This window comes from Crotalus tigris, unplaced genomic scaffold (genome assembly GCF_016545835.1).
Source record: "Crotalus tigris isolate CLP2741 ecotype Arizona unplaced genomic scaffold, ASM1654583v1 scf7180000017764.6130737, whole genome shotgun sequence".
Classification (NCBI taxonomy): domain Eukaryota; kingdom Metazoa; phylum Chordata; class Lepidosauria; order Squamata; family Viperidae; genus Crotalus; species Crotalus tigris.
In genome coordinates, this window is record NW_024096618.1 from 404,904 (window position 1) to 693,261 (window position 288,358).

At 36.6% G+C, this 288,358-nt stretch overlaps 2 protein-coding genes, 2 long non-coding RNA genes and 1 pseudogene across 17 annotated transcripts; 3 read left to right on the forward strand and 2 right to left on the reverse strand.

The window, feature by feature from the left end:
- Positions 1–56,748: 56,748 nt before the first annotated feature.
- On the reverse strand, positions 56,749–125,788 carry LOC120306921. 2 transcript variants are annotated; one of them, XR_005556420.1, is made up of 4 exons: positions 125,663–125,788; positions 64,168–64,664; positions 63,063–63,120; positions 56,749–58,930 (listed from the first exon to the last, which is right to left on the reverse strand). It is a non-coding gene; the product is annotated as an uncharacterized LOC120306921 (long non-coding RNA). The 2 variants fall into 2 exon arrangements; XR_005556419.1 differs by lacking the exon at positions 125,663–125,788 and adding an exon at positions 66,334–66,434.
- A 215-nt stretch (positions 125,789–126,003) lies between these two features.
- MCPH1 (microcephalin 1) lies at positions 126,004–238,216 on the forward strand. 13 transcript variants are annotated; one of them, XM_039340975.1, is made up of 15 exons: positions 126,004–126,139; positions 127,464–127,555; positions 129,044–129,162; positions 133,243–133,327; positions 133,786–133,900; positions 135,452–135,592; positions 137,871–137,945; positions 141,294–142,262; positions 147,828–147,937; positions 149,129–149,203; positions 149,359–149,396; positions 150,797–150,959; positions 151,510–151,559; positions 154,318–154,395; positions 237,156–238,216. In XM_039340975.1, exons 1-15 carry the CDS (start codon positions 126,106–126,108, stop codon positions 237,187–237,189), a joined length of 2,178 nt encoding a protein of 725 aa, XP_039196909.1. In that variant the 5' UTR covers positions 126,004–126,105; the 3' UTR covers positions 237,190–238,216. The 13 variants fall into 13 exon arrangements, with proteins under 13 accessions (XP_039196909.1, XP_039196899.1, XP_039196906.1 ...); XM_039340965.1 differs by lacking the exon at positions 151,510–151,559 and adding an exon at positions 234,653–234,890; XM_039340972.1 differs by lacking the exon at positions 237,156–238,216 and adding an exon at positions 234,653–234,868.
- Positions 154,515–200,217, reverse strand: ANGPT2 (angiopoietin 2). The gene is made up of 9 exons (XM_039340979.1): positions 199,120–200,217; positions 177,859–178,014; positions 173,844–173,965; positions 166,983–167,215; positions 165,123–165,253; positions 162,527–162,628; positions 161,161–161,327; positions 159,710–159,840; positions 154,515–155,535 (listed from the first exon to the last, which is right to left on the reverse strand). Exons 1-9 carry the CDS (start codon positions 199,408–199,410, stop codon positions 155,375–155,377), a joined length of 1,494 nt encoding a protein of 497 aa, XP_039196913.1. The 5' UTR covers positions 199,411–200,217; the 3' UTR covers positions 154,515–155,374.
- Positions 238,217–256,384: 18,168 nt separating the features above from the next.
- Positions 256,385–258,275, forward strand: LOC120307086 (annotated as a pseudogene).
- A 12,384-nt stretch (positions 258,276–270,659) lies between these two features.
- LOC120306924 lies at positions 270,660–280,754 on the forward strand. The gene is made up of 4 exons (XR_005556421.1): positions 270,660–271,307; positions 272,017–272,186; positions 273,942–274,145; positions 279,238–280,754. It is a non-coding gene; the product is annotated as an uncharacterized LOC120306924 (long non-coding RNA).
- The last annotated feature ends 7,604 nt before the right edge of the window (positions 280,755–288,358 follow it).

Below are 288,358 nucleotides of genomic sequence, written 5' to 3' on the forward strand. Positions count from 1 at the left end.
TGCATTTGTAAACATGCAGCAGTCTCTTGTATATTTTACAGGAGCATAACATTCTTGACCTCGATTTAGTGAAAATCACAGTTTTATCAAACCTAAAGCATTTTAGGCCAGAAAATAATGTTTTAAGGAAAACATAACTAATATCTTAAGTTTTTAACTCTTGAAAATTTCTCAAAAACATTACTATCGTTCAGGAAAAAAAAGAGAGAATGTTTTTTTTTTATGAAGGTCTGCATTTTTTATTTTTATTATTGTTTTGCTGGAGCTTAATGATAATATTGAACTGGTGAGGCAGTTTTTGATTCTTTTTTAAATCTTTTTTTTTTTAGTTTGGTGTTAGGTAAAATGGTTATGTTAAATCTATTGTAAGTTTAAAGCCGCTATATTTTTGCTTAGGGTTTTTTAATGCACAAATTACATTACCTTAAATTAGCTATTGTCATTTGTATGCTCTTGGAAGCACAATGAATTTTTTATCACAAGCTAATATTAGACCAACTTTTATCCCAAATGTTTTTTGGAAGCTAAATTGAAATATTGCAGGATAGTGACCGGTGAACATTTATTTATGCCAAGAAAACAAAATCTTTAAAAATATGATAGTGATAGAGCATTAAATGCACATGGCTAGATGTATAATCCAGCTTTCTGCAACACTGTGATACTGAAAATTGGAAAAGTAACAATCCAAAAAGTCTGCCCTGATCATAAATTTCAATTAAAATGGAAATATATGCATCATTTTATCAACAATAATGCAAGGTTTGCAACTACAGAAATAGCATCTTATTTTACTTTAAAAATTCTTTATGATTTCTAGGCTTTGCTTTTTACCTGTTTTTAATCTCAGCATATTAAATGTTTCTAGTGAAGATATGATAGAGGCAAAATAATAAGATTCCATGACAATTTTAAAGCAGTTGTCAATCAATCATTTATTTCCATATACCAACTAAATTACAGGCATTATGCAGGTGGGGGAAAGACGCAAACAAATAAAAACAAGATTTAATGGGAACTCTTGAAAAAGTTAGATATTTCTTAGTAAAACTTTTAATAAATATGACCATATTTTGGTCCTCACTATAGAAATAAGCTGAATGAAGGCACCAAACAAAATTTTAATATTATTTCTAAGCAAGGAAACACCAAAAGCACAAAACCTTAGGAAAACATGAAAATCCATATGGCTACATACAGGGATGTCTACAAGATATGATCCAAAAATTCAAGATGGCAGCCACAAGAGTGCAATCAAAATTCTGCTGATGTTTTGACTATACCCTTAAAAAATAGGCAAAACTTTAGTTGTTCCATTGTGGCTATAATGCTGACTTGGCCATATTCAATAGACACCGCTGGATATTTATAAGTGGTGGACTAAAGGAGAGGTAACAAGGGGAAAAAACTATTTAAGAGCCATGAATTTATAGTGTCATAAAAGCTCAAAAACAGAATGACCTGTGGCAACTGACTTTGGTAATAGCAGGCTGAGATATTACTGCCAGGACTGATCATAAATGACCAAGTACTTCATGAAGATTATCATTCCAACCTTATTCTGAACTCACAAGCAACTCCTTCGTTAATACAAGATGCCAGAGAAAGTAGAGTTAATTTTGTAGGATGGAGCATGGCTCAAATTATTAATAATTTAGATTTGATCATCTTAAATGGTACCTGGGAGACTAATATTCCTGAAGTTTGCATTTTCTCGAGTGCCCTTGGATATTATTGATCACATTATACTCTTCTGCAGAATGATAAATATGATTCTTAATTGGGAGTGGAGATATCCTAGTAACTGATTACAGAAACTGTACTGAAAAGTGTGCCTATTAACTGTTTCGCATCCAATTGGATGGAGATAGTAAGAAGTATGCCACAAAGCTCAATCCTGGGCCATAACCATTTCCATTAATTACTTGGATGAAGGTATCAAAGAAATGATTATCAAATTTGTGGATGATTCAAAAACTGTTGGGTAGATAATGTTCTGGAAGACAAAAATAAAATTCAAAATTATCTTGATAAATGAGGTAACATCCTTCACAGAGTCAAAATGGGCAATTTGGTAGATGTGGCATCATGGTACAAGTTTGCTTTGACATCTCCTATGGATGTCATTGGTTAGTAAGTGAGTAGAAAGAAACAGAATGAAATTTAATAATGACAAATGCAATGTAGTCAGCTTATGAAAAAAAAATCAAATCTACAGATTTAAGATGGGAAATCCCTGACTTAGCAATTATATCTATGAAAAGAAATAGTCTTGGTACTGTAATTCATCACTTGGCAAATATGAATCAACATTGTGATCTGGCTGCTAAAATTACATTTGCAATTTTAAGCCTATCAATAAAGATATTTATTTGTTGGATTTCCATGCCACCCTTCTCACTAGTACAATGGCTCTGGCAATTTACAGTTTAAGTTATGCTGTATAAATATATATTTGTATTTATAAAACCATATATTTAAAAAAACATAATATATATTCTATATAATTAATATATATAATTGTATTCAATTGATATATATTTTATAAATATAAATATACTTTAAAAAAATACTTCCACTATGTTCTGCATTACAATAATTCTGGGCAATGTAATTATTAAAAGTGCAAAGAAAAGAATACACACAAAAGATGGCACAAAATATAAAAAGACTTCTGAAAGCCTAGTCAAGACCTGATCTTTCAGTACAGAAGCCTGAGCAGTTCAATTAGAGGAAGGTATATTCCAGAAGAACATTGAGGAAAGCTTTTTAATATTAGGAGATATGTGTAGGGCTCCTTCCCTATATGCACTCAAGCAAAGGTTGAACAGCCATTTATTCGAGATGTTTAAAATTGGATGCAGCGAAGATAATTTCAATTACCCCTTCCAACCAGACTCCTTCCAGTTCAGTGGAAATCAGAATCTGGAAAACAAAAGGGCTACTTAGACACTACTAGCAAATAATTTGCTTTATTCTTTTAACTACTTATTAAACATTACAATTAAAAGAATGCAAAATAAAAAAATAATAAAGTAATGCAAAAAAACAGGTACAGAAAGGAAAAAGAGAAAAATAGAAAGAAAAAGAAAAAAGAAAAATAATATAATGAAGAAAAAGAAAAGAAATATACTGTATAAATAACTTCCCCTTAGTACAACTAGTATAAACAATTTCAGTAATTTAACATCTTTTCTTAAAATACAACAAATGATCTGTTCTTCCCATATCTCATCTCTGATTTATAAAAAAAAATTAAAGTCTTGTTCTGATGTTAGTAAAGGTTTATTAGGGGTTTCCAGAGATATCAGCATATCTACTTTAACCTTGATCAAATAAACCAATTTTTATTCCTTCCTTTTACTTTTAACAATCTTGAGCTTTCAATACTATCCCAGAACTTGATTTCTTTTCATTTTTTCTTTGCACCTTTTTACAAAATGCTTCAAACCTTTAACAAGTCTCTTTTGTAAATCCACTATAGAAAAGTTATCCAGGTCACGTTTTTTTGGTTTGTTATTTGTATATTCTTTTTAATTATTAAGACATCAGCTAGTTTCATTTGTATGTCCACTGTAGCAGCTTTTTCCATATGATTCTTGTATTCTTTAATTTTTAAGTCCACTTTCAAATCAGTCTTAGCTTTGTCCAATAGAATTTGCTCTGCTTTCATACCATCTTTTAGGTATGATGTATCTACAATGGCAAACACTTTTACATTTAATTTCTGGATTGATTGTTCACAAATATCCTTCAAAACATGCATTTTTAAAATGTTTTGCTCCATGCTAATCAATAAGCCAAAATTAAATGTTCTTCTCCTTTATTTTCCAAATTCCATCCTATCATTTTGTAAAAAGCATTCAAAACAAAGCTTTTTCCCATGTGAAGTCATATAATTAATTTCAAAATCTTATTTCAAAACCCTTAGTTCATTTGTAATTTTCCAAAATCAACATTTTAATCACCCTTTTGTTCTTTATTAAAAAGAAAAAAAAGAAAAAAAATAAGTCCTTAAACTTATATTTAAAACTCTTTTCACTAAGAGTTTAAGGAAACTCACCCAGTACCCTAAATCTTGTTGTGAAGATTTCTAATAGCTAAAATGCACTTTAAGAAGCAATTTCTGAAAGTGATTAGGAAATTGGGCTCAGCAAACCTTATGGCTTTACAGGCTACATTACAACTGTGAGCTGACTTGAAATCCCTTGACTCCCAGTTGCTCGATTCACAAGTCAAACACCAAAACCTCTGTTCCTGCAGTCTACTCATGAGAAGAAGCTATCTGGAGTACATATGGGAGATCTCATAATCTCTCCTTTTTCCAGAGAGATTTCAGAAGCTAAAAAACACCATCTGGCTGCTGATCTTCATTGTAATGCCATTGCTGCTCCTTCAGGGATGTTTCGTTCCAATGAATCCTCATTGGAAGTTGTCAACAACTTTCCTTTAAAAAATTAATATAATGGGAAGACATAACTTACTGGCCATGTTGAGGATATGAAACTGAATTACATAGGCTAGTTTAAAACTCTACAAATCCTCCTCTTAACTTGTTTTAAAATTAAGGAAAAAGGTTCATTTATTATCCAGAACTATACAAGTTCAAACTTGTATTTATTCTGTTTTACATTTCCCTTTATTTTGAAGTATAAAGGTATATAAGATTGTGATATAATATAAAACAATAAAACAGCAAGGTCAACCATATTAATAAAAAGCAAGTACATAAGATAAATTGCTTCCCTAACTAACTTAATGCCTGGATTTTAAATGCCACTAAAAAAATAACTAAAATATTCAGGCCAAATAACAATGGCCATGTTCCATTATCTGAAGTAACAGAACAAATTCTCTCTTGTTGTCATATAATATACTAATAAATATTTGGGAAAAGAGTTTCTCTTGAGGCTTCTAAAGCCCAACTAAGGTAAGAAAATAGAGGAGTTGCTTGAAGACATATCTAGGCCCAGTTCAACTCTGACCTTTAAAGTCTAATTGACTTGAGGCCAAGTATCTAAATGGCTTTTCCTATGTGTTTCTATCCACCCCTTTCAAATATGTAATGCAGGTAGCCACCAAAGAAGGGGACTTGTCAGATATTACTCACTGTTTATGGAATAGGGCTGTGCAGAACTTTTGATTCAAAGGGAAAAATATGCTTCAGAGTCTTATTCTTTAGTATGTGTAGTGAATGCAAATTTTCCATGTGCATGGTATCTTGGGATAAGAGCTTTTATATGTAATTATGCCTTTCCTGGGCTGATTGTTTTGTACTGTGTTTTTATTATTCCCATTGCAATCCCCACCAGAAATCTTATCATATTGGGTGGAACAGAACAGAATAAATGTATTCTGAGGCCATTAAAGGTAAGCATCTAGCATTGTGAATTAGATTTGGAAGCAGAAAGTGTACACGCTGCACAAATGATGCCTAAAACTGAACGCACAAATTATCTCAGTTAAAATGTATTTGTGGGGATGTGATAGCATATAATCATTTGGTCAGTTTTAACTGTGATGATGATTTCATCTCAATGACTGCAGTAAGCCTATAATACAACCAGAGCCTGTGATTTGGATCCACAGCATCACTCCTCGTGGCCTTAATCATCTTATGAAGTTTTATAATTTTAGCAAGGTGCCTCAGTACACTCATAAGAAAGACATGAGAGCTGCACAGTACTCTGTCCTCTGCTTCCAGCCTTTTGTAATTAATATCATACTACCCTAACAGTCTGCAAATATGGCACTGACTTCACAATGATTATCTAGAACAGGGGTGTCAAATTGCCAGCCCACGGGCTGGATGCATTATGCTGAAACCACGCCCACCCCAGATCTGGCAATGGGGGAAAAGTTGCAATATGTCGTGACACTTCACATGATATGGCAAGTTTGACACCCCTGATCTAGAACAACATGACACTCAAGGTGAGGTCTGCCCCTCCCCTTGGCCTTCCCTAAGAGCCTCAAAACCTGGCTCTGCTGATTGATCGGAAGTCCCAATGGGGATGTGCTATGTTGGAGGTGGTTAGTGAACTAAAAAGAAGATCCCACATCCAGTCCGCAATATTATTTGATCTCTATTCATTTTAATATATTCAATGTTTCTATCTTTGTTTTTTATAATGTTTGTAAGCTATCCAGAGTTATCTGACAGTGAAATGGGTGACATATAAATTTAATAAATGAATGAATCTATTGGGAGTTCTTTCTTTGAATTATTCACCAGTTGAACATATCTAGTCTTATTTTACAATATCCATTGGCAATGGATTCTACCAATTAACTGCATGAAGAATTATTTCTTCTCAAGTATCTTGATTATCCTACTGATTGTCTTCCCTGCATCCATTTCCTCCTTATTAAACATCTTTATATAAATCATTCTGTGTACCATTTTCTTGTTCTCTGGTGGTGAAGTTGATTCATTAGCAAAAGTTCAAACTCATAGGCATAATATTTCTATATGCCATCTTGGGACTGGACTTTAAATTATGGAAGAGAATAGTAAAATATTACTGCTGTTTAATGCAGAAGAACCTAATAGTTTGAGCTAGAGTTGCTAGGACTGGCCTACTAATACTCAAAGAATAAGAAACTTTTAATATCAGCATACATTAGGATTCTCCAGTAGCCAGCAAACCAGTTATGCTGTGATTGCGACAATATTTAAAATTTGGATCAGAAAATGCATTCTATGAATAAATTTGTCAAGCAGAACTTTGATAAAAAAAATAGACATCCAGTAAAGTTATTAATGCTTTTCAACTTTGGTGTTGGAATCGACTCCTGAATGTAGCATTGACAGCCAAGAAAAGGAATGAACAAATAGGAAACAAATCAATTCAATTCAGTGAACAAATGACTCAAATTATCTCACTTCAGACACATTATGCAAAGACCTAGCTCTCTGGAGAAAGCTCTAATGCTGCTTAAAGGGGAAAGGAAAGAGAAGAAAGATGACAACCAGCAGCAAGGTGGATGGACTCAGTGATGGGTGCATCATTAGAAGATCTGAAGGATCAGGTTAGGAAGAGATCATCATGAAAACAATCTATCTACAGTCTGTGGTCACTAAGAGTCAACAACACCCTGACTTTATTAGTTATGCAAACAATTGATTAATTCAAATGCAATCAATCAATTAATCAGTGTTCTTAAGTATAGTGTTTGATCCAGAAATAATATGAAGTAATGTGTAAAGAAACCATAATTATACAGAAAGTAATATATAAGTAATTGTTTGAAATTGTGCAAAGAATAAAATAGAAGTGCAGAAGTGTGCAGTTATGGGAATTGTTTAAACCTATAATACAGACAGGTAAGGACCTAGGAAGGATGTTCTTATTATGGAATTTTGCATAAGGACCCAGGATGTAGAAAAGTGGAGCCCAAGCAAAAATATCTATACTGTGTAAAGACAAAGGAAACTAAACATTCATTTTCAGAAATTAAAAAGAAAAAAAGAGAGAGATGAACTCTTGGAGTTGATCTATAGCATCATCTGTGGATCACTGTGGGTAATTACACCAGGTGGAAACATACTTTTATAGGTAATTATTCTAGATATACTTTTGCTACTTGCTCAATGAAAAGAGATAAGTACTGAAGATAAGTACTGAACAGGCATAGTTTCAGTGAGAAAGTGAACAAATTCAATGCACAGAAAATGTGGAGGCATATATGGCAACTAACATGAAAAATTGCCAGAAATAGCAAGGAACTGTAGATCAAACAGAACAGAATGATGCAGGAGATAGGAAAAAAACCACTCTCCTACAGAAATGATAGTGCACAAAGTGATAAAGGCCCAATCAAATAATTTCACCTATTTGCAGAATGAGATCCAAGCCATTGTCACAAATGCAATGCTGTACAAGCTAGACCATGGAAAGAAGACCAGACTAGGGCACCTTAAGAATGTTTGGTTCTAAAATTTACAGAGAATATTTTGCAAACTTGAGGAGAGACTGTTGCCTGAAGTGACAGTCTTGCAAGAAATACAGAATCGTAGTTCTTTCCACAAAACTATTAATAAACACAGAGAATTGGCCATCCTTAAGAGGAGAAGCAGATACTAAGTTTTTTCCCATGGCCCAATAAAGGATAAGTCCATAGAACCTGAAATGAAGTCTTCATCACTTCCCTGGAGCATAGAATAGGCTTACCTAAGCATAAACTTGCCAAGAGGTTATGTACATAAACTGTTCCTGGACTTTGGGATACATGAGCCAAACCTGTTTTTATAATCAGTATTCCCAGATGGAAAAGACCTCATCCAGGAGAAAGCCCACAAAAGTTAAGAATCACAGTATGTAAGATGTCACCAGAAGAGAGGTAGAAGATGCACCCACTCAGGAACACATTCAAATTGTTTCCTCTAATATTTTCCACAATAATGAAATTGATCTCTTTGCAAAATGGTGGAATTGGTACATGAGCCAGTGAAAATGGGTATTGGAAGAGTGGCTTCAATTGCACTGACTCTTTAGTATCTCAAGCCACAAGGGGCAATTTGCTGTAGAGTTAGGAATTTCCTCTATTTTCTCTCTTTAATTCTCACTCTTCCTATTCTTTGGTTGAAAGTTGTTAATCTCAAGGTAATTCCTTTCAAGCTTTGTCTTCTCAATATACTTGCTCTCTGACTCTCTGACAGATAGATTTAGGCTTTACCTACCTCCACTCAATTTATTTATTGTTATTATTTATTTGCATTCTGCATTTATTATTTTTACAAATAATTCAAGATGGTGAAAATACCTCATACTCTTTCCTTCTATTTATCCCACAATAACAACCCGGTGAGATGTGTGTAGCTGAGAAACAGTGATTGGCCCAGCTTTCATGGTTAAGACAGGACTAAAACTCACAGTTTCCTGATTTCTAGCCTGGAGCCTTAACCACTGAACCAAATGGTTCTTTCCTGTAATAAATCTTATTCTTTAATTTCAGTTAAAATTACAAACAGTGGCTTCATTACTCCTTTCTGAAGTTAGATCCCCACTCTTTAGCAATGTACTCAAATTGATATCTATGACATTTTCATCAAGAATGAGGAAAATCAGAATTCAGCATTCTCTTTAGGACAAAATGCTAAAGAGAAGAAAAGAAAAATCACATTACATAATGAATAACTTTTACAGCCTGCTCTTTTTTTAGTAATCAAAAGTCTATTCACATCAGTGTCTTAACCCATAATTACTTAAATATGCCATGTAACATTTCTTCCCAGTCCTGTTGTTCGTCCATTGATTTTCGATGAGGACCTTGACATCTTGTGGGTTATGGGCCATCAACGATATGTCCGTAGGTGGCTGCTAAGACCGATGTTAGCACAGAATGTTCTGCCACATACTGAACAAAGAAATGTAGACACTGTTACTTCAGCATTTACAGCTCTGGCTTTGCGGAGTGCTCGCTTCTCTTGTGCCAAGATTGTCCTTCTGTGTTCATATGTCTGGCAACCCTGGTACACCAAGGTGCGCCATGTTGGTCGATCATGTGCCAGAAGTTCCCAAGAGATGGTGTTAATATCCAGGGACTTAAGAGAGATTTTCAGTGTGTCTTTGTATTGCTTCTTTTGTCCCTCGTGCAATCGTTTTCCTTGAGACAGCTCACCATAGAAGAGCTGTTTAGGGATGCGATGATCTGGCATCCTTACAACATGACTTGCCCAGCGCATCTGGGCTTTCATCAACAGAGTGTAAACTGATGATAGGCCTGCTCTGGAGAGGACATCTGTGTCTGGTATCTTATCCTGCCACCGAATCCTCAGAATTCTACGAAGGCAAGTCATGTAGAAGTAGTTCAGTTCCCAGTCCTACCTGTACTAACAAATGGCATCTAAATTTGTAAAATATCTAACTCCAATTTTTTTAGGATGGAATTGACTTGATGAATGAGATTGAAGACATCAAATTTTACTGCAGATGTACTTGCTGAAAATGGGGAGAAGAGTGGTATTATTTATTGTTATTCTGTATTTTCCTCATTAGATTCTATACAAGACAGGCTTCTCTGTTAATGTAGCCATCTAGTATTTTTCTTCAGTTTCCATTTCCTGACAAGAAAATAACAAATGATACATTTTAAGACACAGAACAATCACAACACAAAGAAAACAAATCATGTACAAGTTGTTAGGTTTTAAAGTGATATCTGATGAAAATTCTAACTCAAACACACACAAAAGCAGACCTTTCCAAAACCTACTGATTGGGTGTTTAGCTGTCTTTCTGCAAAATATTAGATACAGCAAGATCAAGAGATTATTCATCACAGATGGTATTGGTTTTAAAGGGATGGCTATAGGGGAACAGCAGGCAGAACTGGAAGGTGGAATAAAATGTGTCATTAGTTTAGAATCCTTATGTTGCTACAAAAGATCCAAGTCCAGTCCTCCATGTATTCCATTCCATTATCTGGCACCAATTTAATGCTGACCATTAGTTGATTCTTGTGTATAGACTTCAATAAATCATTTAGGCTGCAACCTACACAAATGGTCCTGAATCTTTGCATCTGGCAATGGGTATACCTATATTCTCTGTTTTCAAAACACTCTCCAGGCCCCACAATTCTCCAGGCCCCCAATTATAGTTTGCTACTGATTCTCCTGCAGTTCACTAATGGCTATTTCATTGTACCATGAAGCAGAATTGGAGAAATGATTGTTTGTCAGATACTTCATAGTCTGGAAAATGAGCACAAATAACTATGTGACTATCCAGTTAGCATTCTGCTTATCATTTAAATGTGTATATGTATGTGTGTGTATGTATATATTTCTGAAGTTTGTATAACTTTATTTAAATAATAAGAGAGCTGTAAAAGAACAATAGCAAATTCACTTGACCAAGTGATGGCCTCAATCAGAATAACATTCTAATAATACCTATACTTGTATAATAAATGGACATTCCTGCTCTCCATTAGCTGCTCTTTTCATTAGGAGAAATAGTCCAGAAATGTAGATCAATGTCTTCCTCTAATGTCAACCATGATGCTAAATTTGTTTAATCTCTAACTTTTTGGCCGGAATTTGGCTGAAAGGTTGGAGAAAGAGAGATGGGAGAAGGTTAAATGATGGAAGTTTTGATTTCCTTCCTATAGAACTCTCAAGTAACTGAGGCAGACAAGGAAATGAGGTAAGGACTAAGTGAAAGCAAGCCAGAGAACTTTTGGTTTTCTATACCAATTAAGTGAATTTATTTATGGGTTCAGAGTATTCATCAAGTCTACATATGCATGTAAGTGATGAACCTATTAGATGTAATACTATTGTTCAGTACCAATTGGCTACGACAAAGTTTTTCTCACATATTTGTTGGAAAACTAATTCCTACATGCTTTTTTTTTCTTTTTGCTCCAGGCTGTGCTCAAAACAGTCACTGTTTATTGCTATAGCCAGTTCTCCAAGGTAGAACATTTCACAGCAGCATTTTCAAACATAAATTCTATAAGATCAGGGCCCCTATCAACGAAGATACGATAGATAGATAGATAGATAGATAGATAGATAGATAGATAGATAGATAGATAGATAGATAGATAGAGACAGACAGACAGACAGACAGAAAGACAGACAGATAGACAGACAGATAGACAGACAATAGATCTATTTATTATAAATATTTCTCGTTATGCTGGTCATTAAAGAACTTGTGACATAACTGGAAAACATCTTAAATGAAATATGTTTCCAAGGCTAATGTTTTCTAGTAATTATCTTCCATGTGAATTGTTTAAAAAAAAGCATAAATTATGGCTGAAAATAAGAGCAGTTAATATGCTCTGTGTTTGATGCCTCTGTGGCTGCACTGGCTGAGTCTTTTTAAATACAGACCAAAAAGCATTTAGACAAGAAGTCAACATTGATGTTTCCAGGGGTGCAGATTTTATGATGTTTACCAATTCTTGGAAAACAACCGAGATGTATTTTGCATGAATTAAGAAATAATTAGACTTAATATAAATACCAGTAAATGTATGCTACGATTAAAGCTAAAATAATTTTAAAGTTCCTTTAACACACATGGGCAGACATATCTAGGTGCCATGCAGAATGTATCTGCATATTTAAACAATCCTGTGTCTACTAGCAATTGACTTCATTATCTTTAGCTTTAACACACAACAAACATTTAAAGTTCTAGGTAAATTCCAAGAAACCAGCGTTTCAAAAACAAGAATACTTCCATTTAAATTTTGAAGTGATATTTGGTCATTCCGCAAGAGTAAAGCGCTTTTCAAATCATATAAGTAAAATTCAAATTGGCCTTATTAAAAAGTATTTTTATTTCTTGGTATTTCATAACTAACTTTAGCCCTGCTTGTGCGCTGTTTGAACTAATCCCAAAATAAATATATTTTGTATATAGAAACTCGTTGTATATGTCCTGTTCTTCAGATTCCCACTCCATCTCTTAGTATGGAATGACTCTGCAACTGGCTAAAAAGCTAAGATAACACTCTAATCATTTCTTAATCATCTAGCTTTCTCTAACCTCTAGCTCAGGGCTTTTCAACCGGTAGTATGCGTATCACTTGTGGTACATTAACAAGTTGCAGATGGTACACAGCCCTGCCTAGCCAAGTGTAGTGGGGGAGGGAAAGAGCCAAAGAGCCAGCGCAGGCAAGGACTTACTGTGAGAGAGTCCTCTGGAGCTGCAGAGTGGCTGGGGCGAGGCAAAGGCCCCAGGCTCATTTCTGGCTCACCCTCCCCCATGACAAAGGAGGAGGAGGGGTGGAGACAGGAGAGGCTATAAAAGGAGGCAGTTTGGGCAGAGAGAGAAAAAGAGAAGCAGCCTTGGGAGGAGGTGGAGTCAGCTCTAGCTGCACCAAAGGAGGAGGGTGGGAGGGAGAGGAGAGAAGATGAAGCAGGCCAAGCAGGCTGGCCATGAGCCGATCTACAACTGCTGCGGCAGCCACCTGTGCTGGCAGCAACAAACAGGCAAGAAATGCAGCAGGGGAGGGGTTGCCCTTCACGAGGAATGAAGAAAGATAGCATCAGCTGGAGGTGAGACAGGAAGGGAGGGAGATGGAGAGTGGAAGGATTCTTATGTGCTTTGTGACTTTGAAGTTCTGGGATTAGTCCAATGAGGGCTTTGTGTTCTTAAGAAGTGTTTGGCAATTTCTATTTGGCTGATGGCTGATGTCTCCTGTTAGCTTTTATTGCTCTGCTATTGTTAGCTGTAAGTTTTGCTATAAGGGATTTTGAAGTATTTTTTTCCTGAATGGATTTTGCCTGTAACATTCCTTTACTTATGAATGGAGCCATTTGGGGAGGCTGCCTTAGCCGGCAGCCAATACTTACTATATATTTTTTTCTTCCTTAAGTGCCAGCTCCGCTCCTTAACTTTCCTTTCTAGCCAGTAGCTAATTCTTAAAGGGGAATGTGCTCTTTTAAGTTAGTTCACTCAGCAGCTTGTCTTTTCTGTCTCTGGAGGTTTTTCCTTGTTTGATGAATATATGGAAGAGGGAAAATATGGGGGGGGTCAAAATCTTCCTTCAGAAGGAGGTGGGCATGAGAAAGAGATAGAGAGGGAGGGAGGGAAGTCCTGCCTTAGCACTTGGCCACCAGCAGCCCTGCCATTGACTTTGCTTGTCAAAAGGTTGCAAAAGGGGATCACATGACCCTGGAACACTGTGACCATCATAAATATGAATCAGTTGCCAAGCATCCAAATATAAATCACATAACCCTGAGCATAATGGTCATAAGTGTGAAAAATGGTCATAAGTCATTTCAGTGCAACTGCAACTTTGAACAGGTTTTTTGGGTTTTTTTGGTCATCATGTTTTTGACACCTTGCTAGGTGGTACTTGAATATTGCCATATCCTAAAAGTGATACAGTTGGTGAAAAGGTTAAAAAGCCCTGCTCTAGCTTTCTTAAGCATACTCTCAGCCAGCATATTAATAACAAAGTATGTAGATCAAAAAGGATAGTGCAACTGTATATATGAACTTATTACTACAAAATCCAAGATTTTGTTGCTAGTCTTCCTCTTCTCTTTCCGTCCACTTTTCCCAAAACTATAGACTTTTTAAGAGAGTTAGGTTTTCACATTATAGGTCCAAAACAAGAAAATTTGTGAATGGATGTTTTTGTCTGGAGTGAAACTTTGGCTTGATTTATTCTATGATCCATTTATTTGTTTTCTTAGCTATCCATGAAATTCTCAAAAGTCTTTTCCCATAGCAAAATTCAAAAGCATTAATACTATGTGAAAATGTGGAATGAGATATCTCAAAGATGATGATGAATTAATACTGTTGGATTAAATAAAATGGACTTCACTTGTCTTTGCTTTTAATTTATTCACCTTTTCCTCAGTCTCAAATTCCTTCTCAAACTCTTTTCTGATTCCTTTGGAGCAAATCAAATTATGTATGTGATATTTTATAAAAGGGCCAAAGATTAAGTGTGCAATTATTCACCCAAATATTCCAAGCTATGTTATACTAAATAGTATGACTCCATAAGGTCACATTCTGTTAATAAATGGCATAGACGCTGTTCATAGAAGACATCAGATTTCCTTTGGAAAATAGAATTTCTCCAAGAATAATAAAACAAGCTTCAGAATAAAAGTGTACATACATATACTGTAACATGGCTTTGCCAGCTATTGTTATTTCTGGCAAAAATTTGAATTGCTGTTCACCTTTACTCAGGAAACCTGAATAAGTTGTCACCCAAACTTGAAGAAATAATCTATACCTGTCCAGGAATTGCTGTAAAAAAGAAATATATATCAGCTGCCAGCCCATTTAAACTTATTGTACTTGGCAATTACAATTTTGAGATCTGACATTTGGCAAGCCCATATCAAGTACTTTATAAAGGCTGATTCAGACTTTTTAGTCCAAGAAATGTCATTTCCATAAACAATAGATTGAGGCTTATCATACTGGAAACTTCATTTCTTCTTTTTTTGCAATTTTTTTTAACCTAAGGCACACTATCACTGGTCCTTTAATTGCCTGTGGTTCATGGATCACTAGTTCCATGACATCTGTGATTGCTGAGGCTCCACTGTGCCTTTGAATTATAACAATTATTGTGATTAAGATTCATGAGCGGTGAGCTCCCATGTTATATCTCATCTAATAACTCAATTGCTCCAGAGTGACAAAAACAATGCATGGTAATTTGCAAACTGGTAATCAAAATGCACAAATAGCCGCATTCTTTTCATGACAGTGATTGGTAATGGGGCTAGCCAGTATTAAGCTAACTGATGTTCACAAAGCACCTCTCATTCTCCTTTTTCTCGCAGTGCTCTGCCAATTGTAAACGTTAATAATGGGAAGAAATTTGATGCAATGTTGACATTTTGGCATCATGTTCCAGAGCATTACAAGCGCTCTGGAAAATGACACTGAGCATAATGCCAATTTTTCCTAATTCTGCTATCATGACAGGGTGGAGCATTATGAAAAGCTTAGATAAAGCCGCTGAAAGATGTCCATCATACCACTTGTGTTTCCTTTTCGCTGACTGGTATTTGAAACTGCCCATTCATTAAGATTTCAGTCACATGACTAGCAAAGTGTCTTTTTAGTATTCCTATTTGCCCTATTCCTCCCTTAATTATGTTAATTTTAAGAAACCCCCATTGAGCTTTTTAAATATTTAAAGAGGAGTGAAAAAAGAAATAAGCATGCCTTAGTACATGGGTGTCAAGCTCTATCGCGTCACATGGTATAGTGTGACCTTTTTTGCCTTTGCAGAGCCAGGGTGGGCATGGCTTGCATATGACACATCCAGCCCATGGGCCACCAGTTTGACACCCTTACCTTAGTAGGTAGTTTTGTATTATTAAACACTCTCATTAGCTGACCTGGAATGTTTAAAGTCAGTGAGAAATACCTCAGATAATATCATAGACTGGAAAAGAAATTTTCTGTCACTATCTGGGGGAAAATAAAGGTGGCTTGTCCTCTGGCCACTTGAAGGAAAGAAGCTGGGTCTACACCCAGGTCGTGGATTTATAAAAGAGAAGGCAGATGATTCAGTACAAGATCACAAGAACACAGACAAAAAGTGGGGAAATGCTAGAAGCCCTCTCCACAGTGGCATGTATATAGACTATAAAAAGAGCCAGGAAGGGCAGAGAAAGTTCTGGGAATGGATTTATTGCAGGACACATTGCTAGAGAAGACATCATCTGATAAACGCAGAATGGAATGGAACCTATCAAGTCCAGAGATTCTGGTCCTGAGATGTGGAGAAGACTAGGAAGAAAATTTGGGAGAGATGTTTGAAAATGTGGAAAGACTATGAGAACAGGTTGTGTTGTGTCTATTGAGAGTCAGATTCTGGGCAGTGGGGCTTCCGGAATTAAAAACATTGTTTAGTAACAAGGCAGCTAGGAAAAAACTAGGACAGCTAGGACAAGTTACTGAGATGAGGAAGGAAAGAAGAAGCAAAAATAAAGGAGAAGTGGAAAGTGAGGGAAGGAGTCGAGAGGAAGAAAAATTAAGAATATTTCTTATATGTTTACCTGTATACTGCTCCATGCATACTAGATTTTGTAAATTATATTGTCACTGATATATATTAGCTCAGACTATTTAGCATAAATATCTTAGGGTTCAGAATAGAATTACCCATTTTTTAAAGTGTCGGCTGTATGTGTGTCTGTATCGGCCCCTATCCTGATCCACCTGCTGGCATCCTCATCAGACAGGCCACTGCTAAGTTCACAATACCAGCTTCTTTTCAATAAATCAAGAGTGGTTTGCTTTTTAAACAGAAATATACTTAAAAAGAAAAAGCATTAAATGCAAGCATTTGACTATTCTTATTCAGACAGCGGATTAAAAATGAGAAAATTTTGCTATTCAAAAACATCTTGAAAACTTTAATATATCATTGGGGGGGGAATACCTATTCCAAATAGGAGGAGTCTAGCCTAAGCAAGGATTAGTGAAACAGATTTATAACTTTAATGAATAGTAAGTATATTTAAGGAAATACTTCAATGGAGTTTATCATGAGCCATTCAGGCGCCTGGATGACCTCTTGACTCCCAGTACAATCTCTTTTACGCTCATCTTCCTATATAGGATTGTAAATGCTGTGGCAATGTTTGGCTTTATCACTCTCATAACATACAGGGGTTTTCATATAAATATAACTTTTACTAAAAGTTTTACAAAAAACATAAAAATTAACACAAATTAATAAACAGCAAAAGAAGCAAAGAAAATAAAGAAGAAAGAAAAGATTAAAAAGGCAAACAGAGAGAACAAAAAGAAAGCTTTTGATTTCTTCTGAAGCAAATATAAATACGTTTATTGTATTAACTCTTACTTTATGATTACAAAAAAAAAATAATTCACTTTGTTCTGCTATCCAAAACCACAAATCATGAGCACATTTTTTTTATGTTTCAAGCAAAAAGTCTACAAGGAGTTTCCACTCAACCATGAATATAATATTGTTTTTTCTCTAATCAAAGAAGTTACTTTAACCATTTCTGCAAGTTCTATGATCGTCACCAACTATTCCTCCATTGTAAGTAATGCTGAGCCTTTCCACTTTGGAGCATATGCATGAGTCTTGCTGCAATTATTATATATAAAAACAAACCTCCATTATTTTTTTCTAGTTGCTTGTCCATTAGTCTCAAAAGTCAGCCTCTGGTTTCAATTGGACTTTAATCTTTAAAATAGTCTGCATTAATGTATGTATGGCACGTGTATCCAATTTTTTAGCTATGGCCATAACAGCGTCCCCACAGAACACGATTAAAATTCAGGCACTTGGCAACTGATATATATTTACGATGGTTGCAGAGTCGGGGGGGGGATGTCACATGATCACCATTTGCAACTTTCCCAGCTGGCTTTCAACAAGCAGAGCCAATGAGGAAAGCTGGATTTGTTAACAACCCCGGCAAAAAAGTTTGTACAATCAGGCATGGCTCATTTGATGACCACATCACTTAACAGTGGTCCTAATTGTGGTAGAATTGGAATAGAATAGAGCTGGAAGGGACCTTGGAGGTCTTCTAGTCCAGCCCCCTGCTCAAGCAGGAGAACCTATACCATCTCAGATAGGTGAATGTCTAGTCTCTTCTTAAAAATCTCCAGTGATGGAGTGCCCACAATTTATGGGAGCAAGCTGTTCCACTGGTTGATTGTCCTCACTGTCAGAAAGTTTCTCCTTAATTCTAGGTTGCTTCTCTTTGATCAGTTTCCAACCCTTGTTTCTCGCCCTGCCCTCTGGTGCTCTGGTGAACAACCTAGCCCCCTCTGCTTTGTGATAGCCCCTCAGATACTGGAACATTGCTATTGTGTCTACCAGTATGTTCATTTACTTCTTCTTCTGTCTCATATTTCAACAATAGTTGAAATAGCATGGTCATCATTAGTACACAATTCTGTTTAAATTCACTTTTTATCCACTTTAAACCTTTCTAACAATTGTACATAAGAAAACCATTGCCATGCATATCTTTCTGTTATCAGTTCTTCCCTTGGTTTCATTTTACAATCCCCTTCAGAAAATTCTAGTACATTACAATGAGTTAACCATTTATATTTACTTGTCATTTTTTGCCTATAAAATACCTTGGCTGAAAGTCACAAAGGAGTTTCTGGGCAAAATCTAAATGTATATTTACTCCATACTCTAAGTATATCCCCTCTAACACAGAGATCCCCAACCTTTTGGGCACCAGGGACCAGTTCCATGGAGAGAGGTTTTTTCACAGACCAGAGGGGGCGTGGTTTTGCCTGCTGCCTGCATGCTGCGGATAGGGCTTTGCTTGTTTCCACGGACTGGTTCCTGGCATGCTGCGGACAGGTGCCGGTCCACAGACTGGGGGTTAGGGACCCCTGCTCTAACATGATTTCTAAAATCTACACTCACCTTAGCTTTATCATAGAATAGATATCCATGGGGCTACACCTAGGAGTTTTCCAATGGGATTAGTCCCAAGCAGGGATTCATTGCTTAGTTGGGGTTAGGAATAGTTTCCATTGGGATATGGCCTGGTGGCTTTAGATAACTTTCATCCTTCTCTCTTTCTATCTTGAGTCCAAGTTGTAGAAGATGTTTCACAACTTCTTCTCTTCTTGTTTCTTAACAATCTCTTGGCTGTCTTTCTTCTTTTCAAGGTACACAGGGAGGTCTTCCTCAGAGATTAGGATATATGTCTATCTGTGGTTTCTGAATCTGAAAAAGAAAAGTGAAGATCAGCTTTATCCTGCATGAAGCCTTGATTAACTAACTAACATTCATCCATTTTTTCATTCCAGGTTCTAACACCCTGCTTCAAGCCATGGAGCTCTTTTGAAGCCTGCACACCAGATCCTCATTTCTTTTAGGGTGCATTGGCTATAGATAGATGTAGTCTTGTTCACAATTCCTTATTTCAAGTATCTGTTTATGTTGCTTTCCATATATTTACCCCCAGCTTGTGGGTTCTTAAGGCTTTCTCACAAATGTATTGTCCATTAAAGCCATATATTCTTTGAATTTCTTCAGTACTTGATTCTTTTCACTGAGTGAAGAGCAAAAGATAAATCTGGAGAAATGTCAAGCACAAAGAACCAGAATGTCACTGAGAGTGGATCAGAGCAGTATCTTTATTGCCACTTGCCTATTTGCAAGAATCTCACCAGAGTAACTTCACTCACTTAATAACAGCTTGATAAGCACTCCAAAGTTTAGGAGGGGGTTTAATTTCTGTCGCTTCCTCATCTTCAGCTATTCTAGGCTAGTCAGTATCTTAATTCCTCCCCTCACTTCAATTGCAGATTCTGCCATCTACCAAACTCTATAAGTCAGGGATCTTCAAACCTGGTCCTTTTATGACTTGTGGACTTCAACTCCCAAAATTTCTCAGCTAGGCACACTGGCTGAGGAATTCCGGGAGTTGAAGTCCACAAGTTATAAAAGGGCCAAATTTGAAGATCCCTGCTATAGATAGTTTTTGCCTGTTTGTTACAATGGCTTGCCTTGGCCCACAGGTGCTGCTGTGTATTAACTCAGTCAGTTCTTCATCTTCTTTTCTTTGCTAACATTTAGTTCTAATACATTTTGCCTTTAAACATCCCAGGTGCTTAGACTGATTTACTCACAGCTATAATTTTAGTCCTTTGCTCAAATCCTCCAACTTACAAGAAGTGTCTGAATCTCTATGCCACATTCTTCTGTGCCATAAATTTGAAGAATTGTTATATGTGCAATTATTCAATACTCTGGCTCTACCATCTACACAGTTCATTTCCAATAGTTAATTTTCTTGAAGGGTAACATTTATAAGCAATTATCAATTTTCAGGCACATAACAATATTTACCTTTACATTTTCTTGTATGATATACTTTACTGCCAAGCCTATGCAGGTGTGCAAAACAAAAGTAAAACTACAGATCTCAGAAGGGTATCTTTAATTGTAGGAATAAATGCAAATCTTGGAAATTGTAAGAGGAATTTTCCACCTACATTTGCAAGGAATTAATTTGTTTTAAAGAGACAGAGTCTCTTTGAATTATTTAAATTGCTTATTTCTAGATTTCTTGTTGTCTGGCTAAATTGTTGTTTGTGAGATAAGGAGTTCACTGCTTCATTTTTCTCTCTTTGATTGCTTATGTCTACTTTCCATTCTTCACGTTCATTGAAAATAAAGGTGGGACATTCAATCCCCACTCAAGGAGCATATTTTATTTACCTAATGGATGAAGAAATTTTACAAGACCTCTCCCTGCTGACAGATGTTTGTGTCCATCTAAATTCAACACATCTCTTATTCTGTGTGAAGAATTTGTATGTGTGTGTTTCTCTCTCTCTCTCTCTCTCTCTCTCTCTCTCTCTCTCTCTCTCTCTCTCTCTCTCTCTCTCTCTCTCTCTCTCTCTCTCTCTCTCTCTCTCTTAGCTACTGTCTATCCACTGCAGGATGAAGGCTTCTTCTGCATGTTTCCAATCAATCTTGAGCTTTTTTTGCCAATTGGGCCCCAATACTTGCTGATGTTGTCAAGCCATCTTGTTTTAGGTCTCTTTCGTGGACACTTTTTATCATATACACACACACGCACAGACACATATATACATGCATGCCATCTTGTGGAAGAGAAGGTCTTTCATAAGTTTGCCTGATCTTTCTCCTTTTTTTATTTCCTTGCACTCTATTTTCTGCCTATTACTGTCCTGCAAAGACACATATTCTTTGGAAAGGAGACCAGCAAGCTTCTCTTTTCTCCTTTGACCTGAGACATTACAAATGAAGCATTGCTTTTGTTTTCTAAGCTTATTCTAGAATGAAATGTTATATTTATCACATAAATGTGATCCTTTGGGAGTTCAGAAGCATTTTCCTACTGAAAGAGCAGAAACTGTCAGCTTCTCCATAGGCATTCTTTCTAAAGCAGGGGTAGGCAACCTTGGCTCTTTTATGACTTGTGGACTTCAACTCCCAGAATTCCTGAGCCAGCATGGCTCAGCTTGGAAACCTCTCCCTTTCCCCTCAGCTTGGCTGGCTCAAGAATTCTGGGAGTTAAAGTCTATGAGTCATAAAAGAGCCAAGGTTGCCTACCCCTGTTCTAGAGTCTCAACATCTTTTTTACATCATGGTGACCAAAACTGGATTGAGTATTCCAAGTGTGGCCTTACCAAGGCATTGTAAAGTGGTGTTAACACTTACGTGATCTTGATTCTATCCCTCTGTTAATGCTGCCTAGCACTGTGTTGGCTTTTTTGGCAGCTGCAGCACATTGCTGGCTCATATTTAAGTGATTGTCCACTAGGACTTCGAGATCCCTCTCACAGTTACTGCTATTGAGCCAGGTACCACCTATACCACCTGAAGTTAATGACCTCACAGAAAAAGAGCAGGCAATGTGAAAGACAAAGAGGGGACACAGAGTAGATAACTAACCCTAACCCCTCCTAACCCCTAAAGCATAAGTGGTAGTGAATTCACACTACCAATCTATATATTTAAGTCTGTAGATTTCTCCTTCCACAATCAGAAAGAACTGGATTCACTGACATAGAAATTGGGATGTTTTACCTTGAGGGTTTGGCCCTCAAGGTAACTCTCAGTTCGAAATCATCTAGCTGCACAAGAATTCTTCTGCAACTCATAGACTAAAATATAGTTTCACAAAAAATTATGGATTAATTATAGCAGAACACATGCAGAAAGTCCCATCTCTACTTAAAAGGCAGATGGAAAAAAATGCCTTACACCATAAAGAACACTGAAGTAAATGGACAATTCATTGATCTAGTACAAGACAGATTCCTACATTTTCATGCATCTCTCTTGATAAGGGAACATGTTCCATATGTCAGAGAGCCATTGTTAATTAATCTTTTTTTATAGAATCCCTTTTTATTTGTCCTAGCATTAAAATGTATTTTTATGGAGTCTGGACTATAAAGCTTGCCTTTTAATACCAGATGAGTAGTTTTCCCTGAATGGCAAGATTTGTTTCAGAGACAGCTAATGATCTTTGCCAAGCCTAGCTGGAGATTAAAATATACTTTGTTTGAAACACCATCACAACATGTGGTCACATCTTTTTATTTCAGAAAGCACCTGAAATTTCTTCCCAAGTAAAATAATCAGTCACAACTTGTCAATAATAGATTTGGAGAACCCTTTAGCTTCTCATGTAAAACAGAGAAGATAAAGGTAGATGCAACAGTTTGTTGAACTATAAATCTAAAATGAGGGAAATAATATATTTTCAGTAATATAGTCCTCTGGGTGAAAGTAGATGATTTAACCTGAATTGCATACTTCTTGAACCAAACATTAGTGTATATGTATTTTTTCCCACAAAATAGAAACTTCTTAGAGAGTAGAGGGAATCTGAAAACGTAAATTCATCAATGTTAAGACATCAGCAGTTAGTTTCAGACATTAATGAACTTTGGGAATAGCTCCATTAATTATGGGAATAAAAAAAATCTGAGAGAGACAGCTGGATCTGTAAATTATCAGAGTTTAACTTTCTAAATCTGTGTGACATTTACGAGCTGAGTGACTAAAAGCAAAATCAACAGAGCAATTAGAAACTGAATACCTGAGAAGGTGGGAGCCCAGATTGAGTTTCATTACTACCCAAGGAATAAACAGTCAACTCAATGGGAGAGTTTTTAGCAAATCCTAGCATTTATGAAAGGTCCATCGTTGATTGGCCTGGGTTCACTAATTCTGACACCAAAATGCAAACTTCTTGGTGTTTGCATTTTTCAGGAAGCATAGAGATAGACTGTGTTTAGGAATACAAGGGATTTATTTATTTATTTGCTTATTTATTTATTTATTTTAAATAATTGTTTTTAAAAAATGTTTTATGAGGTATCTGCCATAAGTACTGACATAAGTAACTTAGTATGGAACACTAGTGAACTTTACAGAATTTTATGAATACAGAATCATATTAATTTGAAAGCAATAGGCCAAATATTGTATTAGGTATATTCCAGCTATGACTTCTACAAAACAGCTGTTCTCAATCTGGCTCATTTTTTTTTAACAAGGGTAATGCTCCAAGAAATTACTGTTATAAATGCTGTTTCACCTGCTGATGGAGATACCTAGACAATATTTAATGTGAGGCACGAGTATTTTGAATTATGCTATTGAACATGGCTGATCTCTAAAAACTCAGTAGTATTTGGTGGGGAACTACCAAAAAATCCTAAGACTATAGTATACACTGGAAAAATTGTCAAGGTAATTATAATTTAGTAGCTGACCAGCAGAAGTGATATATAGAGAATGAGTCAGTAGAGTATTTTGGGGATAGTATCCCTTTAAGAGACTATCTGAGGGGAATGGCAGTTGGAACTTTTCACTCACTTGAACCATTTGAATATAACTGACTATCTTATATTCTGCTTGCTCCCTGAATGTTGTTGTTTCATATTTTATATTAAACCACGGTTCTTTTAACAAACCACTCTCAGATGTTTATGCTCCTGTGTTACCACAAGAAGAAAATAAGAAAAAGGCTGTGATAATTTATATTTTAACCAACAAAATTGAAAATATTCTGAAGACAATCACAAACCTTTCTTTTATTGTCATAAAAAATTTACATAGATGTGTCCATGAAGCCATCAAAATCTGACCTTAAATTGAAGAACACACTTTTTAAAATATAAGAATTGTGATGGTGTACATATATAAAAAATATGGTAAAGGGAAGACATGATTTGGCTAGTTTATTTGTTTGTTTTTGTTATTAAGATTGCTGCATCTTTTATTTCTTTGGCTGCTTTGAATCTGGCTGATACAATTGTAACCTTTTAAACCTTAGTTATTGTTGCTTTTTGCTCCTGTTGTCTCAATGAGAGGCAATGAAGGATTTGAGATTGAAACATTGTAACAAATGTGATTTACAGTGTATAAATATATTTTTGTATATTTAAATGACACTTTAATTTTGGTGTCTTTGTTAGCTTGCTAATATGGATATAAACTAGAATGTATGATATGTAGGTGTTTCTCTGTATTTTCATTGGACATGTTTGTTTACTACTTTTTATGTAATTTTGGACATGAATTGGAAAAGTGACAAACACATAAACTTGCAGATTATGATGATTTCATAGGCATAAAATTGAAATCTGAGACATTAGTGACTTCAGTTGAGAAACTCAGAGGGAGTTGCTCTAAATAACAGAGCTTATTATACTACATCCAAAATCTTCCTTGAAAAACCCTTAAAATCTTTTGCTATGTAAGAATTTATAGTGATATATTGTTCACACAGAGGAAGAAGGAATATTGAAAGCATCTACATAGTGTGAAATTTAGATCAACAGTTGCCCTAATTCCAAACAGTTTCACTGAAATGTAGGTACATTGGGGAGAGATGAGCATTCTTGAATGTGGCTAATTAGAAAAGAACCCATACAATTCATTGATACCCTATTCAAATGATAATTGGTTCAATAATGAGCATTCCAACCTTTATAATCAATATTTATTTAAGTTAAAACAGAACCAACATATTTCAGAACATCTCACCCAGTAGACCACTAATGATAATTGCAATTGCAATAAGAAAATTATTTTTTACATTGATACTATTTTCCTTCAAAGGGGTTGGGAAAGCTGTGCACAGTTTTTTTTATCTCCATCTTATCCTCACAATATTTATTTATAATGTTTTTAATAACACTCTTCATCAGAAATTTTAATGGAGGCTTGCAATAATTTAGAGTGAAATAAATCAAGCAGTAGCAAAGCTATTCAATTTAAAAGCAGCTAGACAAAAGTGTTAGTGAGCCTTTTTTTCCCCATGAAAACTAGCTGTTTTGTCCTTTGTAGAATGCTGTAAGCTAATGCTGGCAAATGATACACAGCAAGTATAAGTGGATATGAAATTTGCATCAAAAATTAGAATATTCAGAAACCAGAGGGGGTGAGCATGGGGAACATCTTTCATTTTGCCACTGACCTTGAACAAAAGAAACTCACAACCAGATTTCTATAATTCTAGTTATACATCAACTGGTATTGTATAACAGATCCTGTGGTTTCAATATGTGATTCTTAAAACTATATTTTTTCTAACTAGCTCTCCAATGCGGGCATGTTTGTGCTAACATCCATTAATAGTTTTGTGAATAGCCACAAATAATAAAGCAATTATTCTATCTTTCCTGAATTTCATTATGTACAATTCCCCTTCCTTTGAATTGGGATTATATTTGTTCACATCTGAGAACATTAATACATTTTATGTGAAGAGATTGTGGTCCCTTAAAGATTATGCCATCATACGACTACAATATTTAAGATAAAAACCAGTTATTTATTTTTAAATTTTATATATAAACTTAAAATCAAATTAATTTGAGAGTATAGAATTTCAACAAACATTACAATTTACTGCATGCTTTGCTTTCATGTAAAATTACATATTACCTTTGTGTTCTGAGCCTTTCATTCTCTCTTCAGTATCTTCTTTCTGTTGCTAATTGCAAACAGCAATTCAGATCATTCTATTTAGTCTTCCTTTTCAACTTTTTTCTTTCTATAACAACAAATTCATAGATTAAACAAAACAAAAATTACCTACCTAGAATTTATTAGATGTGTTAATTCTCGAGATTGGTATTTATTGGGATTCAAAGCACTTACAATGGTATATTTTGGAAAGAATTCTTCTAACTACTAATCAAATATATGAGGTTCTAAAAAAAACAACCCCTAGAATTGTTTTGCTGCCATCACATACTTGTCAGAAGTCAACAGGACCAAAGATGAATGTGGATCTATTCAGGGTTATCGCCTATCTCAATTCACCCAACAGAATGAAAAAGGAAGGAAATTTGTTGTTATTTTGATTTTGCATGTCAAATCCCCACTGGTAATTACATCAGACTAATATCAGATGTTCGGGGGAAAAGGTTTTTCTCTACTTTTCTTTCCATTCCAATATGACTTTTTTGCCTCCCAAATGTATTGGATAACTTACAAAATTCCCAGCTAGGGTAAATTCTGTGTCTATATGGATAGCCTTGGACATGAGAAGGCTGAGATGGTGAACATTTGTCTAAATTATTTTATTAATTTACCAGGATTAAAGGGGGGGAAACCCTGTGATCTGAAATCTGAAACATTCCAACTGGCAACTTTCCATATTTCTGGTTTTACAATGTGCTTTGTATTTCTGCAGATAACTACTGTTGAAATTCTTAAGTGGCAAAATCCTTCTCCAATCTATGGTATTTATAAGAAAAAAAGGGGTGGGGAGGTAAAATAAGAGAGAATTAAAATTATTGGCTTTACTGGATTTTATTTCCCTGCATTTAGTTAGCAAAGTAAATAAGAAACAGAAAGCATAAGCAACAGAAAGCCACTGACCAGCCATTTCTTCCCCAACTTATCTTGTAATTATTAAAGGCTTTGAGACTTGGAAAATTCCATTATTCTCTGCTTACAATATAATATTTGCTCAAAGCTCTGGGAATAGTAGAGCGCAGAAAGGTAAGAACTATCTTAATTTTTTTTTTTTTTTTAAGAAACGAAGAAATTCAACTTGGGAATACTCTCCCTGCTAGTACTCATTGCAAATAATTACTCTGCAGAAGGAGCAAAGCCAGAGAAAAGTTAGCACATTAGTATTATTACTTTTTGGGATTAAGTAATAAATATTTAAGGCCATAAAGTTAGCTGGCACAAAATGATAAATGAGCACAAACATAAAAATCCCCTCCTTTGCCTACAACAAGGGCCTTCTTAACTAAACAAACAGCAAAATTATAGTTTTCTAGCTACCCCATTGTGGCCTTTTATTTTTTCTTGACAGATTTAATTCACTGACAAATTCAAAGTCTGAGATTTTAGTAAGTTTTATGAATGTTTAGGCTATTTGGGAATACAAAATAGCCAGCCACATTTGTTTATACTACATTGATGGGTGTCAATATATACTTGATATAGGACTTCAACTTAAAACAATGCATTATCTGCAATCTGTAATGCTTGCTATCGATCCAATAGCTTGCTATCCTTATGAAATACTCTTGCACAGTAGTACCAACTTATCTTAGATCACCAGGCCCATAAATCCTAGATATCATGACCAAGAAAGAGAAATATGGTCTAGAATATATGGAGAACACCAGAGTGACTATCTTTACTCTTTCTTTTAAAACCTTCCACCTTCAACAATGGCTTAATCTGGAATGCTCAAACAGAATTTTTAGTACCTATAGAAATAGTTATATGTAAGGCAGAGGCTTCTCTGTTTCTATACCCTAACAAAATGGTCAAGCTTCTTGAAAACTCACCCATGAACTTTTGAGTTTTAGAAGCAACTGGAATGGGCAATAACAGACATTGACTCAAATGGCAAGCATATGAAAATAATAGAGTAACAGGGTTGGAAGGGACTTCGGTAGTCTTCTTGTTCAACACCCCGCTCAAGCAGAAGACCCTATATCATTTCAGACAAATGGTTGTCCATTCTCTTCTTAAAAATCTCCAAGATGGAGCACCCACAACTTCTGAAGGCAACCGTTCCACTGATTCATTGTTCTCACTGTCAGCAAATTTCTCCTTAATTCTAGGTTGGATCTCTCCTTGATAAGTTTCCATCTGTTACTTCTTGTCTCGCCCTCAAGTGCTTTAAAAAATAGGTTGACCCTTTTTTTGTGATGACCCCTCAAATACTGGCACACTGCTATCATGTCACCTCAGTCCTTTTTTCATCAGACTAGACATACCCAATTCCTGCAACCATTCTTCATATGTTTTAGCCTCCAGTCTCCTAACCATCTTTGTTGCTCCTCTATGCACTCTTTCCAGGGTCTCTATCTTTTTTTATGTTGTGGCAACCAAAACTGGATGCAATATTCCAAGTATGGTCTTACCAAGGCATTATATAATGGCACTAACACACCAGTGATCTTGATTCTATCTCTTTGCTTTCAGGGTATGTAAAGGAAGTTTAGATTCCAGGTCACATGTGGATATTTCTGTTTATTGATGTCAATGCCACACCTCTTTATTTCTTTCATTTGAAAATACTATTTGCATCATAATGGCATAACTATTAATAAGCTCAAAGTAAAGACTGTATATCAGCCTATTGTTCTTCAGTTATGACTAAACTACAACTCTCTTTTTGTGTATTTATTGGTTTGCCTCCCCATTTTCCCTGTCCTCAAGTACTACAAATCCAGGCATCCTTTAAAGAGCTATTTGAAGTGGAAATATAGTACTTAAGAAATGTTAGTGGTCAAATAAGAGAATAGGATCAAGAATGAGTAAGTACTAAATGAATGCAGACTGAACACAAAAGCAAGTCACTAGTATGAAAGAAATACATGGAGGTGTTTGGGTCATAAAGGGAGGATGAATGGAAGCCAAATTACAAAACAAATCCATGAAGGAAAATGGAATGGGTCAAGAGGAAAGGGAAGAATTGAGAAAGATATGACTGAATGGAGTTAATGAGATCCTTAAAAGGAGAGATGAGAAGTAGAGCATAAAGGAAAAAAGCAGTGGAAGAAGCAATGGAAGGAAGGATGATTTGCAAGAAGAGAACAACAACAAAGTATAATGCATGTCATTGGTATAAAGTAGTTTTTTTTTCTTTTTTCTTATTTTGTATCTTTAATTTTATTATGCATGTGTGAATAGATATCCCCAGGTGAACCACTCCTTAGGCTTAGTTCTGGATTTACAAGACTGAATTCTCACTGCTAAAATAAAAAAAAGGTTAAATTCAAAACACTTGGCCCCACACATTTTTGAAAGGCGTAAATATTTGGGCCTCATCTCCATGCAATTATCCTTTTCTTAAAAAAAAAAAAACCAGCTGTACCATTTTTTTTTACTTTTGAAGCATATGGGGAAGCAATGATATAAAATATGCAAATAGCAACACGCGTTCAGTGAAAGTCCTCACTGAAAAACCAAACAAACCCCAATTAATACTATTACCAAAGAGAAAGAATCAGTTATCTATGTGGAACTATATGCAGGACTGCAACACAGATCATCGTGCCATTTTTTTTCCTATTGCTGTGGTGATGAGGCTGTCTTGTTGACTCTTATTATCCCAAAAATAAATAAATTAATTAATAAAAACCAACAACAATAGGATACTTTCATAAAAATAGAAGTTCCATTGTAAAATGTTACAAAGAAAAAGAATATTCAAGCAGTATAAAACAATCATATAGATTTACTTATGCCTCTGAGAAAAAAAATGAGTTAACCCTATATTGATAAATGTACTCTGTTTCCTCAAAAATAAGACCTACCCCAAAAATAAGCCCCAGCTTGATTTTGGGGGATGGGCCTAATATAAGCCCTACCCCCAAAATAAGCCCTACTTAAGGCACTGCCCACTCACCTGCCTCTTCCCTAACCCACTTCGTAGCTCTGCCCACACAGCCACCGAAGGTCAGGGAGGGTGCTTAAGCGAGTGGCGTCCTGTCTGCAATGCCCATGCCAGCTGCCCCTTCCCCATCAGTGCTGGAATGCCACTACATTTCAGTAAATGCTGACCTTCCCTCCAGCCAGCCTGGGCAACTGCTGGAGAGAGAGACAGGCCTATTTCAGCGCCTGGTGCCCTTGGGAGGTTTGCCTTGCCACCTGCTTTCTAGCTCCATTGTGTTTATCCACTGTCCCAGCTTGCCCCACCACCACCCAGATGCCCTCACTTCCTCCAAGCATTTCTTTGCTAACTTGCTTTTCAGCTGCATCACGTATCTCCATCGCATTTCTCTGTCGCGTTTCTCCATTGCCTTTCTCTGCTGCTGCATGCAGGGAAACAAAAGAAGTTTGTGGAACTAAAAAAAAAAAAACTTCAATCAGACCTTCCAACTTCGCAAGATCTTTTTTAATCTGGACTACCTCACAAGGCTGATACATTTCTGCACCCAAGCAGCAAAATGCACTGTTTCTCTCAAAGGGAGAATCCATACTATTTGAATGGCATACATTTATTTTATTTTTATTTATTAACTTTTTATGCCACCATCTCTCTTACAAAGTGACTCTGGGTGGCATACGTAACAATACTACATATATAATACACTGTGTGCTGTGTTATAAGTTTAATGGTCACCCACAGAAGAATCTTGAGAAGTTGATTATGAAGATGATGATTCCCATTTCGAAGATAAGGCATGGCAATTTGATTTAAAGCCATAGAAAGATGGGATTTGTAAAATGAGATGCATTACTTTTTCTTTCTTCTCTTCTAAAGCTTTTTTTTTTAATTATACAAAATACACCTATTGATACCAGGACCATATATTCCTGCCTTTAAAAGACAGGTAGATAAATGGTCATGAAATTTAATTGCACATTGTACACCCTCCACTTTCCAAACTGTTTATCTAAATTGCATGTTCAAAATGGTTACAGCAGTTGCTGGTTCCTTTTACATCAAGAGGTTGGGGGGGGAATAAATAGGAGTTGGCAACCATTTTTTTTCTATGAAAAGCATTGCAGAATGAAACATAAAACATATTTACATTTACCAAGTCAACCTTTAAGCAAGAAATGTTGAAATTTTCTCTTATAAAAATAGATTTGAGTTCAGTGTTAAGGTATAGGAGATACAGAAAAGGCAAATAGGTTTGGTAGCTCAAGTCAATGATGCAATGAGTAAGCTGTTAGAAATCATGCTGTGCCAAATTTGTGTAAGGCACTATTTTTATTTTAGAAAAAAAAAGACAATTTCAAGAACTGCACAAATGTCAAAAATCCTCCTACACATTTCTCTTATCCATATTTTTTCATTTTTTGTCAGGCATTGATTCATTGGTGTGCTAAGACATGTCCAGACAATCAGGTAAAAATGTCTACTCTTGCTGTACTAGAATTGTAACCTTCCCTGACTTCAGTTCCTACATATAGTTGAGGCTACTGCTGTAGCCGAGAGGAAAAATTGGACCCTATTTTGTAGTGGAAGAAAACTTTGAAGAAGGTATAATACAGTATTAGATGGAACAGGATATGAATCTTAGGCAGGCAATGTTTTGAGGGAGAAGTGATTCAGAAATAAAATTAATTTTGTGGGCATGCAGGAGGTAAGATATAGACTACTGATTCACAGAAAGAAGAGTTTTGCTAGCTGAATTCTTTTACCTCAAACTTACATTTTCATTTATATGGGCTATTCTTATTTCTATTTTCTTTCCAATATGAAATATAACCATCCACTGGAAGTAAATACAAATTGCAGGGGGGGAGAAAGCCCCATCAAAGACTGGTGAGCTGCCTGATAAAGATAACACTGCAAAGTTCTGTCTCTAGATGTGCCCAGCTCAAGAAAACATCCATCTCCAAAGAAGCATCTCAAAACAATGCATCTGTCTGCATAACACCAAGATTGCATTGAAATAAGACTTTCACTTTCTGTAGCTACTCCCAAAGAGACTTCTGCTTTATTATTATCCTTTTCCCAAGTGAAAAGCACTTGCAAACACTTCTTTGGGATGGGCACTTCCATATAGATGTCTTCACTTCATTTCTGTTCCTCACAAATCAGTTTTATGCCAATCTGCTATCAATATCAATGCTGTCAGCCTCAAAGGATCGAGAACAGAGAATATCACGAGCCAATCAGCTTTCTTTCAACTGACAGTTAAAACACTATCTTACCTCTCTGAGGAAAAACTTTAAAAAGTATCTTTATAGAAGAAAAAGGAAATCAGTTTCAAGCAAACCTTTCTTCCTTCCAATCCATTCCTATTTCCATTTTTATGAGATATGATATTTATTTGTGATGTTGTTTGCAGAAAACCAAAAAGAATAATTATGAGAATAAGTCCTGTGAAAGCCATAGTTCTTCTATGTCTCTTCAAAAGTTTCTACTCACAGTGATGATGGAAGGACAACATTGAGATTTTTGCAACCAAGCACTTTTCACAATAATTCTAATCAGGGGATGGGTTGCAATGGATACAGAGAAAGGACTTGTTTGTCCTCAGGAGCAAGAGCAAAATTAACTGAAAATGGTTGCCAAATAATGCAGAAAAAAAATGATTCCAGAAAAATATCGAGTAACACACCCACAATCAACTGGTGTCATGAGAATGAACCAGTTGTTCATTAAACACCTTAAAAAGTCATACCAATCACCACCATGTAGCAGAACATTATTTTAGGTTGTCTATCTACCATGCAGTCCACAGAGCAGACCAAAGTCTTTCAAACAAGAAATTACCAATTATATTAAAAACAGTTTTCTGCTTAAATGTTCTTTTGCGTTTTTTCAGCTATTCATTGTAACTTTGATGGAAAAGCACTTTTTTTCTCCTGTTTTGGCAAAGAAGAAGATGAAATAAGTAAATTTCTTGCATTTATTTCAGTAACAAGGGAAATCCAAAAAACTATGATTCAGTGCTTTATCTTCCTTTATCCATGTAGTTGTTAAACCTGAAGGAAAGATATCCTGAAGGAACTTGCCTCATGTTTGTTCAGTCTAGGTGTTGGGCAACCAAGGAGGCTACATAGAGACGGAGAGAGAAATATAAAACAACAATACTGTCAGTTATCTCACAACAAATGAGTAAGCTCAAATCTCACGCAAGAAAAAAATTAAAGCTCCCTGGGATTATTTTTTAAATCAAGACTTTTTTACAGAGGAGAAATCCTTTCAGGCAATTGGAAGAGAGGTTTCAACTATATTTAAGAAAACAGTTTTTTAAGAAATGAGGTGAGTCACTTTTAAATGGCTAAAAAACTCTACTCAATAAAATTTAACAGGAACAAAGCAAAGAAACCATGCAGAACACATTAATACTACTCCATTTGGCAGTGAGCAGTTCAAATGTCCCAAAGTGGTCATCATCAGCAACATAATCTAGCCATTCTACGAAGTTCAGAGAGATCCAAGACTACAAAGACTAACCAGCCAACCAATCAGAGAAGCAAAAACCGATCCCAAATCCAAACCCCTTGGGAAATTCAGGTTTCTGATTCAGGATGGCAAGATAACAGATAGTTCCTCAGAATCTTGTATTTCCCAAAGAACTTGTGTTTTTTTTAAAAAAAAAAATGTGAATAGTTTTGCACTAAGTGAGAGTATTGAATCTGAATGTATTATTATGCGGGTATCTTGCTGGTATCTTGCTTATAAATAGCATATTAACAGCAACAATGATGTAAACTTCCTTTGCTTTTAGCATTTTTAATCAAAACTTATCCTTTATACCCAGGATGTAAGTAAAAATACAATTTGGGATATATTCTCTGCCTAAGTAAAGCAAAGCCTAGTTGTCTTAAGGCAGACTTCTGAGATTTATTTTGTCTTCACGTGATACTTGCCCCATCTGCTTCTAGAAGAAGCAAAAGTGTATAAATGCAGTAGATTTGGAAAATCATTCTCCAAATTCAAGGGTGAGAGTTTCCAGCTTGTTGATCAGATTCAATCTGGGAAGCTTTTGCATTTCACCTGCCTGCTAAGGGCCAAGTTGAGATCATGCCTCTCTCTCAAGTTCCTCTTATTCCCCAAAGATGAAACCTTCAGAGAGAGATAGTTCACTTTCAGTCTGAATAAAGTCAGGAGAAAAGAAAGAGAATGAGCCAGCCAAGAGGGAACATAATATCCCATATTTTTTTCCATCCCTTTAATAATTTACTGGCTCTTCTGAACACAGAGAAGCATTTTGACCCTGAACTAAGAAAGGTTCCCAAAACTGCCCCAATGTATGTTCATAACTCATCAAGAGCTGTTAATCAGAACAAAGTCATCCGACAATATAAATTAGATCCTCTGCTGTTAAAGTGAATTCAGTACACAAAAATATAACCAATAAATCCATGTTTTTCTCAGTCCTCTTTTTAGATGACATGGCCATCATTATATCATTCAGCTATAAGTTGTGTTAAGTCTAACGTTCATTCTGTGAAATATTTTTTTCTCTGTCTTAATTTATTGCCCAACAGTATCATGAGAGGAGCCAAGTGTTCATTCTCTGGGAGAGGGAAAAAAATATCCATTTTTTTTAAACTGGAAATTTACCTGAAAGTAAGAAGCTGACTTAAAATACATAGTAAACTAGATATGCTTCCAGATTCTGAAAGACACTTCACTTTCAAACCATGATCGTATGTTTTGTTTCATGGGCATATGCATTGTGACTGTTTTAAAGTAGAAATATTCAATCAGTAGTTAAATGCAGCTCCTGAGCAATTCTTCTCCATAGAAAACCACTATATTGTGCCAACGCAATGTAGCAGCAATCACTAAATAAGAGCAGCGTGATTTCCCTCTAATTTTTAGCAGAAAATTAATCATCTATTAATACTAATAACACTCCCAAACATGGAGAAACAAGGATGAAAATTCCACCCTCATCCATCATGGTTATGTTATCACATCACTACCATGCCCTAGGAGGCCCTTAGCCTGAACTCTGAATGTTAATATAATAACATGATATGGCAGCTTTAATTACAAAAATGTTACCCTGTCCTTTTTAGAAAATAAAAATTAACCTTGTGAATTGCATTTCCTTCCCCAGCTTCACAACTGTAGGATTGGATTTGTGGATGGGGAAGGGAAAATACCTGTACTTGGCCAGCTTACTATACTAAAGCAATTAAATGAATGCAGCAACATATTGCAGAAGGGTTGGGTTGCCAAGCCCATGCTTCCCTCGATTGTCTGACTGAGAAAGAAAAAAAAATACTATTGTGGCATAAACTGAGACACAAAAATTCAAGCACTTACAAGTCCATCTACCAACTGTTCCCTAAAAAAAAACCCAGATCCTTCTGTCATTTAGTTTACCATTAAGATTCAAAGACCTGATTTCCACATTTCTAAGAGATGTTTGCTAAATTACAACAAATGCAAGAATGAGGGGGGAGCAATAGATCAGGAGCAGCAGGTTCTCAATAATTTATTCCTTCATATTATATATAAACACTCCCTCCTTGTATATCAGTATGGATCTCTCTTTAGGCAAGAACAAACTCTTGTAGGATCACTTAGAAGCCAGCTGATACATACAGTCATGTTCCCCATCCTAAGCGTATTATTTTTTATCTCTTACTGAACATCTGTAAAGACTACATGTGTTGATGATACTTCTGCCTGAGGTGATAAGAAGAGATTGTGACAATACCCATTTGAATAATAAGCACCATGCCCCGTACCATACATACATTCTGAATAATTTGGATGAGGCACTTCTAAATATAAAAATCTGCAAAGCTGGGCTTGGAATGAGGTTCTCCAGGCACTTCTCTTTCATTGAAATGTATCTGATGATTTTTGCTTCAAAAAGCAAAACTACCTGTATCTGGCTCTGTATAATGAAATGTTGCTGCCTACAGAAGATCTTCAGCAGGAATCTTGCTTGCCCAGAACATGTGGGGTAGAGAAATAGAAGTGGAGAGGTGTTTGGATTGCAGAGAGGAAGCAATTTTTACCAAAGGGGCTGATAAATGCTATTTTAAAAGGCTCCAATGAGAGGCACGTGTCTTCCATATTTCTGGAGTTACCCATGATTCCTTGTGTAGATCATCACCATAGCTGGTCTCCAGCTTTACACTATTTTTCTCCACTCAGGTATTCTAACCTATTACTTTAATTACAAATTGACTTGCCTTGTACTTTCATTATGTTCTCTTAAATATTAAGACACCCATATAAAACACCTTTACTTTCTTCCATAATTTGAGAAATGAAGGAAAAGATATAAAGCATCCCCGTGGAGTTGGTCTAACTCTGATCAGTATACAGAGCCAAGGACTTTGATGAGAAAAATTTTAATTTTGGTCTCCAAAATCTCTACATTTAGAAAAAATAGGGTTCGAAAAATTCATCTTTGAAATCCTTTAGAGTTTCTATCCACCATGGCAAAAATTTTCATTGCTGTCTAGTGGCCATCTAGATCTTTTTTCCATCAACATGTGGTAACTTAGTATTAAGACACTTGACTTCATTCCAAGGTAATATATGGCAAAAACCTAACAGATTCATCATACCTTATGGCTTTTCTTGCATCTATTTGTAATAAGTGATTAATATTAATATTGGTACAATGAAAGCTGCCTCATTCATGGACAGAGGAAGGAATTGTCACAGACAGTTAATTTAGAAAATCACATAAAAGTATATAAATACATATAAATTTAATAAATAAATAACATATGTAATCTAGAGCTGCAAAGAATACAGAGAAGAATCAGCTCCTTTACTTCACATATTCATCCCACAATAATTTAAAAACAGGTACTAGTTTAGTATAGCTGTCTTGGTCAGGTATCTTTTCCACTTATGTAAAAATTTAAAAACTAGATGCTTTTACCAGACAGAAGCAGCTGGTACTGCATACACTCCAAATATCATAATTCATATTTTCAAAGATGATATACTTGCATTCAGATGATAAAACAACCCCCTCTTTTTCCTAAAAGGAGCTGCCAATAAATAAATTTATGGGGAGGAAGTCCTGAGAAGACAAGAATTATTAAGCGAATAAGTGAGAGTTGAATAAGATTAACAAGACAGTTGATAAGAAAGAGAGCCTGTTTCAATTAAAATAATAGATCCTTGATCTTGACCTCCAGAAAGATCATACAGTTTCTCCCTGTCATTAAGTAGGTGGCTTGTTCAAAAGACCTCTCATTCTTGCCAATTACCTCACAAACATTAGGGGGACCTGCATGGAAGAGCTTTCTCCTTTACTTGACACAATATTTTCCCTTCTATGGTTTTAAAAGCAGGATATAATCACATTTTTTCACAAAATTCTCATTGTCCTTCTTCAAAGGGCTGATCAAGTCAGTGTCCCGTGTTTTACTGTAGAGCCCATTTTATCAAGCCTGGCACCTCAACTTACTAATGCCTCAGCCAGCCAAGCATTTGGCAAATTGGATGAGGAAGATGCAAGTTTTCTGTTAGCTGATTTGTCAATAGAAACCTCCAGAAGCATTGCCAATGTTGGTGTGACTGGAATTGCAGAAAGAGAACCAGCAGTTCTTTTAAAATGTGGATTAGAGTCCAGCTAGTCATAACAATAATAACTCAGCCGTGGGAATCCAAGATCAATGGGCCCAGAGTTGATAAGAGTTTTAGTGGGCTGGAGAGCTGGGGAGAAAGCCCTCGCTTCAAGCTACTTGGAGAATATGATTTAGGACTGTTTATTGGAGGAGGGAATTGTGCTTTGATACTTTGTATCCGGGGAGGGGAATTTAGTTTTTGATTTCGACTATGTAGTGCTGATATTTTGTTTCTCAAATAAAAGATTCTTTAAGGTAACCAATGCCTCGAAGTTCTTTTGAAGTGTTTCATCTGTCGGAACCATGACACACTGATTTTCTCTTTTCCTTTGCTATAAATGAGATCTTAGCAGTTTGAAGCTTGTTCTTTGCTCTTCATAGATTTCTCTTCATAGGTATCTTAAAGAATGAAATATCTTAAAGAATGAGATATCTTATAGAATGAATATATTGGTGGTGCCCCCGTTCCATTGTAAAGACTTTAAACCATGACTGCACTCATATAACTGATAACCCACCCTTGTCATGAAAACCCACAGTACTAGAGATTCACAATCTGAATCATGGAAGCAAATTGACCTTATGATTTGCAATTGACAGAATTCAGCTGAATTTTGAATAGTGAATTTGAACATTTGGACAATTCTCGGCAGATCTCATGTGTTGATGAATATAAAAAGATACCAACATCAAACTTGGTATCTTTAGTTTTTAAATAATCTCTAATTGAATTGAGAAGAATTCTTGACTAACATTTTGAAAAAGAAAACCACCTGTGAGCAGAGTAGATAAAACTGGACAAGATCCTTCCCTCTCTTTATAGAGTATCATTTTATTTCATCATATGCAGTGTTTATTTTGTTGGTGCTGTGGGTGAATAACTGCACTTATTAGATTGCTAGGAAAACTGTCATCATCCAAACAATTTCCGCTAGCTGCAAACACATAATTCCAGTTTGATCCACTCAATATTTATTTGAATTCCATTTTAAAATATTATCAGGAAAACAGCTGTGCAAATGAAATTCTCATTTAATAAACTTTCTCTCACACAAACGATCCTAGGGAGATGGAGAACAAATAATTTCTGCTGACTTTGAAAAATGTGTAATAAAAATCTTGAAAGCTATGCTGTACTGCTACGAATCTGACAAATGATAGAAACAATTATATTCAGGATAAAAAAGTATTATCAATTACAAAAACAATCATTATTCAGTATTAATCTCGCCCTCTGTGACATGTCATAAAAGTTAAGAATAAAGTCAAAAGAGCTCAGAGTTTATAACTAGTAAGCACTGAAAACAAAAATATGCTTGTGAAATAGTGAAATGAATTGTTAGTAAGCAGGGGAAAAGAATGGACGAAACCAATGTATGCCTTAAAAATGAAGATGTAATAAAAAATAAAGTAGTAATTTTCTGATAAAATCACATTAGCAAAAAGGGAGTTATTTTGGATATTTAAACTAGCTTTGAGATTTACCTTTCAGATATGAACTTTGTATTTCTGGTTAAATATTTGCAGTTGCCACAACGTTGTTAATCTACACCATCCTTTTCTATGAATAAGTGTGGAGGTGTTTACTAATACCAGAGGGCAGGATTAATAGGACAATATTAAACCACTTTGGTTTAACTTCTTCCCCTTTATACATTGTTTCGGTTTGTGAGGACATTTCTAAATATACTTCAGCACCCATGTTTGTTAGGAACTACCACTCCAGGCCCTACATGAGTCTCATCTCCTATACTGTGGCTCTAGCAAAAGCCATAAATGTCACCATAATAATTGCTGCTCAAATAGATATACCTTTCAAATAAGAAAAAAGGATCAGTAAAGATCATCTATCCTCTCCTCAAACAGAGAGTACAGCCATTTGTCCCACCCATTAACTACTAGCATCACTTCAGTGATAAACACTGGAAATTCGAGTCATTGCATCACCTGAATTCATAGCCCCTCGACAAAGTCACAGATTTGGCTAGGTCAGACTGATTATACTGACTCTAAAACCACATATCTCATTGAGGTATCACCTGGATGGAGAAGATTCTGCATTGGTGACCCCAGTCCAGACAAACATACACCTTTCTGCTTTACAGCTAAACCACAGTTGTCTTCCACCAAATTATAAGCTACAAGGAAATTAGAGACCATGTGTATAGGTTGCACATGTACCATATGCTGTGCTTTATTTTACAGGCCTTTGTAACAAAGTAAGTCAATAGAGCTATATCCAGTTATATGTGTGTATTCATGCACCACTGCGTTTTGCACTTAGGTATTGCTTCCACTGTTTTCTGTAAGGATTTGTTTAATGCATTCAAAATATTTATTTATTTATTTATTTATGAGACTTATATACCGCTTTAAGTGCAAGCACTCTCTAAGCAGTGTACACCAGTAAGCAATGTATATATATATATATATATATATATATATATATATATATATATATATATATATATATTTACATTGCCCCCAACAATCTGGGTTCTCATTTTACCTACCCCGGAAGGATGGAAGGCTGAGTCAACCTTGAGCCGGTGGGTGACTGGCAAATAGGAAATCAACATAGGTTACTGTGCCATTTCTGTCGGTGGTCTGATGTAAAATAAGAAAAGAAAAAGCAGTAAGAAGCTTGATTTGAGTGGTCATTAATTTCCTATAGCTAGGACTCTCAGAACATTTTGGTTTTTAATTTGTCAGAATATAGCCAATTTCAAACTTCCAGCAGTACATTCTGAGTGTGGGCGCTTTTGTTTCTAATTTTCTGCATATTATTAATAAAAAGCTACCATTTGTTCATAAATGACTCTGGTTTGCTCAGTCCTTTTTAACATTTATCCATTAATTTATTCATTAAAGCAACAGTCCAATTCATAATAAAGAGTCTTTCAATCATTTTCCAATTTCTTGCAGTTTCTGTATGTGCTCTTAATAAAACTATTCCAATTAAGTCTTCATTCATTAAAATTTCATTAAGACCATAAATCAGAGTAGAATAAGGGCATCACCAGGCAGCCTTATTTTGTCCAGGTATTTCTGATACAGTTTGAATAGCATGTTCCCTGAAGGGTCTGACCAACTTTAGCTAAATTGAAAAAGGCTGCTGGCCTAGGTTTCAATTTTCTCTGGAGACCTCTTCAAGATTGCCAATCCACAAAGGATTTTTTGCTGAAAATTACATTCTACCTGGCTGCTATTTTCTATGCAAATAGTGGGAAAGATACAAAGAAGAGCCAAATTCCTGCAGAGAATTGCAGGCTTGTTTAAACCTGTGGCTATTTTTTTATGTACATTTTGATCCCAATCCTCTTCCTTATCCCTGCAGAGAAGATAATGTGTGCCTGAATAGTATCAATTAATTAATTAATTAGGTTGAGATGGCTGCCCATATTATATAAAATAACTCTGGGTGTCTAATAAAAGATAAACAACAATGCAGGATATTCAGAACTCTCTTAGACCATCAGAAAACTAGAAATGCCAGGCTTGTTTTCCCTCCTGGCCTAAACTTGGGGAAAAGCCAGATCTTAACAGGGAGGCCGTGCAGGTATAGCTAAAGAATAGGCTTGCTATTTTATTTATATTAAAGGAACAAGGTGGACATGGGGATGGTTTCCAGTGATAGATATTTTTAGATGTGAAGAGAATGGTTGGGCTGTAAACTACATTTATTATTATGGTTTGTCACACAGTGAGCCAGATGTTCAGACTGGATTTGGCATTTGGCAAGGATCTGGGATAGGCAGATGTAGATGTTAGATGGTTTTAAAAGTATTGTCACAAGATGCCAGTAAAGCTGCCTTTTGCAATTGACTGGTGGTTAATTTATCAATGCCTATGATATTCAAGAGGTGCCCCACTGGTTTTGTGATTGCACCCAAGGCATCTATTACTATTGGTTCTTACTACCATTGCTTTCTTTTGCCATAGTCATTCTATTTTTATTTGTGGGTCTTTGTATTTTGTTATCTTCTCCATATTACTACATTTATATGCTGCCCATCTCACTGTCGAGTAACTTTGGTAGCTTACAATATAACACAATATAAAATGGCAAAAATGTTTAAAACATTCTGCATTAAATATCAAAACATTAAAATTAACCAAGAACTGGGTAAAAAAAGGGGTCAATATGTAAACAGGGTGCAGGTGGAACCTTCTCTTAATGTATAACTCACCTCTAGAGTGGGAAGCCCAATGGGGCCCAAAGCTAGTTGATAGACCCAGGTTTTCTGGTCCTTTCAGAAGACCAAGAGGGTAGGACAGATCTAACCTCAGGAGGCATGAAGTTCCAGAGGGCAGGAGCCACAGCAGAAAAGGCCCTTCCTCTGGACCCCACCACCTGATGGGGTCCATACCATATTCTGTCTGCCAGATCCCATTGGAGTGAGACAATTCCTCAGATAGCCTGCCATTTAGAGATTTTCACTCTTTTTCCTCTTAATTCCTACCCCTCCCCTTTTTTTTGTACTCAAAGTGATGGTGCTTTTCCTGAACAGGACCACCATGATGGTCATATGTAGGAGCAACCTGCATACCTTGTCATTATAGAAAGGACATACCATGTAAACAGTTACATTTTTCTATTCTAATTTACTCTTTTCAGACCTTTAATCATTCTTGGCAAGTTATCTGATTTTGGTTTTTCTCCAGTTCTTGTTTTGGCAGGAGGTTTTTAGCCCTTTTCTTATATGAGAAGGGTAACTTTCACAATGGATTTTCTTTTTTGGATGCAAGTCATTTTGTTGTTGTTAATTGCGAAGTCGTGTCCGACCTATCACGACCCCATGGACAACGTTCCTTCAGGTCTTCCTGTCCTCTACCATCTTCTGGAGTCCATTTAAGTTCACACCTACTGCTTCAGTGACTCCATCCAGCCATCTCATTCTCTGTTGTCCCCTTCTTCTATTGCCCTCAATCTTTCCCAGCATTAGGCTCTTCTCCAGTGAGTCCTTCCTTCTCATTAGGTGGCCAAAGTACTTGAGTTTCAACTTCAGGATCTGGCCTTCTAAAGAGCAGTCGGGGTTGATCTCTTCTAGGACTGACCGGTTTGAACGCCTTGCAGTCCAAGGGACTCGCAGGAGTCTTCTCCAGCACCATAGTTCAAAGGCCTCAATTCTTTAGCGCTCAGCCTTTCTTATGGTCCAACTTTCACAGCCATACATTGCAACTGGGAAAACCATGGCCTGGACTATACGCACTTTTGTTGGCAGGGTGATGTCTCTGCTTTTTAGTATGCTGTCTAGATTTGCCATAGCTTTCCTCCCCAGGAGCAAGCGTCTTTTAATTTCTTGGTTGCAGTCCCCATCTGAGGTGATCTTGGAGCCCAGAAAAATAAAATCTGTCACTACCTCCATTTCTTCCCCATCTATTTGCCAGGAATTGAGAAGGCCGGGTGCCTTGATTTTGGTTTTCTTAATGTTGAGTTTATGCAAGTCATATAATACATTAATTCCAAATAAATTACTTCTTTGCAACCAATTGGGCATAAGAAACTATTGCAACATTGCTCTATTAATGCCAAATCATGTGCCAAAATGGTTCTGCAACTGACTCCTTATTTGTTTTTAGAATTCCCCAATAAGCACATCAGCTGTACCATATACTTTGAAGAAACTGTGGCTTCATGGATGAGAAACATTTAAATCTCCCCCAGTAGGAAACATAAGATAAATTTGATAAGAAGTGATAAACTGAGTCTTTTTTCATCTAAAATGGACTCCCTATTTTAAAACATTACAGGTAGTCCTCAACTGACAACCGTTTATTTAGTGACCATTCAAAGTTACAATGGCACTGAAAAACGTGACATGACTGTTTTTCACACAACCATTGCAGCATCTCCCTGGTCACGTAATCAAAATTTGGATGCTTGGCAACTGGCATGTATTTATGACAGTTGCAGTGTCCCAAAGGTCATGTGACCACCTTTTGCAACCTCCTGACAAGCAAAGACAATGGGGAAGCCAGATTCACTTAACAACCATGTCACTAACTTGACAATTGCAGTGATTCACTTAACAGCTGTGGCAAGAAAGGTCGTAAACTGGGCCAAAACTCACTGAACAATTGTCTTGCTAAGCAATGGAAATTTGGGGCTCAATTGGGGTCCTTAGTCAAGGACTACTTGCATTTGCATTTCAGGGTGGTATAAAGAAGAGCTGTATCCTTCAGTGTTATTTTACATACCTCAATTGAAACTAGTCTGGAATCTTACAGCTCATTTGGCATCCTTCTTTAGACAAATGTAGCAGAGTCAACAACTTGCTTTAAAACACTCAGTAAGCTCCCTGCGGTCTTCTTGTTAGAAACTTGCCCCTATTAATAGGTTATCAGTTATCAGAGTTGCTTTGAGAATATCTATAAAAGCTGCTGTCTTACTTGGCTGAAGGAAGCTGCTTTACCCAAAGATAAAAATCCAGGTGATTTTTCTAAACACAGATAAGGTCACATAAGCTGAATCCAATCCCTGGGAACTCAGTGGCAACTGCATGGAGACAATCATGTAGTTTTCTAGCAACTAAGTGGAAGTTGTTTCCTATGGCTTTCTTCAGAGATTTTTTTTTAAGTGCAAGTTTAGGCTATTTTATAGCTGTTTGTGGCATCACTTGGTCACATATGGCTGCATTTTACAACATGTTAAATGTGCCCTTTGCAAACCATTAGTTCATTTTACGACCACGGCATTCACTCAATGACCATGGATTTGCTCAATGACTATCGCAAAATAGGTCAGAAACATCTTTTTTAACGGTTTTATGTCCATCACAAATTATGACCATGATGTGCAGGTTCCATTATGGTTGTAACTCAAGGACTACCTATATAACAAAATCATCATGTTCCCATTCACTTAAAATTGGAGCTGTTCAAACACAGGGACAAAAGATAGGGTGCAGATGATCCAGAGGGAAGGGAGAGGAAGGGGGATGTCCTTGGCATTATCAGCAGAACATTATGCTGTAGGAGAAAGGGAGAGTGAAGGAAAGTGAAACAGAAAAAAATAGATAGAATGGGCTTGATATTATGGAAGAGTCCAGCATGCTCCAGCCTCCACTATAAGACATAGCTTGGAAAGGGGACAGTTTTGGGAATAGGGCTACAAAGACCTTACCAAACTACAAAGACCTTACCAAACTTATCTGAAGTTATAATGGGATTTTTCCATATCAAGAAACTGCCTAAAGAAAAGATACCAAGAGATTCAGAAGTCTAGCCTAGAGCAGGAAGACTCTAAGCAACCACACACTTTCAGAATTGCATTTGCTTTATGTGCATTCAGGAAACCAATAATAATGGAAGTTAAGAGGATGGCCTTGTGTGTGTTTCATCTAGAGCAGGGTTTCTCAACCTTGGCAACTTTAAGTGATCTGGATTACATCTCAGGGAGTGAGGGAATGTTGCATGGACTATGCTGAAGCTGTACTGTACTGTAAGTTGCCTAAGGTCTATAGATGTGGCATACAAAGATGAGTGAATAAATTAATAAATGGTGGGAATCCTGCCAGGCTATGAAGCATCAGAAAAAGAGGGATGGGCATTCTGTTTGTAATCTGCCATTAGATTCAGCTCTCCAACCAACCCATTCTGGCCCAAACAATTTTACAACTAATTTCATCACTGTGTTGATATGACAGAAATGAAGGCAAGCTTTATGTTGGCTAGAAGATACTAGAAGACACTAAATCACTGGTGGAGAAATCACAACAATCTTATTTAATCAGCCATGAAAAATCATGTATAGATAGGCTTCCAAATCTGCATTTTTGTGGCAACATTTTCTGTATAATAAAGCTTCCATGTCCATTAAAGCTTCAACTCTCTTCGATATGCAGTATATAAAACGATCACATGCAAATACCTGGTAGCTATTATTACAGGTCTTGCCTTCAGTTATTTGGAGATTTAGATCTTAGCGATCCTAGGTTGATAACTTTAGGATCTACTGTCCATCTTACTTTTGCATAGAATAAAACTAATTGGTCAGTAGCTGCTATGGTTTTTATTTGAATTCTGTCTGTTTGGTCATAAAAGACAGACTGCTTCAAATTAGCTAAAATTATTGTTAATTATTATAAACATCAGGCTGATAATTCTTAAAATGTTGGCTGTTTTAGGCTATTTCCAATTTGATTTTAATATTAATTCATAACACTTCTTAAGGTTCTTATCTGTGCCAAGTTAATGTTACTTGTAAAAATAATAATTATAGGAGGATTTCCCTTTTTTAAACATTTTGTAAATTCTTAGGTAATTTTTTTATATTTTGTAAATACTTAATGCAGGATTTCTTATCTGCTGTGTTGATACTGTATTCCTCTTCCTTTCATGTTTTGCTGCTCTTTTAAATTATTTACATCTTTTTTCAAATAATCCCTTTTTAATATGCAGATCAAATCAAAACTTTATTACAGCCTACAGGCCAGAAATCACAACAGTAAAATACATAGACCTTAATTATTATAAAACTAATTTTAAAAATGCAATAAAATTGCCCCAAATACCTGATTGTAACTATAGTACAAATAGCAGAGGCAATCAGCAAAACTTATGCTAAATTTTAACCGTATGTAGGACAAATACAATAAATGATAGTATAAAATTGGGCAATCTAGAAAGATATGTCAAGATTCTGATGAATTAGAAAAAGACAGAGAGACATTGTCCTGGATAGTTCTGTAAAATGAGATAAATAATTATTGATTCCCTATAAAGAGAGCAACAAAGGAGCATATGACTTAGGGCAGTGATAGCGAACCTATGGCATGCATGCCAAAGGTGGCACAGAGCTCTCTCTGTAGGCACGTGTGCCATCGCCCAAGCCCCACTTCCCTCCGCAGGGCAGGGCAGGGCAGGGCGGGGGTAGGCTGGGGATGGGGCGGAGCAAGGCCAGGTGAGGGGCAGGGCGGGGGTGGGTTTTGGGCAGTCACTCTATAAAAGGTTTACCATCACTGGCTTAAGGAATCCATAGAGCCATGTCTACATGGACATAAACACTGCTGTTAAAGGGATGCTTTTATACCGCTCCCACAAGACTGCAAAAGGTAGAACTTCCAACTTGATGGCTAAGGTGAAAGCTCAAAATTTCAGTTAGGATAGATAAGGTGATGGTATATGTCCAATTGAGAAGTCACCATAAACTGTAAGGTTGGATATTAGGCTTAAACTAGTTTGAAAAACAATGTTCCAGATACATTGTTTAAGATGCCTCCTGACATTTTCAAGCCCTAACAGACAAAGACTTTCCAAAGCAAGTCCTAAGGACTGGAATTTGCTATTAGCTTTTGTTAGGTAAATTTAAAACAGTCTCCAAGAAGCAATGGAGCCAGGCCCACAGGAGAAAAAAAAATCAATTTCAGTCAGAAATTAAAGAGATTCAACCTGCCCCTAAAGCAGCATTCATGATGCATCTTGGAACAGCAAGCATTTCTCTTATAAATTTCAATTGGATCATTTCCAAGATATTAAGTTTTGCAAAAATGCAAATCGGAACACCATAAAGAAGCTGAGAGGTGACCTTAACAAGAACAACCTTGCAATCTGCAGGAATAAAATGTGCTGCCATTGAACAGAACAGTCTTAAGATAACTATGGAGCTATCTTGGGTCAAGCCTGCCTGATAATAGAAATGCGTTCCCTAAGATAAGGAACTTATAACTGCACCCCAAGATATTTGTAAGTACATACCTGCTCTATTGGGGTCCTATTCATTGGCCATTTATATACATTACTATTGTGTTATGCAAGCTCTTTAGTTTTTTATAATTTACTGTAAGTTGTTCTTTTAATTTAAGCTAAAGGACAATTTAATTTAATTAATTTAAGCCAAAAGACAATGTCCACAATGCCTTTTTCATTTCCACCTGGGAGAAAGACAATACTACTACATTACCTGCAAATAGCAAGGCAGGAATTGTACCATCTAATAACAGTATAGAGTGATGATTAGGAAAGGATGAACTGATGGGCAAATTAAGAAATAAGAAGACTAGAACATACAATTGCCTTACCTCTGTTTTGGTAGAAACAGCTTCAGAAAGGTGCCCTCTTTATTTTAATTAACCACTTTCTCTGTTGATGAATGAGTTAAACATACATTAAACATCTTTTAAATATCGTAATACTGTAAAATCTAAAAGAAGAAATTTGGATTTCCATTTTAATGGAATGCTACAACTTGGAGACCCTGAAGAAGATGACATCAGTTAAGCCAGTGGTTCTTAACCTTTTTGAACAAATTGCCCCCTTGAGCCAATGAGGAAGTTGTGATCGCCCCCCTCCCCCAACATAACCTCTCAATCACAACATAGGAAATAATTCTTCAATTTATGCAAACACTTTTTTTTGTTTTCTTTAAAATTGTCATCAGGACAGATCGATGCAAATAATTTATTTCCAGTCTTTTTCCCAGATCTCAACTGTGTGAAAAATTTTGGTGCCACCCATCACTTTATTCCCAAACTTCGTGATACATGTATTTCATTATTAAATGTAATGACCACTGAAAACAAAATTCAATTGCAAGAAAGTGAAATGCCTGGAAAAAAACCCAGTAACATTTAATGATTGAATTACAAGTGAAATTTAAGACGCAAAAAGAAATATAAAAAGGGCATAAGAACAAACCACAATGCAGGAACTAAGAATTTCAAGACGAAAACTCTGAAACTAAATTAAGATTTGGGGAAACTATATATAGTCACGCACACTGTAAAAAGGATGAAAAAGACACAAAGAAAATATAATATTGAACTGGAGTGCACGCTAAAAAAATACAATACAAAATGTTTTACAGAGCCACTCAGCATGCGATGTTTCAAAAGAAGCGCTCCCCCCCTCCATCAGATATACAGCGATTCACTGTACAAAAAAGTCTCAAAAGTGTCCCCAAAACCTCTCGCTCCATCGCCCCCATATCGCCCCCTTTTCGTTCCTTCGCCCTCATGTTGCCCCTTTTTGTTCCATCGCCCCTCTGAAAAATGAAATCGCCCCCTGGGGGGCAATATCGCCCAGGTTAAGAACCACTGAGTTAAGCCATGGTTAAGATAGGCCTAAACTAAGTCACAATCAGTTTCAAGGACCTTTTCACAGGCATAATTTGAATTTTTCTTTTCTTTTTCTTCATTTTTTTTGCCAATTTTGATTTAATAATTGTGTTTTTACTCATATGACATTGAGGGGACTTTTGAGTTTGTTTAAAAATTTAAGAACACAATTGCATTGTTAAGCTATGGCCATTTTCACTCATCAGCCTTCATGATCTGTCTTCTGAGTATAAACAGGGTGGAAATGAAACCAGCTTAAGAAATCCCTTCCTGGGTTTCAATTCCTTCTTCCACTACAGTCATGGGGACAATCTTGGTTTCTATCTGGGCTGTCCCTGGTTACCTTTGAAATAGAATCTTAACCCCCGTTAAAATTACTTTGTAAAAAAAATGTATCCATGTAAACGTTTCACTCAAATATTTCTGCTGTAGATACATGTAATCCTGGGCCTGTGGTTTGCAGCTTGCCTGGGCAGCAATTTTTTTTTTTCTATTTCAACCCAACTCCAACAGTTAGGCAACCAAACTATTTCATATTGTCCAGCTGCAAGAAAGAAAAAGAAACACAGTCAACATTTCAAATATTATCTAATTCTAATTCCCAGCATTTTCTTCTTACTGCCTGAGACTATGAACCTGAAGCCTGTGTTCTGCAGCCTGCTTGCTATGACAGAAATGCTTGGGATATATTGCAATCTGTATCTAACAGGGGTTGCTTAACAAATTCTAACCACAAGAATTTGGAATTTGTTGTAATAAGGACTCCACAAGAAGCAGAATTTTGAGTTTTTGGGTGCGTTTTTGCCATTTCTAGTCCTTGAGGATAGCCAGAAACAATTATTTCAGCTGAAAGATGTCTAGTGTTGAACTAAAGTACTAACCCTAACCTTGTTGCCACTCCTTGTAGCAATACATCAAGACAGGTTCTTTGGTAAACCACAGCTAAACAATCTATAGCCTTTTATCTCATACCTCACATTTTTTTAATGTTCTATATAAGGTGTTTTGATTTTGTTACAGAAAATGGGCAAACAGCAGTCCTCCCTGACTGCTAGATGGAGTAGTCTCTATTTAACTTTACACGCTGCATTAATAACATTCAATGAGGAAGCCAGGGTGGAAGATCTCAGTCAATCCTTGATTGTTTGTGCTTACGTAAATGCACTATGATTTCTAAAAGACAGAGAAAAGATGGTGTTGAATTTTAAAAGTGCTTAAGATTTCCCCACAACTATTTGACCTTATTTCCTCAGTGAGAAAAATTGTCTTCAGGAATGGGCCAGCTGTAAAGCCATCTTTATAAAGGGGCTGCTTGTCACATATGACAAGTCATGCAAAGTGCCAAATAATGGGCCCTTCGCTGGCAATATCAATCATCCATGAAGTTATCTTCAGCTTGTCAATCCTTCCTTGAAACAATGGTTTGAGCTCTCCCATTTTTAGACAGCCAAACTCCTATTTGAAAAGAAAGAGGATTTTTTTCATATTCAATGAAACATCTGCTGGCTGTGTCGCTGGCTATCTGATGCACACGGAAACTGATCCATTTAAAAGATTAATCTGAACAAAGATGCCAATTACATCACGTCTTTGTCAAAAATGTTTTTATGATGGTAGGCATTCATTATTTGTGTGCCTCCCTACATTAGATCTATTTTCTGGAAAAAAAATGACTTTGAAAGTTCTCTTTTTGTGATAGGACAATGACTTATAGATTGCTTCCAGGGCTTGGTTGTATATTTTTTGTTTAGAAAATGCATCCTGTTACGTTAAATTGAACTCCCAGCTCAAGCAGAAGTGATGCATAATATGTACACCTCAGCAGCCAGAAGCTCTTTCTTTAACAGGCTTATACTGAAGTGGATTATTGATTGAATAGTTACTGATAGCCATCTACAACCTCCATTTTGTCTTTTTGTCATTTGGGGCCTTAGAGAAAGCACTCGTCCTCTCTGACTTCTTAGAAAATGTCTTCCAGGAAATGTGAGGAGGGAGGATGATATGGCTTTTTCCTTTGAGCTTTCTCTTCTCTGATAATATTTCAAGGATCATTACGCCTTGTGATCCTTCAGGTGACCAAGGAAAATTAATGATGGCCAACAGACATTGGCTTCATTCCGGTAGATACCAATTTAAATGATCTTTGTCCAAATGATCAGTCTCATTATTTTCATAATGATATATTTTCTGATTTGCTTTTCCTTCTCTTCACCTTTCCTCTGCTAGGGGAAAAAGTGTTATAGATGTCAGGTACAAGGCCGAGAATTGTTGTGATCTTCAGTTTGTAAACTGATTGTGCTCTTAGTTCAGAGTTCCTGGTAAATTAGGTCATGTTAATCCTGAAATATTATAACTATTGTTTCTTCTGTTTTTTTCTCCCTATTTTCACTGTACACTGTACACTGTACACATACTTCCATATGTATCTCTTTCATAATCTAATTTTATCCTCATCCTCAGTGTTTAGCATACAATTGGTGGTGGTAGCTAGTCAATTATGGTTGATCCACAAATGTTGAACAAGGTCAAACCTGGTTAACACCTTGCTTTTGGAGGAGCTCCTTACAACCTTTGCTGCCTGTCCACCATTTTGGCTCGAAATCACAAGGATTATCAGAGCTATAAGCTACACTGGAAAGTTTTTTAAAAATCCCAGAAAAAGACACAATAAACTCCTTCTCAATGCCAAGAAAACAGGGATCTATTTAAGAAGTCATCATGATTTAAACTTGATTTGAAGGAGACTTTTGCCCATGCAAGTCAATCTAGTCAATCTTGGCTGATCCCCCAAACCTAAAGAGAATTAGACTTGATTAGTTCTTGGCTAATGCAGGGAGAGACTGAATGTAAACCAGAGTGAAAAATCTGAAAAATTATCCTGGGAAACCTTTTCTGATTTTTTTTCTAAGAAAATTACACAGTCTTGACTAAGAAGTCTTACCTTTTAACTGGTATAACTAAAACGAATGTCTGTCTATCTGTCTGTCTGTCTACTCCAGGGGTGTCAAACTGCCAGTCCATGGGCCAGACACATCATGCAGAAGCCGTGCCCACCCCACTGCCGGCAATGGCAAAACTGTCCTGATACGTTGCGCGATGTCACATGACATTGCAAGTTTGACATGTCTGGTCTACTCTATCTATCTACAGTATCTATCTTCAGAGAATTGGTATGGTCAATTGATAAACAGTTCCTTGATCCATTCTGGAGTTGGAGGGGGATCTTTACATCTAAATTTGCAGATGGATATCTCTTGAAATCCTTATATGGGATTCAAATATCTGAATGTGATGGGATTCAAATATCTGAACAACTGGTTCTCTGTATGGATGCCGTTTCCAGAAGTCCATTCTGGGCCTGGGCAACAAAAAAAATTAGCTACCGGTTCTGCCAAAGTGGTGCAAACTGGCTGAATCCCACTACTGATGTCACGGGTAACAAACTGCTGGCCTGCGGGCCAGATGCATTATAGCAAAACCCCATTGCTGGCAATGGCAAAAAAGTTCCGATACATCACGACACATCACGTGATGTTGTGTGTTTGACACCCGTTATATATGATAGTAGCAAAAGCAATGAGAAAGTTTCCCAAATCTATAGAGATATCACTTTAGTCTTTTGTCTGTAATCACTTCCAAAACAATGTACCTAGAACTAGTGCTGCAGTACTGCTTGTAAGTATATCTGTCATGTTTTTAGAATTTTCACTGGGTTGAAGTAATTTACAGTATAATTCTTTTAAAAAAATGAAACCAAAATTAAAATGAGCTATATTCCTTGAGGGAAGAAACATATCAAAATCATGCTGAGACTTTAATCAAGAGGGAACCAGATGGGACCTTCTGGGGCAAAACCTCTGTAGCTGATGGCAAACAAGCTCCATCCATTTTGTACTTGCCAACAAATCTCTAATCCCAATGACATGCAAAATCATACCCCTTTAGATGTTGTGTTAGGGAGAGGAGAAAGGGGGAAGATAAGTTTTGGATGAACCAGTCAGTTGGTTTTCCAGTTTATGAAAAAAAAAAACTAATGAAAAAAGGAGAAATGGTAGTATGTAGAATAATTTGCACAGTGCTCTGTTATTGAACTGAAATGAAAAGGTAAGACTTTCTTTTCAAGACCCAGATAAGCAGTCAGGAATTCAAAGGGGTGATGGAGAGCTGGAAGATATGGGATGCCTTATGGCATGAGAGAAGGTTACCAGCTTGACACAATGGATGGCTGAAAGCCAAAGTGAATCAAAATTGGAAAAGAATTCTCTTGCAAGAGAGCCAGCAATTCTGCAAACTATAGACAGCTAACAGTCAAGTAAGTATGTGACTGATAGATTTCCCCAAAGTAAGAATATGAGTACATTCCAATGCTGGCCTTCACTAAAGTAATTTCCAGAGTAAGTTATAAAGCCTATATCCACTCCAGCACAAGTGTCCCTATTTTAATTTTATGAAATGGGAAATATAGAGAATCCTGATGTTTAACATTCCAGTGCTTATAATACAGATACATCTTAATTTTAAATATGCTAGCTTTGAATTTATTCTTATACACAGACTCATGGGCACATATATAAAACTTCACTGTAGCCCTTGTTTGACTTGCGAAAGAAAAGAAACCTTATTTTTTTCTAGCTTTTAATAAGATCATTTTCTGTGGCACTTGCTTAGTTTTTAATAAGAAGTGAAAGCAAAAGTTGATAGATGTCAGTATCATGGGGGCATTATATTGTCTCATTTGCTTGCCTTTTGCTAGCTGTTGAGCCTGCTGTGATCACAGGAGCCAAGAGCGCAATCAAATGATGTTTCTATTTCCATGTGTGGTCACAGAAACAATCTTTGTTTCCTTGGTTTGATGGATAACTTCTAAATCCCTATGTGGTTAAATGCTTATAGTGATAGAAATAAAGTGTGGCAAAAGGCATTTTGTGGCCAAAACATATGCTTTCTTCAGCAACGGCCTTGTTTTTAATGCAAACATCTTTCCCCAAGGTACATGAAAAATTAATGTAAGGAGACACTTGATGTTCTTTTTAGTAGGCAAAGGGACGCTGAATCTGAATGTGAGAATTGGATTCAACTCTTCATAAGCTACCAGATCTAACAATGTTTAAAGTCCATGCCATGAAGGTCAATTATACTGAGTACAGTGGAATAGTCCTGGATTTTGCCCATTAGCAGTAGGGATAGGTCTGGCAACTCTGCTGCTTAAAAAGGAATTGTGTTTTCAAGAGTAACTTAACATGAGAAAGATAGTTTAATAAATATAATGTGTTTTAGTCTCAAAGCCTGATTCTATTTTGAATATAAAATAGATTTTAAAAAATAATTTACTTCAGTCTTCCATTAACATCCTAATTTCCTGCTCCTTTTGCTCCTTTCAAGATTTAGTCTTTGAAATGTGATAAGAACAGAATAAATATTCTCTATCATTTATATATGGAAATGATCTATTCAGTCTAAAATTTGACTCATCTATTTCTAATTATAAGAATACATATTTTTATATCATTTTTTTCTCCTTTTTTTTTTTTTTTGCATCGGAGACCCTAGCTTGACATGTCACAAGGTTTCAAGCAGTGCGTTAATTCTTTTTCGTTTCATTTAATCCTGCCTAGTTTTCTACATCTAAAATATATCTTGAAGGCAATTATATTTGGATCTAAGCATTTGACCCCAGGATTCTGAAATTGCCCTTTTCCTATATACACTTCAGGTTCTCTGATATATTTTTTCAGCCTTCACCTTTCTGCTTCCACTAAAGATATACTGGATTGATTAAGGTTACCCATTTTATTTAATAATATGTAGCATTTGTAGAGGCCCTTGAAGTCTTGAATTTGATGTTTAAAGCTGCAAAAGCAAAAGCTATTAGGTTTCTGTCTTTCCTTTCCTCTAGAGATCTTTCAGAGGTGTCATCATTTTCCCCTTTAACAAGCCAGGAAAGGAATGAGATTTCTTTCAACTTATGTCATGAATGTTATTTGACTCACAATTCTGGAATTACATTGATACTTGCAAAAGAGGTTTCACCATTGCTTTATTAATAATAAGTGAGATCATAAATCCCTGACAATTCTGAAAATATGTTATTATTGTGAATAGAAGCAATAACGCTAACATTATTTTCAGAAAGGAACACACAACCTTTATTTCAATATCTTTATGTCTCCACTGAAGGGACATAGGCTTATACCTACTCAAAAGTAATTATTTATTTCATAATTGTATCTATATTTGAATGGTTACTAAGTATTGTATGTATGCTTATTCTTTACTGTGTAAAATACGTATCGTAGTTCCTTATTGAGATAGGTGATCAGGCTTAACTTCAATATTGTACTGGAAATTTATGTTGAACACAGACTGTTTACTACAGCAGTGGTATAAATTTGTTTTCTGAGGTTTTCGCGGGTGTTTATATGTAGGTCTTTGGTTATTCGGGTTTTCTCCCGCGTAAAATTGGAAGTGTCTTGGTGACGTTTCGACGAAGTCCCATTCGTCATCTTCAGGCTGGTGTTTTCGGCTTCGTGCTTCTAGGAGCAATGTGTGATCGTAGCTGTTTCTTCCTTTTAACTGCCAGTGGGGATATGAACTGATTGGGTGGGAACTTGGCTGTGTTCTGATTGGGTGGAGGTGTGTTCTGATTGGTTAGGGGCTTGGCTGTGCTCTAATTGGATGGGGGAGTGTTCTGTTTGGGTGGGGACTTTGTTGTGCTCCGGTTAGTTGAGTTGCAGGGGGATTTGAGATGGTGAACTGCATTGCTGTTGTTTGGTTTCGCGTTTGTGGTCATGCCTCATCTTCATGGTGGGTGTCAGTTTGCTTCATGTATGGATTGGAGGGGTTTAAAGTGGCTAATGATGCAGCTGTGATCTGGCTTCTAGTTTGTGGTCATGCCTCATCATCGGTGTGGAATTGGATTTGCTTTTTGCGTGGATGTGTGGTGGTGACATCCTGTGTGGTTTTCATGAGTGTGGGTCTGGTGTCATTCTTTGTGTTAGGGACTCATTTGTCAATAAGGGAGGGTTTCCAAATGGCTGGTAGGCGGGAGGTATCATCTCATTTATTCATGCTGTGTGGGTGTTTTTCTATCTCGATGTCTTCTCTGATTATTCTGTTATTAAAGTGTTCAGTTTTGGCGATAGTTCTGGTCTTTTTAAAGTCAATTTCATGTCCTGTGGCTTTAAGGTGTTGGACCAGGGAAGAAGTTGGTTCCTATTTTTTGACTGAGTTCTTGTGTTCTTCAATGCATGCACTCATTCTTCTGTTGGTTTGTCCGATGTATGTGGTGGGACAAGCAGTGCATGGGATTTCATATACTCCTTGATTTTCTAACTCAATTTTGTCTTTGGGGTTTCTTAGGATAGTGGATATTTTTCTGTTTGTGCAGAATGCTGTCTTGATGTTTTGTTTGTGGAGGATCTTGCTGATTCTGTCTGTGGTGCCTTTTATGTATGGGAGGAGGACTTTGCCGTTTTCGTGTTCTCTGTCTTGGATTTTAGTGGGGGTTTCTTTTTGGATTAGGTTGGTAATCTTATTTCTTTAGAATCCATTGGATGTTAGTACATTAGTGAGAGTGTGTAGTTCGGTTTTTAGGTGTTGTTCATCAGCTAAGCGTTTTGTTCTGGAGATGAGTGTCTTGGCTACGGAGTTGATCTGTGCTGGGTGGTGATGTGAGAGAGCGTGCAGATAGCGGTTTGTGTGTGTGTTTTCTTCTGGTAGATGGTGTGTCCTAGGGAGCCATTGGATTTCTTGTAGACTAAGACATCCAGGAAGGGAAGTTGATTAGCTTCTGTTTCCATGGTGAACTGTATTTTGGGGTGTAGGCTGTTGAGGTGTGTGAGGAAGTTGTCCAGTTTTACTTTCCCATGTGGCCAGATTATGAAGGTGTCATCTACGCATCTGAGCCAGATTTTGGGTTTGTGATCAGATTTTTCTAGAGCTTGGGTTTCAAAGTGTTCCACGTAGAGGTTTGCAATGACAGGTGAGAGGGGTGATCCCATGGGTGCTCCTTCTATTTGTTTGTATTTTTGTCCGTTATAGATGAAGTATGTGTTGGATAGGCAGTGGTTGGTCAGATCTAGGATGTGTTTGGGGGGGTTATATTTGTTTTGGATAGCTTGGGATATTTGCTTCGGATTTTATTTATTTGGGGTGTGTGTTTGTGTTAAAGTTGGTGTGAGAAAAAAAACAGCAGATTTCCATAGGCTACAAAATTTGCCAAATTGTATCCATATTTATTAAAAATAGCATGAAGACTCTCACTGACCACTGTTAACCATTGTTAAGCAACAAACCTCATGACATCATCTGAATTTTGCCTCTAGCCAGCTGCAGGGACAGCTGAAGTTGCCCTTTAGCTGCTCTGCTGTTAAAGTGATGCTATAATGGCCCTCTTCTTCCATGTTAAACCTTGCTGTAGGAACAATTGACACTGCCTCCAAGATAGTGTTGATGACAACATGGTCAGAGGCTAGGATGTTCTTATCTCTAGTTTAGAGGAAGGTGACTCTGATTCTCCTGACTTAATTAGGAATTAGGGATTTGAGGGTTCTAGCCAGCCCCACGACTGTGCTTTTCTCTGCACCCCAAGCAAAGCCACAGAACCACGTTTCCCTGCCTTTTTGGAAGGCTATCCTGAGAATGCGTTTAAACTGAAGATATTAACACAGTTCACGAAGAAAGTGCCTGAAAGAAGATGTGCAATATTTTTAAAATATTTTGGTTCAAAAGTTATTCTAAAAATTATTCTAAAATGTTTTTGCTTGTTCCTAGATAAAAGAATCTAGGAACAAGCAAAAAACATTTTAAAATAATTTTTAGATTAGAATAACTTTTGAACCAAAATATTCCTGTTTTATTTCATCATTATCATTACTTATATCATGTTATCTGTCATATTACCTCTTTGAATCCTAAATCCTAGTCAGACATGCAAATTGACAAGCAAATAAATAAAACCAAAGATGTCTTATCTCAAACAGGAGTTTCCCTGCATAGTACAGGAATGTCTCCATTATGAATGGAATGTGCGAAACTAAGCTAAGCTAAACTAATCCTAACTAAACTAATTCAACAAATATATGAAATATGATAAGGAAATAAACAAATAAATAGTATGTGTAAATAGATATATTGAGTAAATAAATGAATAAATAAAGATGTCTTACCTCAAACAGGAGTTTCTCTGCGTATTATAGGAATGTCTCCATTATGAATGAAATGTGCGAAACTAAGCTAAATTAAACTAATCCTAACTAAACTAATTCAACAAATATATGAAACATGATAAAGAAATAAACAAATAAATAGTATGTGTAAATAGATATATTGAGTAAATAAATGAATAAATAAATACTGTAAAATAAACTAAACCTAAGCTACATAAATACAGATAAAAACACAAGAAAATATAAACAACCAAATAAAATCAAATGAAGCTAACTAAGTAAGCACCCACACAAGATAAAACTCTTGAATGAATAGTTTTCACTCAGCCCACCAAAAAGTTTTATTTACTTCTCCTTTGTGAGCTCATGCCCCTGTCAGCACCATTATGAGGCAGGGCCTCACAAAGGAGAAGCAAAGCAAACTGAATGGCTGAATGAATGCTGCTCAGAGTTTTATCTGTTTTTCAATATTGGTAGAAATGTAAGTACAAAATCCTGCTTATGCGTTTGGTGCAATCGGGATGAGCTAACAAGAAAAATGCCACAGAAATATTAGTGCCACTGAAGAAAGCAGGGAGACATCTGGAGAAATATGCACAAGTGAGAGTGAAAAAAAGCTGCAGTGGTGAATGAGCAGAACTGGAGAGTTTTCTGTGCTTGGCAGAGTAAATTTCAATATGGCTCTTGCTCCACCAAACTTCAAGATAAACCCAGTATTTAAACTTAACTATTCAGCAACAGCCCCCAGTATTTAAACTTAACTATTCAGCAATAGCCCTTTAATTTCTCTTTGGAGCTGTTGGTATACATACACTATTACAATATGTTGCATGACCATTATTGTTTGGACATAGTGTACATTTCCTTGCCTTTTTTCTGTCCACAGCAGAAAATCTATTACATTTAGTGTTTATTGAGCATTTAAACAGAAAGCACAAATTCATGGCATGGAACTGGGCTACTTGAGGGACCGCCTTTTCCCGTTTATACTAGCCCAGCCGCATCAATCTCACAGAGAAGGTGTGCTGTGGATAACTTCAGCTACGGATCTACAATTGATGGATCCCAGGACACATGCTTTCTCTGTTGTGGCAACTGCCTTATGGAGTAATCTTTCCAAAATTAAGTTGGCTCCATTCCTTTTGATTTTCCAAAAAGTCCTTAAGAACTGGTTAGGTGACCAGGTCCAAGTCTATGCAGTTCTTTCAGCTTTTGGCTCTCCTTTGCTACTTCCTGTAAAAAGAAATTGATGAAGCACAATCAAAATTTAACTTTTAATGCATAATATAACTTACTAGCACTGTTCTAATTTCTTACTATCATGTAAAATCCTAACAATTTTCATTTTATCTATTTCTTTTTGGAACCTCTGGATTTCCTCTTTTAGTTTTCTACATTCCTCGTATTTTTCTGATTTTCTTTCTTTTCTTTTCCAATCACTGCCAGCTCCTTTGTTCATTTGCAGCCTGGGAGAAGGGAGTGTAAGAGAAGAGTAAGTGGCTATAAACATGTACTGCTAATGTTACTTAGTTGGTTAATGAAATATCTGGAAGAAAACAACCAAGCTCAGAGAGTACCAAGAGCCCCACAGTGTAGCTTCTCTGTTTGATTAAAACTGAATACAATTCCTTCCTCTCTTCCTTATATATAATATGGCTGTGATTAACAGTACTTGCTTTCTCATCACCTAGAATCATAGGGGTGGAAGGGACCTTAGAGGTCTTCTAGTCCAACTTCCTGCCCAAAGCAGGAGTTGTTATACCATCCTGAACAAATGGACATCCAATTTTTTTTTAAAACCCTCCAGTGATGGAGCACCCACCACTCCAGCAGGCAAGGTTATTCCATTGATTAATTGCTCTCACTGTCAGGAAATTTCTTAATTCCAGATGGGATCTCACTTTAAAAAGCTTCTATGCATTGCTTCTTAGATGTTTTTGAGAACAAGTCAACCCCTTCATCTGTATGACTGCCCCTCAAGTACTATCATGTCACCCCTAATCTTTTTCTTTGATAGGCTAGACATAGCTGGTTTCCTTAACCGATGGTCATACAATTTAGCCTCTAGACCTCTTATCATTTTAGTTGCTCTGCTCCACACTCTTTCTAGACTCTCAGCATCTTTTTGATATTGTGATGATTTTCCAAAAAGCCCTTAAGAAGACCAGATCCAAGTGTGATGGAAAGAGCACCTGAAGAAGTAGTGAGGGAGACTTTGGGCAACACAGAGTTTTCCCTGAAAGAGACCTGGATCAAGAGACTGCGCAGACCTGAGCTGGATGAGGGAGCAGGAAAGAGGTTCAGTATAGCTTGAATACACACAAGACTCTCTCAGAGTATATCTAGTACGTTAGAAGGTTATAACTTGAAGTTGGCAAGATTCTGTCGATTAGGTTTAAGCAAATAAAGGATTGAACTCAGTTGGATTTCATTAGGCCATTTCTGGTGTTGGGTTTAATACTGGGTTTCCCTGGAGTCAGAGACCTATCTAGATAGCCCCATTGTTGAGAGTGACATTTTTATTTCCTACAACTATCGGATTTCTAGTTTTTTTTAGGATATTTATTATTATGGTCTATTATATTTGTATTTGCTATTTTGCCCTCCCTACTTTTTGGGAGGGTAAAAGTGAGGGATGTGGGGGACACTTTAGACTTGCATGATTCTGTTAATATAACCTCTAAAGGTAGAACTGGCATTTCTGGTTGTCCTTTTTGCATGACTACTTTGCAAGTCTAATATCAATCTTGCAAGTCTATTTGATGTCAGTTTTTGACGCAATGATATTATATATTCCCATTGGAAAGTCTATTTGATTTCCACCTTGGAAAAATGGTTAACTAAGCTGGGAAGTTTGTTTTGATGTATAGAATAATTTTGTACCTTACCAGTAAATCTGATGTAGAATTCAGTTCTCACTGAAAAACGATCCTTGGAGTATACTGTAACTGAATATATGGATTTGTGCCTCATCCAAAATTTAACAGAATAACACAGTTGGAAGGTACCTTGGAGGTCTTCTAGTCCAGACATGTCAAACTCGCGACATCACGCTATGTATCAGAACTTTTTTACCATTGCCGGCAATGGGGTGGGTGCGGTTTTGCGATGATGCATCTGGCCTGCGGGAGCGGCAGTTTGACATCCCTGTTCTAGTCCAACCCCCTGCTCAGGCAGGAAACCCTATATCATTTCAGACAAATGGTTGTCCAATCTCTTCTTAAAAACTTCCAGTGTTGGAGCATTCACAACTTCTGGAGGTAAGTCATTTCTCCTTAGTTCTAGGTTGCTTCTCTGCTTGATTAGGTTCCATCTGTTGCTTCTTGTGCTGCCTTCAGGTGCTTTGGAGAATAGTTTGACTGCTTCTTATTTGTGGCAAACCCTGAGATATTGGAACACTGCTATCATGTCACCCCTAGTCCTTCTTTTCATTAAACCAGACATACCCAATTCCAGCAACCTTTCTTTTTATCTTTTAGCCTCCAATCCCCTAACATTTGAGTATAGAATCTATATTTTAATTTCATGGGATAACCCATGAAGATTTTCAATAGTGATCCTATTTATTGTAGCTTACAAAACCAGCCAATGATTTCTACAATGCTGAACCTGGTTCTTAATACATATTCATGGCTTAAAGTTGAATAGTGATGCTTATTTTTATAAAAGGGATATAACATATTTTATAATTCATAAGTACTTAATGATATATTGGAAAACTGAAATTCCCCCGACATTCTAGATCCCTTGTTTCCCTTTTTGTATTTTAATCTTTTATATTTTTGCATGTTTTTTTATCTCCCTTATATCCTTTCTCTAAAACATTTAATTGAAAAATAATTGGTCTCCCCATACCTCTAATAGGAAAGACTCTCTTAATCTATCTTCTCTGGTGAATCTATCCAGTATGGTTTAACCTCTGGTGCAGCTCTCATCTTCCTCAGAGCACAGAACACTGTTGAACACTGCTGTGCAGGGCAACGTAGATGGGGGAGAAAGGCAGATGGGGGGAATTACAGCACATTCATGATTGTAAGAGCAAGATTGCTGCTAGGCACCCCAATTTTGATCACATAACCATGGGGGTATTGAAACAGCCATAACTTTGGGTAGATGTCATAACTCCTTTTATTCAGCATTGTCATAATATCAAACAGACGCTAAACAAATGGTTATAAGCTGAGTACTATCCGTAGGGCTGTTGTCTGTCAGCCAAAATGGTTGAAATAGATTTAGTGTCAAGTCCAAGGAATCAAGAACGGCACAAGGAATTACTTCAGAGTAGTTTACTGTTGTTCACCTAAAGACAGAAATCTTGCCAGATTAAGCAACTATTTGCATGACTGTTAGATATTCCCTGTGAATTGCTAGGGAGGGTTGCCTCCATCGTTTTCCTGCATACCAAAGACTCCAAACTTCATTGTCTCTATGCCCTCTGGGAAAGAGCCCCTCCCTGTGACTCTGGATCACATTCCACCACATTTAGACAATATCTGGATACTGACGTTCAGGGCTTTTTTTGTCATAGAATGCCCAGAACGGAGTTCCGGCACCTTTTTTGGGATGGCAAGGCAGGTTGTATGACATGTGTGAGTTCCAGCACTTTTTTTTTTTTTTTTTTACAAAAAAAGCACTGCTGAAGTTGAAGTGCTCAAATCTCCACATAGACTGATAAACTAAAAGTTGGATTAGTTCATGGAAGATTGTTCAAAAGAATTGTCTATGACATTTTTTTTTTACTGTAGAAAGTTCTTGGTGAAACTGAAGTTAAAGGAAGAAAAAAAAATGAAAGAATTACTTAATAGAGAAAACCTAGAAGAGGATTTGACTGATGAATGAAGGGTTTGACTGATGAATGAATGCTGGGCAGTCTATTTTGAAGCCCTTTCTTAAACTTTTTAGATAGGAGTAGTTCTTATATTTCGAAACATAGAAGGTATACAGACTAAGTATGCAAATACAGGTACACCCTGACATAACGACCACAATGAGCTCAAAATTTCCATTGCTAAGCAAGACAGTTGTTAAATGAATTTTACCCCATTTTTTACAACCTTTCCTGCCACAATCGTTAAATAAATTACTGCAGTTGTTAAGTTAGCCACATGATTGTTAAGTGAATCTGGCTTCCCCATTGACTTTGCTCCTCAGAAGGTTGTAGAAAGTGATCACATGATCCCGGGACTTAGCAACCATCATAAATACATGCCAGTTGCCAAGCAACCGAATTTTGATCACATGACCATGGAGATGCTGCAACAGCCATAAGTGTGAAAAACAGAATTGTAGCTTCAAATGGTTACTAAACAAATGGCTGTATGTCAAGGACTACCTGTATATTAACATATATTTATTTAAAACTGACCTTAGGATCCAAGTTAGCAGGAAAAAAAACTGTTCTGTACTTTTGAGTCAGGCTGCATCTGTAAAAGAATGTAAAACAATTAGGGAGATTTGGAACAAAGGATATGAAGCCATTTAACTGTTCTGATAAAGGCTGTCTGAAATTGTTTCCTACTCTTTTAAGTGAACGAATAAGGGGGAAAAACCCTGGAAAGCTATGCGATGCTGCTTTTTTCAGCTAGATTGCTTGAACATATGAATAAATGAATATTTAATCAATGAATAAATGAATATAAATATGAGTAAATAAAATAAACATATGTACCTTATTGCAAGCCTGTTGATTTGCTGTGAATTCCAGCTACAAATGGTCTTCACAAAGCCACTAGTGGTGTTTGATCATCAGTCTCTTGTTTGATCACCAGCCTCTTGTTTGATCACCAGTCTTTTTCAAACAAACTTTTGTTCAGCTTTGCCTTAATTTCTTTATAATAGTTTAGAGTGGAAATCAGTGAGCTGGCAGCCTTAATTTGCACTCCAATTAACTCCAAAGTCAGATATAAATCAAAATTTAAGTGACTTAAATCTGACAAAATGGCCAAGCCTTCTGAGATTTCTAAGTGTTTGCATGGTATTTGATGATCTCCAAAGATTTTAACTATTTTAATCCTTATTTCTTTTTTAAAAAATGATGACCATATTGCCTGCTATCTGGGAAAGTGATCTCTTTCTAACATAAGCGTATCCAATCTTGGCAACTTTAAGATCTGTGGACTTCAACTCCCAGAATTCCCCAACCTGCATGGGAGTTGAAGTCCACAGGTCTTAAAGTTGCCAAGGTGGTACACATCTGCTCTATGACATCCCGTTTGTGTCTAAAAGAATACATTACTGCATTATGACTTTATTTATTTATAAATGAATGAATATGTTTATTTTATTTATTTATTAAATTTATCATAGTCCTCACTTTTTAAACAGACCACTTTTCTTTCCTAAGACCAATATAATGTATCTGCTGATTGGAACATAATCCTTATTGCTATATAATTTTCCCCAAAAAATCTTTGGCTTTAATGAATGACGTGAGCCTCTTTACCATTAATAGTTTTGTAGCCATTCGTTACCTTTCCTCCTCCTCTTTGCTTCGATTTATTAGAAGCATTTTCTCCGTTTGGATTCGTTTTCTGTTAAATGTTGAGATTTGTTAACATCTCACTGCAAAATTGTCTGTAGAGGTTACTTTGTAGCTTGTGATCTGCTCCCAGTATAATATTTATACCATACATATATTAATAGAATTGTTCACATCGCCAAAAAAGCAACTGTCCCTTGTTGTGTTTTATTAAACAGTTGGCATGGAATGGGGATAATTTCCTCCATGTGTCAGATGCTTGTAGTTTATTTTCTGCAGAAGGTTTGTCAGACCCTGCAAATATAGTAGTAACTTGATTTTCCTGTGCTATGCAGGTCTGAAACTGAACAATCCGCTGTTTTTCAGATTACTTCTTCATTTCTAGATCTTCAAAGATTAATTCCAAGTGTCCATCTCACTGGATTTAATTTTCAGCCCATTCTCTGAGACAAACCTTCACGGAACTTTGCTTTCAAGCAATGCAGTCACCTATTTGGATGGAAGATAGAAAGGATTACCAATTACACACCACTAATGCATTTGTAATAACTGACAGAGGGAAGATCTGACCCATTACGTATTACATGAAATCTTGTAAGCTGCCCCGAGTCACCTATGTGTGAGTTGGATAGCTATATAAATTTGTTTAACAAACAAACAATAACATTGCATACACTATTAGGAACCCACAACTAAATTCTATACACCCTTGTTAATCTAATTGAATCAATCTAGTTCAGAAAAAAAAACTATTTTTATGTTGTTTGATGAGGACAAACACGTAACAAAACAAGTTGCATTTTTTGGAATGACTGCAGGGAAGATACAAGAGCACATCCTGACAAACAGTGCTGTTAATTTTAGAGGGGATGCATTGAACTGATATGATTGCGGTAATTTTATATATACATTGCTAAACCCAAGGTTGGAAATAAAATGTTTAAATAAAAAAGAGTTCAGCAACATTCCAATTATTACAACTGAAAAGATATTTTCCAGTTGCAGGGTATGCTGTTTCCACTCAAGTTTTACCTCTGAAAGCATCTGTATCTCTGCTGTCATGTAAGTGCACTTTTCAGCCAGGTTTCTGTGTATGAGTGCCACATCTCTCTCTCCATAGATATTTTTTTCCTTTTTTCCGTGCATTTTCAGTAATATTTATTATTTTAACTCATTGTTCTATTATTGCTTACACATTATATTGTTGAACTGCTCTGAGATATTCCATATGAAGTGATATATAAATGCTTAAATAAATAATAACACTAAATCAGTTACCAAGAAACCTTAAGTCTGTGCTGTAATGCAGAGAATGGGATTCGGTTTTGGAATTCTTAACCCAACACATTCCTCCATTATCCATAGCTAGTCCTAGTCAACATGCCATTCCAGAGCTAGTTGGCATGATCTTTGGCCAAATTTCAGTCCCAACATGCACACAAACATGCATACGTGCTCACGCACACACACACGCACACACACACACACACACACACACACGCATGCACACACACACACGCACCATCTTTCCTTTTATCTTGTTCAAGGCAAACCTATTTCGAAATCTGAGGAAGAGAATCAGGTGTTGAGGAATGTATACTTTCCAGCATTTCACAGATGACAGTGCTAATACATCTGTACATTTGTAGATAATCCCAACTCAGAAGTGCCTGAAATAGGAAGAACAGGAAGAGCTGGGAGATACGTCAATCAAACCCAAATGCAAGTCGATGTATTTTAAAGTAGACACATGTGTCCTTTTATTGCAAGAATTTAGAGGACATTTGTCCCAGTTTTGAGTTTGTCAAATCTAGACTCTGCAAAGGCAAGAAAATCACGTGATATGCTTTTATAAGAAGATATAGGATGAGAAGAACATTTTCTTGCTTTCATCTGATAAAACATATGATTCATTTCTCAAAGAACGATATTTCTGGGCTGGCTATTGTCATCAGCATTTAAATAGATCTATCAACTATGATGTGTATACTAAGGCAATTTATGTTTTAAAGTGTGATGGCATCTACTGTAATATAACATAGCTGTAGTAAAATTGAAGCTTTGAAAGAAAGATAGATATTAACTAGGTACAAATTCCTAATATTCACTGCTTTTTCCACAACATTATATATCACTGAATGTGTGCATTTACACTTACTCTTTATTTTTCTTGGAGGCTTTTTTATAATTCATATTATGTTTGATTTGACTGTTTTGAGCTTCTCAGACCTGTTCTGGAGTTGAGCGATGCCTCGCCTGCAGTACAATAGTGGTAGATACAGAAGAACAAGGTATCAAAAAATAAAAAAAACATATTTAATCCCAAGTGGAAGATCAGACTGGAGGCCAAAATAAAGAACTTAAGATCAGATGTGAGTAATTTCAAGAACATAAAAGCAAAAAGTGAAGAATGGAAGGATCAGGACAAGCCTAATTAAAAAAAAAAGATTAGCTTAGCACCAGAAAAATTGAAGAAGCTTTGGAAATCATAAAGCAACATAAAATAGCAATAGTTGGAAAACTGAACGCCATGAGGTCCGAATCATCTGATTTAAGCAGAATAACAACTTCAATCAGGCCAGAGGCAATTCTACTGAAGTATAAATAGCAATACAGCAGATATTCTGAAAATGGAAAACCAAACAAAAAGAAAACAATACAGTTTTGGAAAGATCTTTGGGAACCTCAAAAAAAACTATAAAAAAATGCTGACTGGATAAAGAATTTGAAGGCCAATTTAGTAAAAATTAATGGAAGAACTAATAATAACATCAGGAAAGTTTAAAAAATGAATGAAAAGGTTTAGAAACCGGACATCTCCTGGAAATGATCAGTTGCATGGCTTTTGGCTCAAATATCTGACTAGCTTTCATCTAACTATAGCTAAACAACTTAATAAAGTATTAGGGAGACATAAATGACAGGTTAATAACTGGATTCAAAAAAACCCAGTGAAAGGAATTAATTAAATATAAATATAAGCATAAAATATGTAGGAAAATAAGTTATAATTCTTCCTTTGTCCAGCAGTGAATGTACTTATTTTTGTTAGTTTCTGAAATTCTAACAAGTGTTCAAGAAAATCTGGTGTTAGTTCAGTCTGCTTAACAAGACATCTACAGTGAGTTCAATCTCTCCAAGCATGGATTACTTATGATTTCTCTATTTACGTCCACATCCCATCCAATAGCTGAGATAGGAAAGGGCATTTATGCTGTAGCAAAATGCATGATTTTAGGTACAGCATTTCAATTGTATCTTAGTTAGCGAGCTGCTCAAGAAGTTTACTTTTTGGATATTATACAGAAAATGTAAGAAAACCAACCATGTAATTTCCACTCTTTTCCACACCCATACTTTTATAAAGTTGAAATCAGTTTTACTTTATATTAAATATAAAGGACAGGCAATGTGAGGCCTCCAGATATTTTGAACTACAGTTTCCACAAATCCATGCCATTGGCCTTGTTGGCTTGGACTATGAGAATTAAATTGGAAAACATCTGGGAAACACCAGGTTGTTTATACTGCCATCTGCTATACCAAAGAACTTTTTCTATTGTACTCTTCAATGCCTCACTTTATTTTATCTTTAGAATTCATATCCCACTCTCATGAAAACAGATGTTCTCAGCATGATGAAAAGTAATAGAGAATATAGTAACATCTATCAACAGAAAATCTGAAAATAATAACAAAAACACATTACTTAAAATTATAGAGACAGTTGGCAATGTTGGTAGTATGAAGGTTACCTGGACAAACAGATGTGTTGTCAGTTGGGGGAAACATTCCATTTTTCACTTTGACAATTTAGAGTAGATAATATTTTTATAACTGCATAAAACTAAATATAAAGTGTTAATATTTAAAATAGAGTATAAAGTGAAAATTATTAGATTGAACAATCCTGTGATATTGCCAGACAATTTTTGCATACGCAGAATACTCCATGACTGTCAATGCAGAATATTTTTGTGGCTTAGACACCCTACCTGAAAATAATATTTTGTAGTTAAATAGAATAATCGGGGTATGCTCTACTCCAGCGGTTCTCAACCTGTGGGTCACGACCCCATTTAGGGTCGAACGACCATTTCACGGGGGTCACCAAACAACGCAGTCTACCATTTTTTTCCCCTTTTCCTTGGCTGTGCTACTCCCTTTTATTCTATTGGCTTTTGAAAGCCAATAGAATAGACTCTCTTGAATAGAGTCTAATTCTATTGGCTTTCAAAAGCCAATAGGAATTGTCCAGGCTGTCCCTGCCCCGCTGAGCCCACCAAAAGTCCCATTCTGCAAATGGTGCTGCAAGTTGTCTGCAGCGAAGGCGAGCTGTCTGGAAGTTTCCACCCCTCCCTGCTGAGCAACTATTAAAAATGTAAGTAAAAGAGGGCTAGGGATGGGAGGTGGGAGGCCGGTGGGTGCAGGGAGGGTTGCTGGCGCGCGGGAGGCCCGGCGGGTGCCTTACCTCCCTTGGGCTGGGCCAGCTGGTGGCCCAACAGGTGGTCGGCCTGCTCCGTCTCTGCTGCTTGCCAGCTACGCCTTGGCCGGTGCAGGGGGTGGCACCACGCATGCGCGGTGCTCCCGGGCAAGGAAAGTCCTCGATTTATGACCGGTTGGATAGTCCTCAATTTACGACCAGTTGGGTAGTCCTCTACTTATTCCCGGTTGGGGTTGCGGCATTAAAAAGGTTGAGAACCACTGCTCTACTCCAACCAATGGATTTTTTTTCAAAGTGATTAGAGAATCCTCCTTCCCACCTATGATAATTTTGTTTTAAAATTAGTTTTTGTTTTACTTATGGACAAACTCAGGCCTTTAAAAAAAATTCTTTTCTTGAGAGAATTTCTTTAATATTTGGGCCAAAAGTATATTACAGCCACCAAAAAAGCTAACACAGTCCTAGGCTGCATTAACAAACAGATAGAATCAAGATCACATGAAGTGTTAGTACAGGTTGTTAAGTGAGGATCTCACATGACCATGATTCCATTCCATTCCATTCCCTCCTCTCCTCTCCCCTCCCCTCCCTTTGTGTTTCTTAAGCCAGTTTTAATGAGATAATAATAGTTTGGTTTAGTGGCTAAGGCACCAGGGTAGAAATCAGGAGACTATGAGTTCTAATCCTACCTTAGACATGAAAGCTGTTTGGGTGACTTTGGGCCAATCATCAGGAGGCTGTGAGTTCTAGTCCTGTTTTAGGCATGAAAGCTGGCTGGGTGACTTTGGGTTAATCAGTCTCTCTTAGTTGGACTATGAATTGTAGGGTAGTTGTTGTGGGGAAATTAGAAGGAAGGAATATTATATATGCTTGCTACCTTGAGTTATTTATTTTAAAAAATGGGTAGGATTTCTAAAAAAATATTTAAAAAGAAAAAGAAAAAAACCAAATTAATTAGAAAGCAGTTGAGTAAGAAAATCAAATACCTTCCCTTGAAAAAAAAAATGTGTATCTTTTCCATTTCTGATTCATTTGGTGTTTAGGTACACTTATAGAAAAAGAGAAAGTCTCCAAAGATGGAAGCCAGAAAAGGAAATAATAGTTCAAAGGCAATTTTGATGATTGCACAAGCCGTCTGAAGTTTTATAAACCAGCTAATACATAGGGCTAAGGTGTAAGTAATGCTTTTGTCAACTCAGGCAAAAAACTATAGTGGAAACTATAAAAACTATTTGCATGTGGATCTGATACACCTTGCACCTCAACGTATAGAGGAAAAGGTATCAGAACATCTAGTGGAAATGCTTACTCCTGCTATAAATCAATTGTATATAGCAAAGGACTGGGCCATTGCTAATAAATGGAAGCAAAGATTTCCTGAACTGTTATTAATGAAAAAAGAACAACAAATTATTTTTCCTTAGGACAAAATAAGATGATTTTGTTTTACAATCTATACCACATTTTGATTTTGTTCATCACAAACATATATGACAGTATAGTTTAGTTCTTCCCCCTGAGTGTTTACAGAATTTCAATAAATGAAATGTAGGGAAATCAAAAGTCTATTTTGTAATAATCATCCGCATTTGTCTAAATGTATAATAATACATTATTATGTCACTCACTGGTGAAGGGAGGGAGGGAGGGAGGGAGGAAAAAAAGATAAATGGACAGAAGGAAGGAAGAGTGTTTTCTCCAATGAGTGATTACATAATATAATATATGATACCAATACTATCTCTCTAATCAAAGATTTAAAAAGTGTGATCTACAGGCTACAAGAGGGTCACCACTTCATCTTTTATGACACCCAAAATAGTTTAGATCCAAAATATCAGGCTTTTTGTTTGGGGGAAAGGGGAATAGGCTTATCTTAACTCTTGCAGAAACTTCAAGTAGTCATTTCCCCGTTTAAGACTCTCCATGTCTACTAATAAATTGGGCTCATTTGGAGTCTAGCACTTCCAACTTTTAAAATATGAACATGCATTCAAAGTTCAGTGCAACCTTTGAGCCAAATGATGTTATACCGTAGATAAACCAGACGTTGTAGATGAAGGAGCACCATCCAGTCCTCTCTCTGGAATTTAAACAAAGTATTTCTAAGGCAAAAGTCAATTCACTGTCTGATTACAATTCTGCTTCACCTCTTTAATTTATCATTTATCAACTTAAGTGTTGATGCAAAATGCAAAAGATGATGAGCCATCAGTGAGAAAAGCTTTGAAAATCTAATTGACAAATTTAGTCCATATGCAATAAACATCCAGAATAATTTCAATAAGCTTATTACAAGCTCACCTGAAGAATGAATTGTCATTCTACCTAAAAAGTGTCTGTGATATTATGTAAAATCTAATGTTTGGAGGTAAGCTTTTCTATTACTACAATTTGCTGTACTGTTTCTCATTTATTATATGTTTCGCCATCTAGAATCGGAATTACCTATAATTGTAATGAAAGGTCGTATGATCTAAAAGGGAAAAAAAGTAATCACGGGAAGATGAGACACATAAAAGAAGGAACTCCTCTTTCAATGTCTAGAGCCAAACTTAAGAAAGATGGTCTTAATAGCTATGCAGGTAGTCCTTAACTTACAACTACAAATGAGTCCATTGCTAAGCAAGACAATTATTGAGTTATGCCCTATTTTATGACCTTTCTTGCCACAGTTGTTAAGTGAATCATTGCAGGTGTTAAGTTAGTAACATGGTTGTTAAGTGATTCTGACTTCCCCATTGACTTTGCTTACTAGAAGGTCATTGCAGGTGTTAAGTTAGTAACATGGTTGTTAAGTGATTCTGACTTCCCCATTGACTTTGCTTACTAGAAGGTCACAAAAGGTGATCACATGACCCTAGGACTCTGCAATCGTCATAAATATGAACCAGTTGCCAAGCATCTGAATTTTGATCACATGATCCTGGGGATGCTGCAATGATTGTAAGTGTGAAAAACAGTCCTAAGTCAATTTTCTCAGTCCCATTGTAACTTGGAATGGTCACTAAACGAATAGTTGTAAATCAAGGACTACCTGTATTACTGATATAAGATTCTGTGGCCGATGGGTTCTTTCTGCTATTTTGATTTTGTTTTCCTTTTTTGTAAATCTCCCAATATCACTTTGTGGTTGAAAATATCAAAAACCAAACCTGGCTTTAATGATGTATGTGGATGGCCCCGTAATTTCAGCTACAAAAGCAAAATGCCAGAATATAGTTGACCTTCAAACTCCCTTCCAATCCTTACTTTCTATGAGTGTAATACCACATTCTTTATTATTCTAATAACATAAGATGAACAAAGCAAGTCTATTTAAATCAATTGCTGCAACAGATAATAGTTTCTGTTGCTCTGTTACATTTAGTTGGGAGAATGGTATGCAGGTGTGATCTCTGGAGACTGGGCAAAGAGACACTGCGAATAGAATAGAATAGAATAGAATAGAATAGAATAGAATAGAATAGAATAGAATAGAATATTCTTTATTGGCCAAGTATGATTGGACGTACAAGGAATTTGTCTTCATCACATTATAGTTAAATAAGTCAAATTATAGTCAGATAAGAGCATAGCCCACAACTGGGTAATGAGAGAGGCAAGAGGCTGAAAAGAGAGCCTTTTTGGTATCTCAGGCTATAAAGGAGATTTGGGGGGAGGGGGACAATTGTATTTTCAGACTTGCAAGATTCTGTCAATGTAGCTTTACAATCAGTAAAAGTGGCTCATCTGGTTGCAATTCCTGTCTGGTTTACCCCACGAGGTTGACAAGCAGGTGCTCAAAACCATGAAAAAAAAAAACATTTATAGAGCAATTGAAGCAAACAGAATATGTTTCATGCCTTACTACATCTTTCTTTGACCACTCATTTTGATATCACTTAAATATGAAAATTGGCTATTTCTAAGAAATAAAAAGGCAGAAATGTGACATTTCTTGTACTTTCTAAATGGACTGAGCAAACTTTTATAACAGAGACTGAAGGATACATTTATTCTGCTTAGCCATGTATTACTTGCCTTGAAAATTACCACAATAATACAAATGTACAGTTACTCAGTAGATGAGGAATAAATGTTGTTCAGTGATGTGTATAAGAAAATTGAGGGCCTTGAAAATAAGTCATGAAAGGGGTTATTTTGGAGGCTGTGGTGATGGAAGAATGAGTGGTTTATAGGCTAAGCACAGGGTTATCTGAAAATGGTTCAAGTTGACAGGCACTTTAAGATATAAAGTAGTGTTTAATGCAAAACCACCTTGACTTCAGCCACATTTTAGGTGAAAGAAATGAACCAGCTACTAATGGAAATGAGAACATTTATCAGAAGTACTGGAAAACCAACATTGTTTTAGGGACTGAAATCTGATCCTTTGCAATTTAAATCCACTGTCTCTTTTCTTTTTTCTTCTTTTTCTTTTTTACTTCTGTAACAACTTTGCATATCACTATACAGGTAGTCCTGGACTTATAACAGTTCATTTAGTGACTGTTCAAAGTTACAGTGGCACTAAAAAAAGTGACTTATGACCCTTTTTCACAGTTACAACCTTTGCAGCATCCCCATGGTCACGTGATGAAAATTCAGATGCTTGGCAACTGGTTCATACTTACAACCGATGCAGTGTCCCGGGGTCATGTGATCACTTTTTGCAACCTTCTGATAAGCAAAGTCACTGGGGAAGCCAGATTCGCTTAACAACCAGATTATCAACCGTAGTGATTCACTTAACAACTGTAGCAAGAAATGTCGTAAAATAGGGCAAAACTCTGTAACAAATTTTTACTTAACAACATAAATTTTGGGCTCAATTGTGGCTGTAAGTCGAGGACTACCTGTTTAGCCTGCGAAGTGATAAGCTTCAGATACTCTAAGATAGTTGTCTCCCTATAGTTACAGATGGGTGAAACTTACTGGTTTCAAATTACACATAATTAATTCAAACTAATTAAATGAATTATTCTAAGTAGGAAGGTATCAGATTGCATACTATTTTCTTTTCTGGGCAATTCCATTCAAGCACAGATTAGAGAAAGAGACAGAGACAGAGAGAGGGAGACAAAGAATTGTGATTCTAGGGTTTTTTACACTGCTAGTTTTCACAGAATTGGAACAGAAGCTAGAACTTAAATCATCTGTAAGTAGGATATTATTCTCATATTTTCTAATCATGGCATCCAAGAAGTTAAAAATTTGGAATCCTATATAAAGAAGAGCAGATGTGAGAACACAGCAAATTTTGCATGCATATTTTAGTGCAAAAAAAATTGGAGTGAAAGTATACATTTTACAAGTTGGTTTTCTATTTGTTTATTTACAGTTTCGACTTTTATGGCTTCCCACTTGTACATGAATATGGACAACTAAAAATTGTTAAAACATTTAAAACTGTTGAGAGTAATTTCCTCAGCAGCCTTTTGTTTTACATTTTTCATGTAACCACCACATCCTTTTGGTAGAAACAGATAAATAAATGTATATATACTAAGCCAAATTTAGTCAAAATAGAAAGCTTTGTTCCTGCTTCAAGATAGGTAGAACAACTTTACTATTGCTTTGGCTCAGAACTAAATAAAATTATCTAAACCTCTGTCTTGCAGCCTAGCTACTTGAAATATAATTGATGGCTGGTGGTTATGGGTCTTCCTGTCTTAACCAATTGCTTATGTAGACCATTTAAAAATTTATAATACATAAGCCTTATTCTGGGATCCATGTTGAAGAGAAAAGATAATCCACCCAAGAGAATCCTCCTAGAAAAGGCCAGTGATACCCCATTTTCTCAAGGTGAAAGGGGATCAGGAAATCAAGAAACCAGGTTTTTCAGGCATTGTACTTGCACTGGCCTAGTGATGTCCTTCAGAAATTGGTCAAAATAGACTTCCAGTGGCAAAAGAAAGCAAATGTAATACCAATCACTATAGGCACCTTGGGTACAATCCCCAAACAACTGGAGCACCGCTTGAACATAATTGGCATTGACAAATTCACCATCTGTCAATTGCAAAAGGCAGCTTACTCGGAACAGCTTGCATCCTGCGGCAATAACTGTAACCTCATCAAATACACAGATCTACCTATCACAAGTCTTTGGGAAAGACTCAATAGGTAGACAAAAATGCCAAATGCAGTTTGAACATCTGGCTGACTATGCGACAAACAATAATAAAATCTTGAAATACAAAATAATACTGTTCTCCTCTGTCACTTACAGGATCCCAGTCCCAGGATGGCTTTCGGTTTTCCTGGGCCTGGGATCAACATAGTAAACTGATATAAATATAATAACTATATTAGTAAACTAACTTAAATATAATGACTGCATTAGGAAACCAATACAAATATAATATAAAGACTATCTAGGCCAGTAACAGCAGTTACTGGCTGAAACTGCTCAGGCAGAATTCTTGAGACTGTGAAAAGTCATATCTGCAGAGGCAGGGAATCAAAGTGACAGTCATTAGCATACTGTCAAAGTCCCATCCTTTGTGACATGATGGTGAGGTTTTCACATGTATAAAATGAATGGGTTACAGTTGCATGAGCTTGTCCACAACCTTGATTTTTTAAAATCCTTCCTGTGGATGCCTCTTCCATGAATTTGAATGGCATTTGGACCCCACATAAAATTCTATGAATGAAGTAGTGCCATTCTATAATAAGAGCTGCCAGATATATTATTTGGATTGGAATAAGGGGTCCATATACCAGAGAAAGCATTTTATTACTTCCCTTAAAAAACAAACAAACCTCCAAGTAAATAGAAAGCTAGCATCATAGGGTAGAAAAGCTAAAGGTGTTATTATTCCTTTTTGTGGCTCATTTTTACTTTTCCCCCCCTAGCATAAACAAGGGGGGGAAATGAAAAAATATAATTACTCAACACTTTCTACTGTGCATGAATCAGACTAGCACTTAGAAAATGTGATACTCCCTGCTTCAGGAAGGTATAGGCAGCTTTCACTAACCAGAGAACAGAACAGAATATTCTTTATTGGCCAAGTATGATTGAACACACAATGAGTTTGTCTCCAGCGCATAAACTCTCAGTGTACATACAAACAACAAAGTATATACTCATAAGATACCAATAGGAGAAGGTAGTAGATAATATCCCTTGGTGCCAGTCTCACACTTTACCCTCACATTAAGTCTCCTATATTGGTCTACAAATTGGGAGACTTTCAGGAATTAGTGGTTGTTAAGGGCTAGGCTAAGAGTAAAACTAATATCTTACTATTTTCATAATTTTATTAAAAATTACATTAAACAGAAAATTACATTAAACAACAAAAAACCTAATACCAGAATACGTATATGTATCAAAACAAAATGAAAAATAAAGAAAAAGAATCTCTCCAAAGACGATGTAAGAAACTTTCCAGCTTCATATCTAGCAAGCGTATTCAATGATTTATCACTGTCTCTTAAATCAGGAGTCCCTAACTCCTGGGCAACGGCCCATTCCGAGGCTGTGGCCTATTCGCAACAATGGTGACGTGTGAGTGGTGGGCAGTTGCACATGTACAAGCGTGCACAAGTCAGTTTGCAAAAGTCAAGTTTTGTGCATATGTGCGCGCAACGGCCTGCCGTTTGCACAAGTTGAGCTGTGCGTGCGTTTATGTGCCATTCCTCTCCCACCTCTGCTGGGCCACCAAGCTGCAAAGGTTGGGGACTGCTGTCTTAAATTGCAGTTCGATACATCTTCATTCCACACCTCACCCAGTTTTCTATAAACTCATCTCGAAATCTTCAGCTCTTCTTATTGTCCTACCAAGGTCTAGTAAAATTTAACAAAAATACCTAATGACATAAGTAAATTCAGATACTTCTGATAGAGATGAGTGAAGCTTTCTGTGTGCATCTGCGTAGATAGGTTAGGAAGTTTAGAAGCTCAAATAGGAGGAATACCGTATATAACTGAAGACTAGTTTAACATCAAATGGAAAAATTGCTAGAGACACTAAAGTGGCCCACGTGTGATGAGAGATGATTGGATACATTATTTTTGTCTCTAATCAGATTGGGCAAAGCTAGCTTTGAATAAGAAACACTAGAAATATCTTTTGGGAAAAGCATTGAATGAGAAGGGAAAAAGCAAATCCACAGATTGGAAGTTGTTGTTTTAAAAAGAAAATCTGGCCTCAGTTGTCTCCATTTACATCCAATGTGTAATAATAGTAATTTCCCATTGAGGCACTACCTTGACCATGCCAGAGACTTCAGCAATCTCAGGCAGTTGCCACTACCTTAGGCCTCTATTTCAGCCCAAGCACCACTGCCGGCTCTCATAAATGCCACCTCACTCCTTTTTTCTATTGGGGAACAGCTCTTCCCCCTGCTAAGACAGAGCTCTCCTGTGCAGTCTATAATGCTGGGAAAGATGGAAGGAAAAAGGAGAAGAGAGGACCAGCATCAAGGTGGATGGACTCAGTTACAGTGCACTATTAGAAGACCTAAAGGTTGGGAACAGATTCTCTTGGAGAAAATTCTTCTAGGTGGTTGATGGCACATATATTGATTTGATAACTTGATGGCACATAATTAATCGATTTCCAGAATACTTCTTTAAGAAAATGTACCAGACTGTACACTGAATATCGTGTATCATATTCAAGGCCATACCAAGACATTTTGCTTGATATGTGATAAAGGTCAAAATATGTTCTTCCTGCACAGGATAATGGATGGAGTGCCAGTTAAATCTTAGGACAGCAAGTTAATTTAATGGGTCACCCCAATTCTGCTACCTCATGTTTTCCAAAAGTAGGAGTGGTCATGAGGGAGGGAGGGAGGGAGGGAGGGAGTTATACTGGTCTGGACAATGGACTACGGTTAAGGTTAGCTCTTGTAACATGAAGTTATAGTGCAATTTTCTTTTATAGCAGAGCTTTTACAGTATTTAGAGGAGAAGGTGTCTTTCCAATTCTTTTGTCATTTGTATTCAGCTGTTATGGTCTTTATTTAATAGTCTCCTCAATAGTTTAACCTATATGAGAATCCTGCATAATCTGCTGGTAATAATAATAATATTTTAAAATGCTTAAGACCCAAGCAAGAATTTACACCAATATGAAAGACAGTGCCATGTCTTAGCATTAATTACATATCTAATTCTGGATACAAATAAATTTTACAGTCTGATGGAAGCAAAATATGGTTTATTCTATCACCCAGCTCATATTAATCATCAGCTGAAAAGCTTGGTGGCACACAACCTTTGAAGCTAAGCAAGTCATGTCATAATTGGTTCTCTCACCCCAGAAGGCTCAGTGAAAATATTCATAGCCTTTACAAAATCGTACGAAATGTAGAAACTGCAGAACAAATAGCATTAGGAGGGTTAGTAGCATTTCTATATATATACGTTTACCTTAGGGGAGGATATGTGTGACAATCACAGGTGCACTTTGCTCCATTGTCACACCTATGACTGTTCATTGGCTCTCTCTCTCTCTCTCTCTCTCTCTCTCTCTCTCACACACACACACACACACACACACACACACACACTAAAATCAAGAGGCTCCACAGCCATCCTATCCCAAGGCATGGGAGAAGTAGGTTTTTAATAGTTTTTGAAAGGTCATTACGATAGTAAAGTACAAATCTTTCGGGGATATCATTCCAGAAGGCAGGAGCCACTACCAAGAGGATACTTTTCCTGGGTCCCAAAACATGACATTGTCTAATCAATTGAAGCCTTAGCACACCCATCCTCATTGGGTGGGAGAAACATTCAAAGATAAGCAGTCCTTCAAGTAGCCAAGACCCGTGCCATGAAGGACTTTATATGTGCAATGGGGTTGCCAAAGGCCCATTCCAATAGCATCAAAATCTCAAGGGCTAGCAATACCAATTTTATATATTTCTTTATGTGTTTTAAAAAAATAATGCTTATAATGCCAGACTGAAGTTTTATTTTTCCTGCTGGCCCTTCCCCAAAGCAAACTCTTTCTCTTCCCTCAAAGGGCCAAATATTCCAGTCTCACTCTGGGTGGCATTCCCACATTCTCTCTGGACTCCCATTTTTTTTTTTAAATGGGCCATCACCACTAGAAGAATCTCAAGACAATTCTACAAGCTGTTGTTCCCCCATCACTTATGTGAAAGGTAGAATTCTGATCTACAAATTGTGTTTTGAATGGAGTTTTGTGTGAGAGGAGAACCAACTGCTGACCCAGAATTATTTGTCTGGTATAGAAGCTCATGCCTGAGTTTCCTAGCCCTGGATTTAACTAGAGTCTAGACAAGCAAGTATTTCTAGCCAATATCTGTTACAATCCTGTTATTTTCCAATCTTAAATCTAAGCAAAGTCCAGTTAAACTGGGATGGAATGGGATAGGATGTGATGGATAGTATAGTATGAAACACATATGAAAGCCCTCTACTAAGAGTATTAAAACAGGTTTGGTTTTAGTCTTCCTCACTTAATTGCCCCATTCAACACTGAAAAGATACTCTTTATCTTGATACACAACATTCTCCCATTATGGCTTTGCTCTCTGCTACAATCATTTTAATAACTGTTCTACTTAGACCATGTTAACTTCTGGGAATAGCTCAAAAGTGCTGTGCACATCCCTCAAAATTCTGGCAGCAGGTACCAGCCTTGGTCTTCAAATAAGGTCAAATGCATAGATATGAGAAGTCAGCAGTTCATGATGTGCCAAGCAAGAGGGTGGAAAGAAAGACGTGATGTATTGCTCAATTCAGCATTATTCTTCTTTATTGCATCTATGACCCCAATCAAAATTGGTTTGCTGTGCAAATGAGCATTCCAGCGGAACTATACTTCCAAATGGGGCTTTCTATCAAACAATTATTCTGCTTTATTCCTAGATATTTTTTCCTTGGGCCAGATATCATTTATCCATCTGTAAATATTCCTCACTCTTCCATGGATTTTCTTATAGACTTTCATGTAATTCTACTATTTAGGATAAGCCAAAATAGCTCTACAATACAAAAACGATCCCTCTGAAAGCCTTCTGCAATCACTATAGCAAAAAAAAAATATATATATATGAGCTTTTTCCCTCTTCTTTCTCAGCAACTAGGTTTATGATTAACATATTGAGTTGAATCACAGGCTCCTTAGCCATGGTTGACTGTTCTGAAATTGCTTGGATTCGCACAGCATGGTAAGATATGGTTCACAATGGCTGCATTCACAATAAAGCCTATGGTAGCTGAGCCCAATCTGTCTTGGTGCATTTAAGCCTGTCCTACTGCTTTGTAGTGCTCATGAGGATGGGAAATGGGATGTGCCAAGTCTCCTCTGCCATCTCTTTGTTTTCTGTTACAAAACAGTTGGTCCTGATGCATCAAGGACAGAGGAGAAGAATTAGGTGTAAGGGACATATAATAAATATGTCTGGGATTACTGTGGCTGAAAATGAGGATGGCAAATCACTGAGAGTTCTTGCAGCAGGTTTCCTCTCATTCATTTTGCTATGGTGAAGTGGTTTAAGAGGTTCCCCTGTGTAATAATGAGCAAAAGCAGCACATTTCTGAGCTTTAATATGACATTTCCAAACTTAGAAGTACTCTGATGCTAAATAGACTTCCTTGGCAGTAAGCCCTCTTGAATATATTCTTAACAATTATGCAAAAGATTGCATTGTGACTCTCACAGCTTGTATGGTATTTTCCACTGTTCTCCAGGAACTTTGTATTGGAAGTTTCATCAGACTTTAATCTCTCTCTCTCTTACATTATAATATCTAATGCATCCTGCAAGTACAGATTTAATTCTTCCTCTCGAGCCAAAAAGACCAAATCCAGGAATCAGGGCATTTAAATTTTTCAATATATTATGGATTTTGAGATTTTAGGAAGATTGAATACATCTGCAACCCCAAGACAGACCTAAATTGAATTAATCAGATGAAACACAGAGCAGAATCAGATTTATTTATTTGGTTATAAAAATTAATATACCACTCAATCCCCAAATTCTGGGATTGCACCAGAATCCCAGATTTTGGGATTAAAGCAAATAACAGCTATACCCTGTCCCATAAGTTTACCTGTCAATTGTATTATGGATTTTGAGATTTTAGGAAGATTGAAAATACATCTGCAACCCCAAGACACTACTCTAAAAATGAATATAATCAGATCCATCACACAGAGCAGAATAGGATTCAACCACTCAATCCCCAAATTCTGGGATTGCACCAGAATCCCAGATTTTGGGATTAAAGCAAATAACAGCTATACCCTGTCCCATAAGTTTACCTGTCGTTGTCATACTTCACATCAATCACTTGCAAAATTACTTATCAAGTGACCAAAATACTACTCTGAAAATGTTATATGCTCCATCAAGCGAGTAGGGTCAACTCTCATCAAACACCATCTTCCTGGCTTTTTAACTAGCATAGCTCAACTTACTGTATACTGAACTATAGGAAATGTAGGCTGGAGGACAGAAGGATTGAAAATCTTTATAGGCATCCTTGGTGCTCCCTGAGCTTGATTGTTTTCTTGCAGATGTCTCATTACCCAAATTAGGTAACATCATCAGTGCTAGTAAGGAGTGCAGTTTGCTGTCTGCTTATATTCTGTTGGTGTTGATGAGAGTGGTCTTGGAGGTTCTTTGGTTGGGCTGTTACTGTTAGCTTGTTTGGCAGTTCCTTGATTGGGGTACTGTTTACTTCTTGATTGTTGATCTGATGTTAATCTCGGTGTTAATTTATGCTCATCTGGGTGATGATTGCTAGTGGGGAGATATTTTGATCTTTTTGTTCCTTTTTTAGTTTCTTGATTGTCTCTTTTGCACAGTATGTAGATGTTGTTTATGTCTATGTGTCTATTGGCGACCGATTTGTCAGAATGCCAGATTTCCAGGAATTCTCTAGCATTTTGGACTTGACTTTGTCTAGGATGGTCACAGTTTCCCAGCTGAAACTAGGGGCAAGTCTGTCCATATGTTGTTAAATTAAAGAGTTTTCATCGTGTCTTCTGACTGTTATCTTTATGGTGCAAATTGTTGTGCACACTCTTTAAGTCAGGCCTGACATGGACAAAGAGATACATTATAATTCTCTCTGAATCACACTTTTATTCAGATTTGAACAAAGGTGGGTCCTCCCATAAGGCAGGGAAATACCCTGCAAAATGTTTCAGTAAGCATTTATACTTTTATTTGGTTACATAAGCAAGGAAACACAAGCAGTCTGTGCAAAAGTAGATAAAACAGAGAAGTTACTAAAATATCCGTATCACTTTCTGTTATCAGTGAGCATAAGCATTTTTAGCCAACTATTTAGAGAAACTTTGGTGGTTTCCATAGCAGCCAGAGCTATTTCTTTTTAAAGACTTTTTGCTGCTGCTTCATAAAACTCTGCCACCATCTTCGCACACTCAGGACACCAGTCTTTCACTTCACACATTTCAACATAGGAATCTTTATCAGCATCACCTATACCAGGATCAGAGACTCCATAAGCATACTGTAAAATAGGAAGCAACTGGACTTTCTTGTTTTTCTTTGAAGACGTTTCACTTCTCATCCAAGAAGCTTCTCCAGCTCTGACTAGATGGTGTGGGGAGTGGAAGGATTTATATTGCTCGCAGACAGCTGATCATTTGCATTCTTGTAGAGAACAGGTGTCAAACTCGCCACATCACGTGACATGTCATGACGTATCATGATTTTTTTTTTTGCATTGCCGGACCTGGGTGGGCGCGGCCTCTGCACAACCAGCCCACAGGCCAGCAGTTTGACACCCCTGTTGTAGAGAATCATTGGGATCATTTGAAAGTTTATTTGTGTCCTCAGAGTCACCTGAGTAGTGCAAATGTTGTGTGGAGCCTTTGCACTACTCAGGTGATCCTGAGGACACACGTAAACCTCCAAATGGCTCCATCAACTCTCTAAAAGAATGCAAATGACCAACTGTCTGCAAGCAATATAAATTCTTCCATTCCCCACCATCCAGTCAGAGCTGAAGAAGCTTCTTGGATGAGAAGCAAAATGTCTTCAAAGAAAAACAAAGAAAGTCTAGTTGCCTTTTGAAAAAGCACCTTTGGGACAACCATGACCTGGATGACTGAGAATCTCCACAGGCATACTGTAAAACAGTTGCAGAAGAGCACTGTTATGCAGTCTACCTTACTGTGTCTTCATAAGGGCTCCAAAATCAGCAAGCTTTTTTTTTCTAAAGTAGTCAACCAGTCAAGTCTTCAATTGTCTTCTCTCTGTACTTTCCCAGACTATTTGTCATTTGTCTCTTTTGCCGTTTGGTCTTGGCAGACTTCTATTTTCCCCCATCCAGTTGCAATTTGCAAGAATTGCCTGAAAGTGCAGAATCAAACTTTTTCTTCCTCCCTGTCCCTGTCCCCAATTCCTTTATCAGTTAGGTAAGAAATCAGTTTGCATATGAAATGCATCTCAGTTCCAGTATATTCTGTATAAACTGCAATACAGTGAAAGTAAGTATTTCGGAAAAAGCCTCTTAGGATTTACTTTTAAGTCTTATTGTCTTATAACTTTCACATGTTTCATAATCCTTGTTTGCCCTGTCCTGGGGAGAATAAATTATCTAGACTCTTATTCACTATGTGTTCGCCCCTTATTTGCAATCCCCTGACACCTTGAAGAGTCATATGATTAAAAAAAGAAAATTTAAATATTCACATTGGAACGATTGTGATCAGAACTGCTCTGGATCGAGCCAGAAGGCTTATCTAAATACATCTCTCCCCCATCTCCTCACAATTTTTCATACCCCTGGGAGAAAGAAAAAAGATAAAACAGTGAAAGAGATGGAATGCCTAAAAAGTTGTATTTTGTTTAGCTGCTGCAGGACAGTCTCAGAAACAGGAGCAGTGAACTAAGGAGATTGCACAAACCAATTGACAGGAGAGAGATTAACTTCAAACAGCCTTAGAGGATGGTTTGGACTAGGAAAAAAAACCCCTCTCTGGTTTCCTTATCAATACTAATAAACTGGGCTAAAATATTTCCATAGAAAAAGCTCGAACAGCATTCTTCAAAATGAAAAAGGTCTTCTGCAGTCACGACATAAGTCTAAGACTGAAAATCAGGCTTGTCAGGTGCTATATTTTTTCTGTCCTGCTCTATGGAATAGAGAGTTGGTCTCTGACAGAAGGCCACCTGAAGAGACTAGAAGCATTTGAAATGTGGATTTACAGGCGGCTGTTACGTATCAGCTGGGTTGACAAGATCAGAAGTGAGGAGAGGATAAGCCGCCTGGGAAAGCCAAGGGAAATCATCAAAACAATTAAAAAACGAAAATTAGAATATTTTGGACATTTATTTATTTAATCCTCCAAGGAAAGATTGAAGGCAAACGAGGTCCAGGCAGAAGAAGAACATCGTGGCTTCAAAATCTAAGGGACTGGTTTGGACAAAACTCAGCAGTACTTTTTCGTGCGGCTGCTGATAAAAACAGGATCACCAACATGATCGCCAACGTTCGATAACGGATATGGCAAGAAGAAGAAGAAGTTAGAAGAAAAAGCTTGGTTTAAATCTAGGACAGGTCTTCCAAAGAACACTCAGAGTAAATTGCTTGAAGCAGAGGCTAACTTTATTCCACAGCATAACAGGCAGTACAGCAATCCAAGATGGCCATGAAGTTACACTTTTCAAATGGTTACTTTTATAGAAAAAAACTTTTCTTTGTTCCTCCCAGGATCAGAGCCTGTCCTTATTGAAACCGCAATTAGGTGGAAGGCCAAAAGGGGGCTTTCCGAGGGCTTAAGCATTCCGCGGAGCTAATGGCTTTTTCCAATGATTTATCATGTCAACTGGCTCCCTGCTTAATTAATATTGTATCTGGAAATGACAGTCATGCAGAAGAAGGGATCTTTTGTTTATTAATAGGTGTAATCTCTGATATCCTGAAAGGAATTGTTTACCTGAATGGTCAACCTCTTAGTCAAGTTTGTTATCTTTTGTTTTAGTGTAATTTCTCTTTCTTGCCCTGGAAACGGCTGTGAGGTTGGGACGTGAGGAATGATGGAAGATTGAAGGGCAGGGAAGATTTTGACTTCCTTCCCACAATCCTTCCACTTAGTCTTTCCAGGTTCATAAAAGCAACTTCCCTATTCAATGGGTAGAGAAGTCCCTAGTGAATGTATGCTGGCATAACCTTTTCCCATTTGTTTTTACTATAGTTCCTGACAGTGCTTTTTTTGTAAAAAAAAAAAAAAAAAAAGGTGCCAGAACACACATCTTGTTAATCTTTTATTTACCTTTCCCACGTAGTCAATTACTGTAGACACACCCACACAGGTTGTATAACATAATGGTCACCGTCCACAGTAAGCACTCAGCGCTTGACCACACGACCAATCACAAGCCAAGCAGTGACACAAGTCGAGCAGCCAAAGTACGCATGCACTGGACTCGACACACAAGCAGCCCGCCTGCACCGTTTTAATAATTTTGCCGCTGACCTTACGCTCGACAGGGCGATTCAAGTCCATGTGGACCAAACATCAACTTTTCAAAAGTTACTTTTAAAACTTGGAAAATCCGTCAAAAAAAGGTGCCAGAACTCTGTTCCGGTGAGTTCTGTGACAAAAAAAGCACTGGTTCCTGAAATTCAACAAGTCCATAATCCACCCACAATCCTTACCCACAAATAGATTTCTGCTAGCATTTATTATAAACAGGAAACAGAAAGGAATATTGTTACAATTGTTTATATATGGCAGCAATGCTCTCCCTACAGCAGGGGTCTCCAAACTTGGCAACTTTTAGACATGGTTGGCTGAGGAATTCTGGGAGTTGAAGTCCACTAGTCTTAAAGTTGCCAAGTTTGGACATCCCTATCTTACAGCATACCTTTGAACTATGGGTAGAAATATTAAATATGGAGATTTCAAATTAAACTGGTTGTATTTCTCTTTAAGAGAAATATGAGGTATGTAGTTGGATGTGTGATTACAATTCTTTTTTCTTGGTTTATCTTGGGAGCAGGCATATAATCTAAGGAATGTTAAATCTCTCCCCATGTGTGAATTTGCATTACACTAATTCATACCACTAATGCATAATTTAATACAGTTGTTTACAGCATCTCAGTATCTCTTCATTATTGATCAAGTGGGATACACAAAGTGGCTTCTCATTACAGTTTAAGAAGATGGCTGAGCCCCTCAAAGATCACTTAGATCTAGGAGGTTAAATTCTCCCCCCTACATCTCTGAGTGGTGTGACCAGCTGAAATTTGAAGAAAATAGCCTTTATCCATTTTCTGCCTTATTCAAAGAACTACTCCACTGTATGCACCAACCACCTCCTTCCACCTTAGTGTTTCTATTAATTTAGGTGAAGAAGTAATTCTGCAGCTGCCATTGTTTGAATGCTGAAACAGTACTGAATACTGAAATAAAGAGGGGGGGAGGGGAGGGGGAGGAGAACATGACCGGCATACAAGGGGCTCTATTGTGCTCTGGTGCAGCTTTCCCAATTTAGCTATCCTCTGATGTGGAGGGGCCAGAATTCCCAGCAATGGCTGGGAACTGCTGTGAAAGTCTGAAGTCCATTTATTTGGAAGACAGGATAGGGTGCTTTTGATTCCATTAATTCTTGTAACAGAATAAATAAGTACATATTATTTGATTTTATTTATTGTTATTTTTATTTATTTTACAAAGCACCAGAAGGCAAGAAAAGAGACAATGGATGGAAACTAATCAAGAAGAAACATATAATTAAGGAGAAATTTCCTAAGACTGAGAACAATTAACCAATGGAAAAGATTCCCTTCGGAAATTGTAGGTGCTTCGTCATTGGAGGCTTTTAGGAAGAGACAGAAAAGGCACTAGTCTGAAATGGTATTGGGTCTCCTGCTTCAAAAGGGGGTTGGCATAGAAGACCTATAAGGTCCATTCCAGCTCAATTAAGATCAAACCCTGGCATTAGTTTTTGAACATGATTTCAAAAAGACCTAACCATAACCCTAGATTCATTTTAAATTGCAATGAGATTTTCTTAACGTAATTTACTGTGCTGAAGAATCAAGTCCGAATGAAAAGCTGTAACTGTTACTTTCAGGAGAAAACGGCTAAGACTCAATCCCAAGCATTAGTTTCTGGCCATAATTCCAAATAGACCAAATCCGAACCTGAACTCTAACCCAAATGCTATACTCGTTTTAATCAGAAATCGGATTTTAAGATGTGATATATTGTGCGTCAGAATCAAGTCTAAACGAAAAGCTGTAACTGTCTCCTTCCTTAGAAACCAACTAAGAATCCATCCCCAGCATAGGCCATGATTCCAAATAGACCTAATCCAAACCTTAGATTCATTTTAATTGTCAAATGGATGTTCCCATACAATTTACAGTATGTCAGAATGAACTCTGAATGAAAAGGTGTAACTGCTACTTTCTTTAGAAAACCACTTAAAATCAACCAGTAGCATTAGTTTTGGGGCATGATTCCAAAAAGACCTAACCCTAACCAAAACCCTAACCCTATATTGATTTTAACTGGAAAAGGGATTTTCCCATGTAATTTACTGTACTTCAGAACCAAGTCCAAATGTAAAGTTGTAACTGTTACTCTCCACAGAAAACCACTTATAATCAACTGCTAGTATTATTTTTTGGGCATGATTCCAAATAGAACTAACTGTAACCCTAACTTTAATCCTATATTCATTATAATTGGCAATGGGATTTTCCCATGTGTGTCAGATTCAAGATCGAATGAAAACCTGCAACTGCTACTTATCTTAGAAAACCACTAAGAATCCATCCCAAGCATTAGTTTTTGGACATGATTCCAAATACACCTAACCCTAACCTTAAGCCTAAATTTATTTTAATCCATTTCATTGCTGATTAAATTAATCTAGGGTTAGGGTTAGATTAGGGTTAGGGTCAGGTCTATTTGAAATGATGACCAAAAACTAACACTAGGGATTGTTTCTTAGTGATTTTATAAGAAAATATGCTGTTACAGCATTTCATTCAGAGGTCATTTTGACGCACCGTAAATTACATGAGAAAATCCCATTACTGAGTAAAATGAATCCAGGCTTGGGGTGAAATTTGGGTTAGGGTTAGAGTAAACTCTGTTTGGAATCACGCCAACAACTAATGCTAAGGATGGATTCCTAGTGATTTTTTAAGGAAAGGATCAACTTTTGATTCGGACTTTTTTCAGACAGACAGTAAATTACATGGAAAAATCCCATTGCTAACTAAATGAATATAGAGTTAGGATTAGTGTTAGGCATAGGTTTACGTCCATTTGGAATAATAGCCAAAAACTAACTCTTAGGATGTTTTATTGTTGGTTTTCTAAGGAAACTAGAAGTTACAGCTTTTCATTTGGACTAAAATCTGAGGCACAGTAAATTACATGGGAAAATCTCATTGCCGATTAAAATGAATCGGCTAGGGTTAGATAAAGGTTAGAGTTAGGGTTAGGTCTATTTGGAATCACGCCTAAAAACTAATGGTAGGGATAAATTTTTGGTAGTTTTCTAAGAAATGTAGCAGTTACAGCTTTTCATTCAGACTAAATTCTGATGCACAGTAAATTACATGGGAAAATCCCATTGCCAGTTAAAATGAATATACGGTTAGGATTAGGGTTAGGGTAGGGTTAGGTCTACTTGGAGTCATGGTCCAAAACTAATCCTGGAGATATATTCTTACTGGTTTTCTAAGGAAAGTAGCAGTTACAGCATATCATTCAGACTAATTCTGAAACACAGTAAATTTTATGGGAAAATCCAATTGCCCATTAAAATGAATCTAGGGTTTTGCTTAGATTAGGGTTAGGGTTAGATCTATTTGGAATCATGGCCAAAAACTAATGGTAGGGATAGATTCTTAGTGATTTGCTAAAGAAAGTAGCAGTTGCCGCTTCTCATTTGGACTAAATACTGACGCAGAATAAATTATATGGGAAAAACCTGTTGACGGTAAAAATGAATCTAGGTTTTGGCTAAAATTCAGGTTAGGGTTAGGGTTAGGACTATTTGGAATCATGGTAAAAAATTAATGCTAGAGTGAATTCTTAGTGATTTGCTCAAGAAAGGAGCAGTTACAACTTTCCATTCGGACTTATTACTAACACACATTAAATTACATGGGAAAATCCCATTGCCGATTAAAATAAATCTAGGATTAGGGTTAGATCTACTCAGAATCATGGCCAAAACCTAATGCAAGGGATAGATTCTTAGTGATTTTCTAAGGAAGGAGCAGTTATAACTTTTCAATCAGACTTATTTCGCACACCCAATAAATTACATGAGAAAATCCCATTGCCAATTAAAATGAATATATGGTTAGGATTAAGGTTAGGGTTAGTGTTAGGTCTATTCGGAGGCATGGCCCAAAACTCATCCTGGGGAAGTTTTGTTACTGGTTTTCTAAGAAAAGTAGCAATTATAGCTTGTCCTTCGAACTAAATTCTGACGCACAGTAAATTACATGGGAAAATCCAGTTACCGATTAAAATGAATCTAGGGTTAGATTAGAATTAGGGTTAGGTCTATTTGGATTCATGGCCAAAAAGTAATTCTGGATTCCATCCCTACTATTAATTTTGGACCATGATTCCAAATAGATCTAATCCTAACCCTAACCCTAACTAACTGAAACTCTAGATTCATCGGCAATTGGATTTTCCCCTGTAATTTACTGTGTCTCAGAATTTAGTTAGAATAGCTGTAACTGCTACTTTCTTTAGAAAACCACTGAGAAAACATCCCCAGGATGAATTTTGGGCCATGACTCCAAATAGGTTTAACACTAACCCTAACCCTAAACTTATTATCAGTTTAATTGGCAATGGGATTTTCTCATGTAATTTACTGTGTGACCAAAAGAAGTCCAAATGAAAAATTGTAACTGCTCCTTTCCTGAGAAAACCACTAAGAATCCATCCCTACCATTAGTTTTTGGCCATGATTCCAACTAGTCCTAACCCTAACCCTAACCCTATATTCATTTTAATTGGCAATGGAATTTATTCAATTAATTTACTGTTCATCAGAATTTAGTCTTAGCCAAACCCTAGATTCATTTTAACCATCAACGGGTTTTTTCCCATATAATTTACTGTGCCTTAGAATTTAGTTCGAATGAAAAGCTGTAACTGCTACTTTTTGTAGAAAACCACTAAGAAAACATCCCCAGATTAAATTTTGGGCCATGGTTCCAAACAGACCTAACATTAACTTTAACCCTAACTCTATATTCATTTTAATCAGCAATTGGATTTCCCCTTGTATTTTATTGTGCGTGAGAATGAATTCTGTACAAAAAGCTATAATTGCTATTTTTGTTAGAAAACCACTAAGAATCCACCTCTAGCATTAGTTTTTGGGTATGATTCCAAATAGACCTAACCCTAAGCCTAAGTCTAAACCTAAGCCTATATTCATTTGAACGGGCAATAGGAGTTTCCCATTTACTATGCATGAGAATGAAGTCCATACAAAAAGTTCTACCTGTTACTTTCCTTAGAAAACTAATAAGAATCCATCCCTAGAGTTACTTTTTGGGCATGATTCCAAATATCCTAACTCAGTGGTGGGATTAAGCCAGTTTGCACTAGCTAATTTTTTGTTGAGTTCGGTGAACTGGCTGATGTCCTAACCCTTTTTCGCAAGGCCTAGAACAGATCGTCAGAAGTGTGTGGATGCCTCCCAAGCTCCGAACAACCCACCAGAAGTTTGTGGATGCCACTTCCGGAAGTCCATTCTGAGTCTCAGAGGTCTGAGGTAGACCTCCCAGGCCCAGAACAGCCCACTGGAAGTGCCTGGACACCATTTCTAGAAGTCCATTCTGAGCCGGGGATGCATTTCAGGCTCAGAATGGACTTCCAGAACTGGCATCCACACAGAGAACTGGTTGTTCAGGTATTTGAATCCCACCACTGCCCTAACTCTATATTGATTTTAATCAGCAATTAAATCTGATTGATATATATTTAATTAATTTAATTAATTTAAACTGTAGAGTTTTCTATTTAAATTGATGTAAATGTAGATACATGATAGATATACACACAGAAAAAAAAATTCTAATTGAAATGAAGCTGCCTAAGAAGAATCAGAGAAGAAATGAAGAAGCTGCCAGGGGCATAATTGTCAGAGAACGAAACTTTGGAAGGATTCATCTTAACTAATCAGACTGTTAAAAATGATGGGGGGAGATTTGTACTTTCAGATTTGCATGGTTCTATTAAGGTAGCCTTACAATTAAGTAGAATTAACTCACACAGTCCTATTTCCTTTCTGGTTTACATGGGAAGCCTGGCAGGTATACAGTATAATATCATCAGACTTACATGATTCAATTACCCATGTCTCATGCACTTCTCATTTGAACTGTTCCAATGGTTTCTGTAAAGGGGGCTTGGACAGCATTCAGAAACTATATAGTTATAGGTCCTTCTCATTTTTCTCATATAATACGGCTGCTATGAGAACACCACTGGTTTCCAATTGGCTTCCAAAGCCAATTCAAGGTGCTGCTTATCGTGTTTAAAGTTCTTCATGGCTCAGAGATGGGATATCTGAGGAACCACATTTTTCCAGTAATATCTGACTGCTTGATAAGTTCACCTAGGGTGAAGTCTCTCTGTCTGTCCTCTGCAAGGGCCATGAAAGCATACTTTCCATATTGATTAATTACTCTTGTGGGAAAAACATTACGCTGGACATTAAAATAAGCCCTGTGAAGAGCTAAATAATAAATAACCTGATTTCACACAACATATTTGCCTGAAGATTAGGCTAAAATAGATTGGATACATTATGGAAATTGTAGGAACATTGCTCTTATCTTAAGAGATTATATAATCAAACATAACAGCAACTTCTAATAGAGTATATTGGTGTATAGCAAGTAATATGAATTGTTATAGCTAGTTATTAGCTAGTTATTGCTATATATTGTTTTTATATAGTTTCAGAGTTCACGTTTTGTAAATGGAGCAATAACAAAGGGTGAAAATATCCTTCCCCATTCTGATGAAAGGTATTCCACAAAAAATGTGGATTTCTAGATCATCCTTGATTTTAAGATTGTTCTTTTTCCTAATAATAGTCAAGAAAATGGGATAAAATGCTTATGCTAAAATGGGATAACGTTATGCAACATTATCTATGGAGATTGATAGTATTCCTGGCCTCATTAAAATCATGCTGTCTGTCTGTCTATCTATCTATCTATCTATCTATCTATCTATCTATCTATCTATCTATCATCTGCCATAATCACAAGATCCTTGGTGGCTCATAAAAATAAGCAAATATAATAGTAGTACCTAAGAATATGAATACAGTTAAAACCCCTATGAACTTGGAAAGCTGTATTGAATCACTGAAAAATCAGTACTACAAGCTAATTACTATAGAGCAAAATTGTTTTTTTACTTCTTCCAATATGAATCAAAGTTTCAGTTCCCTAGGAAACCCGTGAGAGAAAAGCACTGTTGAATTCATCGGTTGCCTCAAGCCAAAACGCTTGAAGTGTCAAAAAGTAAATTTGAAAATGTGTGCATCTGGCAAGTTAATCCTGCAGGTACTGACCTGTCCCTCAAGGCTTATGACTATTATAGAATCTTTGTTTGAATTAGGGCCAAATTGGCTGCTTCTTCCTGGCACTACTCTTCACTGAACACACTAGACTAATGCAGAACCATTATTCATTACCCACTGAGACGTTTTTAGCGCTGTGCTATCTCAAAGGCCCTCAGTAATTGCTAAAGATTGTAATGATGGAAAGATTCATGGAATTCATCCAGAAAATAGTTATTTCCTGTGCATATGATTATTTTGTACAAGAAAAAAGTGGAAAGGATGTTCAGAAGAGATGATTCAACTTAGTAAACAAAAGCCAGAAATTTTGCTTAAAAGAGCTAAATCAATTTGCTGCCTAATGTCAGTGTAAGGAATGATAGATCAGTTCTACAAGACTTTAGCACATCTTGGCTTATGGAACATGATGATGATATAATGATTAATTTGACACCCACCTGGCTTCAATTCTTTGTCTCTTTGAATGTAACAAGTAGGTTTTCGTGCCACAAACTGGAATCAGGGAAAACAGAAACATTCAGACCTTGAATTGAGCAATAGTAGAAGAATTCCGTGAATGCATACAGAATAATTGTAGACAATAAATAACATCCTAGAAGAACTTTATGGTTTTTCATGTAATATTTTTGCTGTGCCATACTAGGATCACCACAAAAAAAAAGATTGTCAAATTGTCAAATCACCATCAAACCAGTCAACTCAGGTATCCTTTATTGGCCAATGTTAAAAAAAAAAAACTACGTAAAATAAGTTAAAATACAGCAAATACATTATTGTGGTATATAGATACAAGAAAGATTAACTATCAACCGTATTTACTTGACCCACTATGTCTGCCTGCTAGATTGCTTTACCATAGTCTGCAATGCTATCCAGACTGATTGAATCCTACAAGATATATTGATAGTACATAGGCTACAATAAGTATTGTTTGGAGATTGTTGTTGTTGTTAATTGCGAAGTCGTGTCCGACCCATCGCGACCCCATGGACAACATTCCTCCAGGTCTTCCTGTCCTCTACCATCTTCTGGAGTCCATTTAAATTCACACCTACTGCTTCAGTGACTCCATCCAGCCATCTCATTCTCTGTCGCCCCTTCTTCTAGCCCTCAATCTTTCCCAGCATTAGCTCTTCTCCAGTGAATCCTTCCTTCTCATTAGGTGGCCAAAGTGAGTTTCAAGGATCTGACAGTCGGGGTTGATTCTTCTATGGAATCTATACTGCGCTCAGCCTTTCTTATGTCAACTTTCAATCCAGGAGTCAAAAACTCAACCCATTTTCCAGTGTGAGAGCAGTAAAATCTGGTTTGGAGATTATTGTCTGTTAAATAAGACATATACATTTAACTTTCCAGGAAGCAGCCTGAATGTTAAGGAGACTATTATGGAATCTATACTGAAGTCACAATCCAGGAGTCAAAAACCAACCCATTCCATGTAGAGCAGTGGTTCTCAACCTTTTTAATGCCGTCGTAAGTCGAAGACTACTCAACTGGTCGTAAGTCGAGGACTACCCAACCGGTCGTAAGTCGAGGACTTTCCCTGCCCAGGAGCGCTGCGCATGCGTGGTGCCGCCCCCCTGCGCCGGCCAAGGCGTAGCTGGCAAGGGGCAGCGACGGCGCAGGGCGACCACCGGCTGGGCCACCAGCTGGCCTAGCCCAAGGGAGGTAAGGCACCCGCCAGGCCCCACGCGCACCAACAACCCTCCCTGCATCCGCCGGCCTACCACCTCCCACCCCTGGCCCTGTTTTACTTACATTTTTAGTAGTTGCTCAGCAGGGAGGGATGGAAACTTCCAGACAGCTCGCCTTCGCTGCAGACAACTTGCAGCACCGTTTGCAGAATGGGACTTTTGGCAGGCTCAGCAGGGCAGAGACAGCCTGGACAATTCCTACTGGCTTTTGAAAACTAATAGAATTAGACTCTATTCAAGAGAGTCTATTCTATTGGCTTTCAAAAGCCAGTAGAATAAAAGGGAGTAGCACAGCTAAGGAAAAGGGGGAAAAATGGCGGTCTGCGTTGTTTGGTGACCCCCGTGAAATGGTCGTTCGACCCCCAAATGGGGTCACGACCCACAGGTTGAGAACCGCTGATGTAGAGATTTTTCTTTTTGCAAAGGGAATCTTTTGGAATCTGCTCTCAAGAACTGCTGATGGTAAGATGTTTACTCAAGTGGTGTGAAAAGAAATATGACGTCTGAGATATGATTTAGTGATTAACAACAGCAATAGCACTTAAACTTATATACTGCTTCAAAGAGCTTTACAGCCCTGTCTGGTCGGTTTACAATGTAAGCATTTATTTGAATATTGCCTCCAACAATCTGGGTCCTCATTATACTGACCTTGGAAAGATGAACGGTTGAGTCAACCTTGATCAACTCGAACTGGTCAGGATCGAACTGCTGGCAGTAAGCACAATTAGCTGCAATACTGGATTCTAAACACTGCATCGCCACCACTCTTTAACGGTTTAAAATGGTTCTTCTAGTTTCCTAACTCAGACTTTGAAAATTTTCTAGACGATTTGGATTGTTTTGAATTGCTTGCTTAAACTTTGTCATGGCCCTGTTGTAATCCAGGGCCAAAAAAACCCCAAAAACCCAGTATTGAAACTGTCCAACAGAATTCTCTTTAAAAGAATGACAGGATGGGACTTTAAAAGTTGGAAGCAAGAGGAAACCAGAAAGAACTAAAGATCACAATTAGAGGAAATTGTAATCTACTCATACAGAATGGAACAAAATATTTTAACACTGAACATATTGAAGGGTATTTTTGAACATTGGACCAGAAGTTAATTTTAAGAGTCTATTTTAAGATAAACTGTATTTCAAAGATATTATGAAAAAGGAACAGGTTTGCCTGACAAGACTGAAACTGATCTGAAAATGGATTTAAAATGGAAGGCTACAAGTATGATATGGAAAAAAAATGTTACAATGGACATACAAAAGAAATTAGCTGATGTCTTAATAATTAAAAGGGACATACAAATAAAAATCAAAGACTGTGCCCCAAATAATTTTCCCATATACGATTTACAAAACTTTTTAAAGTTTTGAAGAACTTTGTGAAAAGGAACAAAGAAAAGATGAAAAATCAAGTGCTAGGACATTGTTTGAAGGTGCTAAAGATCAAAATTGTTAAAAGTGAAAGGAAGGGATATAAAATTGGTTTATTTGATCATGTTAAAATAGATGTTATCTTTAGTAACACTTACTGGAATTTTGCTGACATAAAGACTCAAATGACAAAGCTGTGAGGATTTGTTTATAGGTACAGGGGAAGAAATGGATCATTTGTTTTATTTTAAGAAAAGGTGATATAAATATAAAATTGTTTATATTTGTTGGAACGAAAAGGGAAGACATTTATCAATATATTTTTCTTTTTCTTTGCTATATTTTTTCTTTCTTTTCTGTTATTTCTGCACTTTTTATTTTTATTGTATTTTTAGTTTGTATTAGTTTTTATCTTCTTTATTGTAACTTTTAATAAAATTATTTAAAAAACTGACAAGCAAAGAAGATGCTTCTTATTTCAAAGAAGATTGATTAGCCATCAAAGTTCTCGCCTTTGTGATAAGAAGCTTAGCTTTTGACAGTAATCAAAGGTGTTTATCTATATTCCAATTTCTGTTTATTCAGACCCATTTCTCTATGGAGTACTGCATTAGAGACTGAAGAAAACCTGAAGCAACTTTTGAGCAATTTCAAAATTGGCAAAAGCTGATCCATGAGATGGGCCTATTGTTTGCATTATTCAGTTCAGATTCTCATTTGCACTGGCCACAATATTAAGCTCTAATCCTGATTTTTTAAAAAAAAAAAAACAAACAAACAAGCAAACATTTTAAATAAATTGTGTATTTGCCGGCATATAATGCTTTCTGAGGAAATGGACCCTGACAAAGGGTAGACAAACAAGTGCAGAAGCTTTTGTGAGAATTCATGAGTTCATGTTGTCAAAGAATGCTAAGAACATCAAAAAAAGCTTCAAAAATTAAAAGGAAAAGATTTAGTCAATTAGCTATTCAGTGAACATGGCAATGCTAACAAAACATAACTATCCAGCATTCTTTTTACTTTGCTCAGTATTCCTGAAAAAAATGTTCAGAGAATAGTTTGTACTTAGGAGTTTAAATTTTCAGGGCCAGATGAATTGCATTTCAGAGAGCTTGCTGATGGTCTGGCTAAACCTTTGAAAAATCCTGGGAAATAGATGAAGTGCCAGATGACTGGAAACAAAATGGTACTCATCTCCTCAAAAAGACAGGAGGAAGGGGAAACTGGCTCTCCCCTCCCTCCGCTGGGTTGTCGTGGGACAGCTAATAAGAAAATTTTGTAATTATATAATTAATCTAAGAAATACACTGATAAACACTTGATCATCCACTGCCAGAATGAAGGCCCATCTTAGGTTTAAACATGGTGCTTCCTCCTCCTCCCTTTTCTACAATTTAGTAAAACCCCTGCTTTGTGCTTAGTCATAGGAGTTTTCAGCATTCTTGCCACAAGAAACTCTTGATCACAATGTATCTACTATAGAAACTACTATGGAATGACAGCCAATCAGCCTAACATCAATATTTGAGAATATTTTACAGAATAAAGTGATTAATCTATAGGCAGCCTGAAAAGAGTCTTACCATTTATGAAAGTCAGGAAAAAATGTGAAAAGCAAATCAAGCCACACTAAATATGCCTGTCCAGCTTTTGGTTTCAAATGCACACACACAGTTGCTCCTGAAATCAGCAGTTTACTCAAAGTCAAGAAGTTAACAGCAGACAAGGAATGAAAAACAAAACAGAGTCTCTGAAAAGAGCTTGTCTGAATGATTGCTTTTAACAGGAACACACAGAAAAATAGTCAAAATCCAGTCCAAGGTTCTGAGAGCCAAGTCAGGGGTGTCAGCCAGTATAGAAGCCAAAATTCCACAAGTCCAAATATACATCACACAAAAGACAGAGATAAGATAGTTGATTCTAATGAATAATCATGGGTCAGGATTATCTCTTAAATTAGGTTGCAGCCAGCTGTCTTTAATCAAGAGATTTACTCCTCTGCTTGGCAAGGAGCCTCATAGAACTGTTCTGCATTGCATTATATTTGTGGGTGGGGGGGGTGGTTCTGAGTATTTTTACATCATTATCATCTGCAGTGCCTGTGTTTGATCAGCTTTAAGTGGTTCTTTATTTTATGTATTCAGAGGCTAACATTATATAGGTTCTACTGGAGCAGCTTCTTCACCTTCAGAATCAATAGGTCAGTGTTTCCCAAACTTGACAATTTTAAGGCATGTGGACTTCAACTCCCAGAATTCCACAGCCAGCGTTGCTGGCTGTGGAATTCTGGGAGTTGAAGTCCTCATGCCTTAAAATTGTCAAGTTTGGGAAACACTGCAATAGGTCATGACAATACCTCACTTTTCTGATGGGTAATTTTTTTATAGATCGTGGGAATACTGTACATGTATATATGTAAATGTATGCAGAATATCTTTTCCAGCAAAGCATTTGATGATGAACTTTGTGACATTCTAATGAGCATGCTAATTAAGTGGGATTGGAAGGCAAACCAATTAAGTGAGTAGCTGAATTGAAAGTAAGTCCCAAAGAATGCTTTCAACAATTCCTTATCAAACCAGAATGTGGTATCAATTAAGGTGGCCCAAATTAAGGCAGTCTTCAGTTTTGTGCTCTTAACATTGTCATTAATAACTTGGGTGAAAAAAAATGGAAGAAATGCTTATTGAATCTACAGATGTTCTAAATAAAATTGGCAAGGAAATAGAATTAATATGCAAAAATGTCTTGAAAGCTTGAAAGAAATCAGCTGAAATTTCCCAGAAACAATACAAAGTTCTTCCCTTTGGAAATATTAGTTAGACAACAACACTTATAAAAAGATTCTTAGAAAGAGTTAACAGAGTGTAGCTGCTGAAAAACAAAAGCAAAATGTATTATATGAGGTGGTAAAACCTATGAAGGATTATTTCCCAACAAGCTAACAAACAGCACAAGAAGGTTATAAAAAGTGGATTATAATGGAAAAGGAACATTTTCAAATAATAGGTGAAGTAAAGATTAGTTGGAAGAATGATTGATTAGCAGAAATGCAATTTTAGTAGAAGAGGATTTGAAACTGATGTAAATCCAATGTGTATCCCTAGTCCATATGTTCCAGAATTGGAAGCAATACCTCGGGAACTTCCGGACTTTATCAAAAGATCTGGGAGGTTTCTGGGTCAGACTTGATTGTAATATGTGCTAAATGAACAGTGGTCTTTCTTTCATGATAATACTCAGACAGATCTGTGACATTAATCGAAAAACCATTTCCATAACAATAAAAGACCCCATTGTAAGATTTTCAGGAAGATTCATGCCTTCCTTTGTCAGTTTGCCACCTTGGGGCATGTCAGCCAGGTACCAGGCGGGAAACACAATCAATAAACTAATTCTACCTTATTGTAAAGCTACATTAACAGAATCTTAGTGGTCTGGAAGTACAATTTTCCCACTGGCACTATTATAGCCCAAGAACCTGGGGAGGGTCCTTTCTGAGCCTCTTGCTCCACCCACTATGAAGCTGCAGGCTAGGCTATCTCTTATCTGACCGTTTCCCAGGCAGCATTTCTTCACCCTGTCTCCCAGGACTTTCTCACATACCTTTACAGGTCACTAAAAAAATCCCATCTGTCTGTTCGTTCAACACTTAGGTACCAATCAATTCAATTATCTTTATCCACATCGACCTGCTCTCACTGTTGGTGCCATATTACTTAATGAAAAGTATTATGCAGAGCATAGTATCACATTCAGCAAAGCATGGATTAATGTAATATTCACTTCACATAAATATATAGGTATTTATGAACCTTTTGAAAGGTCTATGAAAAGGCTCCAAGGAGAGAGATACAGAGGGCAAGAAAATAACTTGTGTATAAAAAGAAGCTACATTAATTTTTAAAAAAGAGGAATAGAAAAAAAGCAAAATAAATACCAAGGATACATCCACATCTCTATAGAAATTGACTTGGGTTAGTAAACAGAGATTAATAAACCAGAAAATATCTATTCAAACATGTAAACTTGTGGCAAAGTCTTAGGGATGATACCTTTGCCTTAGGAAGCATGTGAATAATAGGATGCTTTACTCATTCTAAATATATGGCCACAACTATTTGTTTCTAGAAAGGCAAACCCTTCCTTTGAAAAGTCAGGAGTTCTCTTAATTCTTTTTAAGGATGGCAATGGTGATAGAGATGAGGACGATAGTGATGATGGGTAAGAGATGCTGATCACGGTGATAGAGATGATGGGGTTGGTGATGATAATGATGAAGATGGCGATGGAGGTGATGGCAATGGAGACGGTGATTTTGGCACTGAGACACCCAGAGCTACTTTGTTCCCTCTTTTCTGTTATTCCCTTTGAACCCATGGCTCACTGCTTGCTTACAAGATATTAACCCGTGAGAGATTTTAAACAGATATTTTTAAAGAGTGTCCTCTTTAAATGCTAACAGGCTTTTGAGCAAAAGAAATGGCGCAATAGTCGATTAGTTTAGAGTAGAGGAGGAAATCATTTGTTCTGTTCAACTCCCCTGACTTTTTTTCCAAGTTCTCATTTTTACAGGCTTGTTATTTTTAAAACCAAACACACTTTTCTCCTTCCAATTCTGATTTTTCCTTATAAAAGTTTAGCACTAATAACTTCTGATATTTAGTCTTTTGGTCTCCTGACAATTGTTTTGTTATTCTTCCAATATTTTCTCAGAGCCATTCAAAGGCAGAAAGAGAGGTGGCTTTCAAGAGGGAATTGAGCTGGTAGCAACATCGAGGAGGAGGAGGAGGAGGAGGAGTAAGAAAAATAGTTACCAGCATCTCAATGAACGGCAGTTCAATCCACTATCTTCATCGTTATCACCACTGACCCCATTATCTCCATCACCATGATCATCATCTCTTATCATCATCATCACCATCACCATCCTCCTCATCTCTATCACCATCTCCATCCTTAAAAAAAATTAAGAGGAGAACTCCTGCCTTTTCAAAGGAAGGTTTGCTGCTAGGTTTTCTGAACTCTCTCTGATTCTAGGAAATCGGGAAGCTTCTTAGATGGATTCGTTTAGCTCACTGCTATGTTTACATACATGCTACTTAGTGGGAGAGCAAGAAAATATGCCACATTTGTCCAGATGATCCAGATATGTTTGTCTAAATTTCTACTGATAAAACTATCTCCAGCACAGGTGGTCCTCGACTTACAACAGTTTGCTTAATGACAGTTCAAAATTACAAAGGCACTGAAAAAAGTGACTTATGGCCATTTTTCACAGTTATGACTTTTGCAGCATCCTTATGGTCACGTGATTTACATTCGAATGCTTGACAACCGATTCACATTTATGACGGTCGCAGTGTTCCAGGGTCATGCGATCCCCTTTTGAGACCTTCTGACAAGCAAAGTCCATGGGGGAGCCAGATTCACTTAACAACCGTGTTACTAATTTAACAACTGCAGTGATTCCCTTAACAAATGTGGCGAGAAAGGTCGTAAAATGGGGCAAAACTCACTTAACAAATTTCTCATTTAGCAACATGAATTTTGGGCTCAGTTGTGGTTGTTAAGTTGAAGACAACCGGTATTAAGAACTGACAGATTGCAGTGGAAAGAGAAGCCATCCTGCCTTGGTTGCTAATAATGTGGAGCTCGATTTATTCTGAAATTAACTAAGCAAATCAGATCCATTTGGGTACAAAAGAAAGTCTGATTGTTTTAATAGTTGCAAAGCTGTATTTTTTGAAAAAAAGACAGTAATATAAAGGGCATATTAAGAAATCGCTGCAGTTTGGGGGAAGTTTGTAATTGCTTTCCTGTTGTCATGTCTTTCATTTTTGCTTCTTTTTACAATTGGGCTATCCAATCAGGGTTACAAAACCTTCAAAAATCATTAGTTGGCGATGAATAGGTAGAATGTTCTGCTATTTGTATATTTGTTCTCTATAACAGTTACTTTTGTCCCTTGCTCTTGTTCCTTTTTTGCCCTGCCACTTATTTTTGCTGTCTCTTTGACAGTTAGCTCTGCAAAGATATATACTCGTGCGCTAATCACAAGGATATCTTTGAATCTTTGAAACTAAAAGTATATATTAAAAGGTATGTGCTTCTGTGAGCTATACAAGCATAAAGGTTCATGACCTAACCTGATGTAGGATGTAGCCATTCCGTGCATTTGATGCAGTGTATTACAGCTCACAAAACCGACATACAGCTTTTAATACATATTTTCTAATCTCCAAGGATGCTACCAGCCTGCTCCTGATTTTTGGCTAATGAGAAAAGGATCACTATTGTACTGCTACCTTCTTCATTATAAAAATATTTTCATGAAGCAATTAAAAAGTTGTTCATATCTACAATTCTATCTGAAGTAGGATAGAACAAGTCTACATTCAAAAATTCCCCACCCTCCCTGTAATCAAACCCACTTTGGGGTATGTGCTTTTTCCTCACTCGCGATAAAAGGTTCAACATAGCTAAATTAAATCTACTTCTTTTAGAAAACAAATGCAGGTTGTCCTCGACTTACAATTCATTTAGGGATCGTTCAAAGTTACAATGGCATTGAAAAAAATGACTTATAACCATTTTTCACAGCATCCTTTCCAGCATCCCCATGATCATGTGATCAAAACTCAGATGCTTGGCAACTGGCTCATGTTTATGACCGTTGCTATATCCCAAGATCATGTGATCCCGTTTTGCGACCTTTTGACAAGCAAAGTCAATGGGGAAGCCAGATTCACTTACCATCTGGGTTCCTAACTTATCAACTGCAGTGATTCACTTAACAACTGAGGCAAGAAAGGTTGTAAAATGGGGCAAAATTCACTTAACAAATGTCCCACTTAATAACAGAAGTTTTGGGCTCAATTTTGGTCATAAGTCAAGGACTACCTGTAATGCCAGGGAAGTTTGAAGAATGTTGGGAAGCCAGGCCTCACCTATTGGCAATTGCTCTAGGCCAGTGATGGTGAACCTTTTAGAGACCGAATGCCCAAACTGCAACCCAAAACCCAATTATGTATCGTCGGGTGCTGGGTAGGCATGGCCCACTGGGTGGGCGTGGTCCATTGTATGGCTGTGGCTGCGGTGGTAACGGCAGATTGGGTGGGACTAAAAAATTCAATCAATCAATTCCAACTTTGCGAAATCTTTTTTTTTTCCTGCGAGTTGAAATTGATTGATTGATTGAACCTTTTTTTTTTTGCACATGGTGGCGGAGGCCTAAAGCGAAAAGGTTTTATAAAACCCAGCTGAAGGTCTAGGACTGGGGCGATGGTGCGCGTGCCCAGAGAGGGCTCTGCGTGCCGCCTCTGGCACCCGTGCCATAGCTTCACCACCACGCTCTAGGCAATTAACTAAACCAGGGGTGTCAAACTGCCGGCCCACGGGCCGGTTGCATCATGCAGAGGCTGCGCCCACCCCAGCTCTGGCAATGCAAAAAAAAGTCATGATATGTCGTGACACGTGACGTGTCACGACGAGTTTGATACCAGTGAACTAAACCATTATTTGATTAGAGTGGAAAATATCACTTGATAAATGATCACCAGTAGCTATCCTTAATTAACTTCAGGAGTAAAATCAAGTCCTCATCACTTGGCAGGACTGCAGGAATGACTGGCTTAACAGTTACAGCTAGTCCTTGTTAATGACCATTTATTTATAACAACTGTTTGTTTTTAAAACAGCACTGAAAATAGTGATTTATGATCAATCATTACACTTATAACTATTGCAGTGTCCCAATGTCATATGATTTGATCTGAGCACTTAGCAACTGTTGCACATTCATAACACTCACAGCATCCCCAGAGCACCATTTGTGGCCTTCCAAGCCAGTTTCCCACAAGCAAAGTCAATGTTCTGTCACTAAGCGTGGCAATCATATGATGTTTCACTTAATGACTGCTTCACTTAGCAATAGAGTTGCTAGTCCCAATTAAAGCAGTTAAGCAAGGCCTGCTTGTACTAGGAAACAAGGACTTACTATTCCCCACTCCTCCATTTTCCTAATGCCTCACTTGACCGACTAATCCCTAGGGTCTAAATTCTTCTTATAGGTCAATGTTTTAACTATTGTGTGGTGAGCAGCCATCCTAGATTATCACCCTGACACATAATTTTGTTTGTTGAAAATACATTTTGTGTCTGCAAAACACAGTTCCTAAACTCTGATATTTACCATTTAACAGCTTAAAACTTGTGGGTCTTCCAAAGTTTACTGCAATAAATACAGGGAATTTACACTAATTATCATAAGCCCTGACCTTGCTCAACACCATGCTTTCTTCTTAACAGGAATATTTTTCCAGGGAGTGACCATGTGTTGGGTGATTTTGCTCATCCGTTTGCAAAAGCAGGATTATAGTCTTTAGTACATTTTCTAGTGCTTAATCTACTATAGCTTTAATTTTCTGATTAATGGGGCTTTCGGATTTTCTCGAAGCTGCTGAACCATCCCACATGTTTCTTTCCTGGGGAACATTTTTTGGATTCCTCTCCTACTTTTTCTTTCTTTAGGTTTTGTTCTCTTTATAACTGTTAATGATGCTACATAGGTTTTACCACAACCTCTTGGTCTCTCTACTAGGGATGTTTGGTATGCTTCAATGGCTGATAGAAATGGATTACATAACCCCCTTAGTCAGTGATGGGATTCAAATATGTGAATAACCAGTTCTCTGTCTGGATGCCGCTTCGGAAAATCCATTCTGGGCCTGGGCAACAAAAAATTAGCTACCGGTTCTGCCGAAGTGGTGTGAACTGGCTGAATCCCAACACTGCCCTTATTTATCTATGGATGTCTAATTCCTAAATCTTTCCCAGCAGCCCTTAATTACCTTCATTGCATTTTCTAAATGTCATCTATTTGATCAACATCTGTCTACTTTTATAATTTGTCTAATTTATATTGTAAAAGCACACAAAGAATCAGCCAGGACTGTTTTTAAGCTATAAACCAAGTTTGCTGTAACAGAGAACTTATAGATTTATATCCCTGTTTTATTTTTGACTTCAGAAGCTACTTATTATGTACGTCTTGGGAAATGGGGAAACTTCCCATTTTTCATCTGCCGATAAATTCAAGAAACTGTTAGAAAACAGCAATATATTAGAAAATTGTTCCAGAGCCCTTCATATATTTTTTGTTACTGGACATTCTAGCTGGGATTTATGGGAATTGTAGTCAAAATATCTGGAACATGATCTTCTCTAAACACATGGATTATCCTTACACTGTATATATCTTTCTACACTGAGCTTATATTCAGCCTAGTCTGTTTGTCTGTCTGTCTGTCTGTCTCTCTCTCTCTCTCTATCTATCTATCTATCTATGAATGCATAGTGGCAGTAAAGTTACTTTATTTAATTTATTCATTTTGTATGAATATAGATGATTTATTTAAATTATATACAAATATTTGTAATAATAAATCAAATAAATAAAATTTAAGCCATCCAATAGCCAGAGTTCTCTGGGTGATTTATAATAAACATAAAAAAAGAAAAGAAAAAAAGAAGGAATAATACAATTTGAATTAAAGCAAATCAATAAATCAAATAAAAACATATAAAATAATATGAATTAAAATGTAGTTAAAATACAATGAAATTGCATGGGAAATCAAAAAAGGTTTTTACCTGGTGCCAGAATGGTGCTAATGTCAGTGCCAGTCAAGCTTCTCCAGCGAGAGCAATCCAAAAATGGGGTGACACCACTAAAAAGGCTCTCTCCCTTGTTGAGACCCACCTTGCCTCCTTTGGTGGGAAACTGGTAAAGGGCCTCATTAGAAGATCTACAGGTCAAGGTCAAAAACAGCCCTTTGAATTGGGCCTAAAAATGGATATCAGCTTTGAGGGTGGGGGTCCTGGCATCCCAGCTAGTCCCAATGAGCAAAGTACCTCTATTTTGAATTAACTGAATCTACCCAGGGAACAGTGATCCATGGCTGGCTGGGGAATTCTGGGAGTTGAAGACCATAGGTCTTAAAGTTGTCAAGATTGGACACTCCTATCCTAAGCCTCAACAGCCTGCCTTCATTTCCATTCAAGTGGAGCCCATTTCCCTCACACAAATGCACTTCTCTCAAAATTCCCTCACTTATTGGCATAACCAACTCATCCACACCTTTGACTCCTCAGCTCATTTAGCCATTCCTGAAACAGTAAACATTTCTGAGAATGCTAACCATGATAGTCCCAAGCGTTCGTCTGCCACCAAACTTGATTCATTCCTATTCCTTCTTTGGATTAGCCTGATATGCTGGCATGGAAACAACACAAATATCTGAAACCCTTTTGAATACCAATTGCTGTGGAGTACATGCAAACACTTGCAACTGTGAGGTGCTGAAGAGGAGCCCCATCAGTCACTGGAAGAAAGTGTATCCTGCAAAGGGGAGCTCTGAGGAAGGAATCAATCATGGGGACTAGACATTTCAAAGATACAATTACAGACACATTAATTTTTCTCCCAACACCTCCGCATCATGTGCTATTTTTAATGCACCCATCATGTTGAGACAGTATTTCAATGACAAAGGCTTAGCAAAGAACCCCACTGAGCCAAACCAAAGATCTATCTAGCTTTGTATATTGTTGGAGTGAGTTGTATATGCACCAATTGCATATGCCTACTTTGTGTGTGTGTGAGTGTATTTCTTTATGAGTTCATTGCTGTGGTTCTTCTGCAACTCTTAAGGGATGGAAATGTTACTCTTCTGCCAACCTGTTCCTGCTGATTATTCATACATTACAGGTAGTCCTCGACTTACAACCATTTCTTTAGTAAAGTTGTTGTTTGAAGTTACAATGCCACTGAAAAAGTGATTGATGACCATTTTTCACACTTACGACCATTTCAGCATCCCCATATCATGTGGTCAAACTTCAGATGCTTGGCATCTGGCCTATATTTATGACAGTTTCATGTGTCCATCTTTGGTGACCTTCTGACAAGCAAAGTCACCAGGGAAGCCAGATTCACTTAACAACCATGTTACTAACTTAACTGCAGTGATTCATTTAACTGTGGCGAGAAAGTCATAAAATGGGGAAAACTCAACAACTATTTTGCTTATCAACAAAAATTTGAGACTCAATTCTAAGTCAAGGACTACCTGTAGAGAGGTCATACCCTGAAAGATTTCAAGCATATTTGCTGCCCTGCCTCTTATTTTTTTCTCTTTGTCAGCTGTAAATGCAGGCTCCATCGATTCCAATAACAGTCGTAATCTTGGCTGAACTCATATATCAAAAGCACTATATTTCCTTTCCAGAAATTCATCTGAAATGATTTCATAGTACGAAAGATACCTGGTTTCCCTTTGTGGGGATGGATTGTTTCCTTATCAGTTATAAAGCAATTCTTTCTGTATTCAGGATCTGCTAGGGTAGGGATGCTCTGTCCAGATAAAGATGCTATTTATGTGGCTCTTACTCTTGGCTTCTCTAAGTCAGTGGCCAGTGTTTCACTGTAAGCTGCTAGCTTTGGAATTAATACACAGTCCTTTGAACTTTCTCCAACTGTTGGTGTTTTGGGAGCGAGTTTTCCACCACATTTCTGGCATCGTGAACAGTGTTCATGATGCCCAAAGGAAGCCCAGAAGAAGGACAGGTGTTCAACAGTAACTTTTTGCCATTGTGGTGCCCTGGCAAATCCCACGTGTCCATAATTCATCAAATAATGTTTTCCTGTTGCCAAGCAACAAAACCTTTCTTAGAAACTCACTAAGCAACAACTAGCCTGAAAATATGCAAAACTGAAGTGTGCCTTAGAGCAGGGGTCACCAACCTCCAGTCCGTGGAGTAGTACCAGGCTGCAGCATGCCAGCAATCAGTCTGCACAAACAAGCAAAGCCCCATCTGTGAGATGCAGGCAGCACACAAAACCACACACCCTCCGGTCCACGGAAAAAACTCTCTCCACAGAACTGGTCCCTGGTGCCCAAAAGGTTGGGGACCTCTGCAAAGGGTTCAACCCAGGAATCTCTGACTTGCCTTCTGTCAAGAGAGGATGATTCCTACAAAGCTGATTAATTGGTATGTGTGGCTTTTCTTACAGTAAAGATAATTTCTATCACCAGAAATTTACAAAATTACTGGGTTGCTACCATCTTCCAGATCAGCCAGTCAACCAGCCTTCCTGGAACTTGGGGTCTATTAATTAAATCACCATTATTAGAACATCAGCTTCAGATGGTCATTAAATGACGTCACTAGGTGACCTAGCCAATACAGTGAATAGTCATAAGAACTTCACCGAAAAACTTATTTTCTGCTAGTAATATTACAGTTCCTAAGTTTTGCCACCATTTTATGACAGTTGCTGAATCACGACAGAAGAATGATCAGATCTGACCTTTAGAATGAAGCTAAAATGCATGACAATTCAAGAATACACACACAACACACAAATGTGTGTACACATACACAAGAAAATGTACCTTCTAACAGGAAAGATCCATAATAGAATCAAAGCAATAATAAGCAAAATTTATCAAGAGACAGAAATTGTTGCATGCCATCATGGTCAGCCCATATATAAGGTAGCCAGTAAGAGAGAAACATGCTTCTACAAAGCTTCAGTGAGCTCCAGTGTAGGATTATTGAATCTTATTATTTGGGTCACAATCAAAGAAACATCGTGGATACATGTACCAACAAATATGTCAGTCATCTTTGAGTGATCCATCAAATCTTACAACCCACACGCATTCTGCTTCCATTAATGAAGGATGACTGCATTTACCCTATCACCTAGAAATGAATGCATGCAAAGCAGCGCAATAATTTGAGGCTTACTGTTTGTTCGGCTTTTTTTTTTTTTGCTAGCACTTCTGAGAAAGCTAAATAAAATCAGCCTAAAAGCAGGCCAAAGGTCCCCTCCTGGGCCCAGCCCACTACTTGGTGCTTTGCCATGCTCAATTACCCTCTCAAGTACTTATTCCTTTGAGGCTGCTGTAGAATTGCTCATAGTGAATTACCGCCATCCTTCCGCTGGATCAGGAAAGTGGGCTGACCTGTTCCAGTCACCTCCCATAGAAACCTGTATTAACAGGCTCCTTGTACAACATTTTAGAAATGTAAACAGCAAACCTGGGAGGATGACAGAAGAAAAAGAACATGGTAACGTGGAGGGCACTGTGCGGCTTATATTATGAACTCACTTCAATTTGTGCAAATAGCTAGAGATGAATGATCAGCATCTGATTTGCTCCAAAAGGGGTCAAAGCTTTTAGGGTTTCCCAGCTGAACAATTGAGAAGGCTTGCAAGGGCTTTACATATATTGGAACATTTAAAAAAAAAAAACGTCTACGCTCTTTTATTGCCTCCTCACCACCTTAGGGAGATCAGAAACCTACTTTTGGGTAGACTGAGGCAAAAGCAAATGCTCCCTAGCTCAGAGGATGTATTCCCTTCCACTGAGGAATGGAGACAACATTTGCAAAATCACTATACACTGCACTATGCAAGGTAGATATTCCCTGGAGAATGCAGGAATTTTAATTGCAGACCCTGGTGGAAAAATATATTCCACCTGATATTGGAAGAGCTTGTTTCTGTTTTTATCCCTCTGACCTGTTTCCTCTAATGAGTCCTGATGAGATTCAGGTATGTCTTCAGAATCAGGATTAAGCAGGAGACTTTAGCACAGTGTTTCTCAACCTTGACAATTTTAAGGCATGTGGACTTCAATTCCCAGAATTCCACAGCCAGCGTTGCTGGCTGTGGAATTCTGGGAGTTGAAGTCCACATGCCTTAAAATTGTCAAGGTTGAGAAACACTGTGTTTAGCATCTCAGTTGCCTGTCAAGGTATTGCTGGAAGCTACCAATTCCCCTAAAAAGGGAGCAGTTGGAGATGATGAATTGCTGGAATCCATTCTTGCTCAGGGTCCAAGAGGGTGGAGCCAATTGAGGATGTTGGAACAAAGATGAAGTGAGTGTCTGAAATTAAAGGTTGGCAGAATAAGAGCTTCTCTGGCAAGGTGATTAGTCAATACTTAGGGGGAGATAAAATATGTTGAAGATTTGTATCAGCTGGGTAACTTCCATCACTATTGTTTATAACTTAGTTTCCTCTGTCGCTGAATAGCCCTCATGTATCCAAAAACATGGTATCAGGATGAACTTCTTCAGGACCACCTCTTCTCAACTATTCCTGGAGTGCTACACAATCTGACCAATTATGAATACAATAACTTCTATCCTAGTCCTGCTACTCCGTTATTAAAGTTACTTCAAATTACTAAATTGAAATAAAGCATCAGCAGTTAATAAGCAATTTCTGAGAGAGGTTAGTAAGCATGTGAACTTTCAAAGGGCATGGTTTAGAATAGAACAGAGCTGGAAGGGACCTTGGAGGTCTTCTAGTCCAGCCCCCAGCCCCCCTGCTCAAGTAGGAGAACCTAGACCATTTCAGAAGGTTTGATTGCCTTCAATCTCCCAGAGTCTAAATCCCCCCTCCAATCACTGTCTTAGGGTTTCCAGCTGTCTGGAGCACTTGTGGTCAATCTGAAGTCCTCTCCTTATCCAGAGAGGACTTTATTAAAGAGCTGGTCTACTTACTGGCCCTTAATTCCACTGTTCACAGTCCCTCTCATGCACCTCCTTGCACACTTTCTCCAACCTGATCTATGCTCTCATGCACTCCCTCACACTTTCCCTCTTTTGCACCAACATGCACCCTTGTGCATCGTCCCCATGCCACACCATGCTGTGCCTCAAGTGCATCCTCTCCTGCAGCTCCCGCACCCTCTCATTTCCTCCCCCAATTCAGTAGCACCCACTTGCTTGCCTGAGGGCCCGGGACTTGCAATTTTTTGCCGGCTTCCACACTGACTTTGGTTATGGAAAGTCAGCAGGAAGTTGCTTCATCTAACAACTGTGGAATTCAATTAAGGACAGCAATCAATAATACAGGGATTGCCTCTGCTAAGCAATGTGACCAACTTTTTCTGGTTGCAGCTTAGCAATGAAAATTCCAATCCCAATTGACATTATCCTTCCAACTGAGGATTACTTATAGTGCCGTTGATCCAGAATCATCTGATTACCTGTTCCTGTTCTGACTGACCATGGTTTTCCAAAAAGAAAGATCAAACTAAGGGGGCATCTTTCAATCCTGTTTTTGCTCTTAAAAACATCTCATAGCAGCTGGAATCAAATAGGATTGTGCCATAAAGGGACAGTGTTCATTAGGTAGTGCTAAAGCTGCTCCTGTTTGCTCCCAAGATTGCAACTGCAGTAAAGAGAAATTGAAGTGGCAAATGGAAAAATTAAAGAGCAATCAAGAACACATGTGTTGATAATCACATACATCCCAACAGTATAATTCTTTGCTGTTGCTAGTTAGAAAGAAAGTCCAAAAATTACTACTAAGGGAATGATATATTGCTTTCTATCTCTTTATATTAGCACCAATATTTTTATGAACTTACAGATAGAACACCATCACTAGCTTGAAAAAAGGCAGAGGACTCCCAAATAGGAGTCTCAAAGACATAATAGACATTGTCTAAGTTGCCCTAGTAACTGAAATGCTTTTAAGAAGATGATTAATCCATGGCCTTTACAATGAATTAATCTATGACCTTTATTTTTATACATTCATGAAGAAAAACAAAAATTAAAAAGTTGTCAGTCAAACAGATTGCTAGTTAAAACATTTTGCTATTCAACTAATGGGAACATCTCTTTGCACAATTTAAACTAAACATTTATAAGGGAAAAATCATCATTGTATTTTTGCTGTTGCTCTCTCTCATTCTAACCCACCTTACAAGGCTGTTGTTGGGGGGGGAAGAGGAGGAAATAACATTATTTATGTTCTTGACCTTGAGTTACTTTTAAAGTAATAAAGGCAGGATAAAAATCTAATAATTGTGTGGAGTAGAATAAGGCTGAAACCCTGTAAGATGGCGTGGCCCAGAATGCCATGAATTTTTACAGAATTTGTGTTGTTGCTGATTTTTATTCTGATTGTTTGGAGGATCTTTATTCTGATTGTTTGTGATTTTTAGGATTTTGCATGCCGCTCAGGGTTGTGGTTATAATGTTGGCTGCTATACAAATCTTTAAAAATAAATACAAATTTCACTCTATTCATGCTAGCATATTTCTATGATGGGCATTTAGAATTCTTGAAATGTTTTTTTAAAACTTAGGTGAAACAATTTAGCCCTCAAATATTATATTCAACTTTTGATGTACATGAGATCTATAATGGAGAGGCTTGCTTTGGCATTCTTTTTTTTCCCAACAGTTTTTGAACAAGCATGTATAAAATGAGTCAACCAATTGGGTTAGGTTGTCACAGTAGAATTGACTGTGTGGAGTTAATTTAACTCAGTGTTTCTCAACTATAGGAAATCTAAAATGTATGGACTTCAACTCCCCAAATTCCCCAGCCAGCAAATGCTGGTAACCTATGACTGACTAGGTGTACCCTGGATTAAATTGAACCGTCTAATATTAGTAAACAAATATCCTAACTCTAAGTGTATTCTGGTTTTTATAGCATCTCAACCGCACTTGTTGACATAGTTAAGAGGGTTGCAGAAATAAAGCCTGTAAGGAAGGCAATATAAAATAAGTCCATTTCCATGCCATACCATTTGTGCTCCCAATCCTCTCATAGAGCTGGGAGTATGCTGTCAATAAGTAGTCTCTCTTCACCTCATCAGTACAAAGATGGCATCTGGTCAAGGTCTACCCACTGAGCCCCTCTTCATCCAAGAGCAAGTAAAATCTCTAGACTTTTTATTCCACACACATGGGAAATAAAATAAAGGGCTGGTTTCCTCTCCCCCCATCCACCTCTCTAGGTTTTCAGTTCATTTTGTATGCATTTGTTTGGTCTTTTGCCAAAGGAAAAAGGGAAATAGAAATCTAGGCAATTGCTCTAAATGTAAGCGGACTACAAAGACCCTGCTGTTCCTCCTACATTGACAAACCTCTTGCAAGCTGTGCCGCTGAATGGATTGCAGAATGGCTGACATGCTACCAGCCACTTTTCCCAATAGCTGTAACCACAGTTGCCTGTTTTGACAGTGGGAGAAAGAAGATGTACCTTAAAAACAAATATCTACCGCAAGCATTAGGAACCAAGGGTGAGCCGAGCAGAGAAATCGTTGTTTCTTCTAATCTTTTTCTCATTAGCTTTCCTATTCTGCTCTTTCCTTGCCTTCTTCCTTCGATTGCCCAGCAAAATTTCCCATTCCTTGCCCTGCAGAGAGACTCTCACAAAGGGACAGTAAACGGTGTCTAGTCCAACAAAGAGAAGGACAAGGGATGACATGATAGCAGTGTTCCAATATTTGAGGGGCTGCTTCTCCAAAGCTCCTCAAGACAGGACAAGAAGCAATGGATGGAAATGAATCAAGGAGAGAAGCAATCTAGAACTAAGGAGAAATTTCCTGATAATTAGAACAATCAGTCAGTGGAATGGTTCGCCTTCAGAAGTTGTGGGTGCTCCATTACTGGAAGGTTTTTAAGAAGAGATTGTCTGAAATGATATAGGATCGCCTGCTTAAGCAGGGGGTTGCACTAGTTGCACTAGAAGACCTCCAAGGTTCCTATCAACTCTATTATTCTGTTATTCTAAAGCCAGATTTGGCTCTCATCCTTGGCCATTTCCTCCCCTTCTTTGGGCATTCCAAATCTTATTGTATTGTTGTAGGCTCAGACCATGACTTGTGTTCATGATTTTAAAACCATGGTTTATGACTTAGCAGACTCTAGCAAATTATGGCTTACCCAGTAATAATCATGTTCATAACTATGTAAAGTAGTTTAAACTTTTCAGAATAGGCTCTGATTATTTTCTCCCTTGCCCTTAGTTAAGGCCAGTTTTTAAAAGTCATCAACCGATTACAGATTAGCTTGGTCAAATGAGCTTTCCCCGTTCTGCTCCTTTCGATCCATTTAGCATTTACTTTTTTCAACTGCAGAAACGTGGATTGAAAGACAGTGTGGAATTTCACCCAGCCCCAGCCCTCTCCTCAATGTATAACAATAGACATTAGTGTTGTGCATCAATCAATATTGGAAGAATTTGTCATAAATAAAATATCGATCATTTAGCCACGCAACCCTGAAATTAAATACTTCATTTTAGGCAATGGCCTAATCAGGTGAAAATCTAAGGCCATGATAATTGGGTTTTGACATTAAACGTGAAACAGCTCTTGCCCCGTTTAACTAATTGCTAGGCATTACATTCTAAATGCAAATTAAGCAACATGGAACTTTGCTGCTCTTTGTTTCATGGTCTGTGTCAGCAAAGACAAGGCACCCCACTCCACCTATAACCACTGCTGGACAAATACTTATTAGCAACCTAGCCCTATTGGATCACATTTTGAGTTTGTAAAGCAAAACAGCTACCGTACAGCTAGAAGGCCCACAAATACTGAAGTCTTCAAGCTTGAGGTGAAAGCATTGGTTGAATAATATTACCACTTAATTTCCTCTCTTTGTCCTTTATCAATATATTATATACATTCAAATCCTATAGTTAGAGGCTAAAGCTGCTGTTACAGTACTTGTAATTTGCTTGTTAGGCAAGCTTCATCCAACCCCTTTTATGCAACAGAGAAGAATGCAAGGGGAGTTGTAGAGCTATAGAATCTAGCCCCACTTTTTGTTATGCAGTCACCATAGTATCTTACATGATTGGAATGGGTGTGTAGGAATTTTAATATGTACCAGTATCAGTCCTTGGGTTTTTCTATATGAAGTTTAAAAGAACATGCACATGAAATGCAAATATGTATATGTATGTGCATATGTACTGTATGTGTGTGTATATATATATGTGTGTGTGTGTGTGTGTGTGTATGTATATGTATATGTGTGTAATATCTTGTCTGCTTTAATAGAGTATCTTTAATTTCCCCAAAAGTAGACTCCCTGATTGTTTGCATTACAAATCCAATAAATCCCAACTAGAATTAATTAGGAAATCTGTGATTTGTTGTCCAACATGAATGCAGGACACCTATTCAGAGAAGCTTGCATTTTATAAACCCAGCAAAAATAAGTCACATGTGACAAACTGTCACTCTTGGTTACAAGATGCTTAGCCCAATTAAATGTCCTCATCAGCAGTGCTAACTGTAAATAAACATAGGTTAAAAATCACTATGTTGGAAATACCAAATTACTAGCTATTTTCAAAGGAGAAAGTACTGGCTTCATGACGTTACTTGTCCTTCCCTTTGGCCAGAGAGACAGCAGTCAATTCGTATTTGGAAAGTTTTCTGTGCTGTCAGGCCTTTGCAGTGATTCTGTAACAAAGAACCTTCCAATTGGGTATTTTGGCTTGGAAGGAAGAGTAGAAATGATCAGGTGGATTACTTAGCCTGAGAAGATGGATAAGAGTTGATGAGCCAGGTTAAGATTATGGAGGTATCAGGTACAATCATCGGAGTAGGGATGAGTAGAGAGGGATATAGTAGGACCCTGAGAATGGGCTGTTCCTGAAATCAGTATACTGAATTGTTAAGACCATTCCTGCCACGCCACCCTCAGCAGTTGTCTTCAAGGCTAGTCATTCCTTCTTTGTCTGCCACAATTAACTGCTAGGTTAATATAACAAATCCCAGGAAGTGGGCTTTCTGTCTCACTGCATGTGACCTTTTGGACAGAATCCTCCCAAAGATTCATATAGCCTCCACTTTCACACACTTTGTAAAAACCTGGTTTTTCCCCAGCTCTTGGGTTAGAAAAGTTGGGTTGGCCCCTTCAAGCTGGAAGAAAGTATGGAAGAATTAGCTCTGGACAATTTTTTGTATACGTGTTCGTGTAATTATTCATTTACCTTTATGAAGCTACTCAAAATAATTTGGATAGTCTAGAAATGTAATATAAATACAGGTAGTCCTTGACTTACAATCATTCATTTAGTGACTATATGAAGTTACAACAGCACTGAAAAAAGTGACTTATGACCATTTTTCACACTAAAAACCATTGCAGCATCCTCATGGTCACATGATCAAATTTCAGATGCTTGGCAACTGGCATATATTTATGATGGTTGCAGTATCCTGGGGTCATGTCATCTTTTGCGACCTACTGACAAGAAAAATCAATGGACAAGCCAGATTCACTTTACAACTGTTATTGACTTAACAACTGCAGTGATTCGCTTAACAGGTGTGGGAGAAAAGGTCAGGAAACAGGACAAAACACACTTAACAACTGTCTTACTTAACAACAGAAATTTTGAGCTCAGCTATGGTCCTAAATCAAGGACTTATGTAAAATGCTAGCCCCACCAAGTGACACCTTAAGAATGCTGAGGAAACAGGACCTCTGGATCTTAGCAGGACCTTTGGGATTTTATATGGTATGTGTAGGTTCTCTTCAGTGTCTTCTAGATATTATCACCAGTAGAGTAGCACTTACAGAGCTATTCACCTGTTGGAAGTATCTGAATCTAGTTTTTCCTTGTTTTCAAAGAACTAATGAACAGTGTAGGAATTAGCAGCACCAATTGCCTCTTCAGGAAAACACTTTGCAGAGTGGAAACTGCCCAGGTGGGTGTGTTGCAATGATCTTCAGTAACTAACATTCTAGCCAACATTATTTGTCCAAAAAGATGACTTCCCTAAAATTACTTTTTTTGTTGACAAAATGCTGTTAACTTTTTAAAGCAGTAATTGCTAGGTAGGCCTTTAAAATAAATATGTTTAGAATTTAATATCTGTGACGTTTGGGCAAAGAGGCCAATACGTAGTGCTTTCCTCACAGAGTGGACTGATGAGTTGTAGAAATACTGCTGGCCTCTTATAAATATTTTCTTCTGCATATTTATTTTATTTATTTATATCCCTCCTTTATTATGTTTTTAAATAACTCAAGATGGATAACATATCTAATACATCTTCCTCCTACTATTTCACCCACAACAACAACCCTCTGAAGTGAGCTGGGCTGAGAGAGAGACTGACTGGCCCAAAGCCATCCAGCTGGCATTCATGACTAAGGTGGGACTAGAACTCACAATTTCCCACTTTGTAGTCTGGTGCCTTAACCACTAGACCAAACTAGCTCTCTGTAATTCTTTAGGTGTTCTGAAGGAAGACAAGATATAGTATTCTACATGTTGGTCCTCACCCATCTCTTCAGTTCCCCAACCTCTTCCTATTGCAGAAGGAGACTTGAAGAAGAGACTTGCATTCATTCAAGCGCAAATAGGTTGTGGATAAAGCTGCACAGCACTGGCTTTCTAGTGCAGTGAGAAGAAAGAGACAGTCATTAGTCCCCTATGCATTAACATCAGTGGTTAGAGCTCTGAAAGACATTTACACCAACGGAGCAATTAATAAAGAAACTGTGTCAGGAATTAGCGACAGCCAGCCAAATTGCCTATTTGCACGCAGCCCTACCATTGCTTTATCATTGCTGTGTGCCCACAACTGGCTTTAAGAGACATACTTCCCTAGTTAAACAGAAGGATTTTTTTCCTCTCAGGAAACCAAATTGAAACTTGGGAACAAAAGTGTAAAAAGGAACAACTATTGAAAATAATATTTGGTTGGTATATTGATAGGTAACTGTTGGAATACTGAGTTCAAATCCAGTCGCCACAATACAAAAAAGATGCTGAGTCCTTAGAAAGAGTGCAAAGAAGAACAACAAGGATGATAAGAGGTCTGGAGGCTAAATTGTATGATGAACGGTTAAGGGAACTAAGTATGCTTAGTTTAAGGAAGAAAAGACTGAGGGGATTCATGATAGTTATCTTCCAATACTTGAAAGGCTATCACAGGGAAGAAGGAGTTGATTTTCTATAGCAGAGTCCCCAACCTTTTTGGCACCAGGGACCGGTGCCATGGAGAAAGGTTTTTCCGTGGACCAGAGGGGTGTGGTTTTGAATACTGCCTGCATCCCGAGGATGGAGCTTTGCTTGTTTATGCAGCCTGCTTTCTGGCATACCGCAGACTGGTGCCAGTCCAAGGACCAGGGGTTGGGGACCTCTGTTCTATAACACCTGAGAGTAGGACAAGAAGCAATGGGTCGAACCTCATCAAAGGGATAGGTAACTTTGCCCACAAGTGGTGTGGCCCCTTCAGAGCCTCCTTGGTGATCATGGGCTTGTCACAAGTATTTGCTATGCCACATATAAGCAAGCATAAGTCACAAGTTCATTTTTTTAATTTTTATGCAAAACATTTATAAGCAACCAGCAGCTCATGTAGATAATATATTTTCTCTAATGAAAGAAATTAATTTAGCCATTTCAGCAAAACCTGTCAACTTCACCAACCCTTCCTTTGTGGCAGTAGGTAGTGCCGAATATTTCCATCTTTGTGTATACAATGATCGTGCTGCTGTGATTATATATATTGAAATAATCTTCTATGGCATTTTTCTAACTGCTTGTCCATTAATCCTAACTGATTAGTTAAGTGGTATAATGTTTTACTTTCTTTGTATATGTGCTATTATCTGCAGAGCTTTTGTAGAGGATCCAGAGCCTGAAGTACTAAAAATATAAATTTATATAAGCATCATAAAGAATAACATGGCTTCATATAATGTTATCTCATTGACCATGCTAATGGCTTGAAAATTATATGCCCAAGACAGAAAAGATGAATGGAAAAAAGAACTTAAAACTACTATCTCCAGTGGCTGATTTTTAAAAATGCAGATTGTGAATATAGAGATACATTAGGGGAAATATATAAAATCATTAGCAAGCAAATGTCTAAAATAAAACAACACACAAAGGAGGTGAGACAGTTCTGAGAAAGCAGAGTTAAAAAGATCATAAAATTCTGCCATCTTATATCTTCATCCTTCCACCCGTGTTGTTTTATCTCTTTATATTCGAGAAGGAAAGTGTCTCATCTTTATGAGTCTCTCACTTTGGTTACCCTTGTATTTACTAAACAAGATCTTTATCTCTTTTGGCCAGATAACCCATTTTAGGCAAAAGCAATATGCCTGCATTGTAAGAAAATATGACTGGAGCGATTGCTACCGTAGTTGTGTTTTTCTTTTTAAGTTTCTAGTGACTTCTCAAACTCAGTCTAGGCCAGAATGTCTAACCTTGGCAACTTTATGACTTGTGGACTTCAATCCCAGAATTCCCTAGCCAGCATGAATTGAAGTCCACAGGTCTTAAGAGTTGCCAAGGTTTGGACACTCTTAGTCTAGAGTCTAGACCAGGGGTAGGCAACTTTGGCTCTTTTATGACTCGTGGACTTCAACTCCCAGAATTCCTGAGTTGAAGTCCACGAGTCATAAAAGAGCCAAGGTTGCCTACCCCTGGTCTAGACCCAAAAGCAATGTAAAAAAGTTGGGATGAAAAATATATGCAAAGGAAAATTTCTTCGTGATTTCAAAAATTAAAAACAGTGCTAAGTTTTTGATGTATACATTATCTGTGGGAAATTAGGGGATAATTTCCTATTCAAATATGGCTACAAGGTATGCCTTGCGGTTTAGCTTATCTTCCCTTTACCTTTATGTTTAGATTCTGGTTTGATCAGAGCAATATATTCAAGTGGGAATTTATATGCCTCAGGCTGTGCCCTGGTACTAATACTCTGACATATAGCCCATTTGATGAGATCCAGAGGAAGCTTTCAGCAAAACCAAGAGCAGATCAGCTTGTCAAGAGAAATCCCCAACTCATGCCCATTGGCCTTCTCATTCTGTTCTATGGATTCCAAACTACAGTGAACATCACAAGCAGAGGTGCTTTTTCAACAGGCAAGTGGGTTTTGTTTTTCCTTGAAGACATTTCACTTCCCATCCAAGAAGCAAAATGTCCTCAAGGAAAAACAAAGTCCAGTTGCCTTTTGAAAAAGCACTTTTGGGACAATCAAGATACTGAGATTCTCCATAGATGAGGTCAGCAATTAATTTTCCCAAGGGGCAACATTAGAAACTAGGATTGTTGTGGAGGGCTGTGAAGGTACACAGGCACCCTTGCACATATGTAAATTTTTAAAAAAAGCAGTTGCCTTCAAAATAAAAGCAATGCAGCTGCAATGCATGCACTCATTTACATTTGATTTCTAATTTCTGATTGATCTCATGTCAGCCAGACAGGGACAACCAAAGGGGTTGCCTGTGGCCCCAGGGGCATAAACGCCCAGATCTGCTCAAGATGACCATTTGGACAGGTTGCACCAAGTGGCTCCTGAAGAAAGGGGCTGAAAAACTCTGCTGCGCTTCTTTCCTCACACGTCTTTGGATTTAAGTTCTTGAATGTAGGTTTATGGTAAGTTCTTAATTTAAGAGGCAAGTCTTTCAAATTCTAATATGTGGACCACAACCAAAAGGGATCATTATTATTGTTGTATTTTAATGGTTTTTCAAAAACTGTCCTAAATTATTTCGTTCTGTCTCTATAGATATCCTGAACCTATAGAGAGGCAAGAATGGGCAAGTATCTCTCTCTGAAAATGCCCACAATGGTAAAAAGACATATGACGCACGCTTACTATTGAATTTTGAGAAAAGACATGAATCCATTAAGAAGCAACTTAGAAAAATATAAGAACAGATTAGGGGCATTTAAACATGAACATGAATTATGAAAGATTAAAAAAACATACTCTATTCATGCTATACGATACTGCATGGACTTTTAACAAAACATGTCTCTGTGTTTCTTAAAGTATGTCCTAGGACCTGTAGGGGTCTTCCACGACTCTGTCAGAGATCCACTAAATAATAATAATAAAAAAAATCCAGACTGTGTTGAAAAATAATACAAGATTAAAGCTGCCATCAAACAATTATGAGAAGCTATAGTTGCAGCAAACACATCAATTTTAATTTTTAATATGGTAAATAATCTATAAATATCATCAGGCAAACAAAAACTCTTGTAGGGGCCTCCATAATTTTTAAAAGAGGAAAGAGTCTTGAGAGAAAAAAAGTTTAAGAAACACCGATCTATAAAATAAACTCTGCTTATGTCACTATAAGATAATTATAGCTAATGTAAAGCATCTCCAGACAAAAGATTTGCACCACTGGTATTTGTAATGGATCCAATTGTTCTTACAATTTTGTGGAGCTCAAGCAATTTATTTCTGACTCTGATTTATTTCCAGTTTACTGGAAAATAAAGCAGAATCAGTTCTGAGCCTATGAAACTCAAGTCAGCCATATCTCAGCAGTCTACAATGAAGCTTTATCATATCCCCAACCCATGGTCCAGCTTCTTGTTCCCTCTGCTTGTTTGTTGGAATAGGCATTATTTAGACTGGAGCTTTCTTTACTCTTCTGCTCCCAAATTCTATTTCTCCTTCATCCATATATGCAATCATCCTTAGGGATATATACTAAAAAAACAACAACAACCAACCAGTGCAAAATTGCTGACATATTTTTCTTCGATCTTTTCTTTTTTAATCCAATAATGAATTGATGCCAGGAAAGCAAGATTATTTTGGCAGATTTCAGTGGCTTTATCTACATTTTTAAAATCCACCTTGCATAGTGTTCCCATATAGCTAACTCTCAGATTATTCTTTCACAAAATTGAAGAGAAATGTATACAAACATAAAAACTTGAAGGGGTAAGGCTGGGGGCAGGAAGTTGAAGTAACTTACTGATCAGTCAAAGTGATACAAAATGAACACTAACTGGCTTTTCTCTGAAAATACTAGATTTGAGAGGGTACATACCTACAAAGACTACTCAAAGATGATTGCAGGTAGGTTTTCAACTGTTTTATGTGGACTTTAGAAGCAGAAATACTATGAATGAGCAACTGAGAAATAGAAAGACCTCCTGGTTACAAAAAGTTTTGTTACAGCAGCAACATTAAAAATCTGTAGTTCTCTTTAATATTCAGCATGTCATCATCAATCATAGTTCTAACTTCGGTCTCTTTACTTACAAATAACCTCCATTAAATCTCAGTGACATCTCGGAGATGTGAATGGACTTATATGTTTTAAAAAATAAATGCATACTCGCAGCCAGTTATGAAATAAATATAAAATATCTTGTTTTAGTATTTGATGGATATTCTCTCTATTAAAAAAAATCTGTGAATATTTGTACAGTGACTTTGGTAACAATCTGACCCTTAAATTTGTTTACTGAAAGGGGGGGAAATTCTGTTAATTGGCTAAGTAATGAAATTTAATCAAATTGGGGCCTTTGGAGTACGTTGGGATACTATTTCTGTCAGTTCCAATTGGTCATATTGAATGGGGTCAGCATGAGTTCAACGCATTCAGAAGGCAGTCCCAAACTATTCCTGGAAAATAGTCTAGAATTATATTGTTCACTGCTGGAAAAGAGGACTATGAATGATTAAATAATAATGTAAAGTCCAAGACAGCATTTGATTACATATACAAGAGGCAGCTGTTGGTCTATTTCATTAGTTCTTCTTCTCAGAAAAGCAGTGAAAGAAGGCAACTGCTTCCATAGAGCAGAAGGAACTAAATGAGAGTGAGTGTAGGAGGTAACTAGGCTAAGCCCTAGGGAAGGGTCAAACATGCCATCAGTTTCGAGTCCCTTCGCACCCACAAGAGGTCTAAGTCCAGCTCACCTTGAATTCCATTGGCTCTTACCTACCGGCAATTTGCTTTGATCATTAGTAGTTCAGATTCTGATAGAGAGCTTAAGCTTGCAATAAACTTTTATATTCATTTGAACTGCCTGGATTTCCTGATTTACCTGCGCTTGACAGTGAGCAAGCAATTCTTGTACAGTTTGATGAGACCCAAGATGACATAAAGGTAATCCCTTAATTCACTCTGGAACAATGGTACTCTTTTTCATGTTAGATACAGGTAGTCTTCAACTTGCAATCATTTGTTTAACAACCATTTGAAGTATGAAGAGTGATCTCCAAACAATCCTTGCAGTTACAACCATTGCATATCCCCACAGTCATTTGATCAAGATTTGGGTGTTTGGCAACCAGCATGTATTTACAACAATTACAGCATCCTGAGGTAATGTGATCATCATTTGTAACCTTCCCAGGGGGCTTCCAACAAGCAAAGTCACTGAGGGAAGCCAGTTTATCTTAATGACCATGTGATTCATTTAACAACCACAGCAAAAAATGACATAAAATCGGATGTGACTCATTTAACAATTGCTTCGCTTAGCAATGGAAGCTCTGGTCCCAACTGAGGCCACAAATTGAGGACTACCTATATACATTTACTGACAATGAAAAGTGGCTCTTGTGTAATTAGTTTTTATTACACCAGGAATAACAAAAAATTGTTTTGGCAAAACTGTTTCACTAGAGACTTAACTGTATTTTAACAAGATCACTGTGTGAAACGATTTGGATTAATTTGCAGCTCAGCAACGCACACAAACGTCTCATACTTTAATCTGGTACCTAGTCCTGCTCTTAACATTTATTGTGACATCCATTTCAGAAATATTAGAGTTCTCATTTTCCAAATAATGTTTTCTTCCCACTCCCCAACAACCAGTCATTTTGACTCTTTACAGAATGTGATGCCAAATGGGTGTATTTTTACAGTGTGACCTAATACTGAAAAGGCTGTGACATTATCCTATTATCAGCCTTCCAAGTACTCAAAAATAAACCTGCTGCTGAGTCAAATCCAGAAGGGCCAATTTTTAAAATTACAGTTAGGACAGCAAGAGAGAACAGAACTGGAGGCTCTGAATCAGGAGAAGTATAAATACCATGTGTCCTGCTTTTTTCTGCAGCTACTGCCATAAAAAAAATGAATAAATTCTGATTGTATAAGCAGAGTCCAGCTGCAGTTTTACAAGTTAGAAATGCCCTAATTTAAAGTACTGTTGATGCTTTTAATCTTTCCTTATTCCTCTAGGGTTCATTACATACCCCTCTGTAAAATTATATTAGAATGATTAGGATGCGAAATAATGCAACTGGCACAATTGAAGCAAGAGTGTTCAAGCAGATTTACGTATTTTCATTTATAAAATTTATTTATAAAATGTACAGGCCGGCCATCTTACCTCATGGTAACTCTGGGCAGCATGGAAGCTCTCTGGGAATGAAACTGTTTCCAACTTTTTAACCTGAGCTGTGTCCATTTGGGATCACTGTTAAGTGCACATGCACTTCAAAAGTTCTTGTAATATCTTTTTGAGGACTCACTAAAATTATGAAGTATTATTTTAAAATCTTTCTGTCCAACTATATAGGAAAGGAAAAGAAAATGTCACTCTTATATCTCAATTTTATTGCTTTACAAGTTAAGACTTTAAAGAGAAGGAAATCCTACATTTATGGATATGTTACATATACACTTAGCTGAAAACTAGAAAGAAAAAAATTACCTTTGGAAATGGATCTTAGAGCCTTTTTAGCTCAGAGACAAATGCTGGTAAATAGATTGTGCCATAGTGCCATCTACTGAACTGATGGACATTTTAAAGTGGCCAGAAATTATTCCTGCAATAAAGAAAAGCATTCCAGGAAGGGAAGGAAGCAGGTGGTGATGGCACATTTTTGCCAAGGTCCAGTATAAAGAAAAATAATAGCTGTAAAATTCAATGCAATAGTTCACAATTTAATAACTGAGATAAACTAATATTTGTAGCCAAAACAAATCTAACACATCATATGTGTAGTTTTCAAAGAATATCCTCTGGTCCTGAAAAGTGTACACACACACCCATGATTAATATACTGTGAAATAAATACAACCTGGATATTAGCAATTTTGATGGTAGGCCTCACATGAACTCATTCGTGAAATGAAAAGATCCTTAGATCTCTGAGATTTTCACGGAGGTCAAGGGAAGGAGGCAGCTGAATTCAGAATCCCAAAGCCAAGTCCCTGAAACCACAAAGCTAGCTTTAGACTCCATTTTTCTGGATCAGGAAAACAAAAATAAGAAATAAAGAGCAACCCAAGTTGTAGGGCAAAATAAAGGAAAACTGATATTGGGGGACTGTGATCAGAGAGCTGTAAAGTTCATCAGCAAGAGTTTCAATTGGGCTCTAGCTCAGAATGGGAACTAGTGTTGGGCGACATTATAAAACGTGGGAATTGTTGTCTGACTTTGTGACCCCATGTACCATAGCATACCAGCCCCCTCTCCCTGTCCTGGAGTTTGTTCAAATTCATCAATTGCACTGTCTAAACACCTCATCCTCTGCAGTCCTCTTCTTCTGCCTTCCATCTTTTGCAACATCAGGGTGTTTTCCAAGGAGTCCTCTCTTCTCATTTGAGATTTGAGCGTCACGTATCTGTCCTTCCAAAGAATAGTCAGAAGTGATTTCCTTTAGGATTGACTGATTTGATCTCCTTGCAGTTCAAGGGACTTTCAAGAGTCTTCTCCAACCCCACAATTTAAAAACATGGCAATATATTGTCTATGGAGATTTTTAGTCATCCATGTCATGGTTGTCCCAAAAATGCTTTTTCAAGTTGTTTTTTTCAACTAGAGATTTTCTTGTTTTTCTTTGAAGAAGTTTCGCTTCTCCTCCAAGAAGCTTCTTCAATTCTGATTGAACGGTGGGGATGTCTGAATCATCTATTCGAATATCTGAGAAACTCAGGAGGATCTTCAGCCAACATAACATATGTGCACACTTTAAACCAAGAATACACTAAGGCAGAAGCTTGTCCACCCCAAGGATAAAACACCCAGACACAAACTAAGCAATGTGGTATATGCAGTACAATGCAGTGAGATATGTACAGATCTGTACACTGGGGAAACAAAACAACCATGCATGGCACAACATAGGAGAACAAACCCATCAGGACAAGATTCAGCAGTCCATCTGCATTTAAAAGACAAAGGCCACTCTTTCAAAGACAGCAAAGTCCACATTCTGGATAGAGAGGACCACTGGTTTGAAAGAGGGGTCAAAGAGGCCATCTATGTCAAAATTGAACAGCCTTCTCTCAACAGAGGAGGGAAGGATACAACAATTGCTTTACATTTATTTGCACATGTGAGGGGAAAATTACAGGTAGTCCTTGAATTACAATCACAATTGAGCCCAAAATTTATGTTGCTAAGTGAAACATTTGTTAAGTGAGTTTTATCCTATTTTACACAGTTCAGTTATGTGAATCATTTTGTTTAGCAACATGACTGTTAAGTGAATTTGGCTTCCCCATTGACTTTGCTTGTCAGAAGGTTGCAAAAGGAGATCATATGACCCCAGGACACTACAACCATCATAAATATGAACCAGTTGTCAAGCATCTGAAATTTTGACCATATGACCATGGGGATACTGCAACGATCGTATGAAAAATGGTCATAAGTCACATTGTTCAGTACCATTATAACTTCGAACAGTCATTAAATGAAATATTGTAAATCGAGGACCAGCTGTATATGCAGTCCCCGAAAGCGAACGATGCCATAATCCATTTGTAATAAAGGTACCAGGAAACTAGGCGTATCTGGCTTGCTAAAACTTACACGAATCGGGACAACTGCCAGGAGCGAAGAAACTTCCAGCCCAACTGTTTACAGCGCGCGCGCGTGTGAATCTAATCATGAGGATTTGTAAATTATGCTTTAACATAAATTAAAATCAATTGTGACGACCGCCTCTTTCCACACACAGGATCGCTTGGGGGGGGTCAATCCAGCTGAGCGGGCTGCGTTTCGCCCCACCCCCGACCTCAATTCTTAAGTGGAGCGCATGCGTCCCGGGTGGGTGGAGCAACGTATCTCTCATCATAGAGATAGGAAAAGTCCACTTTTTTATTATTATTTCTATGGTCTCACCAGGCAATCGCAGAAACGAATTGTGGGGGAGAGAGAGAGAGAGAGAGAGAGAGATCTTGCTTTGTATTGCGCATGCGCCCGTAGCAGAAGGCCGTTTAAACGGTAGCGCGGAGTTCGTTTAAACCGTTAGAATGGACCTTCGCAACGGTCGGCCTGTTTTGGCAGGTACAGACATGAGGCGGGCACGGTCTTTGCCGGGTTTGAAAAAAGAAAGCGAAAAGGAGGGGATGTGGGAAGGAAAGACTATTTCTTTACACGTTAGCTGTGCGTCGTTTTTTGGGGGTGTTGAAGAGGTAAAAGGGGAGCCTGAAGTAAGAAGAGTTGATTGTTTTGTAACTAAATGGGAAGAAGTGGTGCACATCTTCATCTTTCCTCGATCGGTTCTTCACGTGCGTGGAGTCCACCTTTGCCAGCACTTCCGACCCGGCTGTGCGCCACACTGACTAGGAAGTCGCAGTTATAGGAAAAACTTAATAATTATTTATTTACATATCGAGCTTCTTAACCGCCCATCTTCCTCATATAGGTGCTCTGCGCGGTGTACAATTTAATAAATCCAATAAAACATTAAAACGAATAATTTAGGATTTTTTAATGTACATAAAATTTTACATATAATGTACATGCATAAACCTAAAGTGGGTAGGAGATAAGCTAGTGTAGCACCAAGCAGGTTCTTTTTTACTGCTTTCCTAAATACACAAGGGCTTCATTCTGCATAAGAAATGTACAATTGTAGACTTGGCTTAGATATAATCTCAGATGCCTCCTTGCTTCTCTAGGGCCACAGATTAGTGAGGTTTCCTCTCTGGGGAAAAAAATTGTTTAAGTTTTATGTAGGAAAAAAAAATGCATATGCAGGTAAATGTAATTTTTTTTAAAAAATAAATGGTTCTTTATCCTTCAACCATTAATCATTTAAAAATTCTATGCATTACAATTACAATTACAAACTGGTGTGGAAGATTCTAGGCATTTGGAGAAAAAAAATAGTACTTGTGTCCTTATTGCTCTTAAAGCAATAATAATTTTTGATCAAATTGGAGTTGGAGCAATGCTGGTGTCCACCAATTGCATTACAAAAAGACACTCCATGCCACCAGGAAAGCTTCATTTGTAGGCAATTGATTTAAAATCCAAATAAGAAGATTCTTCACTATTTGGATGTCAAAAATTTAGAAGTTGTTTCTGAAATGTGATTTCAACAAACAAAAGTGAAAGTGCATTCAATGATAACTTTGAAAACAGTACATTGTCTTCAATCCAACTTAGTCTTTATAAAAATGGTTTTGGAGTAACTGCATGGTGTATAATAGAAGATAAATCTGTAATCTATGTATTTGGGTTAAAATTATACTGAATTTAACATGCCTTATCTTCGGTCTTTGCTGCTTATGAGAAAGTGAAGTATGCCGTTCAAATAATTAAAGATTTGCATCTAAAAAGTGGTAGTCCCAACATTAATATTTCTCTCATAATTAATTTGTAGGTGTTGTAGCATATGTTGAAGTATGGTCATCCAGCAGAACAGAAAACTACTCAAAAGCCTTTACTCAACAGCTCCTTGATATGGGAGCAAAAGTAAGTAACTAAGCTGGTTGGTATACAATGTATTAGTCCATAGTTTTATTTAACTTTTTTTTTAATAAGGCACAACATGCATAAATATAGAGCGTGATTCAGAAACTGCAGAGATTGAATAGTCTAAACTTAATCCGAGCAAATTATGTTGTAGCCGAATGTGTGAGTGAATAGGTCATTTCAGTTCTATTGATATTAAAGATATAAATAGGCAGATACTGAAATGATTTCAGAATTCACCAGTGCTTTCCCCAGTCTCTATTGAGATGAAGGAACCAAAATAGTTGCTCACCAACAAGCAAAATCTTTCAGTAGTTGTAGAGAAAATAGGCAATTTCTACATCAAAAAAACTGGAGATATTTAATGGAACCCAAATCAGGTAACCTTAACAGCTATAGAAAGTTTAAAAGTGATGTTTTTCTTAAGTCAACTTCAAGTAAAGCTGCCTTTCAAAACTCCTTTGTGAAGCAACTCCATCAGTTGTTTTATTTGCTTGCTTTTGTGGTGTTCCCACACCTAAATACTGGAGATATAAGAAAGCAAATAGTTTCCTTATTTTTGTTGCTGCTGATTTATAACATCTTGCTTGCTAAAGTGTTCTTGACATTCAAAGATTGCACATTATTCAAAGATACGGGATAGCTTAATCTTTAATTTGATTTCATAAAGTCTCCATGAAGTCTTTGAGCTACATCCTACTCCAATACCAGACTGCAACTAAGGCTAAGTAATTTCATATTCCTTTTTTATATATTGTCTGTTTCTTTTTAATTCCAACTACCTTTTATATACCTTGCATAAAGTATATACAATACATCCACCATGGCTATTTATCAAGTAAGCTACAGCATATGAATCTCAAAGGAATAAAAAATGGTAAAAAAGGAAAGTAAGAGTTAATAGAAGAGGAAAGCTAATTAAATTTAGCTCACAATCACACCATTCACTATATCAGGATCTCTACTCACAGCCCACTACCTTGTGTGAATAGAGGGCACTTGTGCACAAAGCTCCATTTGTTCAAGCGGCAGGCCCATGCACCCACCACTTCAGCCATTGGAGTTGTGTGTCCTTGTGCTCGCCTTCCATTCACACAAAACCATCCTCTCTTCCCCCACCACCAGACTGCCAAGCCAGAAAGATTGGAGACCACTGCACTATATCTTTCCATGCTATTCTTTTTTTGCAAACTAACTTCCTGTTTACTATATATCTATATCAATTTGTGTATCTTTTCTTTAAGTTTAATATGTCCCTGTCTTTAAGGATTGCATCATCTCGATTTATTTTCTTAGTCATCTTCTTCCTCTTGGCCTGTTCACTCTTTAATAGATACAGAGTATTGAAGGAATTAATTATTGTCACTTTTAAAATCTACAAATTTTCTGCTTACCTACGAAAAGCACAAAACTCACTTTTCAGTAGAAATGAAGAATCTTAAGTATTTTCAAATATTTTAAAATGCTTGATTCATTTATGTTTTGTAGATTTCTAAGACTTTGAATAAACAAGTTACTCATGTGATCTTTAAAGATGGATTCCTGTCTACGTGGAATAGAGCTCAAAAAGCTGGAATTAAACTAGTGTCAGTACTTTGGGTAGAAAAGTAAGTAGTGGTGTTTAGAAATATACCAGAGGGGAAAATATTACAAGAATAATACTAGTACAATCAATGTGGATTTCAAATATCCCCATTATATAATGTTATATCTGAATAGAATGCAAGGAGTAACTATTGGCTACAAATCTGAATTGCATTGTAGAAGGCATGTTAGCTCAATAGTTGTGTATGTGTGCTCTAAACTCAGCATAGCTTCAACCAGCTTGAAGCACTGGGTAAAAAGCTACTTGAATTGCTGGCAGAGAATAAATTAATAGCCAATGGTAATAATAATGGATAAGATAAAGCAATGGTCTGCATCACTGTAGAAGCTTTGATAAATATATCCTGCTGCCAATTGAGAAGTTGTAATAAAATTGAAGTTAATTACAAATATGTTTTAAATATAACATTTAAACTTCTAATCTTCCAAGAAAATACTAGACTGTTACAGGCATAATTAAAAAGATGAATTTCATAATATTTTTATTAAAGTTCTTAAACTGCATTACTGTGATTCAGAAGTTAGCTTAGCTCTCCATTGAGCTTAGCTCTCCATTGCTGTTTGATTGATGAGAGCTCTTATAGTAATGATTGATTTTTTGTTTTGTGCATCACATACTCCATTAATAAAGACATAATACCTAAACTGAAGCTTACCACAAAAAATGCAAGAAAGAAAAACCAATTCAGATTAGAATGACCACATATGCTGTTTAGAATTATGATTTAAACCTGTATTGTACCTAAAATCCTGAGAGTCATATTTTTGTGGCATATAAGTTTTCATCTTTACTAGTAAAGTATGTCAAATTTCTTGTGTAGAATGCTATATATTGTTTGCATCTGTAAGATCACTAGATGTCACTAAAACCCCATTGCTAGTGTCTTTCAATGTTTTGTTGCAAATTTCATGTTTTCATAGCTTTACAGATAGTCCTTGCTTGCACATGGTAATTGAGGCTGCAACATCATTGCTAAGCCATATGGTTGTAAGATACAGTCACATGACTGTGTTGACCCAAGACAGCAGTCCCAGTTGCCATTATTAATTGAATCTCACCACCATGGTCGCTGCATCTTTGTGGTTGCATGATCACCATTTCCTGATGGCTCCTGCCATTTGATTTTGCTTGTCAAATCGCAATGGAAATTGCAAATGGCAATCACAGGATGCTGTGATATCATTATGAGCCAATCACTTAATATTCAAATTGTGATCCCAAGACTATAAGGGACACTGCAAAGCTGTACGCAAAATATAAGGTCCTTTTAGTTGTAGCTAACTAAAAGGACCTTACATTTTGCGTACAACTTTTTTGGCTTCTGAGGATCATGGTGTTTTCTTGTTTCCTAGAATATCCTATATATATTGAAACATTTTCCAGTGTTGTGGTTTTAAATTTAATGTACAAGTAGTCCTCGACTTATAACTGTTCAATGGAGTAAGATAATCAGACTCTAAATTTGCTATACAGGTACATATATTTGACAATAACTTGAACTTATGACAGTCTAGAAGAGGGTGCTTTATGGCCTGTAAAGGACTTCCAACCATCGCAGTACATTCCCATGATCACATGATTGCAATTTAGTCCCTTGGCAACCAGCTCATATTTACAACTGGTTGCTGTGTCCTGGTCATATGATTGTGATTTGCAAGTTTTTTGCTGGTTTCCAATTTTTTTCGCCATTCCAGCAAAAAATAGCCATTGGGGAAAGTGGATTGGCTGAACAACCATGTTATTCACTTAACAACAGTGTCTCACTTTATGACCATTGGTCATAAAATTAGGACCAGTTATATTGAGTTACAATGGAAATTCCAGTCTTCAATATAGGACTACCTATATTTTTCTGTGAAAGAAATAAAACTGTATTTAGAAGTACACAAGGTCAATAACATATCAACAGATGGGACAATTACAAATTAGACAAGATTTTGTATTTGTATTCTGAGCCCTTTTTCAATTTTTTCACTAGTGCTTTTTATCTCTTCTTGATATGGCAGAGAATAACAGTGTACATTTTTTGTACATATCGTTATTTTACTAATACTCTGATGGTTCTCTCTGTTTCCAGTATTCACTTTTTACCCCCGTTTCTCTTAAGTAGACAAAATGAAGTGTTGCAATATTCATTAGAGTTGAGCAGCTTGTAGCAAATATTAAAAACAAAACTAACAATTTATTAATTTAAAATAAAAATGAGAAACATTGTAAAAGAAATTTATTTTTATAAATACCACTGAATCAGTGGTATTTTGGTAAGTAACCCAAATTATGTGTAATAAATGTTGTAAAATAACAAAAATGTTTATATTTGTAAACAGTATAAAGTACTGTAGCACTGCCCCCCCCCCGCCCAGCAGAGCAGAAAGATTGGAGAGGAAGAGATTTCAAGAGAATAAGCTGTTTTCTCTGCTACATGTTGGAAGCCATGTGATCATGCCAAAAGCAAAAGGGTCAGGCAAAGGACAGATTGCCTGCAGCAGGGGTCTTCAAACTTGGCCTTTTTATAACTTGTGGACTTCAACTCCCAGAATTCTTCAGCCAGGCACGAGTTGAAGTCCACAAGTCATAAAAAGGCCAAGTTTGAAGACCCCTTGCCTACAGAAACTGTTTGCTTTTTTTCTCACTCCTCCCCTCCCCCTCCTCACAAATACAGAGATTGGAGAGGAATAGATTTCAAGAGAATACTGTAAGCTGCTTGAGTAGGCTATCTGGAGCTCTCAGCCCCAGGCTGCCAGTGCAATCACATTGTTTTCAATGTGTGGAAGAGCAAACAGTTTATTCTCTTGCAATCAAAGTCAACAAACAAATTTAATAAGTAAATAAAATCCCTTTCTTTCCAATATCTCTGCTGTGCAGCAGGAGAGAAAAAAAACATAGGTCAGGCACAGGACTCTTCATACTACTGTAATGGTGCTCATGTGACTGAGGGATGCTGTAAAGATTGTAAATGGTCCATAAAATTATTTTTCAGCACTGTCATAACTTCAAGGAGTCACTGAATGAATAGTCAGTAAGTGAAGACTTGTTTCAGATTTCTGGAATTGAGGCATACAGTTTTCTTGAAGAATACTGTTCTACACTAACACAGTAATAAATATTTCAGCAAATATTCAGATGCTAAGCAATTTATATCCAGATTTGTTCTATAGAATTACTTTTAAGGGTCACTTTATGTTTGGAAGTTTTACACTTGTATAATACATAGTCTGACGTCTGACTAGATGTCCTGTAAGTTACCCATAAATTATGTTAAATGTTATAATCAGGCTATGAATCCTTGGGAAAGATTATGGAAAGCAAAGAAACATCTCTTTGGCAGTTATTTCGCCTTGTTCTCTGTTACTATAATGACTGTAATGTTCAGTTTTCCAGTTTGTCCTGGCTGATTTGATTAGATCAAGCATGACAGAGAATTGTAACTTCTTGGCGTGCTTATAAATATGGATTTACGGTTACGCCTGGCAGCAAGAGGCTGCTGTAGGCAACTGGGTTATTTTATTTTTCAAGTTTTCAGAACTGAGGTACTGAGCCAGAAAATTGTCAACTCAAGGAATAGTTTGTTCTATGTTGTCTGTAACTGAAATTTTGATACACTCATGGGAGGGATCAGAGAAGTGAAGGCCTTCACTTCTCAGAATGTAAAGCAGAATCACTGACCTGACTGACATTTTAAGTCCTGCTATAAAGCCTTGGTCTTAGGCTCCGACTGCCAGCAAAACTGAGGAATGTGACCTCTGCCTTTACAGTTTTTTTTCCTATCTAATGTGTAGCCCACTAGCTCTTTTACAGTTGTGTGCTCTATCTTCATCCATCTCAACATGAATATAACATGGCATCTGTAATGTGACTTTTATAAGCAAACAAGTGGTTTATTTGTTGACCTGGATTTTCTGGGCAAGCTTTGCTTCTCTGGGATCTTAGTAAGATAAAGATAAGGTAAAGATAAAATAGACATGGTATGAAATTGAGCATGATTTGTTAGAAATATGAAAGGTTTCATTCACTTAGAACCATTAATAATAATAAATCTGTCTAACGCTAAACCAAATGTATATTCTTAATGCTTTCTCAGATGCAGAGAAGTTGGAATACATATTGATGAGTCATTATATCCTGCAATAAATACTAATGAAGGGTTGCCTCAGTTTATTAAAAAGGTCTGTATATACAATATATATATATATATATAGTGACCTATTATTTTAAGTGCAATTCTTAATTTTATTTCACATTGCTCTTAAAAGCCTTCATTGACTAAAGGATTAAGTATTTTCTCAGATTCCAATGTATTAATGTAAGACATAGAAATCAAAAACGACTAAAGTAGTTTGGTCTGTTAACTTGAGATGATTTGCTAGTAAAAATTTAATTTGATAAAATCTGCAAGAAGCTGCTGGTTGCCATAATCCCATTCATCTTTTGTTTTGGCCCCAGTTTTTCATTTGAAAACATATTGCATCATGTGGAGATACTTCAATACAAATATTACAGTGATGTGTGAAAAGTACTTTTTATTTTTGTAGAATTGGTGCAGTAAGGAGAATTCTAGTGCTTCATGTTAAAGTACCGGTATTACAAAGCTTACAGATCAATGTAATGACTCTTTATTTTGTAGCACAAATGCATGCAGCCCAAAGATTTATTTGGAAAAACTCCAGAGAAAGATCGTAGATTACAAAAAAGAATGGAAACTATGGTTAAAGAATTAGAAATGCAAAGAACAGCAACAGGCAAGTATATGATCCATTTGCACTGTTAAATCTCTTTACCCTTTGCACTGAAAAATAATGCTAAAATATGGTGACACTGGAGCATAATTTTCATAATAGCTCCTTGAGCTAATGTTAAAAAGTGGAAGATCACTGTGAAATATATAGAGAAATATAAAACATGGAAGGAGGGGTGTTCTTGAGCCTTCTTTCTTACCTCCATCTACTGAAATATTTTATGGGAGGGGAGAGAAGGATTAACATAAAGAAAACACACTTCACCATTTTTTCTCACCAGTTCCCAAATCTCTCTTCTTATTATAGATAGTACTTGACTTACAATCACAGTTGGGACTGGATTTACGATCGTATGTTGAGGCAGCTAAGTGACTGCCTGACTTTACAACATTATTTGCAGCGGTCATTAAATAAATCACTGTGACCATTAAAAAAAATTCATAGTCATTAATGCTGCAGTTGTAAGTGTCTTCTAAATAGGCATTGTTTGCCAGAAGCAAAAACTGTCGCAAATTATGGTCGCATAACCATGGGACACTGCAACCAGTAGTAAAGATGAGCTGGTTATCAAGCACCCTAAAATACTATCACATGACTGGAGGGGGATGGCACAACATTTTATGACAATCAGAAGTGCTTTATGGGCCTGTCGTAATTTCAAATGGTTTTTAACTGACCAGTCATAAGTCAAGGACTGCCAGTATCTTGCCTTGAACCTAGAGGAGAGATCAAGGGTCAGACTTTTTTCATATTCCTTTGGGGAAGAAGTTGTTCAGCTATACTCAAATAAGGTAATAACAGTAATCTTTTATACTTTTTGGAGACAGAAGAAAGGTCATATATAAACTATCCAGAGCATTAGCTTTGAATAGAAAAAGTAATGTTTAATACATTCTCCAAATTTGTCATGCAAATTTAAAAGGAACATCAGAGCCCACAATTTAGGCTCAAAACCTTTTCATAACGTGGATTGCTGTAGGGTATTGCAAAACAAATAACATATTTGAAATATTTTTTTGTTTCTTTTTTAAGTGTTACGCTTTATCTAGAAGCAATCTGTGTATAAAGTAAGTTTCCATTCTGCAGATTCTGTGTATTATATTAATATTCTCTCTGACTCCAAATATTGGGCAACTGTCAGTAATAAATACAGTACACTTAGTTACTATGAAAAATAAAAAATAAGACTATGCAGAAGTACTAACCAGTTTTTTTATAAAACTAGAACAACATTTTTGAAAAAATAAGAGCATCTTGTTGCACATGTCTCTGTAATAGACTGTTGAACTATAATAAATTAGGTATTTATAAGTATCCATTACAGGTAAAAGAATAGATTATTCTGTCTAATTGGTTAGAATTGACCAAAAGTTTTATTATTGGAAGATCCTAATATGTTGCAGCATTTTAATATAGATCTCTCTTTTTAAGATTATTTTTAAACTTTCAGAATGTTACAATAATGTCCAAGCTCCAAATGTTACCCTTTCAAAATATTGTATATATTCTTTCTTCTTAAATCTAAAATTCTATTGCTGATTTACCATTTTTTAGAAACAGACATACCAGTTTTATTATTTGAAGATGATGGTTCACTGGTGTACAGCCCAGCAAGTAAAATAAAGTATCAATGCAGTATAATGGAGAAAAGAATAAAGGACATGAAAGAGAAAAGAGAAAATGTTTCCCCTACTGGTATGATGATAAACATTGTTTTTCATTTGTAGGATGCAGAATTATTTTCTTTTATTGCTGGATTTTTATCTGTATTAGTTCCATTTTGCCAATATTCCCCCCTCCCCTATCATCACATCCTTGTTAGAGAATTGGCTGTTAAAATGAAATTGAATCTATATATTCTTTTAATAAAGAAATGCATCTTTTTTCCCCCTCAGATTTATTTTGGTCTCTTTTGCTTCATTCATTATTTGAACAATTATAAATAGAACTTCTGAAATAATAGGATAATCATATGCTGAAATGTATTTTTTTTTCTAGACCTAACAAATCAATGTTATTGATTTTTATAATCAAACTTTTTTTTTTTTTAGACATTGGGGTGGATGTAGGGTGGTTTTATCACTGTTTCCTGTCCAGTCATTTTTGAACTTGGTGCCTATATATAGATCAGGGCTTTTCAACCTGGCAGGTGGTACGCGACCATCCCAGAAAAGTGGTAGTGGGGGAGGGGAATGAGCTGAACTGGTGGCAGCACCGCACAAGCCTGAGCGAGAGATAGCTGGAGCTGCAGGGCTGACAGGGCTCAGCGGAAGCGCCAGGATCAGTGCTTCTTCTGGACTGTCAGGGCTCAGTGGAAGCATCAGGATCAGTGCCAGGCTCCAGCTGGAGCTCGGCGCTGATCCTGGTGCTTCTGGTGAGCCCAGAGGAAGCACCGATCAGCTGGAATGTTGCAGCATTTCCAGAGTCTTGTGATTTACATTCAGATGCTTGGCAACTGATTCATATTTATGATGGTCACAGTGTCCCAGCGTCATGGGAAGTGACCAAAACCTGCTGCAACCACCCAGCAGACGGGGGAAATAAAAACCAAACATCTCCCACCCCACCCCTGCTGCCAATCCTCAACAGAAATGCTCACAATAATGAAAACCTCAGCTAGGAGCGAGAGCACCGTCGGGTGGACAGGCAAGTGTCTTGCTTGGCTGTGGCTTGGGGGGCACTTTTTCAGTGCCATTGTAACTTCGAATAGTCACTAAGCGAAATGTTGTAAGTCAATGACTACCTGTACTTCATCACTTTTTCCTTTTTTTTTTTTTATCATCAAGTTTTTGGCACCTTGCTAGGCGACTGGTGGTACTCGGATATTGCCATATCCCAAAAGTGGTACAATGAGTGAAAAGATTGAAAAGCCCTGATATAGATTGATTAAATAAAAGTTTCTTCAGTTATGGCTGCCACTGCCCTAATGAAATGAAAAACTAGATATTTTCAACAGAAGAAATTGAAATTAGAAATAAAACTGTTGAAAAGCTTTTGTATAAAACTGTAGTGGGGGAATGCTGGAATTCTATAAATTTTACACATTTTAAATGGGAACAATACTGATATATTGAAGAATGGAATTTAAAGGAATACTATAAATGTCTTCAAGCAGACATGAAAAAAGTCATAAGTGCTGCAAAGACATTAGAAAATGGTAACACTATAGGAGAAAATAGAGTAATAGGGAAATAGAGAAGTATTAAAATATAGATGTGGTTTGCCCAGGGAGTAATTGTATATATATATATATTTTTAAAAAGTGCAGAAAGGCTAAATACAGTATTTAACAATTAGACGAATGTTGTTACTGCTCGTTTATATCAGGGACATCCTGTGTGATGGATATGTATGTTTACTATAAATTGGGGAAGGTGGCAACACTTCATCTGTGAAAATGTCTTCAAAGGAAATGCAGTATATTGTTTTACATTAAAATATATTCATATTGTTAATCTTAAGATTTTTGGAATAGGTTTGAAAATAGAAATGCTTTATTTCTGAGAAAGATTTTTTTTATTTATTTCTGTGATAACTTGAACAATACATTTTTGAGATGGAAAAGCTTCTTTCAAGATATTGGACATATTTGAATTTATTGGCCTGAAATCAGAATTTATCAAACTTAACAAATGAATGTAACCATAAATAAATATTTTAAAATCCCTGCCAACATTGATTAGATGGGATGTATCATTCAGATGACATGTTAAGTTGAAGTCTCACTGTTTCATTTATGTGGTAGTTTCCTATCTGTAGCGTGCTGAGCTCTTACCATGGCTTCGTATGATGGCATAAAGCAATCCTCAGAATTTGTAGATTTTTAATACCAGAGCATTCAAAATATTAAAAGCACTGTAATGAAATGTTGTAAGAACATACATGTATTGAATATGCAACTACCTATTAATATTGGCCCTAAATGTCTTTGCGAATTACTTACTCAACAAAAATCTAATAATTCACATTTTAGCTTCACAGTTATCTCAGATGTCTGACACTGATCCTGCTGTTGTGTCTACCACATCAACTTCAGCATTGACTCCAGGTAAAGAAAAAAGAAAAAAAATGTAAATAAAATCTAAATGTTCACATTCAAAAATATCCAGCAGTTATGTGTAATTGATAATACTGTAAATAAATATTTTGAATGACCCTGTAGTGCTCTCTTAACAGATAAGGAATCTATGGAATATTTTATTGAAGAAAAATGCTGCTGTAAAAAGTATCAATGCTCCTAGTATGTTTTATTGTTTTGATAGTGCTAGTATTGTTATTAAAAAGAGCTCTACTAATATAGTAATTATTGGAGCATCCATATGTATTTTTAGTTCTGTGTTTGAACTGTTGGGCTCACCTGCTTTTTATTGCTGATTTAGAAATGATGTCTTTGCAATCACGTCTTGGCTCAAATCTTGATATCTATATATATATATAGGACAGAATCCCTCCCTATTTCTCTTCATGGTGCAGAATGATTACACTCACATTCTTCAGTTAACTAAAGCTTCCTGTTTTATCCGAACATGGAAACTGATTGCCCAGTTTGGAGAAACACCAAAAAAAGATGGACGACATTGACGGCAGGATTAGACAAAAGAGAGTGGTTCTCATGAACTGTCAAGGAGATTTATTTGATATGTGTCTTATTTCTGCCCAATGAGTTTTGGAACTATGTTCCTTCCCTAGGGCAATCTGCAAATATATAAAAACACTTAAATATGCTATTTGCAAACATTTAAAAATATTTTAAAACAGAATGATTTTAAAATATTAAAATACCAAGGAAAACATCTAAATAATGAAAGAACAATCTACAGCAATGTAATAACTAAGCTGATATTCTTTTCTAATACAATATGCATAGTTTAGTGTTTGGCAAATAATTATTTGGCTCTTGAGGTTCCTTCTCTCCTGTCTTCAAAGTTGAAGGAAGGAAAATTGAAGTTTCTGTTTTGAAGTCACCGCTATTTGTCTGTATGCATGAATCTAAATAAATTAGTTATGGTATATGCATAAGCTAGTTTCAGCGTGCTTAATAATTCTTTGTCTCATTAAAATATTGTTAATATCATGTAATAAGAGGCAATCAGAACCCAAGACTACTTGAAAATGGAAGTCTACTCTGATCCAGATAATGAATCTTAGTATTAGTAAATTTAGTATCAGGTCAGTGTAAACAAGAAAACAATTGGTGGAACTGTCCCATTTTTTATTTATAATTTTTTTTCTTGTTCTATTTTTATTTTATTAAAAAAAGTTAAAATACAAAACTCCCAAAAAATTTTTTAAAAAGAAACAAAGAAAAAACACAAAACAAGACATAAAAAACCTAACACATATATACATATTATATCCTCTAGTTGAATATTGATTAATATATTACAACAACATTAGTTTCCCACCTGTTAAATCTATTTGCAGTTTATTAACCTGTCATCTATATGCTATATTAATGACAAAATAATTAACAAGAACAATAATAATAGAAAAAGGCAAGATCAATGTTTCAAAACCCTCTGTTAACGAACTGTTATTATAATCGACTTGTAGAAATTTTACCATGGCTTCCTATCTATCCCAAATTCGTCTTGGATCAAATATCCACATTTGTTCTTAATACCATCTCTTATCAATTGTTAGGTTAAATATAACAAATCCAATCTCCAAAATCAGTCGATCTTCCTAAAAACGTCCAGATGAAATTGTTTTCCAGTGAAATGTGTCTCCAATCTCCTTAGGGAAAACCAATTTATCACTTCTCCACTCCGTCAAGTTTCTGCTGTTGTAAAAGAATGGAGGCTTGAACTTCAGGGAGGCATGTGCAATCAACTCAATTAGTTCTAAGTCTGTAAAATCCATATTCGCTTTCCACCAAATTTCCTGCTTTCAGATCACATTCTTTTTGTGAGTCTAATATATCTAGAGCTACATCTATCTAAGTATTTTCTACAGCATTTATCATTTCATCAAACTTTTTTAAAAAAAGTCAACTAGGGATTGCATGTTACCAAATGATCTTTTTCCAGATGTCATCCCCATTTGTTTATAATCTGATACATTTTTGCTCTGTGTAACTTAGCAACCATAGATAAGAGAACACAGGCATTGAAGTAATATTTCTTCAGAGAGAAGAAATAGAAAAAGAAACAAGATATTTTCTGGATATTTCAATCCAAAGTTAAAAGAAAAATTAAAAAATTAACCTCTAAACATTTTGCCAATTGGTAAAATGCAAAAACTCTGTAGTGAGAATCTTATGTAGATGTAAATCAAATGAAAGTACTTCCACTACTCAGGAACACGCCATGTTTTCCTTACAGAAAAGCAAAACTTATGCAACAACATAAATCAAAGGGAAAAGGAAAAAAAGAACAAATAAAATCAAGCAGGGAATTAAAATAATTCAGCATTCAACCAGCTGGTCAAGTTTTGAAAGCAAATTGAAACAAAAGCTTCATAAAGTAAAGTTAAAACCCAGGCATGTTTTTAAAAAACAGAACTGCCGAGAGGAAGATGAATAACTGGTGACTTTCCAACCGCTCCCAAGGGAACTGGAATCTTCAAGACTTCCCTTCCCAGGGGGTCCGTGGCCATCCAAAAGCTATCTTGAGGCATTCCTAAGGGCTCCCATTTGGATCCAGGGAGCAGCACTGCCAAAGAATCAACTCTGAGAGCAAAATCAACAGATCATTGGCAGGAAAAAGAAAAGTTCCTACCATTTAGCAGCCATCTTGGGGAGGAGTCCCAGCTATCCCATTTTTTAAAACAATTACATAAATGATTCAATTCATTATGCCTGAACTCCTTGATATCATCCCTTGTCTTTAATTAAATATAACTATATATATTTGATATTCAAACAAAAATAAGTTAGGCCTAATTAGGCTTATTTCAAACAAAGATACACTGCTATATAGAAATATTTTATTTTTTGTAGAAAAAACAATGAATGTACAATAATGAATTCACCCATTAATGCTCCATCAAAATGGTGGGTATTAACTATGGGTCCCTTAAGTTCCACTTGAGAATAGCCAGAGTATTATGGAAGAGCAGATTTGGTCTTTGGACAAGTAGCATCAAAAGTGACAATCTGGTTTTTACTGACTGAACAAAATATTTGCAAAGGGCATTTCACAAAGAATGGTGGAGTGATTGAATAACCCCTCTTCAAATCAGTGAAGCAAGTGTGTCTTTGGAAGCATGTAGAGTTATTTCAGGGGATGTTCTGTTCCCAGTTACCTGTATATGTATGCATAGCCATTTCCCTTCTTTTTGCTGGTGGTCCATTTCAATGTTTTATCTTACTCTAGTTTTTTTTTTAATTCATATTCATTTTTTAAAAAAATAAAATAAAGTGTGCTTTTCAATAATGAACTGTTTCTGATTACAGAACTTGAGAGTAATCACCTTTTAAATTCAAGTTTTGCCAATTTGGTTGGAAGTCCTGAAACTGAGAACCTTGGAAAAAAATCAAGGAACTGTTTAGCTAATACTGAAAATGTGATGGATGTTTCCAGAGCTGAATTATATACCTCTTCTGATTCTCCAAGGGACTCTCAACGTACAGGCCTAAAGCGATTGAGTGGTAAAGATTTACATAAAAATTCAATCTTACTGAATGACAAAGGATGTGATTTCCCTGTCAAAAAGTCAATAATGCCTTCAACCCCAGAATGCAAAGATGGTATTGACTGGTTTTTAGCCATTGCTGATCATCCCCTTCCTCAGGTGAAAAATGTGGACCAAACAGTTTCTGCCAAAAATCTGGTCCATTGTGAACTTACTGAAAATACCAGCAGCAGTAGTTCTGAGAATGACTTTTCTTCAATTAATCTAATTGATACTCCAGTAATGACTAAAAATTCTTCTCTTCGTAAACAACAATATAGAAGGAAATCAAGCCTTAAACTGAAGGCTTCTATATCACATAAAGAACCTCAGAATGATTTCTTGCTTGCGTTGCTTACTCCGAGTAAGTCTGCTAAAGATCAAGATACTTCTTTTGAAGATTGTTTTTCATCTTCTAACTTTACTAAAAATAAAATAAGAGCCAGCCTCCTTCCATGTCAGCAAAAGTTACAGAATAATAAAGAAATGATGTATAATTCTCCTAGAAGCAAATTAGAAAGTATGTTGCAACATTCTAGTCCAGTAAATGCACGTTATAACAGAAAGAGGAAAAGAGTGACTGATATTACTGAGGATGCAGTTAGTGAGCCCAGCTTATCTACCCCTCTTCAAAGGAGAAAAACAGGTGTAAATTGTACATCAAATGGTGAAAATGGAAACATAATAGAAACATCAGACTGTTTTTTAAATTCCAACGTTCGGGAACAGATCACAATCAGTTCTGCAGCTGGTAAGTTGTTATTGAAAGATAATCATCCAGCAAAATAACACCCAGAATTATTTTATATGTTTGAAAACCTTCACTCTAAAATGTAATTGAGCACATTTTTAGAATCTCATTTAGAAAGAGGAAATATTCTATGCATAAAAATATGTAAAGAAATATTCTATGTTTAGAATGTTTTTTAAAAAAATTTTTTTAAAAAACCAAGATATAGTTTAAATATACAGAAGGAAAAAGTCGTGAAAAGTTGTTATATATATCTGATGATAGAATATTATTGAATACTTAGCATTCCATCCATATAATTTCAGGTTGGTTCCCTGCGTAGTCAGTTTTTAGCAGTGTTAATAAGAATTTTGAAGTATCTGTTTAAAATGCAGTATAACAAAATTGTTTTACTGTAACAAGGAAGTTAACTGGAAATTCCAAAAAAATTATAGTTTGAAAATTTACAGCTCTAAAGAAAGGAATTCATATAAAGAAGACTATATTTAAGTTTTGTGAACATTTTGCTGAATGAATGAAACTTAGAAATTCTCATTTTAAATTCTTAAAATCCTAAGAATCTCAAAAATGAATACACTGGAAATTTGTGAACATCACTATTTTATTCCTGAAAACCACTGAAACAAAGGCAATATAGATTTAATATGTCTCTGGAGTCAATGAGGTTTTTATTACTGGAAAACATACCTGATGATGTGATTTTGTACAATAGTAATGCTGCTGTCTAGAAAACATATTATTTCTGTATCTTAAAATAAGTATTAAAAAGGTTCATTCTATAAAATCTACGAAGTGCTAGAAATAGGTTATTATGTACAAGAATTACAGGTTTAATGTCTGAGTATTTTTAACAGATGTTAAATGAATTATGAGAATAACTCACGTTTGGCTTCCTAAGTATAACTGAATGTTCTTTTGCTGATGCATCTGAAATAATGATCTGTACTTTGTAAGGTGAATACAGTGCCTTAATTTCAAAAAAGATGTGTATGTATAGATGTATAAAGCACTAACCATGGAGAAGTCTTATTTGATCTTCAGAAAGTGAAATAACTACATTTTAAATAGTTTTCAATAAAAATATATGAAGGTTCTATCTACTGAAAAGAATTACTGTATTCTTTTGATTCAGTTTAAAAATATAATTACATATAATTACATATTGAATGTTCATGATTCTCTGCAGGAATTAACTGGTAAAGTGGGTTCGCTATTATAAAATGATAGCTGTATTCTGTAACATTCTCAGCTTTTTGAGAATTAATTTTATACAGAACCTTTGTCTAAGACAGTGGTTCTCAACCTTTCTAATGCCGCGACCCCAAAATACAGTTCCCCATGTTGTGGTGACCCCCAACCACTTATGTATCACCGGGTCCCAGGGGCGTGGCCAAAGAAAAGGGGGAAAAAATGGCGGACAGCCTTGTTTGGCGACCCCCGTGAAATGGTCGTTCGACCCCAAATGGGGTCCCGACCCACAGGTTGAGAACCACTGGTCTAAGAGATATGAAGCTTTTAATTGATTTGTGACGTCAGCTTTCAGGAGGATTTTTGGAGTCTGGTAAAAATTCTGCTGAAATTGCTGTCATATATATCTACTTGGTGATATTCCTTTAAAAAAAGAAATCTCTTTCCTATGCTTATGCACTTGATTGCTCAGCATTCCACAGACTGTAAAATATAGTGTACTGTAATGTTTCCACCTAACTAAGCCAAGGACTACAGCAGTTTGTAATGTTATAGTCCAATTCTGTACATGTTTATTCAAACTAAATTAAACTTAGGATCTTGACGCAGATCAGTTAATAAGTACCGATTGGATTATATGAGTCTTCAGTTAGCTAAGTTCTATTATATCTAAAATCAAGGATTAGTCTGAATTCAAATCTGATTTACATCTGGAAATTAAAACTTGGTTATTTCATCTGTTAATGGCAATCTATTGCTATAAGGTACGTTGACTGAAATCTTCAGTTATGAAAACAATACATTGATTTTGGTCAGTACAGGAATCAATAATCCTTCAGGATTGTAGTAGTTATTTTAAATGAAATTTCTTAGTTTAATGTAGTAAACACTGACCTCAGGTTCTCCTCACATATCATTCTAGAGAAATTGTGGACACCCAACTTTTTACATTGAACCAGGAGTGGCAGAGGAGTTCCATTCTATATATTAAATATTTGATCCAATATACACATGACTATATTGAATCTCTTTCATATGTAACATAGATTACTGCTCCTCATGTTTCAAACAAAATTAGGAAGTTCAGACGTCTCACAAGCATAGTATCTGTATCCAGTTGTTAAAGCAGCCATATCTTTCTTTTAGGCTTTATAGAAACCTTGGAGGGAGGAGACATACTGTAGCTCTGTAATAAGTAACAGAGAGCTGCTGTCTTGTGCAAATTGTAAAGCAATTCTTCTGAATTATTTTTTGCATAATGGTTAGTACATGTGTTAATATTCAGTCTTACACAAAATACAGATTCTTTCCTTACCAGGAGCACCAATATTTTAACTGATAGATAAATTTCTTACCAATATTTTGTAAATATCTACTTGGACATAAAATATAATTCATTTTCTATGAATTAATAAAAGTATAGATGGGAAATTTATTTATCTGAACAGGCATTATTGCACTATAGAACAAAGGTCCCTAACCTTTAGGGCACCCAGGGACCAGTTCCATGGAGAAAGATTTTTCTGCGGACCGGAGAGTGCGTGGTTTTGTGTGCTGCCTGTATCCCATGGATGGGGCTTTGCTTGTTTGTGCGGACCGGTAGCTGGCATGCTGTGAATCAGTACTAGTTCACGGACCGGGGGTTGGGGACCCCTGATATAGAGTATGTACGTGCTGTCTTTTTTACTGCAAATCCAGGCCAATGGGTTATATAATCACTGAAGCCAAAATTTTAGTTCCAATTATGTTATAGATTTGTTTTCCTTGACAGCTATCAATATTTTAAAAAATGCATCATACATTGGGAGAGAAGTACTGCTGTTTTTATGATACGCCATTTAATTACTCTACATGCAGTATTATTTGCTGAACATGTACTTTTTAGTCTATGTAAGATCAAATTCAGTAAACTAGAATGAATATGTACATCTGTACATGATTTGTGAGCCTGCTAGAATCTACGTTTTTCATTACTAATCTAATCGTCTTTTTGAATGGCAATAGTAAGACTCTAAATCACTTAATTTATTTCTCATCATTGCACTGGTATCAGTTCACCAGATTATGTGAGAATGAAATGTTCTCATCAACAGGGTTGATTGTAAGAGACTTACCTGGCAAATTTTACAGTGATCAGCAATGGAGACATGTTTTTCCATGTATTTTCATATTACAAATGCCCAAGTCCTATAGAAGAATTAATAATGCATTTCCTTTTTAGCACAGCGTTATATGTCAAATACTGGCTAGAATTTGAAGAACCCCAGTTCCCAGATGCAACTTAGTACTTTATGAACAGCTATGTTTTTATATGACCTCTTTATAGAAGAGATTTCTTGTAGAAGTGAAGTATACTCAGTGTTTGAAGCTTGCTTATATTTGTATCAAAAGTCAACATGCACTTGGAGTTTGGGAACGCAATTCTAAAATAAACTCTTAAAAGTTAATGTGACCAAATCATGCCTAGAAAATGCCATACTACTAATATTGTTTTCACTAACTGTGATACCTTCATGTATACTTACTAATCTTGAATATCATGTACAATGTAAGCTTTTTTTTCCCCTGAATTTTTTCTCTCCCATTTCCTTACAAACCTAAAAGGGTAGTTATAGAAATGCTTAATATATTTTGAGTAGAAAAGTTGTTCAGAGAATGGTATTCATAGGTATCAATAGTATATTTACCATACTACAGTATTGTATACAGTATAGCTGTATACAGTATAACTAGAGTAGAGTGAATTTTCTTACTTCGTGGTATATTAGGACATACACCTCTTTTTTTGTGAGCCAAGAGATCTTATATCAGGAAATTTGATGTTCACAGCAGTTTTTCCCATTCAGGCAAAGACTTTATTATATATTCCATAAAGCTCAGGCTACTGTCATGTTACATGTTGTAATAATTATGTTTTATCTGTTAATTGGTGGAAATAAGAATGAATGTGGCCTGAAGATAGAGAGCAATCAAATATGAATGCAGCTATTACTAAGACTGAATTTAAGAGCAGACATCTTAGAATTCAAATAACACATGTGAAGTATATGAAATTGGAATGTTTTTATTGAGGTGTGTAGCTGTTTCAATCTTGGGTTGTGAAGCTGTTCCAACAATTCTGGAAATGTTCTGAACTATAAGAGGTTACTTTGAATTAGATTTGGTTTGAACTGAACAGAAACATTTATAGAAAGATCTAAATCAGTGGTTGTTCAACCTGTGGGTCGGGACCCCATTTGGGGGTCGAATGACCATTTCACGAGAGTCGCCAAACAATGCAGTCCGCCATTTTTCCCCCCTTTTCCTTAGCTGTGCTACTCCCTTTTATTCTATTGGCTTTTGAAAGCCAATAGAATAGACTCTCTTGAATAGAGTCTAATTCTATGGGCTTTCAAAAGCCAATAGGAATTGTCCAGGCTGTCTCTGCCCTACTGAGCCCGCCAAAAGTCCCATTCTGCAAACGGTGCTGCAAGTTGTCTGCAGCGAAGGCGAGCTGTCTGGAAGTTTCCACCCCTCCCTGCTGAGCAACTACTAACAATGTAAGTAAAAGAGGGCCAGGAGTGGGAGGTGGTAGGCCGGCGGGCGCAGGGAGGGTTGCTGGCGCGCGTGGGGCCTGGCGGGTGCCTTACCTCCCTTGGGCTGGGCCAGCTGGTGGCCCAGCCGATGGTTGGCCTGCGCTGTCTCTGCTGTTTGCCAGCTACACCTCGGCCGGCGCAAGGGGCGGCACCACGCATGTGTGGCGCTACCGGGCAGGGAAAGTCCTCAACTTACGACCGATTGGGTAGTCCTCAACTTACGACCAGTTGGGGGTCGCGGCATTAAAAAGGTTGAGAACCACTGATCTAAATAGTTGTTTTGAACTGTAAACTATAAACATTTCAACTTTAAAATATTTTGTCCGCCACTGCCGTTTTCATTTTAAAGGGCGTTTGCTTCTAGTAATATGAAGTTGCAGAATGAAAATCTAACAAATTTCTGCCATGAAAAGTTATGAAGATGTAATGGGCTGTCAGACTAACCTTGGTGCAAGCTGTGGGAAACTCAGCTGGTTTGCCTTCCATAAAGATAAATAAAAGCAAAAAAAAAATGTATTCTATTCAGTTTTTTTAAAATTCAAAGTAGGAATTGCGAAAAATCAATATGAAAGGTGAGTTTTTGAAAGACTAAAATGATTTTTAAAATGTTTACTTAGAACTGCAATTACTCCTTTTTAGAGAAGCCATAAAATGTAGAGAAAACACAAAAAGCAAGGATCTGTACCTCATTATGAAAAATATACAGGAAAAATGCAAAGCTACGATTGTGCTAATACATTAACAGCATTTACATTTTTCATAGTATGGGTTAGAATTAACTCTGAATGAATCTGGTTTTTAGATAATGCCAAATTTTCAACGAGTGATGCCAAAAATGCTGCTTGTGAACTTTTGGGGAGCCATGTGAATGAGCCTGATAGGAAATTAAAGATTAGTAGGAGAATTAAAAAGGTGAGTTGGTATATCATGGCTATAAGAGCAGTAGAAGGAGGTGTCTTTCATTTCTTCCTTTTCCCAGGTTCAGTAATGTCTTTTTGTGTCAGATCTGGGGAACCCTACAATCTGCAGAAGTAGGTGAGAATCCTAAGGGGAAACCAGAAAATCTAATGTTTAGTGGACACAGAATCATAGCAAACCACTGAATAGCTAATCTACCCAGGGGGGAAACATGATCAGCTGCAGCATTTTATTACATATTCTTAAAATTGAAGTTTTCTGGATGAATATATTTTGTAAAATCAACATTTGATTTGGCAGAATACAGTGGGCCATGCTACAGCCATGAAATGGTTCCTATACTTTATAATCATTTTATTTTTCTTTAACTCAAGTATTGTAGTATTCAGAGCCATTATCAGCCACCTGATTTAATAGCAAGAGGATTTTCAGCTAAACTAAGATTGCTTTTTTACCCATCCATACACTCCCCTTTCTAATTCATGGAAAGAAAAATTCATTAAACTCTCTGATGAGCAACAAGTTTTTAAAAAGCGTCTGTCACAAGACATTTCACCTAGTACTTGGATTTATTCTTCTCAATGTCTATCAATCGGTCTGTTTATTTATGATACAGACCTTTCCACATGGTCAAAATCCAAGCAATGTGTTTAGGCAGAACATTGTATTTGTTTATTACTAGTTGGAAGAATTGCTGTTATCACTGAAGAGATGTCTCTAGTTTGTATGTGCTGAATTGTTCTGTATAGCTTTTCAGCAGTCTAGATACTGAAGACGCAGCCCAACATTTTACAATGATAAAATAAATGTGCTTCCTATATGGGGAAAGAGCTTTACAAATTTCAGAAAGCGGATTCTATTTGATGCGTTTAGAATATTCAATTAGAATGGGTGAATCTTTTCTGTAAATCATGGAGACAAATATTTGCAGTTAAAATACAATACTGGTAATCTCATGTTGAATTAACTTAGGTAGTTATAGATTAAAAGTACTAGACCATCAAAGCTGTTTTCTAGGAATAGTCTTTTGCTCAGGTGACCTGTACACCACCTTTTAATACAGTGTTTCCACTGCATTCTTTCTTCCCTACTGAATGTTGAAAAAATATGTTCAAGGATCGTATGTATGCTACTTTTTCATGTTCAGCACAGAGATGTACAGTGGTACCCTCTCTAACTTTGCAGCCAAGAACTGAGGATCACTCAGGAATCCCATACATGAAGAAACCCTACATGTGTACACAGGGCTCCTTCATGCAGGTGTGTGTATAACAAGAAGCTACACTTTGCTTCCTAAATGTTGAGATGTATGAAAAAGCTTTAATCTTTGTATGATTTAGATATTCATCAGAATTGGACATTGTTAAGGGCAAGCAAATGTTGATTTATTTTTCCTTCTTTCTTTAAATCTTTAGCCTTTGAGAACCTTAGTCATGACAAGCATGTCCCCTGAGTAAGTACCAGGTATTGTGATTATGTTTCTATGTACACATATTTTCATATCTCTGTAGTTCATAAAACTGCCTTCTAGGTCTAGTATCCTCCAATGTTTGGATTTCATTTTCCTAAAATCTGACCAATGTGGCCTCTAATGCAGGCCTATTTGGGAAACAACACTCCCATTAATAGTTTATATTTGTATGCTACGATCAGAAAAATGTAGACAGATATAGACTTCAATCCCAAGGATTCAAATTAGCTTTGGATATATAATATAAATTTTCTAAATGTCTTAAAACACATCATATTAATAATTTTAATTAAATCATTTTTATGTAAGTAATTTATGCATAAATTACTTTAGAAGGGACTGTAGCAAAAGTATGGTACTTTTAAATACGGATTTTGTTAGCATACAGTTAGGAAACAACATGTTTGTTACAATCTGTTTACTGTATGATGAAAGAATGCATGCTTAGTCAGAACTGCATTCACTGTGTGCTGTTCCCTATTAATTGTGCTTCAAACTGCAGTATGGAATAAGACCAACTTACTTATATAAATTAAATTCAGAGATTTAAAAAAAACAATTCAAATATCAAATTAATAACAGCACCTACCATCCTGCTGTCCTCTTTCAGTAGTCACCATCAGATCCCACATATTCTCTCAACACTATTGTTATGGCTTTCCCATGGGAGCAAAACGGAGGCCAATTTGAACCACTGGAAGTTGCTGTTCCCTCCAGAGAGAAACATTTATCACAGAGACTACCACCCCTCAATATAGTTCATGAAAATAGGAGCCTTAAACATTCTTTTCTGGGTTGAATAGATAAGAGCTGTGTACTTCTTATAATGAATAGGATGCTTCTGCTTGGAGATACATGGGAGCCAAGCCACGTGGTTTAAAACCAGGACTTTGAATTTGATCCAGAATCTTATCAGAAAACAGTATAGCATGCAGAAGATTGGGGTGATCTAATTCTTATCTGATAATAGCTGGGCTTCTACATTCTGTACCAATTTCAGATTTGATTCATTTTCAAAAGTATGTAAGTTTAGCTTGGAGGCAATGAATTACCATGCCGCTTTATTGTACCCTTACTTAAATAAATATGTGCAAGACATTCAACGCTAGGAACATTCTGACCCCTGAAACATCTGTTCCAATCTCATTGGAAATATCTCAACATCAAATAGGGCTGTCCCAAACTCCATTATACAGCTAGAAATAGCTCATTGCTGAGGTCAGACTACTTTCAATGAAATGGGCTCAAAGTAAACATACCTTTTGGCCATTTTAATGTTTTGTACAAACCTCTTATAATAATGCTTATATTGTAACTATAAATTGATCATTTCTGTAGAAATGTAAGGTATTAAGTTATCTACTCTCTGTTTCTTCTTAAAGAATGCAGAAAGTAACTCTGCAGGTGCTGAAGAAGCTGGGTGGTTTTCTGACTTCTGATGAAGTATGCAAAAGTACAAGTCATGTAATTGCAGGGAGCCCCCGCCGGACTTTAAATATACTTATGGGAATTGCTCGGGGCTGCTGGATTGTCTGTTATGATTGGGTAAGTAATACAGATGACTATCAATATACTTTCTTTTTCATTAAAAATATGTTCATTGTCTGGTAACGTTAATGGTAAATGAATATGTGATACAGTGTGAAATATTAAAGTGTTGCTGTTAATCAAGGCTGCTTAGGTTTATTACGTATTAATTTTACAGCAAAATAAGCATATAAATGTGCACAACATTATTACCACCTTTTTTAAAAACTGAAGATGAATATTTCTTATAAATTAGGAGTATGAAATGTTTTGGTCACATTTCACATTATGTGGATAGTAGAGGCTTGCAAAGTGAATTTGGCCATATGAATACTTGTAGGTGGGACCAAATTCATCAAATTCACATTCTTGACGCACAAGAGTAGAAAACCATGCTATAATTGTCATCAGTCATGGAGAAAAGAGGCCCCAAATATCCAAAACAATTCCTGGTGCCAGCTCTAAACTTGAGACTCATAAAGTCTGAGTCTAAACAAAGTTAGAGAGAACTCTACACTAGAATAATTTTGCAGTTAAAATGCTAAAATCCAAATTTTTTTCTAAACAGATCCTTCAAGCTCTTCTGTTCTCCCCCTCTCAGACCAAAGTATACTGGAGGTACAAGAAATATGAGGAAATAAGAAAACCTCTCAACAAAAATAAAGGCTGGCTTACATTTTCCTGGACCTTACCTGTTTCTTGGATTAGTAATGTACAGATAAATTGGAGGCTCCAAAACTGGCTATTAAAATGTACAACTGGGTGCCTTCTTTGTTTATATTTTCAACTTGGTGTATGATCATTGAAAATCCCTCTTCTAACTTAAAAAATGTATTTATGAGTTTTAGCCTTCCTGCTGTTGTTACAAAATATCTGCTGAAACAAGACAGAAACCTAGGCACTCAAATGAATGATAACCTTGTATTCAAAGTATACATATTGATTTTCAAAGTAATAGAAGCAGAAGTCGGTAATATCCCTCTTTCCCAGACTGGAGAGAAACCAAGTGCAGCTGCAGAAACAGGAAGGCCCTTAATGCCAAGGGATTTGTGTCACAGATGGATCGTATTTTCTGTAATCATATTCAAAGAAATTATCTTGATTCAGATGCTTCTGAACTACGATTGTAAATAGAACTGATTACACTCCCCATTATTGTATGTTACATAATTTTTAAATTGCAACTTTTCTGTAGCTGATTTTTTCTTTTTGGACTACCGTACTTTCCGGCGTATAAGACGACTTTCGCAAGCGTTAAAATCGGCACCGAAGTCAGGGGTCGTCTTATACGCCAAGTCGTCTTATACGCTGGAAATAACGGTAGTTTCCGGCATATAAGACGACTTTCTAGGCATGCGACTCGGCACCGAACACAGGGGTCGTCTTATATGCCGGGTCACCTTATATGCCGGAATATACAGTTTATAGTATGGTGTTTAACCTATTTAATGCTTCCTTGCCTATTTGATTCGTAATACCTGTAAATTGAGTATTTTTCTCACTAACTGGTTTCTTATTACTAATATGCATTCTGATTTGAATGCCTAGAGCAGGGGTGTCAAACTGCTGGCCCACAGGCTGGATGCGTCATGCTAAAACCGTGCCCACCCCATTGCCGGCAATGGCAAAAATGTCACAATATGTTGCGACATGTCACGTGACGTTGCGAGTTTGACACCCCTGGCCTAGAGGCACATGATCCATGTCAAGATGTAGAGCTGACAACTTTTGAAATAAAAATGTGTAATATTTGGAGAAGTCATGCTACAAGATATTAGTGATGTAAGGGTGAACCTTAATTTCAGGTGGAATGGAGAGACATCCCAGAGAGTTTGTGATGAAGCCCAGGAAAAAAATTACATATTCCAATGTGATATATTTCCTATTAGAGCCAAGATGAGAGGAAAATTGCATTTTTTCCTGGCAGCTGGCCCCAAAATATGATGGAGGAAAGAATTTAAGACTGGTTTTTTTTAACGTTATCTCTTAGAATCCTATAAAGTTATTATAAATACCTTTTCATCTGATGTACTACAATTAAGGAATATGTGTATATCTCTAAATAAACAGTTCACCATACCAAGATTATATGCAGAATATTTCAGTTTCTTATCCAATATTTAATGCTTCTGGGCCATTCATTCTAGTATGATTTGATGGGAAATATAGGGAGATTCAGCAAGTGTTTGACAATGTTTTGCTTCAGATAATAAGAGTATTAAATATTTTTACAGGTGAAAAATATGAAAGAGGACACTCGCCCTTTAAACTATATTTTTTTTAAAAGGGGCTTGTAGAGGAAATGGCACATTTAAGTAGATAACCACAGAGGATGTCATTTTGTTCCTGTGGAAAAAGTCATTGACTGGTTTTAAACTGCATTTGTTTTGATCTTTTGTTATAGAGTCTTTGTAATGTTCCTTCTGGGTTTGGCATGTTACTGTTTTGAACATACCAGCTGTTGACCACTGATCAAATGATGAACAGTATTAATTGTTGGAGTTTCTCTTATTCTGCATATGTATGCTGAGCACTGAGGAATGGATTTGGGAGTGGAGAATCTGGAACTTATTAACAAAGATTCAGACAAGAAATACTGTTCTTGAGACATACATCGTTTGTTTCAACTGTGCTTTGTGAAGGAACTATTTTGTAGCAAATTAGCAATTTCCAAGACTAATTAATCTTAGGCCAAGCAGTTATAAATGTTGGCAACTGTCTGAAGAAATTGTGAGAAAAGTGGACGGCACTTCAACCTATGAACTGAAAATTTTCTGGTTTCCATCAGATCTCCTCCCTAGATGTATCCATTATGACTGAAGACTTGGAAAGTCCTCTAATTCACTCAGAAAGAATACTTTTGGGCTATATAAGGGAAACATTTGTATTCACAGTCTTGGTGCTGAATACATGATCCTGGTTTTAATCAATTTGTCTGATGGCACAGGAATAGTGATTCATTGCAACTAGCAAGTTAGGATTTTCACTTCCCTCAACTATGTTCAGTTCATCTAAGTCAAAGTTTCAAATAAGCTTGGCTTTTGTGTTACACAGCCCCTGGGGCCAAGTTCATGACCTGATCCTATATATGTATGTATGTATGTATGTATGTATGTATGTATATAAAACATCTATTTTAAGACTGAGCATAGTTCACAAATTTAGAAGCCTGTTTGTATTATTATGGGATAAATGTCTGATGAGATTTCAATAAAGTAAAGAAACGCTGTATGCAATGAGCTAAAGCATAGCTATCTGGAATCTTATGAAGCAAAGCTTGAATATGCTAACTATTCCATTACTAATTATCTACTTACTACTGACTACTTTACACATTTCAACCAGAACTATTAATTCTCACTGGTTTACTGTCTAGGTTTTGTGGTCTCTGGAACATGGCTATTGGATTTCTGAAGAGCCATTTGAACTGTCAGTGGATTTCCCTGCAGCTCCTGTAAGTAATATTTTGCTTTTTAATTTATTAGAATATAATGATCTGATTGTCATATATAAAAATATAAGCAATGGAAAATGTTGACAGGGAACTGTATATCAATTAATCCCAAATCAATGTTCCTCAAGAGATGTTCAAACTTTTAATTAGCACTTTTCCTTTAAGCTAAAGTAATAGAAGCAGATCTTTTAATCTGTCCAAAATACTGATAAATTATCATTAACAGGTATTATTTTAACAGAGAAGAACAAGAAAGAACGACAGTCCAATATTCTTATACATTATACTGAGTTCACATGTAGTGTTCTATAAATTGCAAAGATATTTTGAGCTTTAGAATACCGATACAACTATCTGATATGCAAGGTATAAAAATAGTGGTCTGTTATATACTCAGTATTGGATTTTAAAGAAAAGACATGTAAAATATAGAAATATTTTATACAGTCTTATTAAATATACTATGTGCTACCAAATATCCTTGCATATGTGACTACTAAAAGCAATAATCCGTATCTAGGCATTAATTACAAAATATTTACATAATTACAAGGAACAGCATGAATAATAAGATACAATATAGTTTACAAAGCAGTGCTCTTTTTAAAATAACAGTTAAGAGTTCAGTTGTAAGATATAAAGTAATGTTTAAGACTGAGGAAATTTTAGACAATCTAGATATATTTCACAGTTCCAGTTATGCATAAACTTCATGAATGTTCATGAAAACAAAGTTCTTAAAGGTTCTGCAGAATCCTTCTAACATTCTCCTTTTAAAATCATTATTGCATTAGTTATTTCTTCTTGCATGACTGAACTGTGATGAAATTCAGCAATGCTGAAATCAGGACTAGAAACACTGGTTCCTATAGGATGCATATGCATGTTGTTCAGGCAGAAAAATTGGTCATAGTGTATCCATATTGTCAAAGTATATTAAAATTATGTCAACATAATATTTCAAAAAGTGTAGATTTTTTTAGAAATCTGTTGGGCGGATCATCATAGTTGTGGCCTTTAGAGAATAGCCTGCTCCTTTCCAGTAGTACCATTTAATGCCTTTAAATTTGTTTGTGTTCTGTCGCAATGGATAGTATAGACCATTTAGATTGGAAGGCCCGCATGCATCAAACCACCATCCTGTATAAAAATAAAAGGAAACAGGAAACAAGAACAGATTCATTCTATTTATATTTTGTAAACTGGACGTACCATTAATTAGAATATTTACACATAGTTGACATATTTTCCATATTTCTATCTCATGCTTCACCCTAAGTTTCAAATTCCAAGTGCTAATTCAGAGCACCCTTCTGACAATAACTGCTTTACAGGGCTAAACATGAAAAAAGCCTCACGAAAGAGACAACTCTTAAAGCCAGTATTTGGTATTATTGAAACCATCTTGATCCTTGTTTATCACTTATGCTGCAAATGAGCTACATTGCATGGTGATTGATTGTAAGCACTGAGCCGATTAGGCAAAGAGGATGCTTACAGGCCCCCAAAATTGAACATTCTTTAAAACATAAGGCATCTATAATATTTCCTGGGGACTTCCAGGGAAGCAATGGCAGACTAAAAACACTCGGCAAGAGTAAAGTCAACAACTGTAGTAGAATGAAGAACCCGTGAATGGATCGCTCCTTGAAATTCCTCTCCTGAGCAAGGAGAGGACCAGGATTGCCTACAAGCACTCCATACAGTGGTTCTTCACAAGGAAACTGTAAGACAACAGTCTCTGGTGAGTTTTAAAGTTTTGGGAGCTGAAGAAAAGTCATCTCTACCCAAGCCACAGTTCAGAGCCTTCAAAAGGACACTGGGTTTGCCTACTTTCTTTCCTAATCATTTCTGAAAATTGCTTATTAATGGCTTTTTTATACTAAGAACCCTCAGAAAGGCAAGTTTCATTACATCAGATGAGTTTTCTTCTACCTTTGATGAAAAAAGTTTCATTCAAGCTTAAGGACTTTTTAAAAAATCTTATATTTGAATAAACAGCAAGAGGGTGATTAGAACATTGATTCTGGAAAGTTCTAAATGAATTAAGGGGTAAGAGGAACTTGAAATAAATTTTTGAAATTAATTACAATTAATTGGGTTGTTTAAAATTCTTATATATATATAGTTTTTGTGTGTGTGTGTGTGTATAAAGATTTTGAAACTAATTTTTAAGAAATGCTCCCATGGAAAATTAGTGTTTACAGCCAGATTAGTCTATTGGTTAAGGACCAGGCTAGAAACTAGGAGTTCTTATCTCACCTTAATTTTGAAAGTCAGCTGGGGAACTTTGGGTCAGTCACTCTCTCTCAGCCCAGCCTACTTCATAGGATTGTTGTTATAAGGAAAGAAGGAAGGAGTATTATGTACTGTATATTCACTGCCTTGAGTTACTTATAAAGTAATAGATAGGATAAAAATAAAATAAATAATAAATAAATAAACAAATAGAAAAAATGACAAGAGGGACTTTGAAAGTTGGACACTAGAGGGAGCCAGAAAAAACTGAAATTATAAATGACTAATTAATATCGAATGGATTAAAAATATATGAACTTGGAAGACTTCAAGGATATTTGGGGACTATGCACTCATAAATTACTCTTTAAATTGTCTGCTATTATAAAAATAGATTCAGAAATAATATAGATTATTACTGGATAAAACAAACTAGGGCTAATTCAGATGTAGTTCTGAAAGTGGATTTAAAAATGTCAGGCTGCAAGAATGATAAGGAAAAAAAGTTGCATTCGATTTACAAATGAAACTGGCTTATATCTTAATAATTAAAGGGGGCAGACAAATAATAAATCAGAATGGCTTGGATAACTTTCTTGTCTTGGTTTTACAAAAGAGACTTGTTAGAAACTCCTTATGAGTTACAAAATCAACTTTTGGGACACTAAAGAAATTAAGTTTCTTAAAAGAAGATGGAATGAATACAGAGTTGTTTTATTTGATCAGATTAAAAATCTATATGTTGTTTCTGATAGTTAATGGATTTTCTTGATTATGGCTGAAGCTTTAAAGATTTCTTTATATGTAAAAGGTAAGATATGGAAAGAAGAGATCTTTTGCTGCATTGATAAGTTACTATGTTACAAATAAAATAAAGGAACATAAAACTAGTTTATTTGATTAAGATTAAAATATATGTGTTATATTTCCTGGTAACTCTTAATGGGCTTTTGCTGATTTGGATTGAATAACAAAGCTTTATAAGTTGTTTATAGATAAGAGATGAGATATGGGAAAGAGATCTTTTGTGGAATTATGAGAGAGGATGATAACAAATCTGCATTAAAAAGTATCAAAAGAAAAAAAATGCTCTGTCATATTAGAATTACAGTCTCTTTATTATTTGCATCCATAATAGCACCCTCTCCAGTTTTATAAATATAGCTTAGTTCAGGGATTTCCAATCCTGGCAACTTTAAGACATGTGGGCTTCAACTCCCAGAATTCTCCAGGCAGTGGGGAAATTCTAGGAGTTGAAGTCCATGCATCTTAAAGTTGCCAAGATTGGGAACCCTTGCCTTAGAATCAGTGTTTCTCAACCTTGAGAATTTTAAGGCATGTGGACTTCAACTCCCAGAATTCCACAGCCAGCATTGCTGGCTGTGGAATTCTGGGAGTTGAAGTCCACATGCCTTAAAATTATCAAGGTTGAGAAATACTGCTTTAGATCCTTGTCAAGAATATAAAATGCAGTTTTCTTGATTAGATCAAATGCCTGTTTAGCCCAGCATCCGTTTCCCATTGCAATCATCCAAACTTCTGTGGAAAACACAGCTGCCGTATTCTTTTCTTTAGTTTAGTTTTGACCAAGTTATATGCTACTCCCAAATTATTCTGTAAGGTTCACAGCATGAATGTATAAACATTAAAAAAAACGTGTGACTTTTTTAAAAAAAAAAAAAACCAAACACCCAAACTAAAAACTTAAATAATAGATAGCATCACTATCTTTGCAAACTAATAATAAGGGGGCTTTCAATCCCAGCAGAACCTGTTCCAAAATGAATTAACTGTATTGCTCAACAATTTTTCACAGATACGCTGGTACTAATCTTAAAAGTATTAGATACCCATTAGTAAAATACATTTGGCTCCCACTCTTTTTAATAGAAATGCTGTGGAGTAAATATGGGTAGAAGGCACCATACAACTTCTAGACTTTTCCCAGATTACATTCTTTTCCTTTTTCCAAGCAAATCAGTTTAATTTTTCATTGTATGTCATTCAGTAGCTGATGTTAATGCTAATGTAATAATATCTTTGTGGGGTTTCACAGATCTCATTAAAGACAATCATGTGGAGGTTAACTCAGGGAGCCAGGGCCAAGTGTGCTAATTCTGAGATTTTTCCGGATCTCATTAAATTCTCACCAATTTCCTGAACTATTTCTCTGTAGCTGTGCTGTGCTGTGATTATAGCCGTGCACTGGTGCGAAAGAGTGAAAAGAGCATTGATTGGACTATGCTTGCCTCCTCTATTCTTTCATATTCTCTCTGCTGTTCCAGAGTAGCTATTGAAAAGTGACTTTTACAGTTATAATATTTTGAGTTGGTGGAGCTCGACTCCTGGTATCTTCACATATAGGTCTGTGTAGTTTTCTTTGCATAGTACAGATAGTCCTCAACTTACCTCAGTTTGTTTAGTGACCGTTCAAAATTACAACGTCGCTGAAAAAAGTGACTTGACCATTTTTCACACTTATGACTATTGTAGAATCCCCACATTCACATGATCAAAATTCAGACGCTTGGCAACTGGTTCATATTTATGACGGTTGGAGAGTTCCCAGGGTCATGTGATCAACTTTTGCGACCTTTCGACAAGCAGAGTCAACGGGGAAGCCAGATTCACTTCACAGCCATGTTACTAATTTAACAATTGCAGTGATTCGCTTAACAAATGTGGCAAGAAAAGTCGTAAAAAGGGGGAAATTTTGTTTAACAAATTTCTCACTTAGCAGCATAAATTCTGGGCTCAACTGTGGTCTTTAATCAAGGACTACCTGTACAGAAGGTTTTTGGCACTGCTTGTGGAAAGAGTTTCAGCTTCCCAATCTAGCCTAAAGTGTTGGTAGTCTTCCATCCAAGTACTAATTAGGCTTGATTCTGCAACTTGCTAGTATAGTATACTGGTAGATTTGCCTTAGTTTACTTACACAAGTCATTCTGATCTTTCCACTTTATTATAACAGCTGGCACAACCAAACGTATCTGCTTTTTACTTTATGGATAGATAAAGTGCCAACAGAAATAGAAAAGTGTGAGAATAGGAAGAGAAGAGAAAATGCCGCTCTTACCTCCTGTTAACATTTGTGAACATTTGCAGATGCATTTGTCGTTGTCTACATCCTTTGTGCTAAACCCATTTCCTGGTTGACTGATGCTGCTTATTTTGCCGGCTGTACCCGTGAGCCCTTTAAAGTTGATTCTGTAGACAAGCAAAATGGGAAACAAATTATTGCAGGCTAAAGTGGTTGCACTGGCTTTTCTGTTGAGAGGAAATATTTTCCAAGAAGTATCCTGTTCCCTTCTCTGGTTAACAATCTACGATTTGCCTTTTGGAGAGTATGCCAGGGACTTTTTGTCAACAGCATATGTTGTTATGAAAAAAAGATTAATATATTTTCTCCTGAATTGTTGAACTAGCTTTAAAATAGCAACAATAATAACTAGAGGTAGTAAATCTTAATCAGTTGTTTATGGTAATCTGTATCTAAGAAGTGCCATGCACTGTACAGGAAAATACTTTGAAATCTATATGGAAAAATTACTGATAAAGACTTTGATTCTACTTTGTTCCTCTTATACGTATTGTATCAATCCTTCATCATTTTGGAATTCATACAGAAGTGAGAGGAGGGAAGAGTCGGTCGAATCATTGACCTATATTTCTTTGGTTATTTGTTTGTTTGATTGTTTTTATTATGTTTATTTGCTGTCCACCTTGGCATAAGGCAACTTCCAGTTAGGACCACTAAGGTTCACTAGATATGGGGGAAAGGGGAGGGTTGTACATATGAACACAAGTGGAGTGAAGAGATTAAGGTGGTGGATAAGGAGAAGGGAGATTTGGTTACATTTCAGAAGGAAGTATATTTGCACTTGCATATGTAGAAATTATTGTTAATATTGTAAAGAATTGGGGTAATAAGCTCTTTTGTCTTCGTGAACGTAAGCTCAGTTATGCAACAGCTATTTCCAGAGGAAGAAGTAGTTAGGTTGCAGTAAAAATGATTTTTAATTTTGCTTCTTAGTCATAAAGCTCATCTAGTGATATCTGGTAGCTATATTCCTGTTTCCAGTCATCTCTTCCTGAGAGTATGTTAATTTAATATGAAAATATACAAGAATTGTGGATATAATTATTTTGGGATAAGTGAGATTCGTAGCATACTAACATTATTATAATATTCTAAATCCTTTATTGATACAAATGCAAAAGTAAGTTTCTTAAAATACTTTTCAAAATAGTGATTGCTGATTGGTATTGTTTGGAAAATTATGCACCAGTGATCAACAACAAGTAAAATGAAAATTGTCTCCTTCAAGTCTTCTTAAAACAAATAATCATTCCAAGCTCTGAGTAGAGAACTGGTATATGAGATAGGTATGTTTACGCATTTCCCACAAAACAGATCATCCTCAGTCCCACTTCTATGTAACACAAGAATAGCGTGCAAATGGTATTAATGCAATTACTAAGTAATGTCATAGGAGAACAACTGTGCACTCTTCTGTGTTGATTTACCTGTATTTTAATTCTTCATCTGCTAAGGAAAAATGCTCATATAAAGAATATGCCTCATTTCCTTCCCAGTCTTTCAGTTGTATTCTCAGAACATATTGCTTCTGGTTGGTTAGCTGAGAAACCAATTCATTTCCTAGCCAGTATTCTCCAGAAGGGTTTCCAAATCCCTGTAATCCAAATTAGATATTTAAATGTATTGTTTTGTTTCATTTTGAGGTCAGCACTTCACATCTTTGAAAAAGTAATGTCATCTGAATTCTGTCAAACCTTCTGAATTTCTCCATTTTGGAAAGTGAACTTGTTTAAACACAGTTTTAGAAATGGGAAAACCAAGTGGAGCCATTTATTTGTTAGCTCTTGAGAAAATTGCCATAAAAAAGATCATACATATTTTTAAAAACATAATTGTAAATTCAACATTACTGTGTTAACAGACTATGTACAACAAATGAAATCTATATTTCATTTTACAGCAGAATTGCCTTATGTATTTTTCTCCATTGACAGGAAATAGTATTCAGGTTTTAGTGAAATAAAGTAGTAAGTAGGAAGGAAATGGTTGTGATAATTCTTGGGATTCTTCCGATTTTGTTACTGCAAAGTTTTAAACTATGTCATCAGATGACATTTTTGAGATAATACCTGTTGAAAAGATTATTAGTAGCTGGTAACAATTAGGTGATAGTATTCAAGGGATGTCCTGTAACAAAGAAAACCCAGGGCATGGGTAGATACAATTCAGCCATGTTTATCTAAGTAGGCAGAAGTAAGGGAAGAAATTAGGCCTTTATTCAAGTTTTTTTTTAATAAAAGTAGTTTAATAGAGATAGCAGTGGAAGAGAGAGAAGAAACATCCAAAATATCAGTGTATGAATCTTTTAGCATGGATGGATCCTCTACAAATCTGAAGGGGGAGTAATATCTGTTGTGTATTGGTACTTTAGTCCTTTATTTGCATATTTCTAAAACATATACACATATTTGTAAATAAATGCCAGTACTGTTAGCTTTCCTGTGACTGCATTCAAGACAACCCATTCCAGGGTAAATACTAGAATTTTGAGATGCCCAGCACAGAATATTTGAATACAGTATTTATCTGCATGAAATGCTGTTTATCTTTTATATTATATCTCAACAGTACAGTCCATGGCCTAAGAAGCAAAAGGCTATAGGTTTAATTTTCTGGCTTCTTCAGTAAAAAAAAAAGTTCTTGGATGTTAATGCTGGAAAAATTTAAAATTACAACTTAATCAGAGTGAGACTATGTCGTTTAGAGCACCAAGGAGATATATATTCAGAGTCTAATAAAAAATACTCAAAGGTGTATTCAGAGTTCACTGAGCTTATCACATTGTTCTCTTACCATTTTATATTCCGCCCACGTTCGATCAAAATCTACATTGCCATCTAAGCGTCGCTGAATAATTGTCCAGCCTCCTCCCGCTGTCTCCATATCACAATATGTCTGTCAGGTCATGCAGATATAGAAATTGTTACTCATTTAATTGATTTTTATCCAAGTTAAAGAGTTAACAAAACTAGGCCTATTTATGGGAGGCAAAATTTGCTTGCTCATATATATATAAGGGAGGCAAAATTTGCTTGCTCATATATATATATGGGAGGCAAAATTTGCTTGCTTATATATATACTTCCCATGTGACATAAAAATACAGTTCCCATAATCATGTTATAGCAATGTACTCCAGCAGTACTTGCATGCAAACAAGCAATCAGCTTTCTCTCTGTGTTCATTTTGAACAGTACTAGGAAACTTTGTGTCAGGGCCTGTAGTATTATGTCTGTTTATATGAGCACATATAATGAAAACATGTTCCTGAGGTGACTGTGAAAGCTGTCTAACTCTCCATCAAACAGATATTTTGCTGCCAGTTTTGATTTTCCAAAAACTTCTGTTTTTGTTTCTGAAACTTTTTTGTTGTTGTTGTTCCTTTGGGGGAACCAGGCAAATCTGTAGAATTAAGGTTTCCGTAAGAAATATAATGGCATAGAAAATATGCTCTCTTTAGAAATCCATTTCTCGCTTCTGGACTTTGTGCTTGAGGTGAAAAAAATGAAACTTTGATTTTGGGTTTTGTTGATGTAATAGATTTAGTATTAGAGAAATAGCTAGTATACAATTAGGTAAAAGTAAAAAAAACCTTGAAGTTACATGTTATTACTTATTCTGCTGTGCCAAAAAGAGTCAGAAGTCAATGCTTTTCTTTTCCCTTTTCCTCTATAATTTTTACTCTTCCCCTTTTCCTCCTTTGTTTTCCTATTATTTTCATTTTATTTTTGTATTTTGTTTTTGATAAACTAAGAAAAATTTGTGACCAAAAAAACCCAAAAGAAATACATGACTAATTCTAGATATTTAAGGAATTACATTTAATAAGACTCTTCGTTTAGGGCTGAATTGTTTCATTATTAAGGCCTAACTAAGAGTTGAAAAGTGCAATAGGGTCTTCTGTTTTTACACAACATTCACAACTATACCAAACATTGCAGGTGTGCAAAGCTTGTCACGTCATACCCAAAAAGATTTGAGGCTGTAATTGCCGCCACACGTGCTTCAACAAGTGGAAGGTCTGAATATTTATGCCAATGTGGTATTTCAGTTTTTTCTTTTTAATAAATTTATAGACATTTCTAAAATTCTCTTTTCACTTTGTCATTATGGGGTACTGAGCATAGATTGAGAAAAAAATGAGTTTCAACAATTGTAGGATCAGGCTGCAGCATAACAAAATTGACAAAAGTGAAGGGGGTCTGAATACTTTTGGAATGCACTGCAAATGTGGTCCATTACATCAGAACTGGGGGGGAAACGTCCAATTAGATTTTGAATTGCACCTCTCAACAATAATCTTCCACCCCACAGAGCTAACAGCTTCTGTATCTTGAGGTATTTATGAAAGGCTTGCAGGCCAACCATTTCAAGAACAAACTCATGTTATACCGTTTATTCGTCTTCCTGAGGTTCATACAAAAAGACAAGGTATTTGGCCATTATTTTGTAATGCAAGAAATAGGAAAAGCAAGATGATGTTAACAATATCACAGTAGTATATCTTCAACAAGAAAGCAAGCATGTCAGTTTTGCATTGCGCTTCCTAATGAAAGCTTGCAGGGGGAAGAAAACAAGATTAGCAACGTACATTGTGCTGCAATGTTTATAAGTCTCTGGAGAGGCCAGAGTGTGCATTGACAGGAAAAGATCAAAACATAAACAGCCGAAGTCTGGCAAATAAAAGGCAATTTTGTTTCTCTTGCCCAAAATAAAATGTAAAGCAACATCAATAGCACCGTAAATCCTGGTCTTACAAAAAGGCCATCAATATTTTCCCTAAAAAGGTAATGACAGTAATTCTGGTGTTTCCATGGGCAGAATGAAATCCACTAGGACTGTTTCTGCAGAACTTCAATTTTCCTGGAGTAGTATGTGGGATTCCAGCAAGTTGCATCAAAATTAATGAAGGTTAAGCAGTAATAGTGTTTGATGGATTACACTCCTAAGGCTAGGATAATCCATTAAACTGCTGCAAATAAAGAAGGTGATGGCAGTCTAAACACTGTAATCATTCTACTCCGTGTAGCAGGTCTGGGAATAAAAATTGTCCCATCAATCATCCTGCCTAATTGTTGCCCTAACATTGACCTCACTTTGAGACAACATTATGCTCCTATTAAAAAACTAATATAAAAACCCAGTCATACTTTGAAATGCATATGGTTGACGTATTCTACTATATGCTATAAATAGTATCTCTGATCAGAACTGGACTTAAGATAATACTTTCAATATATTCTGTTAATCTGAAAGTTAAGATTCTCTTTTTTCTAACCTTGAAAACTGAGTGATTAAACTTTTTAATTTATACAACTTATAACTTAAAATATTTCTGATACTGAAAGAGTTTCCCATTCTGATTAACATAACCAAGACAGTGTAATACCTTTTTTTCTTCTCCTGTGTTAGATAAAATTAATGTGTAAATACCACTTGCTGTAAACCCCATCTTGAATGCTTCTGAGCAGTCTTTGAAACTGATCTGTTCTTTTCCAGTGATCAAGGCACTCTTAGATGCTAAAAAGCAAAATGCAAAAACACATTAAGAAAGCTGTTATAAAAATCTCTTAAATTCAGTTGCAATGGAGATTTGATCTATATACTATATACTATTTTCTCCACCTGCCCCGTCTACCATTTTTCCAGCCTCTTCAATCTGTTTACTGTTTAAGTAAGGTCTGTAAATCTAGTTTCCTTACAATACAAGTTTGCTTCCAGTCTTTAATTGTTTTTCCACACTTCTTTGATAGTTAGAACTTAGTCCTCTTGACACTGGCATATGTTCAGGATATTTTTTCCACATTGCACTTAAGTCAGTATGATTTGTTTACTTGTTTGTGCGCTACTTAAGAGATAACATCAGCAAAAACATTAGCAGTTTCAGAAGTTCTCAAAGAAACTATTTTTAAACTGTAAGACAAATTGCACAGAATCAACTTCCTTAAACAAAACAAATATCTTATGAATTGATTGTGGAATGCTTATAAAGACAAGTCAGATCCTCAACAATGTGGTAACCGGTGGAAAGTTCTTGTTCAAATTGTCATTTAATATTCCTTCAGAATATTTTGTTCTTTTCTGCTCCCCTGTATCCCATTTCCCCCGCCTCAAATAATTTGCCCATCATTCCTTGCCCACCAAACAGAAGTATCCACAAGATGCAGTTAAAAACTATCAAGATAGTAGCCATGACAATGCAACCAAAGCTCTGCCTGCTTGTTATGCATGTCACATGTATATCACATGTGAAAATCAGACAAACATTGATCACACTTTTCTGCCTTTTTTATTATATTGTTGCTACATTCTGAGGGTGCTCTGCCATTGATGAAGTTGCTTAGTCCCAGCTGACTATTTTGGATTTCATTTGTTAAGATTTCTGTAATGGATCAGACCTTACAGATGCCATACATCTGCTGATAATTCCCTCCTGTTGAATTCTGGATCCATATTCAATAACTATATCTATTAGACTTAATTATCTTGTAATTTTGCCCCAAAAAAAGCATATCTTTTTGGTGAGGAAATATTTTATTTCGAAGGGGTGCTGAAACAGCAAAACATTCACACAAAGCTAGAAAAAAATCAGCTTTGACTCTTCAAACAATGGTTTTAACTTTGATGCTAGAGAACACAGAGAATTGTATTTGGCAGAATTCAGCCCACCGTGGTTACATTCTCACAGTATTAGAGCTTGTTCTGTCCCTCTGAATGACCCACTGGTTTACTATTTTCCATATTAGTATGGTATGAGGTTTAACACCCACACATAGAAGTGGACTCCCAAGATTTAATATTGGTGCCAAACTCAGGGTGGTTTGGCCACTCTTAATCCTTCCTTTATTCCCAATATGTGGCTAGGGAATAGGTAGGGAATAAAACTTTCCCAAATCAATACAAACGTGATATAATTAGGCTTTATATTAACAAAGAAACTGAGGGTGACTGTGGGAAGGGAGGATTTTGAAGCTGAGGGAAATTGCAGGGAACAGAAAATGCTAACCAAAAGCAATTAAGGAAAATATTTGTAGTTCAGGATTGAAATGAGCGGTTCTTGATGCTTTCTGAGCTTGGTTGTTTTCTTGCAGATGTTTCATTACCCAACCTAGGTTAACATCATCAGTGCACTGATGATGTTATCTAGTTTGGGTAATGAAATGTCTTCAAAAGCAATTGTCTAGCATTCCAAGAATGGTGTGCATGTATTCTACATCAGCAAGATAATAGTGACTTGTATTTTACTTACGTTGTGGCGTAGAAATCATGGCAAACAAGTTTTGCACAGTTTCCCTCAGGTCATGTTGCTGCTTTTGCAGGAATGAATTGTTAGCTGTAGCATTGACTAGCTGTTTCTCTAGTTCTTCTATTATGGAGTTCTGTCTAGAAACAAGTGACTGAAGCTTATCTTTCTCTTCTTTCATTGACTGTAGTTGGGATATGTGTTTGCTTTCCATTTCAAGGACCTTTTTTTCCAAAAGGCTAGCAAAAAAGAAAAATCATCGAGATTTGATTATTGCAATATTGTTATGCAAATTAAATCAAATAAATTAGCTAGTGGAAGTGCCCATAGTGGTCTAATATATAGTCTGATCAAAACTTACAAAAATGACATCCTGCTCTACCCCATACATAACATCTCCTCTATATTAGCAGGGACTAAATAACTTCAGATCCTAGTTAGCAAGATTATTTGAATTCATCATCTCTTTGATTTTTGATTCTTTCCTCCTTCCACCAGATAATAAGTGTTACAACAACAGGGTGATCCCAAGTGCTACTAGGTATGTTTTATTCTGGAGAAAAATAAAATGCTATGTCCAAATTTATAACCTATGTAAAATAAAGACAATATATATATTATTTTATTTAATATGCAGTAAATCTACAACAGTTCTTATTTTGCATAATTTATTCTGTTCTTGATAGATATGAAAAAAGAGTTGGAATATATATTGATGCTAAATCCCTGATCCTAAAGACTGCTTCATTTGCTACTTTAGAAAAGGAATAGTAAAATTTTCAGGACACTGAATTCTGCATTCAATTGCAAATGTTATATTCCTCCAAGACATGTAACCTTGTTTAAGTGAGAATGCTTTAGAGTAGTGATTCTCAACCTGTATTCCGCAGAGCCCTGGGGGGGGGGCCACGATGTTTTCACAGGGGGCCGGGAAGGCTTGAAGAAATGTTATGATTTAAATCTTAAGTTAAATCTCAGGGGTCTGAGGCCACAAAAGGTATTTAAACGGGGTCCATGGGGAAGAAAAGGTTGAGAGCCACTGCTTTAGAGCAGTGGTTCTTAACCTTTTTGAACGAATCGCCCCCTTGAGCCAATGAGGAAGTTGTCATCGCCCTCCTCCCCCAACATAACCTCTCAATCACAACATAGGAAATAATTCTTCAATTTATGCAAACACTTTTTTTGTTTTCTTTAAAATCGTCATCAGGACATATCAATGCAAATAATTTATTTCCAGTCTTTTTCCCATATCTCCCATATTCTGGCCAATGGCGCGTTACTGTATGGGTAGAGGCTGCTGCGCAACGCGAATGAAGATAAGCGATGCGTCTTCACATATGTACGGCGTTCTGTACTGAAGCTAGCTGGAGGAACATTTGAAAACACAATTCAATCCACTAATAGTGAGCGATCTGATGTTTTTGTACGACACATATACAGCGATTCACTGCACGAAAAAGTCTCAAAAGTGTCCCCAAAACTTCTCGCTCCATCGCTCCCATATCGCCCCCTTTTCGTTCCTTCGCCCCCGCATCGCCCCTTTTCATTCCATCGCCCCCCTGAAAAATGAAATCGCCCCCTAGGGGGCAATATCGCCCAGGTTAAGAACCACTGCTTTAGAGCACTGACTATACAAGTCCATTGAATACAGCACTGCATTCAGTGGCCAAAATGATCTCTTTTAATTCTGTAATTTTAGAGTTGTTATATGTCCCACCTCTGTATATACCACTTTCAGATAACTACAGTTGAGCTTGTGTCAATATTGATACCTATTAAGAATCTTTTCAATGATCTCTGACCTCTGTTTTATCATTATGGGTACCTCTAAAACAGTCATGGGTGGCCACTGATCTCCTTTTTAGCAATTTACAGAACACTTTGAATCAGTATGATTCAGTTTGATTTTTGTTTGTTTGTTTTTAATGTGCTAGATTGAACACCATCCAACAGAATTTAAAACCTTCCACTACCATCCAACAGTTGCATCATGCTAAAAATCTGAGCTCTGCCCAGTTATATGATATAAGCCTTCACTGCCTACTAAGCCTTGGTTGCCAAAAATATGCCTACCCAAAAAGGTCCTGTCTCAAGATGCCAAATGGTTATCTCAGTCTACCTAGAACGCTACCTAGACAATTGCTCTAATAAAATCCAACTGTTAGGGTCTTCAAGCCTTCTAGTCCCAGTGAAAAATGTACAAGTTAGTGCCACCTTTGAAATGATTCAAATTCTGAGTTAGCTATGAAGATATTATTTTGCTCTTGCCTCCAGAAAGTATGGAAACAGATTTTATAGTGTCTGTTCCAAAATATTCTTGTTTTACAAATATTTGTGACTTGTTAATAGATAGCAAATGACATTTGTTATAATCCATATCTGTTCCTTCCCTTATCCCATTAGATGACATATAAATAATGAACCCATGTTGATCTTGCTCCTCCAGGAGCAAATCTTGTTTGCATAAAACAAGCCTAGCAGGAGCATACACAAATATAGCAAGAGAGTGAAGACAAATGTGAAAACATGCCCTTTCCCCTCAGCGTTAATGTTTACCAGAAGTGAGAAGTTCTTCACGCATCGGAATTTCTACTGAATAATAGTTGAGCTCATTGTAAGTTCAAGCCTACCTTATACTATTCTTAAGTATAAGCCTCCATTGTTTTTAATTTTGGAAAGCAGCTTGTTGATCTCCATTATCTTTCCATTAAGATGTCAACAACTCACTATAAAGGCAAGAACTATTCAGCTGAATGAATGTGCTTGCTATCCAATTTAAGAAAAAGTAAGGTTGGCTTCTCAACACATGGATCTAGCCAACTGCATAACCAGCCAACAGCAGGTCACACAAAACGTTCACGAAATAAGTGAAGGTCACAATTCTCCAGCTGGTCTAATGTGATCCCAGCTCAGCAAGAAATGTTAATAGTCCTGTTGACTAGCTGCCATTCAAATATCTTGAGTAAATAACAACAGATTCAAATGTGTTTGATGTTGTACACCAAATATTGATCCAGGCAAAAATCAAATATGTCTCATTTGTGCTGGATTTAAAAAGAAGCATTCCCCAAGATTGGATTCATTTTTATAACTCAATGGTTTAAAAATTGTTATGAATCTGGAAGGTTACATATTAAGATAGATGACTTGCTATATCTGGAAGAATGATAAATGGGAGGAGGGATTTCAAATCCCTAATGGGTTAAACTCCATCGAATTTGGATAAGAGTTCATAATGTAGCTGATTGATTGTTTGTTTTTAGGGCATTAGAGTCAGTACTAACCTCCAGTGACTGCCTGGAATACTCTCTGCAGTTTTCTTGGCAAGTATGGTAGGATCTCCAGCTAGACTGCAGGGAGGTGTTAAGAGAGGCCCATGTTTGGAGTCGTTGTACTGCAGGAAGTGGCATAAGCCTGACCTCCCTCAGAATCCCTGAAGCCTTATCTTGCCATTTGCGACGGAATGCGGTCCATCTGGTGAGATTCTTGTAAGATGCTGGACCATGTCCACTATGGACATAAAACTCCTGTTGAGACTCTCCATGAGTGGTTCTATTTGATTTTGCCAGGTTGCCTGCTTCCTAGAGCTGAAAGAGAATGACTGGCTCAAGGTCACCCAGCTGGCTTTGGGCCAAAAGCAGAACTAGACCTCATGCCAGCTGGTTTCTAGCCTGATGCCTTCATCGCTATACCAGATGACTCTCTAAAAGGCTACAGTGGAAAACATTCAACCTTGAATTCTTAGTTACTGAGTTACTTTTAGACTATAACTCCCATTATTGCTGCCTTCTGGTCTTGTGGTTGAAAATCTGGTGTTGTTGTTCAATATCGGGATCTAAAAACAGGAAAGGCAACTCTAAAGGAATTCATGAAAAAGAGATGGAGCTATTTGGTCTCAGGAAGCAACTCCTTGCATCTCAAAAAATATTATTATTGTTATTGCGATGTTGTTGCAATGTTGTGATGGTGATGATTGGACATACAGTCAACCATATGTTTAGGTTGGATTTGGTCTTTTTGTCTACCTATCAAGTCCTTTCCAAGGACCAGGGATAAAAGCAGCTGGTGTTTGTTGATATATTAAAGGTATCTTTGCTGATTGTAAGCTGTTCCAAATAAACCTGCCTTTTGCAATTGACTGGTGGTTATTTGTCAGTGGTGGTGGTGTTTAAATGGCATTCCAGATGTTTGCAATTATACACAAAGCATCTATCATTATTGGTGCTTTCTTTTGCTATAGTTGTTCTACTTCTATTTGCAAGTATTTCTATTTTGTGATTTTTCTCCAGTTCTTTCTATTCTGCTCTCTCCAGGTACTGTATTGCAATGTCTACTATCCAGAGTTTTCCTGTTCCTTATCGACACTTGTTAAATCTGGGGTATTGTGTGGCAGATACTTGTCTGTTTGAATTCTAAAGTCTGAGAGCAGTTTAACTTCTTTATTTTCTATTACTTTGTCTGTTTTATTTATATAACAAGAAAATGTATATGGACATCCAATAACTCATGGTGACTTCAGGCAGTTTACAGAAGTAAAATCCCCACCAGTTCTTGCTTGCACGCAAATAGTATTTCTTGCAGATCTTCCAAGGCACCATTGTTGCTACTTCTTATGCCTTTGTTTGTAGTCAGTGTGTACAATCTTCTTGCAGCAGCTAAGTAGGTGGTCCATTATTTCTGTTTCTTCACTTCTTTGCAGATACTGCATTTACTGTCTATAGCTGTCTTCTCAATTCTAACTTTATGTATTTGTCTTTAAGGCTTGGTTTCACGCAGCCTGGGTTAGCTCCTCTGTCTCTTTCTTCAATTTCCCTGCTCTTAGCCATTGCCACGTCTTGTTATCTGCTTTGCCTGCTAATTATTTTATGTACTGGCCATGTACTTTACCTTGCCATGCCTCTTTTCTATCCTTCATTTGTTGTTTCTTATACTCCAGTTTAATCTCTTCTGTATTCAGTAAGCCATACTCGTATACTAACTTCAGGGCATTTTCTTCATTGTCCTTCCGATATTCTTCCAGTGCCCTTTTTTCTTCTTTAATTGTGTATTTATAACATTCCATATCGACCTATGCTCCTTGGTAAATATACCCTGTCAACATAGCTGTGTGAATGAAGGGCATGATTCTTTGTCATTATTTTTCTGGTCTTTCTATTCAGGATTTCAGCTCCATTCCACTATTCAAGCCATATATCTAATAACTGGAATTGCCAGGTTTTAATTGACTTTATGGTATTTCCATCACTGATTTTGGTCTTTAAGATCATATTCACTACAAATCTAATTTTCATTGTGCTTGATGTTGTTGCTTGATCAGATATTTTTTGGTCTTGTTCTTCGGCTTCTTTTCTTTCATGTTCTAGCTCGCTTGCATCTGATCATAGCATGCTGATCTTATTTTCCAGCCTGACCTTCCATTTTGGTGGTGCACTCTTTGCCTTTTTTTGTTCTTTGTTGGTTTGTCTGTTCAGTCCGAGCTACTTTTGGCAAGGCTTCATTTTATTTGCCCTAGGTAGACCTTTGCAGTTCTTCCAGTTCTGCTTTTGTGAATACTTTATTTTGTTTTATAAATTGACGTTAATCTGCTAGCCTCTGTCCTGTTATTTCTGACTTTGGATGTTTTTCTTTCCAGAACTGGTGCTTTTTTTTTCAGATATCCTCTTCTTGTTGATTTGTAATAATAGATCACTATTTTGTTTTGTTTTCAATCTTTGTATATTTGCGATAGGTAAGCACCTTTTCTTCCATAGCCCTGCTGCTGCTGGCCCTAGTTGCTCAGCCAACAGTCTTCAGTCCTATAGCCCAGTTTTCACCAGATATCTAAGAATTGCAGCACTTTAGTGGGGGTTCTTGTTAATCCAGGCAATGACCAATTTGTTATAGGTTTGTATAAATTATGTTTTACCATCTTTATGGGAGAGACATTCTTCATTCAGCTCTTTTGAAGAGCTCTATCCAATAGGCCTAGTTCTGTTCCTCAGAACACACAAGCCCGACAACCTTGTCAAGATAATGCCTCACTGAAGGAGGTTTTACTATTATTTTTTTCTAAGCTAACAAAAGAAATCACTCTGCTAATTTCACAGAACTGGGGGAAAAAATCTCCCGTAGTACAGGTAATCTTCAACTTACGACCACAGTTGAGCCCAAAATTTTAGTTGCTAAACAAGGTACTTGTTAAATGAATTTTGCCCCATTGTACATTTTTTTTTTGTCACAGTTAAGCAAATCACTGCAGTTGTTAAGTGAATTGTGCAATCATTAAGTGAATCTGACTTCCCCCATTGACTTTGCTTATCAAAGCCTGCTGGGAAGGTTACAAATGGTGATCACATGACCTCAGTACAAGGCAACTGTCATAAATACATGCCAATTGCCCGAATTTTGATCATGTTACTGTGGGGATGCTGCAACAGTCAAAAGTGTGAAAAGCAATAATGTAAGTCACTTTTTTCAATGCCATTATTACTCTGGTCACTAAATGAATGGTTGTAAGTCAAGGACTAGCTGTCAATGAAAATATGTTGTAAAATAAATTGAAATTCATTTATCCTTATTGTTACACTGTTTAAGCAAGTATGAAAAACCCTAGGGATATGTGAATTGTTTTCCCTAGAATAGTTTGCTTGATAATAAAGAAAAAGTCCCCCAAGTTTTGGCATTGATACAAATTCAGTGACTACAAATAATATTTTTTTAATCATCAATTTTAGCTTTTGCCCTTTTTGCCTGTTTATGCATTGACCAAAAACATTTTTGTATTTTATTTCATTTTCTTTTTGAAAGTTTGTTAGAGGATACTATAATTATACTATAGGAAAAAAGATAATTGATTTCTCTATTCACGAGTCAATAAAAACCTGTTACCTGTTTTTTTCTTGCAGTTTACCTATTTCATTGGTCTGATCTGAAATCTGCATTTCTAGTTTGTTAGTTGAGATAGAATGGGCCAGCAGTTGAAGCTCCAGTCGTGTTGTCTGATTTAACACCTACATTTGGAGGAGGGAAAAAATGAAGCATATCTGATAATTTGAAATAAATTACCATCAATGTTGTAAAAATATTGACCTTATCATGCCAATGTATCTAAATTAGCAGAAAATAAACATTTTTTGAAACATGTATTGCTATACAGTCATAAAGCTACATGGACTTTATACCCGTAATAATTTTTGTTCTAGGAAGGGTCTCTTACACAAACAAAAGCATCTGTAGAAGTGACAATAAGATAATTCTGATGCAAATTAATTTTTTTGGTAACCTAAGGTAATTTGACCTTAAATTACCTTCAAGGTCAAGCAATGTGATGCTTTTTAGATATTTTTCACTGTTTCTGCATTCTACAAGTGCCAGTCAGCATCATCCATGATCAGTGATTTTGGCAGTAGCAGTCTCAAACATCTAGAAGGCATCAAGTTGCCTTTTCATGGTAGACAGGAGGTCAAATCCCCATTCAATCAGACAGCACACTGAGTGATTTGGGGCTAATCTTTAACCTTTCTATTCAGCCTGCCTCACTGGAGATAAAATGAATGGAAACCCTTCCACATAGTATCTTACATTGAAAGGTGAGGAAAACGTGGGACATAAAAGCAACAACCATAACCATATGATTGTGTTGCAGAAATAATACCATTTCTGAGTTGATTGTGAAGTAGGAGAGTAGAGTAGAACAGAACAGAATGCTTTTGTAGTTTCTTTTCAATTGTTTCTGTGATTGATTAAGATGAGTTCCAAATTATGGATTGAGATAAAGCACTTGCCCAAATTGTAGCTGAACTAAGCTTGGTTTGTAACTTTCTGTCAATAAAAGGTCGGTGCTATTCTGATGATAAGGTCTCCTCTGCAGAATGATTCTTATTTTAAATGCTTTAAAGGAGATAAATAAGTGTTTTAAATGAGATAAAAAGAAGGGAAAGTTGGGAATCAGCAGTTGAAATTCAACCCATCTACTTCATCAAATACTTCATCATTCAAGTCATTCCTCTTTATTATTTAAAAACAGTACCGGAAATGTCTTTTTTCTATGTAATCAGAATTTTTATGGGTGTATGTAATGAGGATCCATGTTCCTTTTTGCAAAAATGATACCATGGTTTCGGTTTTAATACGCTATTTTAATGACTGCTTCTTACACCTTTTTTAAGTCTCAAGAATGACATCTGTTTTTAAGAATGAGGAAACAGAACTGTCATGTAGAGCTTTGTTTTCCGTTCTATTCTGCTACATGTTTCGTAAGTCATTATTGTGTTTCTCACTGTGTATTTTTTTAAGTTTTAATTCATCAAGATCTGGCTTCAGTTGGCAGGATGAATTTATTACTCACATCCTTCATGTTGAACAATCATTCAGGACATGATTTCACACTTAAGGGTATTTCCAAATTGTTGGCAAAGCTTTACTTATTTATTTATTTTAAAGATTCTGCCTGTCAGATTTTGGATGTTATATGGCATAAGGCAAATATAAGGAAAAAAAATAGTCTAAACCTTTAATGTAAAGCCTTACAATAAAGTTAGTAAATCATGTGATGTACTGAATTGATAGGTAGTGTACTATCTGGCAGTCATCTCTGGTGAGGGCATTTCATAAAGTATGAAACTCTCTCCAATGAGAGGAAGAGCATCTTCTTTGCAAAATGTCCACTGAGAGATTTTAAAGTATGAGCAGATTGATATGGAGACTCATTTTTTTAAAGATGTTATATAGCAAACCTAGATATTGGAGGCAATAATTTTTCAAGTATTTGTGGCCCAGGTCATTTTAGGAAGAATCAATAGCCTACATTGTGCTTAAAAAGAAACAGACAACTAATGAAACACTTTAAAAATTGGTCTTTATTTATTGAAGTTTCTGAACTATCTTTAAAATTAGTCATGTCAGAAAGATAGTGAAGTAACTTATAAAATCACTCCAATGCAGCCAATTTTCTATCACTAGAGCTTTGCCTTTTGAACTGAGATTCTGGGAATTTTATTTTTTTAACAAACACGTTTTGGAGCTGAATAGGTTTGAAGACTCCTGGTTAGTTAACCAATTTACTATGTTTATTAAATCCTATTCAGAATTGATTTAGTTAATGTGAATCTTCTGTTTTCATGGAGAAATTGGTCAGTAAAAGTACCTTTGAAAAACATTTGAAAAACTCATCTGTAGTTTAAATTATATTTTTTGTCATTTCCTTTGGCATCATGTTTAGAATGTTTTGTGTTTTATGCTTTGTAAATTACACAAAAGCATTCCAAAGTTTTGTTCTTTTAAAACAGTCAGCAAAACAGTTTAGTTCACTATTCAACATAAATGTTTCAGAAACAGTTGTAGCTGAATGCAAATACTTTGTGAACGTTTTTCATTTATTGTGAGGTATGTAAGAAGTTTCAAATGAATTTATTATTTCAAGAATTCTATATTGTTTATTCTGTAAATGCAATCATTTGTGGTTATTCCATAATAACCACAGTTTTGGATGAAATTTGACTTGAGATGTCTAATGAAGGGATACAAAGAGGCAGAGAAAGAATGAATTTGAGTATGGGAATTTAAAGGAACCACAATTGATTTGGGACATGGACATCAACTTGAAAAAATGTGACCATTTATTTTTCCTTGGCACTTCCTGTTATTTCCTAACCTTTCTCCCACTCAGTTTAATCTTTTCATTTATCCTTCAGTTATTAATGCTGATTCAATTTCCTCACAGATTATGTCTTACATAAGAGCACACAATTTGGGCCCCTCTAAGATCTGCTTTAGCTCTGTTTGATGGGCTGTAGCAGATTAAAAAAAAATCTGGATTTGGATCTGGGTTTAAGTCAATTTCTCTTTGGTTTCTGTTTCTGTTCCTTTCTATGTTAAGAAAAAGGAGAATCAAACCTAAGGAAACATTTTCAAAAGTTCTCTATAAACAGAAAGACATATTTTCCAGGGCTAAAATCTCAAAAACTGTACTGGTGTTAAGAATGGAATATAGTCATCTTCCAATAATGTACAATGCCTTTATTAGACATTGCTCGACATTAAGTCAGGTCCTTCTTGCTCACTCCCAGTTTTCTTTGCTCAAAGACAACCCCTAATTTTCCAAGGCCCATACACTGTACAAGTCTTTCTCATATAAGATTCTTTTCTCTGTCCAACTCAGTTGCAAATAGATCAAGGCAAGATATTTCAGGGTATATTCATATGAACTCAGTTGAAGCTGTTCTCTCATAAGGGAATGAGTGATTTTAGAAAGAAGAACATTTGTATTGAGTTTAGGAATACAGTATTAGTATAGTATTACATTCTATATCAGTGGTTCTCAACCTTTTTAATGCCGCGACCCCCCAACCGGTCGTAAGTCGAGGACTACTCAACTGGTGCAGCACCGTTTGCAGAATGGGACTTTTGGCTGGCTCAGCAGGGCAGAGACAGCCTGGACAATTTCTATTGGCTTTCAAAAGCCAATAGACTAAAAGGGAGTAGCACAGCTAAGGAAAAGGGGGAAAAATGGCGGACTGCGTTGTTTGGCGACCCCCGTGAAATGGTCGTTCGACCCCAAATGGGGTCCCGCCCCACAGGTTGAGAACCACTGTTCTATATGTATATAGAATTAGATGGAAAGAAAAAACATCGTTATCCATGCATCCAGCAGATGCTCAGTCTAATATTTTCAGTGCTAGAATGTATACAGTTCAGAACAAGAAGAGAGGTGGTCATTTTCCTCACAGAGGCATTTTGAATGATAATTTAATTACAGTCTTCTCAAATACATTAGTTTTATTTTTCAAGGTTGAGCATGTTCGTTTTTATTAGCCAAATGTTTCTCATGAAACTGCAGATTAAATGCTTTTTCAGGGCAAAAATATTACTCTGGCCAGCAAAACATAGTGCTCTTTTTACTTACATGTGCTTCGACATCTGTTAATTTGCGGGTCTGTTCTGCTGTTTGATTTAATAGGTTTGTGCCTAATTCAATCATCACTGCCGTCTGATTCTGAACTGCATTCTGCTGAATCTCAACCATTTCTTTTTTCATATTATCCTGGATATAATTCTCAATCTGCATACAGAAGAAAGAGAAGATTTGTTACCTTAAAGTCCAGACATTGTTTTGTCTTATTTTGTTTTTGTTTAGATTTTGTTTAACAGGTAAGACCAAATGGGGAAATCTGTTGTAAGCCACACAGACTGACTTTCATCCTTAGTCTTCCTGAGCTAAATCTAGTACATCTTGTTTTTCAGTAGCCAATATAAAAAAGAGAGAGGAGATAAAATTAAAATAAAATAAAATACTGTTGATTACAATGTAATATAGACTTTTAAACATCAATTATTATTTTGGTCTTCTTTTCAGAAAACTATCATCATTTCTTGCTTAAGAAAAATGCAGACAGATTGCCTAAAGAAATTAAAGTAGATGATGAATAGAATTTAGATATGAAGTATGATGTGACTAAACATTGTGATACAAGAGTGTCCCTTTTTTGTCCATGTAATGTTGAAGAGTATATGATTCTAGGTCTCTCTGGATATGCTATTACGCATAAGAACCTTGGAAAGTTGAATGGTTATTCAAACTTAGCTACATGGATGCTTCCCACTATTGTCACCTCTGATGGCACTGGATCATTGCACACTTTGTTTAAGATGAGAGTAGTTTAGACAAATGCTCAACAATTTAGTCATCTTCCTGAATCAAAAGTTCAAATATGTAAGAATATCTCAAACCCATGTTGCTGAGATTAGACATGAAGTCTGGTATGTGATTTGTACATTGTTACTCAACTTTCTGACAAGTAAAACATAAAAAGAGTGTGAAACAATATCTTTCTTCAAGGAATGCCAAAATAACAACTGTTTCAAAATTATCTTGGGTCACGTTCTCATAAGTGTTTCAGCATGTGTGGCCAACATCATATTCCAAGATTTAATGTTTTTTTAAAGGTGCTGTTTATATTAAAAATTTCTTGGTGGGGTATTTTCTCATAGATGATAAATTCTTTTAAAACTAATTTTCTCACAGTCTATTTTTCTTATTTCTAATACAGGTCTTAAAACTTTATTGTCCTCAGTCAGTATTTTTATTGCTGGATGTCTTGTCACCTTTCATCATTAAATTCGCTTCAACTAAAATCTAATTTGTAATAGGAAATAATTGTCGAATATTTGTGGATTATGTCCCTTCCTTTTTTCTTCCCATACAATATTCAATTCATACTATTTTAAATTCTTTCAATATAGAACATTCCCTAGTTTTATTTCCTCAAATCAGCCTTCCTAATTTAATGCCCTCCAGATATGTTAAGTCTCTAACCTCAATAATTCTCAATGAAGATTCTCAGTCATCCAGATAGAGTTATCTGGAAGTTAAGTCAACTCAACTTCCAGATTCAAATATTCTCAAAATTGAGAATTGTATATATTCCAGATATTGCATCCCCCCCATAAGAACTCTGCGGGTTGGTTTGGTGTATGAATGAATGATTGATAGGCCCAAATTTATACTATGAGCTTCAGTATCTAAGACTGAATTTTCCTCATCCTAGCCCAAAACCTAGTGGCTTTAAGGGGCTGGGAATTTTCTTGCATTGTTAAAACCAAGACCCTAACTAATTAATGTTACCTAGAATCTGCTTGAAGAAATTCAGCATTAATTCCATTGCTTGCTACGACTTACTTTCATCATTATTGAAGATTCATCAAATCTTCCTTTGGACTTTGCCTGACAAAATAGATTCAGACTGTCTGAACTGACTGCTTCTCTTTGGAAGAATGTTAGTGGGACATTCATTCTTTATTTGAGGCAGGAGTGAACAGTGTATAGTCTATGGCCCGTAGATTAGGCCCACAACCATCATATCAATGACACTTAATGACAGATGCCAATAGTATGCAATACATTTTTTCTAATTTAAAAGGTGTCCACTAAGCTTAAAACATCTGCTCTGTTTTTATGTTAACCACGAACCCCAACCTGCTTCTCCCAAGCTTAACATCTTATCCCCTATCCCCCTTACAATAGCATACTCCTGCCTTCTCATTTTCAAAGGTTTTATGCATATATGTTTGTAAAATGTAGCTCTGACTCAGGAAAGTGTTCTCTGCCCGTACTTTAAATGTTGTGGGAAAAGAGGGCATATAATTAGTAAAGATATAAAATAAACTTTTTACTTAGATACAATGCCATTCCTTGAGCACTAGTCTCAATAATATTATCCAACATTTGAAAAGGAAGGATTTGTAAGTTCCTCTTTAAAATAAGATTGTTCCTGAATCTTATGTACATCTATTTTACAGGGGGGGGGGGAAACCAAATGCTAGACAAACAAATTGGCTGTACTTTCCCAGATATTTTTACTTATTCTTCATCTATGTGATTTATAATTCCACTTCAGTGCAAAACAACTAAACCTTCTCCTTAATAAGACTTAGTGTTCCTTTTATTAATGTTGCCAGGCATTTTTGTTCTTGGCAGTAATAACGATATATGGAAGTCTCAATTTTTGCCTGCTAAATGCTACCCTTTATGAAGAACATATGTAAATGTTACAATACATGATGCAGATCATTTTGAAGAAGAAATATCTAGCTAGAACATTAATAAATAGTAACACCGAAAATAGGTTGTGGCCTGAAGGCAATGAACTAGAGAAAATCCAAAGAGTTTGAAATTGGACAGCTTGCATTTTCTTTGAACAGTAGATCTCCTGCTGTCATATGGTTTTTCAAAGTCATGTTTGAAATTTCACTCCTTCACACGAAATCAGTTGTTCAATCTCCAGCCCAGGGCCAAGACTAAGAAATCTACTTTGAAGAATTAGGGTTCCTGTTTGTCTTGGATAGCAAATTTGGAAAGGTATGTACGTGTATTCAAACAACATGTATGTGCTTTTCCATAGAGATTATATGGAGACAATGAATATAGAAAATATAAACCTCAATATATGAGTAGAAATGGGGAGATAATGCTAAAAGGAAAAGAAACATAGAAACGTTGAAAATTGATGGCAGAAAAAGACCTAGTGATCCATCAAGTCTGCCCTTTGAGTTTTTGTTTGTTTTTGTTTTATTATTGTTATTATTATTATTACATTTTTGTTGGATGATAAACATGTGTTTATCCTAAGCATGTTTAAACTCGGTATTTGGTAATTGTCAATATGCTTGACTAAAATTTATTTTAGATTAGTAATAGTAGAGAGTTGTGTAACTTCATCAAATGTAAACTTGTCCAGGTGAAAAATAAATACAGATAGTCCCTGCTTAATAACATTAATTGGGACCGTTCAATGAAGTGGTCTTTAAGCGAAACATCACATGACAATGTGACTTACAACAGCAGTTCCAGCAGTTGTGATCATTAAGCAAATCACCATGGGTGTTAAGCAAAATGTCACATGACTGCAACTTGTGACCCATAGCTTCTCCATTGACTACTTGTCAGAAGCAAACTGAGAAAGTGGCAAATGACAATCACATGGCCATGGGATGCTACCATCATCATAAATGCATGATAGTTAAGCAAACATGATCATGGGACCAAAGAGCTACTGCAATGGTCATAAGTGGGAGGATTGGTCATAAGTCACTTTTTTCCAGAACTTCAAACATTTGCTAAATGAATGGTTGTTAAAGCAAGGACTACCTATAAATGCAAACTCTAGATGCAATGAAATGTTCACTTTGAATGGCCACTGCTGATAGTGACAACATGATCGGGCCTATTAGTGGATTTGTTACTGGATTTGTGAGAATCAATATTTAATTTTTAGGCCTGGGTATATATTACAAACTATTTTCATTATTATATTGTGTTTTGTCAATTTGAGCCCTCTCTGCCATAATATGGACAGTGATATAAATTATTTAGATATATACATAGCCTGCTTCAGAAGTCTTAGGAACCTTAAAATATCTTCTATATGCCAATGTGGTTGTCACATCAGAATTTGAGAGATATTTCTTTGGATGAAGGCTTTTTTTATCAGAAATACTTAACAATCAGAGCGGTTTTCATGGCAAAAACTTTGGATTGCCCCTAGTACCTTGCCAATCAGGTTTATCTAAGAAGTTAAACAACTTTTTAAAAAGGAATTAGAACATATGTTTTGGTTTCTCCTTGGATATACTTTTAGAGCACTTGAACAAAGGTCGTAGTAAAAATATGAATGTGTTCTATGGATTATTGTGACGAGTTGTAAATTGTGAGAGTGTGCTACAGCAATAGATTTGGTACAGCAAGCTGAGCATGAATTTACTGGATATAAATAAGTTGCCTGGCTTGTAAAATCTTGATTTAGAAAATAGGAATGTAAAAAAAATGTTCTGTCACTGATTTACAATCCCTTAAGGTTTTGATCTGTTTTCATTTTTGTAAAAGAAAACATAATACCAATATAAGCTCAGAGCATTTTCTGCTACTTTCTTTTTTTTTTTCATGCAAAGCTGCGTGTTAAGTGCCCAATAGATAACAAAAAAGTTAACTACAAAAAGTTAAAAATCTCAGCCTGGGAATTACATTTTTAAACAAGATTGTGCATCTATAGTATCATGGCAAGACTTATTTCAGAGTAAGAATAGCTATGAATAGTTAGTCTGCTAAAATGGCATATATTTCTCAGAAATAATCATGTTAAAAGGAATTGTACCATTTTTTCCAGATCATTCTCTTCAACTACAACTGTCTAGCCCCAAACCCGATGGATGCTCGCAGTTTAGCTCTTCTGTGAACATATCATAATCTCCCATGCATCTAAATTTGGTTGTCCTTCCCCTCTTTTTTTAGCTTTTATTTGCTAAATTATTTGTTGGTCACGGTGTTCCTAGCAGAGCCAGTGAACTATTTGGAACTTGTTCTGACATTGCGATGTTTGGCTGTTTGTACTGATAGCCTATAATTAATGCACTTTAAATATGGACACTTGTATAATTTAGTAGTTTTATGAATTGGTGCTGCTCCCTATATTCTCACAAAAACCATATGTGATTGTGGTACAAAAGAGAACAAAAGATCTTTCATATTCAAGTTATGATTTTTACAAATCGCCGATAACAAATGGAGGCCCTTGGCATTTGCCGCACTCCCCCTAACAAATAGAGACTTCCTACTCCCCAAGAAATGTTTTTATTGGACTCAGCTATCCCACAAATGAGAAAGCCTGAGAGTTCCCACATTTCTAGCCTGGTGTCGATCACGTCTTCAAGTCAGGATATACAAACTCTGAACAGGATTATATTATCATGGTAAAGTTGTCAGTAAGCTGTCATTAATATTTGCAATCCCTTCTAGCTAGATTTTGAAACTTATTGGTCTTCTTTCAATGTTTGCTTTACTTTTTTTTACTTTACTTTTTTACATATATATGTGTGTGTGTGTGTGTGTGTGTGTGTGTGTGTGTGTGTGTGTGTTCTGAGGTTTTCGCGGGTGTTTGTATGTAGGTCTTTGGTTGTTCGGGTTTTCTCCCGCATAAAATTGGAAGTGTCTTGGCGACGTTTCGACGAAGTCCCATTCGTCATCTTCAGGCTGGTGTTTTCAGCTTCATGCTTCGAGCAGCAATTTTCAGCACGGAGCTGAAAACACCAGCCTGAAGATGACGAATGGGACTTCGTCGAAACGTCGCCAAGACACTTCCAATTTTATGCGGGAGAAAACCCGAACAACCAAAGACCTACATACATGTAAACATGTGCAGCAGAATCGGAAGTCAAAATTAGGAAAGTTTACAGAATGGAGAGCTTTTACCATACTCCTTTTCCCATTTTCCCTGATCTGTCCCTACCCATACCCTCTCCCATGCTTTTTGATTTGTGAGCCTGTTCCTTGGTCTGACTCCAGAAGTAGCATGACTGTTTTCCACATGCCCTCTTGTCCAGTTAAAAACTGGAATAGTCATCTTACAACTGACAAGATTAAGTGCAACATTCCCAATGTCCTATCAGGTAGAGCAATTAATGTGTTGGATTAGGAATAGGAAAATCTACAGTCAAATCCCCAGTTACCTGCAAAGTCTCTGAGTGACCTGATCTCTCAGCCTAATTTACTTTCTAAGATTCTTACGGACCAGTAGCAAATTCTTAGTTTGCATGTAACATTTTGTTCCTCTATACTACTATTAACTTTCCAAAGGAAAATCTATTATCTCTACTCCTTTTGTAGGCTTCTAATATCAAAGACAGTGTGGGAATTAGCAGCACTGCCCTTGAAAATGTAAAAAGAGGACTGGAAGGTGTTGCCACCCTGAATAAATTCACATGGGCAACAAGTCTTTCTAAAAACCAGAGGCTTAGTATGCAACCTGCCTTAAAGAAATGTATTGGCTAGAGAAGTTTCAAGATGAGATATGAAAAGTGAATCAGCTTCTATTGTGAGGGATTGACAAAAAAAGAGAAGACAGGGGAAAACTGTGTCAGATGCACTAATTCCAGCATGTCTGCACTATTATAACAGATATAATATATCAACTACTTTATCTCAACTTTTCTTAGGGTTTCAAAAGTTCTTGCTTCAGTATTTCTGAGTTACCTGCTTGAAATGGAAACTCCACATTTTAGAAATAACTTTTCTAGCTGCAGCTGCAACAAACAAAAATTTGCTATGAAAAAAAGAGGTTCAGGTGCCACATATTATATCACAATAATAATTACCCTCAATATATTTTCTTGACATCTTCAACATATCCTCTTGATTATTTTCTAATCATTGAAGATCAATATGGATTTCTAAATTATTGAAAGTTCCACATTTGATTCCAGTCATAAGGAGAAGTTTGTGATAGTCCCTTTAGCTATGCTGTTTCAGAGCAGGACACATACTGAGATAAAATTAATTTAAGCCAGGGAGCAGAATTTGTGAACTTCATTGTGCCTTACATTATTTTTTCCAGTAATTGAACACTGGATAAAAAAAAATCATAACATTCAATGCAACATACAATCATTACACAATTCAACAGTACTCATGAAAATTCTCTTCTATGTAAAACTAACTTTCAAAGGATTATACATTCAAACCACTTTGATTAGGAAGGCTAATAGTATTTTTCCCACTTTTGTTTTACGCTCTTTAAATGTTAGAATTTGTTCCCGTCTACAACTTCTTTTAAAACATGATTCCAGTAAAAAGGATTTAAATATTTTGAATATGCAGGAAAATGAAAAGACATTATACCAAGTACATAATTAGAGTCTGGAAAAGAGTCAAAAGTGGTTTGCAGCCTTTTATATTTCAGGCAGGAAGTCCCCGTAGATTTCTGTTGTTTGTCAAGAAAAAACAATCCCCTTGAGAATGCAGATGGGAATGCTTGGGAAGCCTACAGTATTAGTTTTAAATACAGCCTGCTGTGAGCAGCTCTGTCATTTCAGACCTCCAGTAAGCTTGCTTCTCTTATCTCTTTTTCCTGTCAACAATTATTTTTTTTTTAAGGTGAAAGTGGTTAAATGATGCCCACCTAGGTTGAGAGAGATTAGAAAATGGTCAGAATAAGAAGCCTGACACATAAACCCTCCTGAAAGTAGAGGTGGGAACCAATATTGCAGGATAAGAAATCACATTTAATGAAAACCATTTGTGTGCACAATGAAAAGGAAAGTTACTGCCTCTGAAGTCAAACATAGCAACATATTTCTCATTGGCTTTTTAAATATTAGCTTGATTTTCCTGGTTCTTGATAATTGGTACAACTCCATCCTGGAGCTTATTGATAAGGATACTGGATGAATGCAAAATCATTAGACTTTGTAATGCTATTGGCAATATTTGCCTAAATCAGAAAACGATGGTTGCACTCAAATCAATTAATATCCTCAATGTAGATCAAAAGCTACCATCAGAGTTTCTTAAGCTTTTATAGTTGGATATATGTCTGTTTGTTCTGTTTATACTTGTCTTTCAACATGTCACTTTCAACAATGCCACTGGGCAGTTTACAGTCGAAATGCAATAAATGTCAGGTTATAAAACTGTTAAAGGTCTTAAAGATCTTTAAAGATAAGTATATTCCCTAAAAGATGCTAGACAATTAAATAAGAATAGGGATGGACTAAATGGATTTTTGTTTTGATTCAGTATGAATCTTCTTCACCAATATTTACTATAATCTATTATGCTAAATGTAATTTGTGTCCATTTTTCATACTTTATCTCTGCTATGCTGAGAAAGTGTATATATATTGCCATTATTGCACTTCTGGATTTTTTTCAAGAAATGAGAACAATTTCATTGCTTTCACTGGTTAAGTTCAGAAGTATGATCATTCTCTAATATTCTTGGTTATCAGGATCATAATCTCCAGCAACTGTTAAAAAAAAAACTGAGCACTTCCCAAAACTGAGAAAGTAACTGAACCAAGCTAGTATCCAACAAATTTAATAAACCGCTTGTATTTTACTGAACTCTCCACCAACTATACATTTCCTTGGAATAAATAGATATGTTGTATCTTCATAGGGGTGAACCCTGAAATCAAAAAAATGTTCATGCAGAAAGGACAATAAATTCAATAGGAATCGGTATTTGAAATAAAAGGAAATAAATAAAAAGACGAGTAGAGTTAAAGCAGAAATTACCTTGAGTACCAAGCCAAATTAATTTCAACAGTCCACAAGAAATAGTTTAATAATGTAGCCTCCACAGATTTTAAATAGAAAGCAATTTTATACAGAAACGCTCACTTATGGATCAGAATCCAATACTGCACAAGTGATAACACCGTTCCCTGTTTTTTTCTGCAGCAGGCAGTAGCTTCCCGACCCATTTTCTGCCTGGAGGATTAACCAGCACTCTAGAGCAGATTTTCCACAATCACCAGGAAAGAAAAAGGAATCCCTCCATCCCAATTCTGCTGACAGCTTTTACCCACTCAGTTTGTGTCAGGCGAAAAGAACTGGAAAGAAAATCCCTTCTAACGTAGGACCCACAGGGGAAAGCATGCTCTTATATACTATTTTCACAGCATTCCACACAATTAGAATATTTCATTTAAATTCTCCCTTCAACAAAATACTGTGAGATTCAAGCAGTTCCTAAAGACAATAGGTCATCTTCACTGCATATTTTTTAAGTGCCATGTATTGAAAGCCAAATGACCTTTCCTTAAAAGAAAGTTGGATTTCATTAGCAAATGTTTGTACAATTATACTATCTCCAATATTACAAATCATTAGCAGCACTGCTTTCTCTATACAGCATGTAATAGTGATTCCTGGATTTGGTACTAGGCATGTTGTATATTATTTGGCAGAATGCATTTTTTAACTGGAAAACCCAATTCTATGATGGTTTCTATCATACAAAGATCCTTCCTCCCTGCTTCCCATAAAGAGTTATTGGGGCTACAATCTTTATCTTTGATGTCTTAGTTATTTCATTAACTTTTATACACACACACATGCTCAATAGTGGCATCTTTCATTGTAATCTAAGTGACAACGACTTGTGATTTTACTGCCAGCTTTTCTATTAACTCCACTTGTCAGAAGATGACTGTGAAGCACACAATGTTGATCACATGACTGCAGGGACACTGCGACAATCATAAGTGTGGGGATTGGATTAAGAGTATCTTTTCAGTTCCATTTTAACTTTGAACAGTTGCTCAACAGGCAGTCAATAAGCAAGTACTGTCTGTACTGCATTAGTATGTAGAACTGCATTAGTATGTAGTATTAGTATTTAGTTGTATGTATACAACTAAACATACTGAATATTTAATCAAATAGATAATGGGTTGTCATTTTTCTCAAGTAAAATATATGAGTTAATTCAATAACAATAAAGGACTGGCTTGAATGAAATTTGAGGGACCATCAAAACTCAAATAAAAAAGAATAAAAATCCATATGTCAATAGTAGTACTAAGTCCATATTTTGATATGCTTGAAAGTTATGTCAATTGATTCTTCTTGCCCAGTTATCAGATCTTACAGTCTGCATAGATGTTTCCGATTTAATGTTTTTAAATGTCTTTACTGTCTCTATGCTATTCCTTCCATTCCTGGGCTGTTCCCAAAGCGTCACTTAGATTCAAGACAGATTTAAGTGTCCATAAAACTGCACTCTCTCGCTTCAGTGGTCTCTTCCAGTGGTCCACAGATAAAGTGCTGGAAATGGCCCCTGTACACAATGGAGGGAGTCCAGTTGATCATTTTTTCCTTCCTCAACTGTCCCCACCCTCTCTGTTACTCCTTTCTTGCTGACTCCCATGACATCCTTTTCTTCTTCTCTATCCTACAGGTTACCCTGCACTGTCCCTTGTTTTCCCGTGTTTTCACTTATTTCAGTTTTCTCTTGCCTCTTTTCTGGTCTTTTTCTCTTGCTTACCTACTTTCCATTATACTTTTTGCTTTCTCTTCATTAACACTACCAAGTGGTCTTGCTGGCGTAAGATTTCAGAATAAAGAATAATGTGTTATTTATTATATTTATTATCCCATTGGCTTTTATTTTATATTCAATCAGAGCTTAGTCTGCCTGTTAGTCCACATCTTCTGACCTCATTTACTTATGTTTGAGAGGAAACAAATCAAAGACTGTTTCTAGTTTGTTTAATCATAAGACATTAGCATATTACTAAGTAGACTGATGCAGCTTATGAGACAGACAGTGTTTGTAACACCTGGTCCCTGTCTTCACAGAGAATCATGACTTGTATAGATCTCCTTTAATTTTTTGTCTTTTAATTTAATGGAAGTTTCTCTCTTTTGTCTCAGCATTTTGTTTTTGGTTGAATATAAAAAGAAAAAGCCAAGAAAAGAGAATTCAATTCAAATAAGAACTGCAAAAAAAAAAGAATCTCAATCCCATAATTCAAGCATTTTAAAAATCTGCAATAAATTTACATCATTCTAGCATGAAAATTATGTTATGGTAATTCAATATTAATCCTCTAGATTCCTTTTGAATATAGCTAGGCATAATGATTTGGATTGCATTTTTGAATTGGCAGTTTGTTCGCTTGGATTGTTGAAGAATATTATATTATTTACAACATTATAATATTCCAATATATAATCTGTGGGATACATTGATCTTTTGGAGTAGCTTTGTGGGAACACAGGTGGTTGCAGCTCAGTAGAAACTGACCAAAATTCTTACAATCATGTGTCCCCAGAGAAGCTCATGCATAGAAGCTTTGTATACAAGCTCTAATGTCTAATTGGAAACACAAGCCCTCATATATCTACGTATTTGGGGTTATGCCTTGCCTTCCGAAAACATTTATATCCTTCAGGTGTCAACTGGCAAGCCTCACATTCTAGTGTTGAAAGCAATTGAATTGTTTCTTCATTTCTACATAGCAATTAAAACCAGTATTTTTGATTTTGCAAGCTCATTGCTTGTGTTATAATTTAGCAATTAAAACCAGTATTTTTGATTTTGCAAGCTCATTGCTTGTGTTATAATTTCCAAAGAGTACCCATCTGCTAATTGCCATAGCCAACAAAAATAAAATAGTACTTTGAAGGAAATTGATTTCAGAAACCATGTATTTTGAAAGAATATCCCAGCTTGCAGCCCATGAAAACACTTTAGAAGCTGCTAAGCTCCTGTTTCGAACTGCTCAAAACTATTCGGAATGGCATGACAAGGTTCTACATGAGCTAATGAGAAATATCTCTAGCTACAGTGGTTTCTGCTAAGGACAGACATCTCTTTTCAAATATGAAAGAGGCTTTTATGTTAGAGAAATTTGGAGCAACTTGCTTCTACTAAGTATATCTGGCCTTCTGTTTGGTTAGTTGGGACTATATTTACTGCCCAAAGAATTAAGATTGAAAACTAAATATATCTTCATTCATGTCTATCATGCAACCTTTAGTTATAAGCTGCTTACACAATACAGCAAATAGCAGGGTTCGCATATCATGTTTCATTAATATGAAATGCTGTGTAGGTAAATATATCTGATCATCCCACTCTTAAGAGTGCTAAATATTTGTCATTGGCTTTGTATTGGCTAATCAACATCTTAAAAAGATTCTTTTGATGTTATATTTTATTAGCCAAAGAGGAAAACATATTGCTATCAAGGCAAGACATACTAATATCATGGGAACAAAATTTTACCATAGAATAGTAGTGAGAAAAGAATCAAATGGGAGCCTCCCTACACCCACCTCTGTTTAAACTCCATGGTTGCTTCATTCAGATACCAATTCCAATCCACTCTTGGCTAATATCTCATTCCCATTGCTTCCTGCATCTCTTCTCTTTGTAATTTCATCAGGTGATGATATGTTTGAGTAAAATAAATCAGACTGGGTTGCTTTCAGTTTCAGCATAGAGCTCCACACAAAAAGGTCTACAGTTTCTGTTAAGCATTACAATAACAGCCGTAATAACTTTATCATAAGTATGATACATATTAACTAAAATATTAAAGGATTTGAAAAGCCCAATATTCTTTTTCCTTTGCTTGATTTACATCAATTTACAAACCACAGAATAAAAAATAAGCATATTCCAAAATAACTTTTGGTAATGGGTCAGTGTTTTAAATAAAAAATAAATATCCTGTCTATACCTTTTCTTTAAAAAACACATACTGTACACATCCTTTATTTAACATTTCTATCTATTCCATTAAATTAAATTTAACAAATCCTACTGCAAGGCATAACAAAAATGTTTATTAATAGTACTGTTTCATTTACTTCTGACTCTACTGATTACTATTGTTCTCTAATATCAGTGAGAGGGAGATTCATTCATTCATTCACCACTCCAGTCCTAATGGGTTCTGAGCAATTTTACAGATAGTAAAATAATTATAACATATATTAGTTAAATCACCAAAGCTAAAATAGCTTTATTTTATATACATTTATAGCAAATGTATAGTTACCTGTGGTTTCACAGCCAGTACCTAAAGTCCTTTGGATAAAGCTAGAATTTCCTCAGTCTCTAAAAGGTGTTCTGCTTTTCTAAGCAAGAAGGTAGAATCCATGGAGCTGCTGGCATAGCACATATGGTTTTAGAGTGCCACATGATTGGCCTTTTTGCTGCAACAGGCAAACACAGCTATCCCTCTGGAATTCTGATAAAATCATTGTGTGATTTATTGGAAGAGAAACACATAGTTCCTGGTTATTTATTCATATTTTGAAAGGGAAAAGCAACATTTAAATATTCTAATTTTGTAGAAAAAAGTATGCCATTCTGAACACAGATGAACGTACTGGGTGAAGCAGACCAATGATTCATTAGGCACAGTAATGCCTGCTTTGACTTGCAGTGGCTTTCCAAGTTCTTACCTCCTAGATCCTTTAGAAGGAAATCTGAGATTTAAAATGCAACAAAGTGTGGATGAGGCATGTCTTCTACCTCTATGCTGAATTCTTCTCAACTAGTGACTTAATACTTGCCTACTACCTGTCCTTGGCAAAAAAAAAAAAATTCTGACACTGTATGTAATAAGGATGCTAAGGTTTGATTTCTTCTGTCACTAGTTCTAGGAGTAGAGTCTTCTGTATGCCAAAGTCACATAACTCTCCTGACTTAAGAGTACTCACTGATAAGTATGAAGAGAGTTTATTTCTACCATCTATCCAGTAAAATAATATGGCACTGAATCAATGGGGCCAATAAGATAGTATTTGTTTAACTCTTCTACTGATGGGAAGGAATGGCCAAGACAAACATTTGCTGCTCTCAGGAGAAAACCCTTTCACTCTTGCCTCTGCCTTGTAAAGAAATGCAGCAGCATCCTGTAAATTCCATATTCCAAAGGTAATAAGAAGCTCCTTTTTTAAAAAAAAGGGCTATGTTTATGCCAGCTGCATACAATAAGGAAACGGAGGCAATGCCAAATGACTCCCCCACTTGAAGGACAAATGAACAGAAGATTTTGTAGCACCATCCTCCATGAATATAATGCCAAAAGAAAAGAATCATTCTTCACAGACCAGAGTGGGACGATAGCCAAGAGCTAACAAAGATACTCATCCGTATCTCTAGTAATCAGGGCAGCAACAAGTGTTTCAGTTATAGAAAAAGTTTCAAGGATACAGATACAGTACCTTGACCTTCCAGTCAAAAAAGGCCAGGCACAACGCTAGTGAGTCAGCTTATGGCTGTCTTGTTCATGTATATCATTTATCTATTTGCTTGTTAAATTTATTCGCCACCTATCTCACCATGGGGCTACGCTAGGCAGCTTACACTAATAAAAAGGAAGAAAAATGAAAGTAAAATAATAGAACAATAAAATACACAATGACAAAAGAATACGGCAAGAATAATGCATCAATACGATAACCCAAAAGATTGGATGGGTGGAGAGCAGAGCACAAGATGGAAGGGAGGGAGAGGTAAGGTCTGCCATCAATCTAGCAATTTTTATATACGGTCCAATTATATATGGCATCTGGCATGGCAGTCTGTCAGGAATTGTACCAGAAACAACAACAAGTAGACCACAAGTCCAAAGCTAAGTTTCTCTCTAAACCCTTCTGGGAGGGGGGCTAACTACTGAGTGAGACCAGTGCTAATAGAGAACAACAAAAAGAAAGTCTTGCTTATGGCATATAAGAAAGATGAGCTCAGGACCATGAAGTAGCCCTTGTTCTCCCTTTGGAGCTGAAATAGAATACCCTCCCCTTTTTGTTTAGGGATCAGATGCTGTAGATATCACTGGTTCAAACCAGCTCTCAAGACTACCACTCCGAAATTAAGTAGAGGGGGGAAAAGATGCTGATTGGCATGGCATTAACAACCATTCAAGCAGACGGCCACTTGCAGAAATTTTGTCATAACTGGGAAGCACGTTCCTCAGACAGACAGGTAATTGAGGTTTGCATATGTCTGGAATTTCCAAAACAAAGCAGAGGACAGAGTTTTTTTTCCCCTCACCATTCTCTAAGAATTAAACATCAAAGAATTAAGCAATCATTCATTAATCATAGACAGTGTATTTACTGGACAACTTTTCTCAGGAGTATTCCCCATTTTTTAATCATTCCCACAAAGCTGGAACTAGAAAGCAATTCTGAATATCCAGCATCTCATCAGAGAATTTTCAGAACGAAACTAAAAACAACAGTAGATCAATTTTGTGGCACTGGTAGACCATGGTAGAAACATATCTCCATATTTCTATATTTTTCTTCAATAATAGCAATCAATTTCAGTTCAGACCTCTTCACATTGTTCTGGTCTTAATCTCTAGAGCAGTGGTTCTTAACCTTTTTAATGCTGCGACCCCCCAACCAGTCATAAGTCGAGGACTACTCCACCGGTCGTAAGTCGAGGACTACTCAACTGGTGCAGCACCGTTTGCAGAATGGGACTTTTGGCGGGCTCAGCAGGGCAGAGACAGCCTGGACAATTCCTATTGGCTTTTGAAAGCCAATAGAATTAGACTCTATTCAAGAGAGTTTATTCTATTGGCTTTCAAAAGCCAATAGAATAAAAGGGAGTAGCACAGCTAAGGAAAAGGGGAAAAAAACAGCGGACTGCGTTGTTTGGCGACCCCCGTGAAATGGTCATTCGACCCCAAATGGGGTCCCGACCCACAGGTTGAGAACCACTGCTCTAGAGTGTTTACCAAAGTGAAGGCTACATTCATAAATAATGAGAGGACTCATGATATGCACATCTATGGATGCCTCGATGATCTACCAAATCCAGCGCCCAGACCAAAGTTGCCTGGAAAATCACAGCTTTATACTGAATACTTCATAGACATGGCCTAACAAAAGAAAAAACTGGGGTTTTTTGGCAGAATATGCACAAAAAATTCAGAAGGTAATAAAAATGACCTTCAGGTTATTTGTGTTATAAAGCTAGCATACTTGTAGGATATTATGATAGTTTCATAGATTTATTCCCAAAGCTGGCAATTCCTAGATTCAAATTGCCACCAGAGCATATCTCCAGTCTTCCCATTGGTGGCTTAGTCCAGTTAATTTGTTTCAGTCAGAGACCAATCAGGTCATGATCAGTTCCAGGCTGTTGAACTGAGCAGCTCGCCTAAGGGATTATTCAGAGCTGTTGGTCAAATCACCTTTTCCCATCAACTGGTTGGTGCTCAGAATAGTATGCTGCATCTGGACTGCTTGAGAGCCAAGAAGTTACTGTATTGTGGCAAGCAACTTGGCTTGAAACTCTGCAGAAATCTCCCAACAATAGTTGCAGAATACACAAAGGGATCCACTAGTGTCATAGTCAACTAGTAAGCCAACAGAATTTGTTTGGGGGACAGTGGAAACTATATCCAAATATATGCCTGCAGATTGCAGAGAAGTGAAGAACACCAGTGATTAACTTGTTTGTCGACACACAGCACAGGCAAATGTAGGAAAACATATCAATGGAAGCTCCATCATCACCTTTCCTCCAGTTCTGACATCAGTCAAAATGATATGAAGGAATCAGTAGGTGAGGGCTTAATTCATCTTTGTCACCTACTATTGACCCCTGGTTTTGGAATGAAGTCAGCAAGGCAGACACCTGCACATTTGTCAACAAACCCCATCTACCTTCTAGATAGCAGCCAACATAATTCAATTTAATTCTCATCTCTAAATACCCAACCATGTCAAAGTTGTATCAGATGACCGAATAGAACTTCCAAGGATATTGGAAGGAAATGCACCAAATACAGAACACCAGATGTTCCATTTTCTTAGGAGATAGTGTGGTATTCATTTAGATATGTCCCAATAGGTTGGATAAGTTGTTTTAGTTGTATTATGTATTGCCTATGCAGTAACAGTGAACATAACACACACATCTTGCAGCTGAAGGGGAGGTTACCTAAAGGACAGGAAGGAAATTCTGCTTTGGCCCTACCTTCTGTCCTGGCAGGTTCATTGTCTAGTGACCTGAAGGCCACTTTGCAGTAAATCCAACTGCCATTTAACTGAAAACACTTCCAAATCAGTACAAGTTTTTAGGATTCAGGAGCCCACAAGAAACGAAAACATACACTATGAAACTATTGACAAACGTCTAGACAATATCGCCAATTAACCCTAGCAAGAATATTGCATGTCCGGCACCATACAGTTGCCTTCCAACAAAATGACTGAGGCAACAAGCTAGCAGTTGTTCAGCCTGTTTTCTGATGTATGTGTTGATCTCCCAGAATGCTGATCTTGATAATCAAATAAACATCATACGCCTATTATTCCTCATGCAAGCTATGAGTGAAAGTTAAAGCGGATCTTACAGTCTCTCTCGCTTACGTTTCCTTAGGTGTTGTTTTTCTGTGAGAAAGATCTTTAGAACATTCTTGAAAATACTTCAGTGTAATTGGCAGAATAATCATAAATAAAAACTGGTGCAGTTCACAAGTTGCTAGGATTACTGCCAGGTCAATTGTGTTTATTATGGAGATAAACTTTAAAACTTCTGGAATCTACTACAAATCAGCAGAGTTCTGTTAATTCACTAGCAGTATTAATGCTCTGAGCTGAATCTATGCTTAAATGCTAGCTAAACTGAATCCCCGATATCATACCTGCTGCTAGTCCTATCTACTAATATCCATACATTCAGTATAGACATTTGCAGTGTAGAAAACTAGGTATTTGAAGTACCTGTGTGAAAACCTGTGGGTGATTCAGAACTCTCCATGATCAGGTGGCTGGTTCACTGATTATATAGACATCAGAGATAAGGCAAGTTAGTATGTGTGAAATCAGCAGTGGAGATAAGCAGTATGAAAAGTGTCCATATACTTTATTTCAGTCGAATGGATGGGTTAAATATCTGACTAATATGCAGTTAATCAATTAAACCATTTATTTAATAAATAAAATGCTAGCCAGTTCAGTCAGGATAGATACAGTGCAGAATCTGTAGGTTTAATCTATGTGAGAGATCTTTAAATGTTATTCTGCCTCCCTGTAACTGTAGAAGAATAAAATATAAGATGGTTCTTATGCAGGTTCATTGCTTCTGCATCATCAGCAAGTATTATAACAATACAACAGACAGACAGACAGACAGACAGATAGATAGATAGATAGATAGATAGATAGATGAAAGAAAAGAAAAGAAAAGAAAAGAAAGAGAGAAAAATAGTCTCATGCCTGGGCATAAGCATGGTTTATATAACAAATTTTGAAGACAACCCCAAAATCCTATCATGGAACTAACTCTTTGCTGCAAAATCATTGGAGCTATCTATTACTGCAAAATTGGATCTGGTACCTGTTTGTAGTCTGATAGAATATTTATTAAATATAAATATTCCTACTCTTCTATTTCTAGTACCTAATATAGCTTGCAACTGAGTTCAGAAATAGAATTATATTATCTGGTTAATTCTTTTAGAAATTCATTAATCAGTTGTAATTATTTAGTCTACACCAGAAGTTCTCAAACTTTGCAATACCATGGCCCCTAAAATGAAAAATGAATTTTGGGTGACCACCCCACCTCTTTAAATAAAACTGATGGTTTAATTGGGGTTAGGATTGGGAAAGAAATAATACTGTTTATCATTTAATTTTAAAATTAAATTTTAACCTAGATACAGTTAAGTCTAAACAGTTAATTAAAATTAAAAATTGGCAAAATTGGTGAAGCTAATACAGAAATTCCAGGATTTGAGTTTAAAAAGAAACAATATGGTACAGAGGATTAGAAGCCCCATATATTTTATTTTTTTATCTTTCTCCCAAAATGTGATTTGTATAATTTGTTGAAATACATTGTTGTGAGTTGGTTTTTAGTTTTAATAAGATATCAGAAATATTTGTATTTTTTGCAAGAGGTTAAAAGAGGTTATGCATTACACATTTATACTAATAATAGTATTTCAACTGTAAGAACAAGAGTGCCCAATTGTAGTTTTCCAGGAACTTGTGAAATGTTAATTTTCTGTTAGTATCCAGGATGTAACTTTGACATTGTCCAGATTTCTATTGTAATGCAAGCACAGTGAATTCAGTCTCTTCCATTCAGACAGTTCACTGTCCATTCAGAAACACAACACTTCCTTTTGATGATTGATTCAAGATGGGAAATGCAATACTGCTTGATGATGCAGGCAACATTATGAGAAAAAATATTATAGATAATTGATGCTAGAAACAATTAAATGTCGACAGTAGTAAACAATGTCTATTCTCCCAATACAAAACTAATATTTATAAAAGCAGGAACAAATCTACATTAATCAGATTTTCCCAGCATAGAAGTGTTGATTTTAATTATATGTACTAGAGATCAGAAGGTTGCAAAAGGCTAAGTTAAACAAATTATAAGCTAAAAGAAATGTGAGAACCAAATGTCAAAAATGGAAAGGTGGCTCTCCAAATGTAGGACTGTAGTTCTTATGGCTTTGCTAAGTTTACTGACCATAAATAATTATAGAGAGATTTACAAGCAAAAAGTAAAGATAATGGAAGCTAAATCCAAATAGTTTTAATCCAATATTTTTTTTCAACTAACAAATGCACTGTGAGAATGTTGAATGTAATCCAGAATTTCCTTGGGTTTGGTTTTTTTTTTTTTTTTTTTTTTTAGGATTTATGTTGTTAGTCCACATTTTCTTTTTGAAATTAACATTAGCATTTAAAAATGAAGCATAAAAAATAATGTAAATTAGTCTGCTTTCTTAAACAAACAGTGCTGATCTCTGCCATTTCCACTGAATGCCTACAGGTTATGGTACAATCAAAATACATAGTTGCTTAGGAATATATCTCATTCATTTCACTGGGATTTCTTCTGAGTAAATATATATAGAATGACTTTATTAGATAAACAGTCCACAGCACTTCAATGCTTAATTATTACGCAACATTGAATATCAATGTTACCTTTCAGTTATATTTTCAAATCACACAGTAGTCAGCTAATTTGACAAGACATGAAGAATCCTGTTCCTTATGCATACTGACTATAGCAGCTATCAATTGCCATTCACAGTGCAAGAACAGTTCAAACAGACACCTTTAGACAATAAATTAAATGATGTGCAATGCTTTTACAGTATTGTGTGATGTAGCTACAGAATCCTACATAACATACAAAGAAACATACTGTAGTAAAATAGCAAAAGCTAGAATTCTTATTAAACTTCCCGTGGAATGAGTGTCGCTTACCTAACTGGGATCTAGTTTTGAGTAAATCTGACATTTTTTAAAATTAGAGCACATGGGATACCATGTGACCACACATTTTTATTTAGGTTGACATCAGTGCCTATCTGGAAGTAAAGCTCACTGTAAAACAAAGAGATTTTCTGTATTGGTCATGTAATTATTAGGTTTCTTTTGTGCAGGAACCTTGTTCTGACATTTATTTTACTATGCATACTTCACATTTCCCTGCATTCAACCAGATGAGTTACTGGCATAAAAATATAGTCTTGAGAAAACATAATTTCTCACTATGCAATGTTATTTTACCAAGAAGAATATAATCCAATGTTCAGTAAGTATTATCCCTTGAAAATGGACCTTCTTTTGCTCTAGACTTAAGTTACTTGTAAATCATAGACAATAATTAAAACTTTACTGTCAGATTCTTTAGTTCATAGATCTGTTATTCCACAACATGGTTAATGATATTCATGTTTTTGGGATTATGACCCAAATATTTTGAATCTCATCTAGGGAAGTTACATGTCTTGCTTTTTAGCCATATATACCCAGTTGGTTTTCATTCCTGGTGGACAGGTAGTTTGCAGAGTGTGAGTTGCTTGCTGATTTTTGCCTGAGACAGCTTTTAATAGGTTTTCCATCTGTGTAACCTGCATATAATCCAAATCTAATTTTAAACTGGGACTAAATTCTGATGGAATGAATATCTGAAAATGTGATGCCAGATATAACTCAGGAGCATGGAGGTATGCAGATACCCACACATGCAGCACAGTTTTCTGAAAATATGAGCAGACACGCACACACACACAACCACCCCATTCATAGATGGCTCATATCAGAGCTGTCTTCAAAAAGCAACATATAACATTTTAAAATATATTATTTGATGAATGATTCTGCGCAGGAAATAAGCTTCCTCCCTTTGCTTTCTTTCTGTCACTCTGCTGTGACAACATGCAATTTTATTAACTTTGGGCAAAGTTGTTTACTAAGAATATCCAAATACTTTGCCCTGAAATATAACCTATTCAACTATAAAAAAGAAGAGCTCATTAGTGCTATTCAGCATGAGCTTCTATACAGAGCAGAAAAGATACTCTTGGTTACCTTCATTAGCCACTGGGTGTTGTTTTCCAGCATATTTTCCAGCAGCTGAAGCCTCTGTATGGAATCATCATACTCTAATGGGGCATCTCTTTGCACAGCATTAGAGACATACGGGGTAGTGGAAGAAGACCGGCAATTGTCCATCTCAGGCAGAAGGAAAGTATAGCTGCACAATCCGTGCTGGACTTGGTATTGCTTCTTGCCTAGAGTCTCGAGGCTTCTCCGAAAGGAATTATAGCCTGCTATTAGAACAAGATTGCAGCTCAAGAGAAAACAAAAAGGCAGTTTCATCTTCTCCTTGGTAAAAAAAAAAAAAATCAGCCAGCTGAACTTTGTCAAAGATTCAGATGGATCCTGAGAATCTCTTTGAACAGTCAATCAGCACCCCGGTGACATGTGCAGAGACAGACGAAGGAGTTTCTTTCTGTGTCCTGAGCCTGGCTGAGAGCAAACTGTCACAGGCAGCTTTTTCTCAGCTGCTGCTTGATCTGTTTCAGGTATTGTATTTTCATTTTTTTAATGCAGAGATATAGATAGATAGATAGATAGATACACCAGCAGTCCACTGTTCTCGTCTTCAGAAGTGCTGCTAAGACAGCTCAGGAGGCATGTGCAGCTCAAAACACTCCTCTCTCTGCGGGTCTCTCCTATCTTTCTGGTGAGGACTGCTTTGCAAGGCAGCATGACGGTTCAGAGCACGCTGTTTTATTCCTGTCCTGAGTGGCAGGAAATCTGTCTAGGGGGGACAAGGGATCAGCTGTGAGAGCAGTGTAAACTTCCTCAATGAAGGGTCTGCGACATCTTTCATAGACTCTGAGACGTAATGCATCCTTCTCTTATGTAGGGTGAGTTTTACAACAAGAAGGCAACCATTCTTGTTAACACTTTAGAAGCAGTCACACAGATTCCTTTCTATCTTGTTGGGAAGATGGGAAAAATCCCCTTGAGTTTCATCCGGTTGACATTGTGGGATTTCCTTAACATTCTGTGTAAATGGAATCTTTCTTTCTGACAAAAGCAGACTTCCCTTTAACTGTGGAAGAGAATTCAATGAATATTTGACCTAACATCTTAAGAAACCATTTACTGCTTTTAAGAGGTCAGTATATAGAACCCTGAGAGTTAATTTTAGGAGAAAGAAAACATATGCTGAAAATACACTTTTAAAATCTCTCTTGTCTCCTTCAATTCCCCCCCCCCCACAAACACAAACACACACACACACACACACACACACACACACTTATAAAGGCAACTCATAAAGGCCTATTTATGTAGGGACCCAACACTTCAAATATTTATTTATTTATTCATTCATTCAATTTCTTTAGCCATCCATCTCAATCAATGCCTTTGGGCAGCTTACAATCAAAAAACAGATTACAGTTAAAAAACCAGAAGCATTTTAAAACAGTAAAAACACTAAAAACATCCAGATTAAATATACACAATAACTGAGATACTTGACCAGTTAGGTGTACAACCAGGAAATGGGGCCGTTAGCACATTCGGCAACCCAGGCGAATATAAACGGCTAATAGGATTGGCCTATTAGGGAGGGTGTACCATAGAGCAGAGGCCACTGCCAAAAGCCTGTCCTCTCATCCTCACCAGCCAATACTCTTTAGCTGATGGGATCTGCAACATGCCCAATCTGTTAGATCAAGTTGGATGGGTAGAGACCTTTGCAAAAAGGTGATTCCCAAGGTACCCTGGTCACAAACCATATAGGTACCCCAGATACCTAACAGACACTTTAGGATTTCTGTCCTCACCCCATCCAAATCCTGTGTCCCTTTCCTCTCTCTCTGCTTTTTTTTGCCTTAAATAAAAAATAATAAGTGAAAGGTTACCATATGCTTACAAATTACATTATTTATAACATTTCATGCGCTTCTGTTTCTGTAACAGCATGCACAAACACAGGGATTTTTTTCTTTTAAACCATTCCCTAAAATTAATAATATATAGAAGCTGTTAGAATCGATTGACTTCTTCCGCACCCATTCTTGCAAATTTTAATTAAAAAAATGCTTTAGAAGAAATATAAAAAAAAGGCAGACTTCCTTTTCTTTACCATCTTACCCATTTTTTTTTTTTTTTTTTTTTTTTTATTAAAAGTTTTATAAATTTTACAAAAAAAACAAAAACAATACAGAACAAAAAACAACATATACAAAAGAGAAAAAAAAATTAAACAATACATATAAAAAAAAAGTCCCACCCCACACCCCTCCCAAAAACCCTCCCTTCCCCCCCCCTGAGCTTCCCAGAGCAGAATATAGGCTTAAGAAATAATAATAAAAAAAAAATAAAAATTAAATTAAAAACTCTATATTTATATATATAAAAAAGATATCTATAATATATATAAAAATAAAACTTATGAAAAGGCTATATAATATTTTTGTATACCCAATCTAAATTGTATAAATTTTATCCATTTGTCCCAGATAGCAAAAAACTTCTCTTGCGTTTGTTGCTTTAAGAAAGCCGAAATCTTTGCCATTTCTGCCAGATAAGCTACTTTAAAAAACCATTCCTGCAATGTAGGCAAAGATTCCTTCTTCCAATATTGTCCAACTAACAGCCTCGCGGCTGTGATCAAGTTTAACATCAATACAACCTCCTTTGTATCACAATCTGTAACAATACCTAACAAAAATAATTGCGGAGTAAATTTTACCCTCCTTCTAAAAATTCTCTGGATATTCCACCATATTTTGATCCAAAATGCTTTTATCTCTCTGCATGACCACCAAATATGATAATAAGAAGCCTCCTTGTAACCACATCTCCAGCATTTAGGTTGCACGTCAGGGTACATATAAGACATTTTTTGTGGATCAAGGTGCCATCTATAAAACATTTTATAAAAATTCTCCCTTAAATTCTGTGCTTGAGTAAATTTGACATTTCTCACCCAAATAGTTTCCCAGGTGTCCAATGAAACTGGCTCACCAAAGTTCTGCGCCCATCTAATCATACAATCTTTAATTAGTTCCGTTTCTGAGTCCAATTCAACTAAAACCCCATAAATTCTCTTAATGTGGGTTTGTCTTTGATCCTTCAGTTGCTTAATAAGATTTTCATCTTCTCTAAGAAAACCCACCTTGCAATCCATCTTCCATCTATCTAGTAGTTGCCTATATTGGAACCAAGAATAAATAAAATTTTCTTGTGCTAATTCTTCCCGTGATTTTAATTGCCAGTTTTGTCCGTCCCATTTAAGTAACTGTCTATAAGACACCATATCCATTTTAACCCCTCTTTTTATTCCTTCTATCGCATGCCAAGGTATAGCCCATAATGGTACTTTAAAATCACTTTTATAATATTTTCTCCAAATCCTAAGTAAAGAAATTCTTAAAATATGAGATTTAAAAGCCCAATCTATTTTTTTATTAAATATTAAATAGGCATGCCACCCATAAAGTAAATCCCATCCCTCTAAATAAAGTATCTCAGAATTTGTCAAATTTACCCAGTCACTAATTAATGTTAAAACCACCGCATCATAATATAATTTCAAATTTGGTACCTTGAGTCCACCCCTCTCACGGAAGTCTTGCATAATTTTGAACTTAACCCTTGGTTTTTTCCCTGCCCAAATAAATTTATTGAGACCCTTCTGCCACTCATTTAAATTAATCTCATTTTTCAAAATTGGTAACATTTGAAACAAAAAAAGAAACTTGGGTAAAATATTCATTTTTATCACTGCAATTCTTCCCATGAGGGATAATTGCAGCTTTTCCCAGTTCTTCAAGTCTTTCTGTACCCCGACCCACAACCTTTCATAATTGTTTTTAAATAATTTTGCATTAGAAACAGACAGCATCACCCCCAAATATTTTACCTTATTAACAATCTCAAAACCCGTCGAGTTAACCAAAATCTGCTTCTCCTGACTCGACATATTTTTAGGTAAAATTTTAGTCTTATTTACATTAATCTTAAAACCCGAGACCAAACCATAATGGTGAATCAACTGTAATAAGTTTACTACAGAATAGTCAGGTTGCGACAAAGTAACAACCAAGTCATCCGCAAAAGCTCTCAACTTATATTCTTTTTTATTAACATATATTCCTTTAATTTCCTGAGACTCTCGAATTTTAATCAATAATATTTCCAATGTTAAAACAAACAACAATGGCGATAAAGGACACCCCTGTCTAGTACCTTTCTCTATTGTGAAAACCTCCGACAAACCTCCATTAACAATAAGTTGTGCTGTTTGTTTTTGATATATTACCTTAAGGGCTTGTAATATGTTTTCACCAAAATTCATTTCTTCCATTACTCTTAGCATAAAATGCCAATTCAGTTGGTCAAATGCTTTTTCAGCATCTAAAAATATGAGCCCTGCAGAAACTTGGTTGTTCTTATCTAAGTATTCTAGTAAATTAATAATTTGTCTAACATTGTTTTTCATATACCTTCCTGTTATAAACCCTGATTGATCTTTATGCACAAGATGATGCACCACCCTCATAAGCCTATTTACCAAAATTTTTACAAATATCTTATAATCCACGTTTAAAAGAGATATAGGCCTATAGTTTTTTGGTAAAGTAAGATCTTGCTCCTCCTTTGGAATCAATGATATAAAAGCACTACGCCATGAAGGAGGAATCTCTAAACCCTGTAGGATACCATTAAAAAGATCATTTAATGGTTGAATCATCTCCTCCATTAAGGCTTTATAATAAACAGCTGTTAACCCATCCGTACCCGGTGCTTTCCCTAATTTCAATTGTTGAATTGCTGAGGCGATTTCCTCCTTAGTGATTAAACCATTAATTTCATATTTCTGATCCTCAGTCAGTTTAGGAAAACTTGCCTCAGCTAAATATTTATTTATATCTAACAGTTGTACATTAGTAGATTTGTATAGGTTTTGATAATAATCCAAAAAAATTTTTTAATTAATTCCTTCTGAGAAACTAGTTTACCCTTATAATTTATTTTCTCTATTATTCTCTGTCTCTGTTTCTTTCTTAATTGATAAGCCAACCATCTCCCCGGCTTATTAGCATTACAAAATGTATTTTGTTTCATAAATAATAAATTTGTTGCAGCTTGATCTGCTATCAACATATTAAATTGTGACCTTAATAACTTTACAGATTCTTTAGTACTTTCATCAGAAGGATTTAAAATCAAAGCCCTGTTCTTTTAGTTTAATTTCATCTTCAAGTTCTCTACGTTTCTGAATCTGATTTCGCTTATAAAAATTATTCATTTTTATCAAAACACCGCGCATAAATGCTTTACCTGCATCCCATACCATTGACATTGAAGTCCCCTTGTACATATTCAAAGCAAAATCGTCCTTTAAACACTCCTTTAGTTTTTGAACATTCTTCTCTTGTCTAAACAAATTTTCATTAACTCTCCAGGATCTTCTTTCCTCTTTCTCTTGAATCAACTCCATCCAAACTGGACTATGATCCGTCAGTGATCTAGGAAAAATCTTTACATTCTTTACTTTAGTATACAAATCCGTGGTAATCAAGAAAAAGTCAATTCTTGAAAAAGATTGGTGTCTGTCAGAAAAAAAAGTAAAGTCTCTCTCCTCTTGATTACGTTCCCGCCAATAGTCCCTTAATTCCCAGTATTCTTTCATATCAAAAAAGGCTTTAGGTAGCCTTGCTTGTTTAAGAAAAGGAGAGGAACCTTTCTTATCCCTTTGTGTGTCTAAGACACCATTCCAATCACCCATTAGTACCACTGATCTATAGTCAAGCAAAGTTATTTTTTTGTGTAACTGTTTATAAAATTGTTCCTGTTGTTGATTTGGAGCATAAAGTCCAACTATAAGTACTTTCTTACCATAAATACCAAGTTCAATCATCACATATCTCCCCTGGGGATCTGATTCTACCAGACAAGCTGGCAGGTTTTGTTTGACATATATAACAACTCCCCCTTTCTTCCCAGGTGCAGGAGATATAAAATGAGATCACAAACGAGCATTAACTAAATATTTCTGATCTTTAAGTAGAATATGAGTTTCCTGTAAACAAATAACATCATTGGTATGTTGCTTCAAATAATAAAAGATTTTTTTCCGTTTCTGAGGAGAATTCAATCCATTAACATTCCAGGTCAAAAACTTTGCCATCTCCCTTGGCACGCAGCCTGGAGAAGACACCATCACACTCTGACAGAGCTGCATGTGTTGCATAACTCTTGGGTCTTGCTCCTCCCACCGGCGGTGATGGACTTCCAGGAGAATTCTCTTTGGGCTCTTTTTTACGTTGCTCTTTCTCTTTACGCTTATAAGCTGCACGAGTCATCCTCTGCTCTTTAGCCTCCGTTTTGGCGTTGCTTTGCCACTTCTATCATCCCTGCGGAAACCAAATCTAGTGCCTCAGATTGCTGCTCAGGTTCCTTAGCACTCAAAGATTTCCGACCAGATGAAGTTGAGCCTGCCCTCAGGACCGAAGTATAGAAATCTCTAGCTTTGTCAACTGTGTTCAATCTGTAACGTGTCCCAGCATGGCTCAAAACGATACCCATCGGAATTTCCCATCTGAATGGCATCGATCTAGCTTTAAGCTCATTAGTTAAAAAAGCAAAATCTTTCCTACTTCTTAAGATTTTAGATGGGATTTCCTTTAGAATGATGACATCTTGGGCGGCAATCTGAAATCTTTTGTTGTAAAAAGCTTGTATAATCTCATTCCGCATGGACTTCTTTGTAAAGTAAATCACCACATCTCTGGGCAAATTCTTCTGCTTAGCAATCCAGGAGTTGAGTCTATAAATTTTTTCTACTTCTCTCTGTAATTCTCCTTTATCCATATCCAAAGCCAACGCCAGATCACTAAGAACCACCTCCATCAAATCTTGATTCATATCTTCCTTGAGGCCTCTAATCCTCAGAGCATACTCCATCTGTCTGTACTGAAACATCAAAATATCTTCTTGTGAGGAATCCACCTTCCTTTCCACGTCTTGAATTTTGTCATCTAAAGAGTCAACTTTGTCTTCCACTTCCTCAAGCCTTGCATCGAGCTTAACCACCACAGTAGCCAAACCTGAAACAGCTGCCAGTATATCTTGTCGTAATTCATTATTATTTTCTTGCAATTTAGAATTTATCCCCGTTATCTCTTCTTTGAGATCAGATTTAATTTCTGATTTAATCTGTGAAACAAATTGAGTCATTTCCTCTCTCATTTGAACTACAATCTCTCCCATTATAACTCTAACCTCTTGCACTGAAAGTCCAGGTAAAGGAGGGGAGGGTGGTGGCTGAGCCGGTGGTGCATGTTTAGATTGTTGTTGTAGCTGTGCAGTGGAAGTTATAGGAGAAGAAATAACCTTGGGTATGAGGAAGGCTGCTGCCTCTTTGAAGCCATTTTAAAAAGCACAATTGTCACTTCCCTTTCCCCTCCAGCCAAAAAGGGAGGAGGAAAAAAAGAAAAAAAGATTTTTTAAAAAGAGACAAACTATAATCATTAAAAGTCCAGAATAAATCCCAAGAATAAGTAATAAAAGAGCAAACAATTCAAAAAAAAAAAAAATTCTAAGCCAAAAGCAAAAGCAAAAGCAAAAAACAATCCTTAAAAAGGGAAAGTAAAACAAAAGACACTTTAAAACGCCATCTTAAGTCCTTTCACTAGTATAACAAAGAAAAGGAGGAAAAATAGTAAAAATCAAAAGATAAAAAAAATAAACACCCTAAAATATAACAAAAAATCCTTTAAACTGCTCCGTCCGTTTAAAAATTACTCACCAAAATGCTGTAAACACGGAGATAGAAGCGGCGGTTTCTTTTGCTTCCAAGGAAGCAAAAACAGCTGGGAGGCGGAGATCAGCAAGAGCTCCGAGGGAACACTCCTTTCACCCCCTCTAGAAATAAATCCAGAGGGGGTTTAGGGGTTCTACCTCTACTCTTGCGTTCTCTATCCCTTCCCTTTGCCCGGGAAGGGATTTCCGAGCCGCGGGCCAGCTGATGCGCGCTGCGCTCCGCGGCTCTGACACTTCCCCAGCTGGACGGCTAAAAGCTAGCCGCCATCGCCGTCGCCTCCCACCGGAAGCTCTCCCATCTTACCCATTTTGATATCCTCCATAGGCTGGGGCCATAGTTTCCAGAATTGTTACTCAGCATTAGCCTAGCCAGATGTATCACGTTCAATGACCTTTGATTCTTAGGACAGGCTTTCCAAATCTCAATCTCTCTTCAGATGTATAGGCTTTAACTCCAGAATTCCTCTGGCAGCATGATCATTGCTAAAAATGCTGGTAGTTTACCAAGATCAGGCAAGGCTGTCTCAGAGTATTTTGGTATTCCACCTCAGACATCAATGTCTCTTCACTTCATATATCATAATAGTTATGATAAGGTTTGAACTGTAATAGTAAAAAATATATATACTTTTTTTCGTAAGACTCTTTTTCATCCTTAACAAAAATCTGGAATGGGGAGAGGGAATTCCTTATATAGCCCCTTGACATACTTTCAGAAATATTCAAAAGTTCATAGTTTGTGTTTGTAGTGTTAATAAAATTGGATTGTAGTATGTATTTGTGTGTGTGTGTGTGTATGTGTGTGTGTGTGTCTTTGGTTATTCAGGTTTTCTCCCACATCAAATTGGAAGTGTCTTGGCAATGTTTCGACAAAGTCTCATTCGTCATCTTCAGGCTGGTGCTTTCAGCTTCGTGCTCCAGTTAGCTGTTTGGGTGGCGTTTCAGACTCTTGTGAATTGTTTTTCCCTTGATGAAAATATCCAGCATGATATTCTTGGGGAATTACTGGATTAGCTTCTGGTCCACCTTGAGAAGGCTTTGCTTGATAATTCAAAGTGATGTCTGAAGGCAGCACAAACAGCCCATCAAGAGTCCCATCAATCACTGCTTGTAGATTGGAATCCACTTTGGGACGAAGCTGAGTGAAGAACTCTACTGCCCCAATCCCAACCAATTGTTCCACAACAGAAGGACGCTTTAACAAGTTGGTCACTAAGTTCAAAACTTCTTCCTTCGTTGGTACTACAGGAAAGTTGAACCATTCTAAAACAGAAGTTTCCAGATAAGCGGAGTCAACTCAATTGTGGGAGACGCGGCATTAACATTGCACCCAGCCATTGCGACTGCCTTCCCAGACCGCCTGGGAAGTTTCATCAAGGGAAAAACCATTCACAAGAGTCCGAAATGCCATCCAAACAGCTAATTAATGATCTCATTAATTCCTCCCACCATCTCTTTCTTGGTCTTTCTTATCCTCTCAAGCCATTTTTTTCTCATTATATAATTGCTTTGTGATTCAGCCCTCATTAATTCTCCCTATATGACACACCACCTCAACTAGGGATTGGGCGGCATATAAATTTTACAAATAAATAAATAACTGGAGCATGAAGCTGAAAGCACCAGCCTGAAGATGACGGACGAGACTTCATCGAAACATCGCCAAGACACTTCTAATTTTACGCAGGAGATATATGGAAGTGATTGGATTAGCACACCAAGCCTGTTCCCAGAATCATTGTGTATGATACCTCCATTTCTGTATTGCAGAATTTCTGATCATAGGGAAGATCCTAAGTATGTTCAGTTGAATTCATTTCAACTTCTTCAGATTGAAGAACCCTAGAGGCATGCTGGGGGGGAGGGAAGGGAAGGAGAAAAGCAGTACTTCCATGCCTTTGAATCTGAACAGATGCAGACTTCTCTGTATGTGTTTATCCAAATCCTTTTTCAGGGATGCCCATTGCTAAGCATATTCCTGGGCAAGCTTGTAAATAAGTAATTCCTATCTTTCTGAGCAACCTAAGAAAATTGCACAATTTGATAAAGGTTGGTTGGAAGCTTTTTTCTTTTTTAGCCAATAGTTGGGCTGCGGTGGAAGATTACAAGGAGATGTATTTTAAAAACATGGTTTGACTAGTCATCAATTTATCTGTATTAATTGTTGTTTAGTTATTCAATTGCTTCTACATTTCATGACATGACAGACACCATTTGCAATCTGTCAGTAATTGCTGCTTTGGAAGCCTGCAAACTCAAGCTTGTGACATTAGTGATAGTCTCTAGCTGCTTGTTTCTATTATCTTTGATTTGTCTAGGTACCAGGCTCTTCTGCACTGATTCTTGTGCATTTTGTCATATTTCTCTAGTAAATTGATGCTCCCTCACCTCTCCCCAGATAAAACCCCTGCAATCCCATCTAAATTAAAGACTAGAAGCCTTGTTTGCCCTCTGACAATCCAGCCCAAGGGCAGCCCTAACAAGTAAAACGGAACCTAGAGGAACCTCAATGTTTCATCCTCAATCAACCTGATGACCTTAACATCTCCTTAACAACTCCAGATATACCTATGAGAACCTACCTAGTTTCCCCCAAATTGGCCAACAAATAAGATTGCCAAGAAGCATAGAATTAAGTTGCTTGCAGGGGGTACTTCAGAAGTGTGTGATAAAACAAGAGAGGATCAGTAATGAACGAATGCTGAATGAATGTGGGTTGAATTCAAAATTGGATGACTAGTAGGAAAAAAATATGTTGAGGTGGTGTGTCATATAGGGAGAATTAATGAGGGCTGAATCACAAATTATACAATTATATAATGAGAAAAAAATGGCTTGAGAGGATAAGAAAGACCAAGAAAGAGATGGTGGGAGGAATTAATGAGATCATTATTAGGAGAAAGGTGAAAAGTTTAAAGAACAAAGAGGCAATACATGAAGTAGAGTATGAATGTGATGGAAGCAAGAGTGGTTTGCAAGATAGAAAAGTATGGTGAGGTATACTGAATGGTGCTCACCTGAGCTAGGTTTGATTATTTTTCCTATTTCTTCAGTTGAATATTCTGGACATCTTTTCTGTACTTTGCATATTGCTGCTCATCTCAAAAAGGAGCAATCATGGATATGTATGTACATTATATTTCTTGAGTTGACCAAAACCACACTGAATAGTGGGCTTTATTTCCCACTATTGATATTTTCCACAATCAGTATCAAGATAATTTATATTGCATGTAGTCTTGGAGCCTTACCCCCCCCCTCGCATCTTTATTGCAATATCACTGCCTAAAGGGTGCATAAATGATGGGAGGACGACACAATAAAAAAAGTAGAGTTAGCGGAAACTAGTGGACTTTCTTGAAATGCCAGATTTTTTTTTACATTTTTCAGAGTTTTGATCTCATGCTGCCACTGTTTAAATTAAGCAGCAAATTGCTAAGGACAAATCAAGGCAGCAAGCAGAAAATGTAATCTCTTCCCTACCATTTCCCTATTCAAAAAATTACAAGGAGCACACAAGGAGTCAGAGAAACATTCTAATGGTCCATAATGTCAAAAGTCATTGATTGATTGATTCTTCTACCAATTGGCTGCAATTGGGAGAGACTCCAGAGGCATCACAGATGTTTTTAAAGGTCTATATGTGAACCATAGATCACAGGTTGCCAACTCTTAGCTATTTTCTAGTGTAAGAAACATTATTATCTGTAAAAATATCTAAGTTTATTATAAGAATGCTTTTCTTTTCCAGAAAAGAATAATGCTAGTTTAGACAACATACTACGTTAAGCATATTTTACCATGCTTTGTTTGGCTAAGTATATTGATTTTTCTGCTAATAACTATACTTTCTAAATTTGTTACACCAATTGGATGTTGGCCTCCAGAATAGTTGCTTTCTCACTGGTGTCATTGTTGAATGAATGAAGGAAGGAGAATGGTTGAAATCTCCCACATAATCCTAGAATACAGTTTAACCACAGGAGCTGATGAGGTGAAAGTGGTAAAGCCAGAAGATAAATTTTTGCCATAGTCTCCATGATCTAAAATGTACTTCTTCACCCACACTGCTAGGAAGTCTCATGATTCCATCTCCCAAACTCTTATGAGTCAATACGCCACTGATAAACCCACATAATGATCCTTGTATCATGGAAATAAGTTTAATTTCTGCAAGGTTTGCATAATCGCTAAATAATTGACTCTGGTGTTTTGCTTGGCATCCAAAATAAGCTTGATTATTTATTATTTCAGTAAAAGTACAAATAGTCCTTGTTGTTCATGGATTCAACTTCACACGGTGACAGTTGCTATAAAGAGACGGCTCCTAAAAAAAATAATAATAATGGTTTTTGCCATTTATTGTAGTTTTTAACTTTGATTTTTGTTATTTTAATCATGGGCAAAATGGAGGAAGGGCTTCTTGTCCATAAAGTAGGTTGTTTTTAATATTATTATGCATAGTTTCATTATGAAACACCTTTCTCCTTGGATCTGACAGTCTTCTGCTCTCTTAGCTTTTTGAAAAGCAATGAAAACCTGATTTTCCCCCACAACTGAAATGTGCCTGAAGCCTAGAAAAATTATTGGATATGTTGCTTTGGAGGATAGGAGTTTTTATGCTGTTTTTTAATACTTTTTATTGCTTTAGCATTAAAAGCCATCCAGGGTTATGAAATGTCAGATGGGTGGATATGTTATGTTATGTTATGTTATGTTATGTTATTATTTAATAAAAAATATTATGTCAAGTTGTGAGGCAGGATTGGAATCCACATAAACAGCCCCCGCTCTTATTTCTTTGTGAAGAAATCTCATCAACAGAAATCATCATCCAAGAAATGTTCATTATATACATTAATGAATTAAGTAAAATAATCATTATTTATATGGAAGCGTTCTTACTCATCTACAGGAATATTATACTATATGCATATATAGCTATCACTTGCTCCTTTTAAAAATATATCTTGTCTCCGAAAGTTCATATAGTAAATGAGTAGCCGTTTTCAGGAATGCTGGTGGTATCTTCCAGCATTTAGAATTTATTTTTATAAAAATACTAGGGCTTTGCGCAGATGTTGAAAACAAGTGACTTGGACGTCACACAAGCACAGCACAGCACTTCTCTTTATTAAAATTATGACATTATAGGGCTGAAGTTACTGCTATTTGAAGAGGTCAACTCATTAAAGTCAATGCAACTTTTAAGGAATAGAAGAGAATTATTGTAGTACTTCATCCAAATATTTTTTGAAGCAGGCATAGTCTAATAAAGAGATGACCATTTTCATGTCTTCCTTATTAATACCTGAGAGGTATGAATGACTAATATTTTGGACATTCAAATAGAGGGTACCGTATATGCCGGCGTATAAGACGACTTCCGGAAACGCTAAACTCGGCGCCAAAGACAGGGGTCGTCTTATACGCCGAGTCGTCTTATACGCTGGAAATACTGGTAGTTTCCGGCGTATAAGACGACGCATATAATGCGGCTCGGCGATAAAGACGGGGGTCGTCTTATACGCCGGGTCGCCTAATACCCCGGCATATACGGTACTATTTGTAGAATATCTGCAATGGATATGGAATTCTGTTTTTTCTTGTGATTGTTCTCAGATCCCATGAGTAGGGATGCAGATGGAGAAATGCAAGAACAACACTTAGCTATGAAAACTTATGGAAGAACAGTGCACATTTAATGTCCATAGAAACTTATTAGAAGAACCCACTGCATAGAGAATCTTCTGAAAGGCACTGATTATAAGGTGTTGAAACAAAATATATTTTTTCCTCTAAAGTCTGGAACTCCATTGCTAATTTTAAAATTAGCTAGCACATAACTTTTGTAGCAGGAGGAGTAACATCTTACATCAGAGGACTAGTCTGTCAACATCATTTCCCTGTTATTTTAGCCAGACACCCCTGCCACAGGAAAGAGCCAGGACCCACAGTCTATTCTGTGAACTAAAAGATGGAATCTTCTCCCCAGGGACCAATTTAAGATAGCCCATTTTGTACTTAAAGTACAGATTAGAATTTATTCCTTTTTCAGAAAAAGAAAGTAGTTACTCAACATGCCTGTCTTATAAAATTCGGAAAAGCCTTGAAAAACTGGCTCTTCCCCCCAGCACTAGGCCAGCCTGGTATGTGACCTAGTTTTACTGTATAAGATATGAGTTGCTTCTTGCACAGTATGTATTACTGATTTGTCTCATATTTGAAGCCTATGTTAGCATCTGCAGGCAAGTGTAATCAAGTAAACAAATTCCTATTCCTTTTTAAGTGTCCGTGCCTGCCATTTTGAAGCCAGTCACCATCACTGTAGATGCCCTTAGTCAAATGCCAGGATGTCCATGGTGAATGGGGAGCCATGTCAACTGAATAAGGAAATAAAATGAAATGTACAGTTTTCCAGATGTATTGCAAGCAATTAATTTTCTTTCCTCAGACTATTGAAGATGTTATCCATTTAGTTGTGCATGACTCTTGGTGATTTTATGTGCTAGGTTTCTCCACATCTTCCGATCTTGCACTACTTCTTTAAGCTTTTCTATACTCTGGCTGGCGTCAACTTGGATGTTGTCCAGCCATCGTGTTCTTTGGTGGCCTGATTTCCTTTTACCACTAACTCTTCCAAACATAATTGCTTTCTGCGGTGAATTCCCCTTCATGACATGGCCAAAATAAGTGAGACAGAGTTTTGTGATAGTTTTATAATTACACAACCCATTCAGAGAACCTGTTAAAACATAGGGGAAAAAAATATGAAAAGATCTTGGGCCTAATTAGAACATCACAGTGAAATACTGAATGAAATATAAATATTGAAGTTCTTCCTTCAGATTTTGTACAGCAATAACAATACAATGAAAGTAAAGTGGGAGAAAAAATAATTAGGTGCTATGCTTAAGATAATGTTAAAAAAATAAAAATAAAAGCTGTGCAATCTATTAGCACTTATAATTTCCTGCTGTTTAGTCTATTGATGGGCAGGTAACAAAACATTTTTGCAAAAATTTCTGGCTTCAGAGGAGGATGCATAAGCCTAGTGAAAAAATATGGTACAATATGGCATGACTAGTTGTCAGGGTTTCCTGAAATTAAGGTCCAAAATATTTCACAATCTGGGTTGACATTCATGAGAATCCTACAGCATAGGTTTTTGCAGCTGGTACGCAGAGCAATTCCTTCGCCAAGAGTTATTGTTTGCTTGTTGTTGCTTTCTGTTTCCATCCACTCAGTGATAAGCCTAAATGAAAAATTTTAACAATACCTGAATTTATGCTTATGATTTACTTCATTGGTCATTTGCTTATAACTGCCTGTATAACAACAGCATTTTCTGATTGTGGAATATTACAATCTGATTTTTAACCCACTTAAAAAAAATAGACTGCTCTCCTATGCACAGAGGGATTTATTTCCAAGTAAAGATGCAAAAGAGAAGAGAAATAGAAAAGCAACAGTTGTAATCTCTGCTCACTCTTTATTTTTAGTTGCTTCCTTTTCCCATCTTCTCTCAATAACATCGCATTCCTTTGCCGGAGCAAAGCAATTGCTTATTTCCCTTTCATGTCCCTTTATTGGTGGTCTTTGAACCAGGATTTTGACAGTTAAAATATAAACCTGAGGTTTGCCTGTCAAGCTTCATTTATTCTGCAAATTGTTCAGATGAACTAAATTAGACCTTTCACTCTGATTGCCTTAGAAATCTTCTTCAAAATTGTTTTATTTTTATTTATTTTTTTGCTAAGCAATCTTTGTAAGCTTTATAGCAAACAGTTTTCCTGCTATATATTGATTTGAGATATTTGGAATTGAATTTAAAATTTAAGCTCTTTATCTCATACAGGGATCTCAGGATAGCTTGCTGAACATTCCAAATACAATATTTTATCCCCTTTCTTTGTTGTCAAGGTTTTTCTTATTCTTTTCATTCTCTTTCTTTACCTCTACATCTTCCAGATTATGGAAGTTAATTATTTTTTACTAATGACATATTTATATTTTCACTCAATCTTAATGAAGTCAGACATTAAAAAAGAAATTATAACATTTAGAAAATAGATTAGTAAGGAGATATATCTATTTCAGTATTTAAGTTAAGTCAAAACATATGAAACCAAAACAGAAAATTTAAAAGCAACTTTTTTGAACCTCCTACGACCTTTACGTCCTGCTAGATCAGCACTAGGATTTTATTGCTAAGTTATAGAAAAGATAATTTAAGACCACAAATAGCACAGGAAAAAAAACCACTAAAAGCTCAGTTTTTAGGACATACTTGATATTTAAAACAAGACCAAGGAATGTGTGTGTACATTTCCGTGCTCATAATATTTATTCCAATATTAAATCTGACAGTTACCCATCCAAGATTGTCTTCTTTTGGGGATGCCATTAGTTTCACAGGAAACCAACCCTTGTCCAGTTGAAATCCATGGGATTTTTTTAGGATTTCCTTTGGTTGCAATTGCTGTACCACAAATAAAGTAGAAAGAGTACAGTGAAAGTGCTTGCTTCCTTGTATTTGCTTAAAATAGTTTTTATACTTTTTGAAATAGTATTTGTTATTTCAGTTTTCCTATCTTTAAATAACTTGTATTTTTGATAATGGGAAATCTTTAGTTATATTCAGTTAGCATAACTGTTGACTTCAGTATATTATACATTTACTTTTTGCTATTGAGGTCAAATTAGGGCTATTAGATCCTGAGGGCAAATATCCAGATGATCATTGGATGGCAGCAAAGAGTTATAATTTCTACTGAGATACAGGAAGTTATTATTAGTATGAAATTATTTTCTTTACTTTAGTAAGTGCACAAATCTTTGCAGGCCAGATCTGATAGCCTAATTAAGGCCATATCACAGCTTGGGGATATTTTTGATATATCCATGTTACATATTCAAAGGACTTGTCACATATAATAATTTTAAATTGCTGAGATAATGATTACTGCTACTCATATTATTATTATAGTAATTTTATCCAGAATTGTGTCTGATGTGAAGCTTACAGAGATATTTTAGTCATGTTAATATGATTTAATCTACAAATATTATATACCATGTTTTCTCTACTAACTTTTATGTTGACTTTTTAGAGGAAAAAATATGCATTATTTTTCACAGACATATATATAGTATGTTTTTTTTAAAAAAAAAAAAACCTCTTAAGTCTTTACTCTTACTTTTAACTTTGAAGTCTCCCTCCCACGCACACATACATACTTCATACATAAGAGCTCTCCACCTGCTTTAAGCTGATATTCATTCATCAGTGGATATAAATACACGTTACCTCAACTTTGGAGTCATGCAGCTCATTAAAAAGTGATGTCACAAAAAAATGAAAAGGAAGTGAGAACTTGCATGAAAGGAATAAACAACCGTTCTAGAGCAAAAGGATGCTTATGGCAACAGTAAAGTAATTAGTTCCTGACATCTGTTTCCCTCACACACAAAAAGGGCAGTCATATGTCAACCTCTTTTTAAATGAAAGCCGAATATTTGTAGGGAATGTTGATGTAGATTATGATATCTATTAGTGTATTGTTCACAATGAATGCATTTCCTACAACCTAGATCCATCATCCCAGCTGGTTGGCCAAACTGAATAGTTGAATGATTACAAACCTGTTGCACTGAGTAGCACAGAATGGGATGGTGATCGCAAAGGGATATCTTAGAATCTCATTAGTAATGACGGTGAGGATTTTTCCCACACTCAGTTGTGTGGATTTAGAACCATGTAAAAGGGAAGATTCCAAAGAGGAAGGGCGCCCACCCCAACTGCATGGAAGTCTTTTCTTTTTTAAAGGTATATATTTATTCATCAAATTTATATGCTTTCTATTTCACTGTCCTGAGTGGGTGGCTTACAGTTAGCATTAAAGCAGAAATATAAAAACATTAGAATTAACATTAACAACAATGTTAATTTAAATAGTTGGTCCCTTTACAGCTCTAGATATTTATTTTTTGTTTAAAATTATATCTGACCTTTATTGCATGACTAGCAGAGTTGACTAATTTGTAAATAACCTCTAAAATAATATCCGTGTTGCTACTAATGTACAACAGTAATTTAAAAGAAATCTGATAAAATCAAATCCAGTAGCATTGAGCTTACTGAGAATAAAGAACTTGCAATTTAAAAAACCCTGACACTTGAAATTCCTTAAACTAGATTGTAGAGAAGCAGTTCTGGAGAGAGGAAGTTAGTCTGAGTACCTGAGGGATGTGAATTAGAAAAAGATATCTGATCAGCACTCAGTTTTGGTGATGCTATGGATTATAACTGGACAAATGCCAGAGTCCTGGAGAACCCAACAGCAGACACTGCCTTAATATCATGGTTTAAGAACAAAAGAGTGAATATGGTCCAGTGTCAAGAAAAGAAGAGCCAAGAGCCAACATCGATAGAGCAAAAGCCATTTTAGGTCAACTGAAGGGATTTGAAATCAGTGCAATCTTGCAGGTTTCAAGGTGTCTTCATTGTTTCAGTTGGAGAGTGCAGAACTGGGTAGAAAAAGGAAAATTATGTCTGACTTCTGAATCTGTTTACATAGGGGGAAGTTAATAAGGAACGTCTGAGTATGTCATTTTAGAAGTTGAAAACGGTGATGAAGGGACTTGGCATGTGTGCACACACATACACAGTCCTTGACTTATGATTACAACTGAGCCCAAAATTTCTGTTGCTAAGCGAAACATTTGTTAAGGTTTGAGGTTTGCCCCATTTTACGACCCTTCTTGCCACAGTTGTTAAATGAATCACTGCAGTTAAGTTAGTAACATAATTGTTAAGTGAATCTAGCTTCCCCATTGACTTTGCTTGTCAGAAGATCGCAAAAGGTGATCACATGACCCTGGGAAACTACACACACACACACACACACACACACACGAACTGAGAGCTTAAAAACACTGGAGCAAAAGGTAGTCTGTATCATATTACAGTTTTCTTATGTGAGTTTAGAAACTTTGATATCCAGGCAAGGGCTATAAATATTAACTGATTACTAAGGTGTTGAATACAGAGAATTGGTACAGTATTTGTCTAGTTAATTAGAGTAATAAACATGAGATTAACCATTAAGCATAACCATTTCATAATAGAAATATTGGCTTATTGAGGAAATAAAAACATACATATAATATATATATTGCCTATTTATGTGCATTATTAAAAGTAGTTTTATCATATGGATTATTACACTTTTATCACCAAAGTTCTGAGGGGCAGAGGAAGGTATGCTTGGAATCTAACAGCAGGCTGTACATTGGACTGATGGGGCAAGATAGTTGCAAGCAGTCCCACTTCTAACTTTTAGTATTCAACCCTAGATCATCAGATCCTAAATACTTGTTGGCCGCAGTTGCTGCTATTGAACACCAGGGTGGTACATAACAAATCCATCTGTGTCAGGCTACTGGGTGAGGTCATCCATTAATTTAGAATTAAGGATTATCTGTTTGATCATTCATAACCAAATGATATGAACAATGTCTTGTTCCTGACTCAAAATCAACCCCAGCAGGATCAAGTGGTTGTGAATATTTGAGCCATGCGGTCCTGGAAAATTTTCATCTTTGGTCCTAAATAACCATTTGTCCCTAGTTTCAGCCCATCCCATACAATCAAATAGAGTTGTCAAGAATTGGACCTTCTCGGTTGCAATATCTGTCTCTGCAATGGCATCTCCACAGAGACTTTATGGATTCTGTTCAGCTCTTGTTCAATCAGTCCTTAAATACATGGCTTTTTCCACAGGCCTTGGGCTAAGATAGATGGCTGGCCTCTTATGGGGATATGCATGTTAGATTGTATGTTTTATTGCACTGACCAGATATCTTTGCTGTTTTAGTATTGTGTGTCACCCTGAGTCTCTGTGGAATCCAACAGCCTTATTAATTTGATAAACAAGCAATAGCATAAGTAATAGAGCATTCATTATATGAAAGCGGTTCCACTCTTGTCTAGTTTATGCACATTGTTTACAGATATGACATTTCTTTATTTTTTAAGGTTAATATAAATGAAATTAAGTTAGCTGCCGATGTTAACATGATTATGTTTAAAAGATTCTCTAACTCAAAACGTATGAAGATTGGGCCTTTTAAATTTTATGAGAAATGCTGGTCTCTTAGTTCTGTTAATAGTGTTTTCCACTCAATTTACTGTAGCTGTGACAGAAACATTGAGAGAAGCTAATCTGTAGAATGTACTATTTATAGTTGTCTTGTATCATAGAAGAAAAAAAAATCATATTTTGTCAATGTTAGACCCTGGCTGCTTTTTAGGAATCTTTATTGGCTCCTGCTTATCACTCACTTGGCATACTCTTTTCAGCAATAAAAATGATAATATTTCAGCTTTTGGAAAAAAAAATAAGGATTTTTGAGATCTTAAACTAGCTGTCAGATTTAATCCTAAGAAGCCAAAATGTTAAAGGCTTGATTGATTCTATTTGCTATGCTGAATCCAGTGAAGGCTGAAGCTGTCCAAGGCAGAAATAAAGGAGTCGGAGGCCAAATAAACCAGTATTCATACTTTGCAAGTGCTTTCAATATCCAAGGCTGAGAAATGGGTGGCAGAAAGTCTGCAATCACATAAGAATGAGAAAAGAGATGTAGGATGAAACCCAAGGTCAACTTGTAACATAGTGTAAATATGGCCAGATTCCAGCAGTTACACTGATGTCTGTCATCCTAAGAGCTTCTTTTGAATCTGCAGGACAAGGAGATGATCTGTCTGAGATCCACCTTTGAAACTTCTACCACTAAACTAAAGCCAGCTTGGTCTAATGGTTAAGGCACCAGGCTAGAAAGCAGGACACCATGAGTTCAAGCCCCCCTCCCATCTATGAAAGCCAGCTGGGTGACTTTAGGCATCACTCTCTCAGCCCAGCTGTCCAGAGTTCCTTGGATAGATACATAGGCATATATATTTGTTAAATTAATAAAATAAAATAATGAGGAAGTCTCTGCCAGCTAACCAAAGATTTCTAGTTGTAGAGCAAGCAGTGAAACTTGCAGATAATAAATTAAGTAAAACACATTAGTGCCAGTCCTTTGAAGTAGGCCAGGTCAGGAAATAGTGCAAGGAATATGGAAATGCTATGTTCTTGTGTAGGGTATAAGAGAGGGGGGGAAAGTCTCTGCTCCATCTTAGGGGTGGGGTAGGGGAAGCCATATTGAAATCTCTTGCTCAAGCTTCCACCTATCCCACAATTGAATTGTGGGGTTTGGGATTGTTTTTTGTTTTTTGCCTTAAATATTTCTGCAAAGCTTCTTCGAGGTTATGTATGTATTCTACTGTGATTGGCACTCACCAGGTGTTGAATCTTGCATTAATACCTCCTCTGCACATGTCTTTGAAAATCAACTTGTTCAATACCATAGAATTTGCTTCCAAATAAACATGTAGGATGAACACCGGTAATTATTTGTGTAGCTATTTGTTTTTCAGCTTTATCATTTAGCTCCAGAAAAACCCTCCTACTTAAACTAACAGTGTGATTCCTCAGTATAATAGATTGTTATAGTTTTATACATTTCCAAACAAAGATATTTGCCCATGAATCTTGCTTTTATGTTTTCAGGTGCACCTGTTCAAAACATTAGATAGGAAGAGGACTTGCTATTACTTCTGTACACTGTTATAAACAGTGTGATAAAGTGTTTAATAAGACAAAAGGCATATGTTCCCTAAAATCTCTAGCTTGTTATAACTAAAGAATGCCCAAAAGAAAAATTGTATTCTGCACAGGCTATATTACTGCAATTAAAGATTAATGTCTGTTGTTTATTTACATTTTAATCCAAAAAAGAAATCCCTACAGATCTGGAGGAATGTTGAAATGTTTTTCTTTATATTTTCCTACATACTTTCTATTAACATATTAAATGTAATAACATTAGCATAACATTTGGTTAAAATTATTAGGAACATGCAAAACATTTTGCTCTTCAGATGCCTCGACCTCAAAATGGCTATTTGAAGTACAACATAGACCAGGAGTGGGGAACCTTGGCTCTTTTATGACTTGTGGACCAACTCCCAGAATTCCCGAGCCAGACATGCCAGCTCAGGAATTCTGGGAATTGAAGTCCATAAGTCATAAAAGAGCCAAAGTTCCCCACCCCTGACATAGACCATAAAGCAAAGTGTGTATTTTTTCCTTTTGGGTACAGTTAGCTCTCAACTTCTGACCAATCACTTAGCAACCGTTCAAAGTTAAAAATAGACCTTAAAAAGTTAAATAGCCTGCATTTATGGCTATTGGCCACATCCCATGATCAGGTAATTGCAATTTAGAATGTTTTCTGCCAAAAACTAGCATTTACTTCTGGTTTCTGAAGTAAAAATTGTGGACAATGGGTTCACTTAACTACTATGGTATTAACAATCATGGTGATTCACTTAAAGACCAATTAAAAATATCATTAAAATTAAGTTGCTCATATGATACCCTGCTTAACGACCAGCACAACTTACCACCATAACTCTGGGCTGCATTACAGTCATAAATCAAGGACTACCTGTATGCAATAGATTGCCTTATTCCAAACGTGAAACAAATCTTGCTTTTGAGTGGCATCATCTCTGTTTTGGGGCATGGCACCAGATTTGGGGCTTTGTTCCATGATTTGCAATTGAGATTTTTTTCCCCAAACTTTTCCCAGCCCCCTTAGTATTGTAGTAGGGTCTAATGAGGTCCCTGCTGCTACTGATTTAGATTAGATGAGGGGATGTTGTGGGAATGGAGTATTAAGGGAAAGGAAACACATTCCTACAGAGAAAATGGCTTGCAGCTGTTTGTTTGTCAGCTAGTCAGTAAACTGTTGTCTTCTGAAAAACCTCACATATAAACGGATGGGTAGGTGGGTGCTGTTTTATTAATTCAAAAGAATGTGTGCATGCTAGTTTGCATCACCTCCAGTTATGGTAAAAATGACTACTAATGAAGTCTTGGAATGGTTGGCTGGACTTTGAGGTGAATGCTCTTATGTTTTGTTGTAGAGTTAACATTATTCATGCAATCAAGAAACATCAACAGTCTCTCCATTTTGAAAGGGGGGAAAAAAGTGTTGCTTTTGCTGAGTTTGCACCTGGCAAGGAGATTGCAGGAAGAAAGATAAACTCCCACAAATACCAAGCTCAAAATGCAAAACTATAAGGAAATTTGTCAAGGGGAGAGATGTATGGAAAGAAATATTTTAAAATTTAGTTTGCTTTCCTTGTCTGTAATCTCTTAGTTGGTGACTTAAAGAAATTGAAAAGACTTTCGTCCTTTCCATTGTGGAGGGATTTTTGATAATAGATACTAACACAAACAAGTATTTGATTTGGTGACAGTAGAGTTGTGTGTCTCCATATTTTTCTGTGTGGAATTTAAAAAATGCCCTTAGTCAAATGTATGCAATTTGATTGGTAGGCATCCTTTAGTATGGACTACTTTGGTAATAGATTAGTAACTTAACTTTAACTTCGTGTGCAATAAAGACAATGCAATACTACAAAACAATATAAACAAAAATACAATGATCAATTACTGCAACCATTACCTATTCACATTCATTCATACTTTAAGCAATATTATTTTTTCTACTCCCATAAAGCTAATGAGAAAAAAAGTATTTCATGCATTTTTTAAATTTCAAGGGTTCAAATTCCAGTTACAATTCTAAGTAGAATCTATTCCAAAGTACAGGTGATAGATGAAAAAAGCCAAACGCAAAATGATCATTCTAATGTAAAAAAAAAATACCGCATTTTTCTGTCTATAAGACGCACACTTGTATAAGATGCCCCCCAATTACAGTACTGGTACTTCTCGGTACCATCACACAAGGGAGGCGACTTCCTCCAATCAGATGGCGCTCTGCGGACTTAGTCCCTCCCATCCCCTTGGCCGTCAATCACTGTACTGAGGTGGCTTCCCGGGGCCTCTTGCAGCTTCAGCCCTAGCTGCACCAGTGAAAAATGGGTCATAGAAGGCGGCTTCAGTGGGACTGGTGGCGTCCTTGGGGCAGCACAATCCTCCAGCACCAGGCGGCATCTCGGGCCGGCTTTCTCCCAATCCAGGCAGCATCTCAGCCCAGCAATATCCTCCTGCACCAGGCAGCATGGCAGCGGCATGTAAAGAACCCACACAGGCATGTCCTGGGTTGCGGAAGTTACCATTATTTTTTTGTGTATAAGACGTTGCACTTGTATAAGACGCACCTGATTTTTGAAAAGGGTATTTGTAGAAAAAAATAGTGTCTTATACATGGAAAAATACGGTAACCAACCCTGATTATGCAGTCAAACCACTTGGACAGAATATGATGCAGGATCAAATTATTCAGATTACTAGGTTTTCCTATACACAGTATCCAGAAAGTCAACACTGATAGTTTAAAATTATATTCCCAAAGATCCAACCAGTTTAAATATTAGAGAAGAGAAAGCATAGGGATCAATTGGAAGAGGTCCCAAATCACACAAACTGCAGTTCTGATCCTGAATCAAAGTACAGAGCGTAATCCCAGGAAACTCTATTAGTAAGCTGCTATAATAATCCAGGCAAGACAACACCAATCTATAATTAAAGCATGATTACAAGTAAGATCTGTATCACTGATTATATTCTTGTGGCTATTATACTACTTTTTATTATGACAGGAGCAGATTATACTTGGATAGTATTGTCATAAATGTGAAAAAAAAGAAATCATATAACCTGAAGGCAATTATTGAATAAATAGCGATGAACCTAAAACTAAGCAATAAAGTACACTTATAAATAATTGAAAGGTATGAGAACAAGAATCATTCCATGTAGCCAAACAATGCAACAGGATAGATAGGGAAGAAACTAATGGAAAAAAAAAACCAATCAGCAACAGCTAAAAAGTTTGAGAAGGATTGTAGAATTTAGTGATTGAGGGTGTCCAAAGCTAGAGAGAAGTCCAACAATGCCAATCCTGATGAACAACTGTTAGCCTTAACGCTCAGCAAATCATGAGCAACTCCAACCATTGCCATCTCTGTTCACTGAACCATGTTCAGCTTGACTCAAAGGCCTTAGAAAGTTTGAGTTTTTTCTGATGGAACACCAAACACATGAGAGGTTTTGAATTTCGTTTTCACAGTACTCAGTCACCTTGAAATTTCTTGACTATTTCAAAGACTATTTAGTTCCAAGTTCAAAACAAAACACTTTTTTTGTGTCCATTCCTAAGATTATTCAGTATAGTTTTTGCTAGCGTTGATCTCTTTTGCATCTATCCCCCTTTGTTTATTATCTTCAACCACAAGACAAAATGGAAAGCCTGCTTAGAAAATAAATTGTATGGATCCCATTACACTTTTTTTAAATGTTTCCCTTTAGGAAATAATATTCAGTCCCAGTCTCTCCGGAAACTAGTAGAAGTCTGTTTGCTATTGGTATCACTTAAGTCTCATAACAAAACTGAATCAATCTGCATGTTCAAGTAGTGAATTGCTGAGAATGAAGATCCTTAAGGATTTTGCACGGCTCAAGGTTGACTCAGCCTTCCATCCTTCCGGGGTAGGTAAAATGAGGACCCAGATTGTTGGGGGCAATGTAAATATATATATACATTGCTTACTGGTGTACACCGCTTAGAGAGTGCTTGCACTTAAAGCGGTATATAAGTCTCATAAATAAATAAATAAAATAAATAACCAAATATTTGAAGAACCTCTAGAAGAACCTCTGACTTTGAATTGAACTTCTATTGACTAGCCATCACCCAGCCTATTTCTGAGTCCATCTATATATTCAGAATGCTATTTTTACACACACACACACACACACACACACACACACACACACACAATATAACCAAGATAGAAGGTTTTTACTCTAACCACATATAAAATATGGTTTTGGACCCCAAAAAATGCAGAAGACCCTGTTGAAAACTTTTGAGGGAAAGATATTGTCTACAAAATAGTGGAGGTGCCATCATCTCTTGGGATTGTAATACAGTACAATAAAGAACTTTGCCTCATGGCTCAAACCTTTTTGCCTTCTTCCCTCTCTATTGTTTCCTATTCTAAAACAAAGGCCTGTCAATGGCCTCTTATTCAGCTCTATAAATTAAGATAGTAGTAAAGAATTAATCACCTTACAAATAATTTGCTCTTGGAGCAAGCCTATCCCTCTAGAGCAGTTGCATAAAAATAGTCTTGTCATTATCTTGGTATCCAGTAAAACAATCAGGCAGTGCAATGTTCTTCAGATGTTTGCTATGTCTGCGATGAATGATGCTTGTTTTTGTAAGCACTTTAATTAGAACGTTTTTACATTTGCCAAAGAAAATTTGGACTTCAGACAAAACTGAAATGGTAGGAACAGGGCTTGATGTAATAGCTTCTTTGTAAAGGAAAGCCAGCATGTTTGGTATTTTGCTGAAACAGGAAGTTCAGCAATCCATTAATAACAGTTACAAAAAAAAATTATCAGGTGTTAGTTGAGTCATCCACTCCATTTTTTTTTTAAAAAAAAGGTTTAGCTTTGTTTAGTGGGGGGGTGGAGAAAAGAGGAGGAAATTATGTACCTCTTTACATTTTAAGCAGGAAGTAACCTGCCGCAGTCATTCAGCACTGTCAGCCTTGTTATGTGGAATTTAGGCAGACTTTTGCGTTCTAAAATACGCCAGCATTCTACAAATTCTAGAATCATCTGAACATCTGCAATGTATGCAACGTTAGCTTAGAAACAGAATTTAAAGTTCTTCTTTGGAGGTATTCTTATAGCCTTCAGTATCTTTAAAGCAACAGGATGCTTGATAATGAAGATTCTTCTCATCAGTCATAAACCTTTAAGAAGAAGAACTTTATTTGGGGGAGAACCTGAACTGCTTCAGTCTTTAGCCTTAAATCTGTAAGGTGAAGATAGATAAGCTTGGTGTATTTCATCTTAAATATGTTGAAGAAAGCTGGATGAAAGAGAAGTTCAGTGCTTTCCAAAAAGTTATTGTAGAGCCTGTCAATTATTCTAGTAGCTGGAACACAAATGATGTTAGCACATTTTGAGGTGCTGTTGGATATCTAACAGCAACTCATCTAAATTTAAAAAATAAAGAACGTGCTCTGTGCTTTTAATAATTGTAGATTGTTTTATATAGAACAGATCTAATGCATATTTTTGGTTAATAAAACAAAAAAGTGTTCTTACCATTATATTCCATTTGTTTAGAAAATAAATCTTTGGAGAACTTGTTTGCCAGGCTTTTGGTTCAGAAATCTTTATGATACTGTTAATGTATTGATATTCCTGGAATAGAGGTTATTTCAGTACAGCTGACTAGTAAACATGCAAATAATGTTCAATATAGCAAAGGCAAAAATTACATTAGGCCCTGACCCAGAATATATATTATTGTGATCCAAAGAATTGTGAAACTAGTGTCAAGAATCTGAGGGCAATTTGCCCCCTTTTTTTTCCTGGTCTAAAATAGGAGCTCTGTTTGCTATAACCAACCTAACTATTTATAAAACAAAGGAGAAAGATTTTTACTTGAATGTATTTTGTACACAGGCAATTTCTAAGAGTTGTTATCAATCAAAATATACACTAGAGGCCTAAGTTATCTGTAATAAGATGTATTTCTGTGCTCCAAGGAGAGTTTCAATAATAGTCTACAATAATCATCACTGAAAGAAAAAGGAGCTAAATAACTTCTTAAAAGGAGCTTTTTGGAATCCATCAAAATATCATCTGTTACAAACTCTTTACAATCAGATTTTTTATTATATCATTCCCCTTATTAGTAAAGTTGGTAAGTTAGAAGTGAGTACCTAAACAAGAGAAATGGAAAAAGAATAATTGGGCTGAGGGGTCCTTGCTCTCTGAGCTGGGTTGTTTTTTTATAGACATTTGATTATCCAAACATTATCAGTGTTAATAATTGGGCTTCTATAAAATCATAAAATATAATGACCTGCAAATAGAAGTAGAATTATTGTGGTAGAAGTAAGCAAATATGGTACCAATAGTAATAGTGGTTAAGTGGTTAAGGCATCAGGCTAGAAAGTGAGAGATAGTGAATTCAAGTCCCACCTTAGGATGAAAGCCAGCTGGATGACTTTGAACCAGTCACTCTCTCTCAGCCCTACTCATCTCACAAGGTTGTTGTTGTGGGGAAAGTAGGAGGATATGTTCCCTGTTTTGAGTTATTTCTAAAAATAATAAAAGCAGGATAAATAAAAATAATAAAAAATAAGTGCCTTGGCTACAATCCCAAAACATCTGGAGCACCTACTGAACATCATTGGCATTGACAAAGTCATCATTTGTCAATTGCAAAAGGCAGCTGTACGTGGGACAGCTCATGTCTTGCAAAACAACTTCTGCCTATCCCAGGACCTTGGGAAGGCCTCAATAGGTGGACAAATATGTCAAATCTAGTCTAAACATCTGGCAGACTATGCAATCAACCATTATAACCAAATCAACAACTTTCATATTGGATAAAATAGTTAACTATTAATTGATAATTAATGCATTTTTACATTCCTTTAATGTAAAGCTCACATCTGCTCTTTGTCTTAATCATGTTTTGAATAGAGGTGTACGGTGTTATTCCTGGTGGACACTGCAGAAAAAAGTAGTTCTCAAGTACAAATTTGAACATCTGCCAGAAAACAGATTCATCTGCCAAACCTTTTCACAAAATTCCCACGGAACACTGCTTTTCAGACAATTGCAGAAATTAACTTTTCTTATCAGTGTGTGAGAGAAGTAGGATTTATCTGTAAAGCTGTATTTACGTCACATTGTCAGCATTTTACTTTTTTTTCCCTCTCTGTTTTAGGGCATGGTACTTACATGCATTAGTATAACATAAAAAAGATTTTTAAAACGATAGTTGTAGTAAGCCACGACAAATTGGCTGAGCTGTGACTCATATGGTATTAACATTTATTAGAGGCAATAGTGGTATAAAAATCAGGATAATATAGGCAGTCCTCGACGTACAACCACAACTGAGCCCAAAATTTCCATTGCTAAGCAAGACTGTTAAGTGAATTTTGTCCCATTTTACAACTTTTCTTGCTATAGCTGTTAAGTGAATCACTGCAAATGTTAAGTTTGTAACACTTTGTAAAGTGAATCTGGCTTCTCCATTGACTTTGTTTGTCAGAAGATTGCAAAAAGTGATGACATGACCCCAGGATACTACCACTGTCATAAATACATGCCAATTGACAAGCATCCAAATTTTAATCATGTGACCATGGGGTTGTAAGTATGGAAACCTATCATAAGTCACTTTCTTCAGTGCTGTTGTAACTTCAGACAGTCAATAAACGTTGTAAGTTGAGGACTACCTGTATAGTAATGATTGGAAAAGGGCTGATGTGGTTCTCATCTTCAAGAAAGAAAGAAAAAAAACAGACCCAGGAAACTACAGACCAATCAGTCTAACATCAATACCTGGGAAGATCTTGAAAAAGATAATCAAAAAACAGATCTGCAAACAAAGTTATAATCAGTAGCCAGCACAGGTTTGTGAAAAATAGATCATGCCAAACCAATCTTATCTCATTCTTTTATAAAGTGACTAAATTAGTAGACCAGCGAAACGCTGAGGACATAGTATACTTAGACTTCAGTAAGGCATTTGACAAAGTAGACCACAACTGCTGCTTAGTAAGCTAGAAAGAGGTAGAATAGACAACAACACCATCAGATGGATCTGTAACTGGCTGACAAACCGCACTGAGCAAGTAATCCTCAGGGTTACTACATCCACATGGAGAGAAGTAAGCAGTGGAGTATCACAAGGCTCCATCTTAGGCCCAGTACTCTTCAATATCTTCATTAATGACTTAAATGAGGGAATAAAAGGGGAACTCATCAAATTTGCAGATGACACCAAACTGGGAGGAATAGCCAACACCCCAGAAGACAAGCTCAGGATCCAAAAAGATCTTGACAAACTTGAACAATGGGCTCTATCCAACAAAAATGAATTTTAATGTGGAGAAAAGCAAAGTTTTACATTTAGGCAGGAAAAATTAAAGGTACAAGTACAGATTAGGCGAGACCTGACTCAAAAACAGCAACTGTGAGAGGAGTTTGGACAATCACTTGACTATGAGCCAGCAGTGTGCAGCAGCAGCCAAAAAAGCTAATACAATCCTAGATTGTATAAACAAAGGCATAGAATCAAGATCACGCAAAGTATTAATACCAGTTTATAAAACCCTAGTAAGACCACATCTGGAATACTGCAACCAATTTTGGTCACCAAAGTGGTTGAGACCTTGGAAAAAGTTCAGAGAAGAGCAACTAAAATGATCAAAGGCCTGGAGACTAAAACATATGAAGAATGGCTGCAGGACTTGGGTTTGGCTAGTCTAAAGAAAAGAAGAAATAGGGGTGACATGATAGCAATATTCCAGTATTTGAGAGGCTGCCACAAAGAAGAGGAGGTCAAATTATTCTCCAAAGCACCAGAGGGCAAGGCAAGAAACAATGGTTGGAAACTGACCAAAGAGAGAAGCAACCTGGAATTAAGGAGAAACTTCCTAACAGTGAGGACAATTAACCAGTGGAACAGCTTGCCCTCAGAAATCATGGGCGCTCCATCACTGGAGATTTTTAAGAAGAGACTAGACAGTCACTTGTCTGAGATGGTATAAGTTCTCCTGCTCAAGTAGGGGGCTGGACTAGAAGACTTCCAAGGTCCCTTCCAGCTCTATTCTATTCTATTCTATTCTATTCTATTCTATTCTATTCTATTCTATTCTATTCTATATTGGTCAAAGTATTAGATTAGGAATGGGGAGAGCAGGTTCAAGTTCATTCTCAGCCTTGAAAGTTTACTATGACTTTGGTCCACTTCTCTGCTCTAGTCCAGCTTACAGCCCAGGGTGGTGATGAGGAAAATTGGAAGAAAGAGAATGTTTTGTATGCCACTTGAACTCCTGAATGAAAAATGGAATAAAAATCTAACAATAAATACAGTACATAAATAATCAGCTGAGAGAGAGAGAAATACATTAAGATAAGAGAAACCAGGCCATGGATAGATTGTAAAGGAGAAAATTTTTCTATGTGATGGCTAGTATCAAGCTTGACTCGATGACACGTAATTACTGATCGGATCTTATATATGTCTATTAAGATGTAAATCTCAATGTGGCCACTAAGACTTAATCTATACTCTTTGAGATTAAACATTTAGCCTCTTTAAAATATGGCTCATGGAAAATACCTACAAAGGGATGAGGCAAGCCACAAGATGACATGGGTTGAGATGCTAGTCATCAAGCACTGGAAGTCCCTCCATGTTGTCTCTTTCATAAAAGAGAGGGGAAGGGAAAACTAAAAAAGGAGGCAGCTAACAAGCATAAATGAAGCTGGAAAGAAAGAGAATCCAAGGACTTATCAGGTACTTGGTTTGCTGCCTTAAAGGTAGGTGGATGGGTGGGATATTCAACGTTCAACTTATGTTACTGAGTAACATAAAACAGGGAACCTGTAGAAAACAGCAGAAACACATGCCCTCTTCTGTTTGTGGATGGACCCTGTTGCCTTTCACTGTGTTATTGTACGGTTTAGTTCCAAAAAACAAACTATAAGTACAGTACATTAAAATATTGATCCTCTGTTTTGGATGGGATGTTGCAGTGCTATCAGCTTTGAGAGCTCTAGTTTCTTGTTCAAGCATACTCTCGAGTCAGTATGTATGTCTGAAGTAATGCCAAATTTTATGAACTTTTATGGAAAAAAAATGGGGTGTGTATAATGGCTCAGCAGTTAAAGACATTGAGTTGTCAGTTGGGAAGCTGACAGTTCAGGTTTAAGACCCAAGCGCTACATGATGGAGGGAGCTCCCGTTCTTGTCCCAGCTCCTGCCCACCTATCAGTTTGAACTTTTCAATTCTGGCTGATTTTGATTGTTGTAAACCTATAAAATAACAGCCTTTTTTCATATAGTTTTCTTGTCAATTTAGGCTCATTTCTAATATAATAGGAACCACAGTGACCATAGAATGGCTTTTCGTTATGGCCTCAGCAATTATAAGCTTTAAAGAACAATGTTGAACAAACAGGAGTACAATAAATTCTTTAAACCATACCTCTCAAAAATGTGTAAAACAGCAGGATTACATTCAAGTTAAAGCTTAACATAGGCTCTTTCTAACAAATGCAGACTCTGCTGGATCTGAACATAAACAGAGTTTGTCAGTTCTAATCAGCTTAGATTAGAAACTTTAGAGCTCCACGCTATCAACCACAACAGGACAATTTTAGTATAAAGTTTTTTAAAATTGGATTTGATTATTAATTTTAGATATGGTAAAGCTAGATTTAAATCCCATGGAGATTGTTAGTCTTCATTTGGACTTTATTTGTTAATCTAAATGGGTGGCATGAGAGATTAGTAAAAATAAAATAAAATAAATAAGCTATTTTGGGTTATATGAGAAGTTTGTCTCATATTTATCCTGAGGTACTTTTAAGATTAAAAAACTGTACATGTGAGCTAGAATATTTGGCTCAGCATGGGGACGAAGCAGCTTGGGGGCCTAATTGGCCATAGAAGCTTCTCTTTTGATTCACAAGACTTTGTTACAGAGTCCGGCCACCCTTTCCCAAGGCCCTAATTTTTTTCCAGACTCGGAGACTTTTCGTTTTCCCTTCTCCATCCACAGCTGTCTTGGAGGGGAAGGAAACTCTGATGTCCAAACAACAGCTGCAAATTTAAATTGGCAATCTGTTCATTATACAGGTAGTCCTTAACTTACGACCACAACTGAGCCCAAAACTGATGCTGCAACGATCATAAGTGTGAAAAATGGTCGTAAGTCGCTTTTTCCAGTGCCGATTTAACTAAATGATTGTAAGTTGAGGACTACTTCTACCTGCATAATCTGAAGTGAACAGCATGGTTTTTTTTCCTTCCTCTTGTATTTGCATGAATATCTCCACTCTGTTTTCAGACCCTGTCTTTTCTTTACATGGGCATTGATGGCCATTGTCCTAATTAGCAATATCAGTAAGAGCAGAACTCTTAAGTTAACTCTATGATTTAAATAGTCATCATAGATATGTAAGTCTGCTCCACTTCATGCTTTTCAGATGTATTTATTTTTTTAATGTTGCATTTATAACTTGTTTCTTCTCCAAAAGCACAGATTAGTGCACTTGGCAAGGTGTTCTTCATTTTATCTGAACAACCAACACTACAACCCTGTGTTGGGTTAAGAGACGATGAAGCCAAAGTCATGCACTGTTCAACAGTCAAATGTTGATGTGAACCCGGGTGTCTCCTCTCTCAGATACAGTCCATTAGCCGATATGCTAGATGGATAGAATGCCAAGATAAAGCTATAAAGATTTATGACTTGCCTTTTTTGGAAAAGAAGTACAACATATCTTATGATATTATTCACCGTTTATATCAAATTCCAACTTATTTTACTTTCCTGCACAATAACTGAATGTAAACAAGTCTTGTGACTCCTGAAAAAGTTGACTCACTTCCTGTTTTGTGAAATCTGATGGCATTTTGCTGGTTCATATCCTGCCTTTCTTCCATCCAAGAGCATAAGGCCATGTCACATAGGGCTCCCATATGTCACCCAACTAGAGGCCAGACCTGCTTGGCTTCTGGAAGGCTACTCCTCCTGGTCACCAGGTCCCTTAAATGTTAATACCATTATCTTTTTTCCCCTGAAATAAGAAAAGAGAAATTTGTGGGCCATGCTACAAACTTGTATCCTTTTAGAGGGCTAGGATTGGAGTAGGGCTCACATAATTCCAATTTCTCTCTGAAAAAAACCCAAAATTCTTAGACTAGGAAAATAGACATACCAGGACGAACAGTTTTATTTAACACATAGTTGCCTGTATGGAGGGAATTTTTATCACAAGTTTTTTATACAGTAATTGGGTGGAAACCAGTTACTCATCCCTTCAAGTTAACCCTCTTGAAATCCATCCATTGATCAGCTCCCTTGATTTCAATGGATTTAATTCTTAAATTTGCACATGCCTTTGCCCAGCCATTATATCAATTAGTGGATTTAATAAAGACCACTCTCTTGATATTAATGAGGGATGAATAAGAGTCAAGAGGGAAAGTAATCATGCATAACTAACCATTTATAGTGGCATAACATCCTTTCTGGGAGATATTATTCATCTCGCCATCCTATTCTTATACAATCTCATTTCTGCTTAATTATCATGGGCATTGAATATGCTTTTTGTAGTAAAAGCTTCCTTCATCTGGCCTGTTAAGTCCATACATCTGATGGCTTAAGCTTGCAAGTGCAAACAGTCCTATCAAAATAAATTACTTGATCTTAGCAATCATCAGATTTTTATTCCATTTCTTACATACCTATCTGCCACATTGCTCATTTACCTAAATATAAGTTTACTGAATACAAGGGGCTTTCTTCTGAATAAATATAACAAAGGTTTGCCCTTTGAGATGGCTACCCTTCTGGAATTCAACTGTTATTGTGCATTTCATTATCTTGTGTTAAGAAATATATAATCCTGCTTTCAGCTTAAAAATTCCCAAAAAAGCAAGAAACCGGCAGTAACTGAATACAAATTATTTTACAGCTAGAAGAAATCTAAGAAATGGCTCTACTTAGACAATATGCTTAACTACCTATTTCAAGACTTAGTGACTGTGAAACTTGGTTGTTTTAAATCTTGGTTATTTGTGGCTTTATACTCTGTGTGAACCCATCCTGCTTGGCTAGTTTATGATTCAATATATTTTCCAACCCCAGAAAATGGTTTGATGCAGTAATAGTATGATTCAGATTAAGGCTGTTGAGTCTGCAATGTTTTATTATGGAACTAGATGTTTTCTTTCTTTATATTTGTGTTCATACAAAAAAATAAAGGCATAAAAACTAAAAAAAAAAAAACTTAATTTAAACTCTTATTGTAGTGGAATTCATTTCTGGCTTTATTATCAATATGATAAATAATAAAACAAATATAGAAGAAATAATTTCTGAATATCAAGAACATTCTGATATTATTTTTAACATTACAGTCTATATTATTGATTTTTTGTGTGTGTCAAGTTTGAGAGTTTATTATAACTTTACACTAAATTTTAAGCAGTAGGCATTCTGATAGAAAATTTGTATGCAAGCAATTTGTGAAATATAGCAATATGTTCCCCAAACCAAATGCTTCATCCTCTAATGCAGGGGTGTCAAACTCAATTTCATTGAGGGCCGCATCAGCATTGCAGTTGCCCTCAGGGGGCCAAGTGGGTGTGGCCAGGGTGGGTGCAGCCTACTGTGTGGGTGTGGATGGAATGGGTGTGGCCTACTGGGTGGGTATGGCCAGCTCTACATCATTTGCGTCAAGGGTGCCTGTGGGGGCTGGGCAGGAGTGGGATCTGAGGGTCTCTGGCAGAAGGGGCTGGAACCAGAGCAAGTGCCAAGGCATAGTCCACTGGAGGAGTCTCGCTGTTCCTCTCAGGCCATGCGGGGGGGCTTATGGGGCTAAGACTGAATGCGTTTCAGCATAGATGGCCACCACAAAATTGTACATTGGCTCCCAGCTGGCCTGGGCCAGGGCCAAGGTAGAGGGGGCCGTTCCCTCACTGTTTCCAGGATGGCTTCATGGGCCACATGAAACTACTACATGGGCCGCATCCGGCCCCCGGGCCTTGTGTTTGACATGTCTGCTCTAATGACATTGTATTTATTCATTTACTTATTTCTTTTCCCTTTTTCAAACAGATTTCCCGATTTCAGCACAATATTCTTAAAGAAAAAGGGTATCAAAAACTCTTTGCCAATCAACCTCTAATGTTCATATCTCGTATAAGTCAGCCCCCCTATCAGAAGCTCTGTGAGTTGGTACAGCTTTGTGGAGGAAAAATATGTAAAACCCTCCGTCAAGCTAAAATTTGTATTGGACAGTGCAAAGTTGGAAAGTATGTGGATATGCAATGTTTATCAGAAAAATGGATTATAGGTAAGAGATCACATTTTTACTTTCTAAAATATAAATTTTATGTGTTCTAAAATATAACTTTGATATCCTTACATTTAAGTGAGGGGTATGTTTGAGATTTATTTATTTATTTATTTATTTATTTATTTATTTATTTAGTCTAGGGATGGGAATTATCTTAATCTCAGGGTTGTGTTTGCACAAATCAATGTATGGGTCTCTACAACATTAACCAACATTAACATTAGCATATAGAACCTGTGGCTATTCTCTGTTTCTCCTATGCACAAGAAATTTCATGGCTTCCACTGTTGCAGAAGCAAATCTATCATTGCGCAGTGTAGCTTTCCCTTCCCTTCTTTTTTTTCTTGAACTTCACATTGCCTTTCCTTTGCACCTTTTTCTATATCTCCCTACAGCAGATTTCAAGCCTATATTAGCAGATAACGAAGGGAAGTGTTGGGTGGACCCTATTGAGTATATGTCTATGTCCATTTATACTAGGTGTATTACAGTTAAGTTGTATGTAGATATAGATAATATTTTTTATTATAGCATTATTCCCTGTTCCTTTGATCAGACAAATTACAGTCTGTTTCCTTGTACGACTTAAACTTACTCTAGAATTTCCCATGTCATCCATAGATTTTAAGTCTAAACAAGTAGGATCATTACAGTCCCAGAGGTTCCCATGCTTCAAATCTGACACATTGCCTCGACTTGAAAATTGGTCTATCTCTGTGCCCTGGAGCAAAGTGTCCAAGTGAAGCAAAGCTGGTTTGAGTGGCCACTTCGCTGAGAGAGGAAAGGACTTCTGTGTCAAGGTTGCGTTAGTGCAGGAGATTCCCAGGGAGATTCTCAGAGCAGGAATGTAGAGAATGTAAACATGTAACTGCCTTCAACTTATGGTTCAAGGAAGCATGAGAAACAGATGGCAAAAGCCTCTCTATGCAGGGAAAGAGAAAGAAGGAAGGAAGGAAGGAAGGAAGGAAGGAAGGAAGGAAGGAAGGAAGGAAGGAAGGAAGGAAGAGAGCATAAAGGATCTGAAGCAGAAATAGATATAAATTCTGCGCCATCTCTTCCACTGTCACTGACTGTCAAGTGATTGCAATGGCTTCCCTCACTGAAGATTTGGTTTCTAGTCACGTTTATCCAAGTCACCAAGGAGTTACAGTCCTAGAAAAGTATGATGTTCTGCATGAGCATAGAAGTCCCTTTTAGCATTCTAGTAGTATGGCTACTGTGAAACCACACTTGAAAAGAGAATGTTGCTCCTGAAGGGCATTTTGATCAAACTTATCAAAATGAAATGCCCCACTGAAGTTTGCTTATACACATGGCCAAGAAGAGCCTTGAGTTGCTTTTACAGGAAACCGACTACATGACCTAATTATTGTGTCTGAATTGGGAGTGTCTTTCCCTGTGGCTACTTACTCTGCCCAGCTCCGTGTGTGTGTGTGTGTGTGTGTGTGTGTGTGTGTGTGTGTGTGTGTACATGGAGTTCATGAGTGGATGATGAATTTTTGCACTTTCACTTCTCAATGGATAAAAGGGAATGTTCAAACTGGGATAATTGCAGTTATCTGAATGTGGGGTCTCCTTTGGCAAGCAAGCCAAACTCACTAGTACAAAAGATGAACGGAACCCTACTTTCAGTTAACCATTAGTCTTGTGTTTTCATTTTAAACAGGGTAAAAAGGCAGCGTCCATGCCAAATGTTGCCTTATCTGCAAATGAAAGACAAAACCATCTGCAAAGCAGTATTAGTTATTAAGAATGTTCAGATCTTTGGGGTGAGAAGGAGTGCTACTTCTGGCTTTTGCAAGTGCTAAAGAAGGTTAAGAAGAGGCTGTGAGTTGACAAAAAATGCCTCAGTGGGGTAAATGTCTTGTCTCTTATCCTTAACAGGATAAATTGCAGCACCTTCTTAATGGAAAGATCTCCAGATAAAGCTGCTTTAGACTGGTGACATTCCTGTGTTAACAGTTTGGAGCATGTTTTTTTTTTTTCTCAACCAACTGCTAAAATTGAAACGTCCAGACATTTAAAATCTTAAACTGTTTGTTTTCTGTTCTGTTGAAAGCTCAACCAGCAGGTTTAACAGCAGGAAGACTTAAAAAGGCAATCCACCTTTTCTGGATTGAATAAAGCAGAAACCGGTGCTTCAGATATGACGTTATTAAGCAGTAATACTTTAAATATCAGTACAATCTACTATCCTGTAAAAGTTATGGATCTATTGATTCAGTGCCCATTCTAAATTGCATTCTTCTTTTCTCTCTCCAGATTCAATCACCCAGTACAGGATCTGCCCTCTTGAAAACTACTTGTTTCAAAACAAGGTTTAGTCTGCATCAAGGATCAATTAATGTCATAAAATTTGGGTTACATCTAAGAAATGGAACAATTAATACTGTTGTGTTTCAGGTTTGTGAGTGCTGAACAGGTTGAAAGCCAAATGTATGTATTGTAAAAACAAAAATAAAAAAGGATAATGTTGAAATGGGGAAAGGAACAGCAGTTCTAAAATCTACACACAGTCTTACCCAAAGCATGGTCTAGGCAAAAAATACCACGTCAACAGGCATTGATTAGCTCATTTAATTAAAATCTGTCAGCTGAGCTAGGACTTTAGACAATTCCCATTCCTCCTATGATCCCTTAACCTCCAGAGCAGACACTATGTCACGTGGATAGAAATCTGCTCATATAATGTTTGATTTCATCCATTATACTTAACCTAAGGAACTATTTTATCTTACTGGATGTTACACTAAGCTGTAAATAAATCCATCTGATATATATTAAGTCAAAGCCAATAAACTATGAAGACGTAGATGAAGCAGACTATTATTTTTTTAAAAAAATCTTTATAAACAGAAAATCTTGTCTGCTGCTCTTTATGAACTTTTCACCAAAATGCCACTTGAGGGTTACTTAACACACAAGGACCCATCCTTCATAGACAACAAACATATGTACCCCTTTATTAAGTAACTTGCTGCCGAAGCAGCAATATATCATGGTCTGAAATAGAAATATTTTAATAAAAAGTGACATGTGAACACATGGTTCCCAGTAAACAGCAAAATAGCGTTTTTTAAAACTTATGTTTAAAAGTTTTTCTATCATAGTTTTTTAGCTCTCATAAATGTTTTACACACAAAAACCTGTCATCATTAATTTATGTAACCAAACATTCCAAAATAGCTTTCTCATAAATTCTCTAGAAATGAAATTTTAAATTGTATATAGAGGAATCTCTAGGGAAAACTGTTCATTTTTATAAAGCACATATGTAACACATTTTACAATAAGATGCTAATAAAGTTATTTACAACAAGGTATTTTGAAGGCTAATGTCTGTTCATTGTTGCTTTCAATTGAGGAAACTTTTGCAAATTTAGGTTTTATGCAAAAAACCTAAATCAGGGGTGTCAAACTGCCAGCCCACTGGCCGGTTGCATCATATGGAGGCCGCCCCCACCCCAGCTCCTGGCAATGCAAAAAAAGTTGTGATACTGTCACAACACCTCACGTGACGTGGCAAGTTTGACACCATGACCTAAATGCCTCTGATTTTAGCTTCTGATAAGACCCTTTTGTCCAAATGTTCATGAGTTGGTCAGAAGGTATTGACGAAGTGGATTTCTTTTGTATCTAGGGTGTACTAGGGGTGTACTTACGAATACAATTGAACCCAGCGTTTCCATTGCTAAGCAAGACAGTTGTGTGAATTTTTCCCCATTTTACAATCTTTCTTGCCGCATTTGCTAAGTGAATCACTGCAGTTGTTAATTTAGTAACACAGCTGTTGAATGAATCTGGCTTCCACATTGACTTTGCTTGTCAGAAAATCGCAAAAAATAATCATGTGACGCTGGATCACTGCAGCCATCATAAATACATGCCAGTTGTCAAGTGCCTGAATTTTGGTCACGTGACCATGGGGATGCTGCAATGGTTGTAGATGTGAAACCCAGTCATAAATCACTTTTTTCAGTGCCATTGTAACGTTGAACATCGACTGAACAAATGGTTGTAAGTCGAGGATTACCCATAATCCATCTGAATGTTGTAGATATTAAACTGCTCCGTACGAAAAGCCATTTCATCTGTACCATAGAGAAGCACGCGATTGCTCATCTACAGCTGAAAGGCTTGGCTTCACTGGAAAGCAATGGTATCTGAACACAGTCAGTAGGTCTCTGGAAAGGGATGCAGAGCTACTGGCCGAGAAAAAGGAAGCTCTCATATCCCGGTGATTCCAGGCAGGCTGTAGTTTTCCTAAGGGACTCCAGGCATGCTGTAATTTTCCTGACACCATGCAAAAATGGGTTCAATCCTGCCTTCTTTTAGGATACTTTGCTGAATGCTGAATGCATCCACAAGTATTCTCTAAATGCCTCCAGTGCAATGACTCTGTAGACCTAATCCTATTCGCTTCCAAACCCAGAAATGTCTGCCAGCTACCTTGAGCTACGAAGCATTCTTGTTTTTCAAACGCTGACAAAGTTTTAAGCCAGTGGATCATTGTATTTAGAAGTAGGTTGGCTATCCGGTAAGCAAAATTGGACAGAGCTTTAAAATAGAGGAAATATTTAATTAAATTAAAAATTAATTATAATGAATTACATGTGGGGAAGGTTTAATTAAAAGCAAGTGTCTTTTAAAGTATTATAGCCCGATGGTCAAAAAGAAGTTAATTTTAGAAAAGGTGAGAAAGAATGCGAAGGTACCAAGTCATTCCTACAGGTCTGTAGTAAAATAAATCTAATTCAGCTAATTATATTTTATCTCTTTAGTAGAGCCTTAGGTCCCACTTAAATCATACAAAGTGCCCTTGAAGAAAAGATTTTTAGAATGTCTTTGGATCCATGAAATTGTAGGGGAAGGGTCATTCAGGCCATTGATTCCAACCCTCCTCAAGTACAATTGCCTTTCGTGCAACCTGTTTCAATTCATCTGAATCCTTAATGTATGAGGCCAGAACTGGGCACACCATTTAAAATGAAGTGTGGCCAGGATAGACAGAACTATTGTTTTCTGTGATTTGAAAATTATACCTTATTGATTCAGCCTAAATTGCCTTTTCCTTTTTTTTTCTGTTATATCACACTGCTGATTATCATTCAGTTTGTATTCAGCTACTATGACAAGATCTTTTTTACACATATTATTGCCAAGCCAAGTATCCCCATTAGATTCCTGATCTGCATAACTCCAAGCCAATAAAAAGCTTCCTACTGGGAGTCTATTGATATTTTTTCTTAAATAAATAGAAATGTCCCCCACCTTCTGGTTTTACATGAAGTATAGCATTGTAGTTGAAGTAAATATTTCAGCGCTTTTTAGTAATTTGCCACAAAGAATCATAAAAGCTGAAGGCATTTTGAATGGCTACAAAAGTTGATGGAGCTGGCAGAGATGGCTAAATTAACTGTTTTGATTAAAGAAAAGAATACAAATACCTTCGTTTTTACATGGAGACCGCTTCTGGACTTTGTGCTTGAGATAGAAAAAAATGAAACTTTGTTTTTAGATTTCACTGATTAGATTGATTTGTTGTTACAGAAATTGCTAGTTTTTACTAGTAAAAGGTCAAGGCTCCATGTTAATGCTTTATTTTACTGCAACAGGGGAAGTTGGAAGTCAATCTCTCTTTTTTTTCCTTTCCCTCACTTTATTCTCCCCTTTTCCTCCCTATTGTGTCCTACTATTTGCTTTGTATTTTGTATTTTACTTTAAAACTTAATAAAATGTTAAAAAAATAAATAAAAGTTGAAGGCATTTGTATTAACCTTCTGTTTCCAACTGTGGATTTTTTTAAATTGGCACTGTTATTAGAAGACTGTATTAATATGTCAACGCCTCCATGCACAAAACGGAGCTATATTTGCACAAATGCATGTAATCCATTTGAATTTTGTAGAATGCCTGAAGTCTGTTTCATTGTAAAATGGTTCTTTAAAACCAACTAACTAACCACAGTGGCTACTAATAAAACTAATCAGGAGCCAGATGATGGCTGTTGGCACAATTAGTGATAAGAGGTAGAACTCACATTCCATATATTGTACATAGTTTTTCCATTACAGACACCTCCAGTTGGATAACAAATTAGTAAACTCTGCTAGTGCCAGTCCAGGCAGTGTATGCAGTAGGTTTCCTAAAGCATAGGAGGATTTTAGCCTCTTTTTTTTTTTTTTTTTTTAGGGGAAAAAAGTGGAAATTCTTATCTGAATGAATGTCAGTGGAAACTACCAAAATTACCTGAACCAGCAAGCCTGGGGACCCAGGGGATGAGTGAACTAATGACCTGGCTCACTTATTATTAATATTCTTCTGCCTATTATTTTCTTTTTTTGGTTTAGTTTTGCTTTTGTAGTTTTTTAAAATGTTTTTTTAATTATTTAATGGTTTTAGGTAATGACTGTTCTGTAGTTTTACTGTTTTATTGGACTGTTGTAAATCGCCCAGAGTTGCTTTTTGCGAAATGGGCGACCATATAAATTTGATTTTTTTTTTAACACTGTGTAGCATCATTTTAGATTCCCTAAACCCTCTGATCAAATATGGGTAGTCCTCGACTTACAACAGTTTACTTAGTAACCATCTGAAGTTACAGCAATGCTGAAAAAAGTAACTTATGACCATTTTTCACATTTATGACCGTTGCAGCATTCCTATAGTCACATGATTTGCATTCGGATGCTTGACAACTGATTCACTTTATGACGGTTGTGGTATCTCGGGGTTATATGATCACCTTTTGCAAACTTCTGACAAGCAAAGTCAATGGCAAAACCAGATTCACTTAACAACCATGTTACTAATTTAACAGCAACAGTGGTTCATTTAACAAATGTGGCAAGAAAAGTCGTAAAATGGGGCAAAATTCACTTAACAAATTTCTCACTTAGCAACAATTATGGTCATAACTTCAGGACTACCTGTAATACTATTGGGAGAGGATTGGTAGTAGGAAACCACTGAATTTAACAGCAAATTCTCTGGGAATATAGAATCACTTTTTATGGAAAATTCAGAACCCAATTTATTTGCATCGGTGAGTATATTATGATCCTTGCAATACAGAGGTCTATCTACAGAATAACCTGCCTGTTGTTATATTAGTATTAGGCAGTTTATTTTCTCCACTGCAAGCATTTTATAGACAATATTTTCTGAATGAGAGGCACACATTCATAAAATTCCTACAGTGGGTGGATCTGGTATACCTTTCCCATCTAGCCTATTTTCAATAATACTATATCTTTTTGCAGTAAATCTCCATTGCCTTCAAGTTCCCTCTACCTGCCTGAAAACGTCAAAGGACTAGGAGGAATAGGATGTTTTAGCCACATTCACGTGAACCACACAGGATGGAAGTTATTTGTCTTTATGATAGTTTTTAGTGCCAATTTAGCTTAAATTGACAATGAATCAGGAAATGCTTATCAGAATAAAGCCTGGAAATTTTAAACAGATGCGGTGCTTGACCTTTCTTGTTTCAGCCACCCTGTTGCAAATCTTCCGTTTTCACTGCCTTAGTTAGAAGTGGAAATCTAGACCAAGCACAAACTGAGTAATGCCTGAACTATGTAGTGAGAGTTAAGTTGATAAACTTTTTAAAAGTTTTCAAGTGAAAAACCGATGATCCAAACCTTTTAGCTGTGTCTTTATCAAGCTAATATTCTCCAGATATATTTGAACATTACTCCCATCATCCCCAGACAGTAGCGGGGATGGGCAAAATCGGCTAGGCACCAGGCTGGGGGAGGCCATTTGAGAATCAGTGACTGTGTGCATTTTGAAATTCTGATACTAGGAGAATCTTTGACAGAGAATCTCTAAGAAGGAAGTTCTCTCACCTTTGTCCAGGCTGTTTCCTCCGTATATAATACACTTGTTCATCTGATATTTAGACATAAATATCCTATGTCCTGTATTGTAGGGTAGACATGAGATCATATTTGCAAAGTCTGTAAACACTGATCTTTCCTAAATTGCCCCCAAACAAGTGAGGTCATTGGTTTCTATTTTCTGCATTATTTATTTCTGCACATTTCTGCAGCCTGGATATTTGTTCTCTAGCAGGTCACTGAGAAATATATGAATGGGAGAAAGATTATGGTGCATTTAGTGATTTAGAGAATGCAGATATTAAATCCTGGACTGGCTTTAGTGGCTGGGGAATGGGAAGCGTTGTGTTACAGTGGTTCTCTTTCTTCCATGGCCTGTTCCAGTCAGTTTGGTAGGAGATGATATTTCATCTTTGACTCTGGATTGAGCGGGTATACAATTTGGAGGTTCTCTTACATTCACAGCTCCTGCTTGAGTAGATGGCAGCCATGGCTAGGAGGGCCTTTAAACAGTATCTAGTTCATTAATTGCACCCTTTCCTAGACTAGAAGGCCTTGCTCATGTTCACTCATATCTTGATCACCTCCCATTTGGATTTCTGGAATGCACTGTCCATGGACCTGTCCATGGACCTGCCCTTGAAGACCACCTGGAAAATTCAACTGATCCAGAATGCAGCAGCATGCACAGTAATGGAGGCCCCTAGGCTTGCCCATGTAACTCCTCTGTGGAGCAAGCTGCACTGACTTCCAGTTTCTTTCTGGGTGCAATTTAAAATGCTGGGAGAATGAAGAACCAGCAAGTAGATCAGCTCTTTCTGATTCATCTGCGGACAAGGAGAGGATTTAAGACTGCCAACAAGTCTTCCTTATTCCATACCGATGCTCCTCACCAGGAGACTTTAAGACAATGGTCTTTGGCAGGTTTAGAGTTTTGGCAGATGAGAGAAGAGTCATTTTCACTTATACCAGGGGCGTCTTTTTAAAGGACAATGGTTCACATACTTCTCTAATTACTTTGGGAAATGGCTTGTAATTGCTGTTCATCTATTAAGAACCTTGGAATCAACAAGTTTAATAACACTAGGTAAGTTAGCTTCAAGTCTTAGCAAGAGACGATTTAAATACAAATTTAGGGAGTTTTTTTATTTAAAAAAATGGAATAAATAGCAAAAGGGTGATTAGAATTTTGATTTTGGAAAATTAAAAACAGACTAAAGGTTCAGATGGATTTGAAATAAGAGTTTGGAATTAAAATTGTCCACGTTCCTGAAAAATATTTTTGCTTTGAACTCTTTAAAAAAAAAATCATGCTAGGATGGGACTTTGAAGGTTGGTCACTAGTGGGAACCAGAGGAAACAACAATACAGTTACAGAACAACAACACATTTGACTTACTAATACAGAATAGAGCAAAATAACATTTGATGTATTGAAGGATATTTTTGAACAATGGACCCAGAATTTAAGAGTGCCTGTTTCTATAGATACACTGTGTTTAAAATATGTTATGGAAGAGGAACACATTTTACTGGATAAGATTGAGACTGATCTGAAAATGGACTTTAAAATTACAGGGTACAAGAATGATATGGAAAAAGATACCACACTGGATATATAAATGAAACCAGCTGATATCTTTGTAATTAAATTGGCTACACAAACAAACCAAAAGACTGATCTGGAAAACTTCTGCGTTGGATTTACAAAACAGGCTTGTTAAGGTTTTGAAGAATTTGTATTGAATTAACACCAGAATAATTGTTTATCTATTAAATGTTTATGCTGCTCATCTCATTGCTATGCAATATCAGTGGCTTACAACACAATTAAAATGTACAAAGTACAAAGTGATTAAAAGGATTAAATAGAAATCTAAAAAAACCAAGAGGATGGGCAACATAGATAGACAACCTTTATTATCATTTGTGATCCACTGGAGAAGGAAATGGCAAACCACTCCAGTATCTTTGCCATGAAAACCCCATGGACAGTACTAAAAGGCAAAAAGATATGACGCTGGAAGATGAGCCCCTCAGGTCGGAAGGTGTCCAATATGCTACTGGGGCAGAGCAGAGGGCTAGTACTAGTAGCGCCAGAAAGAATGAAGCGACTGGGCCAAAGCCGAAAGGACGCTCAGCTGTGGATATATCTGGTGGTGAAAGGAAAGTCCGATGCTGTAAAGATTTTTTCTCCATAGGAACCTGAAATGTAAGATCCATGAATCAAGGCAAGCTAGACGTAGTCAAAAAAGAGATGACAAGACTGAAAATCGACATCTTAGGAATCAGCGAACTAAAATGGACAGGAATGGGTGAATTTAACTCAGATGACCATCAGGTATACTACTGTGGGCAAGAATCCCTCAGAAGAAATGGAGTAGCCTTCATAGTCAATAAAAGAATAGGAAAAGCAATACTGGGATACAATCCCAAAATGACAGAATGATCTCAATTTGAATCCAAGGCAAACCATTCAATATCACAATAGTCCAAATCTATGCCCCAACCACTGGTGCTGAAGAGGATGAAATTGACCAGTTTTATGAAGCCCTACAGCACCTTATAGAATTAACACCAAAAAATGATGTCCTTATCATCATGGGGGATTGGAATGCTAAGGTAGGAAGCCAAAAGATAACCGGAATAACAGGCAAGTTTGGCCTTGGAGTACAAAATGAAGCAGGGCACAGGCTAATAGAATTTTGTCAAGAGAATACGATGGTCATAACAAACACTCTTTTCCAACAACCCAAGAGACGGCTTTACACATGGACATCACCAGACGGTCAACATAGAAATCAGATTGACTATGTGCTCTGCAGCCAAAGATGGAGAAGCTCTATACAGTCAGTAAAACAAGACCAGGAGCTGACTGTGGCTCAGATCATGAGCTTCTCGTTGCAAAATTTAGGCTTAAATTGAAAAAAGTAGGGAAAAGCACTAGGCCACTCAGGTGTGAACTAAATCATATTCCTGATGAATATACAGTAGAGGTAACAAATAGATTTAAGGAATTAGATCTGATAGACAGAGTGCCTGAAGAACTATGGATGGAAGTTCACAACATTGTACAAGAGGTAGCAACTAAAACTATCCCAAAGAAAAAGAAATGCAAGAAAGCAAAATGGCTGTCTGAGGAAGCTTTGCAAATAGCTGAGGAAAGAAGGGAAGCGAAAGGCAAGGGAGAAAGAGAAAGATACACCCAATTGAATGCAGAATTCCAGAGAGTAGCTAGAAGAGATAAGAATGCCTTCTTAAATGCCAACAATCTTTTCAGCCATCCTCACCACTCTCTGTACTGCCTTCCTGTCTGAAGCAGTGATGCTTCCAAACCAGACTGTAATGCTGTATGACAGGATGCTCTCGATCATCTCTCTGTAGAAAGTGGTAAGGACAGGGGAAGATGTGCTTTTCTCGTGCAATGCAGAAAATGCAGGCGTTGCTGTGCCCGCTTCATCAATGTCTCGCTGTTGAGTGACCAAGCCAGCCTACTTGTTAACTGCACACCCAGGAATTTGATGCTGGTAACCATCTCCACAGGTGAATCATTAATGCACAGAGGAGTGTGGTTGTGCCTGCCTTTTCTATAATCGACAATGATCTCTTTGGTTTTTCCAATGTTTAAAACTAGGCTGTTTTCCTTGTACCAGTTCACCAAACCCTCAACCTCTTTGCAGTAAGCACCCTCATTGTTATCTTGAATCAGGCCTACAACTGTTGTATCATCTGCAAACTTCACAATATGGTTGGTGGCAAGGGTGAACAGCAGCGGACCTAGAACACAGCCCTGAGGAGAACCTGGGGGTTGGGATCTTCTCTCTCTCACGTCAGCCACCCCAAGGTAGCATGCCCTTATAGAGACCCCAGACCAGCCAGCAGAGCCAGGTTTTCAGGCACTTCTGGGAGGTCCAGAGAATGGTGGGGGAGACCTCACCTCTTGCAGGAAAGTATTCCGGAAAGCCACAATAGAAAAAGCTCTTCTCCTCGATCCTGCTAGCCAAAATTATTTGGCAGACAGGATACAAAGTAGACCTCTTCTGCTGAAGTGAATGGGGCGGACTAGTCACATTAGGATAAGACAACTCCTCAGATACTATATATGCAGGTAACCCTGAATATGTACTGTAGATGGTACCATTTTTGTGCATGGCTGGTAATGGCAGTTCCAATATTTACCATGATAACTCTTAACTTAGTTTTTAGAATTTCAAATTAAAGGCTCAGTTCTACCTAATTTTTTCCAGACATTAGTCAGAAGTTACTGATCATGTCCTCCAACCTTGTGCCTCCAGATGTTGTGCTTTTTTAAAGTTTATATTAAACATTTTATTCTAATGTAAATCATTATGCGTTATATTACTTCAGTGCAGATTTCAACACAGTAATCTTTATATAACTGAAAAGTATTATCATTCTAATATTTTAAAAGCTTGAAGTGCTGTACTGAAAATAAAAAGAAAAAGGAAAAATTTTATGCGTTGTCTTCACCCATATATATTTAGGATGTTATTGGCTTTACTCGTATATATTTTATACCACAGATTTTATTTATTTAATTGTTTTCTTGTCCATTTCTAAGGTTAAAAAAAAGCCTAGCAAGAAAATTATTTTAAAAAACAATATAATAATACTCTACAAGAACATTCAATACATACTGTAAATACAAAGCAATACAAAATAGGCAATGTTATTTTCAAGCAATATTATTTTTAAAGTAAGCACATTGTTGTACTATTCATGCAATTATTTATATTATGGATATAAAACATTTTTGATGCCAGGGATTTTTAATTGGTCTTTGGATGCATTCCAAAAAAATAATGTAGAATTTGCCAAGAAAGCTGGAGGAGCCAGGATGAAAACTTGTAATTAAAATATTAAATGCATTTTATATGGTGAGTCCATTTAATCATTTCTCTCTTCTTTCATAGAGGCAGGGAACTTGGGAAGTACCCTCAGGATTTAGGGGACAACGTGCCCAGATGGTACATCTCTGACCAATAATAGTTTCCTGTCAAAGCATCATAATGACTGTTGTTCAGTCGCTAAGTTGTGTCTGACTCTTTGTGACCTCATAGGCCATAGCATGCAAAGCATCCCCATCCACTGTCTCCCAGTTCGTCCAAATCTATGTTCATTGTGTTAATGATACTATCTAAGCATTTCATCCTCTGTTATCCCCATCTACTTTTATCTTCCATCTTTCCCAACATCAAGGCCTTATCCAAGGAGTCCTCTCTTCTCATTTGGTGGCCAAAGTATTTGAGCTTCAGCTTCAGTACCTGTCCTTCCAAAGAACAGTCAGAGTTGATTTCCTTTAGGATTGATTGATTTGATTTCCTGACAGTCCAAGGGACTCTCAAGAGTCTTCTCCAGCACCACAATTCGAAAGCAAATGACTAACCATGGATGCCGGTTAATGCTTGGAATGAAAGGCAGGGCAGTACAGGACTAACTCCATCGGTTTGCACCTTTACTATTTGCTTATTTACCTTTCTTCTAAGAAGCTCAAAATAGTATTCTTTCTATTCCATTTTATGCTCACAGCCACACCATGAAGTATGTTGCACTGTAAATATTGTCTGGCCAAGGTCAGTTTTTTACTTTTTTTTATTTATTAGATTTTTATCCCTTTATTATTTTTGTAAATAACACAAGGTGGTCAATATATCCAATACTCTTCCCTTCTTTTTCTCCACAACAACCTTGTGAGATGTTGGGCTGAGAGAGAGAGTGGCTGGTCCAAAGTCACTCAGCCAGCTTGCATGTCTAAGGAGGGACTAGAACTCTCAGTCCCCTGGTTTCTAGGCAAGCGCCTTCACCCCTAACATCACTTCACCAGACAAACTTCAGATAAATTTCACTCTATTCTCTTCTGGGATTATAATCCATTCAGAAATTACAATTCTCTTCTGCTGAAATACTGAAAAAATGAAGGCAATTATCCATGTCTTCTTACCTGTCTGTAGCTTGAATCCTAAAAAAAAAAAGAGTTGCTCAAGAGAATTGCTGTGAAATGGGAAATTGCAGTAGCTGGGGAGGGATTGGAAACACTAAAAGAGCAGCTCCTGCATGATGGCTGTAGTTTAAAGGTCACTTGATAAAAGTTCACGCTGTTCCCATAATTCCTCCACTAGCAGGATTCCCTGGAATCAGATATATAAATGAATATCCCACAAACCAGATGATACATGGCTAGTATATCCATAACGCCCTTCCCTGAGTCTGGAATAGCAGACCTTACTTCTGAAATTGGGTCTTTTTTTCTGTTTATTTATTTTATTTTTAACCAACAAAACAAAACAAAGCAAAACATAACACACATACACACACATATACTCCTCTCCCTTTTTTTAACAGCAATTACGTAACGGTAATCTTCTATTTTTTACATTTCCCCCCTTATTTTTCTTTAGAATATTTGTCCTTATTGCCCCGTTGTTTCTTATTTACGTTTTTCTTCTTTCATATTCTACTTCTTACTAAGAATAATTCATATTATTATTATTATTATACATTATTATACACATATTTTCACTTTTGACCTTTCCATATTTATTCTCCTCTATTATTTCTAGTCTCTAACCAGTCATACCACTTGTTCCATGTTATATAGTACTCTGTGTCTTCCTTTTCTTTTATCTCTTTTGTTAATTTGTCCATCTCAGCACAGTCCAGGATTTTTCTTATCACTTCTTCCTCTGATGGTATATTCTCATTTGTCCAGCACTGTGCATATGCTATTCTTGCCGCCGTTATTATATGTAAAATTAAGTACCATATTTCTTTACTATATTTCCTGTTTAAAATACCCAACAAAAAGATCTCTGGTTTCCAGTCTACGGGTTGGCCTATTACAGTGTTTCCCAAACTTTTGACATATGTGTACCCCTTCTATAATTTTCGTAACGCTGAGTACCCCTCATAAAAAACATATGCTTTAACAAAAATCAAAATATATTTATTTTTTCTTTTTTTTGTACATACACAAAATAAATGAAAGTTATATTATAAAGAACATTTATTTGATTCAATGAGAAGGATGAAATTGTTTATGTTGAGATGACAGATCATCATAATTTGGTTCCCTGGTTGTTAATTTTAATCTGAGATGTGGTTCCACATCCAATAGTCTGTTCCTTTTTTTCGATTTAATGTCTACAAATGCAGAAAAAGCAACTTCGCATAAATATGAAGTTGGAAAAGGCAAGATGTATTTCAGGACTTTTTCTGTTAAAACCGGATACACATGTTGCATTTGTAACCAGAATGATGTTAAAGTACACTCCTTATGTTTATTTCTCAAGAATCCGTCCGAAGCTAACTCCAACAATTGCTCTTCTTCCGCATGCGACAAACCTTCTGGCGTGGATGTTGTGTTAATGTTGAACGGATATCTTATCCATTCAATATTTTCATTTAAATCAGGGAAATAGTTTTTCAAGCCAACTTGCAAACTCTCCAAATGCTGTATTATGCATTTCAAAGTATCAGCCTCAATTTTAGTAGCCAAACTTGTTATAAACTCATGAAGAGAGGGAAACGAGTCTACTTCTCCATTACCAACTCTCTTTTGCCATAAATTTAGTTTTGCGATGGTAGCGTTCACTTTATCTTGAACGTGAAACAATGAAATTTCTTTGCCTTGAGGCAATTTAAAACAGAGAATATATCTGCTAAGTATGTTAGTTTACAAAGCCATTTCCAGTCATGTAAACAATTTCTCAACTCAAATCTATCATTAAGAAAGCATTGAAGTTCATGTCTAAGTTCGAACAATCGGTTTAGAATTTTTCCCCGAGATAGCCAACGAACATCGGTATGAAAAAGCAGCTGGGTATGACTACTTCCCATTTCTTCACATATTTGCGAAAAAAAGTCATGCATTCAAAGGGCGGCTTTTAATGTAGTTAATGATTTTCACGCTTTCATCCAGAACTTTCTGTAGATCAGCGGGCATCTTACGTGTTGCCAAAGCCTCTCTGTGTATGCAACAATGTGTGGATATGACATTTGGAGCAACATTTTGAATTCTTGCAATGAGTCCTTTATTAATTCCGACCATATTTTTTGCTCCATCTGTGCTTATTCCAACACATCTATTCCAATCAATTTTGTTCTCTTGCATAAATGTATTCATAACATTAAAGATATCTTCTCCTGTTGTGTGACCTAATAAAGGCTGGCAAAATAAAAAGTCGTCATGAATTTCTTGATTTTTTTCGTATCTAACAAACGCCATAAGATTTGCAAAATTCGCAATGTCGGTGGACTCATCGACTTGCAATGCATAATAACGACTTTGAGAAATATCAGATAATAACATCTGTTTTACATTATTAGACATATCAATGATTCGTCGATGAACTGTATTATGATGAACGTGGTCAAAAGTTTGTTTCGCTCTATCTCCTATCATTACTTCTGCCATTATCTTGGCTGCAGGCTTGATTAAAATTTCGCCAATGGTTTCCGCTGCACTACATTTGGCAATTAAAAGTGACACGCGATACGAAGCTTCTAGTATTTTTTGATTGTCACCTCCCGTCAAACCCTGCATTACTTTTCGAGACTGATTTAAACCCTTAAGTTTATTTTCAAAAAAATCTATGGGTTTATCTTTGTACTGATTATGGTTTGTCTCAAAATGGCGCTTTAAGTTGGATGGTTTCATGCTTTCATTTGTTAGATTTTCAAAACAAATGACACAAAGTGGAATAGGCTCATTTTCATCTCCAGTCCACGAGAATCCAAATTTAAGATATTCTTTGTCGTACTTGCGAGTTTTCCTTGCTTTTTTCTTAACAGGTTCTTTCAGAATTGAAATTGATTCGTCGTTAATTTCATTATTTCCTGTTCGTTGATTGCTATTACAATCATTACTTTCTTTCGGTTTAGTAGTTCCAGATTTCAACCAGCGATCCATAATCTCTGTTAGGGATAAAAACTGTATTTTATAAAAATAATCAAAATCAGTGGAACTTACTAAAGCACGATAACAGGTGCCCGGAACTAACTATTAAAGAAGTAAGTTGTCTCTATAACGAAGTGCAGTATATTCACGCCGTGTCACGCCTCACAAGACTGTCTAACCGTTGATAACACTGCAATTCTCCAGCTTTTAAGCAGCTCCGAGGCTCAACGTTAACTGTTAATGTTCCCGCAGTTTAAAAATGGCCGAACCAGAGCTGCGCGAAGGATGCGCAGAAGTTCCCGTCATAATGAGTTGCGATACGATGTATGATGGCCCCAGTTCCCGTGTAAAAACTGCGATACGCGCCTATTTCTTTCTTTGTTCTGTGGGCGCAGCTAAGCACAGTACAGTGGATATTCCCACGTGATCCCCACTAAACTCCGGTGCAACGCGTACCCCCACCAAACTCTTCCCGTAGCCCTGGGGGTATGCGTACCACACTTTGGGAAACACTGGCCTATTATTCCTTCGATCCATTTTCTTATTGTAGTCCAGTATTTTTTTGCAACTGGGCATGTCCACCATAAATGATAATATGTTCCATGTACTTTTTTACATTTCCAGCATGTTGGCGAATTGTTCTGGAACATCTTGGCAAGCTTTGCTGGTGGAGATGCCATCTGTAAAACATCTTCAGCTGGTTTTCCTTGAATGCCGCTGACATAGTCAATTTTATATTTATTTCCCATATTTTTTCCCATTTCTCCAATTCTATATTATATCCGAAATTTTTTGCCCATCTAATCATTTTGTCTTTGACAACCTCGTCTTCCATTTTATATCTCAATAGGTATTTATGTAAATTGCTAATTAATTTTATTTCTGTTCCATGTATAATTTTATCCAATTCTTGCGGCTCTTTTTGGATTTCATATAATTTTTTGTCCTCTGTATATTTAAACTGAATTTGTGTAAATGTCCACCAGTCAATCTTTCTGCCAATATCTTGGGTCTTTTTTATATGTCACATTGACACTTATTTGTATGAAACAACATATATTACAAAATGTTATTCTTTCCATAGAGTTTACTATTTTTCAAACATAAAGGTTATCAATTTTAAATGACTGATAAAAGTGCAGTATGTCTGTGGCAATTTGTTTTCAACTGAAAAAGATCACTATAAATAGGCAGATAATGTCTGGGATTTCCACAGCCTAAATGCTGCTATAAATAGTAGTTGAAAGTTTCCCACTTCATGCTTTCAGAAAGAACATTCTCCACTTCCTTTCATACAATACTCCTGGGAGTTATATGAGAGCAATATTACTAAAATATATGTTAGGCAAGTAACAAAAATGTATGGCTAAATTCATGCAGAATCCATTGGAAGAGATTTAGGGCACTCAGTCACACATTCAAAGTTACTGCACATATTTACATTCTAACCCAATCACTTTGATTATTTGGAATATTTATTTATTTATTTATGAGACTTATATACCGCTTTAAGTGCGAGCACTCTCTAAGCGGTGTACACCAGTAAGCAATGTATATATATATTTACATTGCCCCCAACAATCTGGGTCCTCATTTTACCTACCCCGGAAGGATGGAAGGCTGAGTCAACCTTGAGCCGGTGAGATTTGAACCGCTGACCTGCTGAACACAGTCAGCTAAAGTGGCCTGCAGTACTGCACCCTAACTGCTGCGCCACCTCGGCTCATATATAATTTCACTTTCTATCTTCTTACTCTATTTACAAATTTCATAGATAGAAAAAAATGGGAAATTTTTTTGAGGTCTTTTATAAGCAGAAAACTAACTAAAATATTAAAAAGTACCTCTTCGTAAAATACAAATTATAACCTTTCCAGGAAACTGATTAAAATTACATCACCCAAATAACAATAGAATATCCCCAACTTCATATATTTTTTTATTTTTCACCAGATTTATTAAGAAAGTTTCCCTTGGTCTCATGTGCTCCAGATATTTTGGGACTCCAGTTCCAAGTATTCTAAGGCCACCATGTTTTGCCATATTAACTGAAGAATTCTGGGAATTGCAGACCTAATTGGAAACCTTTAGAGCAGGGTGTCAAACTGCCAACCCGCGGGCCGGATGTGTCATGCCGAAACTGTACCCACCCCATTGCTGGCAATGGAAAAAAAAGTCCAATATGTCGCGACGCATCGCATGACATTGCAAATTTAACACCCCCTGCTCTACAGCCTAAGCAAGACTGCTTTAGCTAGAGTAAAATCCAAAATGCTTTATCCTTGACTTCCAAAGGTTTATTTGATGAGGGAAAAGTGATTTCATATACATGTAGGTCTAAGTACACTTTTTTTGCTATTTTTTGTTGTAATTTTTATCCTAGATGCCAATAAAGTTAAACAGTTAGTATATCCTTCATTTCTCCTTTTGTCCTCCTTTCCAAATGTCTGTGACCTCTGTTCTCTGTTCAGATATCTAGTGACCCTTCTTAAGACAAAAATCAAACTTTGTGAGGAGTTGCTTCCAGTCAGGAATGGCAAATTGATATCCTGCAGAGAGGATGGGAGACACTGTGGCTGAATATGGTAGCTGGATATTGGATCCAGACTGAAGAAATCTCTCCAGAGAAGGGTCATTTCACAAGTCTAGTTTAAAGTAAACATATAGCACATCTGTGCTGCAAAATTTCAGATTCCTCAGTAGGAACAAAACAAAAAAAAAGCTACAACTTGAATTATATGAATGGGATGGTGCTTAACGGGTGACAAATAATTGTATCATATCCCTGTTCCTTGGTTCTCTTGCTTTCCTTGTGTTGGCACAAAAAAGGTATAAAATGTTCTCTAATCTACATCAATATGGTTTCAGCTGATGTAGAGCTTCACAATTATAATCTAAACTGCAGAGAGATACTGTATTTTGAATAGACTCTCCATTTCACATGTTGTTCCACCAAAGGTCAAAGTAACTGAGATTTTTACGGAGAGGCAAGAGGGAAAGCACAATTTTATTCACTATATTAGTGGAGAATCATTATAAGGAGATTTAACTTTAATTGTCCTACAGCTACAAAGTAATTCTGGTTCTCCAAATCTAATGTTACACCTGTGTTCCGAGGTTCGACTTATGGTCTCCTTATATTCTAAAGAACTGTTTGTGCCTCAGTGTTCAGTTGAAAGTGATTTGAGTGTCATTTTCAAATCACTTTCAACCGAACACTAAGGCACAAATAGTTCTTTGGAATACAAGGAGACCCAGTGAATTTAAAATAACAAACTTTACTGGTTGCAATGTGTATCTATTAGCTTTTTCACACATACACACACACACACACACACTCATCCACACTTATTGTCCAAAGATGACTCAGAGTTGGTGGGCTTCAGGATCCCTTTTAACCCCCCCCCCAAAGTCCTTGCTTTGTTCTGGTCAGTGGAACTTGGGGAAGGGCTTCCTATGTGATCAGACCCAACTATTCAGGTGACATTTTTTTCTTTGTTTCCTTAAAAACTTGGTTCCTTTTTAATTACTTTCTCTAAGGGAGCTTTTCCAGCTTTTGTCCACCCTGCTTAAGTGTTTGCTTCATCTTTAGGTATGGCAGTTTAGGCCTATCAGGTTAATTGGAATTTCAGTTGCAGATCCTGCATATTTTGGAAGATGAGAATTTACAGAAGACAGTTGCAATAAGGCAATTAAGCTACACCCACATTATGTTGTAAAATGGGATTAATATACTTTCTAATATACATCTGTTGTGTTGCTCATGGTCCACTTGGTTCTGGAAATTTCAGCTTGTATAGATACCCCACTCTTTCTTATAGCAGATGGGACCACTGTGGGGACTATCACAGCTTGAACAATTTACACAACTGGCTTTCAGCAGCATTGGAGCCAAAATGTTCAAGGGAAAAATGTAACTGGCATTTCCTGAGATTTTTCTTCCATGGATAGTTTATTATTCATCACATTTTTATATCCTGTCTTTCCTTTCCACGAAGGACCATAAGCGATGTAGTTGACATTTTCTCAGCATTAGCCTCATAACCTTGTAACATGGATTAGAATGAAAGATACTAATCCCCCAAATAGCAGCTCATATAGCCCAGTTTTATGCTTTTTTCCTCTCACTGCCAATGGCTCTCCTACTCTTTCCTTTTGCTGCACTTGAACCATTGTTAACTCAGAATGCTAGGGCTAGGAATTTCCATTGCTAAGGAAAGTGGCTAAGTGAGTCATGCCCAATTTTGTGATTTTTTTTTTTGCCATGCTCGTTAAGCAAATCACTGCAGTTGTTAAGTGAACCATGCAGTCATTAAGTGAATCTGGCTTCCCCATTCTGCTTGTCTCAAGCTGACATGGAAGGTTGCAAATGGCAATCACATGATCCTGAAATGCTACAACTGTCCTAATTATATGCTAGCTGCCAAGTGCCTGAATTTTAATCATATGACCATGGGGGGGGGGGAGGACCTATGATGGTCATAAATGCGAGAAACAATTGTTAAGTCCAGGGCTTTTTTTGTCATAGAACACTCAGAACGGAGTTCCGGCACCTTTTTTGGATGGAACCTTGTAGGGTAAGCAAGGCAGGTTGTATAACTTGTGAGTTCTGGCACTTTTTTTTTTAACAAAAAAAGCATTGGTTAAGTCGCTTTTCCCTGCACCTTGGTAACTTCAAACAGCCATTAAATGAAGAGGTTGAAGACCACCTGTATGTCATGGTGAAACCCCTCTACTATTGTTCTTCGACCTCTTTTACCAATGCAGCCCCTGCTTCTACTTTATTCTACTCTAATAGTCTACTCTCTTTTTGACCTAACTTTAGTGGCGACTCAGTGAGTCACGGCAGGGCCCTCCGAGGCGTTGGCGCTTAAGCTCCCGCCTGCCGGAGAGCGAGGAGCAGGGCCGCCCCCGAGCTAGCTGCCGCCGCCGCAGCCTCTCCGTCCCTGCCCGGCCAACTATTCGTGTCTTTACGGGAGACGAGCAAGGACAAAGGCGGAGAGAGAGGATTCTAGGCCGGCCAACCCCTGAAGTCTCCTCGGCAGCTCCCGACGGCCTAAGCGGAGCTGGTTTGTAGCCAGTGCCGGGCAGGAGAAAAGGTGAGCGCCTCAGCCAAGGGGGCGACGGCAGCGGCGGCGGCGACGTTTGCCTGAGGATGAGGGCTTGCGTGAGCTCCGCCCGGCTGCTTCCTTCCCACGTGCCCGCCCATACTCTTTCCACCTCGGCTGCCGAGGGCCGTTCCTTCCTCCTCCTCCTCCTCCTCTCCCTGGGCGGCCATCGGAGCCCGCGGTGATGAGAAGAAGCGGCAGCGCTTGAGTGCAGCGGCGACCGGCGTGGGGAGCGGAGGCGAGTTGCGCGCCCTGTCCCGAGAGCTCCGGCGGAGGAGAGAAGATGCTGCTGTCGTTGGTGCTGCACACTTACTCCATGCGCTACGTGCTGCCCGCCGCCGTGATGATGGGCACCGCGCCGACCTACATCCTGGCCTGGGGGGCCTGGCGGCTGCTCTCGACCCTGGTACCCGCCGCTTCTACCACCAGGTGGATGACCGGCTCTACACCATCTACCAGAGCATGGTGCTCTTCTTCTTCGAGAACTACACCGGCGTGCAGGTGAGGGCGGCTCGCGGGCTGGGCTGGGGGACTCCATTCTCCCGCTCGACGCTCCAAGCCCGCCCGTCCCTGCAACTGGTTTGGGCAGAGGGGGCAGAAAGAGGCCGGGGAGCAAATGGAGATAGGTCCCTCTGCAGGCTTCCCGGCCCGAACAAAGGAGCCGGCAGGGGAAGCTTTGGGGGCCTGGTTGAGCTGCGACCTCCCAGGGCAGAGTCGGGAAAAGGCAGAGCCCTCTTGTGTGCTCAGTTCCGACTCAGCAGCATTGCAAATATTGACAAGAGGAAGAAAGTCTTGGCCTCGCTTGGCAGGGTCCTCTCTGAAGTATTATATCTCGCAGATTGTATTTATTTATTAAATTTAAAAACCACCAATTTGCATCCCAGAGGGACTCTGATAATCCTCAGAGGGATTATAGATGAATTAGCATTCTCAGTCATTCTCCCTATACATGGGGCACAATTTGAATACCCATTATATAGTAGTAGTATAACCCAGCTTTAAGAATTGAAATAAAAGTGTTGAAATTGAGATCTGAAATAATAGTGTTACATGTAGTAACACAAACATGATGACTTTTGCAAGAAAAGACATGATTTTTAAAATTAGATTTCATTTAAGACTCCACTGTTGAATTATAGAATAAGCCAGTATATCTGTCAGTGCCTTTGATTATATAGTTTCAGATTCTTGTGTTTGAATGTATATAGTTTCAGATTCTTGTGTTTGAATGTATAGGTGGAATCAGTAGAATGCCACATAATCTAAGCAGTGGACCAATGCTGAATTGAAATTGAAGAGGGAATCTTAAAAATAATTAACATTCTTCTTTAAAAGAAGAAACAAAATTTAACCTTTGATTTTAAGTTTATTTTTATATAATTAAGATAACTGCTTTTTCTCCTTTCCTAGATAATTCTGTTCAGTGATTTGCCAAAAAGAGAGTGTGATATATATATCAAATAATCAAAGTACAGGTTTGTATATTGCTGGTTTTTCTATGAAGCATTTTATGTAATGTTAATAATTATAATGCTGCCTTATATGCTACAAAGCATGGGAAAATGTAATGCTAAAATAATTATAAACATATGAAGGGTGAAGTAGAACTATAGGTAATCTTAACTTAATGACCACAGTTGGGACTTGGTCTTGGTTGTTGAGCAAAGCAGTCAATAAGCAAGATGCCCTCAACTGTCACTGAACAACTGCTATCCCAGCACCCCCCACTGCATCATTAGAGGATCTCACATGTCACTAAATGAATTGAGTCTCCATGCCTGTGTAGTATATAAAAATATTACCGGTATATCTCAATAAAAGGAGCCAGATGAAACAAGCATACAATAAGGAGGGGGGGGAGGGTCTTCAAGATGCTAACCAATCCCACATTTGCAAACCTCATGTGAGTTGGCAGAGTTCCAACTCTTTCAAAAGGCCAGGGGTGTGGGGGCCTGTCTCACTTCTGGGGGGTGGGATAGTCCAAAGGATGGACACAACAGCAGAGAATACTTTTTTTCTGGATCCACAAGTCGAAATGCTTTAACTCATGAGTGTCAAGCTCAATTGCTTCCACAGATAACCCAGCCCTATATCATGTAGGGCGTTAAAGGTCATAACCAACAATGTGAATTGGAACTGAAAGCAAACTGGCACCTAATGCAACTTGCTCAACAGACGTGTTATATGCGCCATCTCTAGGGCACCCAAACTTTTATGAAATGTATTTGACAGCCATCTTTTTTTTTTCATTGAAAATTTTTTATTTTTTAACATACAAGCATTTATAAAAATACAATAAAATTTTAAAGTAGGAAAAAAACCCCTTACCCTCCCTCCCACCCCCAACCCCCCTCCCTTCACTTCCCAGAGCAGAATACAGGGTTAATAATAACAAAATTTATAATAATTAAGAAAAAAGAAAAGAAAAAAAGAGAATTTTTTTTATCATAATTAACCTTTAACTCCATAACCTATAAAACAATTCTCTATAATATTTAATATTCATTCATAAAATAAATGAAACTTTTTAATTCCATACTTTTTCTGAATATAATCTATCCACCTTCCCCATACAATAATATATCTTTCTTGTGTATGATCCTTTAAATAAGCAGAAATTTTTGCCATTCTGCAAAACTAGATACTTTAAATATCCATTCTTCTAAAGTAGGCAAGGAATCTTTCTTCCAATATAAACCTACTAGTAACCTTGCTGCAGTTAATCTTGTATCCAGCAACTTTGGGTGGCAAATTGTGTCATGGCCGCATTTTGTCCCGGCTGAATCTTCCAGATTCTGGAAGAGCCCTGGCGGTGCAGTGGTTAGAGTGCAGTATTGCAGTCTAATTCTGCCCACAGCCAGACGTTTGATTCTGATCAGCTCAAGATTGACTCAGCCTTTCATCCTTCCGAGGTCGGTAAAATGAGGACCCAGATTGTTGGGGGCAAGATGCTGACTCTGTAAACTGCTCAGAGAAGGCTGTAAAGTACTATGAAGCAGTATATAAGTCTTATTGCTATTGCTATTCAAGGGTAGCCCCATGCAGAATGCATTACAGTAGTCCAAACCGGAAATGACCATGAAAGAAAAGCATCTCAATCCAGGAAGAGCATAACTGATTCCTCAAGCAGGAGCCATGAGTTCAGGAGGATGTCCAGATTACACACCAGGATCTGTCTGGGTTAGTGCAAACCCATCAAAGACCAGAGATGATAAACTCTTGGATACAGAGAAGCTCCCCCACTCACAGCCGCTCCATCTTACCAGGGTATAGGGTGAAGCCTGTTGTTCCCCATCCAGAGCCCTACACCCTTTAGGCATGGCAAAAGAACATCCACAGCTGCATTTTCCCTAGAAGTGGAAAACAAAAACCTTCATCTCCAATTAGCCAACTAGAAACTTGTATAAGAAAATGAAAGAGGCTGAGTCTTTGTAAGCTTTATCTACCCTGTAGCGCCCAGTTAGACTGAAAGCCTAGCCCAATGTTTCTCAACCATGGCCATTTGCAGATAGGTAGACTTTAGTTCCTAGAATTCCCCAGCCAGCATGGTCCGTTTATTTTTCAAGTGGCCAGGGTTGAGAAACACTGGGCTAGACTGTCAACTGCCCTTTACAGGCAGTGAAGGAGACAGCTAAAACTTGCAAAGACCCAGCACCCTCCATTTTCTTGCACGTTGGAGATGGTCTTTTTTCTTCCTTCAGTTCTAGGGAAAAAGCTTCGAAAAAGCCGCTCTCTCCTTGTTTGCTTTGTTCTCTGTTCTTCAGCCTGGAGTCAAGGTAAGGTTTTTAAAAGGGATAGAGTGGAGGGAGTGTTTAACTTTAGCATCTAATTGGGGTGAGATGGGGGCAAGATTAACAAGTCTGATCCTCCCAGCTTTTTTTTTTTATTATTAAAGAAATGTGGCTTTCTGGGGGAGAGAAAGAAGGGGAGTTAAGCAGAGGAAGCTCATCCTGAAGCTGCAAAGGCTGGCTTCCCAAAGCCGGGCAAGGGATGGCAATAGCAATAGCACTTAGACTTAGATACCGCTTCATAGTGTTTTATAGCACTCTCTAAAGGATTTACAAATGTCAGCATATTGGCCCCAACAATCTGGGTCCTCATTTTACTGACCTCGGAAGGATGGAAGGCTGAGTCAACCTTGAGCTGGTGAGAATCGAACTGTTGGCAGTCGGCAGAATTAGCCTGCAATACCGCATTCTAACCACTACGCCATCACATCTCAGACAGGAAAGCTTTGCAACCTCCCACTTTCCAGCTGATCAGAGGAGAAAGCTCTGGTTCTTTTCTTTTTTTTTTTTTGCACCAGAAAGGCAAGAGGAAGGGCAGGGGCAGAATTAGGAAAGGCAGGTGTGCCTAGTGTTTTGCTTCCACATTGTTTCTCCCTAGCAAGGCAATCATCTGTGGTGCGCTGAAATGAGGGGAAGCTTTGAGAGGTGGGCTTGTGCCTGCGCTAGGCTTCCCAGGGTCTCCCCGACCCCTGCTCTCCACTTGACCCATGCATTCCTTTACCAAATGAACTGGAGAGAGCAAGGACAGTTGTTCATTACTTGAGACAGTTCCTTTAATGTTTTCCCAGCCTTCAACCCTAATAGGCAAGCTCCATTATGGTCATAACTCGAGGACTACAGGTAGTCCTTGGTTTACAACAGTTCATTTAGTGGCCATTCAAAGTTACAACATTACTTAAAGTGATTTATGACAATTTTTCACACTTTATGCCCATTGCAGCATCCCCATGGACATGTGATCAAAATTCAAAGACTTGGTAACTGTTTCATATTAATGACGGTTGCAGTGTCCTGGGAACATGTGATCACCTTTTACAACTTTCTGTCAAGCAAAATCAATGGGGAGCCAGATTCACTTAACAGCCCTGTTACTAACTTAACTGCAGTGGTTCACTTAACTGTGGCAAGAAAGGTCGTAAAATGGGGCAATACTCACTTAACAAATGGTTCGCTTAGCAGCATAAATTTTGGGGTCAATTGTTGTAAGTTGAGGCCTACCTGTAGTCCATGAAACTTTCTAATATTTTCTATGAATGTTGTGATGTACGTATGGGAGATTTTTTTATCTTTTTCCCAGAAGGAAAACAGCAAACATTGCTGTTTGATCACATCAAAAGCTCTATATAATCCAGCATCCTCTTTCCTACACTGACTGGCAGGTGATAGTCCTCTTACTGCTGATTGCCACCAGCTTTACATCCTACATGCCTTAAAATGGTAGAAGCCATGTATACTATAAAATTAATGGAAATGTTCATTTCATACATGATTTTATCTGGATTATTCTTTTCCTTCATATCTCTAGCTGCAAAAGAATTCAATTTACTGGGATGGTACAGTATTTTTTCCTTATCTAGTTTAATTTTTCTGAATATTAATCTTCTAAACAATCCATTAATACAGTACATGAAGAAACAAAACTTTTTTTCTTTAAAGCCATGTGCGGATTTGAAAAAAGGTGTTTTTATGCTGTTTGAAGAACAACTAGTGGAATAATTCAGTAATTGCATTAATAATTCAGTGCTGGAAACAGTGCTTGCTGGTATTTAAGAAACAATTATGTACTGACTGATGAGAAATCTGCAGTGCCAAGTGGTATGCATGTTTTACTCCCATTTTTATACCCGAACCCTGTGCCAGATCTGCATAAACACGAAAACACTTCCTCTTCTTCCTGTTGATGCTGTGGTAGTGATGTCACTCGCACTCAACTAAAATTTTCCTGTGACAGTTGATTACAGAATTGTGATGGAATGTATATTTCCTACCTCCAATAAACATCCTGTTGCAGAATGTGTGTATGTTCTGAATATTCAGAAAACAGAATGTTAGTTCAAGGAAAGCATGCTAGTAAACACATCTGAGTTTTGGTTTTGATCCACAAAACAGGTCTGTAAATCATTGGAAGAGGAATAAGTAATGTTTAAAAATTAGTAATAGATCTTAAAAAAATATTTTTTTGACCCAGTTTCATATTGCTTCCAAAAGATTCTTGCATACAGAGTACACTGGATGAAGTGATTGTATATCTGTATCGAATAGTTTTTTTAAAAAAAAAAATACATGCGCTAAAGAAAAAAAACATAGCATATGGGAAACAATAGACTTGATTAGAAAATTGCTGTTCCAAAGGAAAAAAAATTCAATTGTGACCACAAAATGCTGCAGCCAGTCATAAGTGCTAGCAGGTGCCAAACACACCAATTGCAATCACATGATATGAGGCGGTGGTTTGACAGTTGTCCTAAGTCACTTTTTCAGAGCCCACTGTAACTTTCAATCGTTCCAACATTATAAATTGAGGACTACCTGTAATCCCTTTAAAAGAAATGTTTCCTTTCTGATGCCTCTTTTTCTTTTAAAAGAGTTGTGCAGTGTTCCAGATTACCAATTCTAGTCACAAAAGTCAGATTGGATAACCTGGCAACAATTTGAGTCATTTGGGGTTTTTCATATTATTTTTATGCTTTCATGGCTGCAAAATTGAGGGTGGGATGGATAGGAATTCTCTGAGGTGAAGACTATAACTGAAATTTCTCTGATTTTACAAATGCAGAAATAGGCACACAACTTTACATTAGATTAAAACTGACTAATAATAATATTCCTTTTGAACGTTGTTTTACTGATAGCTGGAAAAAGTCAGGTTTCCAAGATTCAACAAAAATAATGATTGGCAGCCTTATTTTTTGCAGGAGAGGTGGGGAAAAGACATGATGTTCATGTTTTCCAATTGTTTTAAAGTTTTTTTTTTATTGAAAAGTTTTAGGTTTTACAAAAAAAAAAAGATTCCCCTCCCCCACCCCTTCCCACCCCTCCCCTACCCTCCCCCAGTCTTCCCAGAGCTGAATACAGGCTTAATTAAAAAAATTTAAAAAGAATCTTGAAACACTTATAAACCATAAACAAATCTAAATACGTTAATTAAACAAATTATAAAATAATTAACAACAATATATAAAAAAATACAAGAAGAAAGAAAAGAAAAAACAGAAAAATAAAAAATAAAAAAAAATAAAAGAAAATATCTAAGAAATATCTTAAACTTTAATTATAAATTATTCAAAAACTAAGTAATATTTTTTTATATCCAACTTATATTGTATGAAATCTATCCATCTTTTCCATACCAGGAGATACTTCTCCTGCGATTGATCTTTCAAGAAAGCCGAAATCTTTGCCATTTCCGCCAAATAAGAAACTTTAAAAAACCATTCTTGCAATGTAGGCAAAGATTCCTTCTTCCAACATTGCCCTACTAACAACCTGGCCGCTGTAATTAAATTTAACATCAATATAATCTCTTTACTGTCACAATCAGAAACAATACCTAACAAAAACAATTGTGGGGTAAATTTTATCCTTCTTCTGAAAATTCTTTGAATATTCCACCATATTTTAATCCAAAAAGCTTTTATATTTTTACATAACCACCAGATAGGATAATAAGTAGCATCCAAACATCCACATCTCCAACATTTAGGCTGCAAGTCAGAATACATAGGAGACATTTTTTGTGGATCAAGGTGCCATCTGTAAAACATTTTATAAAAGTTTTCCCTTAAATTTTGGGCTTGTGTAAATTTAACATTCCTTACCCAAATAATCTCCCAAGTATTTAATAAAACCGGTTCCTCAAAATTTTGTTCCCATTTAACCATACATTCTTTAACTAATTCTGCTTCTGAATCCAACTCTACTAACACCCCGTAAATTCTCTTAATGTGAGTTCGTCTTTGATCTTTTATTTGTTTTAACAAATTCTCATCTTCTCTAAGCAAACCCAAATTACAATCTATCTTCCACCTCTCTACTATTTGTCTATACCAGTGGTTCTCAACCTGTGGGTCGGGACCCCATTTGGGGTCGACCGACCATTTCACGGGGGTCACCAAACAAGGCTGTCCGCCATTTTTTTCCCCTTTTCTTTGGCCACGCCCCTGGCACCCAGTGATGTATAAGTGGTTGGGGGTCACCACAACATGGGGAACTATATTATGGGGTCGCGGCATTAGAAAGGTTGAGAACCACTGGTCTATACTGAAACCATGAATAAATAATATTTTCTTGTGTTAAATCTTCCAGAGATTTTAATTGCCAATTTTTACCATCCCATCTAAGTAATTGTGCATAAGAAACACTATCCATCTTGACTCCTCTCCTTATCCCTTCTGTCGCATGCCATGGTATAGCCCATAATGGAATTTTAAAATCATTTCTATAATATTTCTTCCAAACCCAAAGTAAAGAAGTTTTTAAATATGAGATTTAAAAACCCTGTCAACCTTTTTATTGAAAATTAAATAGGCATGCCATCCGAAAAGCAAATCCCAACCCTCTAAGAGGAGTACTTCTACATTTGTTAAATTAACCCAATCACTAATTAATGTTAAAGCCACAGCATCATAATACAATTTCAAATTCGGTACCTTGAGTCCACCCCTCTCACGAATATCTTGTATAATTTTAAGTTTTACTCTTGGTTTTTTCCCTGCCCAGATAAATTTATTGATACCTTTCTGCCATTCATTTAAATTAACCTCATTCTTTAAAATGGGTATCATTTGAAATAAAAAAAGAAACTTTGGCAAAACATTCATTTTAATCACCGCAATTCTCCCCAAAAGAGATAATTGCAGCTTCTCCTAATTTTCCAAATCTCTTTGTATTTTGACCCACAACCTTTCATAATTATTTTTATACAATTTGGCGTTAGAAACAGATAAAGTAACCCCCAGATATTTTACCTTGTTAACAACCTCAAAATCTGTCAACCTAACCAAAGTCTCCTTATCCAAATTAGTCATATTTTTAGGCAATATTTTAGTCTTATTATTGTTAATTTTAAAACCCGAAACCTGTCCATACTGATGTATCAATTGTAATAACTCTATTACAGAATAAGTAGGTTGAGATAAAGTAACAACCAAGTCATCTGCAAAAGCCCTTAATTTATATTCTTTTTTGTTAACTTCTATTCCTTTTATTTGCTGTGATTCTCGAATTTTAATTAACAAAATTTCCAAAGTTAGAACAAACAGCAATGGTGACAATGGACAACCCTGACTAGTCCCCTTCTCTATTGAAAACACCTCTGACAAACCCCCATTAACTATAAGTTGTGCCGTTTGCTTTTGATAAATAACACAAAGAGCTTGTAAAACATTTTCTCCAGAGTTCATTTTCTCAATTAATCTTAACATAAATTGCCAGTTCAGCTGGTCAAAAGCTTTTTCAGCATCTAAAAATATCAATCCTGCAGAAATTTGATTGTTTTTATCTAAATATTCTAATAAATTAATAATTTGTCTAACATTATTCTTCATATACCTTCCAGTTATAAAACCCGTTTGATCCATATGTATTACATGATGCAGGACCCTCATAAGTCTATTAGCTAAAATTTTTGAAAAAATCTTATAATCTACATTTAAAAGAGATATAGGTCTATAATTCTTTGGTAAAGTGAGATCTTGATCTTCTTTTGGAATCAAGGATATAAAAGCTCTACCCCATGACGGGGGGATCGCTGAACCCTGTAATATATTATTAAAAAGCTCCCTTAAAGGTTGAATCATCTCTTGTACCAAAGTTTTATAATAAATAGATGTCAATCCATCCATACCCGGTGCTTTACCTAATTTTAATTCTTTAATTACTGTCTCAATTTCCTCACTAGTAATCAGACCGTTAATTTCTTGTTTCTGATCTTCTGTTAGTTTAGGAAAATTAGCATCTTTTAAATAATTATCTATATCTAAAACCTGTACTTTAGTACTCATATATAATTTTTGATAATAATCTAAAAAAGATTTCTTAATCAACTCCTTCTGATATACCAACTTACCATTATAATTTATTTTATCTATAGTTCTCTGTCTCTGCTTCTTTCTCAATTGATAAGCCAACCATCTCCCTGGTTTATTGGCATTACAAAATGTATTTTGTTTCATATACAATAAATTAGTTGCAGTTTGATCAGCCATCAACATGGGAAATTGTGATTTAAGCAATTTTATAGATTCCTTAATCTTCTCATCTGTGGGATTTAAAATCAGAGCCTTTTCTTTTAATTTAATCTCATCTTCCAACTCTTTACGTTTCTACACCTGCTTCTGTCTGTGAACCTTATTCATTTGTATCAAAATCCCCCGCATATAAGCTTTGCCTGCATCCCAGACCATTGACATTGAAGTTCCCTTATACATATTTAAAGCAAAATAATCCTTTAATTGCTCCTTTAATTTTTGAACATTCTTTTCTTGTCTAAATAAATTTTCATTCATCCTCCAAGATCTCCTCTCCTCTTTTTCATCAACCAGTTCCATCCAAACTGGACTATGATCCGTCAATGTCCTAGGGAAAATCTTAACATTCTTTACCCTAAAATATAAATCGGTTGTAATCAAGAAAAAGTCAATTCTTGAAAAAGACTGATGTCTGTCCGAAAAGAAGGTAAAGTCTCTCTCCTCCAAGTTATGTTCACGCCAATAATCTTGCAGCTCCCAATCCTCTTTCAAGTCAAAAAAAGCTTTAGGTAATTTAGCCTGTTTAAAAGAAATAGAGGGTCCTTTTTTGTCTCTTTGTGTATCTAAAACACCATTCCAGTCTCCCATTAATATAACAGATCTATAATCCAACAAAGTTAGTTTTTGATGTAAAAATCTATAAAATTGTTCCTGTTGTTGATTTGGTGCATACAATCCCACTATAAGTACTTTCTTACCATACAAACCCACTTCAATCATAACATATCTCCCTTGAGAATCAGATTCTACTAAACAGGCTGATAGATTTTGCTTAACATAAATAACTACTCCCCCTTTTTTCCCAGGAGCAGAAGATACAAAATGAGATCCCAATCGAGCGTTAACTAGATATTTTTGATCCTTAGAAATAATATGTGTTTCCTGCAAACAAATAATATCATTGTTATGTTGCTTTAAGTAATGAAATATTTTCTTTCTCTTTTGAGGGGAGTTGAGGCCATTAGCATTCCATGTCAGGAGCTTTACCATCTCCCATGACCAAAAGCCTGGAGAAGATTGCTTGAAGATCTGCCATTGAAGAATGTACTGCAGAGCTCTTAGGTCTTGCTCCTCCCACAGGCACCGAAGCCATTTCTTGTAGAACCTCTTTAACATCTTTCTTCTGTTGTTCCTTTTCCTTACGTCTATGGGCTGCCCGGGTCATTCTTTGCTCTTTCATCTCTGCTTGTTGCAACCACTCAGCCTGTAATTTTCCACTATCCATCAATACTACTTCTTCAGACTGCTGTTCCGCCTCCTTGCCATCCGAAACTTTCTGCATCATAGATGGTGGTGAGCGTGCTCCCAGGACCGACTTGTAAAACTCCTTTGCTTTAGAAACAGTATTAAGTCTATAACGTATCCCCGCATGACTCACCACAATGCCAATCGGAATCTCCCATCTGAGTGGCATCAATCTTTTTTTAAGTTCATCGGCTAAGAAAGCAAACTCTTTTCTTCTTCTTAAAATTTTAGATGGAATCTCCTTTAAAATAATAACATCTTGAGCAGCAATCTGAAATCTCTTGTTATAAAAAGCTTGTATAATTTCATTATGCAGAGATCTCTTCCCAAAATAGATTACCACATCTCTTGGCAGATTTCTTTGCTTTGCAATCCAAGAATTGACTCTAAATATTTTTTCAATTTCTCTAAATATTTCCTCCTTCTCTCTGTCCAAAATGACAGCAAAGTCATTTGCTACAATCTTTCTCAAATCTTGTTGCATGTCTTCTCTCAGCCCCCTGATTCTTAAAGCGAACTCCATTTCTCTATATTGAGACATAACAATATCATCTTGTGAAGTTTCCATCCTTTTTTCCATACCTTCAAATCTATCTTCCAGAACCTCCACCTTATCTGCAACTTCTTCCACTCTAGAGTCCAACTTCTCAACCACAGAAGCAAGTCCTGTTAGAGCCATAACTATATCTTGCCTCAAAATAATATTATTCTCCACTAAAAGCTCTTTCACTTCCCCTCTGATTTGAGATATAGCATTTCCCATTATATATTGCATGTCTTTTACCGTTACTGCTGGCAAGGGGGGAGAGGGTGGTGGTGTAGCTTTAGGTTGTTGTGCTGGTAAAATCGCAGGAGAAGAAGCCACCTTAGGTACTGTAGATGTTGCCTGCCGCTTTGAAGCCATTTAAAAAAAAAAAAAAAGTTTTGTTTCTTCTTTCCTCCTTCTTTGAAAAAAGAAATAAAAAATACAAAAAAATCCCTTAATAGAAAAAAAAATAGCAAAAGAGAGTTTAACAAAAAAGAATCTTCCTAAAACACAAATCCACCTTAAGAAAAAATTTAAAAAAAAAGAACAATCTAGTCCATTACATTCCGTTCCACTCGCTTTTTTTTAAAAAAAAAAAACTTTCCAATCGCCACTTTACTTTCACTCTCACAAAAAAAAGAGAAAAAAGAAGGGAAATAAAAATCAACCTTTCAAACTAAAGTCCAAATAAAATCCAATAAAAAAAATCCTTTATCCAGCTCTGTCCGCTTATAAAAGTAACTCACCCGGTCTCTTTAAGTGCGGAGGTGGGAGCGGCGTCTTGCTTTGTCCCCAAGGGACAAAGACAGCTGGGAGGCGGAGGCAACCCGAACTCCGAGGTAGCACTCTTTTCACCCCCCAAGGAAAACTTCCTGGGGGGTCTCAGAGGCTCTACCTCTATTCAGGTGATACTCCCCTCCCCCCCTTTGCCCGGGAGGGAGGTTTTGAGCTGCGGAACAGCTGGTGTCTGCTGTTCTCTGCGGTTCTAACGCTTTCCCAGGAGGACGGCTACAAAGTAGCCGCCATCACCGACGCTAATCCACCGGAAGTTTTAAAGTTTTTTTTATGACCAGCAGATACACCTTCGCTTATTCTTGTTATTTGAATGAGGTGCTTTCCAAAATGAAGGGAATTAGTCCAACTGCCATTCAAAAAGGTTTGGCTGACACAAAACAATGTTCGTGGTTTGCTTTGTTTTTTGGAAGCCAGAATGAGCAGAGAAGATTGTGGAGACATTGCTTCAGAAAGCTGCTTCAAAGGAGTGCTTCTGTTAAAAGTTGGTTGTAACTTCACCCTAAAAGCTTTCTACAACTCCAATAAGCTGGTATGAGATGTTTGGCTCGTTAGCAACATAATGATAGAATGAGACTGGACAAAGCATCTGAGGGACATTCATAAAAAAACAGAACAATCCAAAATAAAAAATAAAGTCTTTTTTTACCCCAGTTAACTTCTGTTAACTCTTGGTATCATAATATACCAATCTTTGCATTAGCATTTATGTAAAGCAGCATTCATTAAATCATTATTTTATACAGTATTTTAAATGAAAACACAGTTGGTGTTCCTAAAACTCCCCAGCTTCTCTCTTTATTCTTCTTGGAGAAACCATTCCAAAATATTTCATTATAAGAGCATTCAAACATGTTTTAGTGTATATAATCAATAGCAGCCTTTTATTTGTTTGGAGTGGTATTAAATGGATTTATACAATAGGACTTTACGTTTTTGATAACATTCTCATAAATTTTGCCGTGAGACAACATAGAACATGATTTGAGATATGGTGGCCTGCAGGAATAAGAAATGTACATTCACTGGCATTCCATTGTGAGGGAACATTGTTAAAAGATTATTATATGTAGCTAAATATAGTACACTCAGTAAAAGTTCAATTTTAATAATTTGCTGAAACACACATAAGTGAGGTAATAGTTACAGGTAGCCCTCGACTTACAACGGTTTAGTGACCATTCAAAGTTACAACATTGAAAAAAGTAACTTATGAACATTTTTCATACTTACAACCACTCCAGCATCCCCGTGTATATGTTCGTTCTCTCTCTCTCTCTCTCTCTCTCTCTCTCTCTCTCTCGTGCATGTGTATGTGTGCACATATATTTGTGATATGAGCTCCCACAAAAGCAAACTTCAGGAGTCAGTTCCTTTTTCAGAATCAAATGCTGGTTTATACTTTTCTTCCACAAAGTCAGGCAGCTGCTCTAAGCAATTTCCTTCGTTTGGTTGCTGGGAAGATAAACATTTCCAGGAAATGTCCCAGTATTCAGATGCACACCTGTGTCGTATAAAAAAAATTAGGCTAACATCTCTTGACCTAAATTAAGCAAAATTTATTTAGAGAGAAAGTCTGAGTTTAAAGTAGTGTACATCTAGTTTAGCAAATGTTATAGGAAATGGATGATAGGCCCGATATAATAAATTGAGTTTTGCTTTAGTGCAGCAATTCTGGCTGAGCATCATATTCTTTCACAAATTATAATTGTGAGAACTGATAGAAGCACAAAGTAATTGTGTTATGATGCAGGGCTGGAAGAAAATAGACTTTTTTGACTGAAGCAATCTCATTGAGGCTTAGTCTTGAGACTGAATTGTTTAACTTAAAAAACTGTACTATATATTTTGTTTCCACAGATATATTTTGTAATTTATCCAGAAGGAGCATTTTACAACCCAGAACTGCCCAAAGTAATTACAGATAGCCAGTCATACTGAAAAGAAAGGTAATGAAAACTACCAAGAGCTGACAAGCTCTGTGTCTTTAACAGTTGAGCCTTCGTGCCCCCTCTAATTCAGTTTAATGAAGGTCAAAGAGATAACAGCCAAAGCATGCAAACCAAAAGAGTCTCTGACAGACACATGCCTTATTAGGAGTGCACAGAATAGTCCAAAATCAGTCCAAGATTCCAAGAGCCAGTTCAGAACAGCACAGACAGAATTCATATGAATTGTTATACAACAGCCAGAGATTAAATAGTTGTTTCCAACAAAGGATTATAAGTCAAGGTTGCCTCTTAAATCAGGCTGCAGCCAGCTGTTGCTAATCAAGAGATTTACTCGCTTGGCAAGATGCTCCATAGAAGGGCTCTGCTCTTCTCTCTACTCATTAGGCTACTCCAGCTGTGCAGATGTTGCCTGTTTTTGATCAACCTCATGTGATTCTTGATTTGGTGCTCCTGAGGCTGAAATTCTACAGATCCAGTTGGGGGCACTTTGTTTACATTCAAAATTCACTGAATTGATCCGTGATACTGGGTAGACATGTGATCATTCTCCTGAAAGATAAGAAAGAAAAATAAAAACTAGCTTGGGTCTAGAGAAAATCAGAATCAATGGCTGCTTTTATAGAAGTCAGCTGCAGGATCTAGAGATGTTACCATTTTCCTGGGCAACTTGTTAAATCTTTTTTACTCTGCCTTTCCTCTTGGTTAGGTCTCACAATACTGAAACATGTCCTTACTCCACGGGTGAAGGCCACTCATGTTGCTGTTGATTCCATGAAGAGCTACTTTGATGCAGTTTATGAGGTTACAATAGCCTAAGAAGGAACTGTAGATCATAAAGGACAAAGGAAAGTGGCACCATCCATGGCTGGTGAGCAGGTACTTTTAAAAAACTTTCTCTTGCCTGATTCAAGCTGGGAGAATCCACATCCTTCATGGAATGTCTACAACATTCAAGATGAACTTTTTCTGTGTCCCAAATGATATACGGTTGGGCTTAGCTTTTTGTTTGACTTCTAAGTTTCCAATTAATTGCTTATTTCCATTTTAGGTTGTCTTTTGGCCAGCAAAGGCATTTTTTAGATAAGCTAGCATTTAACATGATTTGTTGATTTTAAAGTGAGGAGGGGGGGCTCTTGGTTCTTTCTTTCTTATATATGTTTTTATATTTTAATTATATAGTTACATTTTGTTAGCCCTCCACAAGAACCCCAATTTCTCATGTGGCCCCATCAGAAAATGAATTGCCGACCTCTGAATAAAATGTTAACAATATCTTTAAACACATATCTGAGAAATCATAGATCTTGTTATTCAATTTTCAGAATTTATTTTGAAAGAAACATATGCAGCTTTTTGGAGCAAAATATTTAAAATCTTTTTTAAATTTAAAAACATTTAAAATCAGAGTCTAAAAAATCCAGACTTGAAACTTGGATCAGTTTTTAAATATTGTTAAATAAATAAGTTTGCCTTTAATTTTACAAATAACTGAAATTAATCATGTTATAACTAAAGTATTTATAATGTTCTTCTGGATTTTAGACCTTCTTTATAAGGAGTGCCCAAGAATTTATATCTACATTGAACTAATTGAGCTCAAAGACATTCCAGAAGAACAAATGTTTATGAGAAGATGGCTTCACGAATTTTTTTTTAGAAATAAAAACCAACAACCTTTATTACCTGCATTAAGAAAATTAGTGGCTGTGAATGGGAAATACCACTCAAACTGATTTTGTGACATTTGTGACTGTAACTGTGAATCAATACGAAACTGAATTTCTTTTATTCTCAGGCCAATGTACTTGGTCCAATTTGAATCAGGATAGCCACATCTATAAAAGAATATTTTGTAATATACTATACTATAATATACTTTTACTAATTAAAAGTAGACTGGTTATCTTTGCCTGATAATAAAGGATATTCAATTCCAGATTAGTTCAACAGAGTAAAGTAACTTGATTGATTTTGGCTTTGAATGTTGTATATATTCACCCAGTGGGAACTTATCCCATAAACCTGGATTTATTACATAAATGTGCTGAGAATTTATAGCTTAGCTAAAGCTCCAATCATTTTCATTTGAGTCCATTTAGCAGCTTTAATTAATTTATATTTGCTTACTTAAAGAAAATACAGCTATGCAAAGCATTCAGAATTAGTCCTTCAGAAAGCACATCAATATGAACAAAACTGAAGATTAAAGCAGCCACATCCTTTGTGAGATTCATGCAGCTGCTTCAAAAGACAAGAACACTTCCATTAGAATTGCTAACAAAATTGTCTGTGCCTGCATAGAGAGAGCCGACAATATTTCTTCCCAGTGTTGTGACTGCTTGAGCATTTCAGATAGAGATACTTCCTAGGTGTTAAATTGCTTTGTATAACATCTCTTTTAATGCTTTGTACAGCCCTAAAAATAAGTCTGGCCAAATTACATACTGTAGTAAAATTTGTGCTATTTGTAGAAGATTAAAAAGTTCAGTCCCTAATGTAGGAAAGAAAGAATTTCAGGCCAAAACTTGTGATTCTTGGAGGAAAGTATTTGTGATAAATTGTCAGAGATAATCAGAGAAGCTTCTAACCAAAAGTATGTGATAAATAAATCTCATTTTATCTTGCTCCTAGATTGCTAAACAGGATTTTATGATGCAAAAGATTCTAAAAGAAGAAATAAGTTTCTTGGGAAAAGTCTTTGCTCCAAACTAAGTCTCCAGAAAACATTGCCATCCTAATTGTTTTTAAGAGGCTTGATTGCCACCATGCTAATAGAATCTGGAAGGAAACTGCATGAAAACACGGATATATGGCAGCTTATTAGGCTGTCTCTGGGTCAGTATTAAAACATAAAAACTCTGCACTTTCATTCAGTGGATTTTCTTTCTTGCTTTGCACATCGCATCAAATTCTTTCCTAAATGTATATTAAAATTTTAAATAAAGTTAGGCTAGAGGGGGATTTAGCAAGAAAGGATTATATTACGGCCAAGATATGGTTTGGTATGATTAGCTCTCAATAGGTATATGCTGCAGGCCACTCAAGCATAGGAAATATAGGTAGTCCTCGACTTATGACCACAACTGAGCCCAAAATTTATATTGATAAGTGAGAAATTTGTTAAGTGAGTTCTGCCCCATTTTATGACTTTTCTTTTTTTTATTAATTTTTTTTATTTTCCATTTATCCAACATACTTATACAACAAAATTCACTTTACAAAATAAAATAAATTCATAATCATAACCATAACCATAGGTGCCGCTTGCTCGTTCCCCCCAAGCTGCATCTACCCTCCCTAATACCTTCCCTCCTCTTTCTCTCCTCCCCTCACTACTCTCTTCCCTTCCCCTTCTCCTCTTACCATCCTACTTCCTCCCTTCACCTTCCTCCCCTCTCATCCCTCTCAAATACAGGAATACAGCGTAGGGGAAACGCCCAAGCAGCACCTGTCTCATAAATTACCATATCTATATTATCCTATTCTACCTATTTATCCACCCACTCACCCACCCCCCCACCCTCAACCCCCCCCCCTCACTTCCCAGAGCAGAGTACAGGGTTATTAATAACAAAATTAACAATATACAATAAAAAAGAAAAAAATCATACTTAGCCCTTAACTCCCCTTAAATTACATGATCATAAACAAATCTCTTATAAAATTTACTCATAAAATAAATGAAACTTTATAGTCCCATACGTCTTCTGAATATAATATATCCATCTTCTCCATACAATAATATATCTTTCTTGTGTATGATCCTTTAAATAAGCAGAATTTTTTGCCATTTCTGCTAAATTAGAAATTTTAAATATCCATTCTTCTAAAGTAGGCAACGAATCTTTCTTCCAATATGAACCTACTAGTAACCTTGCTGCAGTTAATAAATTCAGCATTAAAGTGGTTTCTTTATCATCTAAATCCACAAAAATACCCAATAAAAATAATTGAGGAGTAAACTTTATCTTCCTTTTAAAAATCTTTTGAATGTTACACCAAATCATAATCCAAAAAGCCTTTACCTTTTTACAATTCCACCAAACGTGAAAATAAGTTACATCTGTATTACCACATCTCCAACATTTGGGTTGTAAATTAGAATACATACAAGATAATTTTTTAGGATCTAAATGCCACCTATAAAACATTTTATAAAAATTTTCCCTCAAATTTTGAGCTTGTGTAAATTTAACATTTCTAATCCAAATTATCCCCCATAAATCCAATGGGATTGGTTCCTGGATATTCTGAGCCCATTTAATCATACAATCTTTAACCAATTCTGTTTCCGAATCTAATTCTATTAAAACATTATAAATTCTTTTTATATGAGCCTGATTCTGATCTTTAATCTGAATTACCAGGTTTTCATCTTCTAATGTTATTCCCTCTTTCTTATCTACAGTCCACCTGTCCACTATTTGTAAATATTGAAACCATGACTGTAGAATATTTTCTTGCCTTAATACATCTAAGGATTTTAAATGCCAATCTGAACCTGACCAAATTAATAATTCTTTATACGAAATTTTATCAAAATTCATCTCCTTAGAAGTTCCCTCAATTGCGTGTCCAGGAATCCCCCAAATAGGTGTTTTATAATTTAACCTATAATAATACTTTTTCCAAACTCGAAGTAAAGCATTCCTCAAAATATGTGATTTAAAAGCCCGATCAACTTTCTTGTTAAAAATTAAATATGCATTCCAACCATACATTAAATCCCACCCTTCAAGAGAGAGAATATCCTTATTCGTTAAATTAAGCCAATCACTTATCCAAGTTAAGGTGGCTGCATCATAATATAATTTCAAATTAGGTGCTTTAAGTCCTCCTCTTTCTCGGGCATCTTGCAAAATCTTAAACTTAACCCTTGGTTTCTTCCCAGCCCAAATGAATTTATTGATACCCTTCTGCCATTCCTCCAAATTTACATCTTTTTTTAAAAATAGGTATCATCTGAAACAAGAAAAGAAACTTTGGTAGAACATTCATTTTTACAGCTGAAATTCTCCCCAACAATGACAATTGCAATTTTTTCCAGTCATTTAAATCCTTTTGTACTTTTGCCCATAATAATTCATAATTATTCTTATACAATTTTCCATTTGAAGCCGTTAGATATACTCCCAAATATTTAACCTTTTTCACCATCTGAAAACCTGTAGATTTAACTAAAATTTCCTTATCCTTAATTGACATATTCTTAGATAGTATTTTAGTCTTGTGATTATTAACTTTAAAACCAGAAACTTTCCCATACTGTATTATAAGTTCTAATAGACAATCAACCGCTTGAGTCGGTTGTTCCAAAATTAAAACCAAATCATCCGCAAAAGCCTGCAATTTATACATTCTTTTTTATCTTTATATCCTTGAGTACTGTTGATTCTCAAATCTGAATCAACAAAATCTCCATTGTTAAAACAAATAACGATGAAGATAATGGACATCCTTGTCTTGTTCCCTTTTCAATATTAAAAGTCTCAGTCAGTCCCCCATTAACAACAATTTGAGCAGATTGTTGCTGGTATATAGCTTTAAGCGCATATAAAAACTTATCCCCAAAATTCATTTTCTCTACCAATGAGAATAAAAATTGCCAATCTAGTTGATCAAAAGCTTTCTCAGCATCCAAAAATATAAAAGCCACAGGAATCTGATTATTCTTATCCAAATACTCAATTAAATTAATAATTTGTCTTACATTGTATTTCATATATCGCCCTGTTATAAATCCTGATTGATCACTATGAATCAAATCCTTCATAACCTGCATTAGTCTGTTTGCCAAAATTTTAGAGAAAATCTTATAATCTATATTTAACAAAGATATTGGCCTGTAATTCTTAGGCTCTGTAAGGTCTTGATCCTCCTTCGGGATCAATGATATAAACACTCTTTTCCAGGAAGGGAGGACTTGAGCTCCCAACAAAATACTATTAAACAGCTCCTTTAATGGCTCCATCATTTCTTCAGATAACATTTTATAATACATTGACGTCAATCCATCTGTTCCTGGAGACACGACTTTTCCTGACATATTTCTTAAGTGCAGTTAAGTTAGTAACATGGTTGTTAAATGAATCTGGCTTTCCCCATTGATTTTGCTTGACAGACGGTTGCAAAAGCTGATCACATGACCCCGGGACACTGCGACCGTCATAAATATGACCCAGTTGTCAAACATCCGAATGTAAATCACATGACTATGGGGGTGCTGCAAAGGTCATAAGTGTGAAAAATGGTCTTGAGTCACTTTTCTCAGCGTGACGATGGAGAATCCACTCCCTCCCTTGAGGCCAGTCAGGTCCTGTGAGGGGAGAGGATGGAGTCAACACAAGAAAACAGCCAACTAGCTTTCGCCTTGTCGAGACTGGTCAGGGAGGTCCCAGGAGGAGAGGCGGAGCAAAATTGGACAACTAATCTGTTAGATCTGTTTCTTTTGAATAGTTTATATCCTTCCAACAGTACATTTCAGTCATGAGTTTAATCCCACCAAGTTTAGGTAACTATATCATACATGTCCTCAGGTGCTAGGTCTTACTTCACCCAGTTTGTTCCTCATACTTTGAGCATTAGTGTGTAGACATTTGAATCCTGTCCTTGTATTTGTTTCCTACATCTCCTGTTTTGAGTTCCTTTTCCTTCCCACCACTCTGTACCTGATTGGTTGTCTTGGGGTTTATGCTTGGGATTAGGTCCTAAAGATTGCCCACCCTCCCTTCCGATTTTAGTTTAAAGAATAAGCAAACACATTCTTCCAGATATTGTTCTTTCAGTATAAATTTTCTTGGGTGCTGTCCACTTCATGGATGGTTATCCCAGGCAAGGAATGTTACATATACATTCATGGTGCAGAAGAAGAATAAAAGGAGATGAGAAAGAACGAATTGTAGTACGTCAGAGTACTTTTCATTACTATCAGAGGATGATCATTCAGAGAATGTTGGAATAATGTTGCAAAGAAATAGAGCTCTTTTTTATCCTTGGGAATATCGGAATAACAGAGTTGGAAGGGACCTTGTAGATCTTCTAGTCCAGCCCCCTACTCAAGCAGCAGAACTATGCCATCCCAGACAAATGGTTGTCCAATCCCTTCTTAAAAACCTCGAGTGTTGGAGCACCCACAACTTCTGGAGGCAAGTCAAATATTTTGTCAGGAAATTAAATTGGTACCTTAGGAACAGTGACTTCAGCCATTCAATATGTTCTGCATTGTTTTTCAACCACAGTAACTGGATTTACAGAAAAGCACTAAGATGAGAAGAAGTAAATCTTGTGGCTTAGTGCGATATGCAAACCCTGCCTTTTTGTCTCAGGGAACTGAAATGGTGTTTGGAGCACTATAATTTTTTAAGTTAGTTAGATGAGGGGTCCCCAACCTATGGGCCGCAGCCCGCTATCGGGCTGCGGGCTTTTGGCCAGTGGGCCACAGAAATGGCTAGCCAGGGTGTGCACACGTGGGTGCGCATTCTCCCCCCCACTGGCGCTAGCAACCATGGCCCTGTTTGCGCATGCACATGGGCGTAAACAGGAACACTAATGTGCAGGGCGATGCATGCCCCATTTGTGCATGCACAAACAGGCTGTTAGCGTGGTGTGTGTGCGTGGCCCATTTGTGCATGCACAATGGGCGCTAGTTGCTATGGGGGTACGCAGCTGTGTGGGTGTGGCCTTATTTGCATGCATGTATGTACGCATGCAGGAATTTGGAAGCCGCTCTCCCCTCTGGGCCGGGAGCTGGGAAAGGTTGAAGAACTCTGCTATTTGCAAAAATTTGTATAATAGGGAAATATTCATATAAAAATAAATGCCTTTCTTTAAAAAATTGGACATGAGTGGCTTTCAGCCTTTAATCAACTGTAAATATTTAATCAATCATTGTTACATACCAAATTTGTTTTTCTTTTCTGTGTTTTAGGACTTGGCACAATATGTAAATGAAGTGAAGCAAGATAATGAAACTCTCTGTGAAATTAAGCAATTTCAATCATCAATAGAAAATTTTGTAGGATTTTATAAGATGCTGCTTTTTTATTTTTTAAGATTTTCCCCTCTTTGTATACCTGTCATTTATAGACCTTTAAGCAGGAAAGCTGAAAGTGAAAATTCTGGCAGGGTTAAGACTAAAGTCAGGGTGGAGCACAGGCAAGCTTGTCCAAAGGTAGAGTCAATTGCAGGTAAGAAACTAAACCAATATATTCTGAAAAAGGTTTGAACACAGATTCCAGAAAACTGGGATATTGAGAATCAGAAGACAGCTAATCAAGAGAGTTAGAATAGAAACAGGAACTTTAAGCCAGGGGTCCTCAAACCCCAGTCCGTGGACCGGTACTGGGCCATGGTATGCCAGCAACCGATTTGCACAAACAAGCAAAGCCCCATCTGCGGGATGCAGGCAGCTCACAAAACCACGCACCCTCTGGTCCACGGAAAAACCTCTCCACGGAATTGATTCCTGGTGCCCAAAAGGCTGGGGACCTCTGAGTTAGATCATTGTTAATTATCTGGTATTATCTGATCATGCTGGAAATATCAGTGAGAAATAGCTGAAGAACATAGGAACTTGTTCGTCCAAGCCAAGCATTTTCTTGAGATGCACTAATGAGGGAAAATGCAAGAACTATTCAACTTTTTCCTTATTCTACTCACCAGCTCCTCCCTTCTTTTTTTACTAAGGTATTTAGGTATTCATAAAACATAAAAAGCTACAGAAGCAACTCTTAATTGCTCTAATTTTAGGCTGATTTAGAAAAGCAACTGAAAGGAATAAGAACAGCAATTACATGTAATGTCTCTCAGTCAACTATAACTAATATAGCACACTGAAACATTTTCTCTTTCTTACACATCTGTGCGTGCGCAAATGCATATATGTAGTCTACTTTCTGTTGACAGTCCCCAAATTGGATAAAATAAAGTAAGATGATAAAGCCCAAAATTATAAACACTGAACTCATACAAAATTATGAAACCATAGAAGAAGACCATGACGGGCTGGAAGGAGAAGCTGGACCACATCTGGAAAGCATTGTGCAGAGGAAGACTGGGTTATGTTGCACTAAAGTTGATGGAAAATAGTACTTAGAGATTTTTTTAAAAAAATTAAAAAAAAAAACCTGGCACTGCTATTGAACATTTTGGAAGCCAATTTTATGACTTGGGTTGAATTGCAGTGTAATCAAGTAATCGGTTTAATTCCCACTTGGAAGAAAAGAATAACTCCACACAGACATTGATTTAAACACCGTTTTATGACCTGCAAATGTGCAGTTCTGAGTAAAAGCCAAAAAATTCTTGTTAACTAGATATAAATTAACTTTCCGGTACAGATAGTCTTCAACTTCAGTTCATTTAGTGACCATTTGAAATTACAGTGGCACCGAAAAAAATGAGTTATGGCCGTTTTTCACACTTACGACCATTGCCATATCCCTATAGTCACATGATCAAAATTCAGATGCTTGGCAACCGAATTGTATTTATGATGGTTGCAGTGTCCCAGGGTCACCTTTTGGGACCTTCTGACAAGCAAAGTCAGTGAAGAAGCCAGATTCACTTAACAACCATGACACTAACTTAACAACTGCAGTGATTCCAGTGCTTTTTTTTCTTTAAAAAAAAAAAAAAAAGTGCTGGAACTCACACACGTCATACAACCCGCCTTGCCTACCCTACAGGGTTCCAAAAAAGGTGCCGGAACTCTGTTCTGGGCGTTCTATGAGAAAAAAAGCCCTGAGTGACTCATTTAACAACTGGCAAGAAAGGTCATAAAATGGGGCAAAACTCAACAAATGTCTTGCTTATCAACAGAAAGTTGGGTCTTAATTGTGGTTGTAAGTTGAGGCCTACCTGTAGTCCATGAAGCCTTCTAATATTTTCAATGAATGTTGTGATGTATGTATAAATAAATAAAATCTGCATTTGTTTACATTTCAAATATTTACAAACATTTTCATTTAAGGGGCCACCCCCCCTTTTTTAGCTATCGATTATAACTAATATCAGTACATTGTGGCACGTTCCCTGATTGATTACAGCATTCTTCACTAAATTTCTTTGGCTAGAACATCAAAAACGTTACAAATAAATATGTTTGAGTGGGTTGTCTTGTTTTTGATTTTGGTAGCAAAATATGCACTCTGAATTGTTCTAAAAGCATAAAGCAATATCAAATTTCTCTGAGGATGACCTCAAAATCTAGAAAGTTTTATGTGTATAGTCAAATATCCAGCTTACAGAGGTTGCACTAAGTGTTAACATTTTTGGCTGATCTTCATTGATGTCTTTAGTCTTCAAAGAAGACAGGGCAGTTAAATACTGACTTGCCCAATTAAATTAAGAGAGTCAATAAGTTACAACATCTGGGAATAATCTGATGCCTGTCTGAGTAAGCCCTCAGGCTTAGAGAGAAAGTTCCTCATTTCTGGGATGGTTACATTCAAACTCCCCTTCTCTGGGACTGTTTCAGGGAGATGGAATGTGGGAAATATGTAATATATTCATTTGTTTCATTGGCAAAAGATATCCTTCATCATAGTTTCAATATGTTCACAACATCAAGTTAAATTTCTCAACCTTGGCAATGTTCTTTATAATCAAAAGTTTTTTCATATTCCGAACAATGTTCAATGTTTGCCTTTGAAAATCAAACAATTTAATAATTTATACACATCTAGACCAGTATGTCTCAGCCTCACCAACTTTACGATGTGTGGACATCCAACTCCCAGAATTTCCCAGCCAGTGTGATACTGAAGAATTCTGGGAGTTGAATCCACACATCTGAAAAGTTGCCAAGGTTGACGAACACTGATCTACATATAATTGATTTTGATGCAGAAGCATTACAAACTCTAGCCGAGATGCATTCTTCATTTAAAAGTGCTCAAGCAGTGGATTTTTGCTGGCGCCAGGTCTATTCTGAATGTGAGTTTCTTTGGTGACATTAGTTATCAAGTGATATCTGATTCCCAAATTGTTGAATTTAAGTGCTCCTAGTGAGGGCCATGGTCTAGCTGCTTCATTTGTGCTCAGCACTGTACAGTTACAACTACGTTTGAATAGATCTATTGGTATCAAATGTATATTAAAAACATGAACTGGAGTTCATTCCTGTCATGAATCAGGTCCCTGAGTGCTGAATCTAGCAAACTGTGTTTATGAAAAGGCTGTGCTATGTTCACAGTTGACTTATACTGAAGAGAGGAACTTCAGCAAGATGGTCCTTCTATAAATAGATGACTTGTTCAAGAATAAATGCACTTACTGTGCCCTTTAATAGAACAACAAGCCCTGCTTAATCTTCATTGCCTTATCTTGTCTCCAACATTTCACTTCATATTTCATGTTTACTTATTTGGCTGCATAATTTGCTTTTTCCTGACAGCTCAGCCCAAATAATATTTATAAAGGAAGAAGAAGCAAAGGGGGAAAGGAATGCCTTGATTTGTACATTTTTTTTACGAAGGATGATTGTGAAATAATCCCAGAAATGAAGAAGCTTCTTAGCATTTAGCATAGCACTTAGACATATAGCGCTTCATTGTGCTTTACAGCCTCTCTAAGCAGTTTACAGAGTCAGCATATTGCCCCCAACAATCTGAGTCCTCATTTTACTGACCTCAGAAGGATGGAAGGCTGAGTTAACCGTGAGTTAGTTGGTGAGAATTGAACTCCTGGCAGTCGGCAGAATTAGCCTGAAATACCACTGTACCACCACGGCTCTTAATGGACTTCTTGGATGAGAAATGAAATGATTTCAAAGAATAAAAACCAAGAGAGTCCAGTTGCTTTTGGAAAAGCACTTTGGGACAACCATGACCTGGGTGATTGAGAATTTCCATAGACAATCCCAGAAATAACTTTAGCTGGGCATCCAACTGATTTGGCTAATTTCAAGATAATACTTATTCTCTGAATGAGTTCAAGAGCCCTGAAATATCTACTTTCCTCATTGGTAATCTGTAGCAAATCTCAACCCTCTGGCAACCTAGCTTTACTTCCAACCTTGACCCCCATCTCATCTCTAGCCCATGGTTTAAATTATATTAGTTCCCCTTTGCATCCCAGAAAATCTCGTTTTTCTCTTGAGCTTCTGAAGCATCATAGAAGTAAAGGTTTTATAGAATTTCACTTCTCTTTGTGGAGATGTCATTATTTTATCAAAACAGTGTTCCATCACAATGTATAAAGTTTGGGCTGTTGCATCAGGGCTGCAAAAGGATAAGCTAAGAGATGCTTAGATGACAGCAAGACTCATTACCTACACATATTAGCCATGCACCCCATTTGGTTAGCCAGCTAGGATAGCAATGAGGCCAGGACAATCAAGGGACTAAATGGACAATATTTGGCAACATCAAAATAGACAGTCTGGTGTGGATTGCAACTGTTTGGGATAATATTTCCATGACATTACAATTTTGACAAAATTCCCACCCCTTCTCTCTTCAGTTGGTGTCATAAGGGGATTTTGTTAGAACGTTACTGGTATTATTTGTGCATAAGGATGAATGGTGTATGGAAATTGCATGTGTGAACGTGAATTGGATATGGAATTCTAGCCCCAAAGCTAATTATTTTAGTTTATTACTTTATTTTCAAGTTTGATTTTAATCTGGATTTTAATTGTGAATGGAACCATTTGCTGTTTTCTGAATGTTATATGTTATATGTAGTAACATATTGCAAACATTTACAATAAATTTAATTTTCCACATATAACAGTAACTCAAAGACCACTGTCTAATATGAGAATTATTATCTAATGGCATTTTTAAAAAATCACAATAAGAGAAACTGTAGCATATATATTAGGTGTTTTCTACACAAAAGACAAATATATTTCATTATAAATTTACTATTTTATGATTTATATCAACATAAATTAACTAAAGCTATATCTTATCCTCTCAAAATTGCAGAAATAATTGAATAGCATAAAATAAAGTTATATTTTTTACCAACTGATACAAATACCAGAACAAGTTTTCCATAGTCCAAATAGAAACTGAGTCTCTAAAAGTGATCCTGAAAAAGAAGTCAAACACTATTATTTGTCAAATTATTTTTGCCGCATATCTTGTCATCGGACTAGGCAATCCCGCTTTGCTTCTTACATGAATTTGTATCATGTTTTATTGTAGAGGTCTCATTCAGTTTGTTTTCGTGGAGTTTCACATTTTAGTGCTAAGAATGCTGTTTTTTCTCAGAAGAGGATTCAGTGGAAGTTAGGTGAAAATAAGACATAACTTGGGAAGTCTGGTCAATTTATCCCATGACTTGGAGATTTTCTTACCTGAATGTGACCAAGCAACAAAAGGCAAGAGGAGTTCTAGATCTCTGTTTGATTTGCACTACTAGATTGAGCAAATATTGATTACTGTAGAGGGCTCAACCCTTTTTGCATAAAAGCTGTGCCATAAAAACATACCTGATAAATTGCAGCCTGACATTCGGTTGTTAAAGGAGCGGGAAACAGAAAATAATAATAATAAAGTCTGTTCCTATTCTTACAAACGTTGAGGTTAAATTATGTGGGATATAGAGATGTTTTCAAATAAGTTTTCAACCCATCTTGAATATAAATAATGAACCAAATGAAAGAAAATATTAAAATAAGTAAAGGTTTAGGTAAGCAGTAGTAGAATTCAAATATGTGAACAACCGGTTCTCTGTGTGGATGCCACTTCCAGAAGTCCATTCTGGGTCTGGGCAACAAAACATTAACTACCAGTTCTGTCGAAGTGGTGCGAACTGGCTGAATCCCACCATTGGATATAAGTAAGTATACTATATTTATTTTTTGCAAAGTCACAGCCTCCATCATCTGTACCATATAGAGACTAATGTGTGCTTTGTGACACAAATAGTGGTTATCTTATTGAGGCCATAGGCTTGTATTCTTAAAATTTTTCCTATTCGGTGCAGTCAAGCTGGATGACAGCAGAGTATCAGAGGAAGAGCTATGATTTTTCTCAAACCTGTGATTTTTTTTCTTTAATAAAAAAGTTGATTTTTCTTATGTTGATTCTCCCATTTCCTGCAATCCACACATATTATCATTTCAGTTATCATACATTTCACAGAGGGAAAATTCTTCATGATCGCTTTGTATACTATGCTAGATTCAAGATTATATATCCAGATTTGAACAATGCAGTGGTTTGATCAGTTTCTCAAATGGAGAGAATTGAAAGAGTCTCTCCCTCATAAAGGGATGGAATGAGGGGTAAATTTTTCTAATCCTCCTTTCTCTCATAACTTTAACTTGGTTTTCCAAACATACAGCATACATCTGAGGACATTCTGTGATTCTTATCTCACACTCTGAATGAGTTTACTCATTCTCATTTATTCATCCCCGTTAAAATTTAAACTGATTTTTTATTCTATTTGGAGTTCTATTTAACATATCTTTCTATCTTCCATATTTTGCTAATGCCTGATGTCATGGTAAGACAGGGGTTCTCAAACTATGGCTTGCGGGCTGGACTCCAGGCCCTGCACAGCTCGCCACCTCCAGTGAGCACACAGAAACAGGTTCAGCTTCTTGCTAGCTTCGCCTCGCCCAGCCCGGCCTCTCATGCTATGAGGAGAATATGGTGCTGCCTGCTGAAACCGGGCAGGTTGGGGGCTGGGCGGCAGATGCCCACTCTCACTCTGCTCACAGCATCCCCTCCCCTGAAGCCCACAGAGCTGGGTGTGTCAAGTGGGAGAGGGCCAATTGCTGGTCACCTCCAGGCGATAGTGCCTTTCTTCATTCCTTACGGAGGGTGACACTTCCCCAGCTGCATTTCTTGCCTGTTTTTCTCCCTCCCTCATCGCAAATATCTTCCTGCCACTCTGCTCTTAAGGCTGTGCGGCTCTTGTCCAGGAACTTACAGTGGCTTTTCAAGCCATGGCCATCAGCAACATAGCCACCAGCCACACTGGTGGCCTCTCCTCCTCCCCTTGTTCCTTCCTGGGCACAGAGGGAGGAAGGAAGGAGATGGGAATGAGAAAGAGGGAGGAAGGAAGGAAGGAGATGAGAAGGAGGGAGGCAGGGAAGGAATAAGAGAACAGCAAGTTCATTTACAAACTACACCTGGTGCTTCAAGGGGACATGCCAACTAACTCTCCTTATCCAACTCCATTCTTCTAGTACAAGCAGTCCTTGACTTATGATCACAATTCAGCTTAAAATTTTTGTTGCTGAGACATTTGTTAAGTGAATTTTGCCCATTTTATGACCCTTTTTTGCCATAGTTGTTAAGTGATTCACTGCAGTTGTTGTTAGTCACATGGTTGTTGTAAAAACGGTTTCCCCATTGATTTTGCTTGTCAGAAGTTTGTAAAAGGTAATGGGACACTACAACCATCATAAATATGAATCAGTTGCCAAGCAAGTGAATTTTGATCACCTGACCATGGGGATGCTACAACAGTCATGTGAAAAATGGTCATAAGTCACTTTTTTCAGTGCCATTGTAACTTTGAACAGTCACTAAATGAACTGTTGTAAGTCGAGGATTATCTGTACTTCAATCTTTCTTTTTTTGATTAACCTTCAGCTTGTTTGCTCTAATCCATAGCTTATTTAGACCTTCTTCAACTTCCCGAGGATTCTCCCAAGGAGTGTTGATTGCATTGTAAAATCCAGATGTATTAACGTCAACTAAGAATTCTGCAACATTGCCAGTATTGAAATGTACTGTGAATGATTCTAATAGTCTAAAAATATCAAAAATGCGTTTTTTTAAAAAAATTAAAGGAATATTACTATGGTAAATGTGGATTATTTGCAAGAACTGTAGAAGAGGTTGTAATATATGAAGGAAGCAGGATACATTTGTGCAACATGTTAAAGGACAAAAAATTAACCAAGCTTAAAACTAATCAAGCTGAGCATGTTCAAAAAATATAGTCCCTAGCTTTGCCATTGAGCAAAAGCCAGGTGAAGGGGTCATAGTCTTAGGGGACAAATGATGGACTGACTTTATCAGTGGTATAGAAGGTTTTTCAAGTATTTGTCTCCATCTAGAGATAAATCCATACTGTCCCATGACCCTTCAGAGGGGGAAAAAACATGGCTTTGAATTAAACTCAAAACAACATTGGAATTACATTGTAAAATAAATGAATTTAACTGATAAAATAGTTGAGAACCAAGAGTCTCTCTGGTTCCAGTCCCAATCAGTAAAATCTGTGATGTAGTGTGAAACTGAAGTAAGTCAATAACAGAAGATAGGAAATGGATGCTGGCAGCAGCTTAGCATCCATGGTATTATTTCCCTTCTTCCCTTTAGGACAGAGTTTCCCAGCCTTTCTGGCTTTGCGGATGGGGGGGGGAAGGTAGAGGGATGGTTCCGTGCAAGTGGCTGGCAAGCGTGCTGCTTAATTTGCACAAGCAGTGCCTGCACATGGAACGTGCATGCACCTGACATCCACTGCTCACGCAAGTGGGGATGTCCGTGCGCTCGCCTGCCATTTCTACGGCCCGGTTGCAAACAGCTCATGCCGACTAGTGGGCCATGGCCCAGAGGTTGGGGACCCCTGCTTTAGGGTTAAAAAATTTGAAAGAATATAGTGAATTTTGTCAATATAAAGTATGACAGCCTATAAAGATTAATGAGCAAACAGAAATATACTATTTCCCACAGCAAGGAAAAGCAGAGAAGGTTAAATTGATTTCTTTACTCAGAGAAGAGAATATATTTAATTTTGTTTCTACTTGGAAATCGCTTCTGGATTTTATGCTTATAATGGAAAAAAATGACACTCTGATTTTGGTTTTTGCTGATTAGATAGGTTTGTTGTTATAAAGATGGCTAGTATATACTATTGTGTAAAAGTAAACAGCTGAAGTTGTAATGAACATAATGAATAATGAATTCATATAATAATAATGAATAATAATATAATAATAATGAATTCATTAAAATAATGAATCAGTGGAACAATGTGCCTCCAGAAGTTCTGGGTGCTCCAACACTGGAGATTTTTAAGAAGACAGTAGACAGACATTTTTCCAGAATGGCATAGGGTCTCCTGCTTGAGTA

What these genes read in the sequence shown, in the direction of transcription:
- ANGPT2 (XM_039340979.1), bottom strand. Translation starts at nt 199,410, where the DNA reads ATGAAACTGCCTTTTTGTTTTCTCTTGAGCTGCAATCTTGTTCTAATA. An exon ending in AAACTGCAAGAAAAAAACAG is followed by an intron (nt 167,216 to 173,843) that starts GTAACAGGTTTT and finishes CTTTTTTGCTAG; the next exon opens with CCTTTTGGAAAAAAAGGTCC. An exon ending in CGTGGGCGGAATATAAAATG is followed by an intron (nt 161,328 to 162,526) that starts GTAAGAGAACAA and finishes TTTGGATTACAG; the next exon opens with GGATTTGGAAACCCTTCTGG.
- MCPH1 (XM_039340965.1), top strand. Translation starts at nt 126,106, where the DNA reads ATGGACCTTCGCAACGGTCGGCCTGTTTTGGCAG. An exon ending in AACTTCAGCATTGACTCCAG is followed by an intron (nt 137,946 to 141,293) that starts GTAAAGAAAAAA and finishes TTCTGATTACAG; the next exon opens with AACTTGAGAGTAATCACCTT. An exon ending in ATGACAAGCATGTCCCCTGA is followed by an intron (nt 149,397 to 150,796) that starts GTAAGTACCAGG and finishes TTCTTCTTAAAG; the next exon opens with AATGCAGAAAGTAACTCTGC.